General features: G+C 52.2%; 2 protein-coding genes and 1 long non-coding RNA gene across 8 annotated transcripts; all 3 read left to right on the forward strand.

Annotated features, from left to right (window-relative positions):
- The first annotated feature begins 35,397 nt into the window (after window positions 1–35,397).
- Window positions 35,398–216,486, forward strand: LOC130598519 (ankyrin repeat and fibronectin type-III domain-containing protein 1-like). 6 transcript variants are annotated; one of them, XM_057408026.1, is made up of 23 exons: window positions 35,398–35,464; window positions 55,614–55,807; window positions 58,021–58,238; window positions 143,312–143,352; window positions 176,385–176,513; window positions 200,666–200,867; window positions 201,183–201,390; window positions 201,697–201,891; window positions 202,144–202,257; window positions 202,990–203,087; window positions 204,447–204,537; window positions 206,447–206,554; window positions 206,769–206,868; window positions 207,417–207,549; window positions 208,717–208,836; window positions 209,307–209,522; window positions 209,845–210,011; window positions 210,730–210,880; window positions 211,073–211,241; window positions 211,511–211,677; window positions 212,190–212,400; window positions 212,667–213,334; window positions 215,295–216,486. In XM_057408026.1, exons 2-23 carry the CDS (start codon window positions 55,735–55,737, stop codon window positions 215,580–215,582), a joined length of 3,867 nt encoding a protein of 1,288 aa, XP_057264009.1. In that variant the 5' UTR covers window positions 35,398–35,464; window positions 55,614–55,734; the 3' UTR covers window positions 215,583–216,486. The 6 variants fall into 6 exon arrangements, with proteins under 6 accessions (XP_057264009.1, XP_057264006.1, XP_057264008.1 ...); XM_057408023.1 differs by lacking the exon at window positions 35,398–35,464 and adding an exon at window positions 37,031–37,273; XM_057408025.1 differs by lacking the exons at window positions 35,398–35,464; window positions 209,307–209,522 and adding an exon at window positions 37,031–37,273.
- A 43,031-nt stretch (window positions 216,487–259,517) lies between these two features.
- LOC130598533 (noggin-2-like) lies at window positions 259,518–260,985 on the forward strand. The gene has a single exon (XM_057408047.1). It carries the CDS (start codon window positions 259,836–259,838, stop codon window positions 260,472–260,474), a length of 639 nt encoding a protein of 212 aa, XP_057264030.1. The 5' UTR covers window positions 259,518–259,835; the 3' UTR covers window positions 260,475–260,985.
- A 10,755-nt stretch (window positions 260,986–271,740) lies between these two features.
- Window positions 271,741–273,530, forward strand: LOC130598534 (uncharacterized). Its single transcript, XR_008972028.1, has 2 exons — window positions 271,741–271,924; window positions 272,043–273,530. It is a non-coding gene; the product is annotated as an uncharacterized LOC130598534 (long non-coding RNA).
- The last annotated feature ends 8,440 nt before the right edge of the window (window positions 273,531–281,970 follow it).

The raw sequence follows: 281,970 nt of genomic DNA on the forward strand, positions 1-281,970 counted from the left end.
GGAGGGGTACTGGTCGCTTGCTGGTTTTACTTGTCCTGCAGCACACAGGCATCACTGTGGAGCAAGTATCAGTGGAGGAGAGGTTAAGGTTAAACCACAGTGGATGCAAAACAGAGGTCTGAGAGGAAGGAAGCGGGGGCTGTGCGGCTGTGCTGGGAGGATGCTGCACCCGCTGGAAGAAGTGGTGGGATCTCCTGAGGCAATTTAGGTGAAGGAAGCCATGGTGAAGTCACCAGTTTACTTGGCTTGGTGGTGGCAGGAGGTGGTGGTAGTGGCGCTCGCGGGGATGGGATGAGAAGCTCAGGTTAAGCACAGTAAGAATGCAAATGGGCACATCCGTTGTGTGTCCCTGGCTCTCAGCCCATGGATTGGTGGCTGGGCTGTCCCACACACAAGGCAGGCAGTGTTTAACATAGCCATCACCAGAGAGGGATCTTGGGGTCTCCAGGAACTGGTTCTTCCCCTCCACTGGTGTGAGCAGAACTCGGGCTGTGCCCCGTGAGCACGGCTGAGCTGTGAGTTGTGCATGATTTCACGCTGTTGTGGGTGCCTCGTGGCTCCTGAGAGCACTGGCTTTGCTGAACTGGGCTACTCCAGGGGTGGCATTGGTCCAGGATGATGGAAGTGCCTTCCTTCCCTTTGCAGAGAAGCCCTAAGCATGGGGACTGGGAGTCTTTAAACTGATTTAGGCAAATTTCAAGGGTTTTAGAGTGGATGTTTTGAACTGACTTTGAATTATGGTTTGCATCAATTTATGTTAATGGAGCTTGAAGCAACCCTGTAGCATGGGGGGTTTGCATAGGTTAAAGCAAAAGCCTGCATGAAAGTGCTTTGTGACCCAGGCCAGCCTGGGGCAGAAGCAGAGCTGGTCCATGGGGGAAGGCTTGGGCATGCCTGGAGGCAGAGCCGGTGGCACATGAAGGTGCTGGGAGCCTCCTCAGGCTCTGACTCGGGTCTTTGCCTCCTGGTGGAGCTGGTTTGCTGGGTGAGGACTCGCAGCAGAGCCCATGTACCTGGGTTTAACCTGGGACCAGGCAGCTGTGTGCTCTGGCAGCGCAGAGCTGCCAAAAAAGTGATGGGTCTGGAGGTCTGGGTGTGCCGACAGCACAGGAGCCGTGACTGGACTGGCACTCTTGGAACTCCGGCAGATGCAGGTTTGGCTCGGAGCCTCAACAGGTGGGAGGGAGGGATTGAGGAGGGCAGTGAGCTTTACCCTGCTCTGCAGGCTGCTTGGGAAGGACTGTCCCAAGGCTGGTCCTTTCCATGTTGCCTCCTCTATAGCTGTCACATTTTGCACATGGAGCGCAACTCCAGCAAGGTTCAGCACTGGTTTTCCTACATTACTTTGCAGGTAAACTGAGGCACAACACGTGTGGTTCAGCAGCTCTTTGTGACCCTTTCCTTGGTGGCTCTAGTGTCCGTGTGCCTCCCTGTTCCCCTGAGCAGGAATGCTGCAGAAGTGACTTTGTGCTCTTTCTGTTGCCAGTCACCTGTGAAATGCTTCTGCTCTTCCAGCTGAGGCTGCACAAGGAGCTGCAGAGGAATGATGTGTGTGTAAGGAAAGGGAAAGAGGCAGCATAAAGAGCTTCTGTTCCTTCCCTACGAGGGGTAATGTTGAGAGGGTTTCTCATAAAGTGTGCTTGCTCTATTCCTGCAAGACTAAAATGAGTTGTAGTTAAGTGGAGGTTAACTTCCCCTGTGCACACTGCCAAGGAATGGAATGAGGGATTGACTTATCCTGCAGCACTTTAGGTTCTTGAAAATGACTTGGGAGGAAGCATAGTGCTGTATGTGGTTTGAATGTTTAATTTATGTTAATAGCCCAAATTTGAATTAATTCATTTTGCATCATGGGCCTTTGATTTTTCCTTTTTTTAACGACCCCTTCTGCAGCTCAAATTTATCCTTCTAGCTCCTCTCCCTTTGTGGTGAAGTCGACAGAAGTCATATAGACACTAAAAGCCCCTGCTGGACGCACCCTGAGCACAGCTCTGGTACAGCTCTTCTCCACTACATGGTGTGGGTCTGTACTGTGCGGCTGTCTGCTGCTGCTGGGCCCCCTCCAAAGACATTATGTGTACTCTGCTCTGGTGAGACCCCACTTGGAGCACTGTGTGCAGTTGTGGTGTCCTCAACATAAGAAGGGCATGGAACTTATTATGGAGAATATGCTCAACGCACACCAGGCACTCTGCTAAAGGGGACTCTGCTATGGCAGCCCCTTGCAGCATCTTTTCCCCCTTCTGTAAGATTTTCCCTGCCACACACGCAGAAGCTGTGACTGCCCATCCAGAGACACCTTCTGACCACAAAAAGAGCGAGCAAGACCACTGCCAGGAACTGCTCCTCAAGTTTCTGCTTCATCCTTCAAACCTCACTCACTTGGTTTGAGGCAATAACAAGCTCACCCTTAATACCTGCTCTTCCCCCCAAAATAAACTCGTTCTTCCCAGACAGGAACCAGCCACCCTGGGCAACCCAACTGCCATGTACATGCAGAAACCAGGGGAAGCTACACAGCAGAAGATGGCTGTGCAGGAAAGATGAAGTTACGCTCGATACACGACTGCAAACCCAAATTACCACCTCCAAAAGCAAACAGCCATGTGACAGGTCTTACCCCCGAACTCACGCCAAGGTAATACAACATAGAATCATAGCTTGGAAGGGACCTTAAAGCTCACCCAGTCCCAACCCCCTGCCACGGGCAGGGACACCTTCCACTAGACCAGGTTGCTCCAAGCCCCATCCAACCCGGCCTTGAACACTGCCAGGGATGGGGCAGCCACAGCTTCTCTGGGCACCCTGTGCCAGCGCCTCAGCACCCTCACAGGGAAGAGCTTCTGCCTAAGAGCTCATCTCAGTCTCCCCTCTGGCAGGTTAAAGCCATTCCACCTTGTCCTGTCCCTACAGACCCTTGTCCAAAGCCCTTCTCCAGGTTTCCTGTAGCCCCTTTAGGCAATGGGAGCTGCTCTAAGGTCTCCCCTTAAGGAGCCTTCTCTTCTCCAGGCTGAACCAGCCCAGCTCTCTCAGCCTGGCTCCAGAGCAGAGCTGCTCCAGCCCTCGCAGCATCTCCATGGCCTCCTCTGGACTCACTCCAACAGCTCCATGTCCCTCTTGTGCTGTTGCCCCAGAGCCGGATCAGGACTTCAGGGGGGGGTCTTCCCAGAGCACAGCAGAGGAGGAGAATCCCTTCCCTAGGCTGGTGTTGGCAAGGTGACAGTGACCAGAGGGGCACAGGAACAGTGGCACTGGCAGTACTGTGGCACTGGCAGTCTGTCTCCCATGTGCCAGCTGATGCTTCAGTGTTGCAGTGTGGAGCACTGCCTCACTGGTGTTTCACATAAAGTCTTACAAAATCTTTATATCTTAAGTGTGCGTTACCCATTCATATATCTTTATGCACTAGGCAAATACGAAGGCATATTGGACAAAACACTACAAATATTTGTAATTCCCTGAGCAAAGAGCTCTCTGAAACTTGTGCTTTTGCATTACATGTGGTCTTTTATTGCACTGCTTTTCAGGTTGACATCTCCAAGCCCTTGGCAGCTCCTCTCCAGGTTTCTTGTAGCCCCTTTAGGCACTGGAAGCTGCTCTAAGGTCTCCCTGGAGCATTCTCTTTATCCAGGCTGAACAAACTCTGCTCTCTCAGCCTCTCTCCAGAGCAGAGCTGCTCCAGGCCTCTCTCCTCACCTTCACATACTTCCCCACATCTCCCTCCTCTTCACTGGAGTGTGCTGATCATTGTGCTGCAGTCAGTACAACTGCAGTTCTGCAGTTGTTCTCATTCAGGTTTAAAAGCCACACGTGCTTTTTGGGACCCTGTCAAACAGCCAGGTTTCTCTCTCAACAGTCATCTTTGAAAAATGTCAAGTCTTTTTTATTTTCCTTTTTTCTTTTTCCTCTGGATCTCTTCCAAGCTCAGGGCTTTGGGGCTTTGCAAATGCTGAAAGGCAAAGCCCTTGCTTACACTGGGATCAGGGAGTGTTTAAGCAAAGCCTTTGGTGAAGTCTCTGCTCAGAGATACTCCAGCATGATCTGTGGCAGAGCTGTGGATGTATTTGCTGCATGGATCTCATGCTGGGATGGGTAGCTCTTTATCTGAGTTGTGGCTGTGTTGTTCAGCTGCAGGAGCGTGAGCTGAGAGCTTTGCACTGAAGGACACTGTGCTCTCTGTACAGAAGGTTTGAGAACCTCTGAGCTGGATTCATCCACCAGCAGCACACAGGGAAGGTACACATGTGCCTTGCTTCCTCAAGCTCCAGCTGGCTCTCTTGTGGAGCCTGGTATGTGCCAACAGGTCCAGGCTGTGGTGAGATGCTTGGTGGTGGTGCAGTGCTCTTGGGACAGTAGCATCCTTGGTCCCATGTGTTTGGTGCCCCAGTGCGGTTTGGCTGTAGTGTTTCTTCCTGATGGTGCTCAGGCACTGGAAGAAAGGTCTCATAGGTACTGGGAAGGGGGTGTGTGATTACCTTTTGACTATTAAAGATGGAACAATCAGTGGTGGGGCCCCTGGTTTGGAGGCTCCATCAGCAGTCTGCAAAGAGGAATGAACAATAACCTGATCCAGGCTCCCAAAACCATGAAGGTGGTGAGCTGGATAAGGCTGCTGCTCACCTCACCTCTCAGTACCAGAACTAGGAGGTGGCAGTGAAACCACTGGGTTTGAAAGAAGATGAAGGCAGGCACCGCTTCACTGCACAGGTACCAAGTGTCTGGAGCTTGGTGCTGCAGTAGGTGGTGGAGGCAGATGACTCATTTGAAAGGCACTGGGATATACCCACTGACATTCATCATCCCATAGCTGTGGATACTGGGAATGTCTAAGGGAATGTACCATGGGATGCCCAGGCTCCTGTGGTATCCCTTAGCAGTCTCTTTGGAGAAGGCTGGGTCAGAACAGCAGGAAAGCCAGGTGTTTGTGGTCTGTGAGGGTGCTGAGGTCTGCTGGGGACCCCCAAAGTTGGGACACATGTATTCAGGGCAAGAACTTGCACAGTCTTCAGCTCTGCCCAACTGTAAGACATCTCTGGGCACTGCCAGGCTAAACTTTCTCTACCCGGTTTAGGTTTTGCCTCCTGTGAGGACTCTTGATTGTAGGCTGTAGGCTGGATGTCTGAGCTGCGTCAGGTTTCCCTCGAGGTGTGCAAGGGTGCTTTGGGAGCCCAAATCCTTCAGAATGTGCAATGTCTCTTCCCAAAGCTGTGGGGCTGCTGATGGTCGCCACCATGTAAATCTTTGACCTGTGCCAGGACCAGAGTTGGCAGAGCATTGAGTGCAGCAGCGGGAGGAGGTCAGAGGAACAGGAGATCTCCTGGTCTGGGAGGGAGGATGCTGTTTACACTGGTTCTGTTGCAAGCCCATGATTTGTTGCCAGCTTTAATGACAGAGCAAAACATATTTACTCAGCTTGTTTGGACGGATAACAACTGCTGGATAAGAAACTGTCAGATGGGAATCAATTAGAGGCTTCAGCTCTTGAGGGAAAGATCGTATTTGACATCTGATGCCCTGTGAAACTAAGGACAATGGTGCTATTTATACTGTTCTTTTCTGGTTCCTTCCCTTCTTCTCTGTCATCATCTTTGCTCTAATAGTAGAGCTCTGACCCTCTCTGTGTCTTGCTCCCAGAGCCAGCGCTGACACCAACCCTCTCACGTGTTTCTTGTGAAGAGACCTTTGTGTTTGTGAGGGAGTGGTGGGACAGTGCTGCTGGCTGAGCCTCACATCCCTCTTCCCTTCTCTCCCTGAGGATGAAACAGTGATGCAGAAGGCTTTCCGCTGGGAAAGCCCAGCACAGGAGCCAGCATGTGCCCTGCCAAGTGGTTGTAGATGGGGTCTGAGTGGCAGCTGGAGCCTTCTGGCTCTGGGTTCACTGCTTTGGGTGTCATCGTGGCCTCTTGCTCCTCTCCACTCCTTTCTTTGGTAAGTTAAATGGTTTTGTGGCTTCACCTGCTTCTGCTGGGAGCTCTCTTGTCACTGGAGCAGGTGAAGTCAGAGCAGATGAAGTTGACTTCCCATGTGAGGATGGCCCCTGCTTGAGTATGGGGGGCATGAGGAGGTGGGAGAGGATGCAGGGGAGTGGGGGAGGTGGTGGAGACACCAGCCCCTGCTGACCTGGTGTCCTGCTACTGCTGAACCCAGGACACCTGGAGATCCTGCAAGACTCCTGTGCTGGATGAGAGTCACTGTGAGTCCATGTCACCATGACATCTCCTTGCCTACAGCCCAGCCAACTCTGCTGGAGGTGCCAGTATGTGAGTCAGCAGCAGTGACTCAGTCAGGGCACCGGACCCTACTCACCTCCAGGCAGAGACATTCCTAGCTGCATTTATGAAACAACCTGCTTAAAAGCCTTTTCACTAAGTGGTGACGCGTGTTAGCGTCCATTCCTTGGAGCCTCTGGGCTTGGGCACTGGGTGCTGCTGGTCAGTGGGTCACAGAGACTGTAGCTCTTGAGATGAAAAGCACGTGTGAACCTGCTCTCTGCCCTGGAGGAGCACCCCATCATAAAGGACGAGCATCCATGCAGAAATGGGACCCCTTGGAGGAGAGGTCTGCAGTGGGCTTGCCTCTGCCCTGCCTTGTACCACACTAACTGCACATTACAGAACATTTCCCTTGGGCACACTCAGTCCTGAACATGAATGCTCTCGGCAACAGTAAAGGCAAAGCTAAAGCTTTTCAGTGAGGTAAAAATAATTAATTTGCTCTGCTTCCTCAGGACTTAATTTTGAGGCTGGGTTGAACAGAACACACACTTGATCTTATCTTGGCTTCTTGATCTCCTTTTCCTCCCTTTAATACTGATGCAAAAGAAGATTTTTCAGCTTCTTCTGACTGTTGGCTTTCTATTTGTGCTTCAGTTGAGGTGTGAACTCCAGCTGGATCTTCTCAGATATGTGGGTTGTTCTGTGACTTGTGGAGCTGTTGTCCCTTGGAAATAGCTTTTCCATGTGAAGGGTCTTTGGTGTGCAAACTGAAACTGACTCTCCTAGCAGGGGTGTGCTGTTGGGTTTGGCAGAACTGGGGGGGTCAGAGCCAGCCCTGCACTCCCCATGCCTGACTGTGGGCTCTTCCTCCATCCCCCTGAGCACCAGCGAGGTCCCTGCTCCCAGAGCTGCCTGTCCTGCTTCTGGAAAGTTGTCGAGCAGCGCATCCTCCCTGTGGAGCTGGGGATCAGCCTTAGGGCCAGGCACGAGCACTGTGCAGCACACTAACATGGACTAGAAAGAGGAGAGAAGCAGGTGAGTGCGCTTCAGAAGAGTTCCTGTGCTGGGAGACATGTGCTCTTGACGGCAGACAAAGAATAGCTGAAAGTTCTGCGGCTCAGAGCTGGCGAAGCTGTCTGGCTTTTCAGTGGTCCAGCCTCTCCGCAGCATGACTGGAGCTGCTGAGCCTTAAAGGGACAGGGCACCAGGGAAAGGCAGTGTCCCTCCTTGGCTGGGCACTTCAGTTACTCCCACTTCCCCCCCATGTCACCCTTGAGAGTCCTGCTTCCCCTGGGACAGGGTCCTGCCCTACCCTCAGGGTGTGCAGAGAGGAGCTGTCATAGAATCACGGAATAGTTTGGGTTGGAAGGGAATGTCAAAGCTCATCTAGTCCAAATCCCCCCTGCAATGAACATGAGCATCTTCAGTTAGATCCGATTGCTCCAGGGATGCTGCATCTACCACCTCTCTGGGCAACCTGTTGCTGCACAGAAATGTAGACAACTGGCCAGGTAACTTTTAACTGGGATAGTTGTCCTAGGAATTACCCCTCCTGGGTGCTGTTGCACTGCCTGCACACAGCTTAATGTGGAGGGCAGGAGGGTGAGGGCTGGGTTTTGCCCTCCTCTGTGTTTTCCAGGGAATGCTGAGCGTGTCCTGGCTTGTGAAGGGTGGGTGTGCACTGCCTCTGGGTATGTGGGTCGTGGGGCAGCTCCTCTGATCTCCTGTCTGGTCCATGACAGCAGGCAGTACTGCAGCTTTGGAGGCTGCTGGGTGGTGGGATGGGACCTGCCTTGGCAGCGCTGCCGGCACCCAGCCCTGTCCTAGGTGCTGCCCTGTGGGCCCACGGCTTCAGGCAGCGGCCGGGAGCCTTGGTGGTGGCAAGTTATTGCTTTGATTTGCCTCTAATGCCAATATAGGAAGCATACTGGAATATATTAAGATGACTGCCAATAGCTTTATATATTAATATACAATATATTAAGATGACTGCCAATAGCTTTATATATTAATATACAATATATTAAGATGACTGCCAATAGCTTTGGCAAGTTATTGCCTTGATTTGCCTCTAATGCCAATATAGGAAGCACACTGGAATATATTAAGATGACTGGAGGAAAGCCAAAGCCTTTCCATGGCTCCCACTGGATTCACTCCCACTGGAGTGCTGAGGGAGTGAAGTGTTCCTCTGTGCCTCGAGTCAGACAGCGATGGGTGTTGACAAGCATCTCCTGGGTTCCCAGGGGATGTGCCTTGAGTCAATCAATCCATGCACCTGTAAAATGGTAATTTCACAACTTAAGGAATTGCAGCTGATCCTGGTACCACTGCCTAATAAGGGTGTTGTAGAAGTTTAGAGCTGTAGTAAGTGGGTCCTCCTGTAAGGGCAGTGTTGTTTTTTCACACTACTGCTGATCAGTTTTTAACTGGGATGTTCAAAATCTTCAGGTTTCTTTAGCAAAGGTTACAGTTAGGTTAAAGCGCTGGTTAACAACATCTCTGCTCCTGCCAGCTCTTAGCCAGGCCCTAGCAGTGTCCTATCCAGGCTGCTAGTGCTCCAGCAGCATAGGCATGGACAGATCAGTCCCTGGGTTGATCCCCTCATGTCCCTGCTGCTGTTTGGTGTGGCCCCAGCTTTGTGCCCAGATTTGCTTCTCAGGTTCTGGGATTCCTGGGGCGAGTGCATGGGGCTGAGCAGGGGTGGAAGCTGTTGGCTGGGCACCTCTGGGCATGTGGGACTGGTGGCTTGCCTGGGCTTCAGCCTCTGCTCAGCCCAGGCTGGGTACTAGAACTCACCCTGCTGCAATAGAGGGTGCTGGGTCATGGAATCATGTAATGGTTTGGGCTGGAAAAGATTTTCAAGCTCATCCAGTCCCAACCCTCTGCCACGGTCAGGGACACCTTCCACTAGACCAGGTTGCTCCAAGCCCCATCCAACCTGCCCTTGAACACTGCCAGGGATGGGGCAGCTACAGCTTCTCTGGACAGCCTGTGCCAGTGCTCACTAGCCGGCCAGTTGCTGTCTGTTGCTCCCAAATTCTAGTGGTGTGACTTGTTTTTCTGGCACATAGGTGAACTAATGAGCAGCAAAGCTGTTTTCTCTCTTTTCTGGGTGTATGTTGAGTTGCATCATGGATTTGATTCTGGGTTTTATGTGGTGTGAGATGGTGTCAGGTCACCAGAGCTGATGTGCTGCTGCAAGAGGGAGTAGTTGGATAGCTGAGGAAATTGAACCATCCTCTGTTAGACCCGGCTGTTAGGGCAGGAAAATGATGGAGGAGGCCAGGGAGGTTGACCAGTGCTGAGTCCTCCCTCTGGGCTGGAGCATGTGGTCTGAAGCTGCAGCCTGGGCAGGGGGAGTGGAGGATGGAGCTCCCCTGGGCTGGTGGTGGCAAAGTCACCCCCTGCCCACATGCACAGGATGTGTTTAATGATGGTGCTTTCCATACTCCGGCACTCACATATACCTGAAGCTGTAGAGTTCTGCTGGGCTTTAGGGGGTTGAGTTGTTTTTGAAGAGGGGGATGATTTGACTGCACTCAGTCTCAGGTCACTGTCATTTCCCAGGGGTGGGTGGAAAAGCCCCAAGTGAACATGTTGGGCACAACTTGTTAGATGGGAAGTGTATGGGTTGGGAATTAATGGTGTGTTTATCAGCTTGTTGCCCAGGACTGTGTTGATTTACTTTACTGAGCCTTATTACTGTTGGGGTCATGGGGCCCTGGGGAGGATGTGTGCAATGATAAGCCCTTTCCGTTTGCTTTCTTTGACTCTTGGAGCTGCTGTAATGGAGCTAGGGCTCTGTCAAGTCTGTTATCACTAATGCACCTGTCCCCACGTGGGGTGGAGGGCAGCAGCGTATGGGTCTGTTGTCCTCCTGTCCCTCTGAGCTGCTTTTGGGATGGATAACCCTGGTCTCCAGGAGTCCAGTTCCTCCTGGCATGTGCTATTCACCAGGGGCCGGGGCTCCTTAGCAGTGTGGTGCATGTCCCATGGGGCTTTCCTTTCCTTGGGAAGTGGGTTGGAGCACTCAAATGAGGAAACCAAATGTCTTCTTATTTCTTTGATTTTTAATTTTATTTTTATTTTATTCTCCCACCAGTCTGTGATTTGAGCTGGCATGTTAAAGAAACGGTGTTAATAAGGATGTAGGGAGAAAAGCTCTTCTCTGGGTAGTGGGGCTGGTCCCTGCAGGGTTTTGCTTAGAAAAGCAACTTTATAAATCAGGGAGGATTCCTGAAGCTTTGGGCTGTTGAAGCTGGATTGACTCCTAGTGCAGGTCAAGAAAAAGAGAAGGTAATTGTGCATCTCCTTACCCTGCAGCTTTGTGCAGCAGCTCCGTGGTAGAGGAAGAACCTGAACAAACAACTGGCAAAGCAGTAAGATGCTCTGATGACAGCAGCTGCCTGGTGAGGAAGCTTGTGCTGGCTGTTCATCAGTGCTGTTGGCTGCATGGGGCCATTCGGGGCTTGAGCTTGGCCTCACTGGCAGCCCAAGGAGCAAGGGTTGGGAGCAAAACAAAGTGAGATACACACACATGCATGTCTCAGTCTTATTTTTTCTAATGTGCATTGAGCAGCTCTGTTCTGGAGCCAGACTGAGAGAGCTGGGCTGGTTCAGCCTGGAGAAGAGAAGGCTCCTTACGGGGAGACCTTAGAGCAGCTCCAGTGCCTAAAGGGGCTGCAAGAAACCTGGAGAGGGGCTTTGGATAAGGGCCTGTAGGGACAGGACAAGGGGGAATGGCTTTAACCTGACAGAGGGGAGCCTGAGATGAGCTCTTAGGCAGAAGCTCTCCCCTGTGAGGGTGCTGAGGCGCTGGCACAGGGTGCCCAGAGAAGCTGTGGCTGCCCCATCCCTGGCAGTGTTCAAGGTCAGGCTGGACGGGGCTTGGAGAAACCTGGTCTGGTGGAAGGTGTCCCTGCCCATGGCAGGGGGTTGGAACAGAATGAGCTTTAAGGTCCCTCCAACCCAAACCAGTCTGGGATTCTATGATTTTTATGTGTTAGAAAGCCTTGGCTTTCCTCATTCTTTGGTGATTCAAAAGGAGGTTCCTATCAGAGAAATGTCTCTGACACAGCAGAAATAAAACCAAAAGGCTCTTCTTCAGTGTTTACTTTTATTTTTAGAAGACAATTGGTGACTGGCTCAAGCTGCAGGTGGAAATGTTGTCTCTGAACTTCAGGCTCCCCCTCCACTCTCATCAGGAAGCTCCTGCTGCACATGCACCCTGCCGGGATGTTTGTAGAAAAGGAGTTTCTTGATGCCTTTTTTTAACTCCCCCATGCAGTTCCCTTGCCCATAGGCAAAGAGGATTTCTTTGCTGACATGCTGGAGTCTTGCAGGGAGCTGGGCTCTGAGTGCTGGGGGAGCGCAGCTCTGCCCGGCTGCTTCTGTTAGCATTGCCTTGGATCTGGGAACTAAATTGTTGCTGATGTGGTGCTGAGGTACTCATGGTGCCTCCATCGGGTTGTCCTTCCTCTGTGTGACTGACCTGGACAGCACTTGTGCTTCCCAGCTCTGCCCCAGCCTGGCTCGTTGACCACCAGGCTCCCCGGTGCAGGAGGAGTACGTAGCCCTGCTTCTTTTGCTCCTTTGTTGGGTGCTCCTTGAGGTGCTGGGGTGTCCCTGGTGAGCCACAGGGCTCTGCCACTGTGTGTTGTGGCGATGGGCTCAGTTGTTCTTTGCTCCGGCCAGAAATCACTGTCAACCACTGAGATGCCCCATTTTGCCTTCCACCTGTGAGAGACCAAACTGAAAAATCATGGTGTGCTCTGGTCATGCCAGCACATGGGGATTTGGTTGGCCCTGAGTTTGTGTTTGTTGAGCGCAGAGCCCCACCGGCTCTGTGGGACCATGTGCTCTGTTGGTGAGCTGTGCTCTGCTCTGGGACGTGTGGCTTCCTGGGTGCCTTGCCCAGGGATGTATGAGGTACGGTGCTTGCTTTCCTTGGAGTTGAAATTTGTCTGCGGTCTCTTCTGCTTCTGTGACAGAGGAACCTGATTTTAAGGAATCCCCAGGCTGTGGCAGCTCTGCAGTACCTGATGCTGTAATGACAGGCAGATGCCCCTGCAGGAGCCATGACCAGGCACAGAAGCCGTGTCCTGACACTGTGCTGGGGACAGGGCTGTTGGCAACACCAGGAATTGGAAGTGGACAGAGAATTCGTGTTTGTGCACAGAACAGCATGCAAAGGCTCTTTCATACCATCCATCACTGTTGTAGCGTGGCATGATCCTGGCTCCCTGGTGGGCTGGTCCCTCCAGCTGAGGTGTGCCTGGGGCACAGAGAAGGTGGCTGGGTGCCTGGGATGGCCCACTCCTTCCTGCCCTGCCTTCAGAGCCCCTTCAGCTTGCTCTTAATGAGTTTCCTCCCATGCTCTGGAGTTGGCAGGGAAGGGAGTAGCTTGTTCCTGAGTGCTTGCCAATCCTAATAGAGGGAGTCCTTTCCATGGGCTTTGTGGCAATCCCAGTTCCTGCTGGGCAGCAGCGTGGAGGGGAGATGGGGAAGAGCTGGACTGGAGCTTGCAGCAGCCTTTGTCTGCTGCAGACCTTGGCTGTCAGCTCCCACCCCTGAGCTCCTCCAAAAGTCTTTGAGGAATGTGCGGTTAATCCTTCCTGTTGGACTCCTCTGTGCTGGCACATCAGGTCCCGCCAGCCTGGTGCTATCTGTGCTGATCTTGGGGAGCATAAACCAGAGCAGACCAGCAGCTTTCTCACCCAGTGATCTTGCCGTGGGGAGCAAAGCTCAGCCTAAAAGGAAAAAGTTCCTCAAAGGGTGTATAGAATCATAGAATAGTTAGGGTTGGAAAGGACCTTAAGATCATCAAGTTCCAACCCCCCTGCCGTGGGCAGGGACACCTCACACTAAACCATATCACCCAAGGCTTCATCCAACCTGGTCTTGAACACTGCCAGGGATGGAGCATTCACAACCTCCCTGGGCAACCCATTCCAGTGCCTCAGCACCCTAACAGGAGTTTCCTCCTTATATCCAATCTGAACTTCCCCTGTTTAAGTCTTAACCCATTACCCCTTGTCCTGTCACTACAGTCCCTAATGAAGAGTCCCTCCTCAGCATCCCTATAGGCCCCCTTCAGATACTGGAAGGCTGCTATGAGGTCTCCACGCAGCCTTCTCTTCTCCGGGCTGAACAGCCCCAACTTTCTCAGCCTGTCTTCGTACGGGAGGAGCCTATCTTCATATGTGCATCCTCACCTGGTTGATGTCTTGCCTTTCTGCTGGAGGTATTAAGGGGGACATTGTGTTGTACAGTCCCATGAGCAGTGTGTCTGCATCCCGATGGACAAGTGCATCTCTGCTCCCTCCCTGAGTGGTGGGAGACTTTAACTCACATGCTGGGTCCCCACCTTGAGCTGGCCTGTGCCTGTGGTGTGCCTATGGTTTATGACACTGCTCTTAATCCACACAAGGTGTTCACCTAAAGTTTTCTCCTTAGTTTGCTTTCACCCTCATCTTTCCCAGCTGGCTGCTCCTGTGAAGGGTGAGGGGATTGGGAAGCTGGGCAGCCTCTTTAAGGGGGTGTACAGCACGTGGGACACCGGTGCTGTCCCCAGGCACATGGGGCTGCTCCTCTGGGTGTCTGTATGGGGGACAGGGTTTGCCCTCATGCCTGGTATGGCATGAAGGTTTCCCTTCTTACACAGCATCTGTGTACTTGCATCAGCAAAGGGATGGCTGGGGGGGGGGGGGGGCAGAGCCTGGCCAGGGTGCTGCTGGGGATGGCAGGTCCTGCCCCATGCCAGCTCCATGGGGCAGGCTGGCTGCAGGGCTTGGCATGGCTGCTGCTTCCTCCTCCTGCGTATGAATCCACGTGCAAATGCCTGAGCAGTGAGTGTGCAACTCTCATCTTCCTTCTCATTAAGGTGCAGATTTGGTGGCACGTGCAATAGTAAAGGGCACAAAACCCTTTCAGTGACTATGAGTTGAAAGTGGGAGCAGACCAACAAACCCAACCTAAGCTCCCAGGGATGCCTGAATGATCCGTGCTTGTTCTTGGCAAATGGGAGTTTTCTTTCCTTTCTTTGAAGGAGCCTCCTGAAGCTGTTTATTTCTGCACTCTACTTGGCTGTGACCATTTTATGCAAAGAAGTCAAACCATTAATGTAAAAATCCGTGGTTGCCAGGCCAACGATCCTCATTCTGCAAATCCTGCACGAGAGGTGCCTAAAAATGTAACGGCTTGAAACTGTCTGAGCTGAACTCTTTTGAGAGAAGACAAGGGGGACTGTTTCTATATGGGGTCCCGTGTGGGCTGGGGTCTGCATCTCTGGCCACCAGTGCTAATGTCCTGGTGTATGGACTAAATCCCCTTGTGGGAAACAGTAGCTGCAGGGCCATGGGACCAAACCTGCAACCAGCATCCTTAGAATCACAGGTTTGGGTTAGGAGGGACCTTCACAACTCATCTTGGCTGAGGAGTGGGAATTTATAAAATGAGGGAGGAAACAGTTTTGTAATTACATGTCCTGCATTCTGGATGTTACTGGTAGTGCAGCTGTGTTGTGATGGTGACTGAGGCGGGGCATGGGGGACAGCTTAAGGTAACTTAAAAAGCTGCTCTGCAGGCTTGACTTCCCAACTCCTGATTTGTCCAAGTGATTCTTAATGTTGGGTAATGAGCTGGAAGATTTATCCAGTGCTTAAGGCAAACCCCATTAGCTGTGTCATAGATAAAATCTCCCTGGCATCTTTCTCCATGTCAAACACAGCCTTCACTACTTGGCTGAAGTTGCAGCCTCCAATTTACAAGCAGAAAAGTATTTCTAGATCAAACTGGGCTTTCCAGGCTTCCACCTGACAACTGATCTGTTTATTCTGAGGGTAAATAATTTTTGGGCAGGTGCTTGCAGCTGCTTCAGCAGCCACAGCTGTAACAGGAGCCGGGGAAAGCGTTTCACTTGGTTGTGTGCATCAGTACAGATTGAGAAGTGCAGTCCTGGCATGGTGAGATCAGGCTTCTGATTAGCAGGTCTGACTGAGGACATGCTTCAGATATTTTGCATCAGTGTCCAACTCTAGTGAAGCAAAAATAATGATTTGAAAATAATGTTCTTTGTATGTTTTCCTCCCAACAAATTTGCCTCAAATATAAATGCTGGAGCAGCCTGCAATCTCACAGTGGAGACTGAATCCAGGCAGCTGTTTGTCTGGATTTCAGTGATGCTGAAGACTGGCAGCTGCATTTTTCTGTCTATCACAGAGTAAATCTGCAACAGGCAGCTTAGTGATATGCACATTAGGGCTTGGAGGATAAAAGCAGAGGTGCTGTGAGCTGAAACAGATGAAAATGGAGCAATGTTGTGACACGGGGAAAAAAGCACAGAGATGTCTCTTCAGTGGGGGTGTTTTTCTTCTATTAACCCTAATGGAGGAAGACTTTGTGGCAAAGCTTTCCTGATAGCTTTGTGCACTTCCCTGTCCTCCCTGAGCTTTTGCTGTCTGTACGGCTGCGGGCAGCAGTGAGCATCCTTCTAAGCCTGGTGGGTGCTGTGCTTGTAGCCTGTATCATGCCACAAGAGGGGTTGTGGGTCCCTCTGTGTTAGTGTTCCCCTTGGACAGCAAAGCTTCACCCAACAACAGTGTCTGCTGAGGGTTTTACCCCACTAATTCCTTTTCCTTTTCCTTCCGGGAGTTGGGGGAGGGAAAGAAGTGGGGGGAGGAGGGGGGGAGTGAGTGAGCGAGCGAGTTGCCTGACTGGGTTTAAACCATGACACCTTCCCATTTCCATGTTCTCTGCAGTGGCAGGCTAGCCCAGAGCATGGAGAGCCTGTGTGTGTGGTGGTGGGTTTCTTCCCACCATAGGGTGACTGATCCACACCAGTTTCCTGCTCCTCATGGGAGGTTCGTACTTCTGCCTTGGCTTCTGAACAGGGCATCTCACCTCTCTTACCATGCAGTTGGTTACAGGATAATGAGTAGACATCCGTGTGGAATGTCAGCATGGCAGCGAGTAAATGCAGCAGGCGCTCTTGCCAAGCCAGGCATGTTTACTGAGGTCAGGAGGAAGCACCATTATGTTTTGGCTGCTAGTGCCAAATAGAGGGGAGGAAGGATATATGGAAATAAAAGCCCTAGTTCTTCCTCATGCATCTGCTTTTTACTGTTGAGTAAGAAATTAATGTAGGGACTATGCTGGATCATGTGTCTCTTGGGTGGGAAGCACAACCGTGCTGGGCATGTGCTTGTCCTCAGGGCATTGCTCACCTCTGGTTTAGGTGCTGAGGTTGTGCTGCGCTCTGTCTGTCCCACTAATGGGCAGGGTCTCCATCTCTCCTCGTCCAGCAGCACAAGGTGGCTAGCAATGGTGGAGCACAGAGGGCTACATCGCACCATCTCTTGGCTGCCAGGAGCCCCGGAGGAGCTGCTGTGGACCCTGAGGTGAGGGGCAGGATGGACCTTCCCATAGGGTGAGTTGGGCTGGGCCTTGCTCCCTGTCTTTCACTAGTGGTTGGCAGAGGAGGAGGTGTACTGGTGTCTGGGCAAGCCAAGGCTGTGCAGGGCTCTCCAACGTGAGCGTTCAGTGTGCACAATGCCTTTGTTCCATTTTGATGCTGCAAAGCAGACCACTGCCCATGGGGAGAGGCTGTGCCTTGCCTTAGAGGGGTGAGTGGTCACAGCCATACATAAATACACGTATTTAATGTCAGTTCATTCTGTCAGCTTTCCAGAGTGAGAAAAAAAATCTGATTCCCTTTCTATCTGGTCTTATTTTTCCCATTAAGTTGCAGACAGGATTTGCCTTTTCAGAGAGGTTCCCCTGGGAAGCATCTGCTGGGGTGGGCTGTCCTGGCTGTGCAAAAGCCATCATGGCCACCGCTAAGTGCTTCCTACCTTTGGGATCTGTGCTGAGATCACTTGAGGGTGTTTGCCCAGGCATGGAGGTGAACACAGCGAACACAGTGCATGTGCTGTGCTGTGCTGTGCTGTGCTGTGCTGTGCTGTGCTGTGCTGTGGGGACAGACAGCTGCTGCCTTGCTGGAGGCAGCAGAGTGATTCTGGTCCTGGAGCTGGGGAAGAGAGGAAATGAGGGAAAACCTGCTGTCCTTGCGGCTTTGTTTTTCTGCATATGGAAATCATTGCTGGCATGGATGAGAAGTTCAAGCGTTGGGAAGGGACAGGATGGGCCGGATCTGAGGGCAGAAGTGCTGACCCTGCTTGTTTTACCTGGGGGAGGAACATTTTTGAGTCCCTAGCTCTCTGCTGGTCTGGAGGCAAGCCCCAGGTGATACATGGGTTTAAGCTGGGATGTGTCAAACCCTCTTATCTCACTCCTCCTGTCAATATGAGTGTGAGTTCGTGGGCCGAAGGTCCTTGCATGAGGGAGGAGTTGTGGTGGGAACCCCAGTTCATCTCATGAGTGGGGCAGGCACAAGAAAGGGAGCACTGGGGATTGCTGCTGTCATCTGCACGTGGGTTGGAACCCTCCAAGTGGAAAGCAGCCAAAGCCCAGGCTCTGGTTGCTGAGCTCTGGAACCTTCCCCAAAGCTAACTTTGCCTTAGCAGATACAAAGGGTGGGTTGTCTACCTCGCCTTGGCAGGGCTCCTCATCAGCTGTAGAGTCTTTGCCACAGATGGGATGGGGCGAGCAGAGCAGCTTCTCAATGCTGGGATTGTTTGTGCCCCCCTTGCCTGGAGGCACAGGCAGGGTGGGCAGGGTGTGATGCTTGCCATGGACCCCCACCTTGCTGCTGCAAGGATATTCACGCTTCAGCAAGGGTTTGGTGCTCTTGCCATAGGACAGAGGGATGCAGCTTTGGAGCTGTGTGTTGCCCCTCAAGTAGAGGAAGCAACCTCCTGCATGGCTTTTCCTTGCCCTTCTCTGGGGTCTGGTTGTCCATGTGTGTCTTAAAGTACCTGCAATGCTGCAGCTCTGGGGCAACAGCACAAGAGGGATGTGGAGCTGTTGGAGCGAGTCCAGAGGAGGCCATGGGGGTGCTGCGAGGGCTGGAACAGCTCTGCTCTGGAGCCAGGCTGAGAGAGCTGGGCTGGTTCAGCCTGGCTTGCAACTTTGGGAAGAGGGGAAAAAGCCTCTCTGCAGAAGGTGGCAGTTAAGGCGTCAAAGTCACTGAACAGGAAGGACATAACAAATATAATTGTAGTAAGGTGCTTTCATCTCTGCTGTGAGAAATGAGACTGAGATGGAGAGACGTGCTTTGCACAGGAATCTCCTTTGGTGTTGTCAGGATGACAGGGTGTGATCCTCATCCAAGCTCTTCTTTCAGAGGTGCTGGCCCTGGCTGGACAAGGCAGAGTAGGTGCTAATCCTTGGAAATGAGCTGGAGACAGAGCCCTAAGCCTTTTTCTTTTTTTTTTCACCCAGCCCTCCTCATAGTTCTGACCTGGAAATTCCTCACTGCATTTGCTGATCTGGCTTAGTTAAAGACTTAACTAATTTCTGGAGGATTAATTATTCATTGAGTATGAGGAGGGAGGGTGGTGTCTGCTCCCAGCTCTGCAGCAGCTCCTTCACACCTGGAGTGCTGGGCACAGGGATGGGTCCTGGATGCTCGCCCTGCATGAGGCACATCTGCTGTTTGGACACACATCTGGATTCATTTCTGTGATGCTCTGGTCCTTTGCTTGTCTTCATTCTGCTTAAACAGGAAACCAGATTCTGTACTTAAGGTCTTCAGTGACAAGTTTTCAGCTTATGCTCCTGTTGATGCTCCCTTGGATGACCCTGTGGCTGATGTTTCTGAGGTCTGTGTCAGCTGCCTGTTGATCATCTCCTTGTTCACAGAATCATGGAATGGTTTGGGTTGGAAAGAATCTTAAAGTTTACCCAGTTCCAAGCCCCTGCCCCAGACAGGGACACCTTCCACCAGACCAGGTTGCTCCAAGCCCCATCCAACCTGGCCTTGAACACTGCCAGGGATGGGGCAGCCACAGCTTCTCTGGGCACCCTGTGCCAGCTCCTCAGCACCCTCACAGGGAAGAGCTTCTGCCTAAGAGCTCATCTCAGTCTCCCCTCTGTCAGGTTAAAGCCATTCCCCCTCATCCTGTCCCTACAGGCCCTTGTCCAAAGCCCCTCTCCAGCTTTCTTGTAGCCCCTTTGGGCACTGGAGCTGCTCTAAGGTCTCCCCTTAAGGAAGGAGCCTTCTCTTCTCCAGACTGAACCAGCCCAGCTCTCTCAGCCTGGCTCCAGAGCAGAGCTGCTCCAGCCCTCGCAGCATCTCCATGGCCTCCTCTGGACTCCAACAGCTCCATGTTCCTCTTGTGCTGTTGCCCCAGAGCTGGATCAGGACTGCAGGGCGGGGGGGTCTCTCCATTGACACCTCCTGCCTGCAGGGTCTCGGGGTCCCCTGGAGAAGGTCTGTCAGCAGTGGATCTGCAGAGATCTGGGGCCTGGGGGATCCTGGTCTCTGTCCCGGTGGGTGGATGCTGCTGCCATATCTGCATCCCCCTTTCTTCCTGTCTGGGCACACTTTGGAGGGAGCATGAAAAAAACTGCAGTTTGGGTTGTGCTTGTTCCTTTAAAGCCAGACTGTTGAGCTCAGGATATTCCTCAGATGTGCAGTGACAGCAACTATATTTCAGGTTGCAAATAGGTCTGTGCCCTGGGGAGTGTATGAAGGAATAGATTTCCTTGATCTCCACAGGCTCTTAATGTGCTGGAGGAAGAGAATTCCGTGTTTAACAGCAGAGTTAGGGCAGGTTGACAGTTTTCCTTTGCTCTTCTGCTTTCCCTGGGTCTTCTGGGGGTAGACACTGTGATGAGGCTGGAGGGGGTGTGGGGTGTGTGTCAGTGGCTGGTTTTGGACCTAAGCTGCATCTCAGAGGGTTACTGGGATGCAGCAGTGGGAAGGGGGATATACTTACAGCCTTGGTTGCACCTCTGCCATGAAACTCCTGGAGTGAATGAATGTTCCTCTGTATGAGTGAGGCTGCACTTTGAATCTTGTGTTCAGTTCTGGGCCCCTCACTACAAGAGAGACATTGAGGTGCTGGAGTGGGTCCAGAGAAGGGCAATGGAGCTGGTGAAGGGTCTGGAGCACAGGTGTGATGAGGAACGGCTGAGGGACCTGGGGGGTTTAGTGTGGAGAAGAGAAGGCTCAGGGGGGACCTTATCGCTCTCTACACCTACCTGAAAGGAGGACGGAGCCAGGAGGTGGCTGGTCTCTGCTCCCAAGGAACAAATGATAGGACAAGAGGAGGTGGCCTCAGGCTGTGCCAGGGGAGGATGAGACTGGATATTAGGAACAATTTCTTCCCCAGAGGGTGGTCAGGCATTGGAACAGGCTGCCCAGGGCAGTGGTGGAGTCACCGTCCCTGAGGTGTTCACAAACCATGTAGACAAGGCCCTCTATGACATGGGTTAGTGGTGGCTTTGGCAGTGCTGAGGAATGGTGGGACTTGATGATCATAAAGGTCTTTTCCAACCTGTTTGATTCTATGATTCTGTGATTCTATGAGGGGTTTGTGCAGGAGACAGATTTTGCTGGGCCCCTTTATACCTGGGACAGGCATAGTTCTGACAGGAGGAGCCTGGGCTAGTCACTGGGGTCCTGTAAACCTACATTTATAGAAGGCAACACCAAAAACTTTTGCTTCCCTGACCTGTTGTGAACTGTCAGGTTTGCTGGTAGTGACCATGATGCTTTTTGCTTGTGTTTTGGCAGAATCATTGCAATAACCAATAAATGATTTCATTAATCACCTGCAAAGATCTGCTCATCATCTGAGCTGTGGGTTCTGGCTGTGTGCTCACGCCTAGGCTGAAGGGAGCTGCCAAAAAGCAGCAGTGTTCAAAGCTGACACATTCAACTAATCAATCCCATGGGAAGAGTGGAAGTGTGAAGCTGCTGGTGCTGGCTTGCAGAGTGCGGTGACCTGGGGGCTGAAGCTCACCCCCAAAATCATCCCTGTATATGCACAGGGTGCATGGGCAGCGTACTGCACAGTGGGTACCACGGCTTTGAGAAGGTGTTTCACTGCTGGTGGCCATTGCTCTGCCTGCTGCACCCCCTGGGACCCTTTAAGGAGCTGGCTGGGGAAGCCAAGGGATGTTGGAAAGTCACTCTGACTATGCCACGTCTGACTATGTCTCCTACACAGGTTGCAAGAGTTGGTGTTTCAAACCAAGTCATCTTCACAGGCATCTCTGCTGCCTGAGTTGTCCAACTTGTCACTGGACAAGTGGCCACCCTTGCTTTGACCATAGCAACTCTGAATGTAAGCTTTTATTTTCTTCTGTAAGTCTACCTCCAGTTTCTACAGAAGCTCCTGAGATGTGAGGGGCTTAAAGGGCATGAGGAAGGGTTGGGAGAGTATGTGACTGGCTCAGCTTTACCCTGTGATGGGAAGCTGGGAAGGTCTGGAGCTAGGAGGGGAATGGCTTTACCCTGCCAGAGGGGAGATTGAGATGAGCTCTTAGGCAGAAGCTCTTCCCTGTGAGGGTGCTGAGGCACTGGCACAGGTTGCCAAGAGAAGCTGTGGCTGCCCCATCCCTGGCAGTGTTCAAAGCCAGGTTGGATGGGGCTTGGAGCAACCTGGTCTAGTGGAAGGTGTCTCTGCCCATGGCAGGGGGTTGGGATTGGATGGGCTTTAAGGTTCCTTTCAACCCAAACCAGTCTGGGATTATTTGAGGTGCATGCAGCATGTGGGAAGCCAACCCCACTGTGAGGGTCACTGCAACAGGTGTTATCCCACATGTGCCACCCTTGCTGGGAGGGGAAGGGGAGCTCTGCTGTGCCTATTGCTTGCCCTGTGTGTTTGTGAAGGTGCCCTGATCTCTGTGGTGTGGAGCTTGGCACATCATCTGAACTGATTCTCTCCCTTGGGAAGGGGTGGGAACTGGTAGCTCTGAGTGTGGGGAGCAGCTCAGCAGTGCCAGGGATGTGGGTGGCTGCCCTTCACTGGCTCACACCAGGGTCTCATTCAGGACCTGGGAATGCTCCGTGCATCCATGGTCCTTGCTGAATGAGCTCAGGGGTCTTGGCACAGGTTCCCTGGAAATAAAATCTCCATGGGCTTCCTGCTGTGTGGAAGGCTTTGCTGCACCAAAGGGATCATGGATGTTGATGTCAGCTCTGCTGTCAGCTGTGTCCCTGTGCCTGTTCCCGTTGATTGTTTGATGGTTTTTACTGTAGGCTCCCTTGTGACGAAGCCACTGAACACTGAGGGGATGCTGGAGCTGAGTTTGGAGCCAGTACTCCTGTCTGCAGCACCGCACTGCTTCTCAGGAAGATGCGCTTGCTACACCCTGAGTAACACTGTGTTAAACTGTGTGGTTAACCCCCCCCAATAATAAGATGCTTTAACATGTCTGTTCCTGTTGCTGTGACAGCCTGTGCTCCTCCTGTCCCACTGGCCCTGGGTGAGGAACCTGGGGTTAATTCCTGCTTATGCATCAGGGAAGCATTAGCTAATACCCTGGATTCCCAAAGTGCTCCCAGTTCGGGGGTGGAGGCACTGGCATGTTCCTCACTCTTTCCTGGGAAGCAAGACCCCGGGAGATGCTGAAGGCCCCCTGCTGCTGCCAGCTCCAGCAGCCTCCTGAGGAATGCCAGTGGGAAACAGGGATTGTGGGATTGCTGCTGAGCCTTGTACTTCTTCCCTTGGAAGCAGGACCCATCTTGCTCTCCAGGCACAGCTGTGTCTGCACATTTGCTTTACGCTAATGGAGCTGCTGCTTCCCTCATTAGTTCCTCTGCTCAGAAAGGGCTCACAAGAGCAGAGCAGCTTTCCCTTCGCTCCACAGAGCCTGTTGTGTGCACGTATTGCTGCAGCCATCGCTGGGTTTCATCAGCTGAGAGGCACCTCTTTCCTAATAGCCTGGGTAATTTCTTCCAGAGGGACACATTGCATTAAATCTTTAATCCAGCAAGCTGCTAAGGGAGCACACTCAGACACTCTGCATTTGCTATTAATCTCTTACACAGCCCTAATGCTACCCCAGGACTTTACTCCTCGAAGTAGCTGCAGCTGAGACAGTCAGACCCATTGGAGGGGAGCAGGGGTGGCAAAGGGCTGCATTGCTTCTCTTTCTGTGCTTTGTTGTGATGCCACATCCATTGTGTGCTAAGGCAGGCAAGTTCCTCTGTACTGTGTGTGCCTTTGTCACCTCAGCTGGGGCTGTGCAGGGTGAATGAGCAGAAATTGAAACATGGTGAAGGATCACTACCAACAGCCATGTTCCAGCAGGTCTCTTCTGCCTTTCTTTTCTTCCCATCCTCAAAAATCCCTGACCGTCCCATTTCCTTAAGCATTTCAGGAGTGCTGACAGTTTTGGAGAGCTTAGTTTAGCCAACACTGTTTGACAATCAGCTGACACAATGCTGAGCTGTGGGGCAGGGAAGCAGAGGACTTTGCTCGTCCAGCTCCCACTGTCCCAGCCTGCTCCTGCTGACCTGCTTCCATGTTGCTTTCTGCTGCATGCCTTTGCTTGCTCTGACCTTTTATTTCTTCCTCTCTCCTGCTTTGTGTCTTCTCAGCCTTCTCTCCAAGGCAGGAGTAATTTGGGAGGAAAGCCTCTTTCATTTTTCATGCCCAACCACCAGCGCAGCTGATGACTGTGCTGGCAATTGTCTTTGATATACATTTACAGGGACAGCGACCTCTAAAAGAGTAAATCAAAGACTTGAAGCTACTGCCTGGAGCATACGTTAATAGGGAACAATCTCTCCTCCTGTTCCTCTGCAAATAGTATGTAGGTAACAGACAGATCTCCAAATCAGGCAGAGATAGCTGCGGGATGCTGCTCACCTGCAAAGATGGGGTTGAGGATGGCCTGGGAAATCTTCAGGCTTGGGAGGCTGGAAGAAGCTGTATTAAACCTGGACTTGCACAGCTTAGCTCATGTAGCTGTACTTCTGCACAATGCCTGGCTGTTGATGAAGGATGATGGTTTGAATCCTTGCTGTATTTATCTTAATGTTACTTACCTTTATGTGCCTTGTGAAGGTCTCAGCGTCTGTGTGTGCTTGTGTGGCTGGGCTCTTGGGATGCCAGGGCCTAGACCAGGGCCAGAAGAGCACTGGCCCTTATCCTGCTCCTGGGGTGAACTCTCTGCCCACTTCTGGAGGTGATTTGGAGAGGTTTGGGCCATGACCACATCTCCCAAGCAGTGGTACCTGATGCAGCAGGTCAGTCTCACACACATCACCACTCCAGTCCTCTGGGCTCATGAAGTGACTGTAATGTGAAAGCTGCTTAAACTGCCAGAGCTGCCCTATTACCAGGTAATCTTAGTCCTGAGTCCTATGGGGCTTCTCCTGTTGTTACAAGTGCATTCATCCATGTGGTTTTCACAGGTCTGGTTCTGGTCACAGCTCACATCTTCATGGTTCTTGGCCAGTGCTGGCCTGCCAGAGGATGTGTGTGGTAGAAGTGTAACCAGTTTGATGTCCCCTGATACTTCACTGCTTGTTTTAAATATTTCCTGCTCCTTGTACTAGATGCAGAGTGATCTTTGAAAATGTGTTTTTCTGGGTGCATGTGAAGGTGTGCTTTCTGTCTCCTATCGCATATGTGGAGGGCCTGCTCTGCATCCCCAGAGGTGGCAGGAGTGATGCCAAGCTGTTTGTAGGATGCTGGGGAGGACGTGGTGGTGCTAGTTTGGTGACTGTTCCTCCTGCATGGTGAGAGGATTCTTCCCTGGTGCAGAACATCTGCTGTAACCTGCTGGTGTGGGGACTAGGAGTGTGGCCTGGCTCAGCAGCATTCCTGTGCTCATCCCATGTGCAGCACTGCCCAAACCTGCCCAGCCAGGCAGAGATTGCAGAATCATCCAGACTGGTTTGGGTTGGAAGGGACCTTAAAGCTCCTCCAGACCCAACACCCCTGCCACAGGCAGGGACACCTTCCACTAGACCAGGTTGCTCCAAGCCCCATCCAACCTGGCCTTGAACACTGCCAGGGATGGGGCAGCCACAGCTTCTCTGGGCACCCTGTGCCAGTGCCTCAGCATCCTCACAGGGAAGAACTTTTAGAGCTCTCTCAGCAGCAGCTGGTGGGATGCTCTGGGCGCCAAGCAGACACCCAACCTTTGACCTGTTCAGCCCCATTCTGCTCTGCTTGTGGCCAGATCTCTTGCCAGCACAGATGCCCGCATGGATTGTTATGTACCGCTGCTGTGGCCCCTATAGCAAAGGGGAGCACATGGATGGAGGCAAAACCAAGTTTTGTTTGGAAAACAGAAGGATAGAAAGACACTGCTGAGTTGAGACATCACCCAGCTTAGCCAGAGCTAAAAATAAAACTACCAGACTGTGTTTTGCAGCTTGAATGGTGCACAGCAACAGGTGCTGGCCCATGGTCATTATGGGTGCTGGTTGCTGGGTGCTGTCCAGACTCCAGGTGCTTTAGAAAGACTCTGAAGAGAATGATGAGGGCTTCTGATTTTGGTGGGGTTGGGATTTGTTTGTCCAGAATTTCTCTTGGGGGTTTGGGGAGTGAGGGGTTTTACCTGTGTGCCCCAGGCACAAGCTGGCATTATCTGTGGGTAGCACATGAGGGCTCATAGAGGCATTTGCTGGAAGTGGAGGCTGAGGTGGGTTTATGGGTCTAGCATTGGAAGTGGCTGAAGTGCAGCGAGCTGGGGACCAAAGCAGAGACATTCAGCACAGTGACAGGCTGAGAGAGCTGGGCTTCTTCAGCCTTGAGAAGGGAAGGCTCCTTAAGGGGAGACCTCAGAGCAGCTCCCAGTGCCTAAAGGGGCTACAAGAAACCCGCAGAGGGGCTTTGGACAAGGGGGAATGGCTTTAACCTGACAGAGGGAAGATGAGATGAGCTCTTAGGCAGAAGCTCTTCCCTGTGAGGGTGCTGAGGCGCTGGCCCATCCCTGGCAGTGTTCAAGGCCAGGTTGGATGGGGCTTGGAGCAACCTGGTCTAGTGGAAGGTGTCCCTGCCCATGGCAGGGGGTTGGAACTGGATGAGCTTTAAGGTCCCTTCCAACCCAAACCAGTCTGGGATTCTATTACAGCATGGAGTGAGATGCAGTCTTCCTTTTTGCCACCTTTTTCTTGTTTTCTCTCCTTTCCCAATGAGGTATTGCAGCTGGGAAACCACTCCTATGCACAGCACAGTGGCAGCCTGTCACACAGCTGAGGATCTGCTGGGCTTGGAGCAACTGTGCAGCCCGAGAGATCTTGAGCCCATCCTGGAAGGGGAAGCAGCGCCTTCAGTTCTGCTTTCAGGCCTGTGGGAGAGGGTATACCCCAATGTTAATTCCCTGGGGACTGCATAATGCTGAGGTCTGCCCAGCGGTGATGACGTCCGGGGCAATTCCTCGGGGCCCATGTCCAGAGAGCTGGTCTCTGCCCTAGTTGGTTCATGTGCAGTTTTGCGCTGCCTGAGCTCTGGGGACTTGGAGCTGAGTAGGGAGCTGGGGGAGGGTTGTGCTGTCACGATGCTCCCGTTGACTCTCACCTATTGCTTTTATAAGCACCGGGCGGCGAGGGGTGCTGTGGGTCTGCCCAGGGTAAAGCAGACGCATCGGCTGGGGCTGGTCAGTGTTTGGGAGGCCGTGACACAGCTCACAGAGGTGCCTGCAGAGTTGTCCTGCCACTACCAGGTGCTGTATGTCACAGTGAAGCTGCTCAACCCTGCAGGTAACATGGTGCTGGGTTGTGCCTCTGCTTGGGCATAGGGACATGTTGTGCCTGAGAATAAGGTTCACAGAAGTCTGATGAACAAGCATCTCTGTGGCTATTTCAAGCGTTTGTGACCTCTGTGTTAGGGGTTGTGCTGCTTTGAGGACATGTATTATGTAGCCTGTTGTGTCAGACACCTATATGATGCTGGTGTTTAGGTCTTTTGAAGAACCATTGACCTCCATGCCTTGTGCTCCACCACCTCCTGTCTGGTGAATCAGTTTTGATTTCCAAATTACTTTATCTCTTAAGCGTGAGGTGCGTTTATCCCCTGTTTGCTTCCCAGCAGTGGCTGTGCAGGGCATGTGAGTTATTTTTCTTGGCACTCTGACATGTTTGGAGGTTTGGGGGCTTTGCTGCTGGGAAAAGTGTCTGGTGCTGGACCTCCTTCCCCCATGCTGCAGGCAATAGGCTCTGCTGGCTGCCTTCCCCCTGTGTCAAAACACAGCTTGACAGACCCCAGGGGGTTGTTCAGGAAGGTGCTGCCTTACAGTCTCTTTGGGAGAGGGTGTTGGACTGTGGTAGGAATCCAGTGGATCCTTGACCCTGGTTGGCAGAAACACCCTTGGTTAAACTGTATGGTCAATTAGTACTTAAATGTTTGGGGGTTTTAATATGCTTCATTATCTAGTTGTCCTGGACATGCAGTACTTCATGCTGCCTCCCCTTGCATGGTCCAGGCTTTGCAGGATCCTAGGATGCTTTGCAAGGGCTTGCATGATGTCTCCTCCAGGTTCTCAGGGCACATCTTCACAGTCTGGTGGGTGCTGAGGAACGGTCCAGACCCCTGAGACCATGGACTGAGCCACCTTGCTCATGACAGGGTCCAGTGGTTGGTCATGGGATGCATCCACTTGCTCTGTCACAGAGCACTGAGGGAGTCTGGGTGGACTGGGTTGGGTTTTGGTTTGTACCAGACCAGCTCAGCAGCTCATCCCAGGGCTGCATGGCACGTTTCTGCTGATGCTGTGTTGAGTTTTCTGTTCTCAAGATTATGATTTCTGTTCCCAGGTGAGGGACAGGACCAGCAACCTCCACAGTGTGCCACAGAGGTCTGTCCCTGAGCCCGCCCAGTCCCCATCACCCTGCCCGTGCGACTCTGCAGGATTTACTTTCCCTCTGCTGGTACCAAGGCAGTATCCCATGGGGGCAAAAGCAAGGTGAAGGTAGGATGGGAAGCACTGATGAGGGAAGGGGGTGTGTGATACCAGCAGGGTCTCCTTCCCTCTCTCCATTATTTTCTCCCAGCAGCAGAAACCTTGGTAACACCATACAAGGTTTCAGTGTCGGGCTTGGACCATGTGTTTGCAGCATGAGCCTAGTATGAGGTATGGAAGAGGTCTGGAATCAGGGAGGTTCCTCAGGGCTCCTGCGGACTGACTTGAGGTGCAGCAGCTTGAGCTGGAAGGTTGGGGACTTCCCTGGAGCACCACGAGGCCACAGCTGATCTTGCCAGCTTCAGGGCTTAAAGAGCTGGTGGCCGTCCCCTGAGCAGCTCTTTGAGAGGTCTTTCCCTCCTCACCTAATGGTGAGGATCTGAGCAGGACAAGTGGTGACTTGGAGCTGTGTGGCTGTGGACATCATCTCAGGTGAGGTGTCTCAATGTGTAGCTTCTCCTTTGGTGGCATTGGCCATCTGTGTCTTGGTGCTGCCCAGTGGGGGCTTTGCATATTTTTGCTTTTATTCTGAAGGACACAATGCTTCCTGGTTGGTCAATGTTTTTAGTTTGCTGAACTAAGTGGCAGTATTTGTTTCCCCTTGGGTGTGATTTGGGTTCTGTTTGGCAGTTCTAGAGGTTTTAATTTTACAACTAGCAGTTTTGGAAGTTTTAGAGGTTTGTTTTTACTTTGTTTTAATTAAGTTGATGTAACCTGGGGTGGGGGTGGGGGGGTGGGGGGAAATCTTTAATTAAGTGGAAAGTCTTATGCTGGATAAATCCAGCATCCCTGTCTATCTGATGGTTGTGCTCTTCAGAGTTTTGACATGAAAAGTTAAAATTTGACTTCAGGCTTGAAAGTTTGCAATCATTGACTGCAACAGGCACTGTGTTGTAAGAGGATTATGTTAATCTATTGTTTGGGAAAGAAGCTGAGATTTTAATAGATTCTTTGATGCAGAAATGGGATAATTACTGTGTGAGAGAAGGAAAAGGTTGGAAGGAGAACTGCACTTCCCTGGCACATGTGGGTGCCTTTTGTAGGATGCTGAGGATGCCTGTACCCCTCTGAGTTGTATCCCAGGTCCTGGGGAGCTCTGTGCTCCTGGAGGGATGTGGTGCTACTTTGGGAGAGAGGAGGATGCGGATCCCCTGTGCTCCTGGGTAGCACTGGTTTGGGCCTTGGCTCCGGAGCAGTTTGGGTCCTGAAGCCCTGAGAAGGGGAGCTGAGCTGTCTCTAGGATGAGTGGAAGGACTTCAGTCAGAGGGAAGCTTGAGGTCACGATGATCAATTTCCCAGTGGGGCTGTTGCATTTATCTATAATTCACTTCAAAGCAGAGAGTGAAGGGAGCAGGTTGGAGACTTCTCTTGCTCATGAGTGACCTCCCTGGCCTGGAAGTTAATGATATTCCTGTGTCTCCAGCCCATGGCTGCTACCTCACTGCCCCAGTGATGAGGTAGCAAAAGGAGAAACAAAGGCAGGATAGTTTGAGGGCATTGGAGCTGCATCTTACGGCAGAGGCATGGAGAGCCGTGGTGTATGTGTAGCACTGGGAGAAGTGGGGAGAGAGCACCATGAAGGGAGAACTGGGGTGTTTTTACAACACAGGTTGGCAGCTGAGCACAACCCCTCCATGCCTTCCCATCTCTTCTGGACTGTCCATTTCTCCACTGCAAGTCCTGGCACCTTTGGGGAAGGGGGAAGGAGCTGGGGTGCCACAGGGTTTCTGTGCTCGCTAAGGGAACCCTTGTGTCAGCATCCATAGGTCTGATGGTGGGGAGGGAGCTGCTCCTCAGAGATCCAGGTAGACACTGGAAGCTGCTGCTGGATGCTGGCAGCCATATCGATCGTAGTCCTGAGACAATCCAGCCCGGAGACGGCTCGCTACATATTGATTGTTATTAATACAGAGTGACGAAGTTTGCTGGGCTGTGATTGCAGGAATGATTCTCCTTCCTATTTTCTGAAACTCTTGATCACATTACTGCCTTTTCCAGTTCTTACTTTGGGTTTGGCCACAGCTGGTCTTTAGTGGACAAAAGACAAACTTGAACAGGGGAAGTTCAGGTTAGATAAAGGAAGAACTTTACTGTGAGGGTGGTGAGGCACTGGCACAGGTTGCCCGAAGAAGTGGTAAATGCTCTATCCCTGGTAGTGTTCAAGGCCAGGTTGCACAGGGCCTTGGGTGACATGGTTTAGTGTGAGGTGTCCCTGCCCATGGCAGGGGGGTTGGAACTTGATGATCTTAAGGTCCTTTCCAACCCAAACCATTCTATGATTCTAATTGGTGGGTGCTGAGCTGGGTCTGTCCCTGGCTGACTGAGGATGGGGGGATGGCATGTGCCCTGTTTGTTCCACTTGGGCAGAACTGGGGGGGTTTTGTGAAAGAATCAAGTGAACTTTGGGTGTATCCCATGGGTTAGGTGGCAGAGCCAAGGTGATGGACAGAGGCAGCACCCTCACGTGTAAGATGCAGCTCCAATGCCTTCAAACTATCTTGCCTTTGTTTTTCCTTTTGCTGTGTTTCATCCCATCACGTTACTGCTGATGTCTGATACTTTCTTCAATCCTTTTAATCTCAATAAATTACTTTTTAGGAGGGACTAAACAATTTATGTTCTCTTTATAGTAAGGCTATAGAGGCCCCTGTGACTCCTGCAGCTGGCTGTGCTGCTGTCTGCTTTTTCCTGCCCTTATCTTTCCCCTGCAAGCCTGAACCAGGTTTTTGTGCTGCCAACAAGGACCAGGCACCAGGGATGTCACAGCTTTGGGAGGTAATTGTCCTTGTATGGAGGGATTTAACTGCACAGTGTGGCATGTGGGTGGAACGTCTTTAAAGTAGGTAAAATAATTTGGCAGTTCCCATCCATCTGAGAGGGTCATAAAGGGAACTGGATTTCATGAGTGTGCACATCCCATGCTGCTCTGAAAAGGGACTGATGCTAATGAGCTGCAGACAAATTACTGCATCAGCACACGTGTCTCTGGTGGGGTCTGCAGCTACCTCCCTGCTGCCCAACAGTGTTTGGTGATGGATGCACCTCTGCTTTCTGGGTGCTTCTCTGAATCCTAGAATCCCAGACTGGTTTGAGTAGGAAGGGACCTTAAAGCTCATCCAGTTCCAACCCCCTGCCACGGGCAGGGACACCTTCCACCAGACCAGGTTGCTCCAAGCCCCGTCCAAGCTGGCCTTGAACACTACCAGGGATGGGGCAGCCACAGCTTCTCTGGGCACCCTGTGCCAGCTCCTCAGCACCCTCACAGGGAAGAGCTTCTGCCTAAGAGCTCATCTCAGTCTCCCCTCTGGCAGGTTAAAGCCATTCCCCCTCATCCTACAGGCCCTTGTCCAAAGCCCCTCTCCAGGTTTCTTGCAGCCCCTTTGGGCACTGGAGCTGCTCTAAGGTCTCCCCTTAAGGAGCCTTCTCTTCTCCAGGCTGAACCAGCCCAGCTCTCTCAGCCTGGCTCCAGAGCAGAGCTGCTCCAGCCCTCGCAGCATCTCCGTGGCCTCCTCTGGACTCACTCCATGTGCAGGACCTTGCACTTGGCCTTGTTGAACTCCAGGAGCTTTGCATGGTCCCACCTCTCCAGCCTATCCAGATGCTTCTGGATACCATCCCTTCCCACCAGGACAGTGGCCCAAATCACAGAAGAAATGTGGCTTTGAAGTCTTCCCCTATGTAATTCAATACTGTCCCTAAAACCAAGGTTATTTTAAGTGTATTTTGGGCAGCACATCTGGATTTGCTGCTGGAATTGGAGTAATTGTGCTAAAGGAGTTGCAGCAGCGACACGCCAGGCAAATTAGGGACTTGATGCAGTTGGGTTCTGCTTGGTATCAGCACTGAAATTCGTATGTAATGCAATATGACAATTAAGGCAAAGTGCCTAGTTAGAGGGGAATTATAGAGCCTTCTGTATACTCTGCTTTTTATTACAGCTGTATTAAATGTAGCACTTCCATAGGGCCCCACAGCGGAATGTCTGAGCTGGCACAAAATGGTGCTGTCAAATGCTGCCAGTGGCCAAGGAGGAACTGATGAACATGGGTGCATCTGGTGCTGCTGTGGGTGATTCCAGGAGCTGGAGTCAGGGAAACATCCTCCACTCATCCTGTACCCTGTGTGCTGCAGCTGCTGCTACAGCTGCTATACCTTGGGCTGGATGTGAGGTAGCAGTGGCCTGATCCCCCTGTTCCCACTGCACTTCTCTTAAGTGGAAGCTTCTGGATAGAGAGGGCCTCACACAATGGTGTGATGACAGTGTCCTGAAGGGGCTGGTGCAGTGCCTTTGTCCCTTGAAATAAGGGATCATAGAATCATGGAATGAGTTAGATTGGAAGGGACCTTAAAGATCATCCAGTTCCACCCCCCTGACATGAGCAGGGACACGTTCCACTAGACCAGGTCAAGTTAGTGCTCAAAACTTACCTTGCTCTCTAAAAAAAATGGCGATTATCAAAATTCTTCATTATTGGCTTCATTCATTCCTTCCCATAAGGCTTGGCAGGAAGGTGATGTCTGACATCAGGGGCCAGTTTTCAGGAGTTTGGAAAACTCCTGTCCAAACCCCCTTTGAGGTCACCATGGTGCTTCCAGCTGACTTCCAGGTAACTTGGATGAGCTGGTTCCTCCCCTGTTGGCATAAAAAGGCAGCTCAGGAGAAATCCTCTCCAACCAGCTGTCCCTGGCGGATAGGGAAGCTTCCCCTTGCTCAATTTTTGGGATCTCAGCAGATGTTTTTTCCTGCTGGGGGAGAGGGACTTGGACCACAATAGATAGGAACTGGGTTGCCAGGACCAACAGAGTCCTTCCCCCTGCTGAACTGGCTCTGGGAACAGCTGCCCTTGGCCACAGGACATTCAGGATGAGCAGGTAGACATGTCTCTTACTCCAGGCTCTGTCCCTGGTGTGCTGCTCAGGCTTTGGCTCCTCCTTTGGCGAGGCTCTCTGCTTTCCTAGAGTGTTCTGCTGTTGTCACCACTTTAATTTCAAAGCTGCTGTCTGGGACTCTGCTTATGCATCCTGATGGGCTCCATCTTCCCTATTGCTGGGGGACCTCAAAGAGGTGGCAGCTGCTTCTCTCTGAGTAGCAGCCAGGCTGGGAAAGGGCCACATGGAAAGGGAGCCTTAACACAGCCAAGGTTCTGCTTGTTAATGGGGTGTCTACTCCCAGTACAGCTTAACTCCATTTTACCTGCATACCCTGGACACCAGTGGTCAGGTACTTGTGAGCATCTCCTGGGCTCTTTGGGATGCAGCTCCCCAAATGAGCTAGGGTGGCAGAGTTTAAGTTATGTTGAGTGGCCTTGGTGTGGAGGAGTGACACTGAAGCCCTGGAGAAACGGGCTGGAGTCCTCTGGCAGTGCAGCAGAACATGGAGAAGCTGTCAGTTTTGAAGATCGCCCTTTTCCTCCTTCCCTGCTTATGCCTAGCCATGTTTGAGGAGTGTAATCAGAATAAAAGCTGCCTGGGGAAGCCACAAGGATGCAACAAGATACGGTTTCCTCAAAAGCACAGTGACCATGGGCTGTGAGGAGTCTTCCTGGGATGGAACAGGGGCCACCACCTTCCAGTGCAGCCCAGATTGTCCCACCACACTGGCTGGGCAGGGGATCTGGCAGAGATGCTTCCCAGTTCACTGCTCCTGGGGAGCCCTCTGGCCTGAAGAAGCTTCGTGGTGATTTTCAGGCTGGGACTGGTGCTGGTTCCCCTGACTGTGATGGCTTCACTGTGTGTGGAGGGTTTTGAAATGGGAAACGGTGGTCTCTGAACCAGCATATGTACAGGATTGTGTGAGATGGACCCAGACTGTGGCTGTGTTCATGACTTGGGGTTTTGTCCTCCAAAATGTCTGCAAGTGAGGGAACGAGATGCTTGTGCAAGTGTCTCAGTGATGGCTGTGTGCAGCAGTGCTCTGTGTTACCCAACACAGACAGTCCCAACACTGCGTATGTCTTGGTTTCTGCTTCAGCAGTCTCCTCCAGTGATCCTCTTAAAAATCAGTTTATGTATCCTGCAAATTGAACTACAGTTTCACTTATAGAGTGGTTCATTCTACTATGAAGTGGCAATGGGAAGCTGCTGTTTGCATCCCTGAGTGCGTGGCTGTGCACCTTAGCACAGCAGACTGGTAATGGGAAATTCGAGAGATTCCAGCAATCTATCTATCTCAGCACATTGCCTCTGCTGCTTCATAACAGGCATAGAGCTCCTCTGGGAGACCAGTTAGTGTGACAGCCCTACCCTGAAGGCCTGACCACATCATTCCTTCAGTAAGAAAAGGCCTGAGGCTGTTCCTCTGCCTTGGGGGAAAGGAGACAGCCCTTCTCTTGCCCCAGGTCACCTGAGGAAACCAGACATTAAGAGATGTGGGAGGTTGTGCTGTGTCTGCTTCTAGCCAGATGGGGGACTGGGATGCACTAGGGGGGTTGTGGGACAGCAGTCCCTTTGGGAGGATCACTTTTTGATGACAGATGAAGGTGTTTATAGACTTGCCTGAACTTTCAGGTGTTGGTACCTTGAAACCCACCACCCCCAGCTACGCAGGCACGCGTTTCATCAAGGCAGAGCCTCCTCCTGTTTGTCTGGCTCTCAGGAAGCTTCACAGCCTTGCAGAAGGCCTGACACTCTGCAAAGAGCTGTGGCTCCTGCTCACCTAGGAGGCGTGTTAGGAATCATCCCAAACCAGAGTGGTTTGGGTTGGAAGGGACCTTAAAGCTCATCCAGTTCCAGCCCCCTGACATGGGCAGGGACATCTTCCACTAGACCAGGTTGCTCCAAGCCCCATCCAACCTGGAATGTGGGTTATGCTGGGGAGGGCTGGTTTGCTGTGGAGTGTCTGTCAGTCTGGCTAATCCTCCAGTTGTCTGTCCTAGAGTCTTCCAAATTGCCCTTTTGTCCCTAAACAATTCTGCTTTGCAAACGCTAAAGGAGAATCCCCGGGGCAGCTCCCATTCCCTCCCATCAGGAGAAAATAAAGATTCAAACTAACCCTGCTCATTCTCTTCACGCCTGCTGCTGCCCGGTCCAGCCGCTCTCCTGTTGCCTTTGCATAGCTGAGGAGCCAGTAACATCATCTCTGCCAAATAAGTGCTGGTACTCTCCTCTGAAGGCATGTGTGTGCCTGAACCCCAGCTGCTCCCAAAGCCGAAGTTGTGCTTTCCGTCTCTAGCAGCGAAACAAGAGTTTTTCCTTTCCATCTCGCGCTTCTATGTTCCAAACCCCACTCCCCCCCCCTCGGCTGCTTTCCCAGCCCGCTCCGCTCCGGCTCCTCTGACCTCCTTTGACGTGTTGCATTTCACTGGTAACGGGGAGCCGATGGGAGATAAGAGGGTGACCGCCCCGACGTTGTGAGCGGCTCAGGCTGCGCCGGAGGAGCCTCACGCTGCGCTGTATCAGCCCGCTCTCAGCAAACGGACCGTTTCAGGAAGCGCCCTGGAGCCCTCCCCAGCAGCGGTGGAGCCCATCGGAGGGAAAAGGTGGGAGATGAAGGGGAGGTTGTCCTGAGCAGCGGGTAGACAGCTGATTGTCCCCGTCTGTGAGAGGGGATAGAGCCTGAGCTGTCTCCTCCCGGTGTGTGAATGGAATGGAGAAGGTGCTGGAGGTCCGTGAACCTATCTATGATGTCCCTGGGGACTCCTTGTGCACCATCAGTCCCCCGTTTCCTGTGCAGGTTTGCACCGGTTGGGTCTGTTTTGCTGGGAGCGGGATCAAAGGAATTACAACACCCCCCCAGGAACTGCAGCAGGGATGGTGACAGTGGCTCCGAGAGCCACCAGCCGCCCGCCCCAGTGACCGTGGGGCGAACCCGTCCGCTGTTGAATTCCGAGCTGGAAGCTGATCCGGAGCCTAGAGGAAAGGGAAGCAAATAAGGGAGGCGGGAAGCGGCGGGGGGGGGGGTGGGGTGTGGGGGGGTGTGGGGGTAGGGGGGGATGGAGAGGGGGCCGGACATGGCGCACAGCAGGGGTTCGGCGGCGGCCGCTGTCCCTCGGTGCTCGCAGGCTGGTTGCCGTGGATGGCTCTAAGCTGGGAAATAGCAATGAAAGGGGCTTGTGTGTGTTTTAACATGGCATCCACAACAGGGATGCAGAGGATGTAGGGGGAGCTCTGCCAGCTGGGTTAACGTAGGTTTTGTTTGCTGTGTCCGAGGGTCCCTGGCACGTGAGTCCCGTCACACACCCCTGCCCTGGATGTGCTTCACTGACTTGGTCTGGCTTTGCTCTGTGGGGCTGGGGTGTGTATTTGTGTGTGGATTTTCTGAAGCCCGTGTTTTTCCTCTGCCCAGCTGGCATCAGGCACTGAGGATGCAGAGCTGAGAGCTTCCGACCAGGGGAGGTTGGCTCTACGATTTCCTTTCGGGTTTGGAGCATCCTTTTCTCTGCTGGCTGCTGTAGAAAGGCGCTTTGCTGGAGCCTGGGGAGCAGATGATCTCCGACTACTGTTTGGTGGCAGGCTGGAAAATCGTGATGGGGAGATGCTGCTGGAGGCTGAGAGGTGCCTTTTGCCTTTGGAAACAGGGAGGGAGGGAAAAACTGAACTCTGAATAGCCACAAGAGAAGCGAGTGGGGTTCTTTCGCAAGAGGAGCGAGCTGAGATCCTCTCCGCCTATTGTGGTGTAAGAACAGACCTTTTGGAAAGCCATCTGAACAGCCGATTCCTTGGGGTTTCTCATCAACTTCTGATCCAGAGAGCATCCCCTTGCCCGGCCGAGGGCCACCACAGCCACCCTGGGCCACCTCTCCTGCCAAGTGGCCACTTGCCTTGGGGGCTCACAGACCTGTGCCATTACTACTGAGGGACCCTTTCCAGCAGGAGTGCTTATTAGTAGTTGTATTATTTCTTTCCTCCTCCTTAATTCAGCTCTGCAGCGTCGCAGTATCTAAGCGCGTGGATGCCAGCTGCTCTCGTGCAGTCCGGCGCCTGCAGTTGGCTCAGGGAGGCAGAGCTTCCCACCCTGCAAATGTGAGGGATCGCCGTGGAGCGCCCTGTGAATCTCCCAACAAGTCGCCCCTGGCTGTGCTCTTCCTGCCTTGCTCTTCCGTGCCTGGGTCATAGCGCTCTCCGACTGGTCCCGTGGGCTGCCAGAGCCCGCGGAGTAGCGAGCACAGCCGGGATGTAGCATGCGTGAGCGTGCGGCGGGAGCGGCGCCCAGGGACACAGGCGGGGGCCATGGCTTCCTTTGGGAAGCTGACGGAATACTTCAGCCTGAGGAAGTCGAGGACGGAGCTGCGCTCAGGGCGGCGCGGCCGGCGGAGCGGGAGCTGCTGCTGTAGTGGCCTGGAGTGCAGGTACAGGGTGGCCTGTGCTGCCTTCGTGTGTGCCCCAGGGGGCTGCGGGCTGGGAGATGCAGTCTGAGGGCTTTGCTTTCCCTTTATGGCACCTGGGACTGGGGAGGGGGCTGGGGGCACGGAAAGAGCTCAGGAAGCATCACCTTTGTCCTCAGGGGCTCCTGAGCAGCTCATTGCCGTGGGACATCTCCAGCAGGCTCCTGGCATCTGTGTCCCTGCCCAGGGCACATCCCGGGTATCGGTGTTGCACCTCAGATGTCTGCAAGTGTATCTGCCTGCCTCTGCCTTGGCTGGTGTGTAGTGCCACTGCACTGTCTCCTGGTTGGAGGAGGGGGTGGTTGTGCTGCCGTTGCCCTTTCTTACCTCTGCCCCTCACTCTGCTGTGGGCCAAGTCCTGGGCTGAAAAAGTGCAAGATGTGGCTTCACAGGTAGGGATTAACCTGGTGCTGATGGAGCCTCCTGGCATGCAGGGGATTGGTTTGGGGGGGTCTTGGTGGTGCTTGAGGACAGGCTGCAATGTAAAATGGGCTTCTCTGGGCAGCAGACAAGCTGCTCCTTGTCAGCTCGATTGGGGGGTGGATTGATGAGGGGAACATGCTGGGGTTCGGGATGGGTGGCACTGGGTGGACTGGAAGTCCCCTTGGAGCGTGCTGCTGTTGGAGTGACTGGGGTTGCGGTGGGAAGCAGCAGGGCCAGCCCCACACATCCTTGGTTTGCATGTCAACACAGTTATTGCAATGAAGCAAATTGCTGGGTGCCTGGGTAGCTTTACCTGTCCTGGGGAATGATGAGCAGTGTGTAGGGAATGGCAAGCATTGTACAGGACATAGCTAGCACTTGATGCTTTTCCCCTTCTCTGTGTGGGCTCATGGTGAGACAGAGGGTTAGAGCCTGAGCAGTGTGTGTGTCCCCAAACCCTCTGCTGACCTGCACATGGCAACTCCTTGCTGCTGGAAGCATGTGGGTCTTTGTGGGGACACATGAGGGAAACACGGCACCATGATAATTGCTTGCTTTCTTCCCTGGGTGTTGAGCCCTCTAAAGGTTATTGAAGTATCGGCAGATTAAAAAGAAGTTGGGGGTCTGTTGCCTGAGCCCCTCTTGTTGTTTCCAATGCTGCTGCTGAGATGTGATGTGCTGTTGTTGTCTCCCCTCCTCACTCGGTGGCTGAAGGATTCAGTTGCCTCTTCCCCACTCACTTGGAGCCTGGCGCGGTTTCTCTGGAAACACGAAACCATCCTTGGCTGAGCCAGGAGCTTTGTTCTGCTCTTCTTTGGTGTTGTGGACAGTAACCCTGGTTTCTGCTCTCTGTTTTTTGCTGTGCCAGTGTGATGGGCATGTTGAAGTTCTGCAGGCACTGCCCAGCACAGTGTGTCCATGGGGCTCGCTGGTGTGCACGCAAGTGCCACAAGGAGAGCAAGCATGTGGCTTGGGCATGAGGGGAGTAAGGAGATGCTCCTGGGGCTTGACACCTATCATCCCCCTTGCATAGCCTGCTGCTGTTCTGGACCTTGGGTTTTGGGGTGAATTGTGTGATTTCCCATCTAATAGGAGATGCTGTGGTGCCTTCCTAGCTCTGGGGGCATTAGTCACAGAAGTGTCATTTTTGGTGGGTAGCTAAGGTACCAAATCTGCTGGGGAGATGCTGAGTGAGGACGTGTTTAAGAGCAGGAGTGTGGTTTGTGCTGTGTCGTTGTGGCTGTTGTGTGGGGCTCTGTGTGAGGCTGCCTGACATGCCTCCCCCAAGCAGAAGCTTCTGCACATGCCCGGATGGTGCAGCATGGCCAAGCTGGAGATGAAGCAGCCGTGCTTCCCTGCCCCGGGGCCATGCAGCGGCTCTGAGTGTGCAGACAGTGCTCCTTGGTCCTGACACTCGCAGACCCAGGGCTCAAGTACACCTGCAGATCCTGAGCATGTTCCCTTGATTGCATATGGTTGATTATGGCGGTAAAAATGTGTTGATTGAAGCACAGGATGCTTTTGAAATCAGTGTCACTTTCCACCCAAGCTGCTTGAGTTTTTTACTGGTTTTGTTCTCCCCTCCAATGTCTGTACCTTGAGAAGCCCCACCTGAGCCCCCTGACCCAAGCTGCATTGGCTGCTACCAGCCAGGAAGCCAAACACTTCATGGCAGGGACCCAAAAGCAAACAAAAGGCATCTCCTGCCACATCTGACTCTGTCCTTACTCTAGATGAGGCTTTTTCTCACTTTGCTGAGCAACGTTCTGGTTTGATTTTATTTCTTCGTGCTAATAGGGGCAAATTAAACAAGGAAATAAGTGGCTCAGACCCCTTGTTTCCATGTGCACAGAAGTACTGGAAATCCTGGATGCAAGCTCAAGTGTGATGTCTGAGCCATGTCATGGCCCTGGCATGGTTCAGCCCAGTCGGGCTCCCACCACTCCTGCCAAAGGCCTGTGGTCCCCTGGGACTGCAGCAATCGAGCGTGGGCAGGTCCTCAGCAAGGAGGATGCACTAACTGGAGTTATTAAATTCTAAGTATAGTGGTTCCATGTGTTCCCGGGGGACCTCACAGACATTAGCCGGTGTGTAGTTATGCTCCTAAGTAATCTGCCTGGGTTTTCAAACTAAACCTCCAGATAGAGCAATGTGTGCAAGGTGGATTTGGGAATTGAGGGCTCAAACTTGTACATGGAAGAGCAGTAGCATGGCGTGTTTGTCTCACATTGTTGAATCAGTTGGACAGTCAGATCTCCAGGGGTTGAGAGGCTCCAGGTGCGACATGCTGGGGATCAGAGTGTCCCAGCATGCAGCTTGTAGGGTGTGGGGATGGAGTGTAAACACACCAGTCAGGGATTGGAACAGGCTGCCCAGAGAAGCTGTGGCTGCCCCATTCCTGGCAGTGTTCAAGGCCAAGTTGGACGGGGCTTGGAGCAACCTGGTCTAGGAACCTGGTGGTTGGAACTGTATGAGCTTTAAGGTTCCTCCAGCTCAAACCATTCTATGGTTTATCTGCAGTAACTTTTTCCAGTCTGATAGAAGCATTGAGGGATGAACCAGACGATTGGCTTGACTGGCTTTGGAGCCGCATGGCTTTGTACAGGATGATGGGGTTTTCTCTGCAGCACTGGATGAAGATGCCTGTGGGCAAAAGACAGGAGGGCCTGGATGTGCTTCTTGGGGTTTGTTCTTTGTGTTATGGTGTCAGCCTCAAGGTGCTTGTGCCGAGCTGTCTGTGTGTTGGTAAAGAGGATCTGCTTCTGGCATGAGGAGTAATGAGGGGAAAAGTCAGGTTCTACAAAACAGCTAATTAGTGAGTTATTTTAAAACTGGAAGGTCTGGGCAGCCAGTTCTGGGTTCCTGCAGCTTTTGAGAGTGGATCAGAACATCGGGGAAGGCTGTTGTCTTGTAACTGGGTTGGGAGACCAGCGGTGATCGGCTGGGAGTGGGCTGGGGGAGGTTGTTGGAAGTGTTCAGGAGTCCGCTGGCACCTCTCCCAGCTGCTGTCCTCAGCCAAGGCTGCTTAGCATCCAGCAAGCCTGGCAGATGCTGGCCGAGGGCCAGGGGCTTGCAGTGCTGCTGGAAGATCAGGATCCAGTGTCACTGACAGAGTTCATGGTTCTTGGAGAACTTCTTAAGGAGCGTCTTGCGGTTGGTCTCAGCCTGAATGCAGTGCTGGCAGCAGACCCCCCCTGAGAACACCAGCCCTTCCCTCAGGGAGCTGCGACCTGCAGCAGTGACAGCCTCCCCATGGCAGGGGGTTGGAATTAGCTGATCTTAAGATCCTTTCCAACCCAAACCATTTTATGGTTCTAAAGCAAATGACACATCATTAGAAATCCCAAATACTGTCCTGGGGTGGCTTTTGGGAAGTATCTTGTTCTCTAGGCAGGAGCTCAGAGCCTGTTTGATATACTGGCTTTCTCTCTTGGCCCAGTACTGTTTTAGGATAGATCTGCTCACTTGGCTTCAGGAGGTTGATGCACATTCCTTCTTTGATTCTTCCCTGTGAGGGTGCCGAGGTGCTGGCACAGGTTGCCCAGAGAAGCTGTGGCTGCCCCATCCCTGGCAGTGGTCAAGGCCAAGTTGGATGGGGCTTGGAGCAACCTGGTCTGGTGGAAGGTGTCCCTGCCCGTGGGAAAGGGTTGGAACTGGATGAGCTTTAAGGTTCATTTCAGCCCAAACCATTCCATTATAGGTCTGTGGTCCCCAGAGTCCCATGCGGTCCCCACAGAGGGGCTTTGATGTGCTCATCTGGAGATCACTTCCTAGTTATGGAAAACAAGATCTTCAGGGTGGGGGGAGAGGAAGGAGAGATTTGTGGCTGGTTTTGGATCTTGTGTCCTTCTCCTGGGGGAGACCTTCAGCGTTGGAAGCAGCAGAAATGAAGACCCTCAACAGTATGGGGGGTGAAGAGCATACAGAGTCAGGTTGCAGGAGGGCAGCTTTTCCCTGGCTTGGGTAGAGGCAGTAGAGCAACCTGCAGTGAATCCCAGGGAAGCTAAGCTTGAGAAATGGGGAGGAGAGATGCTTGGCTTGTGCTGAACCAGGGAGTGGGCAAGCAGTTAGCTGCAGGGTGTTAAATTATCTAAAAATTCCATAAAATTTCCAACTTGCCTGGCCTGTTCTGCCCATGCCATTAGATAATCTCCAGGTGATGCTCCTGATTTGCAGTCACAGAAGGAGCAGAGGTGGGTCCTGGTGTCCCTGCTGCTGTTGGAGCCCATACTGGGGCTTGCAGGAAGCTCTTTGCACTGGGGAGCTGTAACCTCCCCTCCTTTGTGGTATGTCCCACCCTGATTTCCTGATCCGTGTTCCTTGCTGTGAAAGTGGATGGGCTTCGAGGTGGGTGAGTGGGGAGGGGTGGTGGGCAGTGTTCTCCTGGCAGGGTTTGGCTTAGTTGTTTTTGGATGTTTAAATATCTCTCTTCAGCTCTGGCAGCACATCTGCGTTCCATCACATGGTTGTGATAGGGAAGAGAAAGAACTGGCAAGTTTTGGGGCTGGAAAAAGGCACTGAAGGAATAAATCCTGTGTGGGTTTTTCTGTGAGGCAGATGAAAACTAGCAGCGTGTCTTCCACTCCTGGCTTAGAGCATGGCCTTTCAACAGTCCCACTGTCAGAGCACGCCTGCCTTGTGCATCCTCCCACTGTGTCACAGCGGCACCAAGTTACCTGGTATCATGTTGGACATGGCACTGGAACTCAGCCCACCCCTTCCAAGTCCCAGTCTGGGGGGTTTTAACTGGTGCTGGCTGTTTTAAATGCTTGGAGGTGTTGAGAGGTGGTAGGATGGACCAAGAAGCCAGTTGGGGTGTGTAGAGCTAAGGGGACCCTTGCTGGGTGGCTGGGGGCATCTTGTGCACCCACCTACAGCAAATGTACATGGACCATTATCCCCAGGTACTGTATCCTGCTGCTTGAGCTGGGTGAGAGGCTTTTCACACAAGGTAAAACTTCCCCCACGCTGTGGGGCATCCCTGAGGGGCACTGAGGGTCTTGTGCATGGATGTTAGCTTGACTGACTTTACTCTTTGGTTTGGACAAGTTTTGAACAAAACCTTCCTGCTTCCAAATGACACACCAGTATGAGATGGTACCTGTGTATTTTAAAAGAGAAAACAAGGAAGGAACTTGGAAATGTTTTGGGTTGAGAAGTTTCCACCTGAGATTATTGAACAAGGTGTTGGTGGCACTTGTATTTCAAACTGCCCAGAACTGACACCTTCCTCCCTGCTGAGAGGCCAACAGAGAAGCATGTGGGTGGCTGGATCGGCAGCATTGCTGCCACAGATCATTGTAACCTATTTAAAAGGAATAAATGATGTCCATGGCTGCTTGGTGGATGTGCTCTGTGTTGTGCCCAGGCTGAGCTGGAGATAGAGTCCTAAATTCAGTATGAGTGACTCAGACCATGGCTTCGTTGCAGCAGCGCTGAGTGTCTGTTGTTCCTGTTACCTGTGACAGGACACTCAGCACCTGCACAACTTAGTGATTCCCTTTGCATGGCTGGGCAGGAATGTGAGAAGCAGCTTCAGGAGCTCTTGCATTTTGAGCTGCCTCTCTCACCCTCAGTGGTGGTCTGAGCCTTCCTCCCCTCTGCTCTGTGTCAGCTTTCCCCCGGGCTGTGAGCTGCATCCCTGGTGTGTCACCAAGATGACAAGCCATCAGACGTAAAGGGCTGTGTTTGTGAGCAGAGTGGCAGTGCCATGGGAGGAAATGACATTTAGCTTTTCTTGCTTGATTAAACTGCCTGGGCTTTGTACGTTTATACCTCAAGAGGCTTTTTGGCTTTGCTCTCCCCAGTTGTTTGCATCAGTGTGGCTGTGATCTATCAGAAAAGGGAGCGGCATGGAAAAGAAATCTCTCTCCCCATTAAGAGTGTCATTACAAGGGGCCTTTCCAGCAGATCTTGGTTCTCCATGGGGGTTCCTGTGCACTGGGGACACCTGGGTGTGTTCCCAGTTCCAGCACCCAATACCCTGTCCACAGCCTTGCTGTCAGTGGGGGCTGCTGCCTCCATCCTCCCTTGCATGGTCATGGTGCTGGGCACCAGCAGCTTTGCAGGGGAAGTGATGTGGATGGAGCCAGTGATGCCTTGCTTCTGGTAGTCTCTGCTGCTTGGTGCTCCTCAAAAACCTGCTCTTGTGGCTGTAGGTAGCATGAACAGCAGGTCAGGGGAGGATTCTACCCTCTATTGTGGTCTGGGGAGACTCCCCCTGCAGTCCTGATCCAGCTCTGGGGCAACAACACAAGAGGGACGTGGAGCTGTTGGAGCGAGTCCAGAGGAGGCCATGGAGATGCTGCGAGGGCTGGAGCAGCTCTGCTCTGGAGCCAGGCTGAGAGAGCTGGGCTGGTTCAGCCTGGAGAAGAGAAGGCTCCTTAGGGGAGACCTTAGAGCAGCTCCAGTGCCTAAAGGGGCTGCAAGAAACCTGGAGAGGGGCTTTGGACAAGGGCCTGTAGGGACAGGACAAGGGGGAATGGCTTTAACCTGACAGAGGGGAGACTGAGATGAGCTCTTAGGCAGAAGCTCTTCCCTGTGAGGGTGCTGAGGAGCTGGCACAGGGTGCCCAGAGAAGCTGTGGCTGCCCCATCCCTGGCAGTGTTCAAGGCCAGGTTGGATGGGGCTTGGAGCAACCTGGTCTGGTGGAAGGTGTCCCTGCCCGTGGCAGGGGTTGGGACTGGATGAGCTTTAAGGTCCCTTCCAACGCAAACCAGGCTGGAATTCTATCTTTCCCATGGAATTGTCTGCATGTGTTGGAGCTGGCTGGGAAAATCAAACTTCCTGGAACTGGCAGGCTAGAAAGGCACGTCTGTGCTCTTGTTGTTGTCTTTTTGGGTTTTGGGGCCATTTTTTATTGAAAGCCACAGGATGTGTCTGCCACCCCATGTTCTTCCTTCATGCTTCACTTCTGCCATCCTTTTAGAGCTAATCTTTGGAATGGGTGTTGAGGTTGGGAGCTATTTTCTGCACAAGCTGAAGTTAATCTTTGCCTGGATTAGGCAGAAAGTAATGGATTGTCATCCTTTATTTTGGAACAGTAGTTGGATGGGGTAGCAGGAGGAAGGGGAAGTTATACTGGTATTACGGAGAATTACATCTGTAGCATGACTTCAGCAAACATCTCCTTCAGCAGGAAGCCTTGGCCTGTGAATCACGGTTGCTCGAAAGACAGTTTGATTCCTCCTTCCCCCAGTGTTTTGGCACTGAGTCACTGCTGGGTGGGTGCACAGGTAGGAAACAGAAGCCCCAGCAATACACAGTGGGAATTGCGCATGAGGAGGGGGAAGGAAGTGAGTTCAGACAGCAGATGTGAATTTAACAGCTTCTACTAAATGTGGTGGCTGGCAGGGGGAAGGTTTCTGAGCAAAGATTGTCCCTGGTTGCCCTACTCAGCCTCAGGTGTGGGTCATCATGCAGCAAATGCTGCTCTCCAGCAGGGAGTGGGGTTGAAGGGACCCTGCCAGGCACAGGGGAGTGATGGGGTGGGGGGGTGTGTGGCTTCCTCCTGACAGCCATCAAAGTACCTACATCGGCATCACTTACCTGTGGAGGGGAAGGGAAGGGGCTTTGTGCCCTCGTGTGCCTCAGGGAGATGTTGAGCTGAATGGGACAGGTGGGGATTCCAGGAAGATGGTGGTGGTGGAGCATGGGAGTGCCATGGGGCAGTGGACAGAGCTCTGGGGAGCAAGGAAGTGATGCCATCATGATTTGGAGGGCTCTTAGCACACAGTATCATCCATCCATCTCCCTGGAGGACCCATCCTCTACCTGACCTTGGGTGCTGAAGGACCTTCTAAAAGTGACCAGCCCTGACCTGGCCACTATGTGAGAGTGGGAAATGGAAGACAGAGCAGCAGTGGCACCCTCCTGTGAGGACGTTTGGGTGGGTTATCTCCTCCAAAGCCCTTGCTGAGGAGTTGGCTGCTCCTGGGGGTGCATCTGGGTGATGCTCTCCTACCACAGGTGAGCTGAGATGGGTGCCCTGAAGAGTTGGAGAGCAAGGAGAGGTGGGGATGGCTTGACAGAGGAGGCTTTTTCTGGACCCAGGAGGAGAAATTTCAAAGAGGAAAGAAAAAAACAGGAGACTTCTGTTCAGAATAGTTCAAATGCAAAGATAAGAGTACTTTAATAATTATCTTTTTCCCCTCAAAAATCTGTTTTCTACAGTAGGAATAGTTGGCAATTATACAAATTTATGCAACATATTTTTAGTGTGCATTGATGGGAAGAATGCAGGTGGGAATAAGCGGCTCGTGGTGAGCCAGCTGTGGCAGCAGTCTCGGCCCTCGCTGCCCACCTGAGGCAGCCCCATGGGGGCTTTTGCTTGGAGCAACCTGGTCTAGTACACGGTGTCCCTGCCCAGGGCAGGGGGTTGGAACTGGGTGAGCTTTAAGGTCCCTTCCAACCTAAACCAGTCTGGGATTCTATAGGACGGACCCTCAGCCCACCCATTAACGCCCACCCTGGGAGGGCAGTAGCTCCTGAGGGAGGTCTTCACTCCCAGATCTATTCCTAGCTCTGCTTCCAGCTCCTTGCAGCATCCATTATCCCTTCACCAAAAGCCACTTCTTTTAGGGATGTTTCTGTGACACATTAGAATCATCACAGAATCATGGAGTGGTTCAGGTTAGAAGGGGCCTTAAAGCGCATCCAGTTCCAACCCTGTGCCATGGGCAGGGAAACCTTCCACCAGAGCAGGTTGCTCCAAGCCCCATCCAGCCTGGCCTTGAACACTGCAAGGGATGGGGCAGCCACAGCTTCTCTGGGCACCCTGTGCCAGCGCCTCAGCACCCTCACAGGGAAGAGCTTCTTCCTTACATACAGCCTAAATCTCCCCTGTTTAAGTTTGAACCCATTACTCCTTGTCCTGTCACCACAGTCCCTGATGAAGAGTCTCCAGCGTCCAAACTGGGAGCATAAATATCTGTCTTGTTGAACAGGCTTGCTGTCTGTTTGACCACAATGGCAACCTTCCTCTTGTGCTGCTGCTGCTTCAGAGGAAAATGAGAACCAGCCTAAGGCTCTGGATGCACAGGATGGTTTAAAACAGCACTGTGCTGGCCAAGCCTATGACTACAAATATGTTTTTTGACCAAAACATATGAAATAATGATTTTTGCCAGGGGTTAGTAGTCAGAGATAAGCCAGCTTTGCCATTGTCAGCCTCAAGGGCTGGAAAACCTGGTCATGCTGCAGAAATGATAGGATTTAAAACAAGCCAAGCAGCCTTAGCACTGGCTGGAGTGTCTTTGTGCTTCCTGTGCTGTAGAACTCATGCCTGAAGCCTCCGTCCTGTGTTTGTCAGGAGCAGCAGCGTCCTTTTGAAGATGATCTCAGCGGCAGTTTTTTGTCCAGTGCTCAGGTGATGGTCCCTGTTGGAGGGATGCCCTTCAAGCCAGAGAGGTGGCAGGAGAGGAAGCTTTTGCAACCCAGCTGGTGGAAATCATGGTATTTACCAGCTCTCAGCTGAGCCTGGAAAGGTATTTTTATAGCTTCGCATGCTTTGGGTTTATTTTTCTGCTTTGCTTTTCTGAACTTGCAAGCTGAATGCTGTTTTGAGTTTTGTTTTGCTTTGAAAGTGTTTCACAGTCAGATAAAAGACTGTTTTCAGCTATCATCCTCCACTCTTCAGCCCCTGTTACCTTTTAACAGCGAGAAGACAGTTTTGTGGAAGCTTGGCTTGAATTGGGAAGAGACAGATGTGACACAGCTGAACCCCTCCTGCTCAGGGGTACCACTGTGCCCTGTGCCACAGCAGGAGGGGATGCTCCTGCCTCCTCTCTGCTCCCGAATGATGAGTATGGGCTCAGCTGCTCATGTCTCCTGCTAGAAATGTGGCTCTGATAGATGGGGATGGTCCTGCTGCAAGGAGGTGGTGATTGTCACCCCTCAGTGCCTTTGTGATGAGAACTGGTGTGGCTCTGTGTTGGCTGCTGGGAGCTTAACTCTGATGCGGACACTGGGCAGCAAGAGCAGGTTTCCTCTTTGGGTGTTTTCTGAATGTGAAGAGAAGATTTCTGAGAGATTTCCTCGGACTTCTGCAATTCACAGGGTCCCTGGAAAAGTACCGGTGACTCAGGCATTTGCTGACAGTTGATGAGGCTTCCAGAGCAAATGATGGTGGTTTGAACACCCACTGGTGGCCTGTGAAGGCTCCACTCTTCCTAAATCCTTGGCCTTTGTTTTTTAAGGCCACTCTGTGTTTTACCTGGTTGTCTCGCTTCCTCTCAGGGCACTTCTCTAGGCTTTCCCACTGCAGAATGACCCCCACACACTTCACTCCCTGCCCTCTCTGGGGCCCTGCTGCTGCTTTGGGCTTTGGACCACACTGAACTGCATCTGGAGGCTGCTACTGTTGTTACCATGTGCTTCTGTACATTAACAGCTTCTAGGGCACTTGCAGCCTCCTCTGCTTCACCTCTCCTGCTGCTTCCTTTTCCTGCAAAACCCCTCTGCAGAAACCAGTTCTCTTGTCTCCTGCTGCTGTCTGGATGGGGATGAAGGAGAGCATTGTGCAAATCACTGCTCTTGAAATTATTCAGAGACAGATTTGGGTTGGAAGGGACCTGAAAACTCATCTAGTTCCAACCCCCTGCCATGGGCAGGGACACCTTCCACTAGACCAGGCTGCTCCAAGCCCCTGTGTCCAACCTGGCCTTGAACACTGCCAGGGATGGGGCAGCCACAGCTTCTCTGGGCACCCTGTGCCAGCTCCTCAGGCCCCTCACAGGGAAGAGCTTCTGCCTAAGAGCTCATCTCAGTCTCCCCTCTGTCAGGTTAAAGCCATTCCCCCTTGTCCTGTCCCTACAGGCCCTTGTCCAAAGCCCCTCTCCAGGTTTCTTGTAGCCCCTTTAGGCACTGGAGCTGCTCTAAGGTCTCCCCTTAAGGAGCCTTCTCTTCTCCAGGCTGAACCAGCCCAGCTCTCTCAGCCTGGCTCCAGAGCAGAGCTGCTCCAGCCCTCGCAGCATCTCCATGGCCTCCTCTGGACTCGCTCCAACAGCTCCACATCCCTCTTGTGTTGTTGCTTCCAGAGCTTCCCCATGGCACATGTCCTCCAGCAGCAGTACTCACAACCAGGGTGCTGAGGCACAGCCCTGCCTTGCTTCATGCCTGGACTTTGAGATGTCCATGATCCAGCTCTGCTTCCTGTAGGAGCAGGCTCTGCTTCTACCCAGGGCATGGATTCAAAGTGGGGCGAAGCTCTACGGGGATGGCAGTGACATGGTCACCCTGCCCTTGCTTCTCCACCTTTTCTGGAGGGCTTTGAGCTCTTTGGGATACATGTCGTCCTCCTGTGACAGTCACCTTGCCCCCAAATTGGTCTCTGCAGCTGTTTCAAGGGGTTGATATGGTGCCTTGTTTGTTGTTTTGCATTTTGCACCATCACTGGTGCTAAGAGGCCATGTGGAGGAGGAGGCACACAGCACCTTCAGCCTCCTCCCCAGCCAGAGGCATGTTTGCCCTCCCCCCAGCCCAGGAGCAGGTTGTGGTGGGGAATTGCTCCTCCTGGCTTGCAGCATCTCTCATTTTCCCGAATCCATCAGAAACCTTTGCGGAGTTTTTAAGGTCAGGTTGCTAAGTTACACCTCCTTGGAGGAGCTGGCTAAGCCACGTCTTAGAGGGAAGATCTGGGAGTGGTGTCCCTCTGCAATAACCTGGCTCTCCTGCCCCTATCCCTGCCATCCTCTGCCAGTCCTGGGCTAATCCCAGTACCTCATTTAGGTGTTCTTCCCCAAACCTTCAGCATTAAGATCTTCCTTTGCTTGGCTGATGTAGTGAATTAATTGACTGGGGTTATAGAGGAGCGCTGCAAAATTCCCTGTGAAATGTTCTGCAGGAGGAGCAGCCATTTGGCATCTCCATCTTTTTCTGAATCCTTGCTTTTCAGAGCTGTGAGTCCTTTGGGACACACATTGTTCCCCTCTGAGCTTGGAAATGGCCTCACACATCAGGGCATGTGGCTGGCACCGGTCCCCAGCTCTGGAGCAGCAGGCAGGGTCCCTGCTGCTCTGCCCCTCTCCCTCTTCCCCCTTGCTCCCTGCCTTAATGTCTTCTCCTTCCCGTTTTCCATGAGCAGCCTGGCTCTGGGAAAATGGGTGAGAGGGAAACTGGACTAGTGCAGGGTGCGTTTGGCTTTCTCTGAGAGCTGATTGAATGCTGTGACAGGGTGAGGGCTTTCCTTCTCCCAGGAACGGGACATTTCTGGGGAGTCACCATCCTCAGGCATTTCCAAGGCATGTGCAGAAGGTTTTCCTGCTCAGATCCTTGGTAAATTGTAGTGAGGTTTATTGGGGTCATTTTTGGATCATGTGAGTAGTGGGTTTAGGATTATTCTTCCCTTGCTGCTTGCTGTCTCTCGTGTTGCTGGGTTTCTGCTGTGGCTGGTGTAGTGACTCCTCTGTCCTTCCCTTGGGTAAGCTGCAGACTCTGTTCTCTCTAGACTGGCTTGGGAAGTGCCCTGGGGAGCAGCTTCTCCCACACTGAAATAAGGGGAAGCATAGGCTGAGGGGGTGTGTGCAGTTGCTTGAAGGAGGCATGCAGGATTTGGCTTTCCCTGGTTTAATCATAGAATCCCAAACTGGTTTGTGTTGGAAGGGACCTTAAAGCTCATCCAGTTCCAACCCCCTGCCACGGGCAGGGACACCTTCCACTAGACCAGGTTGCTCCAAGCCCCATCCAACCTGCCCTTGAACACTGCCAGGGATGGGGCAGCCACAGCTTCTCTGGGCACCCTGTGCCAGCGCCTCAGCACCCTCACAGGGAAGAGCTTCTGCCTAAGAGCTCATCTCAGTCTCCCCTCTGTCAGGTTAAAGCCATTCCCCCTTGTCCTGTCCCTACAGGTCCTTGTCCAAAGCCCCTCTCCATGTTTCTTGCAGCCCCTTCAGGCACTGGAGCTGCTCTAAGGTCTCCCCTTAAGGAAGGAGCCTTCTCTTCTCCAGGCTGAACCAGCCCAGCTCTCTCAGCCTGGCTCCAGATCAGAGCTGCTCCAGCCCTCGCAGCATCTCTGTGGCCTCCTCTGGACCCATTTCAACTTTCATTAACTTTTTTTCTAGCCCTCCCTTCCTTTTATCTCTGCTTAGCCCTTTCCCTCGCTTCCGCTGGGGTGGTGGAGAAGCTGGGTAAGGACATCACCATGGGGAAGGCTTTGGACACAGCACATCTTTTGTGATGTGTTCTGCCTCTCTTCTCATAGAATCATAGAATGGTTTGGATAGGAAGGGACCTTAAAGATCATCATTTTTACCTTTTTTTTTTGTCACAGTGGCTTTGTTAGTTACCCTGTTGACCTCACTGAAAGCTTAGGAAGCTGCACTGTGTGTCCAGCTCTGGTGGGGGATGCTGGAGCACTCAGCTGGGTTGGCTTATGCCTGGCGGTTGTCCCAGGGCTGCTGACAGGAGACCTGGCACTGGGGACTCATCTCACACTTCCCCATCCGGCTTCAGACTGGGGGTGATGGAGCTGTCACTGGGCTCCTGCCTGAGCTCTCACAGGCAGCCAGAAGGATTTTTTCCCCTGTGTCAAGACTTGATTATGTGCTCTCCTTTCTATCAAAATGCCAAGCAGCTACTGAATGTAGGCTGCAACAGCGTTATGGCTTTTCTAATTGAGCTTTACACTCCATCAGGGATCTTTAGTACTGATCAGACCTAGCTGTGGAGCCTGCTTGGGAAGCATATATGGGTGCAACGTGACTTCCTGGTGGTGTCAGGTTCCAGCAGCCAGTGAATGCTGAGGCCTCTGGAGTTGTGCTTGGCGTCCTGGTATCAGCTGGGATAGAGTTAGTTCTCTTCCTAGTAGCTGGTGCAGTGCTGTGTTTCTGCTTTAGTCTGAGAATGATACTGAGACCACACTGATGGTTTAAGTCGTTAAGCGTTGTTACCCTGATCAAGGACTTCTCATGCTCTGCCGATGAGGTGGTATGTGTGGGGGGTTGTGTACAAGAAGCTGGGATGAAGCAGAGGCAGGACATTTGACCCAAACTAGCTGAAGGGTATTCCATACCATAGAGCATGAGGATTGAGTTATAAACTGGAGGGAGCTGGCTGGAAGGGACTGTTTGCTTCTCAGGGATGAGCATTGGTCAGAGAGTGGTGAGCAGTTGTATTGTGCATCACTTGGGTTTTCCTGGATTTTATTTATCTCTTTTTGTTATCTCCCTTTTCATTTTTATTCTAATAATATTTCATTTCAGTTATGAGGGTGCTGAGGCGCTGGCACAGGCTGTCCAGAGAAGCTGTGGCTGCCCCATCCCTGGCAGTGCTCAAGGCCAGGTTGGATGGGGCTTGGAGCAACCTGGTCTAGTGGAAGGTGTCCCTGCCCGTGGCAGGGGGTTGGAACTGGATGCGCTTTAAGGTCCCTTCCAGCCTAAACCACTCTAGAAATTATTAATCTGCTCTTACCTCAACCCACGTGATTTACCTTTTTCTGATCCTCCTTCCCATCCCACCCAGGGAGGTGGTATATAGCTGCTGGCTGAGGACACACGAGGTGGTAGATCCACATAGATGGAGCGTGCTTGGGAATTCAAGTTCAGATTTCACATATAAACAGGTTTCTAGTTGCTTTCCTCTTTCATTAATAAATCATTGTCTGCAGCTTTGCAACATTAAAGTTGTTGCTCCTGAGAGGGTGAGAATTCTTCCCTCTTTTCCCCCATTAGATTTGTGTGAGTGGCACTGTAGGCACAAGGGGATGTTAGCACTTAAAATGCTAATGCTGTTCTGCAGGTGATGGTGCTGTACCCAGGTGCCTTTAAAAGAGCTGAGATTTGCATGCAAGAAAAAAGGAAGGTTTTGAATGCTGGCAGAGCCCAGGACTCATTTATGCAGCACAGTGATGTGTTGTTACAGCCTTGTTGTCTTGTGCCAGTGAAATATGTTACAATGGGAGGTACATAGGTTGTACTGAAATAGAAACAACTCCGGATGCTAATTCTGGCTTTGTATCTCCTGGCTTTTCATGTCAATGCAAGTGAGGCGTGGCGCCTGGAGTGGACAGGATTTTTTGTGCTTGGTGCAGCTGCAACAGTGCCTCTCCAGGGCTAGGGCAGAGCTGTCCCTGTCCCCACAGTGCTTAGTGACAGCTCTGTGGGGCAGAGCAGCATCATATCATCAACTGTCGAGAGAGCTGGGCTTGTTCAACCTGGAGAAGAGAAGGCTCCTTAAGGGGAGACCTTAGAGCAGCTCCCAGTGCCTAAAGGGGCTACAAGAAACCTGGAGAGGGGCTTTGGACAAGGGCCTGTAGGGACAGGCCAAGGGGGAATGGCTTTAACCTGACAGAGGGGAGACTGAGATGAGCTCTTAGGCAGAAGCTCTTCCCTGTGAGGGTGCTGAGGCGCTGGCACAGGGTGCCCAGAGAAGCTGTGGCTGCCCCATCCCTGGCAGTGTTCAAGGCCAGGTTGGATGGGGCTTGGAGCAACCTGGTCTAGTGGAAGGTGTCCCTGTGCATGGCAGGGGGTTGGAACTGGATGAGCTCTAAGGTCCCTTCCAACCTAAACCAGTCTGGGATTCTGTGATTCCATGATTGCCTGATAAACAAGGGTGAATGCAGTTAATGCATTTCTGAACCTACACATTGAATGTGTTCCCTATCCCTGCTCTGATGGATGTGTCTTTCACGGTCTGAGTGAAAGGGCTCCCAGGGTAGGCACAGGGTGTGCCTGGCTCCCAGTGCTGTGGCTTCTGCCTTCCACCCATGTGTAGCCAGCCCATCCCTTGCTATGTGCCTGCTGCACCAGCAGTGCCATCCTGCAGGAATAGCAGTGCAGTGAGTGCTGCTCCTTGCCTGGGAATTGCACCCAGTGCCAACAGCAGTTGGGAGCTGCTGTCACATTTGTAATGGGAGTGAGAAATGATCATCATAAAGGGAGCAGTGACAAGTGGCCACCGAGAGGCAGGAGCTTCTGCATGGTGTGCTCCCTGTGTGATCTCGAGGCCTGATGCAGTGGAAATGGAATGAACCCCAGTGCTGTAAGGTGCAGGGAGGCAGAGCGCCCTTTTCTTGCCAGGAGCTTGGCTCTGTGCGGTGCTCTGGGATGGGATGAGGATGCTGGTCCAAGCTGGAGGAAAGGCTGTGGAAACAACCCAAGGTCATCTTGTGTGAGGAGGCTGAAAGAACTTGCCTTAATCAGCCTAAAGAAACACAGGCTGGAAGGGGCTGTGACTGAAGTGTAATAGCAATTAATCATGAGAACAAATACCAGAGAGAGAGGATAATTATTTAAGGTAAAGGTTAAAATTGTCACAAGAACAACTGAGCATAAACCAGCTAAGGATTGAATTTTGGATGGGAATTTGAAGGATTTGCATCATTCAGTGTGAGATTTGGGAACAGCCTTGAGACTCTGCTGAGTTCCCCTCAGGGTGTGCTGGGAGCTGAGTCAGGCTCTGGTGTGGGCTCTGGGGAGCAGGGGACAGGGGATGGTTTTGGGGTGATCTCAGCATACAGCTCTTGGCACTGGATGATCCTTGTCTCTTGTCAGGAGGGATGCACTGGGAGGACTGTGGCAGCAGATCAAAGGGAGGTGATCCTCCCTTTCTACTTGACCCTGATGAGGCCACATCTGCGGTCCTCTGTCCAGTGCTGGGCTCCTCAATACAAGAAAGGCAAGGAGCTACTGGAGAGGGTCCAGCGGAGGCCACAAGGATGATCAGGGGTCTGGAGCATCTTATGAGGAGTGATTGCGGGAGCTGGACCTGGTTAGTCCAGAGGAGAGCAGACTGAGAGGGGATCTCATCGATGCAGATCAGTACCTCAAAGGCAGGTGCCAGGAGGATGGTGCCAACTCTTTTCAGTGGTGCCAAGAGACAGGATGAGGAGCAATGGCCATAAAGTAAAACATGAGTTTCGCCTCAACATGAGGAAGAACTTTCTGCTGCAGGTGGCAGAGCACTGGAACAGGCTGCCCAGGTGGGTTGTGAGTTCTCCGTCTCTGGAGACATTCAAACCCCACCACTATGAACTGCTTCTGGTGGCCCTGCTTTGGCAGGGGGTTGAACTGGATGATCTTCAGAGGTCCCTTCCATTCCTAATGGTTCTGTGCTTCGGTTTCTGTCTCCTCACACCATAGCAGTACTGGGCATCTGTTCCTTTTTATCACATTCCCATTTGTCACAGAATCTTCGCAGCATGGCCTGAGCCAGTCTTACCCCTGAGGATGGCACCTGAGGATCATCCCTTGAGAGAGGCTGTGGGGTGAAGCAGGAGAAAAGGGGACCTGCTGCCATGGCCCACTGCAAGGCTCTGGGGTTTTGGAAAACGTGGCAGCTCATGGTCATGCTACTCACACATTGTGTGTCTCGGTCACCTGTGCACCCCATCATCAAACTCGGTTGAGTTTTGACTCCACGGAGACTTTGTCCTTGTGTTTCTACATGTTTCATGACACCTTTGTGACCTCTGCAGTACCTGCTGCCTGATTCTGTCTTGCTATAGACCAGACCTTCCCATAGCACATGCCCCGGGCACTCCAGGGTGCCTGGTTTCCACCACAAAAAGCATTCTGGTGTCTCAAGATGATGCTCAGTGCCAAGTGGGGTTTTTATTCTCTTCAAGACAATTCATGTCACTTCAGTGTTAAACCCTCTGGTTGTTTTTTTTTGTCTAATCCTGATTCTCTGTTTTGAGCTGGCATGGCTGCTAGAATGCTTCACATGCTGATGGTGGCTTGCAGCTCGAGATGCAAATCCTAATTAAAATACACTGGTGAAAGAAAAAAGGCTTTCCTTTAGGACCAGCGTTCAGATGGCAGGTGCAGTTTAGTGTTGGGAAGCCCTATATGCTCTCAGCCCAGTGGCAGCACTGTGTGTTACAGAAGGCTCGTGGCCTGAAGAAGCCACCCCACTGACAGTGGTATCCTGTGTTTTCTCCCTCAAGGTCTCTTGACAGGAAGCTGCAGCGGCCGCTGCTGGGGAAGTCCCGGACACTGCCCAGCATCCCGCAGTCCCCGGTCCTGAACAGACTTCCCCTTCTCGACCCCACCGTGTACAGGGAGGAGATGCCAGAACAGAAGCCCTACAAGAAGCACTCAGCCCCTGACCCCCAGAAAGGCTGCACAGTCCCTTCTGCTGGTAAGTAGCTTCTGCTGAGCTTCCACCCTGCCTGCCAGATCCTGGCAAATCTTTCCTACTTCTCCAGGGGCACAAATTCCTGGGAGAAAAGTTGGTCTTGATGATCTTAAAGGTCTTTTCCAACCTAGTTCACTATGATTCTATGGTTCTATGAAACGATGAAATATATCCAGGTCCAGCCTGTGTGGGGTTTATCCTCCTCTAAAAGCAGCCCTTCCTGGTGAGGTTTGGGCTAATTTTTGCTCTTCTCTGAGGCTTTGGGCCCATTATTTCAACCTCCCCATCTTTATATAGTCTCCAGGCTGAGCAGCAGCCCCAGCTTTCTCAGTGTGTCCTGGTATGGGAGGTGCTCCAGCCCCTTGATCATCCTCATGTTCTACTACTTGTGTGCTGATCCTGATGAAATACTGATAGGGTTGGGATAGCAGCTCTGAGCAAGTTTATTAGCAAAAACCTGCTGATTGCTGAAGTGTTTCAGTGCTTTTGGTGCCAGCAGAATCACTCCAGGGCCATAAAAATGATGGGGAAAGAGATTATTAGCATGGAAACAGTGATAAGGGCTGCAATCCAGTGCTGATAGTCCAGTGCTAAATATACCCTTAAAACCCAGCTCCCTTCCAGCAGAATTCTTGTATATTTATTTTGATCTTTTAAATCTACTCTGCTCATGGTCAGGTCACTGTGAGCTGGATTGATGTAAATGCTTTAAAGCCTGTGTTTCAGTTCTGAATTCTCTGGCAAGTCCTGCCTGGAGAGGACCTTGGCATGGCCAGAGCTTGTCCTGCTGTGCTGGCCACAGAGGTGCTCCGGGTGTGCTGCAGGACCATGCTACTGCAGGACCCTGCTGTCCTTACAGCCCATTGTGAGAGGGGGTCTTTGATGGGAGGAAGACCTGTGGGACAGCTGGCATAGGTGGCTCCTTGAGATATGAGGGGGAACACTTCTGGGTAGGTAGGTAGGTGCAGGAGACTCTATTGTTTTTAGATCTTAGGCAGAAGTTCTTCCCTGTGAGGGCGCTGAGGCACTGGCACAAGGTGCCCAGAGAGGCTGTGGCTGCCCCATCCCTGGCAGTGTTCAAGGCCAGGTTGGATGGGGCTTGGAGCAACCTGGTCTAGTGGAAGGTGTCCTTATCTGTGGCATGGGGTTGGAACTGGGTGAGCTTTAAGGTCTCTTTGAACCCAAACTCTATGAGTCTATGATTATCATGAGGATGATAAGGGTGCTGGAGCACCTCCCATGTGAAGAGATGTGAGGCTGGGGACAGGGGATGATGGCTGAGCCATCACAGGTGAGCGCAGGGGCCCTAGGGCTGGTTCCTCCTTCCACGTGGGATGTTCCTGCTTGTTGGGGGGCTCTGCTCCAGGGCTCTGTGCCCGTGTCACGGCATTCCCAGCGTGGCCCCGGAACGCTGTGATCTGGTGCTGGCAGCCTGGGTCTGGGCTCCGATTGATGTGTTTGTGCATTGAATAATCACAGCTTTCAAACAGCAGTTCTTGTGTTGTATGAGTTGACATTTGGAGAGGAGCAGGAGCAGCTTATTAAACTGAAAGTAGGGGAGGAAAAAAGGATGAGACACAAGTGCTGTGCTCCAGGTCGCCTCTTTGTTCATGGTTTTCAGCTCTCTGCCCCTCTTTCAGCTTGTCCTCTTGGTTCTGATCATTCTGATTTGGTGCCTTCAGAGCCACTGGTAGGACTCTGCGCATAGTGATCTGTTTTTACACCCTAAAAAGCTCAGGAAGCTTGGAGAAGAGGTGTGTGTTGAGAAGCAGGAGACAGAGCAGTTGGTTGTGGTTGGGGCTTGGAGCAACCTGGTCTAGTGGAAGGTGTCCCTGCCTGTGGCAAGGGGTTGGAATTGGATGAGTTTTAAGGTCCCTTTCAACTCAAACCACTCCAGGTTTCTATGATAACTGCAGTAGTGCCTGGAGGCTTCATCTCTGGCCAAGTCTTCATTGTGCTCAACTGTATTTGACCAGTCCCAACCAGGAAGATACTAGGGACATGAGCCTGGACATGGTGGAGCATGGGATACATGAGGCTTGCAGCAGGGATGCGCCCTCAACCTCCTCCAAGTTCTGCATCACCCATCCCCATGGCATGCTGGTGGGATGGGGTGGGCAGGGTGGATCCAGGCTGCCCTCTGGGCATCCCCAGGTGGACTGAGGGATACGACATGGCCTGGGCTATGGCTCTGATGGGGTGGCATGTCCTTCTAGGGGAGGCCTGGCGGCTGGAGGATGACTGTACGGACCCCCGCCAGGATGCCCAGCTCGGCACAGCGGTGGAGGATGCCCCATTCAGCTACTTCCGCACCCGCTCCTTCTACATGAGAAAGAGTCTGTCGGTGGACAACCACCTTGGCTCCCTCAGCTATGCTCTCCACCCAGCTGAGACCAAGGCCGAGCGTGTCAAGACCAAGCTACGGCGGCAGTTTGTGAGTATTGGGGTGTCTGCCCCCTCTGCGTTCGTACATGTGCATCCTCCTGAAACCATCAACATGTCAGAGAGCTATTTTTATGCTCAGCATTTCCAAAGCAACACATAAAGAGGCTGCTCCAGCCTGGTGGAGCAGATGGTGGCAGCTCAAGGTTGCCCACCCTGTGGCAGAGCCCCTCTCCATACTATTGCTCATTGGGTGATGTGCAGGGCAAGTCTCTGGGTGTTGCTGCCCAAAGGATGGAGTGAGATTGGAAGTAGGCAGTGAGTTTTCCCATCCTTTGCCTCACATATGTGAGCAACTGGGTCTGTTCAGTGGTCTGTCCTGGGCCAGCCAGTGGGTGCAGTGAGGGGCTGGGTTGCTGAGATCAACCTTGGGCAGGTTCAGCCTTTGGGGGGGCATCCTGGTGGCAGGATGGCAGGGAACGTGGCAGGATGGCAGGGACATGGCAGGGCTACACTGCGGCTGCAGGTGCTCTGATCAATTTTTCATGGGCTTTGTCTTTTGTCTTCCCCGAGACACTAGAGATGGGGGTTTGAGTGTCCTTCCTCCTGCCTGTTACTGGCTGTGGGGTTGTAATGAGGGCTCGGGTGTCCTTGTGCTGAAAAGCACTTGGTGTTGATTGGCAATGGGTGGGAGCATCAATACAATGGGATCAGACATCCATGTAACCTCAAGTGCCGCTGAGAGCTGCCAGCTGAGACATTGGACCTCCAAAGTCATTCACCGTCCTCTAGCCCAGAGGAGAGGCTGATCCCTCACCGGGTTGCACAGGCTTGTGCTGCTTCTGGTGTCCCTGGGGCTGTGTCACTACTGCATACTGTGGTGTTTGGCTCTCTGTGCTGGGATGGGCTGATGAACATCCCCACTGCAGGAGAACAGACCTGACCTTGGCAGTCTGTTGATTCTTTTCCATGTGCGGCAGAAGTGGGTGTCCGTAGGGGTGAGTCTGGGGGAACTACCTGTGGTGCCTGTGAACTCCTTCTGTGGGAGCTGCTGTCTTCAGGCTCAGGATGTGGCTGGCAGCCTCAGGGATGGACATGAGCAGAAGCGGGATGGGGCGTCCGGTGAGTGGCTGAAGGATGTTGGAGGTGTTTAAGATGACATGGTCCTGCTGCAGGGTAAGGTACTGAGTCTGATTTATCTGTCTTTCAGCCTGGATCTGCAGCCCCAGGCTGCCCCCAGGACAGTGGGAGGGTGGGCAGGTCACTGAGATGTTGCGGTCTTTGCCTTTCAGTATCTCTGTGGGACCTGTCACCCACAGCCTCATTTCTGCAGTGGGGATGGGCACAAAAGGTGTGGAAGGACTTGGGTTCTCTGCACCATCCTGGTGCCTGCAGAGAGCTGGGCTCTGCCCTTCCCCATGGGGCACCCTCCTGGCTTCTCAGCACCATGTCAGCACTTGTCTGTGCTGTGTCTAATTTGCTTTGGCCTTTGGATTCATGGGGTTTTGGGGACTTCTAGCTTTCCTTGGTGAACCCATGGAGCTGGCTGTTCATCTAGAAATGGAGCAGGAATTTTTTAGGGTGTTTTTTTTTTTTCCCTCTTCTTGCTATGTCATTTTTGGTTTGCTTTAACAGCTATGAGATGTTGCTCTAGACTTGACCATGGGCTGGGACCTTGTGAGACCTACTGAGAAACACAGGTTCATCCTACCTGGAGAGGGCATCAGAAGGGCCCTTCAGTGGAGGTTTGGGGCTGCGAGCTGCAGCGTGCAGAGCCAGCAGCTCATCAGCTGGGGCTTGGGCTGGTGCTGGACCAGTATTTCCCACCCAGCTAGAGAGCCTAGGTTTGAAGTTCAGACTAAAAGTCCTGCTGACCTACGGAAGTTATTTCCAAGGACAGGTTGTCAGTACTGAGCTCCACGTCCTCCCAGGGTTTGGCAATTGTTTTCCATCCGTGTGCTGGAGGCATTGTACTTTCACAGAATCCAAGACTGGTTTGGAGTGGAAGGGACCTAAAAGCTCATCCAGTTCCAGCCCCCTGCCACAGGCAGGGACACCTTCCACTAGACCAGGTTGCTCCAAGCCCTGGCCAACCTGGCCTTGAACACTGCCAGGGATGGGGCAGCTGCAGCTTCTCTGGGCAACCTGTGCCAGTCCCTGGCTGGCACTGCAGGAGAGAACAGGATTTGCCTTTTCCGCAGCAGCTCATCTGGGACCTTTCAGGAAAGTCCATATTTAAAGCTTGATTCATTTTTTCAGGCTGTTGCACTTACCCAGCTTGTAACAGTTGATTTCTCGCTGTGCTGACAGTTTGAGCTGCTTTTGCCTTGTGATGCAGCTCCTTGGCTTTCTATTTTGGGAATTGCTGAGTGATGGGGGAAGATGCAGGGTTTTTAAGGGGGCATCCAGGACCCTAACCTGGCAGGGTGATGGACACAGGGCAGAGCTGCTGCCCACATGCCCCCTGTACTGTGCAGATGTCTTGCATCCACTTGATGAGCCTCTATGCCTTATAAGGCTTTATTTTGGTCCTGGGCATCTAAGCTTCTCTGAGGGAGAATTTCTTATAGCTCATGTGGAAACATTGGAAGCTGCCTCCCTGCATCCTGAGGATGGGGTGCTGGGGTGCTGAGGTAGCTCTTGGCTTCTCAGATGGTGCACCTGCAAGTCCTGCTTGGTCCTGTTCCCCAGGGGCAGCCCTTCCCATGGCTGCCATCCTCTGGGAGTGTGGTGGAGGGCGGATTCCCCCCAGCCATGGTGGGGTGGTGTATGCTTGCAGTCCCGCTGCTGGCATGTGATGGATCTGCGTGTTCAGATGACTTGAATTTGCATAATTCGAATTGTAAATGAATCCCAGTTTTTGTGATTGTCACAGTGAGTTTTCTTTCTAATAGGCCTTTCCTTTAACTCCTCTAAGGCTTGGAACATTGGTGACATCCTCTTCCATCTTTGAGGAAGAGGAGCATCTGATGGCTTTTGATATCTGCCTGTCACATGGCTCCCCTGCCTTACCCCTGTGGGTCCAGCACGTCTGTGCTGTGATGGAGGCAGTGGCCATGGCCAGGGCTGTGCTCTGGGACCTGCATGTGTGGTTTTGGGTCACTTGGTGATGGACAAGGGGCTCTGTTGGGTTTTTTGCCGTACTGGCTCTGGGCTGCCTCTGAGATGGCAGCGAGGAGCAGGGATGAGACCTTCTGCAGTGCACCTTGCCTGGGTAAGGAGAAGAGCATGATGGCTGTGTTACAGGCTGTGCTGAAACTCTTGAGCTTCACAGGAGCCCTGCTCAATAAAGGTGGAATTAACCCTATTGAACTCACCATTAGCCTTACGGAGCATTAAAGGAGGTCACCCAGGACTGAGTCATGGTCTGTGGTGACTGCTAGGATAGGCAGTGCGGATTACAGCACAGCTCTGGCTGAATTTATACTCTCTTTTTCCCCTTGGCCCTGTCCTCCTGGTCCTGCCCACTGATGTTGTGATGTTACAAGGAAACCTGTTAAGCTGCTAGTGCAGATCCTGTTCGTCCCCAAAAGAGGAAGCGCCAGCAGTGCCTGGGGTCCTGGGTGCTGGCCGATGGGCCATTAGCTTGATTTGCAGCAGGTCATGTGTGTTTCAACTCGGCGAGACTCAAGTTTGTGTTGCTTCCCTGTCTGTGTTCTCACGCAGTGATTACTTTTAATTTTTAATTATTATTTTGTATATGGTGTGTTTTTTCCAGGCAGTTATGCTGTTGGGAAATGTCTGTGCCCTCCAGGAAAGACCTAGAGCACTGCTTGTCTTGGGAACTCTGCAGATGAGTTGCACAGAGGTAATCCTTGCCTTGCAACTCCCGTAATGAAGAAGGAAAGGCTAACTGGAGCGGTAGAGCCTGGGAAAAGGAGGCATGGGAAGACAAACTGGCTTTGTGGCAGAAACCTGGTCAAATTTGGTGCTCACTGCAGTTACAAACAGTGCCTGGACTCCAGAAAGAGGCAGGTGCTGACTGACATGTACCCAATCCAGGTTTTCCTATTCCCATGGCTAATGATCAGTCCAGGGGCTCCTCCTCTTCCTGATGGACACTGCAGTGATGCTGAGGAGCTGCAGAAGCCATCTTGCCCCAGTAGCACTAGAGCATGGGATGTGACTATCCTGGACTGAGTGCTTGGTGCCAGGCAGAGCCTGGAGCAGAACGGTTTCTGCTTAGTGGGACCCATCCCTGTTTTACCGCAATGTGTGCAGGAACTTTCTGAGTCCATTGAGTGGAGCCCATTATCTCCTGTGTGCAGCAGTGCTGCTGGGGGCTCTGATGTGATGCTTTGGTGACAGCAAAGTCAGACTCAGCCCCGCTGTAATCCCACCAATGCCAGGGAAGTGACTGCAGTGCTAACACTCCTGCTGCCTTGTTTTATGTTGTTTTATGTGATACAGACTGTGCTCTCTCATCCCTGACTTGAGAAAATGTTAGCAACCACCCACTTGATACTTGTTTGTGCCCTGTAGTTGAGTGCAACAAATATTAAAAGTTCAGTCTGGAGCAGGCCAGCTGTGTTTCATAGAATCATGGAATGGGTTGGGCTGGAAGGATGTTAAAGCTCATCCAGTCCCAACCCCCTGACACGGGCAGGGACACCTTCCACCAGACCAGGTTGCTCCAAGCCCCATCCAACCTGGCCTTGAACACTGCCAGGGATGGGGCAGCCACAGCTTCTCTGGGCACCCTGTGCCAGCGCCTCAGCACCCTCACAGGGAAGAACTTCTGCCTAAGAGCTCATCTCAGTCTCCCCTCTGTCAGGTTAAAGCCATTCCCCCTTGTCCTGTCCCTACAGGCCTTTGTCCAAAGCCCCTCTCCAGGTTTCTTGTAGCCCCTTTAGGCACTGGAGCTGCTCTAAGTTCTCCCCTTAAGGAGCCTTCTCTTCTCCAGGCTGAACAAGCCCAGTTCTCTCAGCCTGGCTCCAGAGCAGAGCTGCTCCAGCCTTCGCAGCATCTCCATGACCTCCTCAGGACTCGCTCCAACAGCTCCATGTCCCTCTTGTGCTGTTGCCCCAGAGCTGGATCAGGACTGCAAGGGGGTTCTTCCCAGAGCACAGCAGAGGGGGAGAATCCCCTCCCTTAACCTGCTGCTCATGCTCTGGGGATGCAGCCCAGCACATGTGGAGGGTTCTGGGGTCACGCGCTCACTGAAGCTGGTTCATGGGGAGCTGCTCATTGACCAACACCCCCAAGTCCTTCTCCTCAGGGCTGCCCTGGATCGCGTCTTTGCCCATGAAGAGGTCAGTGGAGTGATGAAGGTGGTACTGCCCTCAGTGGCTGCCTAAAGAGGTAAATACAAAGGTGGATGGAAGATGCTCACAGTGTGTCCCATGCCTGTGCCTGCCCCCCACCTTGGCATAATGCTCACTTGGCAACTATTGCTCATTTATAAGTCTTAAAAAAACATATGACCCTGATAAATAACATGACACTTGAGCTGGGGATTCTGTGATTGGTTTTGATTTGAATGCTGCCATTTCACAGGCTGGATCTTAGTGCGAACTATATCTCATTTCCCAGCACCCTTACAAGAGAAGATGCAGGCTGGCTTTGGTCCTAACTCGGGCCTTTCCAATTAACTTATGCAAACTACTGAGAAATACCGTCTAGATTCGAAACACAATAACGGCAATTAAAGCCTGCTGCAATTTCCCTGCAAACCCAGCGTTTGCTCCCTCTGCCGGCTTTGCGTTGGGAAGGAGCAACCTGTGTCCAGCCTGCGTGGGTATGGGAATGGTGGTGGAGTGCAAGGCTGGCTTGGGAGGTGATGGAGAGAAAATCCGTTGAGCTGACAGGGTGAAAAGCAGAAACTTTCCAGTCTCCAATGAATTTGCATTTTGCTTCTGGGCAAGGAGCATCAAATGCACAGAGAGCCCCGGGGCTGAGGGGGAGGGAAGCAGAGTCCTAAGCCAAGATCCAATTTTATTCTGCTTCTCCCAGCTAGACTTGCTAAAAATGTGCACTGTGTTCTTTGGTATTGGCTTTGTGTGGAAGAAGAAAACAACCACAGTGAGTTATACCAAGTGAGACATTAGCTGTGCTCATCTTTGGGGCCACCAACACAAGAAGGATGTGGAGCTGCTGGAGCGAGTCCAGAGGAGGCCATGGTGATGCTGCGAGGGCTGGAGCAGCTCTGCTCTGGAGCCAGGCTGAGAGACCTGGGCTGGTTTAGCCTAGAGAAGAGAAGGCTCCTTAAGGGGAGACCTTAGAGCAGCTTCCAGTGCCTAAAGGGGCTACAAGAAACCTGGAGAGGGGCTTTGGACAAGGGCCTGTAGGGACAGGACAAGGGGGAATGGCTTTAACCCGACAGAGGGGGGATTGAGATGAGCTCTTAGGCAGAAGTTCTTCCCTGTGAGGGTGCTGAGGCGCTGGCACAGGGTGCCCAGAGAAGCTGTGGCTGCCCCATCCCTGGCAGTGTTCAAGGGCAGGTTGGATGGGGCTTGGAGCAACCTGGTCTAGTGGAAGGTGTCTCTGCCCATGTCAGGGAGTTGTAATTGGGTGAGCTTTAAGGTCCTTCCAACCCAAACCAGTCTGGGATTCCATGATCATTTCATGAGCTAGAGTATTCCTCCTCTGCTGCAGGACTAGTGCCTTGCAACATGAAACTGGGATGAGTTTTCAGCGTGGTGCTGCATCCTGTTTTGGGTCCCAGTGATCAGGGTGGGCTCGGGATGCCCTGGGCTGCAACCAGAGCTGGCCCAGTGCATGGAGAAGTAAACACTTTTGGATGGCTCAGTCTTGCTGAGGACATGAAGCCTTGTGCTGGCAGGACCCTGGCCATTTTCTGGTTGAGGTTATGTGGTGTCTCAGCCCAGCACGGCTTCTCTACCTGCCTTCTTTGGCTGGTTGTCCCCTCCCAGCCACTGGGTGTGATGGTGACAGTGGCCAGATATCTGCTGCTGAGGCCCATCCTGGCTTCTGCATTGAGCCAGAGAGGATCTGGCTCCTGGCTTTATTTCTGTTCATCCCAAAACGTACAGCCTGATAGGTTTTGTCTGCCTGATTTCTCGTTCTTCTCACTTCTGGGCTGTGGTGCCTTCTTTGCCACCAAGAGTGGCTTCATGATTGTGTGTCCCTGGATCCCAGCTTGGTTGCTGCTCAGACCAGGCCTACAGCCTCTGCTGACCGTAGGGCCTATTGGTCCACCTTCAGACTTTTTTGTGTTTCCTGTGGTAGATCTGCTCCTCCTTTTGAGCTTTCCCTGATATGAGGCAGCAAATCTGGTTGCTGTAGTCTGTCCCTATACAGCTCGGACCTCTCAGTCTTCAGGTCTTTTTCTGTTTTTGATCTGAGGAAGGCAAGTGCCCCAGGTTCATGAGTAATACAATCCCCAAAATACATACAGTTAGGTTTTGGAGAGTGCCAACAAAGAAGGTACTTTGAAAGCCTGAGGTTTAAATGCTTCAGAGCACTTCTCTGCAAGGAAATCCATGCAGTATTGTGCCTGAATAAGCCCTTTTGGACGTTGTTGTGGCTTTGTATAGGCTCTGGCAAGTGGATTCAGCTGCAGAACTAGGAGCAATTTAAAGTAGCGACTGTATGCAGGTGGCACTTGGTGTGTGCTGGATGCCATCAGTGGATGCTACAAGCCCTCAGGAGGTGCAGCTTGCTGGGGATGTGCAGGGTAAGTCACCAGAGTGCTGTGAAGTGCTTTCTGTTAGATCTGTGCAGCTCCAAGAGATGCTCGGTGGTGTCAGGGGTGCGTGCAGTAGCAGTTGTGTGCTGCAAGAGGTCTCTGCAGCACTGCGCTTCAGCATGCTGCTACCCACCGGAGAGCAGCAGCTCCTCGGGCTGCTCTAATTTTGTTTCCCCATCTCTGGAAGAAGGGCTTCGCTTCACCTATCTCTGCCCTCGCTGGAAAGTGTGGAGTTCCCTTCAGGCTCACAGTCTACACATTGCTCCTTGCACCTGGGAGCCTGGGGAAAGCTACCAGAGCTCCCCGAAGCGCTAGGGTCACTGTGTCCAAACACAGTGGTGACATCTGCGTGTTCATCCTGAAATGAGAGCTGCACAGCTCTGTGCTCTCCCTGCATCTGCATCTGGATCCTAGGCTTGGCTCTTCACTCCTGTCTGCTTTCCAGTGTGAGCTGTGATGGTGAGGACAGTGCTGGGACATGGCCCTGGTGCCACCCGCAGGCACTAAGTGCTGCAGGCACTAAGGTTCCCAGCACCTCTTAGAATCATAGAATCACAGACTGGTTTGGGTTGGAAAGGGCCTTAACACATTCAGGTCCAAACCCCTGCCATGGGCATAGACAATCCCATGTAGGTTTTGCTGCCTGCTTGGCTTTGCTGGACCTCAGCTAAGGAGCAAGTGACTTTGAGGGATGTTGTTGCAGACCAGAAACTATTTTCTGGCATAAAGACTCATTTACCTGCCCCTCCTGTGTCTGCAGCTTTCGTGGGAGCTTGGCAATGGCAGAGCTGATTATCAGTCCCACCTCTTCCCTGTATGAACAGCTTCAATGGCAGTGCATGTGGCAGGACAGTCTTCATGCTGCTTCACCAGACACTGGCACATATCTGGGGCTACCAACTGAAGAGGAACAGGAAGCTGTTAGAGTGAGTCCAGAGGAAGCCACAGAGATGCTGTGAAGGCTGGAGCAGCTCTGCTCTGGAGCCAGGCTGAGAGACCTGGGCTGGTTCAGTCTGGAGAAGAGAAGGCTCCTTAAGGGGAGACCTCAGAGCAGCTCCCAGTGCCTAAAGGGGCTGCAAGAAACCTGGAGAGGGGCTTTGGACAAGGGCCTGTAGGGACTAGCCAAGGGGAATGGCTTTATCCTGACAGAGGGGAGTTTGAGATGAGCTCTTAGGCAGAAGTTCTTCCCTGTGAGGGTGCTGAGGTGCTGGCACAGGGTGCCCAGAGAAGCTGTGGCTGCCCCATCCCTGGCAGTGTTCAAGGCCAGGTTGGACGGTGTTGACGCGGGAGTCACGGACAACGCAGAGACGACCAATGTGATCAAGCGATTGCCATTTATTACAAAGCCTTAACTCCTTATATACTGTTTCTTACATGCACTTACAGTGATTTGGCATATTATGATTGGATACATGTCTTGAAGACCCTTAGTGACTAACATATAAGTGGTTAAGCACAGGTGTGAGAACTTGACCTCGAAAGCTTGCCAACAGTCCACAGTTCTCATTAACTCAGTGAATTCCAGATTCTTCTTATCTTGCTTGCTTAAGCTTCCTCGGGCCTCTCATGGCCTTGCTGTATCTTTCAGGATTATTCAGTTTATGTACCAATTATCCATTCTCCTGTGAGAACACTGCCTCCACAGGACGGGGCTTGGAGCAACCTGGTCTAGTGGAAGGTGTCCCTGCCCGCGGCAGGGGGTTGGAACTAGATGAGCTTTAAGGTCCCTTGCAACCCAAACCAGTCTGGGATTCTATGATATGAGGAGAGGTGATGTGTCTAACTTCATGTTGCCACATGTCTTCTTTCCCCCTCTATGCACATGTACTGGTACCCCCTCTGGCATGTGGTTAACACGCTGGGCACCATGAGGTCTCTCTGGGCACAGATCGCAGCTGGTTCAGCTCCTTGGGCTGGAAGGAGCAGACAGTCTGGTGGGGATGTCCCCAGCCTTGTGCAGAGGGAGAGGGCATGGGGATAGCTCTTTGACATCTCCAGAGTCCATGTCCGGCTTTCCCACTCTCTCATGCTAGGTGATATGTGAGGAGCACAGTGAAGCAGAGGTTTGGAGAAGGAGCTGGCAGTGATCTCAAAGAGGATGTCAGAGGCTGAAGATTAAGTGGAGCATTTCCGGTGGGAACCAGACGGTGTCTGGGGTCGGGTGTCACCTCGCTGTGACGGCAACAACAGCCTTGCGGCTCTTGGGAAGGATGGAAAAAGAAAGGATCCTGAAACCTAAGAGCTGTTTTGCTATTTACTTTGGTTCTGTTTTTACTCCAAGAATAGAAACAAAGACGATGGATTTGCATCACCAGGAGCAACTTGAGGAGCGAGGAGGAAGCAGTGGGGCCTCATTAGGAGTAGGAATGTGCTGGCAAAGGGAGGGCCTGGTGACAGGGAGATGGTTTGACCTGGGGGGTCCTATTTGCATGTTGCTCATCTCTCATCTCTCTCCTTATGTTTTATGTTTTTGCTTAGTTTGTGAGCTTCAGAAAGACAAACCTTATCTCTGCAAGGGAGTACTTGCCGAGGCAGAAATAGCCCCGGATCAATGGAGAGGAAGGTGCCTTTGGAGGCTGCCCCGCTTGCATAGTGGTGCCTTGATCTCCTGGAAAGAAAAGGAGATTTATCTCTTTTGGTGCTGACTATTTAGAGGTCTCTGCCTGTCACATGCGAAGAGCTGTTTTTCTTCCCTCCTGCTGCTGCAGTCACATCTCCGGTCTGAGCCTGGTCACACCAGAGGACTAAGAATAGCTGCAGAGGGGTGGTGATGGGTGGCTGTGTGGCTGCAGCTGTGGGACCTTCAGCCTTGCTGACCCTTGCCCCGGAGGAGGAGGGATGGGGATAGGCTGGGCTGAAGGGAGCCGGGATGGATGCTTTGGTTGTGGAGTTCTCGACACCTTGTTCCATGGCAAGGGGTGCACTTGGTGCCAGTTGCTGAATCTCATCTTGCTGAAGCCTCCAAGAAGCCCAGGAGAAGGTGAATTGGGACCCAGGAATGACTGGCAGTGGAGAAAGGCAGAGCAATGCTTTTGTGGGGGTGAGAATTTCCCTCTGATTTCTTTGGCTGTTACAGAGGGGGATTTCCAAGGTAGAATAACTTTTCTGAGATGCCCACTTACCAGCGTGACAACATTCAGCTTCTAGATCTTCCCATTTCCTGCCAGCAGAAATGCCCTGTCTCCTAAAGAGGTTAAGCACCTCAGGATTCCTTGAGTAAAACAGTAGAAAAGCTGCTGTCCTGGAAAGCACACTATTTCCTTGGGGGGTGGTGGGGTCTTGACACTTCTGCTTCAGTCCTGAGCCCCTGTAATCTCCTGGGAAGAAGAGGGAGGAAACTGATTGCGGCAGGAGACCAGGTATGGAGTTTCACATAGGCAAGCTCCGTAGGAAGGAATATTGATAGGGGCATGCTGGGTCTGGGTCCTTGTTCAACTCCTACATTCAACTACAGCACTAACTGCATTGCATGGAGAGGAGGAGGCATACACGTAGTCTTTGGTATGCCATGGTGGAGGTGAGCATGTGCTGAGTCTGGCTTTGGTTCATGGTGCTTCCCCTCTGGTGGGGACCTTTCCCTTTCAGTAGTTGGCTTCTGTGTTTTTATGGGTTCCTCTTTCAGGCTTGAAAGACAATAGCAAATCCAGCTCATAGCTCAGCTGGTTCATCCAGACTTTTGTTCAAATGACCATTCACTGGTCCTTGTGACTGTTTAACATTCCTCTGGTGAGCATCTGTGGCTTTGGCTCTGGGACAATAGGTCTTGCTGCTTGGCTGGTAGGACAAGAGCACTGGCTGCCCCAAAAGTAGGGAAAGCACTGCACACTTTGCTTGCCATGAAAAGGCACCAACTCCTTGCCCTGGGCCTATGCCTCATGGTGCTCCACATGGCTTTCCTGGGAGACTTTCTGTTGCTGACCTCAGTTTCTCCTGTGGGCAGGATTCCAGGTGGGAAACAGGAGATGTGCTGGAGACCTACCTTCCAAGGTACTTACCTACCATCCTTCCGTCTTCTTCCTTGAGAGATGGCATTGCCACCACAGAGCTGTTTTCCATGATTATGCAGTGCCTGGAAAATCAGCAAGCTGGTTTGTCATCCGAGAAGCCCAAGTGGAGAAATTGCAGCTCTTCAGCTCAAGTATTGCTGCTGAGTGACTTAAATAACTAGAGCATCTTCACATGTTGCCTGCTTTGAGTCTACCTTGTGCCTGTTTGATAGGATGAGCTGAAGCTGATAGGAGCTTTTTTAGTTGGGCCTGTTTTCCTGGGCTTATACATCGATTTAACACCTGCAGGGTAAACTATCTTTAGTTCCTGATCAAAGTGCTTTTCTTTCCTTATACATGGCCATAGGCATCCATAGGTGATACAGCAGAGCTTAACAGCCAGTGGTGCCTCTGCAGAGACGTCTGTCCAGTTGCACATGTGTCCTGCTTTAGCGTACCCTATTCCTCCTTCTGTGTGGTGACTGGGAATGCTGAGCTTGAGCCATCTGTCTATTTGGGCTAGATTTTCATGGGAATCCTTTGAAACTGTGAAATGGTGAAATAGATCCACCCCAGCACATATGCCCGTGGGGTATTGACAGCCCCATTTGGTTTTGGTGCTTGCTTTCAGTTTCACAAGGGCGAGCCTGCTCTTTTCAGGCCAAATCACATGAGATGGTCATGGGCACTGCTTCAGCTGGAGCTGGTCTCTGTCCCATGGTCGGGGTGGCAGCATCTGGTGTGCACAGAGCCCCGCTGTAGCTTTTCTTTCCCAATTGCAGTTGGGTTTGCTCATGCTCCTTGTTTGCTGTGTGTGCACCATCCCGGAGGTTGTATGCCTAAGGAGGACTGAAGAGCAGCAGCCATCCTTGGGGGAACATTGGAAAGCTGCAAAAAAAAAAAAAATGGGAGCTCTGAGTGTGCTCTGATGGAATAATTCATGACCATGCTAGAAAAAGGCTGATTTTTCTTCAAGAAGGAAATAAATGAGTAAATTGCTGCCACAGAGCAGTGGGCTGACCATAGTAAAGGGGCCTGGGAGCTTCCTAGTGCAGAAGGAAGCTCAGGAGATGGTGGGATCCAGTTCTGCTCATCCTACAGGACACCCAGCCTGTGGAGCCATAAACTCTCTTCCATGAGAGGGTGCTGAGGCACTGGCACAGGTTGCCCAAGGAAGCTGTGGCTGCCCCATCCCTGGCAGTGTTCAAGATCAGGCTGGACTAGGCTTGGAGCAACCTGGTCTTGTGGAAGGTGTCCCTGCCTGTGGCAGGGGGTTGGAACTGGATGAGCTTTAAGGTCCTTTCAACAACAAACCATTCTGTGACTCTGATCCTTCCTCTGCAACTGGTGGAGGGATGAAGTAACTCTGTCCGCATCCCACTCTTGGCCATCCCCCCATAGCCTGACCTGGCAGCAGTGGGGGAGCCTGCCAGAGGTTGGGGGCTCTGGTTTAGGTTAAATCACAGGTGCTCAATGGCCTTGGCTGCTGGGAGCTGGTGTGGGGATGGTGCAGCTCAAAGCCTGCTCTGAATATTTTTTGTTATCCTGCATTTGGAGACCTTCTACAATGAAACCAGTGACAAGGCACCTCTTTTTCTGTTGCCAAGGCAGAAAATATTTAGATCTGCAGCAAAGGCAAATAATCTTGGTCTAGGAATGGCAAGGGTTTTATTTGGCAAGTTCTTTTTGCCTAGGCCAGATCTTTATTTCTCGTTGGTTTTGTTTAGCAGTTCCCATCATACATACACTGAGACCCTGTTAAGGCTTGGCCGTGTTTCCTTTCTCCAGGACCATCCAAAGCCCCCAGGAGTGTTGCTCCCCCTTCCTAAAAAGTCATTGTTCCTGGAAAGCAGAGCAGCGCCGCTGGAATGTTAATTGGGAGAAGTGAATAAGCAGCACTACCCTCGGCCTAACCTTCCCCAGCCCCCTCTGAACAAGCAAATTGAATTTGTTTAGGCATTGAAGGTCCTGTCTCTCTCTCCCTAAAGTGTCCATTGTGCAGCTCCGCATTGGGATTTGCTTCCATTTGTTCCTTTTTCTTAAAGAAAGGCAGTTTTTAAGGGGGGCTGAGGAGATGAGCTGGGATGGGGAGGGGAGTGAGTTTGTCACTGTGGCCATTCCCAGAGGGCCTTGTGCTCTCTGCATGGGAGATGATGTGTGTTTTCTCATCTCTCCCTCTTGAGCCCATGGAGGAGCAAGTGTAGGGTCTTACTTCTGCGGAGGAAGAGCCCCAGGTATCCGCAGGGGTTGGGATTGACCTACTAGAGAGTTCAGCTGAGAAGTATCTGGGAGTCTTGGTGGATGATAAGTTTACCATGAGCTGGCAGAGTGCCCTTGAACCAGGAGGAACAAGAATGTCCTGGGGTTCACTGGGAGGACTGTGGCAGCAGGTCAAGGGAGGTGATTCCTCCCCCTCTACTCAACCCTGATGAGGCCACATCTGCGGTCCCCTATCCAGTGCTGGGCTCCTCAGTACGAGAAAGGCAAGGAGCTACTGGAGAGGGTCCAGCGGAAGCTACAAGGATGACCAGGGGTCTCGAGAGGGGTCTCTCTTACAAGTAGAGACTGGGGGAGCTGGGCATGGTTAGACTAGAGAAGACTGAGAAGGGATCTCATCAATGCAGATCAGTATCCTAAAGGCAGGTGCCAGGAGGATGGTGCCAGACACTTTTCAGTGGTGCCCAGCGACAGGATGAGGTGCAATGGCCATAAATTAAAACACAAGTTTCACCTCAACATGAGGAAGAACTTTCCATTGAGGGTGGCAGAGCACTGGAACAGGCTGCCGAGGGGGTTCTGAGTTCTCTGGAGACATCCATACCTCTCTGGACATGTTCCTGTGTAACCTGCTCCTGGTTGGCCCACCTTGGATGATCTCCGTAGGTCCCTTCCAACCCTAATGATTCTGTGAGCTGGGGAACATGGAGTCCAGCCCATGTCTGTAGTGGGGATTAAACCTCTCAGCATGTCCTGGCGGGTGTTCAGGGTGCTGCTCCCTGCCCTGAGCTGCAGGTCCCCATCCCTGCTCGACTCAGCCCAGTGGCACTGTTGGAGGGCACGGCTGTGCTGGGGCTGTGTCCAAGCTGTGCTGGCAGGAAGATTCTGCTGGCAAGGGTGAGGCTACAAGGCCATCTGGGAAAAGCTGCTAAAGCTGCAGCAGTTGGCACAGGGGGATTGTGGTTTTGCATCTGTGTTTCCCAGTGGCAAGCACAGCATTGACTGCTGCTGCTGCTCTGACACCCTGTCCCAGCCCTAGGCTGTGGTTTTATGGCGAGATTATGGTTCCCACAGATGTGTGCAGCTGGCTGGGGAGCTGTATGCTGGGCTGGGAGCAGCACTGTTCCTTGGAGCTCAGCATTGATGGACATAACTTCGCTACAGGCTGGAAAGGGAGGTTTGGCCATGCGAGCATCAATATGTTTGTTTTCCTGGTCACTGGACTTTGGATTTACCAGTTGAGCCATCAGATGGGTTTTGCTGGTGGCTGTAGGGATGTGGGTGTCCCAGGATCTCCATCCTGTGCTGGCAATGCCATGACTGGGTAGGGTTAGGCTGGGTGGATGGGGCTTGGAGTAACCTGGTCTAGTGAAAGGTGTTCCTGCCTAAGGCAGGGGATTGGAAGTGAATGAGCTTTAATCATAAGAATCACAGACTGGTTTGGGTTGGAAGTATCCTGAAATACCAGTGGTCCTGGTGTTCCTGTAAGATGCTTCTGCCAAGAGGATCAGGAAAAGTGGACTTACAAATGGGCTTCTGAGGCCTCAGAGCTGGTGGAGGAGAGAGGTTGTGCCTGTTTGCTTCCTTGCAGAATTGGGAACTGGACTTTTTTCTTACATACACTGATTCTTACTGTCAGCACTCTGCATTTAGTGGTGTTTTCCCATCTAAGAATTGACCTCGTGTGTGGACGACCCTTGACTCTTGTGGTGTCGGGGCAGGCTGGACCCAGGCAGTGAGTGCTGGGGAGAGGGTAAACACCAGGTATCATCTTGTTCCTCTGATGAGTCTCAGTAATCTCAAAGCTCAGATATTTCTGAAGTCCCTTCTCCTCCTGGCATGTTTTATGAGGGAGCCTGCAGAAAGGAAGGAGGATGGTGCAGAAAGCTTGCAGGCTTTCTGCAGCATCTGAACCCCCCAAACCATGTCTGATCTTCCATGTACAAGCCTGTTTGGGGCTGTGGGGCTTGAAGAGCTGGCAGGGTCCTCTCACTACTGTGCCGGCTCCGTCTCTGCAAGGAGCTCTCACATCAGCTGTGCCTTGGTGCAGAGGTGGGAGCAAGATGTGTGCCTGACACTGCTCTGATGGTGCCACCAGTTACAGGGATCAGTGAGGTGGCTTCTGTCTTCCACCAAGGTCCCTGCACAAAAGGTGAGAAATCCTGTGCCAGGCTAAGGCACAGAGCTCTGGCCTGGTGAGTCCAGGGTTTTGCGCTCACCAGGTGCACTGGGAAACATGGACTGCTCTGCAGTGGGTAGGCAAATGGGATGCAATTCTCCCTCTGTAGGAGAACAGTTTTGGCTTTGAAGCTTGATGTGGTGCAGTGTCAACAAGGTGAAGGTGTTGCTACGGGTGACTCTGGGAGCTGGGGCTTGGGCAGAAATAGGTTTCCCAGGTTGCCGGGGTCTTATGGCCCACCAGTGGCCCTGCATGCAGCCTGGCACCCAGAGCACAGCCTGCCTCCACCCCAGGGAATCTCTGGGAAGCGCAAAAGCCACTTTTTCCCCATCTGGTTTGATTTGCCCCCCCCCCCCCCCCCCCCCCCCCCCCCCCCCCAAAGCTTGCACGTTAGAACACATCAGCTCCATCCCCCATCACTTCTAGGGAAACAGTAGTGTAGATCAATAAGTCTGCAGAGAGGCTGAAGAAGGTAATTCTGCAGAGATGGCATTGGGATGAACACTGAGGGCTTGGTCCTTGGCTATTGCAGGCTGGTCAGCTCTCTGCCTCAGTGCTGGATCTCAGGTCCTTGGAAAGCAAATTCCTTGGATGTTGGCTGCTGAGTTTAGTGTGAGGAGCATTGCAGGAGTTTCTGGCAGCAGGAGAGAGGTGGTTTGTGGGTGAGCTGCTCAGCCCTGTCTTGCACCTGGTCCTTGCCCTTTTCATATGAGAAATGAAAGAATCTGTCCTGCAGAGCACCCTCTGGCCAGCTCTGGGCAGCTCCTCTCCCAGCTCTCTTCCAATCAGCTCAGGTATCAATTTCTTCCTGCCGTGTGTTCAGTTGCACAGTACCTTCGTAGCATCATAATGTGTGGAAAACACATGCAAGGCAGCAGAAGACAGGTGTGGGAAGCCTCTTTGGCAGCAGCAGCCTCTGCAGGACCCGCCTTTAGTAGGTTTGGTGTTTGAGATAAAGTGTTATGGCATGAGTGCCCACGAGGGAGCTGGCACTGTGTCCCTGCTGAGATCCTCTGTTTGCTCCTGTGACACCCTGCTATGCCATGGCCAAGGCTCAGGCAGCAGTGAGCAACCTCCCAGTGCTTGGTGTATCCATTTTGCATAGACTAAATGCTGTGGTTTTCCTTCCTGGCTCCCTCTCCCTTTTCCTTTTCCTCTCCCTTTCCCTCTCCCTTTTTTCCTCTCCCTTTTTCCCTCTCCCTTTCCCTCTCCCCTCCTCTTTGCTGTCCTGCCTGCAGCTGCTTATTCCCACTTGGAGTTAGGGAGGCTTTGCCAAAGGAAGGAGAGGTGCAGGCTGGTGTTTCCATGTCTGGGAGCAGATGAGGCACCCCTGGGCTTCCTGGATGTGAGGTGGCAAGAGGAGGTGGCAAGTCCTGGCTTCACCCATCCCTTCCTTCCATTTGGTACAGAGGAGGGAGAGCAGCAGCCAAACCAGACTGAATTCTTCATCTCCACATCTTGTGTTTGGAGTCTTTGTTGTTCATGTGTTGCTGATTTTTATATTCATGATTAAACCTGCAGCTGTCCAGTGCCTGGAGGATTTGCAATGAATTAGAATGACAAGAGACGTGATCTTTACAAATAAAGTAATAATTTTTCCCTGCACTTTGCTTTTATTGTCTTTCAAAGGTTCTCTGTGTGACGCAGATTTGCTGTACTTTCATGCTGGGACTTGTGGGGAGATGTCTGGGTCCTGCAGTTCTCTGTTGCTGTGGGTGTGACGGTGTGGGAGGAAGGGGCAGCGTTCAGTGCTCTGATAGTTCTCAAGTGTCAAACTCTGTCATTTAAATTGGGACTTTTATGCTAGAGGGGACAATGGGCGTGAAAATCGATGCTGTGGGGTTCTGCTCCTGCACAGCATCCCTGTTGCTGTGCTTGTTGATCAACCCCCGCCTCCTGCTCCCGCTTCCCTCCCACTGGAGTTTAATCCTCTGCTGATGGCATCCCTGTGTTGCCATGGGAATCGCCATCCAGCCCTTTCCCTCTGCCTGGTGGAGAGCTGGAGACAGATCTGCTGGTGGTAGTGATCTGGCTGGGAGGTGGCGCTGTTCCTGCTGTGCCAGTGACCCACACCGTGGTGGCTGGAGGTCAGCATGTATCCCATGGCACAGGGCCTGGGACACATCAGCAGTCTCCATGTGCAGCATGTTGTGGTGGCTTTGAGTCTTTATTGCATGCACGAAGTTTATCAGTCATAGGCAGTGGTATCCTGTGCTGTGGTTGGAGTGTGGATGCTCAGTCACCTGGAGGTCTCTCTGTGGCTGCTGGGGCCTGGCTTCCATGACAAAATGGTCCCACCAATTGTGTTCTGGGAGTTGTAGCCTGCATCCATGGTACTGTTGCCTTAGCATGAGGTTCTTCTGGTAGATTATCCCACAACTCATTGTAAAGCTTTCTAAGTTACTACAACTTCTGCTTCTTGCCTTCCTGGAGTCTGAGAAACCAGTGTGGGATACTTGCCCATCAAACTCCCCAGAGGTGCCTGGGACCTCTCCCCTGGCTCCTGTACTGTCTCCTAGTCCCTTCCCGAGGATGTTGATGGGAATGGCTGCTCAGCTCTCCTGGCATGGCATGAAGGGCATTGGTGACATGGTGGTATAACATAGGATGGTTGTGTGGGAACCATATCCCCAAGGTTGTGGGACCTTATCTAGCTGAGGAAGTGGAGGAGCGGGTCAGGGCTCACACTTAACAGATGCAATGAGCAAAGCTGTAAGTAAGTGTTTAAACTAGGCATTGCCTTTGAGCTGAGGTTTAAGTGAGTGATGGCTGTAACCTGGTCCTGAATATAGGCATGTGGCTGAGGCTGTGATGAGGACTGTAATGAGCAGCAGCTGTGTGTCCTCAGGAAGGATGGAGGGGTGTCTCTGCAGAGAGGAGGAGGCGCTGTCTTTGCCAGCTGCAAACATTAATGTTCATGATGCAGTTGAGGGCAGGCAGGTTGCTATCGGATTCTCAGAAAGTTGGTTGGTTGGTTCGTTGGTTGCTTGCTTGCTTGCTTGCTTGCTTGCTTGCTTGCTGTGATTGTATTGGATGTTTTTTGTAAGCTTCGCTGAGGAGCTTTGAACCTTCATATAACTCTATTGTGAGAGGAAAACTTGATGGGTGGTGGTGGGATTTCTGTGGGTACTGCTTTTTAGGCATTGGGGAGCAGGACACTGCTGTTTAGTGTCCTGGGAGATGTTTGGGATGATATGTAGATGGATGGTGGTGGTAGGGAGCGCTTGGGCATGTCTTGCAGGAGGTTGGAGGTCAAGCCCAGAGCCTGGGTGTCTGGGCAGGGGCAGCTCTCCTGTAAATGATGACAAAAGGGCGATGTTATTGTCACTGGCATGTGACAGATGTGTGGTTCAGCTGTGTCCTTGGGCACCAGGTGGAAGGATGTTCAGTGAGTCTTGCTAGAGGAGGTGCTCAGTGACACCACAATCACTGCATATTTGAAGGAGATTGAGATGAGCTCTTAGGCAGAAGTTCTTCCCTGTGAGGGTGCTGAGGCACTGGCACAGGGTGCCCAGAGAAGCTGTGGCTGCTCCATCCCTGGCAGTGTTCAAGGCCAGGTTGGATGGGGCTTGGAGCAACCTGGTCTGGTGGAAGGTGTCCCTGCCCGTGGCAGGGGGTTGGAACTGGCTGAGCTTTAAGGTCCCTTCCAACCCAAACCTGTGATTCTATGAAGGTGGCTGCTCATCCAGCTCTGGGTAGAAGCTGAGGGTGCCCCACCACCAGACAGCTGTGCATCAGGCAGCATTTTCTATTAAATGCAGTATCTGGGTAGAGCGATTGAAGGCTTAAACCAGCACTGGTAAGTGTTAAATGTCTTCTGATATTTGGGATGTTTCAATAAAATGTTCCTGGCTCTAACCATGGCATCAGGCTGTTGGGTGGGATGTTCGTGATGCCATATTATGCCGCTGGGCTTGGCTTTTGCCTGTTGGCTTCCTGAGGCTGGCTCTGATCACCTGGGCCTGTGTGTGGCAGGATGGGCTGCTCCTGTGATTTGTTTCCTATAGGAAAACTGTTTCCATTTGCCTGAACTGATTATAAAGGAAAACTGGACTGGGCTGTACAGAAAAGCTGGAAGTCATGTAGCAGGTAGAACAACCCGGGAAGTGGATTTATTTCTGGGTCATGCAATTGAAAAGCCAAAAAAGAATCGTAAAAAGGCCATACAATATCAACATTTCCCAATAAAACACTGATGATAAAGTAGCTGCTGTGATTCCAGAAGAAAAATATTCTTTGAATTAAATGCAGGGCATGCATTTTGGCAAAAGCCAGCTGAATAAACATCTAAGATATATTCCCTCCCCCCCACCCCTCCCAGTAGTATATTTGAAAGGAAAGGAGAAAAAACCTTATTTGATAGTATGCCTGTTCTGGGTGGTTTGCTGTGCCTGGGGTGTTGTGTGTGTGTTGGGAAGAGGTGGTTGGAGGGACAATGTGTTGGTGTGGACTGGGCAGTGCTGAGGCTCTTCATGCCCCTTTTTTTTGAGGAGCACATGCCTTGTCATTAGAGGCCGGCTTGATTAGCTGTAACCAGAGCACAGTTTGCTTAATTGCAAACCCAGATGAGATAAAATAGTTTAATAAGAACTTTTGGGGATAACAAACTATTCAGGAAAATTTATGACATGTCTAACTGTGATCAGTGAACCTTTAAAGTTTTTTTGGGCAAACTCTATTGTCTGCCATGGACAAGTCCTGTATGGAGCTGGAATAGTTGGGCTCATTGTGCCGTTGGCTTAAAATATTTTGATTGAAGCCATTTATTTGCCAGCTGATGCCTCTTCCCAGAGGCTTTGCATAAATGAGTCTGGCAGCAAGTGCACCCTGTGTGCAGGGAGAGGGCTGGGGGCCAGTTGCCTCCTAATTGTCAGCTAAATAAGAAAGACAAGGAGCTGAGGGAGCTCAGCTGCAGGAACCCCTTGCAGAGCACCTTGTGCAGTACAAGGCTGGGGTGTCTTCTGGTGTTTCTGAGCTTAAAATTGTGATAAACTGAATCATGTGCCAGCAGCTGAAAAACAACATAAATGAAGTCCTGTCTGTCCTGGGGAAGAAAGGAAAGGGGTGGAAAATGTGGAGGTTGTTAGAGGGAATGTGAGCACCATTATGGGTAAGACCCTGAAGTGAGCATCTCCTTCTGTGTCCAGGGAACACAGGTAGAACAAATTAAGGTTGGATTCTCCATGTAGGGACCTGGACCTGTGCTGCGCATTTTGGAAGAGATCTGAGAGTGAAAGGTGGGAAACAGCTGACCTTAACAAAGGTGAGGTGGCTGATGTGTGTGTCTGTGGGAGAAATCACAAGTCCCCAGTTGGGACTTTAAATGTCACCTAGATAGTAAGACTATGTGTAGGCTTTGTCTACTAAACAGTCACAGAAATGTGGAGTTAAAGCAGGCTGCTCTGGGGGCTTAGGCAGCCTGAGGGTAGAAGAAGCTGCTTTACAGTTAACTTGACCACAGAAAATGCCAAACCCTCATGTTCATAAACAGCATCTCTGCTTTACTAACTCTAAACTCTTGCCTTCTTCATCTGTGTTTCCTATCCCAATGATCATTAAGCGTAATTAATTACATTGAATTTGCCCACAGCCAGAGGGTTTTATGGGGAGCTGTGTTCCTTCCCATCTCTTGCTGTCAGGCTGTGTGGAACAAGACAGAACTACAGAGGGGGAAGGCCAGCATGGGAGCTCTGCTGTTTGCCTTCTTGTTGAGCTCAGTTTTGGAGGAGCTGCCCAGATGCAGAGTGGGCGCATAAGTCTTGTGTGGACTCTTGCTGCTTCCACAGGGCACAGCTCACTGTCTGGCAGCAACAGCCTGTTTAATGCCAGCTTCCCACTGGCCCTCGCTTGGAGTTCTCTCCTCTCTTGACACTGTTCTGCTGTTTGCTTGAGGATGATCTGCAGCTCTGCAAAATTCATAGAATCCCAGACTGGTCTGGGTTGGAAGGGACCTTAAAGCTCATCCAGTCCCAGCCCTCTGCCATGGGCAGGGACACCTTCCACCAGACCAGGTTGCTCCAAGCCCCGTCCAGCCTGGCCTTGAACACTGCCAGGGATGGGGCAGCCACAGCTTCTCTGGGCACCCTGTGCCAGCTCCTCAGCACCCTCACAGGGAAGAGCTTCTGCCTAAGGTCTCATCTCGTTTTCCCCTCTGTCAGGTTAAAGCCATTCCCCCTTGTCCTGCCCCTGCAGGCCCTTGTCCAAAGCCCAACTCCAGCTTTCTTGTAGCCCTTTTAGGCACTGGGAGCTGCTCTGAGGTCTCCCCTTAAGAAGCCTTCTCTTCTCCAGGCTGAACAAACCCAGTTCTCTCAGCCTGGCTCCAGAGCAAGAGCTCTTTCCCAGTACCTGCTCTAGGAAGGGCAGGGGGTTTTGCTTTGCAAGGTAAGAGATCTTTAGTTGTTTTCTCTACCAAGCAAGCACAAAATCAATTTACATGGGAAGCCTTCTCTGTAGCTTTGTGAGCATGATCTCCATCAGTCTGAAAACTGTCTGGAGGTGGAAGCAGCACTTGTAGGGATGTGGTTTGGTGGTGCAGAGATGATGGAGTCATGTCCTCCTCAGCAGGCAGGGCTGGCTTGTGATGATCTGCTCCAGGGGATGGTCCAGCATCCAGCTTGGGCTCTGGCAACAGCCAAAGGAGAGTAGGAGCTGAAGGAGCAGGCTAGAAAAGCACTAGGGGCAGCAGCAGGCCTGATTCTGACTTCAACTGCTGCTTTGTTTTCTTTTTTTAATGAACTTGCCTTGTGTCAGAATTTTCTCTCTCTGCAACAGGCAAGGTGTGTATGAAATGCCTCGTATCTGGTGGTCTCTGCAGAGGGTTCAGCTTGTGCCTTGTAAGGAAACATGGTGGTAGTTTGCTTTTCTCATTTTGTCATGTCTTCTTTGAGTTATCTGATAAATATTAACACCACAGCCACCCACTAAACAGGCGCTGCCTGCCATGTCTTATCATCCTGTCCTTGGGCTGCTGGAACAACCTTACAACACCCTTAAGTTTAAAACAAACACATGCAAACCAGTCCCTCTGGATATATTAGAGCTGACCAGCAAATGTGCATTTCATTATCTAAACTGTGCTGGTAGACCCAGAAAATCAAGTGAGCCAAAGGGAAGTAGACCTGAAAAAGGCTTTGGTACTGGACAAAACAGGAAAGCTGTTAAAGCTGTTGTGGTTTTTTTTTTTTTTTTTTTTTTTTTTTATTTTGTTTTGTTTTGATTTTTTTGGGGGGTGGGGTGGTCCATCCCTCCCCTTTCTCTTCTTGATTTCTCCTGCTGTGAATTGCTGGTAAAAGACTTGCATTTCTGAGGGAAACCTGGATGCCAAGCTGGAAAATGCATTGCCCAGCCCAGGCACACAAATGCTAGTGTAGGAGCAAACTGACAGATGTTTGAAGAACATTGTGGGGTTTATTTTTATGTATTTTCTTTCTTAAAGGTGTTGATACTCGCCTCTGAGTGCCGGGGGTGGGTATCTACTGGATGTCATCCCCACTGCGGTCCAGAGGCCACATCAAGGTCCTGCGGTGGGAGTGAAGCTTCTGATGGACTGGAATCCTTGGGGAATGCTGGCACAGCCGTTGGGGTGGTTGGCACAGGAGGGCAGGGATCACGGGGCTGTGTGGACGCTGTGTGGCTGGGGACCACGGTGCTTGAAACTGTCTGGATCTGGCTTGTCCACCACTAGGCATCCATTGTTGGCACCTCCATGGCACCATCACACCTGTGATCGGCAGGTACATGGTTTCAAGGTCAGCCCCATTCATGAAGATGTATCTCAGATGAGGTCTGGTAACACCCAGCCCTCCATTTGTACTGCTTGGTAGAAATTACAGACGCCAGGGCTCCCCTTTCATCCCTTCTTGGTGGGCTTGGCAGGAAAAGTGCTCGCCTTTTCCAGTGGGATTTTGAAGGCAGCCGTTAGTTTGCAGTGTTGATGAGATTTTCTGGTGCTTGGAAGGATTTTGTCATCCGAGGCCAGGCTGTGCAGTATAAGGGTCTGATGTTGGCCCTGATGTGAAGGGGAGGCTGGGGCAGAGCTGATTTCCACAGGCTGCAAAGAGCCACACAGGAAAGTGTGTAAAGAGTTATCTTCTTTTTTGTGCTAAATGTTTTGCTGCTGGATGACTGGCTCGTTGTTCATATGGAGCAATGATTTTTATTCAGCAGCATCCACATACCCAGTGCTTACCCTCCAAGAATAACACAGCGAGCTGTCTCATCAGCTCCACCAGACTGGTCTCTGGGAGCAAAACCCAGCTGGTGGCTCCATGCAGGGAGTGTTGCTGCATGTAAGAACATGAGTCACCATTAGTTGCTTGGTCAACAGCAACTGTGTACATTTTTTCTTTTGGGGGGCAGTTTCTAAGAGGCATGCCAACTCTACTCCCTGTTTTAGATGGAAAAGAGGTGGGGAACCCGTACTTGATTAAATTAAAGAAAATTCCACCATTCCAGGTAGAATTAAAGAATGGTAGTGGCTGCTCTTGTAAGCCCTCGTGTTACTCAATGGTCCCACATTTCTCTGGGCTCTCTGTTGTTATCACTGCCGTGTCCACCCCAGATACTTCACATTTAAAGATCCCCTCTTACATTTTTATCATCCAGGCTCAAAAGCAGTAATATAACCTGGGGGTTATTCAGGAAGAAAAAGGGTTTTGGTCCATTAGCAGCTGCAACATACCCCATCTACTGCAGGCTGGGCAAGGGGCCACTTGCAGCAGCACTGGCAGCCTGAGGTGAGGCTGATGGTTGGTTTTTCGTCTTTTTCTCTTTTGCTGAAGGACAGACTCTCTGAAGGGGCACTGGCAAAGGGATTTGCTGAGCTGAGGAGCCAGGTCCTCCAGACAGGAATGTTCTCGGGTGGGTTTTGTTTGCCATTAAGGAAAACGCAAAGAGAGTGGGGATAGGGGAGAACCTTGTGACGGCTTCAGAAGCAAAACAAGGCCCCCACTATGGGTGTGCAAGCATGATGGTGGAGGGGTGCAAAGAAGGAAGTCAAGTGTCCCAGTCCTTTCCCATCCCTGTGTTGCAAAGTCTCCTGTTGCCAGTGTCCCCAGTGGCAATTACACTGCCCTGTGCTCTGCATCCTTCCACTTGCTGCCCCTGGGAATTTCTCAGTTGTTTAATCACCTAATGCAGGGGTGGAATGTGGGGTGAAGCCTGACCTGTATTGTTGTTCTGCAGGTTGTGCTTGGCATGCTGACCCACTCACCCTCCCTCGTTCCTTCCCTCTGCTACCTGCTGTGTGGTGCTGGCCGTGGAGAGGACCTCCTGTCCCCATGGCCAGGGTTTTCTGCATGTGTTGGGGCCTCTTATTTTAAGAGAAGGGCGTCTAGAGCTTTGTCCTCAGTGATTAATGCTCTTCATAGTGACTATCTAGATTACTTCGTGCATGGTTTTCTGGGAGCAGGGAGAGCAAGGGCTTGTCCCATACTCCCTCTGTGAGCTTGAAGGGCTCTTGCCTCCCTGCTGCTTTGCTGATCAAGGTGTTTCCTCTGTTGGGGCACGCTGTGAGCTCTGGGGGCTCACTCTTTACCCCAGCCCTGCACTGCAGTGAAGCCACGCTGCTGGACAGTTAATCTGATGTGGTTGGCAGACTTTACACGTCTATATTGTCATGTTCTGTAATAATGGAATGGTTTGTATCAGAAAGGACCTTAAAGCTCATCCAGTTCCAATCCTCTGCCCTGGGCAGGGACACCTTCCACTAGACCAGGTTGCTCCAAGCCCCATCCAACCTGGCCTTGAACACTGTAGGGCATGAGGCAACCATAGCTTCTCTGGGCAACCTGTGGCAGGGTGCCTGATCCGCTTGAAACCCCCCAACTCTGCCAGCCCCTGTCTGGGACACAGCTATGGGGGCCAGGGAGGGCGGCAGGGATGGATGTCATGGATTCCTGCTTCCCCTTTTTTGCTTAATTTCCCTGTGGTTTTCTTCTGCCGTACTGGGATGCTGCCAGGTTTGGCTGGGTGTGATGCTGGAGTGGGGTCAGGATTGGCTCAGTTTTTGAGTGCCCCCCAGTGAAACCCCATGGGTTTGGGGCTGCTGTTCTGTTCCCTTCTCAGGTGCTGGTGCCTGGTCCAAGAGGGGTTAGTGGTTATGTAGTCCTGGTTGGCAGGAGGTGGTGTGTCTTTGTCCAGGGTAGGACAGCAGTCAAGTCCCAGCTCAGGAGCTCTGGAAAGGCACCAAATGTTAGTCTCTCAAACGATAGTGGGACAGCCCAGCTTTCAGCCCTTTCTTGGTGTGGAGGGATGGAATCACAACATCCTCACGTGGCCTTTGCAGTCAGTGACAGATTAGTGATGCCAACTCAAAAGCTGGTGTTTTGCTTTCACCTCACCTTAAGGTGGGGATCCTGGTGCCTTTCTGCTGTTGGGATCTCCAAGAAATTTAGGGATGCAATTGAATTGTTGTCTGGAAATTGAGTAAGGTGAAAGGGGGAGCAGACAGCGGAAAGGTGAGCTGCAATAGCAAAGGTTTAAGGGAAAACAAAGTCTTTTAGGAGAGCTGCGTGGGAGAGCTGTGAATGTGAGCTGATGTTTAGGTGGAAGAGGTCAAGAAAAACTTTCCTCAGGGGCATATTGTCTTGTAAATGCTACCATCTGGCAGTCAGCAGGGGGAGAATTTGAACATGTCCCAGACTCACCATGTGCCTGGTGCCTCTGTTGCTGTTCTCTCAGACCTTGGCACTTTGGGTATGGCCAAGGCTCCTCCAGGTCATGGTGGTGGCAACTGGGAATTTTTTTGGCTTTCCCCTTTGCTTTGGGGGTGAAGGAGATGCTGAGCAGCACCGAGGCAGAATGGCCCATCCCTGTTGTGAGGGTAAGCCCAGGTCTCTGGCTTTCTCCACAGAAGATGAATCTTTGGAGAGAGGGACTGGCTAGTTGAAGCTATGAGCTTCTCCTGATGTGCAGTTGCACACAGCATGAGGAGGATGGTTCATGGTCTACTCCAGCATCTGCGTGATGCCGGGTGGTGTGGGCTTGGGGAAGAAGACCACTTGCTGAGCTGAAGACTTCCTGGATCTTATTTTGAGGTCCAGTATGGCCAACCTGAACACCAAAAGCCGTGCATAAAAAAAACAGTTGTGTGAGTGGGTTGGACTTAATTTGCTCTGTTTTCATTTGTAAGGATTCAGATGGACATGCTGCCACATGTATGTTGGGCTGCATCCCCTGAGCATGAGCAGCAGGTCGAGGGAGGGGATTCTCCTCCTCTGCTGTGCTCTAGGGAGACCCCCATGTACAGGCTGCCATCATGTCTCTAGTGCCACTTGTCATCATGTGTCTGGTGGGGGATGTTTGCAGCTCCAAACTGCCCCATCCTCTCCTGGGCAGGTTTGGTCCCTGCCCAGCAGAAGGAGCAGCCGCAGCAGACCAGCCCCTCTTCTGTCCCTAAGGACCTCTGACAATTGGAAGCTCCCCACAGAGCCACTTACCTGGCACTGGCAACTCGTGTGTCTGTCTGTACGCTGGGGAGCAGTCTTGCCTCTCCATGCACATCCCGAGGCAGATGCTGGCAGCATGTGCTGTGCAGCGCACTCCAAAGCAGGGGAGACCTTCCCTCAGTGGTGCAACTTTTCCTCCTGCCATTCACCCTCTCACTCAAAGAGATTTTGTGGACAAGCCACAATTGCAGTTTGTAACTGTGATTTATCAGCAGCTCTGCAGGCCAGAGTTGCTCCATCTAATGCTTTTCCCTGGCTGAGATTTTGCTTTGGGGTAGGGAGAAGAGCTGATGTGAAGGTAGGGCATGAGCTGTGAAGCCATATGCTTGTAGGGCACTTTGAAGTTATCTTACTCTGGGCAACCCTTTCATTTCAAGACTGCGGGCTCGATGTGAAGAAGTGAAGAGTGGCTTTGACTCCCCTGCTTTTGCTGGGTGAAGCTTTCAGCAACAGCAATGCCCCTTTTTCTTTCTCCTTTCTCAAGAGAGAGAGGAAGGAAGGAAGGTTGGGGTGACCACCGGTCCACTCAAGTGGATGTGGAGCAAGAGCAGTTCTCTGGAAGAGCCCACAGACTTGTTTTCTTCTCTGGGTGTGATTTACTACCTGAAAAAAATGATGCAGTGAAGGTAAAAATGCAAAGTTAAACCTATCCATGGTCTGTGGCAAATTCGTTTGACTTTGCTTAGGCTCAGCACCCCTTGAGCAGGGTTGGGGACAGTGAACATGGCATTTCCACCTCCACTGTGCCTGAGTGGGTGCATGACAGCAGCAGTGGCTGCTTACCCCAGCTCAACTGAAGGCATGAGATGAAAAGAGCTCTGACCTGCTGTTGTGAGCTGAGATGAAGGCAGCAATCTTGAGCCTGGTGTTCAGTACCTGCCACCTGAGGCTGTGGTTATCTACTGACCAAAAGAGCTTTCCTTGGAGCTCTGGGAGAGCCAGTGGGGAGGGTCAGCTTGTTCTTTCTAATGTCTCAAACCATGCAGAGGGGATGCAAACCCACATGCTCTTCAGACAGTGGGGAATGTTTTTACCTCTGCCAATGCCATTCCTGGCTGAAAGGACCGGCTTCTGAGCCTGTCTGCTAGGGCCAGCAATGTGGAGGAGCTAAGTGGCTTATGCTGTCCTGAGTCAAATGCAGGGGTCTGGGACCTGATGCTTCCTATTCCGGGAGCTTTCCAAATGCCATTCAGCTTTTGGTGGCTATTCTGGGTTCCTTTTGAAGAAGGTCAGTGAATAGAGTGTTCATCCCTGTTAAACTAATACTCAGCATGTGGATCTTGTGCAGCAGCAGTGCTCAGCTTATGTGTAGCAGAAAGTACAAAAGCAGTTTGGTTGTGCTCAAGGAGATGAGAAAGCTCCCTGGTATCAGCATGGTCTGCATGAGAGGTCTCTCTCTACGGGATTGGTCTTGGGGCCCCTGTGCTTCCTGAGATCTGGCAGCCCTTTCTCCTGCTGATAGCTCTGTTTGATACTCACTGTTACTCAATCCCCACGTTTTGGGGACCACATAATAACAGGTCCTTGGTGGGACTGGAGGCTGGGGGCAGAATACAGTCAATGGGTCTTGGTGGAGTGCTGGGTGTGGATGTATGGGGCACAAAGCATGCTGGAAGCCCTGGAGAGCTCTATCTGCAAAATTTGGAGCTGTCATAAACTGATCAAAACCAGATTATCTGCATTCACCAGATATCCTAAAGGGCCCTTATCACTTCTTAGGACATAATTACAAGGCTGTCTGGTACAGGAGGAGGAAGCCCTGAGCCATGAGGAGGCAGGGTGGGAATGAGCAGCCATGGGGAAAGTGCTGGTGGTCCCGCTCAGAGCAGCCGCTCAGTGTTCCCATGGCCCTGGGGAGCGCTGTGGTGTTAAGTGTCGATTTAATGTGGGCAGCATCCCCCGAAATGGAGCAGGACGCAACGTGAGATGAATCCAAACTCTGCTAATGATGGAAAATGTATGTGGCTTTTAAAAACTAGTGTTGCTGTGGGACTTGGTCTGCAGGTCACAGGAGACCTGGGAAGGTTGGCTCTTTACTCAGCTGAAGAATACAAGAGGAAAGCTCCTGGCTGCTGAAATGTCCCCTGTTAAACTTAAGGTGGTGGGGAGAAAGAGGAGCAGCTACATGGGGCAGAAGGAGATGTTTGCCCAAGGGATACTCAACCCATCCTACCCTCCCATCAGCTGTGATGGAGAAAAGGGGACAGGGAAGAGGGAAAGGCGACATCTTCTATCACTTCAATAGGTGTGTGGGTAAAGTGGAAGTCAGACTTCCTCCTCCCTTAAAGTACCCCCATCTCATGGAGTTAAAAGGAGAATAAAACATAATGAGGACATAGACAGATGGTTTCTTTTTATCTCTACAACTGAAGAGATAAATCTGACATTAATTATGTGACACAGCTTTGAAAATCATTATATATCTCTTTTTTTTTTTTTAAAGGGGGTTTCAAATTTCTGTCTGTGACTAATAAGGAAGGACAATTTAAGAAAAATTGTAGGGAGAGAGTTTGCTGTCTTAATTTTCTGTAGCTGAAGCTTGTTCAGTTCTCCTGTCTCCTGCATAGAAGGAGCGTGATTGTGTTTGAAGGAGATGCTGAGAGAGGGAAAACCAGGGAGGCTTGTGAAGTTTAACAGGGGAATTTGGGATGAGCAGCAGGTGAGCTGGGGCTGCGGGAGATTGAACTCTGCACCCCTCTGTCCTGCGGAAATTACAACAGTGAGCATCTTTGAGTAAGCAGTTTGTGTGTTCTTCTCGGGGTCTGCAGGCATTCGCCCCAAGTTGGGAGTGATAGAGCAGACAGAACATCAGCATGGGTGAGGTTATGATGGCATCTGAAGCGGTGGGTTCATTGCCATCCCCATCCTGGCCACAGGCTGTGTGGCTCCACCAACCCCACGTGGAGGAGTTGGAGGTTTAACTCTGTGTGGAGCCTTGGTGGGGCCGCTTTCTCCTCGAGGGCTTGGCTGGGTCTCAAAGTGGCTTTGCTGCTCAGCCTGTGCTGCTGGTGAGTTCACTGCTGGTGAGTCCCACAGGCAGGTGACCACCCAGGAGGGTGCTTCTCATGTACAGTGTGGTCCTGAAGCTGGTGCTGGGGGACAGGTCAAGGAGCATCTCAACAATAAGTGGTTATGCACCGGTTTCACAGGTGTTGTGAAGCCTTGATCCACAAAACCCCTGGCTTTAAGTATTTTGTAAAATGGGACTCCTTAAATGGGGGTTTCCTATGATTGCTTAGAGGATGCCATGGTGAGGTCTTTTGTGCCAGTGACTTCTGGTGTCAGGTAGAGGTGGAGTCCTACAAATGGGAGAGGAGCAACATCTGCATGTTTGCTCCTGCCTGCAAAATCCCGGCAGATAGATCTTCGGGATCTATCTCAGGCAGAGTGTGCACAGCAGGGTTTCCAGAGGAGTAATAAGGACTTTCTGTACAAAGGCATAGCTGGAAATCTGTGCAGAGGTGGCCAGTTGGAGGGGATTTTTGTTTGGAAAGGCAAAGCTTTCCAAAGTTTGATCTCTTGCTACTGCTGTGTGGTGAGGAACCAGCTGCCCTGTGGGGCTGTGGCTGTGGAGCACCACAGGTCCTGCTCTGCCTGTGGGGACTTGTGGGAGCACTTGACATCCTCCTGCCCAGGGACCCCCCAGGTGCCCATGGCTGTGCACCACAGCTCACATGTAGAGGGAGAGAGGCTTTCCATCTTGGTGTGAGCTCTGTGTGAACATGTCCTCCTGGCAGGAGGTTCCTCAGTTCTATCTCACCCTCTCTGTGTGATGGGCATTTCTCCTGGGCAAGTGGGTGCCTGGGGTAGGAGTGGAGAGGGCTCTCAGGTCACTGTTGCACATTAAAGACATAAGGGACATGGCAGTGATGACCACTGCATGGAAAGGGAGCAGGAAGACCTCCTGGTGAGAACAGGGAGAGGTTTCCACCAATGTCAGAGGTCTCCCCCTCCCTCCAGCACAGAATGAATGTTGGGAAGACATCCCAGGGAAATGTGCTGCTCAGTTTGGGTGGTTGGGTGGCTTCAGTACATGGCGGCTTTTTGACTTTTATAACATTCATCTGCACACTTGCTGATGAAAGGCTAATAACTCCCGTATGGGATCTCTTGAAGGGATTGCATCTTGCTACCAGAGATGGGCTGCAGGGAGAAGCCACGCAGCTCAGACCTCTTCTACAGAAAGGGGGGGTTTCTCCTGCCTTGTGTGAGCTGGCTGGGAGCCTGATGCAGCCCTTACCCATCAGGGCCTGTTACATCCTGGCATTTTCCTAGGGCAAGATGATCATAGAATGGTTTGGGTTGGAAGGGACCTTAAAGCTCATCCAGTCACAACCCCCTGCCACAGGCAGAGACACCTTTCACCAGCCAGGTTGCTCCAAGCCCCATCGAACCTGGCCTTGAACACTGCCAGGGATGGGGCAGCCGCAGCTTCTCTGGGCAACCTGTGCCAGAGCCTCAGCACCCTCACAGGGAAGAACTTCTGCCTAAGAGCTCATCTCAGTCTCCCCTCTGTCAGGTTAAAGCCATTCCCCCTTGTCCTGTCCCTACAGGTCCTTGTCCAAAGCCCCTCTCCATGTTTCTTGTTGGCCTCTTTCAGTCCTCCTCCTCCTCCATCCTGATGGATGGTGGCTGTTCAGCTGCAGGACCTGCCTGTGGCAGAGCAGCATTATGTCACCCTCCACAGTGGCTCCTGCTGTGGGGTGGCTGTGTTTGGCAGCGGTGGCCCTGTAGAACCTCCACTGCAAGTCATGCTAATATTTGCTTTATGACATATCTTTGATAATGTTCCGTGTGTGCCCAGCAAGGCTCCATAGCTCAGGAGTGCTGTTCCAGCTGGCATGACTTTAGACCAACAATAACAAAAATAAATCAGTCCACACTTTCCATCCAGTATATATTTAGACGTTACTGTACATGAGCCACCAAGAGAAAATGATGTGTTTATTGGGGCCAGCCTTGCACCTCCGAGCACATGCCCCTGCACCCCAATGTTCGGTCATGCTAGGATGCAGACCCCAGGGTTACCCCTCTGTGTGCCTGTCAGCATCTCTCTAAATTCTGGAGGTCTCTGTGCCCTTGCCCAGTGTGGGCTTGAACTTTGCCTTCAACTTTGCCTTTGCCTGATTCCAGCTGAGCCCACCCAGAAGGGTTTGGTGAGGAGAAGGGGGGAGGCACAGGGATGCCTTGCAACACCTTGGTCCCCTACCACCAGTGTGGCCCAACACAGGCTCTCCTTGATGGTGCCTGGTTTGCAGCATTGCAGGGCAGGTGATGTGTGAATGGACGTGAAAGAGCTCTTACACCCTCCTGAGCAGCACGAGTGCTCTTGGCCTGGCCAGTGGGGTGGTATTTAGAGGATCGGGTTCTAAATGTTTTCCTCCAATAGAGCTGGGCATGTGTGGGAGGTGATGGGGCCCCCTTGAAACATGGAAACTCACATACCCTAAATCTTGTGTTGTTCTGGGATATGTGGAGGGGAGAGTCTGGGAGAGGAGGTAAGATGTGGCTGTTCTTATGGGCAGCAAATCTATGAGAAAAGGCTCTCGGCTCTCCTAGGGGAGAGCTGTTATCTGTGGTAATGCTTGGGGCTGCAGGGATTGAATCTTTCCAAATGGTATCAGGACTTGTTATAAAGACTGAGTGTGGTGTTCATCTCTGTTAGGATACAGAGTTGTTCTTTAGTCTCTCCCCCATGCACAAGACTAGTCCCAGTGCTGATACCAACTACCCTCTCTCTTCTTGTCTGAAACCCTCCAGTACCAGTTCTTGCCCTGCCAAGCACTTCCAGCACCTGATCTTTGGATTCATGGTGCTTAATGAGTGTTGTGACAATCTCCAGGTGGTCACATCTCCTGACACGTATCTGTGCTCTCCGTAGTGCACTATCTCATACCTCATTCCTGTATGGTCAGGGGCTGAAGCATTAGTATGGGACTGAGTCCTGCTGCTCTAACCCTTTGAGCTGCTGTGAGCCTGGGAGGTTGAGGGGGGAAAGCCCCAACCCTGATAGTGCTCTCAATCCCCCCACTGTTGGTAGCTGTGCCTGTGCTCAGTGCTGTCTGAAGACAGGATGTGTCCCTCTGGTTTCCAGCTGAGTATGGGTTAACCCCTGTGTATCCAGAGGGAATTCCCACCAGCTCCCAGCCCAGCAGCTGCAGGATAGGCAAAGTAGAGCGAGGCCTTAGGCTCTGGTTCCTCTCTTGATGCTAATGGCTGTGCGTTCTCCTCCCTAGCACCTTTGCATATTGCTGGCACTTGCAGGGCAAACCAGGGTTTGGCTAGGGTCTGCTTCACCCCACTGTGGTCCTCCAAGGGTCTTGTAGCTGCCCACCTGAGCCTGGAGGAGCACAGAGGCCTGGTAACACCCTGTGAGGGAAGGGCAATGAGGTCTGGGGTGTGGCAGTCTCAGTTTGTGCCTGTGGAAGCAGCGCAGTCCTGGGGTTCATGTGTGCAGGGAGGAGGCAGCAGGCTGGTGCCCTGGAGGAGACATGGTCTCAGCCCGGCTTTGCTTGTGGCCCTGGGCAGCCACTTGGCCTCTGTGTGCTGGAGAGCCCTGTCTCCATGTGCAGATGCCAAGCCCATGTGAACTGCCCAGCTTCCCTCCTGTATGTGTCCAACCCTAGAGCTGTTCCATGCTTGGCTTGGGTGGAGCAATGCTGGCTCATGAGTAATAATCCAAACCAAACTAGGACTTGGCTGTCCTGCCAGCAGGGAACCATTGACCTGATCATGGTTTGCCTTGTGTGCAAAGTCTGTTTTCCACCAGGACATTCACCAGAAGAGAACATGGGAGCAGTTCTCACCATTTTAAGCCCAGTACAGCCTTAGGACCAGGCTTAGATATGGCAAAACTTTTGAGGATGCTTTTTGCTCCCGCAATGGTGATGGGAGATGCCAAAGTTGCAGATCTTGTGAATCAAAATCTTTGTCCTCCTGCATTGCTGCTTTGTGGTGGGGACTGTCGCCTCCTTTGTTGAAGTGAGGTCCCACTGGGGGTCAAAATATCTTGGGGTCTGTCACAACAGGGAGTGGGGATGAAGAGGGCATGGGGAGTGAGCTGGCTTGCCTTAAGGAGCCCCAGTGCTGCCCAGGCCTCCTGTCTGGCAGTATCCACATGGTGAGTGACAAGCACAAGGAGAGCTAATGCACTCCAAGGAGGATTTGCTTGTGGGAGCATCTTGCTCTGAGGTCAGGGTAGAGGTTGCTTCAGAGCCCAGTGGATGAGGAGGTGGTCGAGGCAGCCCAAGAGCCATGCATGGGGTTGCCTGTGAATGTGGCCAACCCTTTTTTCCTTTGGGGGCTGGATGACTAAGTAGATGATGGGTTTTTCCAGTATCTCCTTCTCCAGTGAGATAGTGTCTCCTCCTCCTCCTCTGCCAGGAGGCAGGCTGAGGGCTGGCCTTGCCTATTATAGGGATCATCCAGCTTTGTTTAGAGGCCCTGACAAAGGTAGGCAGAAGCTTTTTTACAGCAGCCTGTGGGAGCCAATATCAAGGTTACTTTTGGCATAAGTGAATTCCAGAAAAGAACCATGATTGCTGCTCAGCACTGTGAACTTAATCTCTTTGCTCCTGAGCATGAATTTGCCTGCCTTGGACTACAGATGATGTGCAGCAGTAAAACCCATGCACGTCCCATCTGCTGCAGGGCTCTTCCTGAGCACCAGCAACCAAATGTCATTAAATCAGCACAGTCCGTAGCCTGCCATCAGTGAAGCTCTTCTGTGCTCTAGGCTCTGTGCGACTGCTTATATTCAGTAAATGCTCTGCTGAGTGAGTCCTTTCACTTTGGCATCCCTAGATGGGAAGAACTAACGACTAGTGTCAGGAATCCGGGGTAATGTGGCTCTGCAGGAATGGCAGCCCCTGGCAGGAGACTTGTGGTCTGCATCAGATAGGAAGAGTAGCCCTGTTGTGGCACAGAGAGTTATTCCAATCTTCCCTTCCCTGGTGATGTTCAAGGCCTGAAGCAACCTGGTCTAGTGGAAGGTGTCCCTGCCCATGGCAGTGGGCTGGAACTGGATGGGCTTTAAGGTACCTTCCAACCCAATCAGTCTAGGACTCTATGTGCATTGGTCTCAGAGGCATGCATAGAACCAATCCACACTGCTGCCTTGTTGGCGTGGGGGGGATGAATGGTTCTGCATGGTCTACATGGATGGTGCTAAACGACTCTTCCTGACAGCACTGTGGAAGAGCTGGTCTTCTGCTTTGCTCTACTCTGGAGCCTCTGGCTCCATCCCCAGGTCGCAGGCTGATTGAAAGAGTGACCCTGTCCTTACGTCTGCAGACCTGCCCAGTGTAGACCATGTCTAATCCTGACCCTGACTGTGGGTGGACATCCCACTGTAACCTCAGACCTGCCTCATAACCACCAACTTGCTGGTGATCCACTCTTGCTTGAGCTTGGCCATGATGTCCAGGTCTGCCCTGTTCCTCACAGGGCAGAGATGGTCCTGTCCTGCCTTGCTGGCCGTGTGGTCCCTCTGGTTCCTGGCTCTTGTTGCACCTCAACAGTTCCCACTGAGGCTTGGGAGCAAGTTGGAAGGGCTGCTTGGGGCTGGCAGCATCCCCCAAGCATCTGCTACAGTGGGAAAGCTGTGAAACCACAGAGCTGTTCAGGGATCACCTTCAAAACAATTCCAGACGCCTCCGGTGTCATAGGAGGGGAGGTTCTCATGCTGGGTCGTGGTGAGGTTTTCCCATCTGGCAGATGATGGTGCAGGTTTGCTGCAGTGCTTCCCCCAGCTTGGAGCTATGCCAGAGCCCTCTGCAGTCACAGTTGACCGCAGATGGGCAGCTGGAGCAGGGTGCTCTCCATGCCAGCAGTGGTCCCACTTCCTTGAGGTGTGTGGGGGGGGTGCTAGGCCCCCCACAGAAACACATGAGCACCTGAAGCCTGTATGGAGCAGGATGGCCCCAGGATATCCACTGGATCCTGCTGTCCTCCTCAGAGAGGAGTTGCCTCTGGCCTCAGCTCTTGCTGAGCTCTTGCTTCTCCCCTTGGAGGGGATGCACATGCTGGAGCACGGTTGCTGCTGGAGAGGCGGGGCTGATGCTGCTGGATGCAGACCTTGATTTTTCTGGCTGCTCGAGGTGCTGCTGCTGCTGGTTCACCCCATCTGAGCACAGCCAAGCTATCAGCAGGAGCTGGGATAAGCTAAGCTCTTAAGGCTGCTCACCTTTGAGAGAGTGCTTGGGAGCAAGAAGGGATGAGCTGGGGGTCCAAAGGAAAGCACACACTGCTGGACAGACTGTGCTTGGTGGCATTATGGAAAGCAGAATGTCCTTGAGGTGACACAGGGCAGGCAGGGTGCCGTGCTGCTCCTTGGCCAGGGCTGTACAGTAGCTCTTGCAGGACAGACTTGCTCTTTGAGTGTCTGGGGTGTGTGGAGAAGAATTTGTTACCCAGTGTGATGAAGGACCATACAGTCCAGGTCCCTTCCCACCAGCCAAGCCCAGGTCAGAGGGAGCTGGTCCGTCCTCTGTGGACAGCACTCTTTGGAACACCGAATACTGAGTGTGCAAACACAGGGCAGCCTGGTATCTCACCTGGTTTAAAAATAACCATTCTTACAAGAGGAATTTATTACTGATGTGCCTGTAGAATTAGTTGAGTGCTGTTTTTTCCTCTCCATTGCTAAAATGAGCATGGCAGTGACAAGGAGGAGGATTTGTTCCCTTGGGAGGAGAGATCTCATGGGCATTCTCAGTGAGTCTTCCTGATGGCACCAGTGCTGATTAAGGAGCAGAGAAGAAATAAGTGTCTAATTCTGCCTCTGTAAGAGGAAATAAATTAATTTCTACCTCTGACATGGTGACATAAACCCCAGCCTTCCAGAGATGCCCTGTGCTGCCCTTCCACACAGTCTGTAGTGGGGGGCCTGTGTGTTAATGAAAATGTAGGTTACGAATCCGGGTGCGGAGGGTATAAGAGCATACGCATATGTGCACAGACTTGCTTTTTACCCTAGAAGCATGAATTCTTGTTTTTTTCCTTTTTTTTTTTTTTTTTGGCAGGCTTCTCCTCAGTAACTCAAGGAGAACCAGAGGATTCTTTTCTTTTTTCAATTCTATGTTTAAAGAATGTAAGATTTTAATTATTGAAATCCCCCTGCTTCCTAATATTAGGTTCTTTGGGTCTTTAAGCAAAATAAAACCAAAGGATCAGGCTTTCCCTCCTACTCTGTGGTTCATTCCTGTCAGGATGTTTTGTCTGTTGGTTCTTTGTGGTTTGTTAAACATAGGCAGTGTTTGAATTTCTGCTGTAGGAGGACAAGGAAGTGGAAGATGATGTGTTTAGAGATAAATCATGTGTGTCATGCCTTAAAATGTACTCTATGGCCTTAGACTAAGCCAAGAGATGAGGTGAAGGCTGTCAGAAGGAGCAGCTCATCTGTTGGAACTTCAGAAGATGAGTTGTCCTTAGCCAGGCACTGACTGTCACATTCATGTGCGTTTCCTGGTCTGGGATGTGGAGCTGTTGGAGCGAGTCCAGAGGAGGCCACGGAGATGCTGCAAGGGCTGGAGCAGCTCTGCTCTGGAGCCGGGCTGAGAGACCTGGGCTGGTTCAGCTTGGAGAAGAGAAGGATCCTTAAGGGGAGACCTTAGAGCAGCTCCCAGTGCCTAAAGGGGCTGCAAGAAACCTGGAGAGGGGCTTTGGACAAGGGCCTGTAGGGACAGGACAAGGGGGAATGGCTTTAACCTGCCAGAGGGGAGATTGAGATGAGCTCTTAGGCAGAAGCTCTTCCCTGTGAGGGTGCTGAGGCGCTGGCACAGGGTGCCCAGAGAAGCTGTGGCTGCCCCATCCCTGGCAGTGTTCAAGGGCAGGTTGGATGAGGCTTGGAGTAGCCTGGTCTGGTGGAAGGTGTCCCTGCCTGTGGCAGAGGGGTGGAACTGAATGAGCTTTAAGGTCCCTTCCAATCCAAACCAGTCTAGGATTGTATGTCCTCCCTTGGCCAGAGGAGGAGAGGTCTCTCTCACCTGGCTGCTGGACCAACTCCCAGGATCAGTCTAAAGATGGGCTTGTGTGTTTATCCTGGGGATGTGCAGTCCAGGCATCTTCTGGCGCTTGCCTTCTGTGGTCATGCCTGTGTTGTGCGGGGCACTGCAGCCCTTCTGCAGGGTGGCAGCTCTGAAGAAGCCTGTGCTCCTGTCTGCCTCTGCTGCCTGTTCTCTGCACAGTCCTGTCTGCAGGCGCCACATCTGTATTGATGGTTTTGGCAGCTGCTCAGCTGTGAAGTTACTCTGACATTTTCATGCTGGGATTTGTGGCCTTTAGCTGCTTTATTGGAGGAAGCTCCTATTATCTTTACTCAACCTCACACAAAGCATGCTGCCTCCTTCCTCCCAGCCAAGAGCCAGCTGGACATCACCAGGCATTTCCCAACAGAAGACACCTTCCTCTCTGCCCTGGTGGGTTTTCATAACCTTATTTCATTCTCGGTGCCTGTCTCTGCAAACAGGCTCTGCCTTGCACAGCCAGCTCATGTGTGACAGACATGGAGCAGTTGTGCTCTCCTGTCCCACATGTTTGTGGGACTGTGTTGCTGGAGTGGGCTGGGCAGCCCTGCCAGGGGGAAAACATGACATTTTCTTATGTAGTGCCTTTTGGGAGTGCATTTTGGGAACACAAGCATGCGCTGCAGGCTCTGTGCTTGAGACAGCTCTTTCCTGGTGGGCCACGAGGTCTGCTCTGCATGCATCTTCTCCACAGCACTCTTTCTGGATCCCTGGAGTTTGGTTTTGAAATTGTGAAGGTACTTGGGGCATACAGGCTGTTAACCAGCATTAAGTGCACTTGGGCAGGGGCAGCTTGTAGGAATGGGTGGGCAGCCTGAAGATGCCTTGAGAAAGGAAGCGTGATCCTAAAGCGAGATTAGGTGGAATTGACACCTCTGGATGTTTCTTTATCTTAGTGAGACCCTGATGTTAATTTTGAGCCCATTACCTGGACATTCTCATGGTGCTGAGCCCTGTGGAGGAGGACTCAGCTCACCTCCTCATCCTACTCAGTGTAATGACTCCTTGTGCCTGTGCCCTCATTGGTCGTGCAGAAGAGTTGTACTGCAGTTTATTTTGCTGCAGTAGCTCTTGTTCTTAATTACAGGAGAAACTTGGAATCAAAGCAAGTGTCTTAAGATTTATTGTTGCTGTTCTCATCTATGACATGCAACAATACCAGCGAGTCAGCTTCTGTTTCCACTTTCCTTTGCTGGTCAGTGAAAAGTGCAGGGAAATCACTTGTCCTCCAGGCTATCTTGGATCTGGGTCATCGGGACCAGTTGGAAGCTGGGCACAGACTTTTTCTGGGTTGCTCCCACATACTGCATTGGCAAGAGCCTACACATCATCCAGGTGAGAAGAAACTAGCATTTCCTTGTTAAAAGGAGCTGCAGGACATAGAGATGTCTGAGGGGAGATAATACACATCCTGCTGCTGGGTCTTGCAGCAATTGCAGATTTGGGGTTAGAGTGACTGATGAGTTTAATTCAGTCTGGTGTTCACATCCAGATCTCAGCTGCTGGATTGATCGATGCTAACCACAATGTGAGATGGTACCCAAAAAGTCTTGCTGTGAAGACAGAGAACCAAATTTATGCAGACAATCAAGGTCTCTCATGTGAAAGCAGTGTGTGCTTTGCTGTGCTCCTCTTGCTGCCTGTGGGTAAGCAACCTGCCTCTGCTCCATTTGATAATGCTTCTGATGTGAGGGTGAATGGGAATGAACATAATTGCTTGGTTGTTATTTTTGCACAAATGAAACTTGAGCACTGGGTAGTGCAAGATAATGAGCAGAATGTGGTGGTGTTATAATGTGTAAGCATCTTGCTCTCCTAGGTAATGATCTGAGAGCACCTCCTGCCTTAGGCACTGGTATCTATTCAGATCAGCTTACAAGGTACAAGGGTTATGTTAATTTTAAAACTGATAAAGATTAATGTTCCTGAAATCCTTCTGACTTCAAACACATTTGTAGTTTGCAGCCCTGTGGTGCGTTTTATCTTAGGAGCTCCAAGCAGTCAGCAAGGAGGCAGCTGCAGACCCTGCACTCCTCCTGAGAGGTGGCACCTCTGCAGCAGGGCTGGAGAGTAGGATGGGATCTAAAGGGGTTCAGCAAACAGAGGCAGGGCTGGGGATAGGAGCTCGCTCCTCTTTTCAAGTTTTTCAAGTATGTATGTCGCAAGTGTTCAGCAGTTTTAACAGGGGGAGTGGATTCCTCAAATAGAACAGATAAAATAATACCAGATTTTAGTAGAAATTATGAATGCTGTGTTCTGCATGTAGGCTTGTCCTCGCCACCCAGAGGTGAAGATCACAGATTCCCAGACTGGGATTTGATTGGAAGGGACCTTAAAGCTCAGCCAGTCCCAAACCCCTGCCAAGGGCAGGGACACCTTCCACTAGACCAGGTTGCTCCAAGCCCCATCCAACCTGACCTTGAACACTGCCAGGGATGGGGCAGCCACAGCTTCTCTGGGCACCCTGTGCCAGCGCCTCAGCACCCTCACAGGGAAGAGCTTCTGCCTAAGAGCGCATCTCAGTCTCCCCTCTGTCAGGTTAAAGCCATTCCCCCTTGTCCTGTCCCTACAGGCCCTTGTCCAAAGCCCCTCTCCAGGTTTCTTGTAGCCCCTTTAGGCACTGGAAGCTGCTCTAAGGTCTCCCATTAAGGAGCTTTCTCTTCTCCAAGCTGAACCAGCCCAGGTCTCTCAGCCTGGCACCAGAGCAGAGCTGCTCCAGCCCTCTCAGCATCTCTGTGATGATGATTACAGTCAGAAAAAGGCTCAGATAATCAGTAAAAGGCTCTTGTGGATGCTGTGCTTCCTCCCTGACTGCCCTGAGGCTTGGTGGCTGTCCCTGGCCATGGGAAGGTTTGAAGGCAGCAACTGCCTCCCTGCTGGGGATGCTGCATTTTGGGTAATTACATGGAGGTGGATCAGAGGAAGCCGTGTGTGGCCTCCCTGCTGTAGTCCAAGGGATATTCAGCTCAGAGCAGTTAATGGTGACTCCTGAGAGACACTCCTGTACTTTCACTGCTCTGGGGTTGGCAGCAGAGGCTTTCTCTGCATAACATCTTCCCATCAGAAAGGTGGGGTTTTGGAATGAGCTCATGCACTCGTCTGAAGTTGGGTTGGGTTTTGCATTTCTTTTTCATCTTCACTGAGAGTCTGCTCAGTTTCTTCTCTGGGGTTATCAGACAATAACAGCTATGATCTCCAGAACAGGTCACATCATGGTCTTGAAAGTCACAGAAAGTCTCATGGGTCCAGCCCGTTCCACCTCAGACAGCAGCTGCTGGGAGTCCCAGAACAAAGGAGGACAGGATAAAGGGTTATAGAGCCAGGGCTTTGCTGGAAATGATTCCTTCGAAACCTCTTCTGCGTGACCAGGAAATTGGCAATTCTCATTTGTTAGCGTTGGGTCGTTATGGAAGCAGGTAATGGTTTTGCTCATCGTGCATCAGCTGCTGCTCTCTCAGTGGCTGCTATGTCTCTGCAAGGGTGGGATGGAACAGTACTGCAGCATCCATGCAGGAGCCTGGGGAATTTCAGGCTAATTTGCATTTTCCAGATACTTTTCAGCTGCAGTTCTGCAGAACCTTTCAAATGATAGGCAATTTGTCCTTTTACTGCCCCATTCAGGCTTGCAGATTCTCTTTTCCTGTTCTCTGGAAGAGGTCTTGTGCACAGGGAAGCTGCTTGGCCTCTGGGGACACACACAGTTCAGAGGAGGCTGTGAGAGAGTTTGTTTCAGAGTGTCAGTCCTGAGTTCTCTTTTCTCTACTGTTTCTGCTGGATTTGGATCTCTAGTTCTCCATGAAAAATAGGGAACGTGAAATAACTGTGGCAATAGGTGCTACACAGAAGCATACTGGGTGATGAGTCCCAGCCAAGCTTCAGACCTGCTGCTGGAGTCTTGGTTTTAATTTGTGAGGTTGCTTTGTACACTCAGTAGGTGTGTGATTGATCGGGCTGCCCAGGAGATTGGCTGTTTGCATCAGGTCCCTGTGTGTTTATAGCCTAAAGGAGCTGGAGCTTTACTCCTGGAGGGAGCAGGGTCCCTGGTTTGTGATGGCTGATGGCAGAGATGGGTCCTGCTGGTTGCGAGCTGTAGTTCCTGCGAGCCATGGGGGCTCCAGCAGGGGGTCACTTGCTCTGTCATGAGGATGAAGCAGACAGAGGAGAGCCTGGTGCTGGAGGAGCTCTGCAGAAGGTCTCCAACTTGTCTTGCAAGGAGTGCTGAGTGAGAGGCTTGGGATGGAGCCTGCTGTCCCAAAGGGACTTCTCTCCTTCTCTTCCCAAGCCCCTACTCCACTCATCCATCACTTTAAAAATAGTTTTTGAGGGTCTTTTTAATCTGGAAATTAAATCTCAGGGATAGACTCAGACTTGCTGGGAGAGGGGAGGAACCATGTGCTGAGGGTTGATGCAATTCCAGTGGGTGTGAAACCTACCTGAACTCCCTCTCCCCCTCTCTCCCTCTCCCAGATCAACCAGCTACCTCTTTAATGATCCTGTGGCTTGGGCAGCTAATTCAAGAGCCCTTGCCAGTGAGCCCTGGCACCAGGTTGACGGTGGAGAGCTTTTCTGAGCAGGATGTTGAAGGGAAGAGGGATCATGCTGGCAGCAGCTGCTTGGCTGGGGCCCCTGTAAATTCAGTTCTCTCCCCCCCCCCCCCCCCCCAACCTCCAGAGCTACTGGAAATGGAATATCAGGTTTTAAAAGCTAGATATAAATACAAGTGAGGAGCTGATGCAACCCCGGGACGATGGCGAGGTGTTTAGGAAGAGGAGACTGCTGGTGGGGAGGCACCTCCCTCCACCGAGGCCATGCATAAGGGGCAGCTTTGGCTTCAATGGGTGAATTAGCCCGTGTAATGAGCAAGGTAAATTTGTCTTGATTTTCTCTCCCTCTAAGAAGCGTGGGACTTTCCCTTCTCAGCATATACATTTCTGTACACATACACAGACACTAATGTGTGGGAGCCGCTGGATGCCTGCTCCCTGTGGGTGATGAGTATTGATAGATTATGTTGGGATGCTGCTTGTTCAGTCTCAAATGTGATTGCTGGGATCAGCACTGCCCAGCTCACCTGCAGGGCCAGAGACCAGCTCTGGAAATGAAATACTCCACCCAGCAAGGTGCAATACATGCTCCTTTCTGTCCCCATGGTAAATATATGTCAATATTTCCCTTGCTGAAGAATATTTCTTGAGGTTTCCCCTTCTCAGAAGGGTGGAGTTTGAGGTTGTTACTGCTCTGCCCATGGGAAAGTGCTGTGGTCTTCATGTCTTAGGAAGAATCTGGGGGCATCCAAGTTGCTTTGTCCCATATGTTGGTCTTCTCTCCTCCTTTGTTGCTTACTTGCAGCAGCCAAGCCCTTTCCTCTCTCTTTGGACCTCTGGGAGAGCTCCAGCCCTGCTCAGTAGCCACTGGTGTTGTGCTTGGTGGGACCAGCCAGTGTGCACCTGCCTGTCAGACACCACCAGTACCTGAAATAACTGTTTACCTGTATGTGCTGTGGCAGCAGTTCCTGAGGCGCTTGGAGCATCTTCGTCCCCCCATCCAAGAGTGGATCTTCATGGATAAAGAGAAGGGAGACTGAGATGAGCTCTTAGGCAGAAGCCTAAGAGCCTCACACCTGTGAGGGTGCTGAGGCGCTGGCACAGGGTGCCCAGAGAAGCTGTGGCTGCCCCATCCCTTGCAGTGTTCAAGGCCAGGTTGGATGGGGCTTGGAGCAACCTGGTCTAGTGGAAGGTGTCCCTGCCTGTAGCGGGGGGTTGGGACTGGGTGAGCTTTTAAGGTCCCTTCCAATCCAAACCAGTCTGGACCTCGATGACTCTGTCTGTACCAAGGTGGACTGGAATGGGGTTGGATGGGGAGGAGAGGGAGGGAGTTTTGGGGCAGTGTGCTGCACCCTGGCAGCATCCATGGGTGCTTTGTGGCTGAGGTTTAGTGTAAAGTCCTGTCTGCAGTCAACTCACCACCTGCAGTGCTTCAGGGGTGGAAGTACCCAGAGCAGAGCAGCCCTTGCTCCTGGAACCAGTGCTGCCCCAGAAACCCTGTTACCTTCAATAGAAATAATATCCTGTGTGGCCATGGCAAATTGGCATCTTGGTGCATTTAAGTGAGGTGAGGCCCTGGCACTGTGACCGTTCTCAGCTGGCCCAGAGAAATCATTGTAATTTGCTAGAAATAGAGCTTTGTTTAGAGTTTAGTACAGAAAATTGTACCTGCCAAAGAGTGTTTCAGTCTGGTGTGGGAGAAACCCAGAAAAGTCTCTCAAGAATAATAAACTGTAGGTTTCAAAATAATTTGTGGAGAAGCTTAATGGTTTGATACCTGCAGGATCCTTGCAGGACCTGCCCAAGAGGCATTTAACTGTGGGCAGGGAAGCGCTGGGAAACAATGTGTTCAACAGGGGAGGAAGGAGAAGAAGGCTGCTGCTCCTAGCATGTGCCAGGACATGATGAGTACCACATTGATCCATCCCACCTATTTTTCTCCTCAGCATCGAGTTTTGTGTTTTGTTCAGGTACTCGGTACTCTCTGAAATGAGAGTGTCCCAAGGCTGTAGATGATAAAATGCAAACCCTGCTATGGCTCTTGCAGTCCAAGCCCTGCTCCTCGTGCCCGGCACATGTTCATCTTCCAAGGCATCCTCCAACTTGATCCCCAATGAAGCATCTGCTTTGGGATTCTCTGGCCAGGTTGTGTCTGCAAGAAACAGAGCTGCTGTTTCTGCAGCACAGGGAGGGCAAAGAACTGATGAGAGGTTGGTGTGATGAGCCCCAAACCCAGTTCCTTTCTGGGGACATCATAGCTGCTGTTGAGAGTGCTGGTGGCAGCATCCATGCACCCCCCATTCCTGTGCCCTATAGGGCACCTGTAGGTGCTGTCTGTTCCTGGCAGCACTGGGCTAAAAACCATGTGCTGGTATAGGTGAGGCACGTGCAGTCATATGGTCATTGGATCACTGACTGGTTTGGGTTGGAAGGGACCACAAAGCTTATCCAGTTCCAACCCCCTGCCATGGTCACTGTGGTATTTTAAGCCCAGCATCACCTAAATCTCCTCTGAGCCTGGCATAAGCTGCCTTGCATGTGTGCAGCACTGATGCCTCCAGCTGCAGGGATCCAGAGGGAGTTGGGATGCAGCAGCCAAGTCCTCCTCATGCATCCATGTGTTGAGTCCTTTAGGTGTTGCACTGGAGCGGCAAGTTCCCCTGCTAGCCCTTGGCCTCCTCCTCCTTGCCTCCTGTCTGGCTTTCTGTTGACTTTGGGAACTCTGTCCTGGTGTCTGGCTTGGGACGAATCATGAGGCGTCACTACTGCCATGAGGTGGCAACTGCCACCAGCATGTTAGGAAGGAGCTGGCACGGCTTTAGCCCATGGGTTGGGAACAGCTTTGGGGACCTGTTTTGCTCATGGGGTCTTGGGTGTGCTGCTTCCCCACCCTGTGGAGAGCTCACACTGATCCTGCTCTCCTGGGAAAGGTATAAATCACGTTGCCTTCACAAGCTGGCCAGGTGTTTGGTTACCCCAGCTCCAGAACCTGCTCCTGTAGCCTTGTGCTGTCTCCCATGCCCACAGTACTCAGGGCTCTTGGCTGGTGTCCTGGGTTCAGCAGTAGCAGTCATTTTTCTCCTTCTTGGTAGCTGGTGCAGTGCAGTGTTTTGGCTTTCAGCTCGGGAGCAGAGCTGATAACAAGGATGTTTTGGTTTGGCCAAGGACTTTGTGAGCCTCATGCTCTGCCAGGGAGGAGGGGAAGCCGGGAGGAAGCAGAGACAGGACACTTGACCCAAACTGACCAAAGAGGTATTCCATACCACAGCACGTCATGCCCAGGATGTAACTGGGAGTTAGCCGGAAGGGCTGGGAGACTGCGGGGTTGGAGGAGGTATCGGTCGGTGCTTGATCGGGCTGGGGGGGGGGGGCGGGCAAGTTATCGGTCGGCTGGTGGTGAGGTGTTGTATTATCTTCCCTTGTTATTTCCTTTATCATTATTATCACTGGTGGTAGCAGTAGTGATTTGTGTTATACCTTAGTTACTAAACTGTTCTTATCTCAACCCGTGGGAGTTGCATTCTTTTCGATTCTCCTCTCTGTCCCTCCAGGAGTAGGGGGAGGGAAAGAAGGGGGGGAGTGAGTGAACGAGTTACCTGGCTGGGTTTAAACCATGACAGCTGGCTTTGGGGCAAACCTGCCTTTGCTGGTGGTGACATGTTGTGGGGAACATTTTTGGAGCAGAGGGCTGGGAACTGCCTGGGCCGGGGAAAGCATCTCTTGTTGCCCGGTATCCCATGTGCTGGTGATCAAGCAGAATCCAGTGCTGGAGTGGGATGGAGGCTTGGAAGGGGTCAAAACCAGGAGCTACACCTAATCTACATCTGGTCCAAAGTGTCTGCATCTTCTCCTGGCTCTGCCTCACATTTGTTTTTTTGTTTTTTTTTTTGTTTGTTTTGTTCCACTGTTATGTTACTTCTCAGCTGTTTTCTTGAACTAATTCTTCATTTTCTTGATCCTTTCACAATTTAAGCCTGGTTCTTTCTGCTCCCACTGCAACCCCTGGGTCATGAGCCAGCTTCTGGGTCAGCTTGCCCTGGGCTGGGAGCTCTCCCATGCCACACGGTCTAGTGGAATGTATCCCTGCCGATGGCAGGGGATTTGGAACTGGAGAAGGTCCTTTCCAACCCAAACCATTCCATGATTTCCAACCCAAACCAGTCCATGATTCCATGTGTGGAGGGTGGGACATGGGAAAAATCTTCAGGAGATGCACAGCCCAATGTGGCACCACTTAGAGCAGGGATGCCCAGGTGTAAAGTGAGCTGTGTTTCTGCTGATGCATCCATTGTATCTCTAGTGCTCTTTCAGGGCCTGTCCAGCTGGAGTGGGACATATTCTGGACCAGCCTCACATGGCCAGTCTGCACCTCTGTCATGGCTCAACTACTCTGGGGCTGGCTCATCTTGTTCCTGCTCTGGCATTTCCAGGGTGAGTGACGTCAGAGTCTCCGGGGTGGAGCCGCTGGAGGGGAGGGATTCAGTTGTAGAGCACTTGTGGGAAGATTGGATCAGTGAGTTAAAAGGTCAAGATCCCTCTTGGCTAGAGGCAGTTCAGAAAGCCCAGAATTGCTTCCAAAACTCAGATTGTCTGACCTTGGGTGTAAAGGCTCTCCCTTCTGCAAGGCAGCCCCTACAAGGCTCTGTGTTTTGGGAGGGAGCTGGCTAAGCGTGAGGGGAGGCAGAAACTGCCTCACTCCTGGGGCAAGGACTTCAAGACATCTCTCTGAAGTCCCACCACAATCATGCCAGCAGGGTGTGTGATGGCTGGAGGAAGACACAACAGGTCTGACCACATCACCCCAAACCAAGTGCCTTGGGCATCACTGTTCCCCTTCTCTTTAGCAAACCAAATAGGTGTATCTGTTAGCCAGGCTGGATGGGGCTTGGAGCAACCTGGTCTAGTGGAAGGTGTCTCTGCCAGCCAGGCTGGATGGGGCTTGGAGCAACCTGGTCTAGTGGAAGGTGTCTCTGCCTGTGGTGGGGGGTTGGAACTGGATGAACTTTATGGTCTCTTCCAACCCAAACCAGTCTGGGATTCTATGATCTGTTGCTTGCAATCTTCCTGCCTTCTGCCATCTTCTGTCTTCCCGATGGACATGGGATTTGCTGACCCCTCTCAGCATGAGCATCCCTGTGTCCCCAAGATCTTCAGCTTGACTTCCACCCTTTCAGGTCTGAGCTTTCCCTCCAGTTGTGATGGCTTTGTTTCCCCTTGGTTCCCACCAGAAGATGGATGCAGGACAGCTGCTTGCTGAAGGAGGCACATCTAAGTGTGGAAGGGGCAGACAGGTCCATTTGAATTAACATTTGTAATCTTAGTTTGTCCCTAGAAGAGCCACCATCAGCAGGAGATGTTGGTGCTTGAGAAGTGACAAATGTGTCATCTGTGAGTCAAGCTGGCTTCGCAGACCACATCTGCCTTGTGGAGCATACTAATCCTTGTGGTTTTCAGCTTCTTTCCATGAGGCAGACTGTGGTGAAAGAAAAAAGCAGAGGGGAGAAGCCTCATGGATAGAGTGGTGCAACACCTGATGCTAAAGTGTTCCCAGGAGCATGGCTCTTCCTGGTCCTTCTGTGCACTGTGCTGGATGCATGAAGCACCACCAGCAGCTGGGACATGGGGAAAACAGAGAAGATATTCCTGTTGCCTTTCCCAGCTGGAGGAACAGGAAGAAGCAGGTTTGGCACTAGGGATGCAGCAGAGCAGATGCTTCTTCCCTCCTTTCCTTTTGGCCTGACTTTATAGTGTTTTATGGGGTCAAGCAGATTTCCCATCACCTTTCTGCAGCCCCACGAAGGGAAGCTGGGTTCCTGCTGGTTTCTGGGGCCCGTGGGAAATGTGGGATGGTGGTAGGAGGGGAAGGGGAAAGGAGCAGGAGGAGAAGGGTGTCCACCCCTGGCCCGCCAAGCATGCGGCGAATTCCTGCTGGCTGGGCTCATGTGAGAGCATTATCCCTGGGATGAGCTCATGAGCCAGGCACGCCAGTTATCCCTGCGATTCCGGGTGCTGGGGCACCAGTGATGGATTCCCTGGAGTTATGTGCAGTTGCCATTTCCATGCATTCCTGGGTTAGCAGCGATCAGGTTTCGCTGTTCACAACCCCACTGAGCTCAGGGCGATGTCTCCAGGGTGGAGTGAAACCCCTTGGCTGTCTGGCGTCTGCTTTCCCAAACCTTGCCTTCTCTCTCCCTTGATGTCCTCCAAACTTTCCGTTCTCTCACCAATGAAGCTGAACATGTTCCTCTTCCCTTTCCTCACTTCTAGCTGGACTTTAATTTGTGATGCCGGTAGAAGCTTGTTGAGGTCGTGGCTGTCTTGTGGTGCTTGCTTACATGAGATGTTGGTGCTTGAGAAGTGACAAATGTGTCATCTGTGAGTCAGGTTGGCTTCTCTATGCCCTTGCCAGCATGTGGACCAGACTGGGATGAGCCCTTGCACCTATCAGTGCCCTTGCTCTGCTCTGGTCTGCTCTGCTGTGGTGTCCTGCTCAACACAAGGTAGAAACGCAGAGACTGTAGCAGAGACTGCTGCCCCTTCGTCTCTCTTTTCTCCACTCAAGGGAGGACCTCAGGGAAGGTGGACAGCTGAGGAAGGAGATGTGGCTGTTTATAACTTAGTCTGGAAGAGGTCAGTGAGGGACCAGTCCTGTAAGAGTGTCCATGACTAGGTTGGAGGATCCGGTCAGCTCAACTGCTGTCCTCTCTCAGGCCATGAGAGGGCCTGCCAGGCTCTGGGGCATCTGCCCAGGGTTGCTGTGCCACCCATGGCAAAGAATGCTCTTCAGAGCTTGGCTTGCTCAGCTTTTAGCATTTTTCCTAGTGAGGAATGGGCAGGAGAACCAGGAGAGGACCATAATGTGCTGAAAATGAGCTTTTGTGGGACTGGTGGATGCCCATGTGCTGGAGAGGTTCTTGGCTGGCACCAGCCCACTGAGGGGAGCTTGGGTGCATCCCCAAGGGGTGAAGCCAACACACATAGATACATAGATCAGTGTGGTCTATTTAGCAGCACAGTGGCTAGAGTCTGTTCAATGGCTTTCCAAGGTCATCCCAGCTTTGAGAAGGGAGCATCTGCGTGGAAGCTCTCTGCTATGCTGGCATCTGTCCTGTAACTTCAGGAGGTGAATTTGCTGCCACCTCCTAGAGCAGGTGACCCTCCAGAGCAGCAGCTTGCTCTGCCAGCTTTGAGGTGACTTTCAAAGCCAGCGCTAAGCAGGGAGACCACAGAGATGATGGTGGGGAGATACCACTGCTCAGAATTCCCTGATTCCAAGTCAGGGAGTGAGGTGAGTGAGGAACAATCCTGATCAGCCAGAATGAGTTTCCATCCTGAATCCAAAGGTCTGAGACTTCAAGAGAGAATCAGCTCATCCCTTGGAGCCATGCAGGGGAGTGCTTGGAAAGAGTTGACTGTTAATGGAGTTGATGTGAGTTTTCTGCTCTCCAGAACACTGAAGGTGCTGGTGAGCCTCAGGAGGCAGGTACTTGGCAAGTGGAAGTGCTGGTGCTGGCTCTCACCTATCCAGCCCCTCCATCCCAGTACAACAGGGAAGAGTTGATGGTCTGGTACTGCTCTTGCCCTCAGAAGTAGACTTTTATGAGAATAATAATGCATGATTATCCTTTTTGGAGTGTTTCTGTGCTGCTGGTTTGTTGGGATGTGAACAGGAGATGTCTGTAACAGTGGCCTTGGAGAAACAGTGCTGAAACTGTGCATGTCAAATGGGGCAGAAGACTAAAGTCACAGAGAGATTTTGTTTTGTCATCTTCTGTACCTTGAAAAGCAAAAGATGGAGTGATGTGAGTAGATACAGTACGTGGTAACAGCATTTCAGAAAAACCTCGTGATGAAAACTGGAAGAACACACCTGGAAATGTGGCAAATGTGTGAGAGCTGCCTTCTGCCTGCAGCTAAACCCTTTCTGCTCAGACCCAGGCACTGTCCTGCAAGGGGCTCGTCTGGCACATTTTCATAGCTACTGTCTGTGCATTCCAGTTTTGTTAATGGTGTTACACAAACCTTTTTAATTTCCTGCTGTTCCTTTTTTCCCTGTGCAACCTTGGGATGCTGCAAGTGAAGTTCCCTTTGTGTGTGTTGGGGGTGTGTGTGGAAAAAGAAGAATGTGGCTGGGTGGAAAAGGAGATGTTGTTCCCTGGTTGGGTTGGGAAACTGGATGGATAAGCTGGGCTTTGACACCATCCAAAACAATAGTGAGGAGGAAGATGGAAAGAAAACACAGCCTGGGATCAAACACAGGCGTGTGCCTGGGCGGTGCTAGTTCAACACTTCTCCTTGTTCAGCAGGAGAGAGGTGAAGGGTGTTGACATGTTAAGTGGTTGCAATTAGGCTGGGGAGTTAACAGTTTTTTAAGCTGGACTGGGGCAGTTGGCACCTCCTGCCTGGGTGGCTGTGGGCTCAGAGCACAGGGAGGCTCATTCCCAGGCTCTGGGGCTGTGCTCTTCGTTTTCCACATCAATAAAACTCCTGGCTCTGGGCAAGGCAGCAAGCACTGCTGAGGGTGACACCTTGGGCAGTCAGAGGAGGCTTCAGTGGAGAACCCAGTGGCACTCCCCCGTACTTCATTCCCTGCATCTGGCCTTACCAGCGGTGGGCAATGCCTCGGCTCAGGTTTTCTGTCACAGTTGCCAGCGCAGTTCTCAGCTTCAGAAGGGCTTGATCCTGTGCCCACTGAAATCACAGAATCAGAGACTGGTTTGGGTTGGAAGAGACCTTGAAGTTCACCTCGTTCCACCCCCCTGCCATGGGCAGGGACACCTTCCACCAGACCAGGTTGCTCCAAGCCCTGTCCAACCTGGCCTTGAACACTGCCAGGGATGGGGCAGCCACAGCTTCTCTGGGCAACCTGTGCCAGAGCCTCAGCACCCTCACAGGGAGAGCTTCTTCCTTACATCTAACCTGAACTTCCCCTGTTTCAGTTAGAACCCATTACCCGTTGTCCTATCACTACAGTCCCTGATGAAGAGTCCTTCTCAAGCGTCCTTGTAGGCCCCCTTCAGATACTGGAAGGCTGCTATGAGGTCTCCACGCAGCCTTCTCTTCTCCAGGCTGAACAGCCCCACTGTTCTCAGCCTGTCTTCATATGGGAGGTGCTGCAGCACCTGATCATCCTCGTGGTCCTTCTCTGGACTTGCTCCAACAGCTCTGTGTCCTCCTCACATTGAGGACCCCAGAACTGCACACAGTGCTACAAGTGGAGACTCACAAGAGCAGAGTAGAGGGGCAGGATCACCTCCTTCGACCTGCTGGTCACGCTCCTTTTGATGCAGCCCAGGATACGGTCGGCTTTCTGGGCTGCAAGCGCACACTGAAGCCAGCCCATGTTCATTTTCTCAACCAGCACCCCCAAGTCCTTCTCCGCAGGGCTGCTCTGAATCTCTTCTCTGCCCAACCTGTAGCTGTGCCTGGGATTGCTCTGACCCAGGTGTAGGACCTTGCACTTGGCATTGTTGAACTTCATAAGGCTGGCATTGGCCCACTTCTCTAGCATGTCCAGGTCCTTCTGGATCCCATCCCTTCCCTCCAGCGTATCAACTGAACCACACAGCTTGGTGTTGCAGGAAAACTTGCTGAGGGTGCCCCACTGTCCATGTTATTGACAAAGATGTTGAATAGGATCGGTCCCAACACTGACCCCTGAGGGACACCACTCATTACCATTCTTAAGCTGGACATTGAGCTGTTGACTGTAACTCTTCGTGTGCTGCCATCCAGCCAATTCCTTATCCGTTGGGTGAACCATCCATCAAATTGATGTCTTTCCAGTTTAGACAGGGGTGTCGTGGGACAGTGTTGAACGCTTTGCACAAGTCCAGGCATGATGTCACAGCACTGCAAAATTAGAGGAGGATGATGAGGACGAGGACAAGTGTCCTGGCAGGCATGAACATGCAGGAGGGGCGGGCTGCAAGGGGGGAAAAAACGTTTAACTGAGTCAGAACGGAGCAGTGTCAAGACCTGAGCTGGCGTTAAAGATAAACTGCTGTAAATGTAATGGGTTTCAGTGTTTGCTTTTATGTGACAGCTGCTTTTCTGAGCTGGCAGCTCTCCAGGCGCTTGAGCTGTGGGTGAGCAGAGCGCTGGTCCTGGGCAGCGCAGCGTGCCCTTCACAAGGAGGCTCTGCGCTGTGGAGAAGAGGCATTTTTGTGGTTCTTGTGGTTCTTTGTGTGTTTTGGGAGAAGGGGAGAGGCGGCTGCAGCACAGATCTGTGGCTCGAGCATGCTCTGGGGGAGGCAACCGGAGTTTGGAGGGTTTGTGGTGCCTGTCCCACCACGGGTGCTGTTGCTGTGGTCCCTGGGGTGGTCAGACCCCTTCTCACCACACTGCTTGGCGGCAATGAAAGCCAAGCTGGTGACCCCTGAGCAATGGGAAGGAGCGATGGCCCCTTCCCCTACTTCCTGGGCCGAGGCGCAGAGCCCTAGGGGTTGGGGTAGCCCAGGACATGGGGGTTTTGCTGTAGCCTGAGGTTTCCATGTCTGCTGCTTTGGCATGGGGCTATGTGAAAGCATCTTTTACCCTGACAGCAAACCCATGATGACAGCTACCGCGAGGGGTAAGATTAAAACCAGATGCACCACTATTTCTCAAATACTAGCTGAGCCAGAAGCAGCCCTCTGGGGACAGATTGTCTGGGAAGGGCTTGGATGAGTTCCTTTGCCCATGCTCGTGCTCCGAGCTGGAAGGCCCAGTGCAGCCCTGGTGCCTGGCCGTGGAACAGGAGCGGGCAGCGCATGGGTCTTTGCCCCACCAGCAGCATTACCAGCCCCAACTAACTAGAAAAGACACCTCTAATTAAGAAAAAGGTAGTGCAGAGTATGTGTGGTGCCTGGTTTACGAGGGCTTTGCATGTTGTCTTCGTTCTGGGTGTGAGAATGCAGCTCACTCACTTTTTCTTTTAGAACAAATTGAGGACACATTTCATCAGGGGATGAAATAAAATACGAGCGAGGAGGGAGCATGCCCGGCGAGATCCGTCTCCCACTCCAGCCTCATCCTTTGTTTCTCCTCCACCCTGCCCATGGCGGAACCTGCAGTAGGCAGGTGCTGCCGTCCGCTGCCTGCCCTGCCTGCAGCCACAGAATCATAGAATCAAGCATGTTAGAAAAGACCTTCAAGATCACAAAGTCCAACAGTTCCCCCAGCACTGCCAAGGGCATCACTAAACCGTGTCACTGAGGGCCTCATCTACATGGTTTGTGAACACTTCAGGGACAGTGTCTCCACCGCTACCCTGGGCAGCCTGTTCCAATGCCTGACCACCCTCTGGGGAAGAAGTTGTTCCTAATATCCAGCCTAAACCTCCCCTGGTGCAGCTTGAGGCCATTTCCTCTTGTCCTATCACTTGTTCCTTGGGAGAAGAAACCAGTCATCTCCTGGCTCCATCCTCCTTTCAGGTAGCTGTAGAGAGCGATAAGGTCCCCCCTGAGCCTTCTCTTCTCCAGACTAAACCCCCCCAGTTCCCTCCGCTGTTCCTCATCACACTTGTGCTCCAGACCCTTCACCAGCTCCATTGCCCTTTCTCTCGACCCACTCCAGCACCTCGATGTCTCCTTTAGTGAGAAATCAGGAGAGAACTTCCCATCTCACCTGGGCTGCTCCTGCACTGGGGTTGCCTTGGATGGGCAGGGCACATGCTGCAATCTGGGGCTCCCATGGGTGGAGATGTCCATGCCTGGAGCAGCCAGTGGAGCCTGAAGCCCTTCATGGAGCTTTGATGGGAGGCAAAGTCTTTGTGGCAGACCAGGTTCTGTAGCATGGTATGATTCCCCCCCTGGCGCTGGCTGTAGGTATGAGACCCCTTTGTGGGCACCTGCTTTTCCACCTTTCCTTCTTTTTCTTTCCCTTTCTTTCTGAGATAGAACTCCCCAGAGAAGCAGCATCTTAGGGCCCTGAGTGGAGGGTGAGGTATGGGTTGGAGGAAGGGATAGGGAATAATTCTTTTCATGTGAGCAGTGTTGGTGCTCTGTAACGAATGGTTCCAACTACTGCAGAGAGCTGCCATCCCTGGCTCCCTGAGAGCCATGGCAGTTGGGGCTGGGAGAGCTGTATTGAGTGGCAGTGCTGTGCCAGCAGTGTTGGGGTTGGGTCTGTGGGTGCTGGGGGGTGTCCATGAGTATGGGGGGGGGGCACAAGTCTAGCAAAGCAGCTGTGGCGCTGCCGTGAAGGGGCTTCAGCCTCCGGCACCATTGTCCCTCTCCTCATTTGAGCCACAAGGCATCAGAACTGTTGAAGCCTGAGAAAAAACCTGCCAGTGCAGCCATCCCTCCCCAGTCAGTAATCCTTTCTGTGAGCTGGATTTAGGGATTCACTGTGGCATTAAATGCAAATAACAAACGAATTGGTTTTGCACCAACTGGGGGAGGAAAGTGAGTCTGGGAACAGAGTTTCTGTGCGGTAACGTAACTGTAGCTCAGAGGGGCCCACGTCTCCGCGGTGTGTGTCTCTCTCTGCGTGCCTCTATTTTACTCTTAATACTCGTGGACTGCTGGCTTGTAACGTGACGACTTTTCAACGTCAATAATGTATTGAATAACAGTGTAAGGCGCTGGGGGGAAGTGTTAACTCTTTCCCTAGTCTGCAGCTTGAGGCAGGGAGCCTTTGGGGAAGAGTGGAGGTCCCATGGCTAGGGTTGGGATGGTAAAACCCAGCCCTGGGGGGGGGGCCCTCAGCCTACGATTGCTCCCTGCACTCCAGCATCAGGGGTGGGAATGCCAGGGATATTGCCCCTCCTTGTCTGCTCTAGGGCTGGCTGGTGAGTGCAGGGTCGTGTGGGATTTTATCGCAAACCAGTTGAATTAGCTGGGAGCTTATCAGTGCTCTCACATTCAATGACAAGTCATTGCTTGCTGTTGAAGTTTCTCACCTCTGATTCTTCTTCTGTCTTGAGGAGCCGCTTTTAGCACTTTCAGAATGGCTGCTCCCCACCAGGGAAGTGCCTCTGCCTCTCCTCTGTACCTCCCCACTGGGACCACTTCTCACCTCAGGGTGATGCAGACTCTGTCCTTATCAACATCTCCTGCCCACCCGGGACAGCAGTTCCCTCTTTGCAGTTCCTTGGTGTTGAATGGAATTTTTTTCCCCATCATGGAGACTTCCCTGCTCTGGAGTCAGCTCTCAGGTTGATGGCAGCAAGCAGCAGTTATTTTGTGAATTAGGAAGAACTAACCTTGAGCGAAAAGCCATTCTAATCATTAAATCTATGATCCTCTATTTAAGGCAGAGAATTTCAGCTTTCAGGTATGCAGCAGATACCCAGGCTGGAGGGTGATTCTGCACTGAGTAGTGCCCAGCACCCAGCTCACTCTTACCTGAAGAGCGGCAGTGCCAGGGCTTCTCTGGGGTGATGAAGGTCCAGTTTCATAGTGCTGCCCATGGGCCTGGACCGACCAGAGACCTGCTGTTCTGGGATCACCATGCCAATGTCCCAAGCTTGCCTTCCTCCTCCTGCCATCCCCAGAGCCCCTCGTCACAATGCCCAACATGCCCATTGACATCATTGCTGAGTGCTTCGTCAGCATGGGAGAACTCAGCTCAACATCTTCCCCTTTGCCCTGCTCAAGCCAAAACAGTGGCTCGGGAAATAGGCTGATGGGTTTTGAGCTCTACTTCGGCAAACCTCATATCTTTCCAGGTCAGCTCTTGTTTGTTTGCGGTTCGTGAAGCGTGACCCCTGTGCTGGGGCTGCTGCTAAGGAGGGGGAGCAAGAGAGCAGCTGGGTGGTCATCAGGTCAAACTTGTCCATGGCTGGTGGCTGGGACTCCTCACTGCTACCTCCCCCTGCTTGGGGACATGGCTCAGCGCGTCCCCATGACACAGTGTTTTGGAGATTGAGCCTGATTTGACTTCCTCCTGACCAGTTGCATTTCAGTGTGCCTCATAAAACAGGAGGATGGCATGGGATGGTGGGTTCAGGTGTTTGGTGAGAGCAGAGAAGCTGTGCTCCCCATCCCATGGTTGCTCGTCTGCTGTAGGATGGTATTGATAGCAGGAGCCTAGGTACTGATGCTGGGGGGTGCTGGGGGGTGCTGGAAGGTGGTGTATGGGCAGCCTTGGGGCATGATTTCCTCCTCACTTCCTGGGCCCCATGTGTTCCTGAACACTGTGCTGGGGACACCTTCCAGTTCATTTTCCGTGTTCCTTGGAAAGCCCCACTGCTCTCAGTGTGTCTGCTGGGTAACACAAATACAACTGATGAAGTTGCTGGAGCACCATCATCTTTCCTCTTACTTGCTCGTCTCAGGGTGGTTTCTAAAGCTGTATAAAGACGGAGCCCCCTGCTCCCACTGGTGTAAATCAACAGCACTTCTCCAGGCACTGATCTCTGTGAGCCAGGAGCAGCTGTCCTGTTCCTACATGTTCCCTGTGTGGCCTGACCCCATGGCATCACCCCACGGGGTTGCCCCATACACCCTGGGTGCTGCTGTGGGGAGCAGGGTGCTGGGAATGGTGTTGGGAACCATCTGGGATGAGCTGGTTTCCAGCCAGCATGACTTTGGCTAAGAACTGTGGGGGACCCTCCTCCTGCTGTTTTGCCTCGAGGTGAGGGGGGAATGAAAAAAAGAAGGAAAATGTTGGGGTTGTTTTGGCTGGGGAGCTGGAGCTACACGGAATGTTGGGAAAACCACAGCTCGGGTTACCCTCTTCCAGCACATGGTGTGACGCTCTGGATGGGTGGCAGAAGGGGCTTCTCTCTTCTTGCCCCTCTGATACCAAGCACAAAGTAAAACCCAGCTTCCCCATTGAAGAGGAATTTGTGCCAAGAAGCGGAAGCCCACAGGCAGGAGGAAGCTCCAGATAGCAAACAGGGCTCTCTGGGAGCAGAAACCAGTACAGGTGGTACTGGGACACCAGTGCTCTCCCCGCTGTCTGCTGTGACCCACTCCCTAAAATGGTCAGGGCTTCATTTGATTCTTGGTTTTGACGGATTTGCTTGTAGGCAAAACCTCCCAAGGAAACAGGAGCTATGGGGGGAGTGCTCAGTCAGGAGGGAGATGTTCTCTGATGGATGCAAGTGGGATCCGAACCTCCTGAAGGAGGCAGTGGTTCCTGGATTGAGCTGATGGGTGGCTTTTGGGCAGCTGATACTAAATACCCAGGGCTTGTGTTAGTCTGGACACTTGGAGATATGTGTGCTGGTATTGCAAGGGATAGGAACTTCACCTTTGTATGTTATCCCCCCCTGATGGAGGGGACCTCGCCAGACCAAATCCTTGGAGACTAGATTCATGCAGGATCAATAGAAGCTCCTGTAGAGCCTCAGGTATCCCACTGCGTCTCTTCTGTTGAAGAATTGGACACAAGAAGAAACCTTTGTTCTAGAGTGTGTACTAAATGCAAAGACAATGGGGACCAGGGAAAGGGAGCAGCAATTTTCCTTGGTTGGGAGCCCTGTGTGGTCATGGTGTGGAGACTTCAGCTGAGGGGCCAGAATGACTCAGAGGGACAGGAGGGCTTTATAGGAAATGCAATAGACTTTTCTCATCGTGATAATCTTAATTCAGTACAGGTCATCTATGGCACGTCCCTGGGGTAGGTGAAGTTACAAGGCCACAGTTGCTGTGCCACCCAGTGCAGGAGAAGCACTAAATCCTTCTGATTTGCAGGCACAGCAAGTGTTCATCCAGGTAGGCTGCAGTGTGGAGAGGGATCTCGTGTTGCCAGTGCAGGCTGTCTCATACCCCTTCTTGGCCCTCTGTGGTGTGACATGTTGAGTGACACACTGTGGGGCAGCTCTTCCACTGTGCAACACATTGCTAGAGGGGAACAGGACCTTATCTGCTGCTGACCCATTGTAGGTTAGCAGGCAGAGGGGAGGCAGGAGCACAGGCAGGGTCCAAGTAAGGTCTTCTGGACTGTGGAATGTGGCATGCCACTTGGGAATACCCCCTCTGCCCCTTGGGTGCCTCTTAGAAAATGACAGCGGGGACCTAAAAGCCCCTTTTCAGCAGCAGTGAAGCAAATTCCATTATTCTTTGGTCTTCAGAACCCATCAGCTTCAGAGGGAGACCTCAAAAGACCTGAAACTGGATCAGGAAGTTCCTGAAACATGAGAGCAGCCTTCATCCCAATGTGCTGAGCCTCCCTCTGTCTCCTAATGCTTTTGGCAGAACGCTAAGTGGTGTTAAATCTTAACTGTGATCTCTTTTGAAGTTCAGATCCTCCTTCCTAGTAATAAATCCAACCATGGCAGTTCCTGAGGTCCTAACATAGAACTTCTTGCATTTGGTTTTGTTGGGTCTATTCTTGACTCTTCACCACAACAGGCACCCCACAGGTCTGCTGGTGATGGGCTCATGGTGCAGAGCAGGTTAAAAACACAGGATCTATGAGCTCCTGGAGGGAGAAGATGACACAGGTGTGGGTCCTCTAGTGTTCACAGGGTATGCAGGCTCTGTGGCTGAGCACATCCCCATGGTAGGACAGGGTATGCATCCTCCCGCAGCTCCAGACATGGGATAGCAGCTGGGGGTGGATGGGAGACAGGATGGAGGCACGGCTTAGTTCTGGAAGCTGGGGCTGCTGCTGAGTGCCAGGAGGGTTCACCATGCCTAGAATGTGCTTTAGGATCCTCCTTATGGAGCGGAGGGACAAAACCAGTCAGCACAACAGTTCTGGACATGGAGAGGGCAGTGATGAGGCTTGTGGTTGGAGGAAGGGGCTCTGTGGCCGTTGAGATGTGGTGTGGCAGAATGAGGCTGCAGGCATCTGCTCGGTTCCAGCACTGCTTTAACCCGGAGCTGCCTGGTGCCTTGCAGCGCTTCCTGCTGATTCAAGGGCAGGCAGGTGGGGTGACCTGGTGCGACCGGAAGTTCTGATAAAGATAGCCTGGTTTCCAACCCGGTGGATTAGACTGGAGCTGGACATGCTGTGTGTAAACGCTCCCAAGCAAGCACCTTTCCCACTATTTCCCTTGGCTGGAGCTACTGTTGAGTGACTGTGGAATTAAAGTATCATTTGCAGTTTTCTGCATTCCAGTGCGGTGTCGGGTTTTGGTGAGGGCAGACTCCGTGCATGCCTCTGTGCCTCACTTGGCCTGCAAGCCCCTGAGCATCTCTCAGGCCATGCACATCACTGTCATCCTTGCAAACTCCTGCTCTACTGTATGGATGGGAAAGCACAAGAGAGCCAAGATGAGGGCAGGAGGGAGCCAGTGGCAAGTTGGCTGGACAACCACTTGCCCCCAGTCTAACACTTATTTCCAAACCAAAAATTTCATCCCAGCAGTATACATTAATTTTCCCAGGGTTTTGAATGATTGGAAGGTTGGAATCCAAATAAACCCAACTGTGTGGTTTTAGACATCTTGTACTCCCCCAGCATCGGGGGGGATGGTTGTCTCCAGCAAGGCTGGCCACAGAACGTAACCGAAATCCCAGTCTAAACCCCAGTTAACTCCAGCAAAAAGAAAGAAGGAAGTTGTTGTTTCACAGCAGCCAATCCATCTGCTGCCCATGGTGGGGCCAGGCTGGCTCTGAGAAGCCAGCAGTGCTGTGGCTTTGGGTGCCTGCCTCTGTCTGCACCGCGAGGTTAAACAAATACCACCACTGGGTTCATACAGAAGTGGAGGATCTCAAAGTGGGTTGCAGGCTGTAATGAATTAAGCCTTACTCTGTTGCTGTGGTTGGGTTGGGAAGGCATTCGCAGCCTGTTTTCCCTTTGCAGTGGAGGAAACTGAGGCACGCAAACAGGAGGGGTGGGGTTTGTCTGTAAAAATAGAGACCTGGCGGTGCAGACCTACAGGTCTGGGCTGGGTATTTTGGTTCCTTTCATTAGATGATGGAGAGAAATGGGCATCACCAGAGCATCGTTCGCTCATGTGAATGGGTGTGTGAAACAGAGGAGAAAAATGGTGCTTTGGAGATAGCCCCACCTTGCACTGACTGGAGCAATGCCTCCATGGCAGACATGGAAGGGAAGATGTTAAACCTGTGCCTGATGGTACTTCCCAAGTAGCATAAGAAATGTCCAGCAGAAATGGAAGTGGGATTTGGCTCTGTTGTGAGCCCTGTTTTAGTTGTCTTCCTCCGCAGAGGGCTTGGCTCACCTCACCTCAGCTTTGGGCCAAGGAGTGTACTTACTGTTATGGAAGTAAACTTGCAGAGGGTTCTCTGTGAAGGTTGCTTCACCCATCTCCATTTCCTTATCCCACGTGTCCATGGTGCCCACCTGGGCCCCTTTCCATTTTCAGCTGTGCTGTGTTTTCCTGGCAACACTTGAACTCAACAGGACATATTCTGGAGCCCCAGCTGAAGATGTGCATGGGATCATATTGCTTTGGTAGAAAAGGTATTTGTAAGTAATTTTTCATGGGAACCATGGGGTTGTGAGGTTGCAGAGAAGAGATGTGAAACAGGCAAATCCTTGTGCTTGTGCTGGTGCAGCTCCTGAGGCCTCCCAAACCACATGGGAGTAATCTGTAGAAACTAAAATACAATGTTAGATTGTAGGGCTCTTGTACCCTTATGAAGAGTCAATCAAAAGTGAGATTAACTTGCTTTAAGATGAGCAAAGGTTTCTGTCTGAACAAGGGGAAAAAGGAAAGTCCAGCACTGTCCAGTAGAGATGAATGTGTAGGGAGCAGGTATCTCTCCTCCAGTGGACTAAGGAACCACTAGAGGCCTCCTCCCGATTCTTCCCATCCACTGACTTCTGAATGACATAGGACATGTCGGGTGTTGAGCAATTTCTGTGGCATTGTGGAGCAGTAGTCAATATTGCAGCAAGGTCTCCAAGGCTGATTTGGAGATCGAGACATCCTTCATCACCATATTCCTCAGACATACACCTCTGCTATTTACTTAATCAGCCTCATGGCTTTGAAGCAACTCAAATGGAATCTCATGTGGAGTGTTTACCATTGCGGTGTGGCTAGTTAATGGGAGGGATGTTGTGAAGAGTAAGTAGGTAGTTTGTTTATTTGGATAGATGCATATACATAAACATATACTGCTTGGAGAAGGAAATAAAAACCAACTGGACTTTAATCCCGGTGCTCAGGCTTGGGAGGTGGGAGAGGTTCTTTGGTGACGTCATTGTTCCACTTGTGTCCTCCCAAGAGGTTCTTCTCGTTTATGTCCTCTCCTTGGAGTATTTGTGGAGTCAGCCTCTAACTACAAGGCAGACAGGCAACCACCCCGGTCTTCTTTGAACCATTTCCCTGTGATTGAGGTGCTTGGACTCCAGAGGTCTCCTGTTTTCAGAAACACTGAGTAACATAGAGGCTTTCCTCCAAAGATGCCTGCTCAGGATAGATATTTAGAATCCCCCTGGTACACACAGCTCAGTGCCTTGTCAGATGCTGGGAATGTTTTCTTATCTCTTTGGTATGTCAGTCATGGCAGGATGATGATTCACTCTTAGGATATGACTTTGGGGAAGAGCTTTGGTTACCTCCAACCACATCCAGCTGCCCCACTGGGGTGAGCGGCTCCACTGTGATGCTTCCTCAGTGCATCTCACTAGAGTTCTACAAACCAAGCACTGACACCAGGGCTCCTCCATGTGAAGTGGGTGAGCTCATAACATGAGGTTGCCACTGGGTTTGCCTGGTGCTGAGGGCACCTTCCAGGCTCTTGACTCATTTCTCACCCCACTCACTAACCCTGATTTCTCCAGCGTGCCTGAGGTTAGGAGGGGAACAATAGAAGAGAAGGACCCTCTTGGATTACCTCTCTTGATATTTTTCTCTGCATTCGTATTCATTCTTGCTGTTTCTATTTTTAAGTTTTTTTTCTTGTGCAGTCTGTGTGGGGATGTGCTGTTATGTTTAATGCTTTGCTAGTATCAGATTTTGCTTTCAAGGGCTTTCAAAACAAAACCAATAAAATCAAGTCTTCTTGCTGGAGGTCACTGAGGTGGAATGAATTTTTCCCAAGTGCTGACATGCTTTGGACTTCTCCTTATTTCCTGTTCAAGCTTGCCAGGAGGCCTTTTTCCCCCATCAGCTGTCCCCGAGCCCAGTGATGAAGGTGATGGGTAGTGCATGGCTGTGGGTGTGCAGGGCTGGGTGACTGGGTGACTTCCATTGTGACTGTTGTGGAGGGCATGGAGCAGTACCAGAAGCATCTGTCCTTAGCCTGTGGCTGTTGCAGCAGAACTTGTGCTTGCAGGCTTCTTGATTTTGGGAGCTCTTTGGTCTCATAGCCTGAAAATGCCTCTTGTTTCTTAACATCAGGGGTTTGGACCATCAGGGTGTTCTGGGTTTGGCTGAGGTAGGATTAATTTTCTTCATAGTAGCTGATATGGGGTGATGGTTTCGATTTGTGCTGCTAACAGTGCTGATCACAAAGGGATGCTTTAGTTACTGCTGAGCAGCGCTTACACAGAGCCAAGGCTTGTTCTGCTCCTCACCCCACCAGAGAGGAGGCTGAGGATGCACAAGGAGTTGGGAGGGGGACACACCTAGGACAGCTGATCCCAACTGACCCAAGGGATATCCCATGCCATAGGACATCATGCTCAGCATATATCTGGGAAAGAAGGAGGAAGAGGGGACATTGGGAGTGATGGCATTTGTCTTTCCAAGTCACCGTTACACATGATGGAGCCCTGCACTCCTGGAGATGACTGATCAGCTGCCTGTGATGGAAAATGGTGAAGGAATTCCTTGTTTTGCTTTGCCCACGTGGCATTGTGTGTGGTTTTTGCTTTACCTGTTAAACTGCCTTTATCCACTCCATGAGTTTCTGATTCTCTCCCCATCCCACCTCAGGGAGTGAGCAGCTACGTGGGGCTGAGCTGCTGGCTGGGGTCAAACTACGGCACATGACAAATCCACCTTCAGCTTCTTCCAGACACCATTTTTTTCTGCTGGGGAAGCTGGTAGGTGTGATGACCCACTGAACCTCACTAGCTGGCCAGCCCAAGCAGACAGGTTACCATTCATAATCCCAACTGGAATTGTCCCATTAGGAGGCCCCCAGCCCACTGTGCCAGAGCTTCTACATTTAAGCTGGGATAGATCTGACAGGGAGAGGTCCTGCTGATGTCCTGGCATCCAGGAATGCACCCCTGGTTCCCAGATCCCTGGGTGCAGGAGGACACAGCCCTACAAATTGCCTGGCCCTGCCCGACTGGTGTCATGGAAGCGGCTGTGTTCTAGTCTGAATTTTCCAAAGCCAGGCTTTGTAGGAACTGGAGCTCCCACTGCTCAGTTTTATTTTTATTAGCCAAATGAATTAACCAGCAGAATTGTTTGCAGAAGCAAAGCACTTTGCTCCCCGAATGGTTGAGCATCCACTTTCCCTTCACTCTCAGTAGGACAGCGATCATGTGCTAAAACCCAATTAATCATTAAGAAGATATTTGAGGTTTAGCAGCTGTGTTATAAGATACAGTTTTTACTGGTTTCGGCATCAGTTAAATATGTTTTTAATCATGGATGGTATTTAATTAAACATAAAATAACAGAGGCTTATTAAATCTAGTGAGACCTTTCTTAGTGATGGATATTGAATGTTAAGCAAATACCAGTTGGTCATTAGAAGCGTATTCAGTGTGGTTTTACAGCTATGTAATGGGCAGGTATCTTATTACTCAACGACCCAGTTTCAATGAATACACTCTTAATAATCAATTGTCATTCATTTACTGTATAATAATAACTGTCCTATTAGAGCTGAATTAGATCCTTGTAGGAGAGGACAGTGTAACTGTGTGCTCTGTGCTTTTTGAGTGCTTTTTGTTTTGTTTTGAGTTGATGGTTGATTGAGATAAGCTTTTCAAGGGTCGCTGAGGATTGGATGACACTGGGTTGGAAGATGGACAAGTAGGCATCACATCATGTTCATGTTGGGACCTGCCCAGAGCTACCACCACCACCATGGTCAGTGGGGCATGGGTCGATGGAGGGGGGCTGCTGGCAGCTCCTGGGGCTTTGGAAGGACTTGAGATGCTCCATTCCCACCTTACAAAGGAAGCTGTTGCAGCAATTTGAGTGCAGGAGTCTTTAGCTTTATTTTGAGGTAAAGTATGATCTATTTTGCAAGGCCCAGCCTGTAGCTGCTGTTCACACTGGGGAGGCAGCACTGCATGGCTGGAACTGCTTTGGGATGGGAAATAGGGGCTGTCATACTTGGGAAGAGGAGGTAGGGATTTCTGCTTACCAGGGAGAGATGGAGCAAGCTTGGCAGCTGGAGGGGATCTGGAGGGGTTTGGCCCTTGAGAAGGGGTATGTTCCCCTGCCCTGAGACAGAACTTGCTCTGGGAGTTACTGTTTTCCTCCTCCTCAGCCTTCAAAATCCCATTCTGTCCTTCTGGAGGAAGCAACAGACCAGGCCTGTGAATTAGGGGGCAACAGGAAGTCATGGGCTTGTGTGTGTGCCAGCTGCACAGGGCGGGAAGAACAACCAGACCACATCATCCAGTGAAGGTTGTAAATTTAAACTGATAAATACAAAGGTGGCATTTCTGGAACAGAAAGAAAACTGGTGCTGAGAAGCGCATTGCTGCAGGCAGTGAGCCTGCCTGTGACAGAGGTTTGATTTATGGTGAGGGCCACATCTGCGGAGGGGGAAGATGGAGCACAGAGCATCTCTTTTCTGGGCCTCTGCGTAGTCCTATTAGCTTGCTTACTGAAGCACTTCTTTGCTCATTTCTCAGTGCTGCTATGTTTCATAGGCCATAACTTTTAATTTCTCCCCTTGTTAGCCTGCACAGCATTACTGACTCAGTGCTGGAACAATACAGGAGACACTCAGCGCTGCAGTGATTCATGCTGCTGGTGCATGGGATGAGCCTGGCTTCTCTGATCACTTATTAATTCCTTGTAGTGTGTGAGTCAGTCTGTCCTCGCCCCCGGGTGGGATGAGCTTTACACAGGAGCAGGGATGAGGACCACGGGAAGCTGACAGGGAAGGACTTCTGTTGGTGGCCACCCTGTTCCCAGGTGCTGCCAGCTCCGAGTCACCCATGGCCAATCCAGCAGCTATTGCATCTCCTGCCTGGCACTGTCCTTGCTCAGGAGTCTTGCTTCCTTCTCAAGGATTCCCCTAGGCACGGGGATAAAGTTTGGAAGCAGGACTCGTGGCCAAGTCAGCTGCATGCAGCTACTGCTCTCCTGTGTCCCGGCAGGATGCAGGCTGGATTGCTGAGGATACCTGAACCCCAGGATCAACCCAGCACAGGGACAGCCCTAATTACAGCTTTGCCAGTTTAACAGCAGTGATGGTCCTGTGACCATCCTGGGTTCCATCTTTGCAGTAGGGGAAGCTGTGAGAGCAAAGATGGGGAGCACTCAGGCTGCTACCTTTGGCTTGGCTTTGGCCAAGTAGGTAAGGAAAGGAGCTGCAGAGCTGCCTGCAGCCTATGACAGGTTGCCCACAGAGTTGCTAGAAACACCTCTGGGGTTGGGGAGACATGAAAAGTCAAAGCTTCCCCAAAGTTGCAGGCATAAGAGAAGTAAGAGAGCTTGTGGGACAGCAGTTTGTGAAGCCCTGCTTAGCTCTGATCTTGGAGGATGCATGTTGAAAGTATTCCCTTGGCACCTGCATTGTGCCAGGAGCATCCTGGGCATCCTGGCTGCCTTCAGGGCTAGCAGAAGGATGGAGACATTGTGGGTGCTGTGGTGATGGCTGTGGCATTGAGATGGACCAGCTCCTAGTCTTGGCTGGACCATGATCATGAGAGAGGGAACCTTGACACACGTGCCTGGGCCAGCCTTACTAGAGGGGTCCTGGGGAGCACTGAGGATGCCAGTACTGCCTGGGGGTTTGGCATCTTCCTGAGCTTGGACATCATTCCAAAGAGTGATGCCAGTGAAGGCATCAAGATGGGTTTCTCTTGTCTGGCTGACATCCTTCTGGCAGAGAAATCTCTTCCAGAAGGACTTCACAGAAGTTGTGCTATTTGTCCTTGATGTTGGGGTCCTGTACAGACTCTGAGTCTGTGCTGGACTCTCCCAGCCTGAAATGAGGGTGAATTGATTCCCTCCCATGGGTGAGAAGCTGCTTGGTCACCAGGTTATCCATGCAGACAAGAAATGTCCTTTTTCAGAGTCTTTGTGACTGTTGAGTCATGCAGTCCCTCATGCAGTGGGTTGCCCAGCCCAGCTGGGCCTGCCATTGCCCTGCCAGGATCTGGCCACTGAGATGGGCTGGAAGCACTTGCTGGGCAGCTTCCATCACAAGCAAGGGGGATCACAGCCTGACCAAGTGGGGCTTCGCTTTCTACTCCTCTCGTTTTGTCCTCTACCCTCCGCAAACAGCTCTGAGCCTGCTCAATACCTTGGCAGGTCTCCCCACATGTCCTCCACCCTGGCCAGCACAGCCATCAATCCCCCTAATCCGAACAGGCTGGGGCAGAGCCACGCCGCTGCCACCGGGACAACTCTGTGTATGGTTTCATTTACTGCAGCTTTATTTCCTCTGGGTCATCGCCTCTGTTGTTGCTCACTCCTTGGCTCTGTTTCTTGGGAGCACCCACCATTTACCTTGCAGAAAGGGGCTTTGGGGAACTGTAACTTCATTGTCCATGTCAATTAGGAAAACTCCCTCAGGTATTTCCTTACTGATGCTGCCTGGCTCTACAATAACCCCTGTCTCCGTGTCTGCCAGCTCCCCAGAGCCCAGCCCGCCAATGCAAATCAAAAGGGAGCCGGGAGCAGGCTCAGCTCCACAGACTCCTTCGAGCTTCTGTTCCAGCTCCCTCCGAGAGCAGAGCCCCACTGCTCCTGTACTTCCCACTCCCTTTCTGGGCGCTGGAGTTTGGAGTTGTTTTGGAAACCACTGCAGCTCCGGCATGACGTCAGGGCGATCCTGTAGTATCTCTGTCTCCATCCTAGTTAGGCGCTTCCTGCTCTCTGGCTCTCACTCTGGCTTGCCTGGCATGTCTGCTGTCTTTCTTCTCTTCCACAATTCCCCAGGGATTTCTTTTCAACTTTCTTCTTCCTTTTTGTTTTTTTTTTCTTTTTTCCTTCCTACATCTCTTACACAGCAACTTTTTCTTCCCTGTTTCTTTTTTCTTGAACTTCCTCTTCTCCCCTCCTCTCTTAAAAGGGCCTTTTTGCCCCCATATTGCCTTTCCCAATCCATTTCTATAGCAGGCAGCCATACCCACTCTGCTGCTGCCAGGAATCCCAAGGTGCTGGAATGCTCCCAGAGGGCAAGGGACAGGCAGGGGCTCAGGTCACCCCACAGTCTCAGAGTGCCGCCATGAAAGCCATATGCAAGGCTTAATCATGACTCTAGCGAGAGTTTACTGAGCGTGGACAAAATATGATTTATTTCTTCCCTTGCAACCGCTTCACCACTGCCAGCCTGCAGGCAGACCTGGCTTGCCTTCCTCCTGCTGCCTGCATATCCAGACCCCTGGCCAGGGCAGCGAGACGTGGGCTTCCCGTGGGAGCAGTCCTAGAACCTGTGCTTTTAGAGAAAACATAAAAATATATAGAATCCCAGACTGGTTCGGGTTGGAAAGGACCTTAAAGCTCATCCAGTCCCAACCCCCTGCCACGGGCAGGGACACCTTCCACTAGAGCAGATTGCTCCAAGCCCTGTCCAAGCTGGCCTTGAACACTGCCAGGGATGTGCCTCTTTGGGATATTCTGTACCCTGAGCTCTGGCGTATGAAGCTTCTCCTGCAGCCCAGCACCCGGAACTTACTGCAGCCAGACAGCACGAGTGTGCCTGCCAAATATTGTCCTGCGGGTTAGAAAAACCCACCAGTAACTATTTCAGTGCACCATTAAAGGATCACTTTATGCAAATGCAGCTTGCATAAACCCTGGACTGTTTCCAGCCGTCACCCTGGTTTTGGGGTGGCTGCCCTGGCTCCACAGACCTGCCCTTGTTGGAGACCAGGGCTGCTTGGTGTGATGCAGGGTCCCAGGGCAATACCCATACCCTTGTTTTCTAGCAGGTTGAGGGCATTTTGCTGCTCTCCGCCCACTTGTTTTGGATCACCATGCTGCCGGTGCATGTGGGTTGCTCTTCTCCAGGCAGGAGAAAGCAGGGACAGATAAACCTGCCTCTGAACACAGACATTTCCATGGAAGCTGCCTCGAGGTTTGTCACTGCCATTTACCCTGGGACAGCCGCAGAGGCCTGTAATTGCTGGGAGAGGCTGCGGGTGGCTGGATAGGAATCTCGGGACAGGGTGCTGCCCTCCCACCAGGGAGAGCCCAGCCACCCAGGGAGGCAGGGGAGGAGGATGACAAGGAGAGGAGAAGGGACAGGAGGATAAGGAAGAAGCAGGGGCCCCTGTGCTGCTCTGAGCTTTATAGAGATGGTGAGTGATTTAATACCAGAATTAAGGGGGTACCAAAGAGATTTGCTGACAGTGAATTCAAGGCAGCTGTTTATTTCACTTGGTTCATGAAGATGTTGTAGATCAGGCTGCGATGAAGGCCAGAAAGGTAGATGGGCTCAGTGGACAGCCTGTAAGGAAGCAACTAATGCCCAGACCCCTGCGAGCAGGAGGACGTGCTGAAGGAGGAACACGGTGGAGGAGGGATCACTCCAATGGGCATTGCAGCAGCTGGCCCCAAGCCCTTGTGCCCCCCCGCTTCAACCAGGGCTATTCAGTGGGCCATTGGTTTGGATCAATGGTATGCTCATCTTAAGGCTTCCCAAGCCCACTGAGCCAGTGGGACAGGGTGAAGGTGAGGACTCAGGCAGGAGTTGCAGGGTGGGGACCAGGGAGCAGGTGCCACAAGGAAGGGCTGTGGGTCGTGGGAGGAGGAGCAGCTGTGCCCTGCCCAGCCCCAGCAGCTTGGGGAGGTGAGCACTGTGCACGCAGCATGTGATATGTCACCTGCCGCTGCAGCAGCTGCTACGTTTCGGCTCAGTCCTTCCAATATGCATCGCCTGCTGCAGAGGGATGCCCTGCATGAACGTAGTTGCTTTCTCATGTGCTTGTCATCCTGTGCATGGGTGCCCAGCTTGGTTGAAGTTGGTGAGAGCTTTACTAGAGACTGGTGGAGTCAGCACATCACCTTTCTTCCTGTTCTTCATTGCCTAGGGGGGTGTGAGGACCATTGTCCCTCAAGTGACAGCATGCAGCCACAAAGGTCCTTACTGGGGCTGGGGGCCTCTCTGGGCACTTCCATCACCCTCCCACCTCCAAGAGATATCTTAAACTTGTTTGCTTATGAATTAAAACTGATCCACAGATCCTGAGGGATGGAGGAAAGGGGTATGGGTGTGCTTTATAAGGGGCCAGGCTACAGCAAGGTGTGCAGGGTCTTGTGATTTGTGGCAGAGGGGAGTTTGATTCCTAGCTCTGCAGCATGGCATCTTGGCAGAGCTTAGTTTGATGGTTTGCAGAGAGGGATGCTGGAACTGAGAGGCTTTGCAGAGCCCTGGGCTGACCTACTGCCAGAAGGCTTTATAAACCAAGTTATGTGCATTACTTTGTGTTCTTCACAAGGATGTACCGAGGCTATGTCATATCACAGACATGTTCTGCTCATAGTTCCCTGAAGTGGGTGTTTCAGATGAAGCTGGATGCGGTCTCTGCAGCAATACGTTTGTTTAGGTTTCTGCTGTGCAGCATTTTTCCATTTTGATGGGATGAAATACCTCTGTATTTTTGCCCTCAGGAGGGCAGCAGTGCTGTGGGGCATTCAGGGGACCTCAGCCTGGGGCTGGAGATGCTCCCTCTGCATCCACTGTGCCACCCTCTTGGCATTTCATGGCACCTTACGAGGTTTTCTGCATGAGCCCTGCCTGGCTCTGGGTCTGGCCCGTGAAAACATCATTTTCTAGAGGTCCAGTAGGAGAAAATAAATAAAAAGGCTGTTGCTGTGATAGTGAAAGCTTCTGGTGATATCCCCCACCTGCCCTGCAGCAAGGCACCGGGCACTGCCCCATTGCCTGGGTGTGCTGGTCCTTGCACCCCAGCATGGAGGTGCTGCCCCATCCCTGCTGTGTGTGTGTATGTCCAAAGCAGGCAGTGCAGGACTCATTTGGAACAGCTTCCAAGGACTGAAGGGTTTGTCCAATTGTGTTTCTCAGCCTCACATCCCTCAGTGAAGCTCATGCGTGCCCTTATGTTGAATCCAGAAAGAGGTCGAAGGTGGATGGTCCCTCGTTCACCCTCTTTTCTTCTCTGTGCTGACAGCAGTAATGCCAATAAAACAAATCTTTGTTTCTGTGCTCATTTGATCTGCTGCAGTAACAGCATGTGGAGCTAGTACAAGCCTCCACCCACCAGGAGGGCTGCGTAAACGTGACGTGTGTCTTCCTGCGACCAGTAAATAGCATTTGGGGAGTGAAAAGAAAACCAGAAAGGTTAGTTTGTTAATCTTTGTGATATATGAAAGAGCTGTCAGCTCCATCCTGAAATCGTGAATCCCTGGGTATTCCTGGGACAGGGCAAAGGAATGCATACTGCAATATTTTTTTCACTTGGAACAACCATTTGGCTCTTCTGGGTCTGAAAAGTTTAACTTCAGCTGAGTAAGAAATTAATGCCGTGTCTTAGTCACTGTCTGGCTTGGATGGAAACACTTAGCTGACCTGGTTTGTCTGTGGAGCCATCCTGAAGGCTTGGACAGGTCTCTTTGCTGGCTGCCAGCTGCCTTCCAGGGCGTTTGCTTGTGCTGCTGCTTGCCTGCTGCAGCACTGGAGCCAGCGTGGTGCTGGACGTGGTGCTGCCGGTGCTCCTCATGGTCTGTGTGGAGGAAGTTTCTGGAAGGTTATTATTTCTAATGATTTTTGTAGGACTGGTAGAGCTGGAGAAAACAAAAGCCATTTCTTCAGACTGGTGGCAAGGGGGCTCTGTGCCCCAGTACTCAGCTGGTTTCAAAACTGCTTGTCAATCTGATAGAAGATGAGCTCTGACCCTCATTCCCATCTCCTTGCCTTGTGCCGTTGGCATGGGGTCCCACAGGGCTGGTGGGAGGCACGTGGGGTGCTCCCTGGATCCTGGTGTGCCTGTTATTTCTGCACTGGAATGCGGACTTTGCTGAACTTTGAATGTCATTTAGTTTAGGTGAGGAACCAGCTCTTCTTGTGGTTTCAAATGTGACAGCACGTTGACCAGGCATCCTGTGGGATCAGATTCTCCTTCCCTGTGAGGGTGCTGAGGCTCTGGCACAGGGTGCCCAGAAAAGCTGTGGCTGCCCCATCCCTGGCAGTGTTCAAGGCCAGGTTGGACGGGGCTTGAAGCAACCTGGTCTAAGTGGAAGGTGTCCCTGCCTGTGCCAGGAGGTTGGAACTGGATGAGCTTTAAGGTCCTTTGCAACCCAAACCAGTCTGGGATTGAAAATGAGTGAAAAGGGAGGATTTTACCCACCTCGGATATAACGCAGGGAAAGGGGGAGCTTGGGACCTCCTGTGCAGGGGATGCTGCACCTAGCACCCACATCCCCTGGTTGGGGCTGGGGCATCTCTGTGTGCTGCAGGTGGAGGAGACCCTGCGTGGCTCCAGCCTTACACCCATGCAGAGCTGACCCTGCACCCTCTCTGTTCCCTTGCTGCTCAGGAGGTCCTGAGCAAGAAGGGCTGGAAAGCTGCTCAGAAGCAACCTTCATTTAACAATCCCTGTCGGAGAGCTGCTTCCCTGATCCTGGCCAAGAAACATGACTGAACAAATAGGAGAAAATGAAACAAGATAAGAAAATTCACATTGCATCTAGAAAGGGCTTTTTAATTTGAAAAATCTATGGTGTCTGCTTGCAGAAATCTTAATTTCAGATCTAGTCTTTGGATGCAAATGTCGCTTTAAATAGATACTCCTGTGAGCGCGTTCTGGTGCCTTTTGCCATGTTGTTAATGCATTGCTCTCTCTGTGAGTACATTCTTGTCTCGTTTTGTATCCCCATGCATTAAATTGATAGTTTGGGGGATTACTGCTTGCTCCAAGATTACATGGGTGGAGTCCCCTTTATATGGCCATGCTGGTATGTCGTGAATTCGAAGTGGTGCAACAGAAAACTTGAAAATTTGGAACAGATAACTGTCTCCTATCTTTATATGGGAACATCAGAGTTTCTAGCTTTATTCTGGGGTTCTTGCCATTCCAAATATAATTTATTCTTTTACATAACTGTTTTCATATGATACACTCTGAAGAGCAGATAATGGTTTTGGGAGGAATAAAATCATTATTTTTCCCCCCTCCAAGGCTGTCTTCCCAATTAATCAGATTGAGAACACGTTCCAAAAATTCTGTTCTTTCCCCTCCAGGCTTTTTCTAATGTACTCAACTTATTCTGTAGTGCGTCTTGTGCTTCCTTTATGGAGTTTGCCTAAATATTTAGTGGTGGTTGACTGGCTGGAGCCCCTGTAAATACTTCTCATGCTGCTGCAGCCTCTTGCATGCCCGGGAGGCGAGCACAGGCCTGGCCATCCCCATCCTCTTCTCATCCCCCTTCTTTCTCCTGGCCTGCCTGGATGAGAAACAGGTGGTCTGGAGTGAACGGGTTCCTCTTTCCTACAGCATTGGGGTGGCGAGGAGATGCTGAGGCGCTGGCACAGGGTGCCCAGAGAGGCTGTGGCTGCCCCGTCCCTGGCAGTGTTCAAGGCCAGGTTGGATGGGGCTTGGAGCAACCTGGTCTAGTGGAAGGTGTCCCTGCCCATGGCAGGGGTTGAAACTGGATGAGCTTTAAATTCCGTTTCAACCCAAATCAGTCTGGGATTCTATGATCTTAACTGGGCAATGATGGGAAAAGTGTGCTTAGCACAGCCCTGAAGTGTTACCCTGGATGCTGAAGTCATATCTGTGCCCTTTATGCAGCAGTTTGAATTTGTAAAGTGTCTGTATAAATACAACCTCCTCACTCAGGGGCTCTCTCTGCTCTCCTTCATGACCAAACCACGCTTCCCTCTAGTTGGCACAGGACAAAGCCAAGGCAGCACCCGAGGAGTGTGTTGTAGCCTCCTGTGACCCACAGGTTGCTTAGATCCATCACCTCCCTGGGGATGAGCAGATTTAACATCTCGGTGTGTTGGGCTGACTGCTGGCCACCAACGAGGATGATGAAGAGGTCAGCTGTGAGGAGCACAATTATTTTGTGGTGGACATGTTCTGCAAGCACCTCTGCTGTTCCTCCAGGGTTAAGAGCAGTTCAAAGCATATCATAGTCATGTTTGCAACATGCCTTTGCTGGCAGGTACGAAGCCAGCAGCTGGGATCCCAGGAATGAGGATTTGTATCTACATAGTTTGACTCAGACATTCTATAACCTTAGGGAACCACTTTCTGGGCCAGAAGACTGAGAGAACTGCTCTCTCATGGTGTTTTGAGCTCTGGTTGGATGATGGCCAGTGCAGCGGCTGGGTTTTACTTGGTCCCCTGTGGACAGCCTTGTTCATATTCCTGCAGGTCCTGCGTTTGGGGTGGTTGTTAATAGCTCATTGATGGGTGGGTGACTGGCCCAGTTGGCCAGATCTTGCTCCTGCTCTGGACACCTTCCACTAGACCAGGTTGCTCCAAGCCCCATCCAACCTGGCCTTGAACACTGCCAGGGATGGGGCAGTCACAGCTCCTCTGGGCACCCTGTGCCAGCACCTCAGCACCCTCACAGGGAAGAGCTTCTGCCTAAGAGCTCATCTCAATCTCCCCTCTGTCAGGTTAAAGCCATTCCCCCTTGTCCTGTCCCTACAGGCCCTTGTCCAAAGCCCTTTTCCAGCTTTCTTGTTAGCCCCTTTACATGTTGGAAGACTGTTAGAAGATCTCCCCAGAGCTTTCTCTTTTCCAGGGTTTGGAAGGGACCAGCCATGCTGAGCCCATTCTTGTAGCGCAGGGTGAAGGGTGCAGAGGTGAGATGGTGGGTCTGCTCCCTGCCAAGGTGCTCCTGGGGGATCAGGTTCCTGGGACACCACCTGAAGTACCTTCCTGGAGACTCTCATGCTTGTGCTGCCATCCCCCTGCATGCCTCAGGGGCATGGTGGTCCCCAGCCTGAGGTGGCAGAGCTGCAGTTGGGGTGCTGACACACTCCATGCTGGAGGACAGTGTCATTCACTGCAGGCCCTCGGGGTGAGAGCTGACTGCTCAGGCACCAGTCTTTTCCCTTGCCTTTCCTTTTTCTTTTCCATGACAAAACGCAGAACTTCACCTATAAACCAGTGTATACATGTATAAGCTGGTATGCCTGAGGATTAAAACAAAATAAGTCATATTTCAGGGTATCCGTCAGTGCATGAATGCCATGTGGAGATCAGGCAACTGGCACCTTCCCAAAATGAGTCAAAAAGTTAAAAAACCAGGCTCTAGGAGCAACCCGGCCATGCTGCACCCCCTGCACATGCTGAGCTCAGGGCTCCACGCTATAAACAGCAGCATGTTCAGCTCCACATCATGGCCCTGATTCTGCAAACAGTTAAGCCCAGCTCCTTCAAGTCTCAGTGATAGTTTTCAGGCTGTAATCAAGAAAGAGAAGAGAACATAAGGTGGAAACTGGGGTGTGCAGCACGCTGTTGATCCCAGGCTGTGGGTGAACATAGAGCCTGGGGGTCTGCTGCTCCTCCCTGCACCTTTACCTGCCTAATTCAGGATCTGATGAATGGAAACATGGAGAGGTGCCCACGCCTGTGCGTGCCTGTCGCCCTGGATGATGTTGTTGAGCTGAGAGAGTTTACAAGCTTCAGTGGTTTTGCCAGTGCTTTGACAGGATCTTTCATTCAAGAGGAGCTCTGATGAGCAGCAAGTGCACGTCTTGGGGAGATCCTTCCACAAGGAGAAGCTCTGCAGTAAATTGTCTGTACGTGCGTGCGTCTGAATATATGCATGACTTAATTTTTACAGGCATGTAGCAGTACAAGGGGAGTCAAGAAAACAAAGTTTCCTGGATGAGCTCTCGGTAAAGAAATGCTTTGAAGTGTGGGTCTGCCACAGCGTGGTGTGAACTGCAAGGTATTTGAGGGTGAGCAGCTTGGCTGGAGGGAGCAGGGTAGGAAGAGGCCGGGGAGATGCTGGGAGGTGGGAAGTCAAGGGAAGGGGTCGTGGCAGGGGAAGGAAAGTTTGAGTGCAAATGGACTTGTGTATTTGGGGGTGTTGGTGTGTGCTCATTAGCAGAGTTGCTTTTTCTCCTGGTAGGAAGGCAAGCTTGGGGATGGAGCCGCTCCTCATTACCTTGACTGATGAGGAACCCAAAGATGGACCTTGGAGCAGCTTCCAGTTCCTAAATGGGCGTACAAGAAACCTGGAGAGGAGTTTTGGACAGGGGCCTGTGGGGACAGGACAAGGGGGAATGGCTTTAACCTGACAGAGGGGAGATTGAGATGAGCTCTTAGGCAGAAGCTCTTCCCTGTGAGGGTGCTGAGGCGCTGGCACAGGGTGCCCAGAGAAGCTGTGGCTGCCCCATCCCTGGCAGTGTTCAAGGCCAGGTTGGATGGGGCTTGGAGCAACCTGGTCTGGTGGAAGGTGTCCCTGCCTGTGGCAGGGGGTTGGGACTGGATGAGCTTTAGGGTTTCTTCCAACCCAAACCAGTCTCAGATTCTATGATTTATGTGCCAAATGGAAGGATACCGAGGGAGGAGGGGGATCGCTGGGTGCTGTGGGACTGGTGGGTGCCAGGGCTGTGCCAGTGTAACTTGTGGCACTGGGGTTTGGCTCTGTTGTTCCTCCTTGGTCCAATGCACACGTGTGGCAGATCTCTGCTCCTCTGCAAAGGATGTGCTCTGAGGAAGAGGAAGCAAAATTTAATGATGCTCTGTCTTGGCCTGGCCCACATGAGTACAGCCTGTCAACAGGGCCAGGGCAAGCTGCTGAGATGTGCTCTGGAGTGAAGCTGGTAATGGGGTTTGCTTGTCTAGGAGAATCCATCCCATCGCTTTCTTGGGGTCAGATACAGGTTGGGTTAAGATGAAGCCCAATTATTCAAAGAACCAGGTTTACATTTTCATTTCAGCCCCTAGGAGAACACCAAGATCTCCCCTCTTGGGTCCAAGATGTGAGGGTTGATGAGCAACCAGAAGAGAGCATTCAGCTTCTGGTGAGATGAGCTGGTGGAGGGTGGTGCCCACCTGCTCGCAGGATGATGTCCTGGCATGGTGAGGTGGTGGGTTCAGGCTGGAGTCTGAGCAAGGCTGTGGGAGGCAGTGAAACATGGGGCCTCTTCCTGTTTGGGTCTGTGGTGTCTCCAGTGGGAATTGCTACTGGGGGGACACAATGAGCTCCTACAGCTCTCAAGTGTGGGTTGAGCTGCTCTGCAGGGGGGATGGCTGCAGGGGTTCATTTCTGTTCCCTGGATTACCTCAATTTACTTCTCATGTTGAGCCATGTTCTCCTTCTCCTTCCCTGCTGAATGGTCCAATAGCATGTCGCTATAGTTCTTAGCATGTTTTTCACCTTCCACTGAACTCAAACCCAACCTCGATGAGCGTCAATGCCCCTGTGCCTGCACAGGGTTGGTGCTGTTCATAGGCAAGTGTGATAGCAGGTTCAGGCTCCAGGGCTGGTGGGATGAGCTAGCTGCTGAAGAATGAATGTGTTGGATCCATTGGCATCCTCCCCTGGCTGGGTCAGGTCTGCAGGGACTCACTTTCCTTCCTTGGAGCCTTTGGAGTTAAGGCAAGAGGAGGCAGGATCACCACAACGAGGGGCTGGGGCTGGCAATGCAGAAATGCTGGTGGCTTAACACATCTCCCCATGGTCTGCCACGGTGTTCAGCTTTGCCAAATGCCATCCTCCAACAGACCAAGGCCCTTTTCTTATTCCCAGTGGCACACATCCTTCCTCCTGCCCTTGAACCAGCCCTTTCCTTCTCACCATCAGGGCAAGCAGTGCTGCATCCACAGCCTGGTTGTTCCCCTGCCACCCAATTTTGTTCTGGTGTGACCTACCCTTTCTTAATCACCCCTCTTCTCTGTTCCTTAATCCCCCCCATCCTTTGGCAAGCAGGCAGGAGGGACCTGCTTTTCAGCAAGGGCGGCCTTCCGAGGTGCCCAGAGCTCCCTCCCAGGTGGGAGCTGCTTTGCAGCGCGGCCACATAGAAGGTAGGAGTTACCACCATGATTTTCAGCTGAGCAATCTTGTTTATCCAGCTGGAAATTCAGGTTTTGGGATTTGAGGGTTCATCCTGCCTCCAGTTCATGTTTCAGGGTCACTTGGGGCTGTACTAGCCTGGAGCCTGGGCAGGGCTGTTTTGGGGGTTTAGTGCTGGGCACAGGTTGTGGTGGTGGCTGGACTGGTGCAAGGGAGGAGGCAGCACCCCACAGCCCTTTGGTCTCTTGGCCAAACCCGTGCCAGAGGCAGGGAGCTGGAAGGGTACATGGTGCACCGAGACCTGGGGTGCTCTGGGTGGGTTGGCCCTTGTGCAGAGGGATGCTACTAGCTGGGTCAGGGGAATGGCATCTCCTTCCTCCTCCTTCCAAACAACCTTCTCACATCTCAGGCTCTGAATTTCATTCCCCTTCCAACAATCAGGCATCAAGTCCCGATTACTCATAACTGCAGCATGTTGCAGAGACATGGAGCTTGACAAACAGCTGTGCCTGAAAGCACCAACCGGCAGGATCCAGCGGTGAGGAGGTAGGATGGGTGGGATGGGCTCTGCAGCCTTGGTCCCCCCACCATGTCCCACCCTGGGGCCCAAGCGCTTGCTGCCCATGCCCAAATCCCCCTGGAATCCCCCTGGCTTGGCTTGGGAACTCAGCTCAGGGATGCTGGGGTGGGTGCTGAGGTCCTAGACAGTGACCATGCATGGATGGGAAGTTAGCAGCACAGGCCACTGTCGGCAGTGGCCCATTAGTTTGTTTTGCAGGATCCTGTTCTAGCATGGAAAATAGCTCATCCTCAGTTCTTATGTCTTGTGTTTGTGTGGGCATTGATTACTCTGGGAGTTACAGAGCCAGATTTTATTGGAATGACTTAAAAAGCTGCCACCTGCAAGCGGCTGCTTGTCCTTGGGGATTATTTTGGTGTAGTTCTAAATAATTGCATGAGGATCCTTCAGCCTTACTAATAACTTCGCTCTCCCAGGGACCCTGCCCAGAAAAGGATAAACTGAGATTATGCTTGGCAACATTTAGGAGAGGAAAAAGTACAACAGGATTGATGTCTGCTGGTGGGAATAAATAAATCATCAATACCTCTGCCTTAGCCCCTCCGTGAGCATCCGTGTTTCCAACCCCATGTCTGTTATCAACCTAGCTTGGCTGAAGTATGGAATTCAGAGCAGTCCTTTCCATCAGCTTCATCTTTTCTGTCTGCAGCATGTTGTGGTAATTCTTATCACGGACCAGCAAGTCCAGCTGTGGAGATGAGATGTCCTAGAGAAGCCTGCCTGTGGCTTATATACATTGTATAACTTGGGCTTGTTAAATAGATGAATTTAACAACTTACAAAATAGCTGACATAGTGCCTGAAATGTGAAATTAACAGAATAACTTCAGGCACTCATGTTGGCCCAGCCTCTCACAGGTTTGTGAAGGCCAAAAATGTCTTTGACATTCAGTACAACACGTAGTGTGTTAACAAAGGTGCTTTGCAGGGCCAAAGGGAGCCGGGGCTGCATGTGTGTTCCTGTGGTTACCATGGCCTGGCGAGGAGGGTTGGGAAGGGCAGCACTGGAAATGCCACTGAGAAAATGAGAAGTCTTCCTGCTGCTCCCTCCACTGGTTTTGATGCACTGGACAAGCCTTAGCCCAGATGCAGCTGGGTGTTGCTCTACTAGTTTTGGAGGCTGCATTTTTACACCTCCTGGAAAGGTGCTTTTTGAGAACTGGGACATGGGTGCCTCTGGCTAATAAAGCCTCTCAGTCCATCTTGCACCAGATAAAAGTACTGGGGAAGCTGGTGTCCTGTTGCCTTCCCTTTCCTCCAGAGCGTTTCTGAGGCGTTCCTGGGATGCTGCTCTTCTCTGCAAGCTCCACGGGCTCTGAGCATGTCAGGGAGAGGAGAGCATTTTCCACCACAGCAAGGGCAGCGCAAGCCTGGCTCAGGAAGAAATGTTTTACAAGGAGGGTGGTAAGGCACTGGCACAGGTTGCCCAGAGAGGTGGTGAATGCACCATCCCTGGAGATGTTCAAGGCCAGGCTGGAAGTGGTTCTGAGCAACCTGATCTAGATGAAGATGTCTCTGCTCACTGCAGGGGGGGGGTTGGACTAGATAAAGCTTTTAAGGTTCCTTCCAACCCAAACCAGTCTGTGATTCTATGATTCTTGTGTGGGGAGGGGCAGAGGGTAGCTGTGGAATGACCTTGAGACAACACTTAACCATACTGGCAGGTAATCCTGCTTCTTGGCAGGCTGCACGGAGGAGCTGTGGGATTGGCACCCACGTTTCCTTCTGCCACTGCCTCTGCCTGGGAGGAAAGAGATTAAAGATGGTGCCTGGCTGAATCTGAAAGAGATGGCACTTGGAAGGCACACACTAGGGGTGAGCAAGGTGCTTGGGAACGCCGCCAGGTTCTGAGGACATCATCTTGGACAGTGTCCTGGTGTCCCACCTCCCTCTCCTTGCCCCTGAATGCCAGAGGAATAGCGGTTGTTGCCTGGCAGGGTTTCAGTTGCTGCCATGCCCAGTTCCATGTGCAGGGTAGTGAGGATGCTCCTGCCCTTCCAAATGTCTCTGAGGTGCCCAGTCCCTACCGACACTTGCCTCTGTGTCTGGGCAGGAAAGAGTGGAGATGGGCGCAACCCTCGCTTGAAGTGTTTGTTTTAAAAAGAAAGACACGTGGATCAAAATTACTCTCTCCATTATTTCATTAAGGGATTTAAAATGTGCTTCCTAAATCCTGAGTCATCAATGAAATGAGCAAGTGAGGAGCAGCGCAGTAGGTCCCGCCGGAGCGTGACTCACACTGCACTGGGGCTTGGGGCTTGCGGGGGACTCATGAACCAGAGGATACTCTCTCCCATCCTCCCTCCTTCCCTCTCAGCAATGCCAAGAGTCTCCCTAGCATCCAGAGCAGCAGCAGGAGCTCTCTGGGAGCCCAGATCTATTCTGGGAGCTGAACACACACTCAGCCGTGCCTCTCTGGAGTCCCCTCCCATGCCCTGATACACAGGAGCCACCAGCAGACAATGCTCCTGTAGAAGCCTGTGGATCAGCCAACAGTGCAGGCATCTGTTTTATCATATACTTGTGTAGATTAAAGCCTCCAGATCCCATATCAGTTCTGGAGGAACTGGTCTTTCCTCCCAGAAATCAGAGGAAAATGCCAGGTTACCTTTTGCTCATTCTGGGAAGCTTTCTGCCTCTTTTAGTCCTCAGGCACAGGCAGAAAAAGGAAAACCAGGCCCAGCTCCCTGAAAGCCAGTGACTGTCCCCTCTGTGCTGGTTTATCTAGCTGGCTTTGTGCAGGCCCTTTGAAGCCCTGCTCTATCTCTCCTGCTGGAGTTGGTTCCAACTCAGTTTAAGTTCAGTGCCAAGACATTTTCCCTATGATCCAGGCTGTATGTTCCCTTTACCCGGCTCCTTTATGTCCTGTCCTTCCCTTGACTTCTCCATAATCCTGCTCTCCTGAGGATGCTACCTGATTCTGTGATACCCAGTGTGGTGAGACAGGGGTGGTGGCTGGTGGCACTGTCACAGCCCATGCTGCTGCCCCTGGGGAGATGCTTCAGCTGCTGCCCCTTTGTGCAGGCAGCTCCTGCCCAGAGCTACCCATCACCCTGGGTGCTTTCAGGTGAATACCCTCAACACATCAGTGGAGACCAGCTCCCCTGCTTGGGAGGATCTTTCCAGGTGCTGCTCTGAGCTCTTGCAGTGCTCCTGGACAGTCATAGAATATAGAATCATAGAATAGTTATGGCTGTTGTGATGTTCCTGCCCTGGGCAAAATGCCTTGGGCATGTTTTTACTACAACTATATCCTGTAGTGAACTGCTGCACGGTCAGGCCAGCCCAAGGTGTCCCAAGGTCTCCCCCTTCTCACCTTCTTCCTCCTGCCAATGGCTCTGCACTGCTTTACTTGCATTTATCAAAGTATTTGGTTTATCCTCTACTTGGTCTGTTAAGCTCGGTGGAAGGTCCCTGTCTGTGGCTGCTGTTGTGACACCACGTATGCTCACTTCTTCTTCATGAGGATCTCATTTAGAGGCATTCAAAAACGTGTTCTTGCCTTGGTCTTCCTGCTTGCCCTGACCACCTTCTCCTGCCCAGGTATCACCGCTAACAGCTTCCAGAAAGCTCTGCTCCATTTGTTGGTGATTCTTGTGGCCAAGTGCTTTCCTGCCACTCTCCTGGAGCTCTCTGGATCCACAGCCAACTTGGTTTTCATAGAATCCCAGAGCAGTTTGCGTGGGAAGGGACCTTAAAGCTCATCCAGTCCCAACCCCCTGCCATGGGCAGGGACACCTTCCACTAGACCAGCTTGGTGCAAGAAATGCAACATGGTAGGATGGACCTGTGTAACTTCATCTGACTGCTGGGCATAGTACCTTTCTCTTCTGGGAAGAGTAAGGAGGCAAAGGGCTGTGCAGGGGCAATATGGGGAAACTGAGGCATGAAGAGGGAAGAAATGGCTGAAGACCAGACCTTGGGGTGGTGGTAAAGCCAGGAGCTGATCCACAGCTCCTGGCCTTGCTGCAGGCCCAATTCCTTGGACACGTTGCTGTGTCACACATCTGCTTTTCCTCCTCATGTGCTATTTTCTCAGAAAGCTTTAGTCAGCTATTTTGGCTATTCATTGCTGCATTGAGTCCCTGTTTCACTGGGGTGTTTTCCCCTCTCCACAAAATTAATGCCTCTCTCTTATTCCAGATATATAAAACCTTCTCAGTTTTCTTTGACTGTTGAAAAATAATTGCTTGATAAACTTGAGACAGCCCCTTCTCTCAGCATACTTGTGCAGCTCATCCTACTCATGGCTCATAGCCACGGTGCTTCCTGCAGGACCTTCTTTTTCCTGCAGGACTTTCTTTTTCTCCCAAGTTTCCAGGTGGTTTCCCATCATTATGGTTTGGCTTCAAATACCTGCACCTTCAGGAGGTTAACACTTGTGGCACCCATCACTGCTGCAGATTCTTTTGTCTCCTGGGCTGGGAATGCTGGTGATAGTGATAGTTACCCCAGTGCTTTAGAAAGGTAGAAGAGTCTCAATGTTGTTTTCTGCTGTTACTAGTTACCAGAAAGGTCAGGTGCTGTCTGGACCTTGCTATGGGGTTGATGGGACCACGGGCCTCAGCTGCGGGTGGAGGGTCTGACTTGGGGCATGCTGGTTTCCCACTTGTTGTTTCAATAGCACTGAGGAAGCTGTTTGCAAGTGGTTTCTCCTCAAGTATCATCAGTTCTCTGTGATCCCTGCTAACAGAGATAGCAGAAGGAACTGGATTTGTCATGGCTTGTGAACCTTGTTGCAGCTTATCCATAGTTTGGGAACCAGCATCTTTGTTTTTAGGTGTCAGGTTTAAATAAGTAAGGAAATATCTCATGGGAATGCTGTGTCTGAGGAAGTGGAGGTGTTCTGCACGTGCTGTGGGCTTGGAGGACAGGTGCTATTGCTCAAGGCATGTGCAGTTACTGCTGTGCTTGTTTCTCTGTTGCTTCAGGAATGCATGGAGTGGTTGAGGAGATCTGGGATTTCCTGGAGATCGCCCAGTCCAACCTCCTGCTCAAGGCAGCATCACTGCACTGGGTTCTCCTTGATGCCCATGACCATGTGGACATGACCATGCCCAGCTGGGTTTTGAATGTTTCCAGCACCTCTCTGGACAGCCTGTGCTAGTGTTGGGCCACCCCATACCAGTGTTTGGCCACTGATCCCATAGGGCTTTGTGGTGGCTTCTTGCTGCTGTCATGTCAGAGGCCGGGAAGCAGTGGGGAGAGCCAAAGGGTGCTTGTGTAGCGCATCCTGCTAGTGGTGGGGATTGCGCAGAGATTTTGCGCACTCACATGGCAATTGGCAAGTGGGCAGATGAGATCTGCCCACCCCAAGGACTGCTCCTTGTGCGCTCCCAGCTCTATCCCAGGATGGAGCTCTGGTGTGTGCCCATGAGATGTGTAAGAGGACAGTACATACCCAGACGAAGATACCCTGCACTGCGGGTTTGGCTGCAGCTTCCCCATGCTGGTGTCAACAAACACCTCCATGCTGTGGGAAGGGTCAGCCACCACCAAACCACGGTCCCATCTCACTGGCTTGGCCAGAGACGAGGGGATGTTGTGGCGACTGTGGATCACCACCAGCTTAAAAGCCGGGGCCCTCCTCTCCCTCCTCGCTTTTCAGTGCCAGGGTGGGAGCGCTGGGCTGCTTTGGAGAGCGCCGGGAGAATTCCGCCCCCCTCATTAGCATTCGGCCCCGCTGCTTTGGCGTTCAGGCTCGCCATTGCCTGGCAACCACGGAGCAAAACTACAACAGCAGCCCCAGAGTCCCATCGTGCTTCCCGCGAGCGTGCACTCACACCGGCACCCGCCTGGTGCCCGTGCAGGGACCGGGAGCAGAACCTTGACAAGTGCTGGGGCCAGCCCGTGATGCTGCCCATGGTCCCCCAGCACAGCACAGCACAGCACGAGGGTAAGGACCATCCCCAAGAGGAGGAGGAAGAGAGGGCTCTGACGGTGCAGTGGCTTTGCTGACACTCAGATCTGTGGTGTCGGTCGGTCTATCTCAGAGCTGCCTGTGCAAGCACAGCCTGTGCCTCTATCTTCCTTGGTAGCGGGGGCCCGTCTCTGCTTGGCAAGCAGAACTGAGGTCTCAGGGCAGCCTCAGCCATGGGTGCCTCTGGGACACGGCATGTTGGGGTACAGACTTGGGTGCATGTGGGTGCCTGTAGCCCTGTCAGGCAGTAGGACAAGGCACAGCGATGGGTCCGTGCTCTCTGTGCGTGGCATTCACATACCCTCGTGTGCATCCAAAGAAGGGTCTGTGGCATACACATACCTGGGTATGTGCCCAAAGCAGGCCTGTCACCCCTGGGTTCCCCAGGGGAGTCCCCTCCTAACATAAGGGGCCGTACTTCTGCAAGCGATGGGAGATGCAGACATGATGCATGCATTGGGTTCAGACCTAATGCATCTCTACACCTCTGCTTTGACTCTTCATTTTTACATTCTTGGCTGCCTGGCCTCTGCCCACAGCATGTTCACTGGCTGGGGTCCTAACTGCCTGTCCAGCCAGCCCACACCACTGGGCAACCAAAAGCACATGCCTTCTCCTGTTCACCACATCTTCATCAATGATACTTGCTTGGCAAGAGTTAAAACAATACATCTGTCTTTTGTGTCTTGCAGAGCCTGGGGTCAGCAGACAAGAAAGACTTTTACCAGCCAAAGTAAGTGCCAGTAGCTGTGGTGAGTAATTGCATTGAAATTCCCGGTTGGTCTATATTCCCGAGCAGTTCTGTGGCTTGCTAAGATTAGACATTTCAATGTACAAGAACAGCTGCTGCAATTACACAAGTGAGGATAACAGTGGAAAGGCTGTCAATCATTTTGGGTTTCGGGCACATGCAAGTCATTTGGTCAGGTCAGAAGGAATCACGACAACTTGACTGAGTCTGAGGGACAGAGCTGGTGGCTGAGAGCAGGGGAAATGGAGGGGTAACCTTTCCCACCTCTGGCTCCCTCTGCTTCAGGTTTGCACAGCTGAGCTGCTTTGGAGAACTGAAGGGTTTCATTCTCTGTCACAATGGGCTGATCTTGAAGCATGTGTCCTGCAGCCCATACTTTGGCATTGATGCCTGCCGTCTTCCATCTGTTGTGTTTTGTAAAGCACAGTGAGCAGCAGGGGTGAGAGGACAGGAAGTGGTTTTCTGGAGCCACCATATTCATGAACATGAACAAAGGACCTGCAAATCACCCCACTAACATAAGCAGTTGGTTACTTAGTGCGTCCCTTGTCCATGGCTCTGAGCTGCAACAGTCCATAAGCGAGAGCATGAGTATGGGGCACTTACAGCTGTCAACCTCTGGGACCTGTATTAAGATGCAAGCAGAGCATTGCAGTAGCAGGCCAGTTGTGTTGTTCCACCCAGTGTGGAACAACCAGTGTGTCTCTTTGCCGGAAGTATATGTCCCATGCCGCTGTTATTTAAATAGTGGCAAACTATGAAAAGCCATGCTGAGGTTTGGCTCTGGTGGCTGTGTGTGTGTGAGTTGCATGTGAGACTTTGTGTCGATCCTGCTCTGTTACGGAAGTGAACATCTTCATGTTATCACTTTTTTCTTTTGAAAAAAAAACATCATAGATTGTTTTGAATTTGCAGACAGTGCTTTGATGTGCACCCTTGTCAAAGGAGTGTGTTTCTGGAAGATTCAGAAGGAATTGGGCTGAGGAGATATCTCCTCCAGAACTCACTGTCCTTCTGCACTTGGTCTTCCTTTGCTTCTCTCCCAAACACTCCTGCAGAGCTGCTGCCCAGTGGTGCCTGAGCACACAGCGAATCACTGTAGTTCGAGTCACTCTTCATGTCTCTGATACATTTGAAGTCATGTCAAAGGCTGGAAATGTCATGAAATGTTATGGAGCCGCCTGCTCGCTGTCTTGGTGTGCAAGTGCTTGGTGCATTCAGGTTCTTCAGTTACCTGCTGGTTCCTTTTGCTTTATTCCACCAGAAGTTTCCTAGGTGTGTACTAAAAAGTCTGACTTTGGGGAGCTCCTCTGTGGCTCCTCCGAAGGCTGTGCTGATCGCTGGCTTCCCAAAGCTGTTGGCAGCTAAAGACTACTGGAAGAACAGCCAGAGCCATTTCCCACCTGTTTAATCTCACCTGGCTTTCTGGGAGATCAGAGGCATATTCCAGGAGGCTATGAAGTAATCGTGGATGCAACAACAAAATGAACAAACATTTGTTAAAGGACTTATAACCATGTTTTTGTGACCTTTGACAATAGTCTTCCAAGATCTTGGTGCTTCTTGCTGTGATGCTAGAGTGTGTGTTCTGACAAGGAGGCTCAAGGGATCAAAGCATCTCTCGTGTCCCTATTCCAGATGAAGCTTTTTGAGGCTTTAAGTAAGAGCTTTGAAGGAAATATGTAAGTAGCTCCTACTCTTTTGTTTTTCTGGGGTGGTTTTGGTGCTCGTAGCATCAATTATAGTGCTACTTCTATAGCTCGTCTTACCAGAGAAATGAAGGGTGTTTCTCTACCTTCAGTGGGAGAATATGGGCTTCCATTGTGGAGCTGTTGAGGGTAGAAGGTCTTGTAGATACAGGTTGCCTTATTAGTGTTGACCTGTTTGTCTGTGCCATGACACTACAGGACCCCTATGATTTGTCCAAGCAGTTTGTGATACCAGCTGTGACTTGACTAATCATATATTACAGTGTTCCTCAGTGGCTCTTTTGGGGTTGTGACTGGCAGGGTTTGTGGCTGTGATGCTGCCTGGTACCACTACCCTATCCAGCCCAGCTTTCCGATCCACCAGCGGAGGCTGGCACCATTGCTGCTGCAGGCACACCTGCTTCCACTGCTGCAGCCCCTCTTCACGGCTGGGCCAAGCACCTTAGGGAGTCCCTCAGCCTCTGTCAGGACTGGAGCTTGGTCTTCCTCAGCAGAGAAAGATCCCTGGCAGCTGCCAGAGGCCTGGTGGACTTCAGAGAGCTTGGGACAAGTCTAGTAGTGAATGGCTGGTCCTGTAGACCCTGTGTGCCAGACCACATTGGCTGTACCTCTGCTTTTCCTCTTCTGTGCTTCAGAGGCAGGAGTTCGCCCTACCCATCAAACCCCTGCACTGCAGGAGTGGGGTTGGAACATCCCTGCTCTCAGGCTGGTGTGTTTGGGCTCTCACAGCAAACCCAGTTTGTAGAAGAAGAAAAAGGAAATACACACATGCCAGAAATCTGCGCTGTGGGGTTTATCATCACTTAACCTAGGAATGAATCTTGCTCTGTTCTTGCCATGTTCAGAAGCTTTCCTCCTCGTGTTTCCTAAGTGCCTGGAAAAGTCTAGCACTCATCAAGGATATGGAGAAGTGTCTACTGTCATGCACCAGCCTTTCATGGCCTTTACCGAGGCTCTTCCCTTCTGCCCAAAACATCCAAGAGGTTTTAAGGTACAGATGCACATTACATCACTGGAGAACTGAATGGACTAGAGATCGTCTTGGAAAGAGCAGGCCCCCAAATAGCTCCTGTAGCTGAAACACCTGAGAGAGGAGCCTGAGAATGGCCATGAGTCCATCAGCAAGCCAACACCTGCACAGGCTTTCCCACCTGCATTAGCTCCTTCAGCTGTCTCATGTGGACAAGTACAGATGCCTTTCTGTGTTTCCAAAGCAGGTTGTTCAGATGTCAGAATAGAACAACAGGCCCACTGCGTCTGGGATCTGGCCCATGTTTATAGGGACCAGGGAAGAAACACCTCTTGGGCTGAGATCAGCCCTGAGCTGCTTACTCCTTTGTCACGCCAAGTTTGGAATGCAGCTGTAATGTTAGAATATCCAGGCTTGTAGAGGTCCTTCCCTGTTTCTCACGGAGGTCCTTGAGTGCTTTGTCAAGACAGTCTCCTGAGCAAGGACCTGCTGGCTGGAGACCCAGGGACTCCAGGCTCAGAGACAAGAATAGGCCCTCCTGGGGCAGATGCTTTTGCTTAATAACTCTCCTGCCATGGCTGGTTGGAAGACTTCAGGAGCTGAAGTCTGGTGTGTTTGCTGATTTCCCCTGGCATATATTTGCTCTTTAGTGTCAGACACTAACTGGGACTCAGTTTCTAAAAAACCCAGAAAGAAATGTTGGTGATAATACCAACCATCAAACCCTTAGCAAATGTAGACTGGAATATCTGGGTTTAATTAAAGTGTCACTGATTTGCTGCAGACGCTGCTGGTGCTCCCTCCTCATGCTGTCTCCTCTGCTGAGAGCAGTGCTCATCAGTCAAGAGAGTTGTCACTGAGGAGCAGTTAATATTTGCTAGGCACTAGAGGTGTCAAGAGAGACACTTCTGTAGTGACACAAAATGCTCTCCACTGATCTGCTTCTTCAGTCCCTTGGGATATGTGGCTATACTGAAGAGACCTGATGTCTCCAAGCCCATTCCTGCTCCAGCAGATTCCTACAGCCCTTCCATACAGGCACCTCTCTGGCTTTGTCTCCATTCCAGATTAAAGACTGCTGCTCACCTTCTGTTCTTAAGCCTCAGATGTATAAACACACAAGGAGCCTTTGAAACCACCTTACACAAAGCAGCAGCTCGTGTTTGTTTTGCCTTGTAGTCTTTGTTACGTCAAGATGTCTCTGCAGTTAATTCATTGTCAACCTGCTTTTAAAGCAGAACATTTCATCTCTCAGACTAAAACCTTTCCATGTCAGCATTTAGATGAAAGTGAGCGTTTTGCTGCTGGATCATTATCTTGTAAAACCACAGTGTTTTAAAGGATCTAGAAATCGGTATTTACGTCTTGGAAGTATTAAAGGCCATCATAATAAGCTAGATGTGTTCCTAAGCTGGGTGTTCATTTCATTGCCTCCTTAACTCAGACTTAATTGTTATAGTAATGATGATAATAACACATTTATGCTACATGATATGACTCCTTTGGTAATGGCTGAGAGTCATTCAGCTGGGGTGTTCTTCACGTAGCTCAGGTTCCCTTGCAAAGTGCCAAGCAGTGGGAGGAGGACACACAGAGAAAGCAGGGAGTAAGAGATGGTGCAGATAAGACAAGGGGAACGGTGGCAAAGGAGGAGCAATGCCGAGGCTGCCCTTCTGTAGTGAAGCCATGGGGTACTCAACACTGAAAGAAACTGCCCCAAAAATGCCTTCGCAGGGTTGGATGATTTTTCTCCCAGCTTCAGTTGTAGGAGAGGATGAAGCGCTATCCCCAGCATCTTTGGTGGCAGTGGGAGGGCAGAGCAGTGGGGTGGAAGAGGTGTTCGGCTCTGTGGGGTAGGTGCCCCTCAGAAAGGTGCAGGTTGGCAACTGAAGGGGAGTGGAACCCTCTAGAAGGGACCATGAGCATAGGCTCCAAGCTTCCAACCCCAAACCCTGGCTGAGGAAGTTTTCTGGGGAGTCGGGGTGTTAACTCAACATGCGATGGAGCTAAGTAAAGAAGATTATGATGCTGGCTGGGGCTAGCAGCTGGGACTGGGCCACTGAAACTTTACTGCAAGCTTAGAACATATTTCCTCTGGGGGAAATGGATTCAGAGCCTGAGGTCCAGGCAGGTGGAGGGGCTTTAAGCCTGTCCGAGTGCTGGCAAAGGAAGGGAATCCTGGAAAGGTACTTTGGTGAAATGTCCTGGTTCATCAAATGCCAGTCCACAGGTGGAGAGCAGAGCTGGTTCTAGCAGAAACGGGTCATGCTGTGGCAGGGAGTTGTATTAGACATTTGCAGTGGGTGCAAGAGACTGGCTGGTGATCCAGCCTCTGAACAGTTGTGCAGCTTTTCTTCTGGCCTTTAGGAGGTGTCCCCTGCTCTGTGGTGTGCTAATCTTTTAAGCTAGAGGTGGTCCAGTCTCTCCCAGTAATGCCTTCTGGAGACCTGGCTGATCTGGGCACGGGTCCTGCTGAAGACCACTGGGTTTTGTGGAGTATGGATGAATCCAAATCTTACTTGTTTCCTTTTTTACTGCTGGTTGTGTCAGAGTGCTCACCCTGGATCCCTACATGTCCTGGGGCTGGTGGTGCTCCACACCCAGATTTATGGGGATGGAGATGGCACCAGGACCCTCTATAAGACAAGTTAAATATCTTGGCCTGAGGGAGGTCATAAGGAACCACTTGGTTTCAGCAGTCCCTTGAGCCCAGGGGACAGGAGAAGGAGTTGCTGGTGCTGGTGGAACCCATGCTGCCCTGCTCTGGGTGCCCACTCTTGCTCTCCAGCTGGGAACAGCCCTCCCAGACCTGGAGGTAAAACAAAGTTTTAGTTTTCATTGTTTCTGTGCAGCTTTTAATGTGTTAAGTGAGGTTGCATGTAGGCTCTCACTTTGCAGGTTGTCATAGAAACTTGAAGGGCTTTTTTCTCCTATCCCCCCCAGCCCTTTTCTTACAACCAAAGCAGAGTTGGGTTCCCCCCCATCCCCTGTAATTTCAGTTCCAGTACAATTGAAAACCTGCCTGGCCCTGATTCCCTGTCCCTGGCACTGCCACATAAGGACTTGGTGTCTTTATGTCATTCTTCCTTCTGTCCCAACTGAAGGGTGCATGGTCCTGCAAACCAGGCAGGTTTTCAGTTGGGTGTGCTTCTGTTCCCATGGAGAACATCCCACTGAGATTGGGGCTGATCCTCAGCCCATCTCCTATGGTGCCTCATGGTAGGAGAAGATCTCCTCGCTCACCCTGAGGTTCCTCTCCTAGCTGCTTCTTCTGAACCAATGGAACTGAGTGTGCATGGCCACTTGGTGACAGTTGCTGGTCCTTTGGTGAAGACACTGAAATGGGATCTGCCTGCTCCAGTGGCCTGAGCCCAGGGCTACCTTCCCTTCTTGTAGGATGGGAGAACAACACTGCCAGCTCAGACCTGAGCCCGGCACAGAAGCCTATGCACCAGCTGCAGCCCTTTCACATTCACTCTGCTCCTCATTAATAATGAAAAGGGAATCGAGCGTGGGAAGATGGGCATTTTTTAACACAATAACCAAGGCTGCATTCTCCCTTGAGCGAGAGAGTAATGTGTTTGCTGCAGTGAGTCAACACGGAGATGCTTTTAACATGGGAGGTAATGCTTCCACCCACAGCAGCCATTGGTTCCACAGCTGGGTGCCAAGAGGGAGAAGTGAGTTGAGGTGTTCCCCAAGGTGCCCAGGCAGCACTTTTTTTCTGGTTTTTCTCCAAGAGCTGTGAGAGATCCTTTCCCACACACTTTGTTCCTGGCATGAGGCTTGACAGGGACTCCTCACAGGTGGTTGAACTTCTAGCTGTGTTCAGTTCTGGGCCCCTCACTACAAGAGAGGCATTTTGGTGCTGGAGTGGGTCCAGAAAAAGGCAATGGAGCTGGTGAAGGGTCTGGAGCACAAGCGTGATGAGGAACGGCTGAGGGACCTGGGGGGTTTAGTCTGGAGTAGAGAAGGCTCGGGGGGACCTTATTGCTCTTTGCAACTACCTGAAAGGACGATGGGGCCAGGAGGTGGCGATCGGTCTCTTCTCCCAAAGAAGAAATGATAGGACAAGAGGAAATGGTCTCAAGTTGTGCCAGGGGAGGTTTAGACTGAATATTAGGAACAATTCCTTCCCCGAAGGGTGCTCAGGCATTGGAACAGGCTGCCCAGGGCAGTGGTGGAGCCACCGTCCCTGGAAGTGTTCACAAACCGTGTAGATGAGGCCCTTAGTGACATGGTTTAGTGGTGGGGAACGGTTGGGCTTGATGACCTTAAAGGTCTTTTCCAACCTCACTGATTCTATGATTCTGTGATTCTATGATTCTAGCTCTGAACCTCGCCTTCGTGAGCCGGCACCTGTCTTTGCTGCTCGGTGCCTCCCTGCTCCTCAGCGCTCCAAAGCCAGTGCTATCCTGTGAGTCACCCCTCTTCATCATAATGCATGCCAGGGGTTATCCTCAGAGCTCCAGTTATCCGCTGGGATTCATTTGTATGGGATTTAGGTGTGAAAGGGTCTGGGATCACGCCTCTTGGCTTCCTGTGTGCTGTAGAGATGTAAATGCTGCTCACATGCTTCTCAGCAAGCTGAAGAGTTTGTGATTGAACTCTGAGAGGGACCTAATCCTTTGAGCATCTCTGAGAGGTACCTAATCCTGACCCGAAACTTGTTTGAGCTTGTTGGGCTTCAGCTCCCAGGCCCTGGCTCCCTGTGTGTCTCACTGGATAAAAGAAGTTGGTTCTGCTCTGGTTTGTGGAGGGGTGGCAGAGTTTTTGACAATAAACTCAATATAGCTCAAATCTTTTGCAGCAGGATAATTTCTTCAGCCCATGGGTCAATTTTGTGACTCATCCCTTCAGCCTGCTTTTTCCATGTCCCCTTCTAAATGTGGGGACCCGTATCACTGGAGCACTTCTGCGTCTGTCTGAACAGTGCAATATGTGTAACTCTCCTCTCCCCCAAGAACTGCATCAGCATTTTTCATCACAGGATCACATTAGAGCCTTGTGTTGGGTTGGTCACCCATGATGACCTCAAGCCTTTCTGGAGGCTCTTTCTTGTCTGGGATACAGTCCATGTTCATAAATACGGTCTGAAATCCTTCTCCATAGGTGTGTCATTCTGCATTAACATATACAGTGTTTGAATGGGCTCAGCATTACCAAGCAACCCACATTTCACTCTCTCCACATCAATATTTACTGTTACATCAATCTTCCTGTCAGCTGCTGATTTTTTGGGGGTGAGTATTTTGTATTTTCTCCTTGCTCATCGATGAAGGTGTTGACTAGCATGCTCCCTGTGAAGCTCCATTGACAGTTTCTGATTGAGACTTGTCAGCCATCTCTTCATAATTTAACTTGCTTTATTGGTACTGTATAGTCCTGTCTTCCAAAATCAGGATGTCAAGAAGCACTTAGTGCACTCTGCCTGCACAGCACTAACGTATGTGGTGCCTTTTCAGCTCAGCCTATGTTTGTTAAAGAGTGACATCAGGCTCATTTGATGAGATCTCTGTTCAACAAAGACCCATTGAGTGACTTTAATTATAACTTACAGCCTTTAATTATTTCTTAATTTAATTCCAGGTGAGCCCTGCCTTCTGGGTCTTATATCAGGCTGACCATTTAGTAAATAACTAGGTCATCTTCACTGCTGGCTGGGAATATTGCTGTGAAGGATTCATTTGCCATCTGAACGTGGCAGCTCCAGGTTTGCTCAAAACAAGCAGCAAGGCCCAGAAATCCCTCCCCAGCTTTGCAGGGACATTATCTGTGCTGGCTGCTTAGTGTATTTGGTTTAGTGTATTTGGGTGCAGGTGAGTATACTAATGGTTTCGGAAAGCTTCATCTCTGCTAGAAAGTACTTCACTACCCTTTTTCCCCAAACACAGAATAAATATCTACTGAGTGTTTGCTTTTCCTGCATCATTATGAGCAGTCCTACAGTCTCTGCTTAAAAATGGTCCCATTGCTCTCTGGAAAGGGACCTATGGCTAGAGTGTGTGTCTCTCAGTAGCATATTGGGCATCTCCAGCCATGCATTTTCCCCTCCTTTAGTTTCCCTTATCAGTTACCTACACATTGTATTTTTAAATTTGTATTGGCCACTCTTTATTGTACATTCCAGTTCCACTTTTTAGCCTTCATTTAGCAAAGAGGATTTCTAAGTGAGTTTTCCTAACTATGAAATTAGGATTTTACAGACATTCAGTGCATTAACTTCTGTCTTGAAAAGTTATCAACTGCAGTCTTTAGAAATGCATGTGGTATTTTACTGCTGGCTCCATGAGTCTCCTGGTGTGTGTGACTCACAAACCCAAGTCCTTTGTAACACATTATTTCTTTCAGTCCATTAAGAACATATATTTAAGGCTGAGCTCCTGTGCTGGCTCAGGTATGGTGTACTGTGCCTCTTCCCAGTCCTTGGTGAGAAGGTAAATGTGTATTTCTTCAAGAACTGACTGCTAAAAGGTCTGTAGTTCTAAAGAAAAGAATATAATGGCATGTACTGTAAACACTGAGTGCCCTCCTCTTTCTTCCCTGCCATCCCTCCTACGCAGACTTCTGATCATATAAATAGTCATAGCAGGTTTCAGTGATGTCAAGTGTGTTGAATTTCTGCCTGTGAGTGAAATTTTCCCATTCCTCATGCTCCTTTCTCAACCTCACTGCCTCACATCATCTCAAGAGCTTGCTGCTTTGCCTATCAGCACAGCAGGAGTAAGGGCTCTGATACTCTGTCCTGGAACAACCACAGATTAGGGATCTTTTTACTCAAATGCTCAGTTCTGGTGTTTTCTTTCCATGCTTTCATCTGTGGTGCTAGTCACACAGCTGGGCCACAGAACCATCAGCAGCAACAGCAGCCTGCTCTATCTTCAGCAGCTTGTCCTCACCTAAGACCAGCCTCACCAGGGCCAACCTGAGAGTATCTGAGCACTTTGCAGTGTGGCAGCACCGGAGGTTGCCCTATGCTCACCTGCCAGTGGTGCTGTTCTGTAGAAGAGCATCCTGAGCCCACCGTCAGGCATCATCAGTTGGGAAAGACTATTTGCAGTGTACTTCCAAAGTGATCCACTCTCTTTAGTGACAGGCCAAGGGGGAATGGCTTTCACCTGACAGAGGGGAGACTGAGATGAGCTCTTAGGCAGAAGCTCTTCCCTGTGAGGGTGCTGAGGCATTGGCACAGGGTGCCCAGAGAAGCTGTGGCTGCCCCATCCCTGGCAGTGTTCAAGGCCAGGTTGGATGGGGCTTGGAGCAACCTGGTCTAGTGGAAGGTGTCCCTGCCCATGGCAGGCGATTGTGACTGGATGAGCTTTAAGGTCCCTTCCAACCCAAACAGTTCTGTGATTGTCTCCAGCATGGTTGTTTGCTGCTTTGCACTGGTATGCACCACAAGCAGAGCAGGATATATGCTGTGGGTGGAGACCCTGCGCTCTGAGCCACCTGAGTTCCCGAGAAGCACAGATTGCTGGTGGTGGTGGAAATAACAGCATTAACCTTGAGGGCAATTGGCTGGGTCCCCAGGCTCTGGAGTTGGTGTTTATCCTATGGCTCTTTGCTCTGGAGGGATAATCAGGCTGAATACACTGATTTACTTGGTCTGTACTGAGAAGACTGTGAGGAGACATGTAGATAACACCAGTTTTCTCAGGGAACAGGGTGTTTGGGGACATTAAAGGAGGAAAATGCTATTGTCTTTACTGCATCCTGACAACTCGGTGTGTGCAGATATCTCAGGCTTTGAGCTTTTCTGCAGGTTTCTGGCATTATCAAAGACAGGATTCAGAATAGCACAGTGACCCCCAGAAGACGTGCAGTGGGAAGGGACAAGGGTGCAGGTGCTTGGTTGTGTCTTCAGGCTTGGGACATCATGTAAAAGGGCATCACCTCCAGCATCACCATGTAATTTATGGGGAAATTAATTCTTCCTCCAGAAGTGCCTCATCTCTCCATGACAGCTAGCTCAGATCTGTGCCATCAGTCTTGCCATTTATGGCTGTCAACACATCCAGAAGGTATGACTGAAGGTAGGCTGAGCCTATAATAATTACTGAAGAAACACTGGAGAATGGTATTTCTACCTAATTAAAGACTTGACTGAATCAGGCTATGGAAAGTACAGGGAGATAGACCTTGGCAAGACTTTGGCACATTCTAATGAGAGGTTGTGGGAGGCTGCTAACCCTCAGCCACAAGAAAACACCTTCTTGCTGCACGGTAAATGGAATTGTGTGCACTGCTTTCAGGAAACAGGCTGGAGAAGGAGGCAAAAGGAACCCCAGGGCCTGCAAAATCCCATTTCCATATTTAAAAATAGAAAAGCCAAACCTTCCAAAAGGCTTGAATGCCTAAAGGAAACTTCTGGAGCTGACAGCTCTCAAACAGGAGCTGTTACAGGTTTTTCTTTGTGGTATGATGTAAGAAGGAAAAAGCACCCAAGCAGGAAAGGCTCAGCTGCATTCATTCTGCCCCTCAGATGTCAGAGATGCTTATTACTGATACAGCTATCTCATTAGAAAGCTGAAATACAGCTTCAGCTTGGGGCTCCTCATGACCTAGGCCCTACCATGGAGCTGTGCAGCATTGCAATTTTCCATTGCATGGGAAGTCTTGCCAGAGTCAGCAAGGTAGTTCTGTGTGCCCTCTTCAAGCACCAGTTTGGTCATCTGTTTCCCATTGTGTTCCTCTTCTGTCCTTCTTTTAATCAAAGCTTTTGTCCTGGATCCTAAGCCACCGTTTGGCAGATCACAGAACCACAGACTGATTTGGGTGGGAAAGGATCTTAAAGCTCATTCAGTCCCAAACCCCGTGCCATGGACAGGGACACCTTCCACTAGACCAGGTTGCTCCAAGCCCCTGTGTCCAACCTAGCCTTGAACACTGCCAGGGATGGGGCAGCCACAGCTTCTCTGGGAACCCTGTGCCAGCGCCTCAGCACCCTCACAGGAAGAGCTTCTGCCTAAGAGCTCACCTCAATCTCCCCTCTGTCAGGTTAAAGCCATTCCCCCTTGTCCTGTCCCTACAGGCCCTTGTCCAAAGCCCCTCTCCAGGTTTCTTGCAGCCCCTTTAGGCACTGGAGCTTCTCTAAGGTCTCCCCTTAAGGAGCCTTCTCTTCTCCAGGCTGAACCAGCCCAGCTCTCTCAGCCTGGCTCCAGAGCAGAGTTGCTCCAGTCCTTGCAGCACCTCTGTGGCCTCCTCTGGACTCACTCTAAAAGCTCCATGTTCTTATGTTTCGGGCCCCAGGTGCGGGCTCAGCGTTCCAGGCAGGATCCAAATGTGTGGCCTTAGCATTGCTTGTCTTGCGGGTCTTTCAGCTCTTGGCAACAATCTTCCTAAAGAAGGTACAGCACAAGAGCTACTATCTCCATATGTTTCCCTTGCTCCCAGATGTTTCCAGTAAGCTTTGGATGCACAGCATTTTGACCACCTGTGTGAGGGCCAGGTTGCCAAACCTGGTTGTGTTGGATACCAAATCTGCCATGCGGCTGCTTGGTTTTGCCATTTCCAGACCAACTGGATGGCTCTGAGGATGAGGAGGAATCTGCTTCTTGGCTTTTATGAAGCTTCTGTGTCCCTGGGCTCCTCACAGCTGGTTAGTGTTGCTGAGAGTCCTGGTTTCAACCAGAAACTAGTCTCAGACTTCTAACCAGTTTCTAACCATCTCAGACTGATTTCTAGCTGCCCTAGTGTCGCTGTTGCAAATCACTGGCTTCACAAGTGATGAAGCCGATCTCTGAAGGTGGGGAGGAGGCAGCATGGCTGCTGCTGAAGACATCAGTCCTGCTTTATTGAGAGCATCCTGTGGAGGTCCCACCTTTAGCATTTTGTTGGCTGGCTAGAGCCACCAGTGCTGTCACTAGGAGGCACCACGTCCATCACAGTCAGCAGTGGGTCCGCTATGTGGATCAGCATCAGCATCATGGACCTGATGGATGATGATTGATCATCCATCAGCGTCAGGCTGGACCACATGATGGATCGCACCAGTGCAGAGCATGGTCCTAGGGGATCTCCTTGCCACAAGACCTTGCTCTCCTGAGCAGTCAGGACACTGGGGAGGGGGTGTCAGCCATAGTGAATGTGAAACCCTGAATATTTGTACACAAAGGCCATGCTGAAATCTCCATCCTAGGCCAGACATCAGAGGTGTCAGTTTTGATTTCCCAAACACAGAGAGAGCCCTTTCAGCCCTGGCATGCTCAAACACTGCAGCTTTAATGTCCAAGCACCCAGCGTGTTTCCACTCCCCTGAAATGCATCAATCAGGTCTCGGTGAGGCTCTGAAAGAGCCAGTTTGTTAAACAAACACACTTAGTGTAAAAAGTTTATTCCAGTTAATTAGGACTTCATTGCAATGGAAACAAATTACCCAGCTGTCATCTGCCAAGGCAAACAGCAACAGGGGAGAGGGGATCCTGGCCAGGCGGGAGACAAACAGCCATCTCAGGCAACCTTATTTATGGCCTTTTTATATATTTCTGTATTTATTTGGACATTCCTGAGCTGGAGAGCTGGGTTATTGGTGAGCCGCATGCTCCAGCACTTGCATGGCACAGGCCATCACCAGTGGCAGGTTATCTGCCTGTGGGGCTTCTGGACCAAGAGCCAGTGCTGCCTGTGGGACCTTGTGTCTGTGTCCCCGGGGACATCCTTTGGGCTTGTCCAGGGCTCTTGCTTCAGAGATGGAGGTGAGGTGCTTGGTGTGCAAGTGACAGGCAGGTCAGGGTGAGTCCTGGTCCTGCTTGCTGATGGTGGTGGGGGGCACAGGGGTCCCCAAATGGAGCAGTGGGGTGGGGAGGCACTGGGGAGGGCTGGGAGTTACTGGGAACTTTGCCCCATCTAGGAATTTCTACACTTTTGTGGTTCCCTGCCCTTGCAGCGGGGTGCCCTGTGTCTGCATTGACCCCAGGTATGAGTTTCCATCCATGCTGTAGCCTTGTTTCCCTCTTTGAGCCCAGGCAATGAACTTTCAGGCTCCCACTCATTTCCAGCTCATTTTATTTAAGCAAACACTCCATTGACATGCTTTGTTCCTCCAAGAGCTTTTATTGAAGAAGAGAAAAAGGAGGAGCTGGGACAGTGGATAGGGAAGCCGGGAGGCACACAGGGAGCTGGAGGTCGTGCAATTCCCATGGGAGTGCTCCAGGAGCTGGACAGGATGGTGCTGGCTCCTGCAGCTGGCACGGAAGTGACAGATAAACCTGCAGGATTAACAGCGTGTATTGTGTCAGGAGAGCAGCATCCCCTTCCTGCAGCATTAGTCACCCGAGCCTGCCACCGGGCTGGGGGAGGCAAGTGCAAGTCATCAGATTACCCTGCTCCCGCTTGGCCTGTCATTGCCTCGTGTCCCTCCAGTGCTGCCCTTCATCACCAGGAGGCCTGTGCCGAGGCTGCCTTGGGGACAGGCGGAAGATGTTGGCTTTAAGGATGGATGGGTGTAAGCAGTACATGTCCTCTTGGCCATGGAGGTGTTGTTGGCAGCGTGATGGCTTGGGGTGGCACAAACATGGGGGCTTTCCCGATCAACCTTGGGGATGTATTTCCCACTCCAGGCCTTGGGGACACGGAGAACAAAAGCCGTTGCACTGGGACCTTCCAATGGGCTTGAATTTCTCTTAGAGCCTGGTGGATAAACCCAGGGCTCTTCCACCCTCCTCGTCTACCACAGTTGCATCCAGGGCAGATTTTTCTGGTCCTGTGGTATCTTGAAATTCACATTTGAATTTCTCATTGCAAGCGAGTTGCCATCCTTAGCCTCTGACACACTCTCCAAGAATGGTTCTGTTGCCTTATAGCTGTGGGATCACTGTGCCCGTGTGCTGAGGTTTCTGCCTATGATGACACATGTTCATGGGGGTGTAAAGCCTGGGTCAGGGCACACATCCTTGGAGGGGAGAGAATAGCAGAGCTAAGCTATGGAGTTGAGCCCTGAGACTGGACTGCTGTCACCTGAGGAATGTGGGAAAAATGGTGACCAGCACTGGAAAGGACACTGGATTTGGCTTGATTTCTGGAGCTTAGAAGGGAGAGAAGGAGGGATTGAGGAGTTTGGCTCAAGCACCATGGTTCTTCACAGTTGCTGGCCCATCTTGAGAGGTGATGTGAAAACACAAGGCTAAAAGGCATCAAGGAACCTCAGTGCCACATTGTCCTGCCCGAGAGTTGGGCTCTGTTGGAGATTACCCACCATTGCTTGAGAAGCAGCAATGCCCCTTTGGTCTCCGTGCTCCTGCTCTCCCCAGGAGCCTTGGTGGGCAGAGCCAGAGTGTGAGGTGCTAGGCGTCTCCCTCCTCCGGCTGGCAACCCTCTATTATTAGGGATTTTAGCTTTCTGGTTCTACACTGACTTGTTGGCAGTGCTTATTTTTAGCTCCTTCAGTACCTTCCAGATCCCTTTAGGGATTCTTTCTTTCTCTCTCTCTCCCTTCTACAGGTTTGTTTGTAATGCAGCTGTGTTGATTTGAGCCATGAGCAGGAGCTTTCAATGCCAGGGGGTGAGGAAGGGAGGCTGCACTGTGGTGCTTGTGCAGCGAGATAAATCTTTGGGGGTTTATCTAAGGTTGATGGGCCTGTGGGGTCCAGGCACCGTGAGGCAAAGACTGGGGTGGCGGGAGGGCGCATCGCTCCCACCTCCAGCCGGGTGCCTTTGTGGTCATCACTCAAGATCAGCATATGCTGGGTGGCTGTCATCTCCGTGGCTCTTTTCCACACTGAAATTTCTCTTCACTACCCAGGGTGCGTGGGGTGGGTGGAAATTCAGATCAGAATCACCGTACTGGTGGAAACGCAACCCAGGGTCCTCCTGCTGCTCCGCAGCCAGGTTGGGTGGAAAGTTTTAAGTGATTTTTTTAAAGCCCTGCGTAAGGTAACTCAAAACAAGTTGCCGAGTATATTTTGGACTCCGGTGGAGCTGTCGTCGTCGCCTCACTTCGCCCACTGGCTGTCCCAGACAAGGGCTCACTTTGAGCCTACGCTTCTGCTGGGGGGGGGGGGGGGATGTTTTCATTCCCAATTTAGAGCATCTGTCCCGCCAGGGCCCAGCTCCCGTCTCTGCTGAGCCCGGCACGGTGCTGGGAGTCCAGTGGCTCCCTGCAGCCAGTTTACCTGTCACCCCCAGCTCCAGGGCTGTGCTAACATGCTCCCTAGAAAATGTGACTGTCTTTGGACTCAAGGCTTCCTGTGCTTGCCCTGGGCTGGCGCTCAGTGGGGGATGTGTGAAGGTACAGTTTGTGCTCTGTTTTTTCTAGGATTTCTCTTATTTTGCAGGGGAAGGGAGGTTTGCTTATTTTGAAAGACCTAAAATATAGGTTGATATTCAGTATAGCTCTGCTGTTTTTCCTAGGGAGAGACAGCACCGGGAGGTCCTGTTCAGGTATGGCTTTGGTGGTGGTAGCTCCATCACTGTGGCCCTGATCCAGGAAAGTGTGTTTTTTGAAGCATTGATCTCTACAGGCTGCTCTTACCAGGTAGATGAGCACATGCTTAAGCATTTGATTGGACTTAGTCCTGTAAAAGCAGAGTCCTTGCAGCAGCTGAGGAAACCAAAGCCAACCATTCAAGCAAACCTAAGTGCCACTCACAAGGCCATAAGAATTCGATCCCCTTGTAGCATCAAGGCCTGAGCATCATGGTGTGGCAGCTCCTCTTCTCCATGGATTAACCAGCTGCAAGGAGGAGTAGGGAGAGCAGGCACAGCAGCTGCATGTCCCCAGGAAGTGGGTGGTAGGACATGCTGAAAGAGAAGACAACAACCAGTGCCTGCAGTGGTGCTCTTAGTGAATTGTGTTTTGCAAAGCCATTGATCAGCCATCGCCTAACAGCCCTTTCATAGAATCCCAGACTGGTTTGGGCTGGAAGGGACCCTAAAGCTCATCCAGTCCCAACCCCCTGCCACAGGCAGGGACACCTTCCACTAGACCAGGTTGCTCCAAGCCCCGTCCAGTCTGGCCTTGAACACTGCCAGGGATGGGGCAGCCACAGCTTCTCTGGGCAACCTGTGCCAGTGCCTCAGCACCCTCACAGGGAAGAACTTCTGCCTAAAATCTCATCTCAGTCTACCCTCTGTCAGGTTAAAGCCATTCCCCCTTGTCCTGTCCCTACAGGCCCTTGTCCAAAGCCCCTCTCCAGGTTTCTTGTAGCCCCTTTAGGCACTGGGAGCTGCTCTAAGGTCTCCCCTTAAGGAGCCTTCTCTTCTCCCGGCTGAACAAGCCCAGCTCTCTCAGCATGCTATCGTGATCATACTGTAATGATCTTTCTATATCATGACTAGGTTATGGCTGGCTTAAAACATGCCCAGGACTAGCAGAGGGGCTTGGGTGACCTCCACTTTAATCAAGCGACCTGATGCTAGAGATGAGAGGCACTGAACATGGCCCTAGGTGTTGGGACCACACTGGACTTTCCCCTGCCTTTCTGCTGTTTTGCTTTGGGGCTTGACTGGAGCTTTTCTAGGGTTGAAGTCATTAAGTCTTTTCTGCTCTTTAGTTTTATAATGCTCATTAGCGCAGTCCCTATCAAAGAACAGCACATTCCCTCCCTGTCCTCATTTTATCCCTAGTTAGTAACCCTTTGCTGCTTTGGCTTATTTGGAAAAAGTAGTTTTGGGAAGGACATCAGCACTTTCAGTCTGATTTGAAAAGTGGCATTAATTCAAAGAGAGGGCTCGGTGAAGTGACTGCATGAGGCCTAAGTTATGTTTCTGGTCAGAAGTGAGCCATCTCGTATCAAAACGTGCCAGCATGTGTGTGTTCCTCCAAGATGCTCTGAACCCAGATGGTTGCTTTTCCTTTCAGAAATGGGCTGAACAGCAGCATCCTGCTCCTCCCCCCCCCCCCCCCCCCCCCCCCCGAGGTTCTGCTTCAGAGATACCCATTGCTGAGGCTCAGGGTGCAATGAAAACCATTCTAACAGGGTTGAGGGTGTAGGGGAAGACTGAAGGTGCCTGAGAATATGCAGCAAAGGCTGAGCTGCTGCATGTGCTGCAGGTGGGGAGCCATGTTTTGGCTGGAGTTGGATGGGAGGCTGAGCATCTGTTCTGCTCCTGAAGCCCCACCATCTTCCTCAGTAGGGTTTTATCAGTACTGTGGAACAGACTGAGGACACCAGACTGAGGTTTGAAGCAAGCCAGGGCAACCATTTCAAGACCATGCTCTGCCTTGGGGGGTTGGAGCACGCCATGTGCTGAACCCATGTGCTGCGTTAGTGACAGCCCCATGCCGAGGACTCATGGGGATTGACTGGAGGTAGGGAGCCTGGTCTAGGGAGGTTCAGGAGGCCACCTGCCTGGTGGGACCCTTTCCTGTGGAGGAGGGGTTTGTACCAAGCAGGGCTGAGACACCTCAGAGCAGGGAAAAGGCTGTGTCCATGATATGGTTTCAGTAAACCTGGGATTTAGTTCCAGGGAGGATCAGGATCTCTGTATGAGTTTGACAATCAAGGAAAAGGAAGCAGGAGACACCATGATGCCCTAAATCTTGGAGACAAGGTCTCTCATCTTACCTGTTATGGCAGTGACTGTCTCAGGGTCCCTTTTGTACTGTTCTTGAAAACAGACATCTTTCTTTGGAGCTTCCAGAGACTCAGCTCTTGGCTGCAGTGCCCTGTGGATCTGCCAGCTGGTTGCATTAAAAGGCAGGTTTTGCTCTGAAAAGCTGGAAGGCTATAGCCTAGGTGGAGTTGCAGCAAGGTGTGAAGGGTGCTGTGTTCAGTGGAACCTGCCTGCTGTGGTGTCCTCAAGCTGCAGGCATCATTCACTGTGCACTGAGATATGTTCACAGCAACAACCTGCAATGTTTTCTGTGCTCAAGGATGGAGGGGAAGATGAGACATGCAAAACACCCATGCTATTGACAGCGTGAATAATCCACCTCTTCTTGATTCTTCAGGGCTACAGGTTTTCTCCAAGGACAAGCCATCCCATGGTTTATCTTTCATTGCTGTCAAGCTAGGGTTTTAGGTCAGCCAGTGCCAAGCCTCACATCACGGGTTTGTCATTGTGTGTCTCCACTGTGCTTGTGTTGGTGGGCAGATGTTGTCCAAAGGCAGAGAGGGCCTTGCACAACCATGGAGCAGTGCTGTGGTCTGATGTGTGAAGCCCAAGCCCACAATGAAAGGCAGATAGTGAGAAGGTCACCCACCATGGCTCATGTCCCTGCTGCTGCCTTTGCCCTATGGCTGTGGTTTTTGCTGCAGGATTCCTTGGTTGGGAACAAAAGTGTCTCATCTGCATCACTTGAGGCTCAGTGTAGGATGAGATGCAACCCTCTCACATCCTTGTCCCTGCACTGCTGCCCTCTGTGTGGTCATGAATGAAGGACATTTTAGGTGCCAGAGCTCTGCTGACGGGCAATGTCTCATCTGGAGGATGTTAAGTGCCACTAGTTTTCCTGCTGGGAGGTGACTCTTTTACATTAAAAGGCTCCTGTGTCAGAATAAACCACCTTTTGCTGGCCTGGTGGGGTCTGAGGAAATGCACCTGATGGTGACTGAATGATGCTGGGCATGGTGCAGCGTAGACAGCTGGCTTCTGAGGAGCTCATCTCCCTGTGGGTGTTCAAACAGCAAAGGGCAGTCCCTATACGCTTGGGGACAGGTGGATAGTAAGAGTTAATGTGGAAACCGAGGCACAGAGATTGAGGCTTACTAGCTGAGTCCCTGCAGCCCAGACTGGTGTCCCATCGTTTTCACAGTACCAGGTGAAAATGGCTGTGCTGGGTCCTCTTGCAGCCTGGAGGAGGACCCCATCCCCATGAGCAGTCCCTCGCTGAGGTCACCTCATCCAGCCAGTCCTTGGCTGGATACTAGCTGGAGACATGCCCCACACAGGGACCACATCTCTGATGGATCACAGCGAGGTTCCTGGCCCTGGAAATGGCTTTGGCCTGTCCTGCTTGGCTCCCACTGCAGCACATCCCTCCTCCTAATCATGGATGTTTGGCTTTTGGGTCGTTCTAATTGGAGCTGAGGCCATTTGTTCTTCCCTGAGGGCAGCAAGAACCTCTTGCTCTCCCTCGCCTTGTTGCTGGAGTCTCTCATGCCCCAGACACCAAGGAGCAATCCTTTCACTTGGCTGCAGAAACGGGCTCAGCATCCCAGAAATTCAGGCTTTCATGTGGGAGCCAATAGTCACACAACCTCCATCCAGAAACCATCATTATCGATCGCTTGCTTGGTTTCTTTGAACTACAGCTCCCAGGATGCCTGAAGATATGCAGACATCCCGAAGACAGTGGTTTCCCATAAACTTTTGGGGTTTCATGCTTCGCAGGCAGGAATGTTTTTATTGCATTGCAAATCTCTTCAAGTCCCTCGCAGCCTGGCATCGTGTCCCCGCCGTGGGGGGAGGCACGCCAAGGGCTTTTCTCTCCTGCATTTTCCCCCTTCTTGCAAGAGGGACCTTTGTAAATCCCTGTCATGCCTTTTCAAGGGGACTTTTGGTCTGGGAGGAAGTTTGGATGAGCTACGGTTTGCCTGTAGGGATGTGTTTTCCATTCTCCTTGTCCCTGTTATTTCAAGGGCTGTTAAGCAGCGTGCTGCCTCCCCGTGCACATTGCTATGCAAAGCTGATGGGTGAGTGCCTTGGGTAGGGTGGTGAGAGGTTCTCACTGAACTGGGAAGCACTGAAGATTCTGGGAACAGAAAAAGATGCAGATTCATGCACTATTGCAAGAGAGCCCAGCAGGCTGGGTTGTAAATCCTGACATGCTCCCAAAACCTGAGGGAAATCGTTCTTTAATATGGAACGATGTTTTTGCAACACTGACCTGGTGGGTCCCCATCTCCTAGTCCCTAGGACAGATCCATCCCTGTGGCAGCTGAACCGTCAGGGGGCACTGCATACTGTGCACAAGTCCCATGGGTGCCTCCACAGCTACACATCTTCCTGCTGTCCATTCTGGGACCCATTCCAGGACCATTGCTGCTGCTCATCACCTGGAGGGTCCTGAGAGCAGAGCGGGGTCCATAGACTGACCCAGCTGTCCCTTGTAACTACTCACTTTCTGTAGGAGAGGCAGCACAGAGGGCAGAAGAGAGCTGTGTGTAACTTGGTGGCGTTTTATGGCATTGTTCTTCTGACTGAAAATACTTTGATGAGTTTTTCCCACTTGGTGCTGATGTACATCAGTGTTATATCTTAGGGTCAGTCTTGTGGAATTCTGCATTCCTCCTTTTTCCCTTTAGTTAGTTCACAAAAAAAAAAAAAAAAAAGGCCAGGATCCTCCATGGATTGGGTTTTAGTATGTAGTTCTTCTATAGGTGCTACTTCACCAGTTTGAGGAGCTTTGTGAATGAAACACAGAGGTACTGCGTGGCCCTTTGGGGGCCACCAGGACCACCAAGCTCCCAGCTCTAGCTGGAGGCAACACATGCATGGGTCAGGCTCTGTGTGTCCCCATGGGACACGTCCCTTAGGCCAGTGGGATGCTGCTGGGGGTGTGTTTCTGGGCAGACATCCTGGTGCCGCCAGGGTCTGGGCTCATTCTCTGCCGCCCCCAGTGCAAGCATGCAGGCACTCACAAGCACTCCATGTGCACAGGCAACTCCCACATGCACGCACAGCTCCTGGCACCCGCGTTCCCATCTCGGTGTGGTCCGCAGAAGGAGGTTGGGGCCAGCCCAGAAAGAAAAACCATTGTGGGTCTGCGGCAGGCTCGCGTTAACCACATCACTGCTCTCCTGCACTTGGAAAAGCTGGGCTGCCTGGCAGCCCAGAATAACATAACAAGCTTTTCCATTTCTGCAGCAGCATGGGATGCGGGGCCATGGCAAACAAGAGCCGGCTCCAGCACGAGTGCCAGGCTCAGACTAAACAACGGCTCAGCCCCAGAGCAGCCTGTGCCCCGCAAAGGGGGAGCAGGCTGAAGTCACAGCTGCCAGGGCAGATGGGGATGGCAGGACAGGGATGCCGGGGCATGGCAGGGATGTTGGGACATGGCAGGGATGCTGGGTCATGGAGGGATGCTGGGGCATGGTGGGGGTGCCAGGACATGAAGGGGGTACTGGGGTGTGGGGGGGATGCAGGGCCATGTAGGGATATTGGGACATGGCAGCGATGCTGGGGCATGGAGGGATGCTGGGGCATGGTGGGGGTGCCAGGACATGAAGGGGGTACTGGGGTGTGGGGGGGATGCAGGGCCATGTAGGGATGCTGAGACATGGCAGGGATGCTGAAACATGGTGGGGATACTGGGACATGGCAGGGATGCTGAGACTTGGCACGGATGCTGGGGCATAGCAGGATGCTGGGATGACACCCTGGTGTCTTGCCAGGCATGGGCTCAGCCTAAGCTGCTGCCAGAGTGGGCGGAGAAAGATGAAGGTCCTTCCAGGGTGCTTCTCACCTGTCCACACTGATTGCACACATAGAAAAGGATTTGTTGGGTTCTGTCATTTTGTCTTTTTTATTATTATTTTCTATCATCTTTTTAATTAGGATAAAAGTTTTATTTGCTGGGGGGATATTCTGAAAACTGCCAGGGCTGGATACAGAGCACTCCTGTCCCCTGGCAAGACGGGACCAAGTCTGTTCCTCTGCCTCGGCAGGCATACAGTGAAGCATGCTCAGGCAGCCCAATTGGAAGAGGCCAAGGTCTGTCCTGCTGCTCAGGAAGGAGCCATGTCTTCATTACAAATAATAGTAAAGGGAAAGTATGGACTTGTTAAAAAGAAGCAAAGTGATGGAGATTTTTCCTAGGGAAAAGAATACTTGTCTATTTATTTCGTAGATTTTATTTAACTGTTGCCTGTAGATGGCTGGATTTCTGTTTTGAAAGTAGATTAAGCTGACTTTGAGGGTGAAGCATACTGGTATGTGCCATTCATGAAACAGTGCTTATCAATGATATGGTTTGTGGCAGGGAGTCAGGAAAAGATCTTTGCTTACACAGAATCACAGAAAGGTTTGGATTAGAAGAGACCTTAAAGCTCATCCAGTTCCAACCCCCTGCCACAGGCAGGACACCTTCCACTGGACCAGGTTGCTCCAAGCCCTGTCCTGTGGAGGCAGAATTGGAGAATTTCCTGTGCCAGCGCCTCAGCACCCTCACAGGGAAGAACTGCTGCCTAAGAGCTCATCTCAGTCTCCCCTCTGTCAGGTTAAAGCCATTCCCCCTTGTCCTGTCCCTACAGGCCCATGCCCAAAGCCCCTCTCCAGGTTTCCTGTAGCCCCTTTAGGCACTGGAGCTGCTCTAAGGCCTCCCCTTAAGGAGCCTTCTCTTCTCCAGGCTGAACCAGCCCAGCTCTCTCAGCCTGGCTCCAGAGCAGAGCTGCTCCAGCCCTTGCAGCATCTCCGTGGCCTCCTCTGGATTCGCTCCAACAGCTCCACGTCCCTCTTGTGTTGTTGCCCCAGAGCTGGATCAGGACTGCAAGGGCGATCTTCCCGGAGCACAGCAGCGGGGGACACTCTCCTCCCTCAACCTGCTGCTCACGCTCTGGGGATGCAGCCCAGCACATAGGGGGTTCTGGACTGCAAGTGCACGCTGTGGGTTATGTCCAGCTTTTCATCCACCAGTGCCCACAAATCTTTCTCTTCTTCTAAGCTGTTTTACTGCTCACTGGATATAATAGTGTCTTAACTTGACATGATGATGTGCAAGGAGATCTCAGTCTAAATATCCCTTAGAGTTCGGAGCAAGAGGAAACTTCTGTATCATTTTATATCATTTTCAGGATCCCACCTCTTCCCAAGTCCCACAGCCCCATTCATGGGCTACATTCATATCGGTAGGGGCAGGGTCTCTTGGCAGCATGTCCCACTGCATCCTTACTGTGTTTGCCCATGAGATGCTTCCAGTTGTACCCCCATAGGGATGAGTTCCCAACAGAACTGTGCATGCCCGTGGGTGATGATGATGCCCAGGGAGGAAGATGATGCTTTTGCAGGTCATGTCCCCATCAATGGTACGAGCATGATGGGGGCTAAGGGTGCAGTGTGACGCACCAGGCTGTGGACACACGTGCCCAGCATCTCTGTTCCTGCGTGGCAGCTGTTGGCCAGAGCGGGGACAGTTATTGTCAAAATGCAAATGAACAAAAACATTGTTTTGATAAAGAATTTTTAGGGGGAGGACATGCAAATTTACCTTCCATTCAGAGCGTACATGGGTATTAAAATAGTATGTTTGAAAGCCAAAGCAAAGGAACATTTTAATTTGGGACTCATCAGATGGTTCCTTCTGCTTGGATTAGCATCAGATTCTGTGCAGCAAATACTCTGAGTTTGACAAAACTCTGGTTTTTGAAGAAAACAAGAAAAAAGTTCTAAAAATGCTATCCATTTTGAGGGTTTGCTGCTGCGTTCATTTGCTTCTGCTCTCGTGAAGCATCCTCCCTGGTGCTGAATACTGGACAGGCCAACAGGAGCAGGCTTTAGGAAGTGCAAGTAGGATGTTTGATTTGGTTTCTTCCTGAATGCTGCTTTAATTTGGCTCTAAATTGCTCTGAAAAGTCAGCCCAGGCTGCTGCTTGGAGGGGTGGGACCTCAGAGCACACCTGAAGGGTGCTGAAGGGATTGGAGCAAGCACGATCATGAGGAACTCTGCTTGCTGCCAGGGGCTGCTCTGAAGGGATGGGTGGTGTTTCTTTCCTTGGTTTTCTTTGTAAGTACCCTCCAAATAAAGCCTCCTATTCCACCGAGCTTGGAAACAGCTGTACTGCTTTTTTAAATACACCCGTGAGGTATCTCTGTCCTTCTCCCCCTGCTTCCCTTCTCCTTTCATCCTTGGGTGTACCTACCCGCCTTGTGTGGCAGGTCAGAAATAGAGACCAGCCACCAATTTGCTAACCGTAATGAAGCCTGATAATGCCAACTATAATTAGCTGTACATATCGAAGCATTTTTGCTGGTGGAAGTTTTTTGTGACCCTCTTCTCTTACTTTAAATAGAGGATCCTGTCTGCTCATCCTGGCTCCTTGCTCCAGAGCTTGCAGGCTCCAGCTTGGTCCTTCCCAGAGAAGACAGCCCAGCATCAGCGTCGCTGCCTGCATCCACCAGGCCTGCCAAAGCAGCGCTCACTGTCAAGCTTTAAGTGCTGCTTATGCCCCCCCAGTTCATGGCAAATGTTGGTGACTACCAAGAAATTTGCTGCCACAAAGCCCCTTCCCTAAGTCCCTGTCACTGTAGGGCTGCCCTGGGTTCTGCTTATTGGGGTTTTGCAGCTCTGATCTATCTTCTTTATAGCTTTAGGGTACTCATCAACCAAGAGGCAGCTTACACTGACATGTAAGTGTTTTCAGAACCATTCAGGGGCTCAGGTCAACTTGTCTCGAGTTGCAGCAATGTCCCCCAGGGCTGTCAGACATTTTGCCTTGTGTCTTGTCGAGACCTCCATCTGCTTTCATTACCATCTCCTGCAACTCCTGCCACTCTTTCCCCACTGGCAGCATCCCCACTGTGCCAAGCCTCAGCATGGTGGTGAACTCTCCTCCCCTTGCAGAAAACTCTCACTGGGCACCACCCCCAACCCCCCCCACCCCCCCCTCCCCCCCCCAGCTCTGGGGCAACAATGCAAGAGGGACATGGAGCTGCCACTCCTCCTTACCTTGGCTGATGAGGAACTCAAAGATGGATCTTAGAGCAACTTCCAGTCACTAAATGGACCTACAAGAAACCTGGAGAGGGGCTTTGGACAAGGTCCTGTAGGGACAGGACAAGGGGGAATGGCTTTAACCTGACAGAGGGGAGACTGAGATGAGCTCTTAGGCAGAAGCTCTTCCCTGTGAGGGTGCTGAGGCACTGGCACAGGGTGCCCAGAGAAGCTGTGGCTGCCCCATTCCTGGCAGTGCTCAAGGCCAGGTTGGACGGGGCTTGGAGGAAGCTGGTCTGGTGGAAGGCGTCCCTGCCCATGGCAGGGGTTGGAACTTGTTGGGCTTTAAGGTCCTTTCCGATACAAACCAGTCTGAGATCCTCTGAAACTGCTGTTAGGTGATGGGTGATCTGTTCTGAAGCAAACTGGAGCCTGTTCCACTGATGCGATGTTCAACACCATGGTGCTCAGCGGGGGAGAGATTCCTTGATGTGATAGCCTGTGGGCAGACCTTGGGCTGTAATGGCATCAGATCTCGGAGACTAATCACTCTTTGAGTCAGCCTGAGACATGGGACAATGAATCCCTGAAGGAAACATGGGAATTGGAGAATTTCCTGACGAGTTCCTCTCCCTGTGTGGATCCAATGCCCCACTCTTTGGGTCAAGAACTGATCCCCCTGAGATGCTCTCTTGCAGCCCTGCTCAGGGAGTATGAGCTCAACTGAGCTCCTGTGCTGCTGTTGGGGAAGGCACTGCACTGCTCCTAGGGTTGAACTGTTGTGTCCTAGCAGGAGCTCACCCAAGCTTCCCATTTCCAGCCCTGGGAGGTGGAGGTGAGCCCCAGATCTCCAGTGTCCTGTACAGATGTGGGGTTCATCAGCAGAAGCCTGGGTGGGCAGCATTGGCAGGCAGCAATAGCCATGTGCAGTCAGTGTCCATCTGTGAGCTAAGGGAACACATCCAGGGCTTGGAAAGTCACTGTGGGCAGAGTCCTGTGCCTTTTGCTCACTCTAACAGTGGTGGAACAGCTCAACTCATGGACAGTGCTCATGGATTTAGGAAATTGTGGAGGATGAATGTGGGGAGTGTGAAATATGTGGCTGGCTGCAGCTCACCATATTCCCTGCATGGTCACCCATGACCCCATGGATAGCCAAACCCACTTTCCTGAGTGGTGAGGGCTGGGGCAGGAGAGCCTGGCAGTGTGGGGGTTTCTTGGGCCTCACTCTTCCCGACCTTGCCTGGGCACCCCAAAAGTTTTAGTGGGACTCAGGGAGTTTTCAGCACTCTCTGCTTTCTCCCCCTCTCAATATCAACAGGTAGCCAAACAGGGTGTGAGGGGCTTACATCTTCTGAGGATGCTAGTGGGGTTTGGTGGCACATTGTTGCATCAGGACTGCCACAGAAAGCTCAAAGCCAGGGGAGGTAACCCCAAAGCATTGCTGCGTCCTGCCTGGTGGTTGGTCCCTCTACAGCAAAGTCTGGTTCCCCTCATCCAAGTTCAGTCTCTCCATCCAAGCCTGGTCCCTCCATCCAAGCGGAGTCCCCCCATCCAAGCCTAGTCTCCCCATCCAAGCCTGGTCCCTCCACGCAGGCTCAGTCCCCCCATCCAAGCCTGGTTTCCCCATCCAAGCCTGGTCCCCCATCTGAGCTCATTCCCTCCATCCAAGCCTGGTCCCCCATCTGAGCTCAGTCCCCCCATCCAAACCTGGTCCCTCCATCCCAGCCTGGTCCCCTCAGCTGAGCCCATGCAGACTCGTGGTTACGTAAAGCTCCGGCAAGCGTGACCAGGAGATTCTTCAGTGTCGGAATCTGAGTCACATGGGGCTGGTTTATTTCCCCCTCTGCTAATCTCGTTTCTATAGAAACAAGATTGAGAGAAAAAAAAAAAAGGAAAAAAGAAAAGGGAAAAAAAAAGAGCCAAGCCCAGAGGAAGTGAGAAACCTGAGGTGATGGGTGAGAGATGCTGAGGTGGCAGATGAGGAGTGAAGCAGGGGATGCTGGCCAGGATGGGAGCGTGCCTGTGGTTGTGTGCGTCAAGGGGACAGGGATTCTCTCAAAGAGCCACTCTTGGATGAGCTGCTCTTCCAGCAGCAGGCGATTAGCAGAGCCAGGAGGAAAGGAAGCAGCGGCTGTGCAGGTGAGTGAGCATCTCTCGCGTGGCGCCGCGCATCCTTCCGGGCACGGCATGGCACTGTGCTGCGCCCAGCTCACCCAGGCTCCTGTCCTGGCTCCTGCTTTGGGGGCACAGTCATGGCTGGAGCCATGGTTAGTGGGTGCTGTGCTCAGGTGAGCAGGGCCAAATCTGGCCCGGAGCTGGCTGAATGCACGTCCGCTTCCTAACGCCTCCCTCTCCCAACAGTCTGCCTGCTCTGGAGGCACCTTTCCAGCATCCATTGTTATCCCTCTACTTTATTCTAACTGCACCTGTGCAAATGAAAGACTCACAGGAGCTGAGCCCTACTGCTGCAGGGAGTGCACTGAGCTGCACTCACCCGGAGACAGTGTCCAGTTCTCCAAGGCCAGGCTGCAGCTGGGATGCCCGTGGTGGGGATAAGTCCATCTCCAAAGCTGGTTTTACACTGATTGTTCCCAAAGGGGGGACCAGCTGAAAATGCTGCTTGTGTCCCTGATGCCAGGTGCCAGGGCTTCCCATAGCCTCTGCACAGCATGTCATGGGACTTGTGCTTGCCTGTGCTGATCCAAGAGGCTGGAAGCTGCCTGCCAGGAGCTGGGTTAGTTCAGAACAACATTCAAGCACGTGCTGGCTCCCGATTCTCTAGATAGGGAATGCAACAAGTGGGAGTTATTCCTGCCCAGGCTAGGAGATGTCCATCGCTGTGGGATGGAATGGCTCGTGCCTGTGTGGTGGTGAGGGTTTTGGCTGGGCATATTTGGTAGAGCAGGAGCATCGCTGGAGCTGCAAGACCCATGCCAGTGCCTGCACCAGCACTGCCTCATGACCATGGTCATCCCACACTCATGGCGTGGTGCACTGTACCAGCACAGACCATGGTGTGTGTGTCCTGCAGCTCTGGACACTGCACGGCCAGCTCTTGCAGTCCAGCGGCAGCAGGCTGCTGATTAGTGCTGCTCCTTGCAGAGGCAGCACCGTGTCCCTCCATGGGCCACTGTGGGGGAGAGGCAGGGATGCAGAGCCCAGGGGACAGGGATTGTGCTTGTCATCGCTTTCCAGTGATGGCGTGGTGTGGGGGATGTGGTGGTGAGGCACTGCAGACCCTGACCAAATCCATGCCTGTGCACAGCAGGTGAAGCCAGAGGGATCAATTGAGTCCCTATGTATTTCTGTACTAGTGATAGTGCTCACCCACTGCCTGGCCAGCGAGGGGGTGGAGGGAGGCGCTTCAGACCCTTGTCCTCATCTGGAAAGGCAGCTGAGTGGATTTTTGTGCTGGATGCTGTGTGCTGTGGTGGCTCAGGGAGCTGGCAGAGCCAGAGGCTGTCAGCACACTGTGTCTGTGCCTGCCTCCGAATGCCTCCAAGACCCAGGCATCATTCAGGTTGGGGCCACGCCCCCCCCCAAACTGTGCCTGCTGACAGGATGACCGTCAGGCTGGTATTACATGGCATGTTCTGGTGCTGAGCTGGAGTCTTCCTCCTTGGCCAGGCTGTGTTGTGGTGGCATCGAGGGTCCAAGTGCTGCTCTGGGCACCCTCTGCTCACCCTGTTTGAACACCCTGCGGTACATCAGCACAAATGAGGCTGGTGACACCACTGTCCCCGTCTCCCATCAGCAGCAGTATCTGCCTCTGGCTGCCCCTGCCTGTGGCCAGGGTTGGGTGCTGTGGTTGGTGCCAGGGGTTCCTGACACTCCATGTGTGCCTGAAGAGGTAGTTGTATGGGGGAGATGTCACATGTGGGATCCTTAGCACTGCCAGCTCTGCTCTGCCGGGAGCTTTGGAGGGAAGGGCTGAGCATGGATATTGCTGCAGGAGTCTCCAGGGCCGGTAATTCTTTCTGCAGGAAAGATGCTGCGTTCTGACTTCAGCACTGACATGGGACTCTGAACATGTGTAATCTGGCTGACAGATGGCAAGTCATAGAGGTGTGATTTATGATACAGCACGGTAGCTAACAACCTTCTCTGGTTGTCAGGAGACAATTCTTCCCAGTGCTGCGGTTGATGTTTCAATTGAGGGTTTTTCCTGCGTGTCCCCTTGGCTCCAGGGAGCACCGGTGGCCTTGGCAGGCTCTGGTGCAGCTGGTGCCGGGGTCCTTCTAGCCACAGCAGCACTGATGTGAGCTGCTGCAGGGATTCTGCTTCTTATGGTGGGATGGGCAGGTCACCCCAAATCCTGCTCAGGCTGGGCCATGAGCACTCCCATGGGGAACTGGGGAGCTATGCTGTCCTTGTCCCCATCCTGTGGCTGGGATGAAGCTGGGTCAAGGTGGCAGTGGCTCTCTAGGGGTGCCTGCTCCCCAGATTGTCACTTGTGGTGCTGAGTGTGCTCATACTGATGGGCAAAGGCATGAAAATTTTGCCCACCAGTGAAGTGCACAAGAGGATGGATGCCGACAGCCATAGGGAACCTGCCTCAATCACACAGGCACTCTGTGCCTTAGTTTCCCTGTCTCTACCTTAAGACCCCTAATGTTGATCTTTCTGAAGGGACAGGGACATCTACATGCATTTGGAAAGCTCTTGGGCAGTGAAAGTATGGTCCCAACAGCATCTCTCTCCCCATGTTAGTGTCTAACCACTGCTGCCACCCACTGAGTACAGACCCTGGGCTCAGTGCTCAGCTGTGAGAGCATCCTGGCCCGGGGAGCATCCCGATCCTGTGGGGTGGAGTCGCCCCGGCAAGAGGAGCTGGGGGAAGCTGACCCACAAGCAGGGTCTCAGTGGGGCAAGGGGAGGGGGGCAGAGCAGGCTGCTGGCGCCAGGCTGTGTTTGCCTCTGTGCAGCCACGGCACAGCAGGTATGATTCATTACTTCTTCTGCAGTACAGTTTATGTAAAGCTGCACTGTATAAATAGCCAGATGACACATGAACTTCCTCCTAGCTCTCTAATTAGTGATTCTTCTATTGGAGCTTTTGGGTCCAGCGGAGGTGAGAGGAGGCTGGTTCACTGCTGAGCACTGGATGTGTGGCTGACAGCTCTCAAGGGGAGGTAGTGGCCTGTCAGAGCCGTCTCCATTAATCTGGCTGTGAGCAGTGGGAGGGGGTGGGTGACAGGTAGGCCGAAGGGTTGATCTGGGGGTGAAAGCAGCATTGGTCAACTTCTGTCTCACTTGCCCACCCTGGGTTAGGCAGGTCTGCACAGCACCTGCCCTGAGCTGGGGAGCATCCCCTAGAGTATCCCTTTCCTCCCTGCATCTTCCCCTGCAATGCCGGCAGCATGTCCCCGAGCACTCAGGTGGCTTCTCCAGCCCTGTCAGTGCACCCTGTCCCCAGAGACTAATGCTCCTTCATTCCAAGCAATGTTGTACATCACCCTGTTTTCCACCTGCCAGCTCTTCTCAGTGGATTCTGTTGGCTCTATGAGGGGCATGTGGATGCATTGAGTAAACCTCCTGGTTGTGTAATTCATAGAATCATGGAATCTCAGACTGGTTTGGGTTGGAAAGGACCTTAAAGCTCATCCGGTTCCAGCCCTCTGCCAGGGGCAGGGACACCTTCCACTAGAGCAGGTTGCTCCAAGCCTCATCCAGCCTGATCTTGAACACTGCCAGGGATGGGGCAGCCACAGCTTCTCTGGGTAACCTGTGGCAGTGCCTCAGCACGCTTACATGGAAGAGCTTCTTCTTAATTGTTCTGGTTCTGTTGGTCCCAAGAGGCACGTAACCAGCATGACAGAGGCACTTGTTTCTCACGGGGGGTGTCTGCCTTCTTGCATCCATGCAGATTGTTTGGGCTGGGGACCACTTTGGGAGGGGTGGCTATAATGGTGCAGGGAATATGGAGGGGATGTGACTAGCATACCAAACAGGACAGCATTCTCATGCAGTCCCTGCATCTCCGGAGATCAACATCACCAGTGTGCTAGCAGCTGGGGATGGAGCCCTCACCCCAGGAGCCTCTATCGCAGTGGGAACACTAAAATGCCACTAAGGAGGTGCTATAAGAAGCCAACAGCATCCGTCCCCTGGGGTAGTAGCTGGACTTTATGATCTTCTAGGTCTTTTCAAACCTAGTTGATTCTATGAGAGGTGTGGTGGTGGGGATGTGTTGGTGCTGTGCTCTGCTCGATGGGCTCTCCCAAGGTGCCTGGATTGCTCCTCTTCAAACACCTCTTCCTCCAGCTGTGAGCAGGGGAAAGCTGTGCTTTGGGTTTTCTGTTGGGTTTCTTTTAATGCAGACCTCATCCTTTCCACTGAAGTAGTTTTTCTTCTCAAGGATGTAAAGAGTGACCCTGGAAGGTCTGAGTGGCTCTTTATCGCTAGTGATTGGAGAGACAAGAGCCTTCTCCAGAAAGCTGTCTCCACCCCGTCCCCAGCAACAGCAATTCATAAGCTGAAAAATAAATCAGTAACCAGAGTTAATGAATTGAAGATGTCTGCCTTTGAAATGTATCAGGAAAAAATACTATTAGCTGGTCGTGGTTGGCTTAATTATTGCGAGGAAAAGAAAGGACCTCTTGTTTCTGAGAAAACCCTTCTTTTCTTCCTTCTGTTTTGGGTAGTGTTTTGTTTGGTTGAGACTGGTCAGGACTTGAGAGGAAGAGTGCGTTGTGTGTAGGTTCAAAGGCTCCCCCCAGATCTGTTCCTCATCCCATGGAACCTTTGTCAGATCTCTCCTGCCGCATTGCACGCCCTGCCCAGCTGAGGTGTGGGAGCAGGTTGTGCTGGCACAGGACTGAAGGAGGGGAGGCAGTGCCCGTGCTGGCAGGACTGGAAATGGCACCAGTGCCACCAGCCTGGTCGTGTGCCCAAGTCAGGGTGTCCCAGCTCCAGCTCCCCAAGCTGCTTCTGCCTTGCTCCCGCCTCTGCTCCCAGTGAATGGGCAGCAGGGATGGGCTGTGGCACCCAGGTCTCTGCTGGGTTCCAAAGCAAATCTCAGTACCAGCTTTCTACATCTGGGTGGCTTGGAGACTGTGCTTGTGCCTTGGGACAGTGGTTCTCTTCTTGTTGGAGCCCCAGTGTTGCAGCGTGGCCCTGGAGCCAGGGGTTGATTTTCTCCCGGTCCCAGGGACTGGGAGCGATGCTGGAGTATCCGCCTGGGAGGAAGGGGCTTTGTCCTCAGCACAGATGGGTTTTGCAGCTAAATTCATTTGCTCACATGCATTTCTGTTTCCTCCCCCAAGCCATTTCTGATGTGGGCTCATTTCCCTGTCAGCCCTCATCAGGGAGGCTGTCCCAGTGTTTGAAACCCCTGGCTGGGAGCTCCAGGGGCTTTGGGACTTCCCCAAAGGAGTGTGGGTGTGCAGAGATCTGCTTTGATTCTCTCCACAGATACTTCCCTTGCTGCACAGCCTCTCTCAGGCTGGTAGTGAAAAAAGCTGAAACAGCTGGTGTGTCTCCAGCTTTGGCCATCACTGGCTGGTGTTGGGCAGGAGGTGATGGTGCTGCAGTGGGTTAGGGATCCAGTGCTCTCAGCCTGCCATCTCACAGCTTCAGCTTTGCTAGCAGCACACCATGGACCCATGCTGGCCCTGGCCTGCTGAAGTGATGCTAACGCTGCTGCTGCTCCCATTTCTTTCCCCCCTTTCCCTCCCCACCTGGTGCCTCACTGTCCTGGTGCTGCTGACCCTCTTTTCAGCTCTGAGCATTACTTGGCTTTGTACCATGGACCTGCCACAGGGAGCTGCAGTGACATTAATGCTTTTCCTTTCCCCTTCCCCAGGTCGGAAAGCAGCCTCTCTAGATTTGCCCACCGCTTGTCGGTGAAGCAGAAGCAGGAGAAGAGAAGGAAAGCTGAGTATGCCTCGGCTGAGCTGTCTGCCTTCCGCCCCAGGTCTCTGAGCATTGAATGGTAAGAGCTGCAGAACAGGGCTGGGGGAAGGGAGCTCCTGCCTCTTCATCCCCACCTCTGTCCCCACTGCTGCCAGTCTCTGTCCCTGTCCAAGCAATGTGCTGTGAGCCAACCCCTCTTCAAACCCCTCTGCCTGCTGCAGAAGCTCCCCCAGGGTATCAAACTAAAACATGCCCCCTCATTCCAGTGCAGGGAGCAGCAGGGAGACCCAGGCAGCTGCTTCCTCGGAGGCCTGAAGGACACCCCATGAACTAAGCCATGGGGATCTTTTGGGGCTCATGTGGAATGTGAAAAGCATGTCTGCTGGACTGGGGCACATGAGCGCACAACTCATGGGTGCTCCTCTCCCCTCCATGGCTGCTTCTCTCCCATTCCCTTCCCAGCTGGTGCTCCAGAGGATGCATTCCACAGCCCCTCGCTGCCTGACACATATCTGTTGGATAAACGAGATCCAAGAGCCACACTGGGATGGCCACAGCCAGTGTGGGGGGCACCAGAAGCCATGGCAGGGAACACGCTGGGGTGGGTGTTGTAAAGGTCAGAGGTGCCCCAGCGCAGGCCACCCCCCATTCACCCATCCCTTTGCTCCTTTCTGCCCCAGTGCTGCTGCTGCAGTTGCCCTCAAGGCCCCTTGTGCTGAGCATAGGTCTGAAATTGCAGCCCCTGCTTATGCAGGGAGCAATTCATCCTGGGTTGCAGGCTCTAATGCAACAGCCTTTGGAAGCAGATCATAGTCAACCCTCCCAGCATTAGAGGTGACCTACTAAGGATATTTAAAAGAACTGGAAATTTCATTGCTTTCTGCTTCCTTAGATGGCTAGAGGAGGGTAAAAAGAAGAAAAGAAATGCTTAGAAATGGCAAGAATGTCGAGCTTGGTTTTGTTTTTCCCTGCTTGTTTTGGCGATCTTTCTGGCATTTATTGTATGTTCTAACTCTTCAGTGTGAGGTTGTGGAGTCCTCCTCAAAGGCTTCCTCTATCTGTGAGGTTAGTTAAGCATCAAAGCTGACTAGGTATTAATGAAGGCAGACAAAGAAAGAATTTAAGCTATTTGATGACAGATTGCTTTCTTCCCCTATTGCACAATTTTCTTTCCTTTGCTGAAATGATGTCATCAGGAAAGCTGCTCTGCAGTTACCATTCATCTTCCAAATAGACAAATATGTGAATTTGTAATATACCAGATAGAAAAACAAGCAAGGAACTCATTAAAACCCACCAGAGTTTCTCTTTATTTGCAATAAAAAAGCAAGAGAAGTCAGTAAATCTCATTTCTCCCTTTAAATGTCTCCCTGAAGCCCCAGATCCCATTTTAACCCTGTGGTGTCAGGTTGTTTGTGGTACCTTTTCATTAACACTGTAGCATTTTCTTGGGGGAAACTGTCTTATAGTATTTTGCAAAGCACCTTGTAGAGCAGTGACTGCAGTGGAAGGTGATGCTGGTTTATGGGTTTTTCGTAAGCCAGCTTGGGAATGAGCTCTTGGTGAGGAGGAATTGCCTTTGTCTGCAGTTTGCCCCATGCCATTGCATTGGAGATAGAGACTGGGAAGTGTGATTCCTGAAAGACAGTCATTTGGGTTGGAAAAGACCTTTAAACTCATCGAGTCCAACCATAAACCTAGCACTACCCCAAGTCCACCACTAAACCATGTCCCGAAATGCAGCGTCTACACACTTGTGCTATCTCACTTTTTTATAGTCGGATAGACAAATTGAGTGGATGGAAAAGCTTAGTGTCATTTTAATTTACCTCACACCGCACAGACCACCCCAGTGTTCAAACTGGTAACACTACAGTAATTGGTAAAGGGCCTACATGTTTAATTACGACCTGATGTCACGGCTCCTGCAGGGAGCTGCTCTGGCCAGAGGGCAATAGCTGGTCATGGGGTTTATCCTTGGCTGGAGGCATCTCAAGCTGGATCAGATGTCCAACTTGGCAGCCAGGCACGGGTGGGCTGGAGTGCCTGCACTTGTGTGCTGGGGCCCTCTGACACTCAACAGTTAAGCTGATAACCCAGGAGCTGTGCTGGCTGTGCTGTTGCAGTGCAGGGATTTAATTGTCATTTACGTGCACACAGCACAGGTTCCAGAGAACAGCTGGGGGTACCTGTGCATGAAACGCTGCAGGCAGGTTTCCACACAGCTCTGGGGAGGCACTCAGAGTCTTTTCCTATGCAGGCCTCCTACACAGCCTCATCCTCCCAAGGGGGAACGCGGGCTTTTCCCTCATGTGAAACAGCATTTCTCTGCATTCCTTGTACATCTCCAGGAATCCATGATCAATGCAGTGGGATCAACATCTTTGGTTAGTTGCTCTAAACAGTTCTGCTGCACACAGGGAGCACTGCCAGGCAGGGGAGGTCCTGGGCTCTGTGGCTGATTGAAAACATGGCTCATGCCCTCGCAAACTACAGATGCCTTATTTGGCTTCCTGAGCAAATACCTACATGCATCAAATCTGTATTATTTATATGTAATCTGTATTTATAAGCTTAGCTCAAGGGCACCATGGCATCGTTTTACCTGCCTCTGTGCAGTGGGTGAACATCCACATGGTATATGAGAGGGGTTCAGCTCATCCCATGGGGGTAGGAGGGGGATGGAAATGATGGACCATATTTTCCTAAATCAGTGGCTTCTGAGAATCCTGCCCATCTTAATTCCAAGGCTTGAAGGCAAGGAAGGGCTCCTGGACCTGCATTACCTGTTGCCAGGGAGCAAGTAGAGATTATGAGCTGCATGGATGTTCACCCTCTGCACAGAGGCAGGTAAAACGATGCCATGGTGCCCTTGGGCTAAGTTTATAAATACATACTACATATAAATAATACAGATTTGATGCAAATACAGCATTCACAGTTGTTCAGGTGCCCAGGTAGGGGTGTATGGAGCTGAGGTAGAAGAGGAGCTTACAGCATCACAGTGTCTGTCTGACACTGTGTCTCCTGAGCTGGGCGCTGCCAGGTAGTGAGACAAGGGGGGCTCACAGGGCCCTCACAGGGAAGAGCTTCTGCCTAAGAGCTCATCTCAATCTCTCCTCTGTCAGGTTAAAGCCATTCCCCCTTGTCCTGTCCCTACAGGCGCTTGTCAAAACAAGGTGCTGAATGTCTCCTGGGAGGCAGGGACGCTCCCATCACAGGTCTCACATTGGTGTGTCTGCTGGTGCACATCTTCCCCACTGGCTGTTGGAACGTGCCAGTTGGTCCCATTTCTCCCCGGCACAAGGCACGCTTTATTCACACAGCACGAGTCTGTGCAGAGTGCACTGCTGCTGTTCCCAGCCCGGCCGTGAGCAGAGCCTCGTTAGTTTCACTTAGTGAAAAAAACTTGCTGGGGGGACGGGAGTGAAGGCAGGGAAAAAATGAAGTATTGGGAAAACACTTCTTTCATTCACATGTTGTTTACTGAAATAAATACTTCATTATTAGGCTTTTTTTAGGCTACTTTTTTTTTAAAGCCAGTGCCACAAAGTGCCCACTGTTAGGCCCCATGAATGTGCCAGATCACCTCAGCCCAGGGCTCCCCCCAGCCGGTGTATTGCTGCTGGAAGGTGCCTGGAGAGAGGCACTGGGGGAGCAGGGTAGAGCCAGGCTTTCCCAAGCTTCGGGAGAAAGTGAGTGCTGCTGGTGTCCAATTCTGTTCCCCTTTTCTGATTTCCTCTCTTCCTCTTTGTTGTTTGGTGCCTGCTCTGGCACTGCAGCAGCCTAAGCTCCAAGTGAGGCAAACCTGGTAATGGAGGCAAGGATGGATTTGGGGTCTGATTTATTAAAACTCTGCTTTCTGCTAGTCTGTGATACTAATCTAGCTCCAAAGCATAAACAGCATGAAGGCCTGCAAGATAAAAGCCCTCTTCGTTTGAAGCTCTCCACCTTCTGCCTTTAGAGACATCCCACTGTCCCCCCAGCAACCCCGAAATCAGCCATCCCTTTTCACCCCCCTTAGGGTGAATCGAGGCAAAGAGCCTCCTTGCCTCTTGTGCATGTCACCTGAGAAATGAGGCACATTTATCTTTCCTCTTAAGAGAGCCTTATCCAATAAAATGACTATGATCCACTGGTTTACTCTTGTGCGTGCAGAGCCTGGGAGCCTCTGTCCCCCTCTTGCATCCTTCCAGCTCTGGTGCTCATCGAGAGTTCCAGCCCCAGTAGGTTTGTTCTCCTGGCATCCATTTACCTCTTCTTTTTCCTTTCCTAGCTCTCTGTCTGTTTTCACTTCTTCCATTTGTTCCTCTGCTTGCCATTCCCCCATGCTCCTTTTCCCATGCTCACCTCTCGTTCACCCTATTTTCTTCTTGCTTTTTTACTTCTGCTTGCTGCCTGTTCTCTTTGGGCTCCTCGAGTGTCTCATGCCGGACAGCCTCCCTGTGATCCATGGTTAAAATTGCCTATTCCCATGGTGGCTCAGGAAAAATGCAGTACATTTCTCACTTCCACCATCCTGTTATCTCGTTTTGCTCCTTGGCTGCCAATCACGAGCTGTTGAAGCAGCGCTGGCAGGAGCATGTGTTCTGATGGTTAGAGGCAGGCAGCCGGCTCGGGCTCAGCCCTGCTTGCAGCCTGTTTTGCTGCCTGACTCTTACGGCTCCTCGCTGAGAGCGATGCGCTGGGACCAGCAGCTCTGCATGCAGCCCGTGCCTGCCTGGTGGGAAGGTGAGGAGGGGTTTTCCCATGATCCAGCAGCACTGGGGCTGGGTTTCCAGGCTGGTGGATGTCCGTGTGCTATGGGACCGTGGTGCCATGAGGGCAGAAGCTGCAGCCACCAGGCACAGGAGCCACACTGACGCCATCGGGCTGGCAGAGACGGCACACGTGGCTCCACTGCCACGCTCTGCCTCATGCTTTGGGTTTGGTTATAAAGCAAAAGCGTTTAATGGCAGTATTTTCATGGAAGTTATTTAAAATTTTATATTGCAATATTTCCCCTTTAGTTTTAAGTGGTCTCATGTGGTGTGGAAATTCTCCCTAAGCTGCTGTGCTGCGGTGTGAAATCTGTGCCAAGGAGGTGCCTGGTGCTGCTGGGCTCCTTCCATAGCTGCCCTCAGCTGCCCTCAGCAGGCAGCGCTGCGACCTGTCCCCATCGGCAGGCTCTTCACCTCCTGGCACCTCAGTGCCAAAGTCCTGGGGGGCTGCAGAGCCTGGGGGAGGTGCTGAGCTGCCAGCTGATTCGTCTGACTGTTCCCAAGCCAGCATACTGCAGGGCTGCTACTGCAAAGCTCAACAAAAGCCTTGTGCTGTTTCCATCACAGTGGTCTACAGGACTTGTCCCAGGACTCTTTGCTTGACGGTCAATGGTTTGCCAGGGGCAACCAGCACAAAGTGAATTGTCAGCAACTTTTTGGGAGGTGGGGAGAAGCAGCACGCTAAAGACAGAGCACCCAGAGCTCCTTTGGATTTCACAGCCCTACTCGAGCTGTCTTTCCCCTAACTTAATCCAACACAGAAGAGGAGATGTGGAGCCCCCCACTGAGGAAGCTCTTAGCCTGAGTGAGGGAAAATAAGAGGGAAAACCAAGGCCCTGAGCCTTTCTGTGGAAGGGGAGGATTGCCAGAGCCTGGGAGGTATGTGGGCATCTGGGAGCAGAGATGCTCAGGGCAGGCTGAGATGTGGGCTCCACATTTGCTCCGGTGTGGGGCATCCAGCATTGCTCAGAGCGTCACCTTCCTCATCCCACGGATCCTGGCCATTACTCGGGTGCAGCGCAGCCACCCCAGCTCAGCCGTGCCAAGGACAGGTCCCGGACAAGCCAGCGCAGTGTTGAAATGGAACGTGAGGCGCTTTGTCTCGACTGGGAGGGCTTTAAGCCCTCGCTCGGGAACAATGGCCAAGCTATGGGGTCATTTGTTCTGGTATTTCAGCAGCTCCTCATGATTTATGGGATGTTTTGTTCTGCTGCTTGTCTTAGCTTCCCCCTCTCCACCCTCCCTGTCTCCACCCCTTCTCCATTTCAGCTCCTCTTCCCCCCGCGCACAGTTCCCCTAATAGCTGTGGAGCCTCTCTGCCTTACGAACTCATGGTATCTGTGACTTATTGAATTAGCCGTATGGGAGCTGGACTTCCACACCATTCTGTGGTCTGCCAGCATATCCTGGTTGCCCTGGGAGCCAGCCTGCATCAGGGCCCCTTGCCCAAGGACAGCCTGAGCTTTTCCCCAGCACAGCAGATGGACGTTGCATCAGCAGGCCTCTGGAAAGTCAGTTTATGGGCAATAAATGTGATCAAGAGGAGCTGCAGCCCCACCAAGGAGGGCTCTGTTTGTGGAGACCCCCTTGTACCAAGGCAGGATGGGGGCTTGGCTGCCTGGTCCTGGTGCTACCCCCCTCCACCCTCCCACGACACCTCTCCATGTGTGAACTGGATGCCAGTTAGGGAGTCCCAGAGCTTTTGGCATTGAAAAGTGGATGGGGCAGTGTGGTTCAAGAGCTTGGCTTTATCGCCACCACCCTGGGGATGGCCATGGTTGATGCCTCTGAATGTATGGGGGGAGAAGCAGTTGGTGGGACAGTGATTCACCAGTGACTGTGAGGAACTCGCTGATGGGAATGGGGAGAAGCAAGCCCTCAAAATATGTCCCTGAAAGTTGGGTTTGCCCTTAGGAAAGCATTTAAAACACATTGTTTGCAGAATATCATCTTGTATCCTCATTGCCTGAATCATCTGCAAACAGAGAGAGGTTCAAGGGCAACTGCTGTGCACAATGACAGCGATGTGTCTCCTGCAGGGGCTTTGCAACAGCAGAGGGGTCATGGTCCATGCAGCTCTACTTCTGCCATCCTGTGCTGCTGGCAGGGAGGTAGGATCACCTGATCCCATGGACACTGGTGGGAAAGGAGAGCAGCATAGGACGAGTTTGGGACCATCCATATCTGTAAGGTCTGTGCAAAGCCTCCCCTCCTGGTGCAACAACCTCCATCAGCCCAGGCTTCCTCCTCACCTGGGGAGAGGCAGCTCAGCTTGAGATTCCAGTGACGATGGAGAGGTTGGGAGCAGACCAAGGGCTGGATCCCCTCTGTGTGCAGCATTGTGACTGGCCACCACAGGCGCTGGCTCCAGCAGGTCCAGTGGTTCCATCTGCATTTTTTTCTTCTGTCACTTGAGCCCTCTAGGAAAGTGACAGAAGTGAAATGCTCAGAGAAGACTGATTTCCAGGTTCTCCCTGTCTGGGACTGGAACCCTCATCCAGATCCCTTCCTCACTGAGAGCACATGAAGCAAACACCATTTATTTCAAAGACAAGCTTCAGGTATTGTGCTGATGTGTTGTTCTGGCCTCTTCCCTCTGCTGGTAGCTGATAGCTCTGAGCCCCAGTAAGATTATTTCTCAGTGCAGCATATCCATTATCTTCAGTGCACATCGATGGCTCTCAGATAGCCTATTTGCTTGATTTGTTTTGGTTTATTCTCATCATCTCTCTGCCATTTCCCATGGCCTGAATCTGCAAAGCAGGATGGATGCTGCTGAGGAGTGTGGATGATGCTTTTTATTCTGTGGGATCCCCACCGGTTCTTCTCCATGGATGTGTCCATGCCTAGAAGGTTGTACAGCAGGCAGCCCTAGCCCCATGGTTATGCTGCAGAAAAACTGCAGGGATGCCCCAATCCTTGGCATGCAAGGGAAACTTCATGAATGTCTGCATCTTCGCATGAGTCAAGCCCTTCCTGATGGGCCCATGGATCCTCCACACCAGCTAGTATTCCCATAGTGCACTGAATTTGGAGGGTCTTAGCTCTTCTAGTCCTCTTAGCCAGCACACAAAGTATCTCAGTATTTGTCTTTTGGTGGGAATATTGATAGTAGACTTGGTTTCCTACTAGTGGTCAGGTTTTAGACCAGTGGCTTTGAACCTAGCTTCTCCTTGAGCTGATTCTCAGCTGGGGAAGGATGGTGTGGATGAGCTGTGTGCATGGAGAGCCCCAGCAAGGCAGGCACTCTGCCCTGGGCCACTGCAGCCCTGGGACAGCTTTGCCCTTGGAGCAGAAAAGATTTCTGGTCTTGGTCTTGCTGCTGGGGCCACTGGGGTCAGGAAGCCCAGAAGTATCAACATTTCCAGTTTGTTCTGACAGCCAGCACTTTCAAGGTATTGGAGTACTTTTAATCCTTCCTTGTTGCTTAAATGGTGGCAGTCCCTGTTGTGCTGGTTTTCTCTGCTCTTCAGTAGTTTCCTCCTGGCTGAGACACTTCTGCCTGCCAGAACTTCAGGAACCTCTTGTTTATCTTCCTGGAGAGCATCTCTCGGTGCCAGGTAAATATTGGACCTACTGGCTTGGATGCTGACAGGATGGGCAGCACTCAGTGGGGAGGCCAAACTGGATGTAGGAGCCAGCCCAGGACACTTGGGACACTGAGGACCATGTCCTTGGGTGTGTTGAGATTTCTCTCCACCTCTGCTTGAGTCTTTCTTGCTACCTGCACACTCACTCTTCCCCATCGCTTTGCTTCACACCCATCTCTCTTACCTGGTCTTCTGCTGGCTTGCTTGCTTGCTTTTAAGAGAAGGTTTGTGAGTCCAAGTGAAGTCCACATCTTCTGAGCCTCATGCCTAGTGGAGGTCAGGGAGAAGCAGTTATGTTCCACTCTGCTCCTTACTTCCAGATTTCTTCCCATTCTCCTCAATATTGAAATGCTCATCCGTCTACCTTCATGCACCCTGCAATAGCTCACTCCCCAGGGACATTCCTCTCCCCATCCCACTATGCCTTTGTTGCCTTTATTGGCATTATTATCAGGGAGGGCTGAAGAGAGATGAAGGTCTTCTGTGAAGAGCTGTTGGGCAATGTGGAGGAAGTTTCTCCATGTCAGCAGTTCAAAATAGTGCAGATCTGATAAAAGTTCCAGTTTCAGGGCCAGGAAAAAGCAAGGTTCATGCTTGGCTTTGTCCAAAGTGGAATTGGACAGTTGGCAGCAGCTGCCAGTGTTATCATGAGCATAGTGACAAGGTCACAATGGTGACAAGAATGACACGAGGTCTTCACTTTGCCCATGGTTTGGAGGTTCACCCGAGCCGTCACCAGATCTGTTCAGACAGAGTTTGGCTTCCATCCACATGTGCCAACAGGCCCTGTAAGAGCTGACCAGTTAGTAGCTGGGCGGTAAATATCTCCTGCCTTAAGAAAGGGCAGGCTCCTTCGTGATGGTCCACTGTGAAAGCTGTTGTTTCTGAGCTTTGAAAAATGAACATATGACAATATGTGTCAGCATTTGTTAGGCATGGCCACCAGAGCAGCTGCTGAGCTGAGCAGAGCTCCAAGAAACATGTCTTCTTGGTGTTATCAGGATTGACTCTGTCCCACTGCCCCAAGGGGAGCCATCATCACCTTCAGCAGGATGCTGTGACTTGCTGAGTTGATGTTCTCCATACAAACCCTATGGGTTTGCAAGCACATGGTTGTTGAATCCCCTGAGATGGAGGAAGATCTGGCAGTGTGGTGACTCAGCTCTTCCTGCAGCATTGTTTCTCCTCTCCACCCCCAGGCTCACCCAAACTGACTCATCAATGCTTCTGAGCTTCACCCCTATCAGAGAAATGTGGCCTGGGCTGGGGGCAGGGGACAAAGGTCCCCTGGGACACAGGGGACCTGGCTTCTCCTGGCCGACTGAGCAACTGAGGGTGAGATCTGCCCCTCTTTGTGCCTTGGTTTCTCACCCTTTAAAAGGAGCACAGCACACTGACCTCTTTTCTCAGGCACTTCGAGATCTACTGATGAAGGAGCTGACTGTTGCATCAGGACAATTGGTAAATGGGGGTCATCTGCTGGCAAACCTGTTCCCCCAGCCCCAGGGACAAGATGTTGGCTGGCTCCAAGCTCAGAGCTGGCAGGTGAAGCTTTACTCTTAGGCTTTGTAACTTTAGAATCACAATCTGAAGCTGTTAGCTTATGTTACCACTTCAGCAGGGCGCACAAAGGTCAAAGTTTCTGTGATGCATGAGGTGTCCTGTGTGGTGGAACCTCCTCTGTCCAGGGAGCAGATGTTAAAAAAGTGAATCTATCCGCCTCCAAATGGTGTTCTCATTCATCAGGATCTTTGCTGGGGAAGAGGAACCAGTTCTGTTCAGAAGCAGTGAAAGGAACAGAGATGGGCAGGTGGGATGTGGGGATCCAGGCAGGTATAATCCTAAATTCTTTTGGGTTTAAATGTCAGGGTGCACTGGGCTCTGGAGTCAGAGGGTGCTTGCTCCTGCTGTGTGATGTAGCCTTCAGCTTTTCTGCAAGCCTGGCCTTCATCAGAAGACATAATCCTTGAAGGAGAGACCTTGTGCTGGAGAACAGCTTTGAGGGGAGAGACAGCCCAGTGAGCCTTAGTGGGGTTCCTGGTGCTGGCAGGGACTGCTCTGCCCCTGCACCTTGTCAGAAAAGGGACTTGGGTGAAGCCATGTATGTGCTGGTGTGCAAGCAGCTCGACTAAGGTCTAACACATGCCAAGGGTGCCTTGTCCCTGCCCTGTGTCCTCGTGGGACTCCAGACCAGCTCTACTTCATTCTTCCTGCTGTCGCACATCAGGAGCAGCTTGGAGCTATGTCCTTCCCTGTGCCAGTCGGCTGCTGGTGTTTATTAGACCTGTGTCAGGTTTCCCTGTGTGCTGAAATCCCACAGAAAGCAGGCCAAATCCTGGGAAGTAAGTAGGCTGCTTCTGGACACAGATAAGCCTGTGTGACCTTTAGCTAATGCTCCTTCTTCCCCGATCTGTGCCCAGTGTCTGCTGGCTGTCCAAGGGGGTGTCTGAGGAAACCTTGACTCTTGAGTGTGGGCCTGGAGCAACTTGAGCAAGGAGTGGATAATACAATGGAGTGCTGGCCTGCTTTCTGTGCAAGTGGAAGGCTGATGCTGGCAAGAAGTCCTATCCCAGTGTCTGTCCTCCCCCCCCATCCTCCCTGGCTCAGCTCTGCCCTGTTCACGAGCTTTGTAAGGCTCGTGGCAAGCAGCAAAGCAGTTTTGCTTATGGAGCAGAGCTCTCCTGAGGTGAACTTCACTTGAACTCGTGAAGTTTCTTTGGCCCTTTTCTTTCCTGATGATGCAGGTGGGTCAGGAGCAGGATGCTGCTTTGCACAGGGACCCAAATCTGCCTTCCTTGTGTACCATCATCCTCCTCCTGTTCCACGGAGGAGGTATCTGCTGCCTCAGCAGCTTCTCATCACTCCAGGTAGAAGTGCCAGCAGACTGATAGCGCTGTCCTTGGGCTACACTGGGACCATGTTGCCATAACTGCTGCTCTCCCTGATCCTAAGAGGGATGGTAGGCACCCCACTGCAGCACCTTGACTGCAGCCTGAGCAGCCCCCACATGTCAACAGGGGGGACAAGGTGGTGCATCCCAGGCTAGCATGTGCCAGGAGCAGTGGGCACCTAGAGAGGCTTTCCAGTTCTGTGGGCATCGTGGTCCTGAGGAAGCTGCCTTGCAGCACACAGCCAGGAGAAACAGGGTGAGGAGCATGGTGGCATGACTGGGTGTCTCCACCCTGCCTTTGCTGTTCAGGGGAGTTAAGGACACAGCAGTACCCAGCATGTGTTGGGGCCACCAGCTCTGTGACATGCTTCCCAGCCCCTTGGTGATGGAGGAACCCAAACTACTTATGTCTGGCTCAAAGCTCCTGCTCAGTGTAAGCATGTGAACAGGTATCTCCCAACTGCTTTGAGAGATCTCTGAGGTGCTGGGGTCAGAGTTGTTGTCTCTTCTTGCCCTGTGCTGTCACCTCCCATCATCAGGGCCACCTACAGGCACTGGTCCCTGCCACCCTTGCAATGAAGTTATCCTCGTGTGCTCCTGTGGAGGTGCAAGGGGCAAGATGGGCACCTCTGGCCCAACATACTAATTGTAGACGGAGACAGCAGATGCCTGTTGTTCAGGCTGTAGAACACTTTCCAGTGGGAGTTTGTTTGCTTATACCTTTGCCAGACTTTAACTGTTTGGGCTGAACTTTTCCATGCTTGCTCTACATTAGGCTGAACTTTTTCTCTCCTTCCCCACCTCTCCCTGCCTCAGGTTTCAGCAGGATTTTTTCTCCTCCTGTCTCTTTGAGGATTCCTGGTGCCTCCATGCTTTGGAAGAGACTTGAAATTTGGCAGGGTTGGTGCACTCCTGGTGGAAATCAGCACAATTTGGTCAAGTTGTTAGCCTCTGGAAAGCATGGTTGTACACACTTGAAGAGCCCTTCAGCGGCTGGCTGCTGAGGTCCCCATCTGCAGAGGCTCTGGCCACTGCACCCTCTGCTCTCCAGCAGCACCCAGCACCTCCTGCTCCATCTCTAGAGGCACCCCCTTGCCCATGCAAGTCCAGGTCAGGAGTAGTGACTGCAGGGAGAGCAAGGGTTGGTTGGTGCTACTCATTAGCAAGTCTCAAAGCACTTTACAAAAGACAGCATCATCTTTATCTTAATTTCCCACTGGCTGTTGGCATCACCTGCCTTTCACTCCCAGTGGTAGAGCAAGGAACAGAGCTCAGGTCAACTTGGGTAGTGTCTCTAGATGAGCAGCTGAGAATACTTGGTAAGAAGAGAGAGCATTTCCCAGAGCTCCCATATTGAGAGAGACCTCAGGAAAGGGCATATGCATGCCTGCCTCTCCCATGGGTGTGCTTGGCAGTACTGGTCGCATCGATGCATAGATAGATGAGCATGTCCTGGTGGTCAGAGGTTTGACCTGGTGATTGCCATGGTTTTTAATGTTGCTCTTTTATAGTAGTGTGGGAATCTTTTCTACTTACTGTGGGGGCTGTAACAATTCTTCCGTAGATCTGTTATCCTCAGCTTGAGTTTCTCTACCTGATGGCATCTCAAAGCTTTATGGAGCTAGAGGGAGAAGCTAGAGGGAGAATAAAGTGAGACAGGGGGTGGGAAAGCTCCAGTCAGATGGAAGCAGCAGACAAACCTTGGCTGGAAGGAGGCCTGGCCGGGGGTGAGGTCTTCCCAGCTGGTGCCACTGCAAGAGCACTTGAGTACTTGTGGGGTGTTTCCTAGCAAAATTGCAAAAAAACAGTTGGCTCCTCCTCTTGGGATGCAGCCTTTAGACCCTGACTTTCCTAGAGATGCATGGAGGGAAGGTTGGCTCTGGCTACATTAGTGCTTTTGTAGCTGAGGGGCAGTGATCCAGCTCCTCTGGCATTGCACTAGGTGGTGCTAGCATGAGACTGGCACCAGGGCTATATGGTGGGGCTGGTCAGAGAAGACCCCAGCGGGTGCTGGTTGTGGAGCAAGCCAGCAGCAAACCTTGTCATGAAGCTGTGCGGAAAGGAAGCCAGCCTAGGACATGCCAGTCCAAGGAGACCCCTGAGGGGGGGTGGCAGCTCTTGGTAGAGGTGCCAGGAACACCGCGTGGGTAGCAACCAATGTGCCCATCGCTGCTGGCTGGCTCCCGCTGATTGCGTTCCCGCAGGAAAGGGGTTTTCTGACTCCAGTAACATTTACCAGCTGGGCAGCAGCTCTGGAGCCGGGTGTGTGTGTTTGTCTGTTCTTCCATTGTGTCTTGGCTGTTGTCTCCTCCTCCCTGCTGAGATCAATGTCTGTGGCCTGCCTTTTATAACCCCTTTGGGTTCAGCACTGGAAGTCTTCAGCCAGCGGTGCTGGTTTCCATCGTGCAGCCTCAGCGTGCTTGGGCAGCTTGGTCCCTGTCTATCTGGGTGGCTTGGGTAGGAGGATGGACTGGAGGTGGGTTTCCACCAGAAAGGACATCCCAGTGATGGGCTGGGGAAATCCTCTGGAGGGCTGTGAAGCACAGGTTGGACGCAGTTGGCTGAGAATGGAGACCAGGCACAGGTGTGAGAATTCCTTCTTGGGCCAATTTTGTCCAGTTTCATGGTTTTGGAGAAGAGGTGGTTTCCCATGGAAGCCGGATCCCACCAGCGTATTCTTCCTGGTGGCACCAGGTGGCGCAGGAGGTTAAAGGATTTGCTGCTCATCCTCGCAGGTATGGGTTCCTATCGCCTCTCACTGTTGTCATGAGTCTGTAGGTCTTAGCCACCGTGGCATGTAGCTGTGCCCCCATGATACGGCTGCAGCCCCAGGGCCAGGCAACAGCCATGCAGCTCCCAGGAGCCCCATTTCCAGCAGAGCAAGGAGCTGAACCAACATTTGAACCCAAGTGAGGGGCCTGGTATGCAGGTGCTGCGGAGCCTCAACATCCTCTGTCTCAGTGTCAGGGGGAACAGCCCCAGTGGGTCACAGGGGGGATGAGGAGGAGGCAACGTGGGATGTTACCCTGGTGTGAGGCTATGCTGAAGTGCAGAACATCCCTCCTGCACACACCTGAGCCATCAGAGAGGAAGATAAGTTAGTGCTTCTTCCTGGCTCCAGGGCATTTTGCTTGGGTGCAGGTACATGGTGGCAACCCTCAGAGGAGCTAGTACAATGCCATCCCAGCCCCCATTGCCTCTTCTCCCATCTGAAGATGCTGATGCAGCCTGCTGATGAAGCCGCCGTTTGGCCACCCTAGCCTGCACGCATTCACCCATCACCCTGGGGAGGCCACAGCAGCTTCCCCAGGAGCCTGCCCTGCTCTCTACCAGGAAGCGAGTGTCAGGGCCAGAGCAAGGGACAGAACCAAGCTTGGATGAGCATGTCCTTACATCCCTTCTCGCTCCTCCAGGCTATGGCTGCATCGGTGAGCATCCCCACACTGAGAGTTCTGCTCCAGCTGGGTCTGAGCTGGGGCCCTGCAACCACACAGAGATTTTTTTTTCTCCTTCCTTTTGCCTCCAGTGATCTTTGAGAGCAGGCGTCGTATGACTCAGCTTCTGCATTTGATACCCCCGAGAAAAGTTTGCACACATGCGTCTGTGGCACAGAGCAGTGCTCGTTGCTGGCAGGCCAAACTGGGATAGGATTTCTTTCTGAAAGAGGGACCGTGAGTCCTCACTGCTCATCTGCTTTTAATATGCGGAAGTCTGATTTAGCCAGGATGGAGCAGCAGGTTGGAGGTGACTTCCAGAGCACTGTTGACCTGCTCCAGCATCTGGAGCTTGTGGCATCCTGGAAGGAAAGGAGGAAGTGCCATCACAATGCAGAGCAGGTGGTGCTCAGCCGGTCCCTCTGTGCACTGGAAATCTGTCTGCCCTCCTGTCCCTACCTGCAAAGGTCCAGCTGGTTGCCAGTGCCAGAAGCATCAGGCACATTTTGGGTGCCGGGGCTAAACTGCTAGTTCTGGCGGCACGGTCAGCAGAAGTTGACACCAACCCTCTGAAGGGTAGTTTATACACTGACCTTTAGGTCCTATCTTTCTGCTGCCTGGTCCCTGCGAGCAGCTCTTGGTCTGGACACAGCTCCTGAGTGGAACAGGGAGCACCAGCCAGCCCCAGCACCAAGGCAGAATTCTGAGCTCCCTCTCTGGGTTGCTGGGCAAGCCCAAGGTTACAGACCCTGCAGTGCAGAGGCTTGCAGGGTGCTGGGATTGCAGGACATGGGTTTGCAGGGTGCAGGGGTTGCAGGGGTTGCAGGATGGTTGTAAGCCCAAACCAAACCAGTCCCCAAGGCTATGTGCTGGGCGCTTGTCATGGCAGGAGCAGCACCTGCTGCCTCCTGTCCTTCAGCAGAAGGAGTTTTGGATGGTCAGAGGGTGCACCATGGGTACATGCCACCATGGTGGCTGCACAGGGCTTCCCCATGGGCTTTAGTCACAGGTTGGGGCAGCTCATCCTGCTCAGTTCCATCTCCATCAGGTTCCAGTTAAGACCAAATGCGCTCTCCAGCTTAAGCTGCCATTTCAGCCCTTCCAAAAATGAAACAAATACCCACGGACTGCAATTCGAATTGCAGCTCAATTAGGACTTGTTCCCAACGCAATCATAAAACCTCCAGTACGAAAACAAACAACCCAACCAAACCACATCCAAGCCTGACAGCATCCTCTGGAATGCCTTTAAAATAACAAGAGGGGCAGAGGAAGATAAAAGCAGTGTGGCTGGTGGGAAGAGGGCTCTTGGGCCCTGAGGGGCAGCCAGAGGTGGGCTGAGCAGGTGTGGAGTGTGGACAGGGACTGCTGCAGAAGTGATGGGTGTGATGGAGATGGGGTGGGATGGGGATTAGTGTGGAAGCAAAGGGTATGATGGAGATAGGGCAGCCTGGGGCCCATAGAGTGAAGGACTGGGCAGTGTTCCCAGCAGGGTTTAGTGGCATGAGGAAGAGGAGGCTGTGCGGATGTTCTAGAGGGTAGCAGCTGTGCTGCGGCCACGGTGGTAACAGTGTTGGAGCAGGATGGGGTGCAGGGCTGGCGCGGGGCAGCTGGAATGCGTGTCCCGCATAACCCTGGCGTGTCCCGGGTCCAGCCAGTCTGGTGCCGCGGTTCGGATTTCACGGCGGGCTTTAAACCCGGCCATATTTAGTGTGCACTTCACCGGGCTGTCAGGGAGGGGAAGCCGCAGCACAACTAATAAAACAAGCCAAACAAAAACAATGTAATTAAAGAGACTCAGCACTGTGTGTTCCCATGGCAAGAACATTTGCCCAAGACTTCCTTGCTCAGATACTTAATGTCAAGCAGCAATTACAGGCTGGCATTGTGGGGCGCGCAGGGAGGAGGGTTTACCCTGACTGGGAGTGGGGAGCCCCAGGTTGAGCAGAGCTCCCGACAACACGTCTGCAGTACCAAGGGACTCTGCTGCTGGGCAAGGACCAGGGCTTCCCAGGGACAACGGGTCTTGTGACAGAGGGATGCTGCACCCTACCTGGGCCCCTCCAGGCAGGGACACCCTCAGTCAGCTCAGTCCCACAGGAATTTGGTAGTGCAGAAGCAGAAGAGCAGATTTTCTAGGGGTGAGCATCCAGCCAGGGTGGATCAGGAGCTCTGCTGGGGTTTACCATGTGTCTGAGGGGAGAACTTTGTAACAGTGTTCCAGCGCCTGAAAGAGCCAACAACAGATTTGGAGAAGGAATTTTTACATGGACATTTAGGGACAGGACAAGGAGTAATGGGTTTAAACCAAAATAGGGGAAGTTCTCTACTGTGAGGGTGCTGAGGCTCTGGCAGAGGTTGCCCAGAGAAGCTGTGGCTGCCCCATCCCTGGCAGTGTTCAAGGCCAGGTTGGACAGGGCTTGGAGCAACCTGGTCTAGTGGAAGGTGTCCCTGCCTGTGGCAGGGGTTTGGGACTGGGTGAGCTTTAAGGTCCCTTCCAGCCCAAACCATTCAATGAAAACAGTGAAGCCAGCAGAGCTGGCCTGGATGCACAGCTGAGGGCCTGAACGAACGTTCTTCTCCCCTCCAGCATCTCCTTCCTGATCCCTGTCTATGTGAGCCTCTGAGGTTTTGTTTCCCTTCCCTCAAGGGATGGATATGTCAGGGTGCCCAGAGCTGGTCTCCACTTAAGAACAACTCAATGCTGGGCTGATGGTACTGTCAGAATCATCTGCCTTGCCTGGAGAGCCAGCCGTTGTGCATTGTCCCTTAGAAGTGCCCCAGTGTCCTGGCAGTGCTGGCTGAGGTCTACATGCAGGCAGGGCAGCAGCTGCCCAGGAGGGACCTGCACATGTGGGCAGCCAGGATGATGCCACACTGTGACTGCAGCATGAGCGCAACTGCAGTCCCCACAGTGATGGTCACAGGGGCCAGAGAGCTGACAGTCTGATTTTGATTGTATTTTAATGGCAGTTGAGCCACTGGGCTTCTGGACTCACTTAAAGACAATGACTGGGATGCTTAATTAAAAAAAAAAAAAAAAAAAGAACAGAAAGAAGCATCAGCATTATCATGTTGCCGCAGAATTTGCACATGTCTCTGCTCCCTTCCTCCCCTAGAGGTACTGCTGGGCCTGCAGAAACGGAGTGTTTTATGGGAGCCCTCCGCAGGCTGTCAGCAAATGATCTACTTGGTTGTCTTCCAGCCTCTCTTGGAGTCCTGAAGTCTCTGTCCCAAATTCAGAGCCTCTGATTTAGGAGTTAGGTGCAGTGGGGCAGGCTCTTCCCTGCTGTACTGCATTGGGGGATGTGGCCATGCCTCTGGAGGACAGTGCTGACTTGCCAACTGGGCCCAGGATGTGGGACATCGTGTGTCCAGCCCGTGTGCTTCCTGTGTGCTTCCCATGTGCTTCCCTGCTGCCACAGCTCCTCCAGGAGCTGAGTGAGGGCTCGTCTCAGGAGCAGGCGCACCCTCAGCATGTGTTCCTGAGGGATGCAAAAGAACATCCCTTTCTGGGATGCCCAGGCACTGAAGCATGATGCTGACCCCCTCTTGCCCCTGCAGAGGAATCCTTCACTTCTTCCCCTGCAGAGGTGCAGGGCATTGAACGCTGGTGGGATGTTGCAGGTCTCACCCGGGGTGTGCTCTTCTCCTCCAGGTACCGGGCTGCTGGGTGTCCACTGCAGGAGGTTGTGTGTCCGTGAGATCCATTCTCTCCTGCCTTGGGCCATGAGCTCCTCAAGAAGCACCTACATGCACCATGGCATGTCTGGTATGGAGGTGGCAGAGGCAACATGCAGCCATACCAGTGTTGGCAAATGGGTCCCTGATGCTCGGGAGACACTGCAGTGCACTGGGTGCTGTGCAGCTCCTGGCCCTGCATCATCCTGAGGTCCTCTGAGCATTGGGCTGATGGCATTGGGCTTCTGGAGCTCAAAGAAAAATGTTCTGGCAGGGGCTGTGTAAGTTAGTTGTTATTGCTAAACAAAAGAGGCATGTTCGCTTCAGCTCCATTCAAAACAAAACCCAGCGGGTTTGCCAAGTGGGGAAAAAAGAGAAAATCTGTAGGAAACTAACAAAGCCCTGGCTCTGGTTTGGTGCCTTTCCTGGACCCAGGTTTCAATAAGCAAGTGCATTTTCCAGGCACGCAGATGTTTCCACAGAGCAGGAGTGTTTTGTTCCATCTTTGCACAGGCAGGTCATCACACAACATGACTTTTGAGGTCCTCACACCTCCAGCTGGGCAGCTGGTGTACAGGCTGCTCCCGTGAGCCCTGCTGCCTTGCAGGGATGCTAGGCACAGGGTTTTGTCCTAGTTTTGAGTGTGCGTTTTGTTGGGTTGTGAAATCCCACTCTTAGAAGTGCTCCCATACTTGTTACCCATTTTGGATCCAGTCTCTATTTTGCCAGTCATGAAAAATTGCTTATACTTGGGCAAAAAGAATGGGCAACATGAGTGCATCAGCAGCTCTTCTTCAAGCTGGACAGTGTGCTTCTGGTTCATGTCCCCATGAGCTGAGAAGAGCTCCACTGTATATGAGGAGCTCAACTGGTCTCTGCTGTGGAGTATTTAGTGTCAGTGTTTGTGGCCATGACAAGTGTTTTGCTGCATGCACCAAGGGTGAGCATGGTCCTGGTGGTGGGGTTAGGCTGAGTGTGCTCAGACTGAACAGACTCCTTGTGCTCAGATTCCTTTGGAAGCAGCCTGTATGTTGATCTTACCAGCTGAACTCTTGATGGAAGCTCCCAGTTTGGGGTGAGGTTGGCTGGGTTGGGTTGGCTCTACCTGATAACTGGTTTTTAGGCTTCTCCTGTCCTTTGCCTGTTCCTTCATTGGATAACCCTATGCACTGAATTGGTCTGTGGTTCAGTAAAGCATCCCTGGCAACTTGTGCTAATGCACCACTGACATCCACGGTGCCATGAGGCTACAACAAGCTCTGCAAGGACCCTTCTCCTCCTCCTCACCAGAAGCATTGTCCTTTCAAAGCATTTCATCACTTTTCATCCTCCATCCTTTTTCTCATGCCCAGAGCCCTGTGGCTTCTCTCTTGGCCACATTAGGCTGCAGGCAGCAGGAAGCAGCTTCCCAAAGTGACAGACACCCACGCCCACCCCAAGGACAGGAGCATGGTGCTGAGTTCATGTTAGCCCTGGGGGCTCAAGCTGCCCTCTCACAGCCAGCATGGGCAGACTCCCATGAACTGATCCTTTCCACAGCCAACATGTGGAACAGGAGGGACCGGACAGCCCTGGGGAATAGCTAGAAGACCATTGCTACCAGCAGCAGCATTGCTTGCACACAAGCCTCTTCACCATGCAGGCTCCCACTGGTGGGAGGTGATGTGGAATGGCCACTCTGGTCCCCACCACCCATGTCATAGGATTGTAGAGTCATAGAATAGTTTGGGTTGGAATGGACCTTCAAACGTCATCTAGTTCAACCACTCTGCAGTGATCAGGGACATCTTTGACTAGTCCAGGTGGCTTAGAGCTCCATCCAACTTGGCCTTGAATGTTTCCAGGGATGGGGCATGTACCACCTCTCTGGGCAACCTCTCTGTGCCAGTGACTCACTGCCCTCAGCATAAAATATTTCTTCCTTATGTTTAGTCTGGTGAGTTTGGGCCAGGACAATCATTGCCTGCCTGCCTGGGTACCTCCAGCCCCTGCCCCTGGGATGGGAGCACATGGTGGCAGGGAGGACAAAGTCCCTGCGTGTGGGGTTCACACAGTGGGTGGCTTCCTTCCCTGGTGCATGAATCCTCATAGGGTGCTCAGAGAAGGACACACAGGTTCTGCTGGGCTTGGGGCGAGCAAGGCTTCTTCCAGCCAGCCGAGGGTCTGAGCTCTGCCAGTGGGATAGAGCAGCCCTGGCTGACATGGACTGGTTCTTTGCTGAGACTCAGAAAGACAACACCCTTAAACAAAATGCACTTAAAATCATATAATTACAAGAATTATTAACACTGTTTACTGAACCAAGCTCTGCAGACTGGAAACATTAAAACCCAGAATATGCAGGAACCACAATGTTATAAAGTACCCAGTGGATTTGCTTGTGTTAGCTGCAGAAGGAGGAGTAAAATGAAGTTGTCTTTTTCACATCCATCCTCATGTGCTTTAAAAGAAAATAATCCTCATTACATTGGTTTCATGACATGAGTCTGGCCAGCCCTAGCACATCCTTGTGTCAGAACCTCAGCCTTTTCCATGGAGGGGGTGATGGAGTTTGCTGGTATGTGGCTTTATGGCATTGCAGACCTGATGTCCACACTGCCTTCTCAATGGTCACAAACACATCCCATGGCCGGAAGACTGAGCTGCTGGGGCAAGCAAAGCACCTGTCCAGTGCCATGGTGTTTGTAGGAGGTTGGCAAATACTTAGCAACAAGAACTGATTGTGGCTGAGATAAATTTAGTCTGGCTGCACTGAGGCAACAAAGGCAGAGGAGGTTGGGACCTCCTCCCACCACATCCCTGCAGGATGGGGCTTTGCCTTGGGGCAAGCTGGTGTTGGCTGGTCGTACCTCAAGGGCACAGCATCTCTGAGTATTGTTATCAGCTATCAGTTGTGCCAGGGCAAAGTTTAGCTCTGGATAAATCAAGACCATTTCACTGAGTCCGGATCTCTTTTATCTTTGGGACAGCCAGTGTAATACAGATGAATGTTCACTCCTGAGCTCTGAATAATTTCTGTCTCTACTTCTCGTTAAAAGCAAATCAGATGAGGGAAAACAGTGAGAAATTTCTCTCTGTTGCCCCTGTTGTTACGATCTCTGAGAAAACCTCTTCCAAATTGTGCACTCTGCCTCTACTGCGTCATTTGCCGTACATTTTAATTGACAGAAAAAAGTGCTTTTGTTCCAAAGCACCTCTCCTTTTTTAATCTTGATTCTGCAGGCATGAAGGGAGCAGGGATCTGTTACAACAGGGTCTACTCCAGCTTTCAGGGATGTACTTTTGGGGTCTTTCTCCCTTTACTGATGTGGGAGAGCATTGTTGCCCACTTGGATGAAGGCAAAATGCAACAGAATTAGGTAACTTGTTGACAAGCATGTTGAAAAGCTGTGTTCCACCAGCAGCTGGAGGTGGAGAGAGGAGGTTTTGGGCAGCAGGGAGCTATTAAACACAAGTGAAAGGACAAGGTTTTGCTGGAGGGTATCAACTCGATCGATTTCTCATTCCTAAGTATGTCAGATAGCACTTTGCTTCTTGGTCTTGGCCTGTGGGTCAGGACCTGCCTTCCTAATTGCCTCTTCCTGCCAAAATGCCCTGCCTGCACAGGCACGGGTGGCTTTTCTCTCTTAGTTTATGTGCACCAGTGACAGCAGAACTGTGTGATGCTTTTCCACTCCTTTTATACCTGGGGTTTTGTACTAGCAGTCTATAGAGGCTTGCATATGCCATGTGCGGAGCCTTTGGCATAAGGAGCCCTCCACTGTGGCCGTGCCAGGAGCTGCTCCATGTCCATGATGAAGCACGATGTGCTCAGGCTGTAAGCTGACGACTGGGAGCTGTGCAGGTCCCAGTGAGCCCAGGGCTGGTCCTTCAGCCCTCCCCTGCATTTTGCACATCTCTCCTGCCATGGTGATGCTCTTCTGGTGGGGAGCTGTTCCTCTTCCTTCCCATCAGAACTGGCAAGAATCTGCTGCACAGAGTGCATGGTTGCTTAGGGGGCCTGAAGCTCACAGGGTTGGTGGTCACCATTGGCCTGGTCTGTAAAGCCCTATGTTCAGATAACACCCGTTCCTGGAGGAATCCAGGCAGCAACTTCACACCAAGGCTTGGGTCATGCTCAAGACCTCTAAATCCATAGGCTGAAGCCAGTGAGATGAGTGATTGGCAGAAGCCAACCTCCCTATCGTTTTCCTCTTAAAAATATCACAGTAATAAAAGGTAAAATCATTAAAGGCCTCCTGCAGCCCACTGTGCCTAATCTGAAATCAGGGCAATGAAGAGCACGTAGCGAGGTTGTTATTAATATCCTGCCTCCTGATGATGGCTTTATAAACACCATAACCACAGGCACAGCCTTGTGGCAGCATTTTGGCATGACCTTCAAGACAACTTTCATGCTGCTTTTTATCACGCTTACCCCTTGCTTGATATTTAACCAATAAAGTGATACGGGGAAGACCTTGCTCCTAAATATCTGACCTTATGCACAGGGGTATGAGGTCAAAACTGGGAGAAACTGTGCTGAGTGTAGTTGTGCTGAATGCTCTTTAGACCTGGTGCTCCTCGTCTGGGAACTGTGCCATGGGCTGCAGCAAGAAGGGGATCAGATGTTTGACGCCAGTGGAAACCCTCTGAGCTGTCAGGGATGACTCATGGGCAAAATCCCCTCACAGCAGCGGGGCCATGCTGCACTGTGGGAAGAGGTTTTGGTGGGGACACAGGAGTCACAGCTGCAGGGGGAGGGTCAGCTTCCCCTCTGGGAAGCCAAGAAAAGATTATAGAATCACAGAATGGTTTGGGCTGGAAGAGACCCTAAAGCTCACCCAGTTCCAACCGCCTGCCACAGGCAGGGACACCTTCCACTAGACCAGGTTGCTCCAAGCCCCATCCAACCTGGCCTTGAACACTGCCAGGGATGGGGCAGCCACAGCTTCTCTGGGCACCCTCTGCCAGCGCCTCAGCACCCTCACAGGGAAGAGCTTCTGCCTAAGAGCTCATCTCAGTCTCCCCTCTGTCAGGTTAAAGCCATTCCCCCTTGTCCTGTCCCTACAGGCTCATGTCAAAAGCCCCTCTCCAGGGTTCATGTAGGTCCCAGCTTTCCTAGTAACTACATATTTATCACTGCTATTTAAAATAGAAACCAAACTTAGAGTGGAGAAAAGTTTTTGTAGCTTAATAATTAATGTGGATGGAGAAGGTGAGAGAGGAGCAGCTGTGAAGCCTGGGTCACTTTCAGAGGGTGCCCTTTTCTGGAATAAATGGATCCTGAGGACAGTCACATAGCAAAGAGGGCTGAGGGGCAGCAATGAGTGCAGGAGACAGGTTCCTGCTGGAAGGATGGATGTGGAGAGGGTGTGTGAGGCCATCCCAAGCCAGCTGCGTGGTGGGCAGCACTCATCCAGCATGGGGCTGGGGGCTGTTGACCCAGAATAGGACAGCACATCTCTGTTGGAGCTGGATGGTGGAGTATGGGAGTGAGGAGAGATTTCTCTGGTGTGATGGATGGGGATCAGATGCAGAACACAGCAGCCTGAGGTTGCTTGGGGCATCCCAACTTAAGAGGAGAGGGGCCAGACTGGCCCTTGGGTCTGGATGAAGATATCTCACCCACAGGGTTCATATGAACCCCTCAGGACCTCCGCAGGGCCAGTAGCAGTGATGGGAAGGGGGAACGGACCAGCCTCGGGTGAGAACAGATAGATAGATGAAGGCATCACTGGCACTGGCACCTGCATTGCAGCCACTCACCTCGGTCCTGCCCCATCTCTGCTCTGGCTTTCCTGGGTTGTGCCTCAGTCCCGATTCTGCACATGTGCCTCTGCCTCTCTGTCCGCCCTCCATAACTTGTTTCCCCACACACCCTTGCCCTTCCCCAGGTCATCCTCCCCTAAAATGACGCAGCAGATGAGGGACCTGCAGCTGGCTCAGGCCAGGAAGCCTCCGGGCCCTTCCTCACCCAACGCAGCCAAGAGGCTCTACCGAAACCTGTCAGGGAAATTCCGTGTCAACTACACGTCCTTTGACGAGGGCAGCCTGGCGGGACGGGGTGAGAAGGAGAAGCTCCGCAAGTCCTATCTGGTCAGTGCCCACTGGCTCCATCTAGCACTGCTGTGGCTGGGAAGATGGGAATGGAGGGTCTGTGTGTGGGCAGTGCTGTCACCTGGGTGGAAGACCAAGGGTGTGTTAAGAAAAGCCACCCTGGAACAAGTTCAGCTGGAGGTGGTCTGGGTTTTTGCTCAGATTCACCCAGCTGTGTCTGCAAAGTGCAAATGCTCCCAAGCCCCTGGGCCAGGGCTTACCCTCCCTGTTTGGGTTTGTGGGGTGAGGGGCTGTGGTGTTTGGTGGGGTGAAGGAGGGTGCCCTATGCTGACCTGCATTTCTCCTTCCACCCAGTTCCAGAGCAATGCTGCCCTTTTCGAAGCTGTGGAGCTGCAGGACCGAGACAGGGTCCAGGAGCTGCTGAAGCAGTACAGCCCCGAAGAGCTGGACCTAAACACCCCCAACAGTGAGGGGTTATTGCCCCTGGACATCGCCATCATGACCAACAATGTTCCCATTGCCAGGGCCCTGCTGCAGGCGGGAGCAAAGGAGAGCCCCCACTGTGAGTTGGCATGGGGAAGCCATGCTGTGCTTGTTACTGTGGTCACCAATCTGGTGGAGTGGGGCAGCTCAAACAGTGGGGTCCACGTGGGGAGGTGGTCACTGGGCTGTGGGAAACTGGTGCAGGCTGCACCAGGGGCTCGAGTGCAGCCATGCGCTGGAGCGGAGCCCAGTAGCAGGGCATGGAGCACCGAATGGGGTCTCAGGGAGGCGACTTGCTGCCAGCAGAGCCTGGGCTTGCCCTAACCTTCTCTTCCCTGTTGCTGGCTCCCCTCTGGGACCCACGGCCATCCCGCCCACCCCACAGTTGTGAGCCTGGAGAGCCGCTCACTGCACCTCTCCACCCTGGTGCGGGAAGCAGAGCAGCGCGTCAACGACCTGACAGCACAGGTGGTGAATGAGGCGCCCAACGCCGACTGCTCCAACAAAGAGAAGCAGCTCAAGGCCTGGGAGTGGCGATACCGGCTTTACAAGCGCATGAAGGCAGGGTTTGAACATGCCCGTGAGTGTCCACAGGAAGCTTGGGGGCCCTGGGGGCCAGCTGCAGCACTGGGGGAAGGAGCAAGGTGCTGCGTGGTGCAGTCGTGGGGCTGAACCACCACCCATTAGAGCATCCCCACACTCCGTAGCCAGGACTCACCATATGGATGCTCTGGGAGCATGCTGGTGGGACTGGGGGGAGGCCCAGGAGGGACACTGTGGGATTCAGAGTAATTGTCCTCAGTGTAGTGGTCCCTGCACTCTCTGTTCCCAGGAGTGCCAGATGCCCCCACCAATGTCCACCTCTCCGTGGCCAGCAGCTCCTCAGTGCAGGTGACCTTTGGGGAGCCCCTGAGCTTCAACTCAGCTGTTGTCACCAAGTACAAAGGTAAGGAATGGGGTCCCCACAGCAGTGCAGAGGGCACACAGACATGGGCAAGTACTTTGAGTGTGCCAGTGGGGCGTACTGGGTTGCTCACCCCCTGCACACCATGCCAGCATGCTGAGGAGTGAGCAGTGTTGCCAAGCTCCTATTGTAGAATCACAGAATCACAGACTGGATTGGATTGGAATCCAATTTAAACTTTAAAATCCTTCAAACTCATCCAGTTCCAACCCCCTGTCATGGGCAGGGACACCTTCCACCAGACCAGGTTTCTCCAAGCTTCATCCAGCCTGGCCTTGCACACTGAATACACCTTTGTGCCTGAGCACAGGAGGAGCCAGGGCTGCTGGACAGTCTGAGCTAGACTGCTCCACCATCCTACACCAAGGCAAAACTCAGGGTGCCACTGGTTTGCTGCCCCCTCATCATGCACACTGGGGTGCTTTGTTTCCGTGCTGTTCCTGCACCCCTCACCTGCTTAAACCAGCTGGTTTTGGGCTTCTGGGAGAATTTCCTCCATTCCCAATTCCTGACCCATAGTTTGAGAGTGCTAACCCTGTTGACATGGTTTGGTGAAGAGGATCACAGCTCTCTGTGCCGTGCCCCCTGCCGTGGCTCCTCCTCTTCCCTGTCTCCAGCTCCCATGCTGCCGTGGTACTGACATGCTGCAGCCAGCCCTGGCAGCCTGTGTCTGCTCTGGAACCACACAGCACCTTGGGATCTCTCTCCTTTCAGTGGAGTGGAGCTGCTTCCCCACCTTCTCACCACTGATGGGGGAGGCTGTGATCGACAAGCTGAAGAACCTGCACTTCACCATACAGGGGCTGGTGTCGGTGAGCTCACGGGGGTCTAGGCTGCGGGGGAAGAGCCCACAGCCACAGTGCAGCCTGTTGGGTCTTTCCCCGCAGTCAGTGTGGGGAGGGAATGGAGCATCATCTTGACTGGGAGGAATGGGATTGTGCAGTGGTATGTTCTGTGTTCAGTACAGCCTGTGGGCAGAGCCAAGAGTGTGGGGCTGGAAGAGGCATCTATGTGTCTCTTCACAGCCATCCTGGCAATGGGGAAAGCCAGTGAAGGGGTGCCTGTGGCTCTGGGGTAAAAGGCAGAATTGGTCCATTCACACAGCACCTGACTTGTTGTCTGTTCCCACCCTGCTCCTGTCTCCAGATATCCCCTTCCTGGGCAATAAATCAGTGGCTTGTTCTTTGGCCACCTGCACACATCGACCCCTCACACAGTCCCCCATTGGAGAGGGGGAACCAGCCCTGTCCCCATCTCCAGGAGCTTGTCACTGTCACGGGCTGGTTTATCTCACTGGGAAGAGCAGGGACTATGCTGCCTGTCAGTTGTCCCCTCTCCAGGGGCTGCTGTCTGGTCCAGGCACGTACTGGACCAGTGCAGGGAAGATGGGGCGGGATGGGGACTGCAGCGGAATGGAGCTTGGAATGGGAATACTGGGATGCTGGGTTGAATTGGGTTGCCCTTACCAGGGAGTTGCAGGATCAAAGCTCTGGGCAGGCAGGGGCCACCTGCTCGAGGAGCAGGGAAAACGTCAATGTGGTTAGAGGGGCTTGGCCAGAGCAGCAGTGCTGAAACCCAGGAGCCACTGTGGGGCAGAAGCTGCCCTTGTGTGTGGTGGCATGGGGCTTGAGTCTTCATTTGCTGAATGGGCATGGCTCAAGCACATCCATCAGGCTTTCAGAGCTGCTTTGCAGGCTCCTGTGTGCCTTCACAAGTGCCTGGAGGCCTTGCAACATCTGGCAGCTTGACTGGGCTTTAATCAGAGGCCTTTAATCCCTGTCACTGTGCTACAAGCCCTCAACAGCGCTGGGCCAGCTCCCTGTCTCCAGGATCCTTGCACATCCCAGCAGGAAGGCAGCACCCTGACCCTCCAAACTGTGGAAGTCCTGTGTCTTTGGGGCTAGAGCATCTCCTGGCAAGGAGCATTTGCAATGTCCCATCCTTCTCCTGCCTCTCCCACAAAAGCCACCCACCCATGCTGTGGAGATTCTCTAGTGTCTGATATCAAGCTTTGTACAGTGGGGGGAGGTCAGAGCTGATGACCTGGGCTGCAGGCTCCCAGTTTAGTACTGCCCATGGTGTCCTGGTGTACTGGGCTGGGGGAATCCTTTCTCTTGCACACTGAGCCAGGATCAGTGCCAGAATGCTGAGTGTGGTTTCCCTTTTCGCAGGGCACAGCTTACTACGTCCAGGTGTCTGCCTACAACATGAAGGGCTGGGGTCCCCCACAAGCCTCCGTGCCCCCTTTCGCCATCCCTTCTAGTAAGTACCCCTGGGAACACCAGCAGGAGCTGGACCCAGCTGCAGGGTCGATGCTGGGAAGTGGCAGCTCTCTGTGCCATCCAAGGTCCCTCTCCCTGCTGGTATAGGGTCTGGTGGACCCGACAACGGAGTCAGCACTTGGGATCTCAGACCAGGCAGGCAGGTGCTGCCTCCAGGCAATAGGAGCTTTGCCAAATAGCAATTTTTCAACCTGAAGTTCTGCTAGCTGAGCCATTTTAGGCCACCTGTGTCAGCTCATCCTAAGAAAGAAGCTGGGAAAAGGGTGCTTTGTTTTCCCAGGTAAAAGGGAAGCAGAGCAGCCATCTTCTCTGTAGGAAGGAAAAACAGCCCTGTGGTTTTCAGCAGAGGTTTGTCATTTGATGCTGGGCAGCTCCTCACCATCTCAATGACATCTGCCCCAAAGCAGGCAAACTTGCGCAAAACCACCACTGGCACATGCTGAGGGAAGACACAGTGGGATGCCCCAGCTGGAGGTGTCCTCGAGGCCTCAGAGCTGTCCTGGTCCTGGTTGGCAGTGGGTGTGAGGCCCTCCCTGTGCCACTGCATGATGGGCGAGAGGCCCATCCAGCCAATCCCCAGGGACCTGCGTTTCCCAGCACTGAAGTGGCATGGGGGTCACGAGCCTTACCCACAAGCTCCAGACTGTCAGCACTCACCTCCCAACACTGGCAATGGGGCAAGCAGTGGGGAAAAGTCACCCAGTGTCACACATGCACCCCAGGGTGCTGCAGGAGCCAGGCTAGAAGGACTGAACTGGAAGAAGCAGACCCAAATGTTGAAGTTCAGGGCTGAGTGGTCTCTCAGGTGGCCTCTGCCCCTCAGCACCCACCCCAAAATGTGTTTCTGCTGCATAGTGGTCCTGCAGGATGTGTATGGAGTGTCACCATGAGCATCTGGGGAGCAGGCAGCGAGGGACCAGGCACGTTGCTGCCTGGGAGCATCAGAGGTGTAAGTCTGACCCCAGTGAGTAGCGATGGGGCTGGAGCCATGCAGGCTCCATGTGTAGCTTAGATGCAGCTACACAAGAGACAAAGCACCAGGGTGCAATATGCAAAACCACATTTACACGTATATAAATGGATGCATGTAGAAAGTCTGTGCCTGCGCTGTGTGGTCATGGCTTCACCCTGCCCTGGCAGGGTGTCAGTTGTGTCTGACACACTATAAGTCCTTTTGCACACTTTAAAGCCCCTTTGCCATCCCACATGGGTCACATTCCCACATGGCACTGACGCAGAAGTGAATCAGACATGGGTGGGTTTTATTTATTTTTATCTCCATTAATATTTCTCCCTTCAGTAAAGATCCCTCCCCGGCCCAGCAGAGTATAGTCAGGCACCTCCCTGGGTGTTTTTAAAGCTACTAAAAGTAGTGGTAAGCCATAGTCACTGTTAACAGAGCTGAACTACCCATGGAAAACAGCAGCAGGCAGGACACAGGGGTGTTTGATGCAATTAATGTAAAGCTAATGAAGAGCTGGTGGGTACCCAACCCTGTTCTGAGTCCTGCTGCTGGCAGGATCTTATTAATGTGTTTGCTGAGGTGAGCCCAGCTCCTGGCACTTGCCCAGGAAAGCTGCAGCTCCAGGGAAGACCTGGAGGAAGACACTGGAAAGAATTTGATTTTTTAAGGCCAGCAAAGAACAGCAGCAACAGATGGGACTTTGTTCTTCCCCTGTGCTGTGTCCCTGCTGCACTGCAGGGTGCCATGGGGTGCTGTGCAGAGGCAGGGTGCTCCTGGGGATCTCCCAAAGCCTGCCCTGAGATGCCCAGCACCCACATCTGGTGCCATGCCATGCCATGCTGGGAGGTGATGTACCATGGGGAGGAGGGCATGGGACCCCCTTTTGCCCCCAGACCAAGGGGTGATGCTAGTATGTTCCCCACAGACTGGCGGGAGTACGATGGCCGGGCCCCACGGCGAAGGGGACAAGCTGAAGCTCTGGACCATCTGCTGGGGCAGGTGAAGACTGTCCACCAGCACTGCATTTGCCATGGTGAGTGCATGGGGAGTCTGGCGAAAAGGGGGGAGGGCGTCCAGAGTTGTGGTTTGGTCCAGGGAGCTGAGGTGGTACCAAGAGTTTGTCTCTCCCATGGATGAGCACAGCAGGGAGACAGCTTGGGCATGGAGACCTTGGCAGAGACTTGGCATGCCATGCTGGTTCAGCTCTTCATCTTGTGCTGCAGCATCCTCTGCTCTCTGCTCCCCAGAGCCCTGCAAGAGCCAGCCCCAGAGCAGGAAACACTCGGTCTCCAAGAGCCTCAAGCACCTCTTCCATCCTGGCAGCAAGTTCCTCAAGACGCTGAAGCGGTGAGAGGCTGGTGTGGTGGAGAGCCCCTCTCCCAGTGGGCACGTGGGGCTGTGTGCGCCTGCAGAGTCTGGGGGTGTGCAGAAGTGGGTTCTTGCCTTGAGCTAGCTGGTGGTGTTAGCAGAGTGGATTCCCATTGCCAAGAAATCAAATGTTTCTTCTTGGTGTCTCCACTTGGACTGGCCAAACCCTGTACCTGATCTCTTGAGTATCACCCAACACTCCATCCTCCTCTAGACCCCACCAGCTTCTCACTGCCCACCTTCACCCTTGGCGTTCAAACACCACAGTGTGTCTCCTGCACAGGCCCGGCCCCATCCCCCTCCGTTGTGCTGGGGCATCAGCTGTGGTGTCAGCCAAGCTTGTGTCACTGGCAGCGTTGTGTTCCTGTTCCTGCTACTGTACTAGCTTTGTGCCTCTTCTGACACAGGCTTCTGGGGAGAAGGTGGACCTGGGGCAGGGCATCTCCTCTGCCCTTGGGAGAGAGACCCTTAGGAGATGAAGTTGGCAGCCGGGGGTGACCCTGAAGTCTGTCTTTCCTCCCATGCAGGGGCCTCTACCTGACAGCCATCTTCTACAAGGACGACAACATCCTGGTGACCCATGAAGACCAGATCCCTGTGGTGGAGATTGATGACACATACTCCTGCCTGCTCATGCAGGATTTTCTCTGGTTCACCAAGGTGGGTTGGCTAGGGACCCTGTGCTGTGTGCTGGAACATGGCAGCAGTGTGTCTCCTGACACACAGAATCATAGAATGCCAGACTGGTTTGGGTTGTAAGGCACCTTAAAGCTCATCCAGTCCCAACCTCCTGCCACGGGCAGGGACACCTTCCACTAGAGCAGGTTGCCCAAGGCCCATCCAACCTGGCCTTGAACACTGCCACCCCAGATGCTGCTGAGATGATGGCCACCACCCTGGACAATGTGTCCTTAAAGAGTCTCACGATCTGTAGAGCACCTTCATTGCAGCACCTTCCCCAGTGCTGCATGTGCAGGCAGCAGTGCCCATCATGCTTGAGCATTCTCACTGGGGCTGGTTGGGTCTGATTCAGGTCTGGGAGAAGTGTCAGGGGACACCTCATGTGCACAAAGTGAGCATCAGACAACACAACATCTGGTGGTTCCTGAGCTTCCCGGTGCTGCCTCCAGGACCTTCGCTGTGCCACTGCAGGGCTGAGCAATGCCAAGAGCCAGTAGCAGCCCCGGGTGAGCCAAGTGGCCATCATGGACCACTGCTGCCTTCAGATGGCAGCAGATTCCCTCCACCCCGGGTTGCTGCGGCAGCACAGGCTTGGACCAAGAAGCCACTAGGGAATGGCACTTTCAGCCCAGCCCTTGGAAGTCCAAAGGTGGGACAATGCACCAATGCCACCACAGTGGATGCTTGCTGCCTCTTTGCAGGGATGCCAGCAGCTTCTTGGCTGTTTAACTGATCCTGCCACCGCAGCTCTGCCTCTGCTGTACAAAGCAGGATGTGCAGGGCGCTGCTGGTCTTTGCTGTCGTTAGGCTTAGTGAAAGGGCAGGTGGGCAGCTCAGGGACAAAATCTTTTGCTCCTAGTGAAGGAGAAGGCTACCTTCTCCTTCCTTCCCTTGGCTATCTTCTACTCAAACTTAAGGTCTTAGTCCTAGATGAAGGCAGATGTCTGGGTGGACACATGTGGTACTTGCCTCAGGTACAGGCTCTTAGGGTGCCTGTGGCATTGGAAATCTCACCCCTGCTCAAAGGCAATATGTGTTCAAGCACATCCTTAACCCAGGTCAAACAGAAAGGCAAATGGATTTCCCCAAGACACCTGCGTGTGAAGCAGCGGCAGCCAGTGGTGACAGTCCTTTGGTGTGCTGCAGGTGTCATGTATGTGGGATGAGATCCTGTGGCTGCGGCAGTGTGTCACCGTCTCCCAGTCGTCCTGCTCCTGCATCCTACAGACACGCTTCAAGATGCTGCTTGCCATCTCTCAAATGCAGGTGAGGGTGGTCTGGATGGGGAGCAAGTGCTTCTTGTGGGGCACTTGGGAGCAGCACGTGGACGTGCTGCAGCCAGGAAAGTTGCAGGCTCTGCTGGTCGTGCCCAGGGCTTGGTCAGCAGCAGCTTGGGATTCCCCTGCCTTGTCCTCTCTAGTAGATGAGATGTCCGTCTTCATGGCAATCTCATGCAGAAAGACTGGGAGCTGTCAGTGGGTGTTTTGTCTGGCAGGTTGTTTTCCAGCAGGCAGCTGCCAGTCATAGAATCATGGAATGGTTTGGGTTGGAAGTGACCTTAAAGCTCATCCAGTTCCAACCCCCTGACACGGGCAGGGACACCTTTCACTAGACCAGGCTGCTCCAAGCCCCATACAACCTGGCCAGTCATGTCCCCGGTGCCCTGTCCCACAGAGCATTGTGCCTTGATGTCACCTGACACTGTCTTTCTCCTGCCCTCCCATCCCTTTGTGCAGGGGCTGCTGGGTATCCAGGACCTGGGGCAGGTCTTCTTTGAGCCTGTCAAAGACAAACAGGGCAATATCCTCATCGTCACTCTGAAGGAGGTGAAGACCAACCAGACCTTTGAGAGTGTCCGCTGGGTTCCCATCTGCAAGCTGCAGAGTAGTCGCAAGTCCGTGTCCTCCCCGGAGGAGCCCACTGCTCTGGACATGCTGCTGATCTCCATCCAGGTGCTGCCCAGTGCTGTTGCTGCAGGGAATTGCCTTTGGCTCAATTGCGGGACCACCAGCACTCCTGCTCCTTCTTGGGCCACCAAGGGTTCAGTGCTGGCTGCAGGCAGAGAGGGAGGAGAGTACAGCCAGCCTGCAGAAACCCTGTGTAGCTTCAAGGGGAGGCATCAAGCTGATGCCAGGCTCGTCAGGCAGCAACGGATTGTACTTTGCTGCTTCCCTTCTGCTGACTGGGCTGGCTGTGCCATGGCAGCCGGCACCAGGGCAGGGGAGACCCCCCCCCACTAGAGCTTGCTCCATTCAGTGGTGCCTTTCTCCTCAGGACAAGCTGGCTTACCACCAGCGGAGCAGCCATGCTCTCTCCCGGGGCCTCTACTTGGGCTACTTGAAGCTCTGCAGTGCCGTGGATCAGATCCGAGTGCTGGTGCCAGAGCAACTCCCCAACATCCTGTGCCACGTCAAGATTCGTTCTAATCCCAACATCTCCAGGTGAGGCTTGCAGAGCAGCCAGGCTCCTCTGTTCCATTAGGCATAAGAGCCCACATCGCCTCCTGCTTATGCTCCATCTCCTGACAGCAGGATCTAATTCAGAGAGCCATAGAATCATAGAATCCCAGACAGGTTTGGGTTGCAAAGGACCTTAAAGCTCACCCAGTTCCAACCCCCTGCCATGGGCAGGGACACCTTCCACTAGACCAGGTTGCTCCAAGCCCCGTCCACCCTGGCCTTGAGCACTGCCAGGGATGGGGCAGCCACAGCTTCTCTGGGCACCCTGTGCCAGTGCCTCAGCACCCTCACAGGGAAGAGCTTCTGCTTAAGAGCTCACCCCAATCTCCCCTCTGTCAGGTTAAAGCCATTCCCCCTTGTCCTGTCCCTACAGGCCCTTGTCCAAAGCCTCTCTCCAGGTTTCTTGTAGCCCCTTTAGGCACTGGAGCTGCTCTAAGGTCTCCCCTTAAGGAGGCTTCTTTCTCCAGGCTGAACAAGCCCAGCTCTCTCAGCCTGTCAGACCCGCTGCCTGCCATGCAGGACAGCTTGAATCTGCAGCAAACCAAGGTCCCCCTCTACCACTGTAGCTCCTTCATCCCTGGGGATGCTGCACTGTCTGAGGGAGGAATGGCTGACCAAATGTAGTTCCTGTAGTTATTACATGTTCATGTCCATCCTAAGCTGCTCCCTCCTTCATGTGTCTTTCTCTGCCCTTCTCCAGGGAGGAGTGGGAATGGCTGCAAAAGATGATCAGCGTGGAGGAGCCTATTCCTGCAGAACCAGAGGCTGAGGCCTCCCAGAACCGCTTGTTTCAGGAGCTCCAAGTGGCCGTCAAGGAGCTGATGACCCTGGTGAACATCCCATTGCAAGAGGTAGAGAGACTTTTAGAAGAAGAGAGATAGGGAAGTGTACATTTTATGCCAGAAGCCAGGAGTGCTGGCTGTGTGCTGAAACAGCAATGTCCTCTGGCTTCAGGCAGTCCCTGAGGACTCCACTGTGGATGAGCACTTGCTGGAGGGCCCACCAGCTGATGTTTGCAGCCTTACTGCAGTGTCTTCTTGCAGGCCAAAGATTTCCGTCTGTACAGCCAAGAAGTGCTGGACTTTGGGGGTCAGGTCTCCTTTCTGCTGCTGCTGCCTCCATCAGATGACGTCTGCACCGCCCCAGGCCAGAACAACCCCTACACCCCTCGCTCTGGCTTCCTCACGCTGCCGCTGCAGATCTTCGAGCTAGGTAAGGAGAGGGAATACCAAAAACCAACCTTGCTGGTCCCCTTGTCCTCTGAGACCTCGTGAGAGCTGGAATGGGCAGTGGGGTGTGCTGGAGCTCCCTCACCTTCTCCAGGAGAGGAGGGATGGAAGGGGATGCTGAGGGCTCTCCAGGTAGACTAGAGGACAGCAGTCCCTCCTCCCTGTGTTCAGTGAGCTGGGGGGAGCCTGTAGGGCATCCACAGCCAATACCTGATGCTTTTCAATCCCCCCTTCTTTTTTTCCATTCCTCAGTCCACTTCTTCACATACGATCGGGAGTTCATCACCCAGTACTGTCAGGTATCTGCGCTCCTGGAGCTGGAGTCGCTCCTCTCTCAGCAGAGCCTCAGAGAAGCTTTCTCCGATGCTGAGCTCTCCACTGCAAAGCAGAGGCACCAGCAGGTTCACGACTATATCCAGGTGCGCACAGTGGGAGTGTGGTGGGAAGGAGCTGAACTTAACTGTGCCTGCGGGATGTAGCCAGGACAGTGATGTCCTGGATGAGCTGCAGAGGCATCTGCACTGGGGCTGTTCACTGGTCCTTTGGCTGGGACCCTGTGGGGTTTCTCTGCGGGGCAGCAGCAGGCAGGGCTTTGTGTAGCAATAGTCACATTAAAAATCCTGACGGGAGAGCCAAAGGCTCCTGCTCTGCGGCACCCCACCTTGCTAGAAAAGGGCCTGGAAGTGCATTTTGGGATGGCTGTTTGAAAGAGCACCTGACATTACCCCTTTCTCAGCACCCCTGCTTGAACCAACAGTGGTAGAAGCAGCATCTTCCCACCTGAGAGCACTTCTTTGGGATTTCCTGGCTCAGGGATTCCCCCTTTTGCCCCTTTGGAAAGGTGTGTGGGAGAGCCCATGTGTTACTGTGGGACCTTTTTGTTGCTGCTGTTTGCTTTTTGGAAGGGATCCATCCTGTCCTATTTTGGCAGCAAATGGAGGAGATCTGGCGTGAGATGCGCTGGATAATGGATGCCCTGCAACATGCCCGGTACAAGCAGCCCTCCTGTGGGGTGTCTCTCAGTGGCTTCCTCAGTGAGGCTGGAGGAGCAATGAAGGAGAAAACCCGGTCCACCTCATCCCACCTCGAGTACCTTACCTCCCCGGCGCCCTCACCAGAGACCAGCTGTAAGCTCAACTCTGGTAAGGACCTGGCTTTGCAAAGCTCCTGCCTGGTGGGCTCCAGGGCTGCCCCTGCACCGTGGGGGTGCAGGCAGGGCAGTTGGTCTCATTTGGGGTAGGACCTGCTCTTCCTGTGTCTTAGCAAGCGCAGGACGGGTGTACAGCAAGGGACTGAACGCTCTGGGGCTTCCCTGGACTCCCATCTGGTGCAAATGAGTTCAGCCCCTCAGCTGGGGTTGTCAACACCAAGGCTGAACTTCTCTTTGCTTCTCTTGCACCCCTTGCAGACTCACATGGGCTGTCGGATGAGGAGGGCTCCTCAGAGGTGTTCTTGGCCACTGACAGTGACTACGACTCCAGCAGGGCACAGAGCCCGAAGGAGCTCGACCTGGTGTACTCCTCCTTGGGGCCCGACTGCTGTGGTAGGAGGGCTGCCCGCACCCTGCAGGACAGCGCCCCAGATGTCCTGCAGAACCACGAGCTCAAGACCCCCCTACCACTGCCGCCACCACCGGCGGAGCCCCAACCACACCCTGAGCAATATGACAGCGACTTCGTGCTGCCCAGCCGACAGATCGAGCTGCTGCGCATCACAGAGAAGCGGCAGGCATACTGTGTCCGAACCAGCAGCCTGGACTTCCCTAAACCGCTCTGCCAGGCAGCCAGGAAGTCCTGCCCTGGCTCTGTCGACAGCTCCCCAACAGAGAGCAGGACCACGGGCCACTGCAGCCAGCGCAGGCTGGGTGCTGCAGTGACACCCAGGCCTGAGTGCAGCCGCAGCACACAGGGCTCCCAGCCCATTTTCCGGACGCGCTCAGCCGAGTGGACTCAGAACTTCCAGGAGCAGTCGGAGCAGCCTGGGTGCTTGGGTGATCAAGGGAAGAAGCTGGGCTCTGTCACCTTGCGGGTCTGCCCTCAGTACGAGACTGGACTCTCCAAAGAGACTAGTGTCAAGGTACTGGAGCCTGCAAAGGGCAGCGCCACAGCTCTGCTGGGCACAAATGGAAAGGGCTGGCAGGATGGAGAGGTGGGCAGCAGGGGCTCGTGTGCCCCTCACCTGACACTTCCCTCTCCATCCTCCACCATCCCAGGGGTGAGGTCCCCTGGATACTCACAGCCCTCCTGCCCTGAGTCCCTATGTCCCTGCCTAGGGGTAGGGTGTGTGGTTCTTCAGGAGTGATAGCTGTAGCTGCAGAGGGGATGAGCCAGGGCCACAGGATCAGGAATTTTTGGGGGCACAAAGCATCAGAGCTGTGGTTCAGCTCTCAGCCCATGGTTCAGTAGGTTAGTGCCATCCAGAGTGGGCAGGCAGTGAGCAAAGGTCGCATAGATGAGTTTCCTTCACCACTTCCTTGTGTTCAACCACATCAGCCCCACAGATGAAATCCAGCCATGTCCCCTTTGGCCCAGCCCTGCCCCTCCCACAGCCTCCCCTCACCCCAGGGTCTGTGTTCCCACCATCCAGCCATGTGTGCCTTTGAGGAAAGGAGAGCGGGAGCCACTAATCTCCAGCTCATGAAAGGGAGCAGGCAAAGCTGCTTCCTCACTCAGGCATTAGGGTCTGCCGGAGCTGCTGTGTGACCTGGTTCCTCTCCATGAGGGCTTTGCTTCTGAGACCTGACCCAGCATCTCCAGTCACCCTCATCTGCTCTGAGTGGGATGCCTCATGGGTCTTCCAGGACACACATCTTGGGCAGGTCCCCCTCTGTCTCTGCCACCTCCTTTCCTCCCACCGTGAAGTTTCTTCCCCTGTTGAAATATCCCTGCTAACATTGCCAGTGCCCAGAGCCAAGGCTGATGGAGCAGCCTGAGTGCACATTGTGCCCATAAAATGGCAGAGGAAGGGCAGAGCCAAGGACAGATGGATTTTTTTGCTGGGCAGCTCTGATAGTTGGTGTCTCCACACTCAGCAGGGTGTTAGGAGCAGAGGGGAATCTGCCTCACGGTATTTATTTTCCACTGGAGAAATTTCCATAGATTTCTATGCCACTGAAGTGCAGCCCTCAGGTTCCTGGCAGGCTGCCCATGTGGCTTTTGAAGTCGCAAAGCTCTGGACATGCCTGTTTGGAAGCATTTTATGATGTTCTTCTCTAAGAAAAGCAAGTTAAAAGGAAAGACTCCTGAGCTAGTGTAAATCAGCTGAGCCCTGCAGTGGTTGTTGGGAGCTGGCAGGTCTCACGTGGGCTGAGGGCTTGGACCACCCTGCCGATTCACTGCCACAAGCCTTACCAATGTGCCAAAGGAAACCATCGCCTTGCTTGGGTGAGGATGGATGTCCTGAAGCAGGACCTTTTAAGTCAAGTAGTGGACTCCCAATGGTCATTAGCAGCCAGAATCCCAGATGAGCTCATTTTCTTGGCTGTATTTGGGATTCATGGGCAGTTCCCAAGGAAACAGAGGAACAGCTGGTGGTGGGAGAACCTCGAGCTTGTGAATGGGATGAAATCTAGCGCCACTTCCCAAAGAGGCTTCAGCTCAGCACCACTAGTTTGGCAGAGCCATTGTGGCTCAGCTGATCTGATGGTCTGGATCCTGCTCATGAGAGGGACTTTATACAGATTCCAGGCGCAGGGCTGGGACTGTCCCTCTCCAGGGCAGATAATGGAGTGGCGGGCAGCCTGAGCTGAGCAGGTGAGTGTAGGTACTACATGCAAGAGTTGAGCTGTAAGGACTCAGTGTAGTGGAGGCAAGGAAGCAGTACGGGATTTCTGGTATCCTGGAGCACAACTTGCCCACAGGTCCATGCCGGACTGCTGGCATTTGCTCACTGGGCACCACGGGGTGGCAGTTCTTCACCCTCCTAATCACCACTGTAGGACACGCTGTGTGCTGGCTCCGGCCCCCAGTTCCTCCTCGTTCCTCCCCCTTGCATCCATTTCTCCCTTTTTCATCCCATCTCTCTTCTCTTTCCACAGCTGCACATCACCAGCCAGACATCTGCTGGGGAGGTGGTGAAGCTGGTGGTGCTCGAGATGAATGAGATGTCCCGCAGTGTTCTGGGTGGCTCGGCTGCCTTCTGCTATGGCGAGGAGCAGCTGGAGCACTTTGGACTGGTGTTTGCTTTCAGTGACAGTGAGCGGTGGCTTCCTGATGACTTCTTGCCTCTGTCCCTCCAAACGACCCGGCCTGAGGGGCAGTTCTATGTCCGGATCAAGGAGACATCCCCTCTGGTGCTCCAGTATGGGCCAGCAACCACTGTATGAGAGCAGGAAAGCCGGCCAGGCAGTGTGGGGACCTCAGCTTCCAGAGAGCAGACAGCTTGTCTCTGATTTTTCCTTCTTCCACAGACACCCTCTCATCAGGCGTCGTGGGGCGGATGGGATCATACTGGGCTGTGTGTTGTTTGTGTTATTTTATTATTTTATTTTTTTTTTACCAAAGAGACATCAAGACTCAGTTTTTCTGACTGCAGAAGAGGAGGGTGGAGCTCGGAGACCTCAGAGCCCGGGAGGAATCTCTGCAGGAATGGAATTTCTGAAAGTAAACATTTTTAAGGGGAAAGGAGAGGGAATGAGAGAGAAAAAAAGTATGACAAGAAGAAGCAGCAATACCTTTTTTTTTCTTTATTCTTTTTCTGAAAAGGCTTGTTGGGGATTCACTGAAGCAAAGCCACAGAGGGTTGCTGGGGAGGGTTGTGGTGTCAGTGAGGAGTGGGCAGGAGTCCCAAGGACAGCACTGCGAAGGGTGTTTTCCCATCTGCCCTCCTTTCACTGTACCTGGAGAAACAATCCTTGCACATAGTTCTTGGGACAATTTTTTTTTTTTTTTCTGTGAAGATAGGTTTATAATCATTGTGCTGGAGATACTGGAGTTGTGTAGGAGGTGAAGACCCTTTGACTTGTTCTAAGGCAGCTGGCCCCATGCACACACAGGGTGCACACAGCCGTGTTGATACCACGTTTGCTATAGGGCCTCACCTCCTGCAGCACCCTGCACACCACCCTGGGGTTTCCTTACCTCCTCGGTTGCTATTTTGTTTGGTAATTGTGCTTGGCCTCTCTTGTATGTCCTATAGCATGATGTTTTGTTAGCTACTAGGTCTCTTGTTAACAAGGTTATTTTTCTGATCTCATGTGGTCCATAGTAAAGAAAGATGACTGCTGCTGACTGCGTAGCACTGTTCCTTCTTGTGGCTTGATGGGCAGCTTTCCTTCATCCCCCAAACTGGTCCTGTCAAGGGCTGGGCTTACCTTTCCCAGGAGCATTTTGTGGATGCTCTCAGTGGAGGCTTACATTAAGACCCAAATCCCATGTGTGAGAGCAAAGTGCAAGTTAAAAATTTTTTTTTCTGGGCTGTGTTGCTCTGTAAGGCAGTAAAATAAGTTTGGTATGCAAAGGCAGCCCCCTCCATGTGGTGTTGGACACCTGATGGTCGAAGGCCCTGAGCATCTGTAGTGAAGTGCATGAAGGCCCGAAGGGAAGAGCACTAATAGAGAGTGGAAGGCAGCGAGAGCTCACAACTCTATTGCCGCTGGCACGAACACTTCCAAGCAAGGTGCAGGGCTTGTGGCCCTTGGTGAGGTGAGACCCATGTTGTTGATGCCCCTTTAGTGGCCACCTCCCTCCCCTTCTCTTTATGTGGAGGGGTTTGGGGTGGGCAGCAGACCCCGTCGCAGAGTGCCAGGATGAAGGTCCATCGTTCCTCGCCTTGCTGCAGTGCAGGCAGGAATATATCCCAGCACAAGCCCTTCTCCATCCAATGTCAGAGGCACTCAGCTGGTGCAAGTCAGCTGCACTGCATCGACCTCAGTCATTAGTGACACCACCATGGGATGCAGAGGTGAGAGGCAAAGGAACATTTAAAAAGGCACTTCTCCCATCTCTTTTGCCCTTCACTTGTCTCCTGCCTCAAATTCAAACCAATCCCACTTTTCCAGGTCAAGGAAGAAGTAAGTTATGAGCGCACAGGTTACCCTTGTTCGGCATCGATGGGCATCGACATTCTGAAGAGGCAGGAGCCCTTCCCTATCAAAAGCCTGTTCACATGCATCACCTACTGATGATCAGAGCCTGGGGCAGAGGAGAGGGAAGGCACAACCGGTGGAAAACTATTATGTGGTTTTCTGGAAGTCACAGAGCGAATTCAGTATTAGAGCAGGGTTATGAACTGAAAACTACATCTGTGTTCCTGATGCTCTGGAGCATGGATCCATGCAGCTCTTGCTGCCCTTTTATTTTACCTCAGAAGGGAGAAAGGCCTCCTCTTAAGCAGTTGTTCTCCTAGAAGCCATCAAGACAGATGAAGCTGTGACCCAAAGCTGGGTGCTGACTCTTTGGCTGGGCAAGCCATGGGCAAGCTTTGCAGCTAGACCTGGTTCCCCGCATTTCTCTATGCAGAGCCCTCGACCAGGGAGGATCTTGCTGGCTGGGCAGTGCTTTTCTGCATGAATTTCTCTGGCTGCATAGTAGGATGTATCACTCGGCTGCTGGGAACAAAAGCAGTACATGGTTCCATGGGACCTCCTCCCCTCTCCTGGAAGAGGAAGCGGGAAAGAGCAGAGGTCTGGGTAGAAGCAGAGTTGGAGACAGTCAGAGTGGGAAGGGTAGAAGTTGCATAGCAGTTGTGTAGGAAACCCCTCTACGAGCAGCACTGGGACATGCAATATCCTGATGGAAGCCTCACCCCTTTGCCAAGCACATCTTCAGCCTTGTGAGATGGACTTTATGGACATATCTGTCCTACGCTGGTAAATGGTGCATGATGAGGTGGCACTACCGTGAAGAGCAGAGCAAAGAGGGCCTTGGGAAGAAGAGGGATTTCTGGGGCAGTCTCTGCTGCACAATGTTTCTTGAAGAATGGCACTTGCAAGGTGGTTTCATCTTTTCAGGGTATCATAGAATCATGGAATGGTTTGAGTTGGAAGGGACCCTAAAGCAGCTTTCTTGTAGCCCCCCTGAGGTATTGGAAGATTGCTTTCACATTCTCTTTCTCTCCTTGGATGCCTTTATGCGCACATCCTACTATTTTCTTTCTAACAGGTCTTGAAGTCTTCACTCTCCTGCCCTTCCCCATAGCCAAGGAGCAAGATCAGAAACTATGTAGGCTCTGCATGTGGCAATCTCTAAGGCTATAACTTCAGTGCTAAGGGCTGTGGAGAGCCTATGTGGCTCTTTGAACCAGCCTGGAGTCATAAGCTGTTTACATGAAGGTTGGTTTTTAATATTTGAAGGCTATGTCATGCATGCTCTGGTGTTACAGTTGACTGGGGCTTAGTGGCCCAAGGTCCTAAGGGGCACTGAGGCTCTGAGTTAGGTGGATCAAGCTTTGCTCTGTCACTTCTTCACCACCCTGTACCTCAGCCATGCTCTGTTCCCTTCTTTCTCCCACCCAAAGCCATGCATCTGACAGCAAGTGGCCCAAGCAAGGCTGGCACAAGGCTGACAACCTCCCACCAGCTTCATGATGGCTCTCTGGGCAATGGCACAGCATGACAAGGTGTGTTGTCAGGTGAGGAGGAGCCAGGGCTGATCTCAGTAGCATTTGCCCTGGTCTCCTCACTGACAGCATTTGTCCTGGTCTCCTCACACTGGTGGCAGAGGTTTGATGAAGGGGCTTTCTCAGTGAGGACCTAGCCTGGGTCTCACTGGCATGTGCGCCATGGCACGGGTGATGGAGGAAGATCCCCAGAGCACTTGGCCTCAGCCCTGCTCCCTCCTGGCATGGTAAAGCAATGGAGCTGGAGCTGAAAGAGGCATCATTTTGCTTGGAGCACTCCCTTCTCTCCAGTACACCCAGGGCCAGGTGAGCATCTCCAGCATGCAACCATCCCCTCCAAATGGCCCCAGACACGCTGCACAGCAGCCGTACCATATACCCACCTAACCCAAACAACCCTGCATCCTGGTGGATGGGGCATCCTTGAAAACCTCATCTGGCTATCAACTTGTCCAGTCTAGCAACCAGATCTCCTCCCTCCACTTGGAGGTAGACCCAGGTCCAGAGGTTCAGCAGGAGAAAACTGCCACACTTCCATGAAGGTGAATGGATGCATTAATATACACCATCAGAAGAGACATGCCTGCATGGCATTTTGCTCACATTGTATGGTTTCATCATAAACCTGAACTGGGACACTGAATTTCCTCCTCAAAATCATGAGCTTGTTGGCATCAGTTCTAAAGCATCTGCAGTTCTTTCCTCGCATCCAAAGGGAGTTGCTCAGTTTATCAGACACAAATCCAGCTTTGTATTGCCCAAGGTTTGTCTCTCTGCATCTGAAACATGGAAGGGGTTTGATGTTGTTTTCTTTTTTTGCCTTTTTCTCCCACCTTTTTTTAACCTGGACTTCTACTTCTGTCCTTAGTTCTGGTTATGGGGAAAAGCTGAAGAACTACCCTTTCTATAAAGCAGCTGCACTGTCCACAGAGGAGAGATGCTCTGAGTGTGATCTGTTAAGTCAGTGGAAGCCTTTCTTCCCTCAAACAGGAGGTGACAAAGCAAGCAAGTATCCAAAACACATTGTAGAAGTTCCAGGGCTATTCTGGCACATGCAATTACTAAGTTAATTATTGCTCTATCATCTGTAAGAACTCTCTACAATTACTGTGCAGTTACATGGACTGTTTACCCACATAACTTATAAATAGAGTTGCCATGTTGCAATGTGGTGTGATCAGATTTATGCTGGGTGACTCAAGGAGTCGCAGGGTGCCCACACTTTCCATCCCCAGCACAGATGCCCACTGAGGATGCAGCTTCGCCGAGCAGCCACTGAGCAAAAACACTGTTGGCCTGAGGCTTGCTGTCAAGTGGCCTTCAGTCAGACAGCCCAGGTCTCTTTGAGAAACCACACACTGGCCTACTCTGTACGCTGTGGGCAAAGCCACTTCCCATGTGGAATCAGGCTGGACAATGCAGATTTTAGAGCAAGATTGCAATTTCCCAACCACAAAGACACTTGGATTGGAGGAGATGAGAGTCCTGGTAACATCAGCACCATTGGAAAGCTCCAGCTGACTTTGGTGTGTCTAGGATTTTTTGGCTTCAGGTTCTTCAAACCCACCTATAGACTAGGCAGGAAACAGCTCTTTCCACTCCATGAAAATTCCTAGGACACAAGAAAGTCTGTTCCCAAAGAGACGTGCAAAATAAAACATAGTGAAAACAGGAACTGAAAATACAAAGATAAAAGTTCATGAGGGAGCAATAGTGGCTTTATTTTATTTTCCACTTTAAAAAAAAAAAAAAAAAAAAAAAGGTGTTGTGCTTCTTTTTTTAACCAAACTTATTTTCACTTGAAAAGCCACAACAGAGAAACAGTTCAGTGCCTATCTACAAGTTTGTCCTAACTCAAAACTTTTGAAGGATACCATGTGTTGAAGCCAGCAGTCCTTTGTGACAGTTATATTATGACTAAACTGCCTTTTTGGTGGGAAGGAAAAAGAATAACCCAACAGATGATGTGTTAAACCAACACTTTTTGTATAGTTACTCTCAAGCTCCAGCTTAATCCAATAGATTTTAGATCACGTGCTCAAAGCTTTAAGTTCTTAAAGCTGAAGCATGCACTGTGCTGACTGAGGCTTCAAAGAACCTTTGGAAGTGCAAACGTGTCTGTCCTGAAGTAGTTTAATTTGATCTTAAGATAGCAACAAAAGTATGATTTTTCTCTTTGACTGTTTTTGAGCTGCTGGACCACATTCCTAGACCTGTAATGCCACTGCCAGGATGGTATCAGTTGACCTGATTCCTAGTGTTTTCCCTTAAGACAGCTAGTTTCCAACAGCAATACCTCAAATTAAATGCACTAGGTGCTTCCACTGAGGTCCTGGGAATCCACACCACCAAGCTCCTGGCCATGCTGCTTGGAGAAAGAGGTGGAAAAGGGTGAAGTGTCCCAGAAAGGATTAGCAGTGTGTGCTGTGGTTCATGGGTGTGTGTCATGGTGGAGAAGTGTACTGGGAGACGTTGTGTCCACAAGTGTTGTGCTATTCCCACACCCAGGGATGCTGCTCCTGCTCCTTCATGAGCAACACACTCAGCTAATTGATCTACATTAAGAACAAACCCTGCCCAGTCCTCTCACCAGTGCTGTCCATCAGTGCAAAGCTGGGCAGGTCATGGGGTGGAGGCTTTTATACAACAGTATGGCTTAGATTAGGGCACCCCTTCTGTGCATGCTGGAGTTTTGCTCTGCCCACAGTTTATCCTGTAATGACACCAGCAAGCTGAAACCAGGTGCGAAAGTCTACTAAATTTATTTTAAAGCATTCGTGAAATGACCAACTAATTACAGATCCACATAGGTTTAAAGAAAACATCCCTTGGGTGGGCTTGGGAGGACAGGCACAAATGCCATGTGTGCTTGGGCACAGAAGCAAAGGAAGGAGAATGTGCCAGGGTCCCAGTGTTGCATCCTGCAGTCAGTGTGAGTAAAGCATGAGCATGGATCACACCACCAGGCTGGTGGGCAAGCCCTTGCTGTGCCCAGCTGCATCCTCTCTCTGTGGCTGCCTGTTCCTGCTGTGTCCATCGCAAGCACGAAGTGAGAACCACAGTGAGGTGGTGGTACCCAGGAAGGAGGGTGGGAAGAGAGAGCTGGACAGCCTGTCTGCATGGTGGGACCCAGGGCTGCCAGGTCTCACCGAGGGGTTGGGCTTTCTTGCTAAGGGCTGCAAGGGGAAAACCCTGTCTGCAATCTCTTCTCTCTAGGCTGAGCACTGAGCGTGGATTAACAGTGCACCCAAGCTGCCACAGGGATTGAAATCCCATGTTTTGGTGTTTTGACTGTAAGTGGAAACATACCTTTTTGTACCAGGCTGAAGCACAGATATTTGTACAAAGTCCAGGGTGTGGTATTGACCAGCTCAGGGTTCACTGCCATGGCAAGCTGAGATGAAGCCGTGCTAGCAGAAAGCTGTGGCCCTGTGCTGGCCAGGCCTGATCACACAGGGATGTGTGAGGTGGTACAGACAAGCAGCTTGTACTCTACCAGGAGCTGGGATTCCTGAATGCCCACAGGCTCAGTGTAAAAGAGCTAGAAGACACACTGGGGAGACTCTAGGAAAAAACCATCTGCACAATTTTACAGTGGTGGCTCCTTCCAGATGACTTTCCCAGCCCTTCTGCTTTGCTGGGTTAACTTGAGGTCAAGTCTCAATGAAGTCAACTGGAGAGATGCCCTTGGCACCAGTGGGACCAGTGATTTGACAAGGGGTGGTGATCTGCTGCTGCAGACAGTGCCTCTCCCAGCAAGCACACATGCAGCAGGTCCTTCATCCCTCACCATGGCTTGTCTCTTGTTTTCTGGTCCAGGTAGTGATGAGGAGCTGTGGGAGGACACTCACTCCCTCCATGGGCAGTTAGCTCCCATTTCTATGTGTGGCTGGTACAGGACAAACCAAGACCTTTTTGATTTGTCACCAATTGTGGGTGACTTCATGAAGCCTAGCTCTGTTGTGCTGTCATGCTGGAAGGGGCTTTGATCTGGGTGTTTAATGAAGATGTTAATTGATAGCACGTGGGGAGGAATTTGAGCTGCTCTGAGCTGTCTCCATGTCCCTCAGGTCCCAGAGCCATCATCAAAACAGAACAGAATAAGAGTTATTACAAAACAAATCATGTTTGTATAGCACTTAAAAATAAAAAAAGTTCTCTCCAGCTCTGTTAAGCTCGTATTACTGGCAGGGCTGAGCTAGAAAGACCATGTGCACCATCGAGCGCCTTCAGCAAATTAAACCAGAGTCAATGAGAGGAGAAACAAGGCACTGCAGTCCAGATCCTTTCCAGACAGAAGCAAGACACTATGCGGGGCGCCAGTGGGTCCCGCTCTGCTTGGGGAGGAGGCGACACCACAGCTCCACTCCTGGAAACACCCATCCCCAGCGGAAGGGAGACTGCCCTCCAGGATCACACACCTTCCAGTCAAGCATCCCTCAGCCCCGGCGATTTGGGGAGCTGGAGGCTTTTCAGTGCTCAGCTCCACACGTTCTGGCAGCCATGGCTTGATGCAGACTGTCCTCCTCTGCCCAGACATGTGCTAACTGCAGGAAGCGCTAGGCTATTCGTAGCTGGAGCTTGTGTCCTTCCGGACATGCATGCTTCTCCTAGCTGATGATGCTCATTCAGCTCTGGCTACTGCTGGTGAGGTCCCTTTCCCCACAGGGCTGTGGGTTACCTGCTGGCAACCAACCATGACCTCACTGCTTTCCTCATGATGTTGTGTAGAAGATGCTTCCATTCCTTGCGTTGTCCAAGTTACCTACACCTCAGTGTACTGCTGAGACACTTGGGAGAATGCAGTATTTTGAGACCTCTCCCTCTCCGTCAGATCAGATTGGAATTGGCTGGTGGACTGAGAAGTTATTAGGAACAGACACCCCCAGACAATGTGATTGCACAAGCTTCATTTCCTTAGAAAACCAGGCCAACAGAGCAGGAGTCTGTCAGTAAACATGTTGATTCCAGGGTCTTTTCTGTGCTGCTCGCAGGAAGGAGCACACAGCGCTGGCACCCAGCCCACACCACCGAACGCTGCCTTGTGCTCAGGGACGTCTGAACGCTGCTCGTCTGTTGTAGCATTGGCAGCGTTTGAGCTGAAGGTTGCCTTGCCCGTGGCTCTTGGTGATTGCCAACAGCCCAAAGTCCTCCCAGTGCAGGAGAGTGGACAATGTGGGGTGAGTGGCTGATGGCTCCCATGGTGCACAGTGTGGACTTGAGCTCAGTCCTGCCTGGCAGACGTGTTGGACTCCATGGGTGCCCAGAGGTTGGCTGAGATCAGAGATCATGGTGCTCATAATCCAGAGCCATCCATCCTCCACATTCAGAAAGGTTCAGGAGAGTGAGATCTCCCCATGAATATGGTCCCTGCAGCTCAGCCTTTCTGGTTTCCCGCTTACTTTCAAACTGGGACCTAGCGTGAGGAATCTTGGGGCATTTTCTTCCTTTCCTTCACCCAGACACTTATCCCTGCACTTCCCAGCCCCTGGAGTTAGAGCCTCCCTGTAGCCAGGCTGGAGGAAGATCTCTTGCAACACTGGAATGCTCTGCAGTCATTACCTCCCTCCCTAGAAATTTTTGGGGTCAAAGGACATAAGTCTCAGTAACCGTCCAACAATGTCAATGAAGCTCTGTTGATTTACACCAGCTGAGGATCAACCCCCTCCCTTTCCTCTCCCATGTTTAAGATATTTTCCAGACTTCAGACGTATACAGAGTTGATGGCTCCTGGATTGTTGAGGAGGTTCCAGCTTTATTCCAGGTCCTGGCCTGGAGTAAATGAATATGGTGGCTACCCTGTCTCTTTCTCTGCATGGAAAAGCTTCACTCCCGCATTTTACTGGTGTTGAGCTGGCAGACTGACTAGGACAGGCATTAGTGAGCCCACACACATGCCGAAGGTCTCTCCAGTCTGAGATGTGGCTCTGTCACCATTTCTCTTGCAGGCAGCACAAGCACGCTCCTGCGTATGCTGTCACTGCTCCATCGCGTCCTATGGATGCCACTACCCTCTTCAGTACTCCAGCCACAACAAAATCTAGCTCACTGCAACCCTTCACGGTCCATCTCAGGGCTCACCACATCCCTCCTCAAGCCTTTTCGAAGCAGGACATCACTTCCACAGGGCCACTGGAGTAGGAGCAGCACTGCTGAGCTCAGGAGGCACCCATCATGGACCAGAAAACCCAGCCACTAGACTGTGGACCTTTCTATCTGCTAGGAAAAAGACACAAGCCTCAAGGCAACATCATTTTCCATGTGTAACAGTGAAAGTTTATTCTGAGCCCAGTGTTTTGGTCTGGGCAGCTGGACCAGTCTTTATGGGAAACACAGTTAATATTGCTGATAGCTGGATCCAATTTATAAGGCTCTCAGCAGAGACAATCATCAGGGAAGGAGACAAATAATCTTCAGGCAATTAAATTTAATTGTTCCATCTGAAGATTATTTATCTCCTTGCCTGATGAATGTCTCCTAGAAGCGCCTAATAAATTGGATCCAGCTATCACTGATAGTGGCTGCTTTCCCCTGGCAGCAGGGAAGGGTGTGGAGAGCAGAGCAGCACTCAGCTCTGTGTGTTGCTTAAGATCTGTCACCTCAAAACATCTTTTTAGCAGACTTGAAAGCGTCCAAAGGCTCTATCAATACACTGCTCTTATAAAGAGAGCATAGCACTCATGGGCTGGTTCATGTGAAAGCTTCCAGACCAAGGTGCTGGGTGGAATGAGATCCTACATGTATATTATAATGTCAGGCACCAGTGAAGATTTGGAGATCTGTCTGTCTGCCTGTGTCCATTAGCTTTCTGTCTGTCAGTTAAAAGGGCTGAGGATGAGGAAGTCCTACAAGCTGGAGTTGTTTGAGAATTGGTCTGCCACAGCACAGGAGTTTGGAGAAGGGTTTTCTGTGGCACTGTGGAGCACAGCACTGCTCCTGGGAACTCCCTTGGGGCTCTCCATGCCTGCAGCCAACATCCAGGGGTCGAGCAGGTCAGTTTAGAGCTGGGGCAGGACCTGTCTTTCTTAGCACACGTCTCCCATGGCAAATACTGGAGTTCTCTTTGTAGTTTGCCCTTTTTATCTGTTTGCTTGTTTGTAGCCTGTAAGAGTCTGCCTGGGTTGGAGGGCCCAAAACACACATTCAAAAGGCAAAGTAAGGCTGGACTGGGTGAATTAAAGTGAAGAAAGCCTTGGAAAGCAACACAGAAAATCATCCTGAGAAGGAGCAAGAGGCATCAATGAGGAGTGTGTGGAGCTCTTCTCCCAAGAGAAAACAAATGACTGGAGCAAGAGATCATGGAATCCCAGACTGGTTTGGGTTGAAGAGACCTTAAAGTTCCAACCCCAGTTGCAACCCCAGCCACAGGCATGGATATCTCAGCCTAGACCATGTCACCCAAGGCTCTGTCCAACCTGGCTTTGAACACTGCCAGGGATGGGGCATTTACCACTTCCTGATTTCCAGGAGACAGGATGCGTAATCTTTGATATCATTAAACCACCTGGACAGTGGATTGCAGCTGTGCCAATAATCCCAGAGGTCTTGACAGACAGGTGACTTGACTCAGTTAATACTGCTGGTAGCTGGATCCAGTTTATAGGGGAATAGCCTGTTCTGCCTGTCCACAGCCTCTTATCAGAGTTGGTTGCAGGCTGAGGACAGCAGTAAAAGTCCTGGGAGTCTGTGGGTGTTCTGAGGGACTGTGTGGCTTTCTAAAATTGTGTCTTTATTCACCATCCAACCGTTGAATACTTCAGTAGTATTTAATTAGCATACAATAACTGTCCCGTTGAATTTGATGGAATACATCATTTTGGAATGCTATTTACAGTGCTAGTTTTCTTACAGAAATCCATGTGTCAGAGCTTTATCCATTATAGTCTTCAAAATAGGCAGATGCGCCTTTCATGGCCAACTGCGTGTTTTATTAATGGGATAGAAATATCAGATGTATTGTAAATCATGGGATGTAGCCACCAGTCTGCTGCTCCTCTCTTCCAAAGCCCCAAGGCAAGTGAGTGCAATTGACAGAAGGGCTTGTAAAGAACCATGGGGCACATGCTCACTTCCCTGCTGTCATAACAGGTTCTCCCAGTCACTGGTAGTCCTCTCTACTCTGCCATCTCTACCCGTCTCCTCCTGACCACATTTGCTCCCATTTGCCTGCTCTGGACAACATGCAAACCTCCAGTTGGCACACGAAAACCTCCACATTTATCTATAGATAATAAAATTCACGTGGGATGTTCTGCTCACTCAACTCCCTCTTCTTCCTATGGTTCATCTTTCATCTGCCCCTCTCCTCTCCACCTTCTACCGTCCAGATTCAAGGGCAGGAGTAAGGGACCTAGGACCTCTCCAGCAGAGCTGCATTCTCCAGGTCACTTCTTTATTCAAGACCTCACACTTTGAGCACATTGCACACAACTGGGTCCTGTCCTGCTTGAGCCAACAAGAGCAGCATCTTGCTTCATTTGAATATTTGCTAACAACTTGAATGAGCTCTTTTGGTGGGATTGAAAATGCTGCATGGGTGATCACACCATTGGAAATAACCAGGCAAGGCAGAGGAGGGACATGCCAAAAGCAAAAGTCAACGTCAGGATGAAGGTTTTGTTGAAAAGCATTTGGCAAAGAGGCACTGCCACAGCCAGAGCCCACCCCGCTCTGAGCACATGGCAGGGCCAGCAAGCACCCACCCAGGACCTCTGGCCTCCATGCCAGTGCCAGGGCTGTGACTAAGGGCATCCCAGCTGAGGCTCACCTCAGTATTGCTATCTTCCGTGTGGGATCAAGTTTTAGCAGGAGCAGCCTCCTCCCTTTCTGCACACTCTTCCTGTGCAGGAGCTCCCTTGGGATGCTCCTAGCAGCCATTCCCCAGCAAATGGCTCTGCCGCTCTGCGCCAGTCGACATGATCCGTGTGGAAGCACCAGCAGAGCACCCAGACAAGCCTGGCAGGTTTTATACTTGGCTGGTGACATGCTAACAAGGAGCATAGCCAGTCACCAGAGTCCCTAAACGGGAATTAGAGCATTTTGGGGGGTCATCTGTAGCCAGCACATCACCTGCAGCACTACATGACTAGCACTTGGGATGGTGCTGTCTGCAGTGACATCTTATCTGGAGGAGAATGAGTTTGCAGTCTCTTGAGGGCTCCTCCTGAAAGAACTTGGAGACCTGCAATCTGCAAAGGAAGCTGTTCTCTGTGGTTGGCCTTGCAGAGGTGCAAAGGATCACGTTGTGGCCCAGGCAGAGGCATGCTCCCCACTGCTGCTCAGGTGCAGCAGTGGCAGATCGCAGACAAAGAAGACAGGAAGGAGGAGGGAGTGCAGGACTGTGCATGACCATCTCCATTCTGTGCATCTGTAATGATAGCACCGGATGTGAGCGCAATACTAAAATCCTAGATCTGTGCGTAATACTCCACTGGGGACAGATGTCCTCTCTTGTTTTGTAGACTGTAAGTGCAGTATCGGTCCCAAACCCAAATGATTCCCCCCATCCAGCACCATCCCCCCTCCCATCAGCTGCAAATGGCACAGATGGCTGGAAAAAAAAGAATAGCTATTTTTAAAAAAAAGAAAACCCCCCCAAAAAATTAAAAAAACACTCAACCCTGTTATTTCTGCATTTTTTCTGTGTGAGGACACTTCCTTCCTTCCAGGAGAAATCAATCCAGTACCAAAGTGTTAACCGCTTCCCAGCCATCTCCTCCATACAAGGTGAAGTTGTGCTAAACCCTGTCAAACACTTCACACCACTGTGCCCCCAGGATGCCCCTCCAAGCCCCTTAGATGTGAATCACCCTTTTTTCCTGGGGAGAGGGATGGAGGCAGCTGGGGGCACAGGCAAACTCATGGCAAGGCTTCAGGAGCACCGTGTGGTTGCTGGAGATGCTGGATGGAGAAGATTCCAGTGGTGCAGCAGAGCAGGAGAGGGTGAAGGAGCTCAGCTCGGCTTCCTGTGCAGTTGGCTTCCTGGTGGATCAGGAGCAGGATGAGTCCTTGGCAGGGACAGCCCGCCAGCAGCTCGGAGGGACTGGTCAGGCTTGCCAGCAGACTGCATCCTCATGGGAATGCAGTGCGCTGGCAGGACATAGCTCCAAGCAGGGCCAGCAACAGGCTGAGCATTACCTGCTCCTGAACAGGGGCTCCTCATGTGTACTCCTCTCCCAGCTCAGCAGACACTGGTAGGGACTTTGGGGTCTCCTGTCTGAGGTGTTTGAGAGCTTCAGAAGGGGAGTGTGTGCAGAGCTGGTCTGGATGCTTTGAAGAGCCTCTCAGTGCTTGCTGGTGCAAGCGTTGTGTTTCTTGCCATGAGCAAGCTCCTGGTGGGCTGAGTCCTTCTGGCCATGCCCCAGGCAATTTCAACCCTCTGCTACAGGCTGAATCCACTCTGAAGAAGAGCCACCACCAAGGAGCTGCCTTCCCCTTGCCTCAGAGAACAGTGTTTCCATGCAGGCAGGATGGAGGAAGCCCAATAGTCCAGACCCACACTGACTTTTCTGCAGGACCCAGCCCTGGGCAGGGAAAGGAGCTGGCCTCACCCAGACACTGTGCAGGAGGTAGGACCAGATTCAATGCCATGAGTAAGCAAGGCCAAGAGGAAGCTGGGGGAACTTGGCCATTCCAGCAATCAGGGGAAGAAGGATGCAGAGGCATAAAGGTGTGTTAGAACACAAATCATGTTCAAACTCTTCCATTTAAAGAGCAGCCCTGAAAACGAAGTGTTCCCCAGGCTTTGAGACCCATCTCGTGGTTTAGGGGAGGAAACAGGAATCCCCTTGTGATCTTAGAGCTGTGGGAAAGTGGAGAGAGGCGCTTGCCCCTTGGTTCCCCTTGGACTGCCTATGGTGGGATGGGGTCCCTCAGCACCTGAATGAAAAGCAGTCTGCCTATAGAGTTCCTTGGGCCCCTGCCCTGAATCCATGATGGCACAGACCTGGGTGAGATGAACCCCACTGAGGAGGGTCCACTAATGCCCAGAGGGAGCCAAGGGATGCTGCACAGCACAGGGAGGAACAGGGCAGAGGTGCTGGGAGTGGGGAGTGTTGCAGGACCCTCCAGCATGGCCATTCTGTCTGGCCATGTGCAGCTCCCTTGGGCGAGATCCCCTTGCAAGAAGAGCTACCTTACTGTGATCCGCCAAGCGAGGAGAGACCCCTCAGCAGGACTTTGTCCTGTCGCCCCTCAGGGTTCACCTGTCCTTGGGATACTGCCTTGGTTGAAGGGATGGAAACTCTGCCTGGATGCCCATCTCAGAAGGGTGCAGGAGATGGGATAGGATGAGGAGTTCAGGAGGAGCATGCTGCAGCATGGGGCAGATGGTGATCAGGAAGGATCAAGCTGGGCTGAGGGGATCAGGAGGGCTGGGAGGAGCAGAGGCAGGGAGGCTGTGTGATGTGAGCTGAGCTGGGGCTCCAGACCACGGGGCAGAGATGAAGGGGTCAGGAGCTGGACCTACCAAAGGGCTGCATGGGGCTGGGGAGGACAGACCAAAGTGCAGGCGGGGGCTGTGTGTGCACAGCCTGCACAACAGCTGCCGGCAGTATGGTTGGCTCCAGAGCTGGTGATGACAGTCCTTCACTTTTATGGGAACTAAATTTACCCAGACACACGCAAAATCAAAAAAAAAAAAAAAAAAAAAAAAAAAAGGGAGGGGTGGGGGAAAGAAAAAGACAGAGGTTGGAATTAAAATAAATTGCAGCAGTGCCAGCATCTGCTCCTTTGTGGTGCAGTCTGGGTTACGGAGCAGGGAGGAGAAGTCCCCAAGAGGGAGTAGCACTGGTGTTTACTGTAGCCCGAAACATGCCCCACTTGTGAGCTGCATTTTCACCACATTGCCTCAGGAATGCTTGACATCCAAGGTGCCAGAGAAATGGACCCGCTTGGTGAAAACATTTCCATCAGTTGATCATGTTTGATAGTTTATAGGGGCAATAATGCACTGCGGTGTTAAAAGAAAGGAGATCTGATGGGAGCAAAGAGGATCCAACAGGAGAATGACATGTTGCACATAGCTGTTACCTCCTTCCTTTAAAGATGCTATAGAACTTCTGCTTAAAAGCTTGGTTCATTTTTTATTTCTTTTATCTCCCCTCTCGTCCCTGTGAGCCAGAGGCATACTCTGTGCTGATGGTGTTCTTTGCTTGGTTTCTTGGATTCGGATGCCTCTTCTTCTCCAAGTGCAAGGCAGCAGACACAAGGCACAAGGCAAGACTGTCTATTCAGCTGGCTGTGAAGACTTCCAAGCTTATAAGGTAGTTCCTTTAAAGGTGGAGGTACTCCAGAAGATGCTCTACCATTTAAAAAGATGCTGTGCCTGATGCCACATCTGCCAGGGCTGTGGGTTCAAAGAGGAAGAGCAGCACACCATGGGCACTGAATACTTGCACCTCAATCAGCACATCACTGCACAGGCATGCACTGCCCACTGTTGTCACCTCTATGCCCAAGGCGTGCACAGCCCCACCACCTGGTACCGAGGGGTGTCTCTTTCATAGAACCATAGAATCAGCCTTGGTTGGAACAGGTTGGAAAAGACCTTTAAGATCATCAAGTCCAACTGTTCCCCAGTCTCTGTCCAGAGTAGTTTGGAAGAACAACAATGCTGGCAGGACCTGGCACAAGTATCCATCCTCCTTGCTTGCAGCACCACATGGCTCCTGAGGGGCTTTAAGTATCTCTCTGTAACAATCCAGGCACAGGCCATCTTCCATTCAGGAGATGAAAAAAACATGCTTATTTTAAAACACAGCCACCACTTTCATGAGCATTTAACACTGAAAACAAACTGCAGCCACGGCTTGCAGAGCCTGCTCATCAGTAGGGCCTGTCTGTGGCTGCCCTGGCACACATGTGATGTTTGATTAAACTGTTGCCCAAACAGAGGAGCAGAGGAAAAGGTTTTGATGGTTTTGTGTGCGGCTGGAGTGGAGGAAAACCGTCACAAGTGAACACAGTATTCTGAGGTTCAGATCTCTATTTTTAGCTGCCTGCCACCTGATTTTCCCAGATGACAAGTGCACCGATCCTTCTCAAAACTGAATTATTGTCGGGTGCTTTTGGTTTGATCCCTAACTTTTTAATTAAAAGGGAGATGCTGAAATCAATTAGTCACTTCAAACAAACTGTGACCAATGGTTTCTATTGCTCTGCTCAGCTGTGATGTGACCAGGGCCAGAAGCTGTGCTCTGGGTGGAATTGAGTTCCCAGTGTGGCTGGCACCAATTCAGCATTTAGAGAGTGTGTAAAATGAGAATTATACTAATCTGGGAGTTATTCTCCAAGAAGTAAGTGCAGCCTCTGAGGTGAACTCTGAAGTCCATAGGAATCATGCCCCAACCCACCAGGGCCAGACTGGGCTGGGGATACGGCTTGTGATGCTGCAGCCTGTGCCAAAGTATGCACACATTTGAAGTGTGAGGATGGGAGGTCTTCCAGTCCAGTGGCTGCTGTTCCTTCTCCATGCACTCATCTTGCATGCACCACGGCTGCTCGCTGCTCTTCTGCCCAGCTTTCCCAGCAGCACAGATTCTTTTGCTTGTTTGTAGCACTGGAAGGTTTGTCCTGGGCTGTCCCATGAGCGACCAGTGCAATAACATTGGCTGAAACGAGACCAAGAGGTACAGTGATGGATGCTTCATGCTCTTGTGGATGGGAACCACTACTCTGCATAACAAAGGAGAAAATCTGATGGCAAATCCAGCTGCTGATACATATAGCACATAGAAATTAAATAAGCCCCTACCTTTTCTGCTTTACAAGTTGCTGAAGGCTGGTCACACACTGGACTCTCTTATGGCAGTGGTGGTGTGAGCACATGTGGTATTTGTGCTGCTGCTTTCCCATCAAACTCCCAGATCCTGAAGTTATGAGATCCAGCAAGGCTTTCCTTTTTCCCTAGATTTTCATTTTTCCCCTGCAGCAAGTCTTTCTTTTTTCTTCCAGGACTCCTGCATGTGGAGAAAATTGGTCCATCAGGAGAGAAATGTGAAGAACCCAAATGTGTTTCATTACTGCTTGCAATCAGAGCTCTGGCTCTGGGTGGCCAAGTGAATCATAGAATCACAGAATGGTTTGGGTTGGAAAGTACCTTAAAGCTCATCCAGTTCCAACCCCCTCCCACAGGCAGGGACACCTTCCACTAGACCAGGTTGCTCCAAGCCCCGTCCACCCTGGCCTTGAACACTGCCAGGGATGGGGCAGCCACAGCTTCTCTGGGCACCCTGTGCCAGCGCCTCAGCACCCTCACAGGGAAGAGCTTCTGCCTAAGAGCTCATCTCAGTCTCCCCTCTGTCACCTTGAAGCCGTTACCAATCCCTGTCACTGATACCACCACTGGCTGTAAACCAAGGGCAACTCTTCGAAACCCAGTATAGTCAGTGTGGTTAACATGAGAGTGCCAGGAGGATGGTGCCAGACTCTTCTCAGTGGTGCCCAGAGACAGGACAAGGAGCAATGGCCATAAACTAAACTACAACAAATTTCCTCCACTGGAACAGGCTGACCGGGGGGTTGTGGCATGTCCCTCTCCAGAGACATTCCATACCCACCTGGACATGTTTCTGTGACCTTTTCCTGGTGGCCCTGCCTTGGAAGGGGTTGGCTGGGTCATCTCCAGAGGTCCCTTCCAATCTGATTCTGGGACTCTGGAATTCTATCAGTGAACATCTCTGCAGCTACTGAAAGGCCAGTTTGCATTGCCCAAGCTAAGGAAGGGCTCATGTGCAAACCAGACTGCGGCAGGTATAGGAAACCAAAGCCTCCATCCCCTCTGCAACCTGGGAGCACCGTGGATACCTGTGGGCTCCAGCCTCCCCTGAGGCCACTGCATGCACCCTCCTGGCGCTCTGTGCGGTTCACACAGAGCAGTGGCCCGGAGGCAGCAGGCACGCTCCTCTGCAGGACTTCAAAGAGGCCTCCTTTGTGTGCTGCATGTTTGTTCCCCTCCCCTCAGTGTGAATGCTCTGATCGATGTGACATCACCTAGAGACAACATGGGGGAACCAGATCCTGCCATTGTCCCCGGGCTGGGAGGCGATGTCCGTCTCCTAGGAGGTGTGAGCCTGGGCTCGAAGGCATGCTTTCATCTCCCTGACCTGCCCTGCTGGAGACAGGGCTGGGGAGAGCATCCCCAATGCTGCACAGCAGAAGGGACACGAGTGAGAGACAGACACACTCACAATGTTTAAAGACATCATTAAAGGCCCCCACCATGGAAGCTTGCACTTGCCAGCTATACCCATCTGTTGCTTTTCATTAAGGACAGCCTGATCCTTTCAGAGGTGTTTGTGTGTGTGTGTGCTTGGCCCCTCCTTGGCACCCTCCATCGTTGCACCCAAGGAGGAAGAGGGTGGGCAGCAGCCTCCTGCTTACTGGGAGCTGCTGGGCTGGGACTGGGAGCCAACCCAGGCACATGGGGTGGAGCCTTGGACTTGGGAGCCTTTGAGTTACCTGAGGGTGGCAGGGAGGAGGTGGCTGTCCTGCTTGGATCCTGCAGAAAGCAGAATGGCATCATCCCAGACTGGGAGCTAGAAGGCACCCCAAGGCTGGATAGCAGAAGTGGAAGACTGCTGGGCAGGGGATGGAGGAACCAGTTTCTTTCTGCATTTGCCAAAAATCTGTAGCTTCTTTTAGCTTTATGGGGGCAGGAGACCTGTGGCCCACCTTAGGCAGCGGTCAGGGACCCCAGGACTTTCTTGTGCTGTAGGGGGAATGGAGGGGACATTGAAGGTCAGTTCCCCACACAGCATGGCCCTTTTCCTGCTTGCCGTGGAGGAAATCCCTGAAATCAGCTGATGGAGGAGGTTCCCCTCTCCTTCCACGTTTAGAAAGGCAGGTGGAGGGGTGGGACTGGGGAGAGAAGAGGACTCCCTCTTTTAGAGTCTGGCTGGAAGGGAGGAGCAAGCAGCTGTTTGCTCCATGGTCAGGAGGAGAGGATATAGACATGGTGCATCCAGCTTGCCCACAGCCAAGAGTGAGCTGCAAGCCACTGTGACAGAGGCCAAGTGGCATTTCAGGGCCTGGTCCTTGCCTTGGCTTCCCACCACATGTGCTGGGAGGAGCTTTCTCCAGCAAGCTGTCTAGGACAGCCTGTGCCCAGCCTTGTCCAAAATGAAGGTGTCTCTGGGAGGACATTTGTCACCTAGGCTGGACTCATTGCCTCCAGGCAGTACTGGGTGGTGAAGCGTCCCTATGACAGGGCAGAGCTGAATGCCCCTTCCTTCCACCCACCAAGGCCCTGTTAACTTTACAACTGAGCGTCAGAGGGGAAAGTGCATCCCTTGAAAGCTGACATCCACATATGGTGGGGTCAGAAGGCTTGGTTAGTGTCAGCAGTGTCAGCAGGACAATGTCCCCATCCACCCAGAGCAAGGAACAGGATGAGTGGGTTGGGGACAGGTCTGGGGGAAGTGCCCAGTATATTGTCAATTAGATGGGTGCATGTGATGGAAAGGTGGAGAGGAAAGGACCGTGGTTTGAAACTCAAGTGCAAAGGGATTCCTGTTCTGGCCATGGCTATCTGCAACCATCCTTAAAGGCTTGCTGCCACTGCTGGTACCCTTCCCCATTTCCCTACCAAGAGCACCACTGACTTGCCACGGCATCTTAACTGCAGGCAGGCAGATGGGGTCAGTTTTGACAGTCTTGAAGTCAAAGGTCCTTTTGATACTTGCCATAAACACAATGGTGGGTTTAATCATAATGAGTGAGGCTGTCCCTGAGCTGAGGAGACCACTTCACTCTCCCACCCCACGGTCTCTCTCAGAAACTCATGCCAAGGACTGGCAGCTGCAAGGCATAGCAGGACAGTTCAGACTCACACCAGAAGTAGGAAGCTCTTCACTGTCAGCCAGAAATCTTTCAACGTGATCCCACAGAAGCTCCAGCAAGCCTTACCATGTGGGCAGCCTCTTCAGGAGGGTTTCATTCCCTGTGCTCCCTGAGTCATGCAGCCCTATAGCCAGAGCATCTCAGCGCGATGCTTGGCCTGACGTATGATGGTGGAATCAGTGGTAAGATGCCCATGCTAAGCAGGTGCAGGACTCTTCCAGGCTGAGGCTGGGCATCTGCATCTGGCACAGTGCTGGGCAATGCCTCGGAGTCTGGCATTCACCACCTCTTGGAGGCACCGGGCATCCCTGCCTGGGAGGAGGAAGAGCACTAGGAAGACAAATTGCTCAGGAGCTAGACTTGCACTGCTCTCCAGGTCTGGAGATGATACCCAGAACTGGTGTCACTGAGAGGTTCTAGGAGGAAGATGTCTTCCATGATCCAAGGAAGGTCTGGAGAGCTGAAGGAAGGCCTATAGCCATGACAGCATGTAGAGCTCAGCTCTGGGACAGGCCCAGCAGGGAATGTTTTTCTCTAGATCCGTACTTGTCAACCCAACACTAGCATGTCACACTGCCTGGGACATACCTGCCTGGCAGATCACAGTATCACAGTATCACAGTATGCCAGAGATTGGAAGGGACCTCGAAAGATCATCTAGTCCAATCCCCCTGCCGGAGCAGGAACACCTAGATAATGTTACACAGGAACGTGTCCAGGTGGGTTTTGAATGTCTCCAGGGAAGGAGACTCCACAACCTCCCTGGGCAGCCTGTTCCAGTGTTCCGTCACCCTCACTGAGAAGAAGTTTCTTCTCAAGTTTAAGTGGAACCTCTTGTGTTCCAGTTTGTACCCATTACCCCTTGTCCTATCATTGTTTGCCACTGAGTAGAGCCTGGCTCCATCCTCGTGACACTCCCCCTTTATATATTTACAGACACTTATAAGGTCACCCCTCAGTCTCCTCTTCTCCAAACTATAGAGACCCAGCTCCCTCAGTCTTTCCTCATAAGGGAGATGCTCCACTCCCTTAATCATCTTTGCTGCCCTTCGCTGGACTCTCTCCAGCAGCTCCCTGTCCTTCTTGAACTGAGAGGCCCAGAACTGGACACAATATTCCAAATGCGGTCTCACCAGGGCAGAGTAGAGGGGAAGGAGGACCTCTCTCGACCTACAAACCACCGCCCTTCTAATACACCCCAGGTTGCCATTGGCCTTCTTAGCCACAAGGGCACATTGTTGGCTCATGGTCATCCTGTCGTCCACTAGGACCCCCAGGTCCCTCTCCCCTACACTGCTCCCTAACAGGTCGTTCCCCAACCTATACTGGAACCTGGGGTTGTTCCTGCCCAGATGCAGGACTCTACACTTTCCCTTGTTATATTTCATCAAGTTATTCCCTGCCCAACTCTCCAGCCTGTCCAGGTCTCGCTGGATGGCAGCACAGCCTTCTGGCGTGTCAGCCACTCCTCCCAGCTTAGTGTCATCAGCAAACTTGCTGATAGTACACTCAATTCCCTCATCTAAATCGTTGATGAATATATTAAATAATACTGGTCCCAGTACTGACCCTTGAGGCACTCCACTAGTTACAGGCCTCCAACTAGACTCCGCCCCATAGACTACAACTATCTGTCTTCTCTCCTTCAGCCAGTTCACAGTCCACCTCACTACCTGATCATCCAGTCCACACTTCCTCAATTTAGCTGTGAGGATGCTGTGGGAGACTGTGTCAAATGCTTTGCTGAAGTCAAGGTAGACTACATCCACCGCTCTGCCATCATCCATCCACCATGGCAGTGCGTTTACAGACCAAGACACAGTCAATCTACATTATTTGCTGTCAGGATTAACTGGTAGGGGAAGATCTTCTTGGAAAGGATTGGACTTAATTATCAGCATATTGTTAGCTAGCAAGCTATCTCCTAAGCCGGGAAGCTCTGAGCTGATGCCAGCAGTCACTTCTAACGAGGTGAGCTGTAGTTTACCTGGAAGATTCACAGTTTCTGATGGGCAGAGCAATTCTCCATGGTGTGAAGGAATTGAGCAATTGTTGCTATGTAATGTCACCTGCATCTGGCAAGAAAAAGAGGGCTAGTCCTTGAACGTGGTGCTGGAGAGGCTGCTGCGTATGCAGAGTGGAGAATCATCATAGAATCCCAGATCGGTTTGGGTTGGAGGGACCTTAAAGCTCATCCAGTTCCAACCCCATGACACAGGCAGGGACACCTTCCACTAGGGCAGGATGCTCCAAGCCCCGTCCAACCTGGCCTTGAACACTGCCAGGGATGGTGCAGCCACAGCTTCTCTGGGCAACCTTTATCTTTAAGAATTTGTTCAGAACCATCAGTGCTTCTGACACAGCTACTGTGACAAAATTACAGTGAACAGCTACTTTGGGGATTAATCTTTTCTGTTTCTTTTCAAGCCAAAAGAACCTAAGAGAGACTCAGGCTCCGGGAAGCACCTTAGCACCCCAAGACCCTGACACACAGCCCCCAGGCCACCAGGCTTTACAGCATTCACTGCCACTGGGACAAGAGCTGGGATCTCTCATTCACCTCTTTCTGTACAGTCGGAGGATGTTAGTGGGGCAGGGTTTAGGAAAGGTCCTGTGTTTTCTTGGCTTGAAGGAGGAACCCTCATATTGAGGGAAACAGGACAGTAAAACTGACTGCTTGGGTAGCAAGGGAAGCACACGGGCCGAGGAGCTGATGTCAAGGCACTGGGGGCCGTGGGAGTGCTCCCCTGGCTTGGCTGGGCTTTGCTCGAGGAGGATAGGGGCGGCCCGTTGCACTGGCAGAGCCCAAGAGACCGCGCTGGCAGCGCCAGAGCCTCTGCCCTTGAAGGTGATGATGTCTCTTGGGTTGTGATTCCCAGCAGGATCTGAAGCCCTAGCCCTGCCGGCAGCAGTATGCTCCTCCCGTCCCCTGCTCTGCTCTCCTCTCCATCTGGTCTCTCCTGAGCTTCTGTTTTGGACCTCTGCGTTTCCAGCCCCCGTGTCCCCGTGTCCCCGTCCCCACCCCGCACCATCCCCTGCCCTGCCGGGGCTGCAGCAGCGGGGGCAGGTGGCAGCGCAGGGCGGGTTAACTGCGGCTCAGCCCTAATGCAATCCAGCACCTCTATCTAGGGCTGTGCTCTCACTGGCTGCCCTCAGCAGACTAAACTGTATCTGCGCTTCAGGAAAAAAAAAAAAAAAGTAAAATATCCCATGCTGTCTCTAGGTCAGGCTCTAAAAAGGATTACACATCAATACCCAGCCACCCGGCTTCCCCCACCCTCCGCCACCATTGTTCTCTCCGCGGCGCTCCTCTCACTTTGATGCTGATCTCACTGGCAGCGTTTCAAAACGATGTATTATAAAATCTTCAGGAAAAAAAAAAAAAAAGAAAAAGAAATCCAGCTGCCATAACGTAATGCAGATTTTTGTCACTGCTCCATGGCTTCTGCTTTCAATTTCCAGTGAGGGGGAGAGACTTGGTCGCAGTCAGATGGAGACCAGCTCGCATCCCCACTCTGTGGGCCCCCAGGCAAAATCCCTGGAATTTGTTCCTTACTGTTTGAAGGCAAAGCCGAAGGAGAAGAGTGCAGAGGGGAGAAATGGGAAGAGAAAAGGAGGTGCCAGTCCCTGGGCATATGGGCACAGACCCAAACTGTGCCAGGTAGTGGCCATGCATCTCCAGAGCTTCCCCCAGCTCATCACACCCAAGCAGGGTGGGGAATCTTATGGAGGAGCAGTTTCTTATGCAGGGGTTGGGGTTATCATCCTGAGAGGCTTTGAGCAGGGATGCTGGGCCTCAGCCTGGCTTTAGGATTACTTCACCTGTCTGTCTGTCTGCCCTGCTTCACACCACGGGACTGCACTTTGTTCCCACTGAGCACCTGCTGCTGGGAGCAGCCAAGCATCAGCTGCAGCCCTCCACTCTGGGGACTGGGACATCTCCAGCCTCGGAAGAACACAGGCAGGACATGCTGAGGAGACCCAGTGGGACTGGGAGAAGTGACACTTCCGTGCAGACACTCTTGTCCTGTGCTGGGTGCCAGGGCTCTGCCTGCCTGTGAGAGCCCCATCCTGACCCATCACTGCTGTGTCTGCTTGTGCAACTGCGCATGGCCTCCCACAGGCAGGTGGTAAATGCCACAGCAACCCCTGACAGGTAATGACAGCCCCTGACAGCCCTGACAGCAGAATTGAACTGTTTGAACCCTACCCAGAGCTGCTGGCACAAACCAAGCAGTCTGCTGCTGGGATCAATGCAAGGAGTGATCCAGGTACTGCAGTGCATGGCACCATGGCATTAAGTGCTCACTTTGTTCTCTATCTACTGCCTCAGAAGGTTTTACTGCTGCAGACGTTTGGAGGTAGTATTCCTGAGCAGAAAAAGACCTTCTGAAAGAGGGGAACTTCTAAAAGAGCAGTGACATTGGGTCTATAACCCACCTGCTGCAGTATCCCTCTCAGAGCCTGAAAATCAGGAAGGCTTTCCCCAGGCTTGCAGCCCAAGCATGAGGTTGCCACAGACTGTCAGTACATGGTGGGAGGGACTGTCTGCAGCTCTCCAAGAGAGGCTGCCTTACATTTTTTGAGAAAAGGAGCTGTTTCTGAATATTTGAGAAGTTTCCAGGATTCCTATCACAGGACTACGAGAGCATGGCTTGCTCTGAACCAGGCAGCCAGCATGAGCATTTGTCATAGAGCAAAGGGACCTTGTGGTGTCCATGGCTTGGGTATACCCTCTGCCATAGCCATGGTGGCTTTGGTCCATCAGAAGCTTCTTGGCCTACAAAGGTTTCCTGGGCATGTAACAGTTCTGCCACTTTTTTGTCCCTGGTGGCACCATATACCTGAATGGACTCCGACTGGTGAACAGGAACCCTCTGAAGTTTAAGGGTGTCCTGAGGGACCCTCACTCCTCCTGCCTCCAGAACAGACCTCACTGGACCTGCAGCTTCCCAAGTGGAAACTGGATCCAGTAACTGGACAGCTCAAGCAGACTGGGGAGAATGGGGGAATGTTTTTGCTTCACTCTTGGAGAACAGCAATGAGTTTTGCAGAGGCTTTTGTTTTGGAAGGGTTAATCTTCCATTGAGAAAGAGTGACCCAACCTGTAATGTGCAAACACAACTACAAGTCACCTCCAAGCCAAACATCTTCATATGTGGAAGCCTTCCACAGATTTTACTGGGGACAATGGCAGGGCTGAGCCTTGTGCTCACTGAAGCTCTTCAGCTTCAGTGTATGAGTACTTGGTCATAGAATGATAGAATCCCAGACTGGTTTGGATTGGGAGCAACGTTAAAGCTCACCCAGTCCCAACCCCCTGCCACAGACAGGGACACCTTCCACTAGACCAGGTTGCTCCAAGCCCTGTCCAACCTGGACTTGAACACTGCCAGGGATGGGGCAGCCACAGCTTCTCTGGGCACCCTGTGCCAGAGCCTCAGCACCCTCACAGGGAAGAGCTTCTGCCTAAGAACTCATCTCAATCTCCCCTCCGTCATCCTATGACTAACTGAGCTACGGAGAGATGATAGGCAGCTGAACCTATACAAAAACATAAGATGACCCCACCATCCACTGCGGGTGTCAAGCAAGTCCTGAATGCCCATGTCACTGCTCTTCACAGTCCAGGAGTGCCCCTAACTGTTCCTCTATGGCTGCCACTTTTGGTTGGTGGCTGAAGGCTCCAAACGGTGGTTATCTGGAAGGTGGAGCTGTGCTCTTGTACCCTGTGTCTCTATGAAGGACCACAGAAAAAATGTCCAGCCTGGCCATAGCTGCTCTTCTGCCTCTGGTGCTCCTCCATCCTCTGTGTCTTCCAGCTTGCCCAGTCCTGCAGTGCTGATCTTGTGTGGGAGCAGAGTACTGCTGGGAGGTGACTTGGTGGAAAGCAAGTCCCTGTCCTCGCTGTCTAATCCTAAAAGGGAGCATTTTTCGGAGACTTATGAGCCTGTGCAAACAGGGCTTTATAAAACAGCATCATTAATATGAAGCATCACCTTCCTCCCCACAAACATCGTGATACCCTTTCTGGTGTGAGTTTGGCTTTGTAAGCCAAGCCAATCTGGTCAGGAAAATCCTGGGGAGAAAGCAAACAAGTAGCCCTGGGAGGAGGCTGAAAGTAGCTTTCCAGAGTCAGAGAAGATGTTGTTCAGTAGACAATGATGCCACAGATGTGCCTTGGCTGACTGGTCCTTGTAGACACAACAGCCTGGCCACGGGGCACAGGAGGCTTTGTCCCCACACTCCCGGCTGCCCTGGCCCCACTTCAGCCCCTCTTCCCGCAGCAGCTGCTGGGACAGGAGCATTAAGGAGATGGGAGAGCCCTCTGTGTCACCCTCCTTCCCCTTCCCCAGGCCATAAGATGGCATTTCAGGGTCAGCTCCTTTTGTATGGGTGCTGGTGCTAAAGGTTTTGGAGACCCTTTTTCCCACTAGAAATTGCTGTACTCATCCCAGCCATGACGTCTGAAGCTCCACGCGGGGGGCAGAGACTGAAGCCCCAGGGAAAACTCTCCTTTTCTCAAAATTTTATTTCCTTTCCACTCTCAGCACTGCCTCAGTCGCGTCCGTTCTCCCCTGTGTTGCCCCCCCACGCCCCCACCCCCCGATAATGAGCTGTTGTCTTCTGCAGCATTGAGAGCTAAGTAAGCATGAAAAATTGGAACAATAAAGAAGTAGTTCTGGGACAGCAAAGCCCCTTGTTTGACAAGGCTAATTCCACACCCCCCAGCCCCATTTTCTTTCAGCCACCTTCCCCCTCCTCGCTCCTCCTTTATTAAATGAACTGGCTTTTATTGGGGTGGAAGCTGGGTTTCCTTTTCCCTTCTCGCCTCCCTCTCTGTTCACTTGTAATTTGGAGAGTTAATCTCCTCAGGCAGGAAATGTTGTTTCTTTCACTCTTTCTCTCCAAGCCCTTTCCATTTGGCTCTTTTAATTGGGGCCCAGACCAAGGAAATGGCCACACCACAGACCCCAAGCAGGAAGAGGGCTGTTTCTGTTGAGGGGCCCTGAGCACCCCTCCCTACTGCCCCAGCTCATGTGCTCCCCTTCAGGAGATGCACCCTTGGGCCAAGGGTGGGGGTACCCAGCTCTCTTGGCTGGCTGAACACCCCGGCTGGCCTGGAGGTGTTGGCTGGCATTTTTGCTTCTTTCTTGAACTCCTCTTCCTGCTTAGGTGAAGTCACCCAAAGGTTTCAAGGCATAACATCACCCAGGGCCATCTCCCGCAGCTTTCCAGCAGTATGAAGGCACTTGGCTGCTAATATTTTCTGTGGAATCTCTTTGAAAGACACGACATCACAAAACCTCATGGAAATTCTCCAGATTTTTCTTGATGCTTTTCACCCAATTTCTTTCAAAGAAAGTACTTCCATTTTAATGGAAAATAGACAGCTGGGTGTCTTACCCCAACTCTGTCTGTCTTGTCTCCTCAGGCTGAAGCAGATTTACAGCAGGCCTTGCTGCTGGCTGTGAGCATGTGGGACACATGGGCATTGCCTTGGGCGGTGCCAGTGGATAGAACTCACAGTACAAGGAACCAAGATTGATAGTAGTATGAGACCTGATTGCTCAACAGTCGCTAGATGAGGGCTTCCTTCAGAAAAGACAAGTAGAATTGCAACACATGCCTCTCAAAGGCAGAGCAAGACCCTGTTGAGCTTTTTTTTTAATATAGTATCCCAGGAAGTTTAGTATCCTAGGAAGCTGCTCCCACTCAGCCGCTGACAGGCTAGGAAGCTCTGGAGACTCCACTCTCCTGCTAACCACAGTTTGGCCTGAATGTTCCCAGCTCTCTGGCAGACAAAAGCTTTTGGATTGTTTTTTGGCACCGTTCATCACTCCCAACAGGGCAGTGATTCATGCCGGGAGGCTAATTATCACTGAATTCGTCATCCCTCTCTAGACAACCTCTGGAGGAGAGGATGGGCTGGGGCTGCACGTTCATCACCTGCCATCACTCCAGGGCATTCAATGCCAGTGCAGATGACATCAGTGTCCTGCACCACTGGTGCCTGCTGCAGGACAGGCATCACCACACACCACAACTGATGGCCATGGGGTGCCCTGCTGAGGAAACAGGGTGCTGAATGTGCCATGCGTGGCAGAAGAGGCTGGGCTCTGAGAACAGCAGCTGGAGTAGGTAACCAAATTCCTGTCATGAAATGATGCTGTCCTGCGGAGAGCAATGCTTTGCTGGTCCATACTGTGTGAGTGTCCAGCCTCTGGAGCTGGAGGTTGGGTGGCTCAGGACAGGAGTTAAACGGAGTTATCTTCGCTCATATGTAAACTTAGACGTGTCTGGCAGGAGCTGGAAGGAGGGAAGAGAGATGTCACTGGATGCAGATGTAGCTGTGACCCACAGGCTGTCATCTCCTCTCTCACCTATCTGGGGACACCCTTAGTCCAGTGAGGTCCTCAGCCTCCAGGAAGCTCAGCTCGCACAGAGCATGCAAACCAAGGGGACAGACTTTTCTGGAAGACTTTTAAGGCTCTTCCCTGTGCCCTGTGCCTTTGCATGGGAACACGGGAGCAGTCCCTGGGCTTCTCCTGGTGCTGGCTGTGGAGCAAGCATGGGCGGTGTGTGGGTCACATCTCAATGACCAGCCTCAGGGCTGCAGGGGTACCTGTCTTTGCACATATATGTTGATCTGGGCATGTAGGAAATGGCCGCATCCTGCCTGCAGTGGCACTCATGTAATTCCCTGCACAGGTGTTGAGGAACCTCTTGCACATGCACCCAGATGAGGTGCATAAAGAGCATTTTATTATGCACCTCATCTGGGTGCATGTGGTTCCTTTATTTAAAGCAAAGAAAATTAAATCCCAGCAGCATCCCCTTGGGTTCCTCTTCCAGTGCAGCCTCAGCTCTTCACCTCCATTTACCCAAAGCATGACCACTTAGAGCCAGGTAAGTGACTGTGCTAGGCTCTGGTCATGCTATGGAAAGCCAGAAAAAGAGCAGGAACCTTCCAGGGCAGGGACAGGGCTGGACTGGATGCAGCCATGCTCCCTCGATGGTATTGCAGCATCACATGAGGCTGGTCCCTGGATTGTAGGATACAGGCGCAAGAGGGAAGCTGAGCTGTTTGGGCTCATCCCCAGCTGCCTTGGGATGTTCATGGCTCAGGACTCAGATCAGGAACAGGCAGCAGTGGGCTCCTGGCAGTAGGACAGGGGGTGACCAGGGGCTCACAGCAATGACATGGTGCTGCTGGGTACAAGTGAGGCCAGTTGATGTTACCCATGGGTGGCAGGTGATGGAAACGTGTCAGAAGCTTCTCTTTGCAGAGCCTGGACAAGATAGAGCCAGCCCTGGGCCAGGACAGTGGGGCTGAGAGGGATCTGCAGCATGTGTGGCTGAGCATCACTGCTGCAGGGGAACCCCACAGTCTTGCCCTGGTGTGTGAGGGACATGAGATGGTGTGTCTCGCCCAGACGGCAGGGAGGAGAGAGTTAACTGTCTCCCCCAGGTCCCTGGCTTTTGCAGAAGTCGATACCACAATCTCCAGCTCACCCCTGCCTCCTTCCCCCTCCCTCCCCACTGCCCGTCAGAGCTCTGAATAGGGAATTAGTTTTGCTTGCGTTTAGACCTCTTAATTAGCTATTCTTTTTGCTGGGCTGGGGAAGAGGAGGGGCTAGAGGAGACCCTCAGCACCCCCAGCTGATCCCTGGCCCTGCTCCTGGAGCAGCACAAAGGAGCCCAGCGGGAAGAGCCATCGGAGGGCGCTGGGGACGCCAGGACTTGTCAAAGCTTGTTTCCCACCTTCCAGAGCCAAACCTTTTCTGTCCCAGCCAGGAGACAGCCTGCCTTAATTGGGCTGAAAATCTAATCATTTGTACCTCCGGGCCTGGGAAGGGGGCAGGGAAGGCTGTGCAGGGCTGGGAAGCTGGGAGAGGGCTGGAAGGATGCAGACGGTGGGAGGAGGGATGGGAATGATGGCGAGGGGGAAGAGTGCAATGAGGAAAGGCAGGATGGAGATGAGGCAGAAGTGCTGGAAAGCAAGCACTTCTGGAGAAGCTGAGAGGACAGGGAAATCATTCTTTTAAGAAGTAAAATAAAAATAATTCCTTTTAAAATAGAAACCAGAACAAAAGGAACTGAAGGGTGGAAGGTTTTGAGCACAACAAAACACCCATTAGCCACTTTTCCTGACCTCCATCTCCACTGATAACCCAGCCAAGGCCATCCTTGTGGTTCTCACCTGTCCCATCAACAGCCAGAATCTGAGACGCTCCTGTACCACAGCTATAGTCTGTGCATGGCCCCACTCCCATCTCAGCATCTGCTTTGTTATTATGGCTTTGGCACTGTTCATCTGTCCCTTGCGTGCCCAAAACTTATCTCTTCCACCTCAAAATCACATGGCAACCTTGCCCAAAAGAGAACAGGACAACTATTCCTGGGAGCGGCCATCACTGATGCTCATGGGACAATGACTGCTCCAGCAGTGGTGCTCCTGATTTATGTCAGTGAAAGGGTTTCCAAAGCTCCAGCTGCCGTGCTGCCTGTGACACTGGAGTAGGGTGGGAGGTGACAGACACCGTGCCGAGGGAGCAGTGAGGGTCATGCAGGCTATCCAATTGCTCATGCTAGCACAGTTTCCTCAGCACTGGATGTTTTCACCAGTACTCTCAAGCCACACTTCTCTGCCCTGTTTAATGTGAGAATGAGTTGTGTCTCCAAAATGGCGTGCACAACTCGCAGTTCTGCAGATGCATGGTCCCTTTCCTGGGGTTTATATAAAGAAACCATATTCTCCCTCCATCAGCTCCTCCAAGCTTTGGGCCTTATTCCTCCAGCATCTTATCCATTTCTCCTCTTTTTTTTCCCCCTCAATTATCTATCAAAAACCAAAACCAAAACCTAAAGTCAAAGTTTTTACCAAAATTTTACTCCTTCTTCCATAGGGGATCCAGGGCTTCATGCTCATGAGAGGGAGAGTGAAGGAAACACTCCACTGGGGAGGCTGCACCGTGGCTCTGCCCTGCACCGTGGCTCTGCCCTGCCCCATGCCTGTCTGCCCATGTGCAAGGCACCGTGGCCAACCAGCAGCAGGACAGCAGCTGGGCAAACTGGTGTGAACCACCAGTGCCAGTCCCCTGTAAACACAATCAGCAAAGTCCAGTGCTCATAGCACATGCTCACATGCTCTCTGCATCCTAATCCAGAGGCACAATAGCAAGTGCCAGACTAGAGGTTGCAGAGATTTTATTGCTGGGAGTCAGGAAGTGCAGATACTTGGCAGTACCACTCCTGGCTGGGCAGGTAGGTAGTGCAAGCCAAGGGTTTGTCTTGGTGCTCATCCATCCCAGGAGGCCCTCAGTGTGCAAGGAAAGGACAAGCCCAAAGGGTTCATGGGCTTGTGAATGGATCTTGGCATAAACGGCCAGGAACTGCTAACCTTGCAGCAGCAGTAGCACCTCTGGGTGGTCCTGTGCAATGAGAAAGGTTTTGAGCCCTGGTTTCAGAGGGTTGGTCTGGGAGAGGTTGCCTGGGGGTGAGGTGATGCGGGAGAGCACACAGCTAGGACAAGGCAGGATCCCCACCACTCTGCAGGGTGCCATTCTCTGCACAAGGCATCTGTGGGTGCAGCTGCAGAAAGCAGCAGAGCGGGATGCAGTGTGTCTGGGTCAGCTGAGGAAACATTTCCCCAGCCTTTGATGATGACAAAGGGCAGACAGATAGAGGAGGCCACTGCCCTTGTGATACCCTTCCATTTCTAGCAATTGATGCCTTAGCATCAGCGACTTCCTGAGCCAGAAGCAGTCTGCGTGCCATCACCCGTCACAGCCACCACGCAGTGAATGAATGCTCAAGTGAATTTGTCTAATCTCATTTCAAAGCCGTGTGTACTTTTGGCCTGCATGGCATCCTGTGGCAATAAGGTCCACAATTTAATTACACATCACATAGGATAGTAATGCCTTTGGTCTGCATGGACCCCAGGGCTGGCTCTTTTCATTCATAACTTCTGCCTGTAGCCTCAGCTTCCTGATTCCAGTGGAAATTAGTCAGCAGAACTCTGGGACTCCTGTGACTGGTGTCTTTTTAGCTAGAGGAGTCTTTGGAGACACATGGCCAGGGCTAACTTTGGCGGAGAGCAAGGGGAGTCTCAGGCAAGCAGGATGCCCTGGCAAGTGAGGTGGAGGGGCTGGGCTGGATGGTGCTCCTCACAGTGGGGAGAGGATCAGAGAGACCTGTACTGGACCAAGGAGAGCAGCCTCCAGGGGCAGCTCTGGTTGGAGGTATGAAGCTTGGGACAAGGAGTCAGTGGTGTGTGACATCAGGGCAAGGTCATGAAGCAAAGCAGAGGCACAAGAAAAGAAGCAGAAGGGCTGGAACCTGCACCTGAACTGAGCAGAGATGCAGTGGGGGAAACCTGGAGCATAGAATCCCAGACTGGTTTAGGTTGGAAAGGACCTTAAGATCATCCAGTTCCAATCCCCTGCCACAGGCAGGGACACCTTCCACTAGACCAGGTTGCTCCAAGCCCCATCCAACCTGGCCTTGGACACTGCCAGGGATGGAGCAGCCACAGCTTCTCTGGGCAATCTTTGCCAGTGCCTCAGCACCCTCACAGGGAAGAACTTCCCAGTATCTCATCTAAATCTACTTTCTTTCAGCTTAAATCCATTTCCCCTTGAATTATCCCATTCAGCTTGTCTGCAAATCCTGGGTCCAGCACAGCCAGCCTCCAGCAAGGTCCCAGTCAGTGCTCCATACCTCCTGGCACAGCTGTGAGAGTAAACTTTATGTTGTCTCTTACTTGTGTTGCTATTGTTTCTGGTTTTGTGCAGGAGTCAAGAGTGCAAGAGCACAGCAGGAGCCCCTGTGGTGTCCAGTAGGTGATGGGACAAGGCCTGTGGATGTCTGAAGGCACTGAGAAGCACGACTGTCTTGGATAATTCAAGTTGACTTGAATAATGAGGAACGTCCTTTGACGCAGAAGGTCAATAAATCACTCACTCCTTGGACAAACCCTGCCAACCCCCTGCTGTAACCTGGAGCAGCTTCAGGCCTGGGCTTCACACCAGTGTGGAGGGAAGGGCAGTTTGCTCTCATATCCTCGCTCTTCTCCAGCAAGGAGCTCACATTCTCTTTGCCCACAGCACCCTGCCTACAGACAGCCCCAGATGCAGTGTGCTGTAAGAGGTCCTCCTACCCCTTCTTCACCTTTGCTCTCCAAGTTGCAGCCAGGGGCTGGAGCACCCCTGGGTCTGGAAGATGCTGAATGAGATTTTTCAGATTAATATTTTATTGCTTTTTTTGCTAAATGCAGATTCGGAGCAGTCAAGGCTTGTCCTGAATTTTGATCAAATTAAGCACAGTTTCCTCTGGAAAAAAGGAAAAGTCTGGAAAGATTTCATTTAGACATCAAAAAATTAAATAATTGCTATGGACATTGACAGGCTGAGAGAGCTGGGCTTGCTCAGCCTGGAGAAGAGAAGGCTCCTTAAGGGGAGACCTTAGAGCAGCTTCCAGTGCCTAAAGGGGCTGCAAGAAACCTGGAGAGGGCTTTGGAACAGTGCCTGTAGGGACAGGACAAGGGGGAATGGCTTTAACCTGACAGAGGAGAGATTGAGATGAGCTCTTAGGCAGAAGCTCTTCCCTGTGAGGGTGCTGAGGCACTGGCACAGGGTGCCCAGAGAAGCTGTGGCTGCCCCATCCCTGGCAGTGTTCAAGGCCAGGTTGGATGGGGCTTGGAGCAACCTGGTCTTGTGGAAGGTGCCCCTGGCCGCGGCAGGGGGTTGTGACTGGATGAGCTTTAAGGTTCCTTCCAACCCAAACCTGTCTGGGATTCTATGATACTATGATTTCCACCCAGGTGGTGAAGCAGAGCTGGTTGCAGATGCCAAGTTCCAAGGGTGAAAGTGCAGTTGTCCTTCCCCAGTGCCTCCCAGACTCCTGGAACTGGTGCTTGTGTCCCTTCTCCTGTGGCATGTATCCTGCTTCCCATGCCAGACTGATGGGCAAGGGCTGCACAGGAGTCTCCTTGGAGTCAGGAAGCCCTGACTGCTGAGGAACACTAGCAGGGTTCTGGGCCTTCCTCCTCTCCTCTGCCACCTCTGCTTGCTGGTGCCTGTGCCCAAAGGCAGTGAAGAGCCCATCCTCACACTGGAGCAGATATCCCACAGCTCTCCTGAGCTTGATGTTATTCCTTCCTTCTTCTGCTGCCCTCTGAATCGTCCATCAGGACAAAGGCCACATCAAAGCATCAACTATACCATGAGCATTTCTCTCTCACCCTTTGTGGTCCCCTCCAGGGCTGACAAAAGACCCAGAAGTTCCTGGATGCAAATTCCAGTTGCACAGCAAAACGCCCCAGGTTGGAGCAGCAGCTCCTTGCACCCAGCAAGAGCTGCACAGGATGGGAGGGGAGCAGGAGCCAGGCTCAGCTCCACCGCTCCTGCATTTGAACTCCTTTGCTGCTAACTTTCCAGCTGGAGGGAATGACTGACAGAGACTGATGCTGTCTCTGCCTGTGTGTAATCTTAGAGCCAGCTGGATTTGGGAAATCTCTTTCTTTGCTTTAAAAAAATAAGCAAGTGACTAGACTGAAGGGTCCCGATTAACCAGGAAAATGCGGGCAAAATGCAAGTGCCTTCTCAGGTTCTCACTCCCACGGGAGCCCGAGCCCCAGGGAGGCACCAATCCTGACCACCCCACAGCCCCCCAGCAGCTCCTCACTGCTCAGCCAGAGCTCTCCTCTGAGAGAGCTCTGGAGAGGCCTCCGGGTGAGGAGCACTTCGTAGGGATGTGCTGCTGGTCCTGGAAGCCCTTCCCTGCCTGCTCCTGCCTGCCTTTCTCTGGGATGCTCTTGCCCTCCACTTTGCAACAGCTGCTTCCCTCCCGGACTTCCCACTCTTCAGGGGCTGAAGTGAGAGTTACAACCAGTCCGAGATGACATTATTACACTGAGTTATTCTCCACAGACAGGCTTTTTCAAACAGGAATTTAAGGAGGATTTGGCACCCTTTGCCTGCTCCCTTCTCACGTGGTCCCTGAGTCACCCAGCCCCGTGCTTATTTCCTGACATCCCCACAGCATCTTAGGGACAAGCAAAGCTGGAACTGAATAGAGAGAAAACCAGTTCACTGGCAGAACACAGCTGAGAGAAGGCTGCATGGGTACAACATAAACTCCCCCAGGGGGTTGACCAAAGCCTACAGAAAGCTGGAAAGCTGTAGTTCCCACAGGTTTTGAACCAGGTAGCAGAGTTTCCAACCTGAACTCAAGAGAGGTAGGATGCTGCTGTGTGTCTTTGTTAGAATCTTTGTCAAACATTATAACCTTGTCTCCTATAGTTGAAATAAATAGAATTTGCAGCCTGGAGTGAGAAATGCTGGGGGGGAGGGGGCATCTGCAGCAGTGGGTGTCCTGCCTCCGTGGTGATAAGGCTGTGGGAGAAAACAGGGTTGAGAAGATGGAGATTGCACCATCTCTGAGCTGCAGAGGATGCCCTGAGCATCCCCTGTTAGGCCGTGCATGAAGAGTTCCAGGGTGAAAAGAAATCCCTTCTACAGGGAGAACCACCCAGACATCAGCACCCTCCTCTGCCCCTCCTGGTTTTGGGACAGTGCTAATCACTCTCAAGGGCTAAGCTCAGCCCAGCATTGGGTTCCCTGGGATTTAAAGACAAAAGGAACTTGTCCCTCCTGCAGTCAGTGTGGAGCAGACTCTGATCATGCTGTGGGGCAAGAGCTAGGGAAAACAGGGAGAAGTGGATGGGATAGCTCCACACAAGTGTCCTCCTAAGAGCAAGCATGAGTCCACTTGCTGACATAGGATCCCATTTTCCATCCTGTGTCAGCCCATGCCTCCTGCTGCCTTCCTTTAGCTTCTTCTGGGAAGGGAACCATGTCTGTGCAGTGAGAAATGTCCCTCCTGGAGCTACATGAAACAGGAGGAAGCAAACCCATGGAGCTTCTCTCTGACTGACCCTTGCCCCTTGTTGTCCAGGAGAGGCACCAGAAGTACCAGTTTAATTTACCAGAATTAAACCTTGCACGCGTGCTGCAAGGATTGCTCTGGCCTCCACAGACCTTGGCTTAGGGAGCAATGGGCCCAGCTCCTCACAGACACTGAGGTGATTTAAGCTGACTCCCCTAACCCTGCACTCCGCTGATGTACATGCCCTCCTAGGGCAGTGCCAGCAGGAAGAGGGGGGGACGCTCTGGGATAATCAGGTCAGGGGACGCTCTGGGATAATCAGGTCAAAGTAGCTCTCTAAGAAAGACCCAGAAGTTCTGTGCAGGGATGTGATCTTGGAGGAGGGTTCTCCAAGACCCTGCAGTGTGCTGGGAAGAGGGTTGCAGGTGCAGTATGGCAGGTCACCCAGGTCCCTTGGAACCTCAGCGAGGAGTCCGGGCGCAGCAGCAGTTCAGCCTCTGTGGAGCTCAATGTGGGTGACTGAACCACTCCACAGGGGGTTGGCAGCCAGTGCTGAGCCCTGTCCTGGTTGTGAGCTGGACTTCCCATTGCTTTCTCTATCACACACCAGTTAGTTACAGCCACAACTTGATGCCCCTGGGACTATCACCACTATGGTGCTCCCACGGACCTCAAGCTCACCATGGTGTCCCATGGCCTGGCACCTGGGTCTGGGGCACATTGACTTAGGGAAGGAGGCTTGAAGGCAGGCTGGGACCACTGAGATCCATCTTGCCAGGGGTCTATGGGAAGGAGAGCTTGAGTCAGTGCTTGGGACAGGCTACAGGAGGCAGCAAAAGGACAGTGCTGCATCCTCCAGCAGTGTTTGCTGGGGGATGGACTTTTGCTCAGAGACATGCGTGGGGAGTGGTCTGGGAATAGGCTGTAGCTGGATCACTAGTCTGGCTGCAGATGGAGGGGACTCCTTGTAGCTGTGCTGGGCAATGGCTGGGTACATTGTGCAGGGCTGCAGCTTTTCCTGTGTGTCTGCATGGCCAGAGCTCTCATCACCAGCTACGAGGTCTTCCCGCATTCCAGGGTGGCACAGGGCAGAAGGAAGGGCTTACCAGAGTGGAAAGGAAGGGAAAGGGTGGCAAATGTTGCAAAGCCTTGTGTCACCTGAGACTGGTCATTTGGCTTTGGTTTACACTCGCAGCAATGTGCTCTCCCCAGAGAGTGGCTCTGGAGTCCCTGATCCAAGCTGCTTCCCAGCGTGTCCATGGACCCAACGCGTGTCCCAAAGGCAGGATCCAGTCCTTTTATTTGGGACATCTTCAAAAAACAGCTGCCCTGAGCATTTCCCTCTGCCTTGGACTAGTGCTGACAGTGACTGCCACATACCACGTGATGTGGCAGCATTGCTCCGTGTCAACACATGTGACAGATGTATGCCAAGCGGGTAGAGATTTTGGAGCTCCATGTTGTTTTTTTACCACTGGCAGCTGTCCAGGGATAATTCCTGGTCTCTGCACTGAGGTGCGTTCCTCTAGGTCCCCTAGGAGAAGGGAGCTCACACTGTTGAGGACCCTGTCCCAGCATCCTGGATTCTGCCAAGACCTTGGGCTCTGTGGTGAAGGTTTTGCGCTGGAGGGGCATCAGAAAGATCAAACAGCTTCACTGGGGACTTTCCTTCCACAAATTCCCTCGCTTAAGGGTGAGGTCTCCTGCCCTGGGCCACTGTTCTTGTTCTAGAGACAGGAGGTACTGTCTGGTACCAAGTGTGTCTCAACTTTGAACAGAAATTCTGACACAAAGGAAAAACATGACTGCTACTGCTGAACCCAGGACAGCCACAATGACTGATGCATGCAATGCAAAGTGCTGATGTGCGCAGTGAGACAGCCCTCCTTCTGCCTTCCTGCAATGCCAGCACCTGCCCAGAGGACACCAGCCCAGGCAGTATGATCCATTCAGTGGCAAGTGTTATGGTCACTGTCCATGGATTGAGACCAACAAACCCTTTTGCTCAGGGCAGCCTTATCAATCAGCCCAGGCATCACCTGGTTGTGTAGGCCACAGCAAATGGGATGTAATTGACCCCAGGCTGTAAGGGAAGAGGAAGAAACCCCCCACTTAAACTTCTTCACATGTAATGGCAATAGAATACGTTTTTCTGAAGCATTTAGGACATCTGGCACTACTGGAAATGTTCCAGAATTTGGGCAAGACTGTTAACTGGAACCAGTAGGGCAATTGTTGGGCTGTTAGGACAGCAGGGAAATGGGGGGCTGAAGGGAGTGAAATTGAGTGTGGAATACCAAGGTGCTACATCCAGCGTGCAGCCACAGTGCAGGCAATGAAGGATGAAATCCAGGCAGCTGATGGGCAACTGGAAGGTGCAGCTACACAGAAAACATGCAGATATGGGGCCAGGCCTATGTCAGGAAATCAGATGGGATCATAAATGAGTGAGGCAGTGACGGATGGGCCACAACACCATGATACCAAGAGAAAGAAAGTGATAAGAAGCTTGAAAAACAGATAAATACTTCATGATAAGAACAAAAACATGATGCTGTGAAGCTCAGAATAGTTAAACCATCCTACTTGGTATAGCAAAAATCTATTTCTGAGGCACAAGTAATACCTTCCCTGGAGTTTCAGGTCTGTTTTTTTTTTCCCATCAGCTCTTTGGCACACCTGAACTTGGTGCAGTTGAGTGCTGAGGCGGTGCTGAGCTCCCAGGAGCATGAGGAGGTTCTATCAGATCAGGTGCTCAGAGGAGACCTTTGCAGATGCACTTCCCACTGGGGCAGCACTGGGCAGCTGAGGGGGTTTGGTTGGGGCTGATGGCCTGTGGTGGTAGAGGAGGGAGCTGGGAGCAGAGGTTAAGTCCCTAAAGCAGAAGGTGGCTAGGGCCACCTTTCCTACCACCCCTTTTTCTCTTCCCATCCCATTCCTGAGCCTGTCCTGTTGGGATGGGAATTGGAACCTGTGAGCTGGTGATTAACTGCATTAACACTGGGACTACTGAACTACTTACAGAAATTAAGTAGGTCTGATGAAAACAAGGAACACTGTGTGATTGTGTGTCCCGTATGAGGTCAAATCTCCTCGCTTCACAAGGCTTTGGGGCCATCCAGCCACCCACAGGCTCAGAACTTTCTGCACCCAGCAGACCGCAAGGAAGCAGCAAGCCCTGAGCTGCTGCAGGAGTGTGAGGCTGCTCTGTGGAGCCCTGCCAACCACTTGCCATGGCATACTTTGGGAACCATTCCTTTAGACATACTGACGAGAGCAGGGTAATGTATTTTTACTGGAAAATAAACATATCTCTAATGAAAACCTGGTGCGCCACCATTTAGTCTTTTTTCCCTTTTTCTTTTTTTTTTTTTAAGTGAAAATTAGGGATTCTGTCTTGTCAGACCTAAGCACCCAAGCTGTTCCTCATACTTGCCATGCCAACCCATCAGCATTATTTCTCAAGCATAAAGAGAGCCTGGAAAACTTAACCAAAGAGAAAGCAAGAGAAAAACTCAGACAAAAAATGTTTGGCTGGAAACTCCTTTTCCTCTTTTCTCTTCTCTTCTCTTCTCTTCTCTTCTCTTCTCCTTTCTTCTCTTCCTCTTCCTCTTCCCTTCCCATCTCTCCTCTCCTCTCCTCTCCTCTCCTCTCCTCTCCTCTCCTCTCCTCTCCTCTCCTCTCCTCTCCTCTCCTCTCCTCTCCTCTCCTCTCTTCTCTCTTTTCTTCCCTTCTCCTCTCTCATTTTTAGGTTTACAATCATGGGCTTCCTGCTCTCTATATTTTTCCATGGTCAAAGATGAAGGTGTAGATTTGAAGCTTTTGTGCCTACAGCTGATGGAATAAGAATGACTTTGTAACAAAGATCATTTTGTTCTGCATCTTCACCCCAGCTTTGACTTGAATTAGTGCTGCCCAAAGCAAGCTAAAAGATAAAAAATCCTGACAGTTGAATAACTGTGTTGCTAGGACAGTACCACTGATGTTTTGCTGCTACAAATTTCGTTGCTTGTGGAGCCTCCCATTGAAAACAGAGTAGGCACTGCCCAAGCTTCAAATGTAAAGCAGAAATGCCCTTTTTCTTTTGTCACAACACTTTTTGGGTCTTCTTTAGATGGCAAAAGGATGCCAGATGAGGGAAAGGAGCAAAACTAAGCAGTTTGCAGCCATTTTAGCCTTTAGTGCTAAAATGCCTTTAGCATCACATCTTTCTTCTTACATGGAATCATTTTGATAAGGTTTTTCTGTATGTGATATGTAAACTTTCCAACTTTAAATCCTCTAATGAAGGGCTAGATTGTGATATGGGCCCACAGAGGGGGAAGGTAGTTGAACGCACCACTCAGCTTCTCAGTCCATGCTTACAGCCATAAGTAGGATTTTTCCCCAGTGCTTCTGGTTCTGAGGAGAACAGGAAGGGGCTGCCATGGTGGATCCCACGGGCACAATTAAGCCTTATAATACCTTCCTGGGGCTTGTCTGTATTCCCCACCCACCCTGAGAAGTTGAGACCACCACCAAAAGAAGTGCTTCACACTGGCCAGCACAAGAGCATGGAGTTAGCCCACTGCGGGCTGCCTGATAGGGAGTCGTGGAGTCTTCCAAGCCTGCTGCAGACCTGGTGCCTCCCCCTTCTGCTCTGAGGACGCCACAAGCACTATTTTCGTTGCCTTCGAAAGGGGAAACCTCCTCCTCGAGAGCTTCTGCTCTATCATGGAGACCTGTTGAAGTGAGGTGCCTGGAGCAAAGGCATTTTTACTGGCATGGGATGATTCCAAAGCATGTTTAGAAAGTCCAAGAGACAGCTGAATGAGTTGAGTTACTCCAGGGCTTTGGGATCCTCCAGGATGAAAAATGCTGTATATATGCTGGATTTCATTATTCATAGAATCATAGGATGGTTTGGATTGGAAACGACCTTAAGATTATCCAGTTCCAATCCCCGTGCCATGGACAGGGACACCTTCCACTACACCAGGTTGCTCCAAACCCGCCCAAACTGGCCAGGGATGGGGCAGCCACAGCTTCTCTGGGCAACCTGTGCCAACATCTCAACACCCTCACAGGGAAGAACTTCCTCCTATCTAACCTGAACTTCCTCTATTTCGGTTTAAACCCTTTACCCCTTGTCCTATCACTACAGGTCCTGATGAAGAGTTCCTCTCCAACATCCTTGTAGGCCCCCTTCAGATACTGGAAGGCTGCTACGAGGTCTCCATGCAGCTTCTCCAGGCTCAACAGCCCCAACTTTCTCAGCCTGTCTTCATTCGGGATATGCTCCAATCCCCTGATCATCCTCATGGCCTCCTCTGGACTTGCTCCAACAGTTCCCTGTTCTTCTTACATTGAGGACATCAGAACTGCACACAGCACAAGTGGGGTCTCACGAGAGCAGAGGGGGAGAATACCCTTCCTCAACCTGTTGCTCATGCTCTGGGGTTGCAGCCCAACACACAGGGGTGTTCTGAGCTGTGAGCGCACACTAAAGCCGGCTCGTGTTCATTTTCTCATTGACCAATGCCCCCAAGTCCTTCTCCGCAGGGCTGCTCTGAATCTCTTCTCTGCCCAACCTGTAGCTGTGCCTGGCATTGCCCCGACTCCGGTGTAGGATCTTGCATTTTGCATTGTTGAACTTCAGGAGGTTATTCCAATTACAGTGAGATGTTAATTGCCAGGGTTTAGGAAGGCAGCAGTGCCAGCAGCAGCACACCTCTCCGTGTGACTGCCCACTACTGACTCCCATGTGTATCTGCCCCGTGAGCTGCTTGTTTGAATTTCAATGCTCTCAAGACACCGGTGTCTCCCACCCCAGTGCAGGACTGCCCGGCTTTGCTTCAAGCATCACACTGGGGTCAGGAAGTTGGTGATGAATGTGTTTTCCTGATAATACTCAGTATCAAGGAATAACAATACCCATTTTCTTTGCAAATTGCTTTGAGAGCTAATGTTAACAGGGCTGGGGAACAGTGTCGTTTCATGGCTCTGTTGCAGAGTATGATCCAAATGATTGAAGAAGTTCAGCAGAAATCCCAAGCTGGGATCATGTCAGGAATACACAGCAAAGGAAGAAAGGCTGGATACATTTAAACCACGTGCTTTAATACCATAACTGGAATGCAGGGTGGCTGGCTCTGAGCAGCAGTTTTGTCTCCCTAAAGTCCAGGGAATGCTCTGGCTTTATGCGGACACAGGACTGGATCATTAGCCTCGCCATTTTGGGAGGGGTTTGTTTTCTTTCCTAACATTTGGAATTTCTGGGATGATGAAGAGGCCGAAGGCTGGGGGACATGCTCTGTTTGTTAGTTTGCTGGATGAAAGCTGGCTCTGCAAGTGCGTGGCACACTTCAGTGGGGTGCTCTTGGCTGGTCTGACATTGCAGCCCATTGCTTTGCCTGGTGGTTAACCAGCGCATTGTGGTGAGAAGTTGATCATGGTCTGTGTTGCTCCCTCCCCACACCCTGCCTCAGCCTCAGTGGGTAGCTGGTTATCTCATGCCCCTGGGAGGGAGTGACTGGCATGGGCAGGAATGTTCTTACACACCGTCAGCCTGGAGGAGCCAGCAGTGTGTCCAATTCCTGGACATGGTTCAAGTGTGAGCTCAGTGTCAAGCAATGTGGAGGTAAAGGACGTGAGAAGGGTTGTAGTTTGTGCCATGTGGACACACACCAGTCTCCCACCCCCTATGCCTCAAAGGTGGAGGGTCCAGCTCTCCACCAAGAGCTTTAGCCCCACACCACGGAGAAGGGATCCAGCGATGTCACACCACGTGCACCGTGGGATGCAGGAACACTCCTTCGAGTGAAAGGGGTGCTGCTGGAAGGCTGCAGCCTCCCACGCTGAGCATGCCGCGATGCTGGAATACACTCGGCAGTGACATCTGGATGTGCTGGTGCGCGGTGCCATGCTCTCCTTCTAGCTCTGCGTGGAGCTGGAAGAGGGCTTTGGAGGTGGCTTCTGTGGAACAGCAGCAGTGGTGGACACCAGAGGTAGAGAGAGGGACGAGCTGCCGGTCAGGTCCGTGCCGGTGCCCAGAGCCCTCCTGGCCGATGCAGACAGAGGATGCCGAGGGCAGGCAAGAGGAGGGGGCACCTCCCGCGTCGGGGGCCACCGCCACCAGCGCAGCGCCTGCCCACCGCTGGTGCCGGCCCCGGGGGGAGAGGGGAGGGCGGCTGGACCCTGCGGGCGCGGCTGTCACTCTGCGCGCGGCGAAAGTGACAGCGGGGGCGGGGCGGGCGCGCGCTGGGCGCGTATTTAACTTGGGCAGCGGGCGGCGCGCGGCAGAGCGCGGCGGGCGGGCGGAGGGCGCGGGAGAGCCGAGCCGAGCAGTGCCGTGCCGTGCCGTGCCGTGCCGTGCCGTGCCCAACCCAACCGAGCGGAGCGGAGCGGAGCGGCTTTGAGCCCAGCCGAGCAGAGCGGCGTGGAGCCGCGGCTGGATCCGTTGAGCTCAGCGTAGCCGGCCGGGACCCCGAAGCAGCGGCAGCACCGGCAGCGGCAGCAGCATGGGTCGCCAGGGCTGCTGAGCGGCCGAGCCCGCCCCTGCCCGCCCTCGCCGAGGAGCCGCTCGGAGCGACGGGCGCCGCCAAGGACCGCACCGGGAGCCGGTGCCTGGGACATCTCCTGCATACACACACTCCGTCGCGCCGAGGATGCTCCGGGGGCCAGCTGGCCGCCCCCGCCGCTCGCCATGAGGAGAAGCCCGGCCGGGCCTCGGGCGCTGCCGCCGCTGCCAGCCGCCGCCTGAGCCCCGCGCCCTGACGGTGCCCGCGCAGGGGCAGCCCGAGCGGTCCGCCGTGACCCTTCCCCCCGCCCTTCGCCCTGCCCGCCCGGCTATAAAGGAGGGTTTTATTCTCGGGCTCCGGTCTCACGCCAAACCCTGTCACACCGTCTAGACAAGCTGTCGTGGGGCTCGGCCCAGCTGTCACCATGGCGATGGAGACGAGTCCGCTGTGAAGTTTGGGGGGGGGGGGGGAGCGAGGGATAGCGGCGGCGGCGACGGAGGAAGGCTCGGCCGCCGCCGTGCCCTGCCCTGCCCCGCGAGGGAGGCACGGACCCCCCGGCGCTCTCGGCCGCGGCTGGAGCCGGCCCGGCGGGGAGCCCCGGGGAGCCAGCGGCCGCGGAGCGAGCCTCAGATGTGTCTGTCACACAACCCCGGCAGAGCTATTTAAAGTAACGGGCCTCGCCGGACTTTTGTCTCTGCCTATTTATGAGTCCCCCAGAGCTGGCAGGCACCGCCGGGCAGCGCTAGGAGCCGAGCCCGTGGGGACGCCAGCGGGGGCCCGCCCGGAGCATGACGGCGATCCGGGCGCTGCTGCTCTGCTCCTGCCTGGGGCTGCTGCGCCCCGTGGGCGGGCAGCCCTTCCTGCGACTGCGACCCTCGCCCAGCGACAACCTGCCCGTCAAAGACATCGTGGAGCACCCGGATCCCGAGTACGACCCCAAGGAGCATGACTTGGACGAGAGGACTCTGCGGAAGAAGCTGGGCAGCCATTTCGACCCCGGCTTCATGGCCGTGGCCGTGCCGGGACCGGCCAACGCGTCGGGCGCCGAGGCGGCGGCGGGGCGGGCGCGGGCGGCGCTGCCGGCGGAGCTGCGGCGGCTGGAGCTGGGCCCGCCCCAGGGACCGCGGCTCAGGGTGGGCAAGAAGGCGCGGCGGAAGGTGCTGCAGTGGCTCTGGGCGTACACCTACTGCCCCGTCCTCTACACATGGAAGGACCTGGGCGTCCGGTTCTGGCCTCGCTACATCAAGGAGGGCAACTGCTTCGCCGAGAAGTCCTGCTCGCTGCCAGAGGGCATGTTTTGCAAGCCCGTCAAGTCGGTCACCAAGACCTTCCTGCGCTGGCATTGCCAGGGCTGGTCCAGTCAGAAGTACTGCACTTGGATCCCGGTGCAGTACCCGCTCATCTCCGAGTGCAAGTGCTCCTGCTAACCCCCCCCGGCCTCGCCCCACCGCCCGGCATCGCCCGCATGATTTGGGGAAAGAGGCTGTGAGTGTTTTCACACTGCCCAGCGCTGGGTGTTGGGGCGAGGAACTGGGTCGTTTGGTTTTCTTTGTTTTTCTGGACTTATTTTAATGTTATTTTATTTGAAAGGGGAAAAGCGAACCCAGGAACTGCAGGGCAGGCCAAAGGCACAGTAAAGCACTACAAGCAGATGTCTATTTTTATACGTATATAGCCTTCTAACAAAAGGAAAATAAAAAAAAAAAAAAATTACCAGCCGTGTAAATAGAGAGATTTTAAAGGAAAGGCAGGAAATCGCAGTTGTTGGGTTTTTTTTAATTATTATTATAATTATTGTTATTATTATTATTTTAAAGACATAGGACCACATTTTAAACCCATCCCCACAGAACCTGAGCACTTCTGTGCTGAAGGGAAGGGCAAAGATTTCCCATAAAGATGATTTTATCAAAAGGAGAAAGGGGGGGAAGGGGGGGGGGTAAAGAAAGCAAAGCAGGAACAGCAGCAGCCCCCAAGATGGTTGTTTCTCTGTGCTGTATTTTGTCTTCTTCAGACCTTGTCCCTGATGTTTGAACTAATTTGCCACGCTCCCTAGGGTTGTTTTTTAAAGTGTATAACAATTAATTCAGGAAATTTTAAATTACAAATCTATGAAAGAGTGGAATCATTTTGTTGTGTGGGAATACATATAGTCATGTAGAGACGCTAAAGGAAATTTTCTGTGTACAGTTTATTTATTTTTAACGTTTGTGTATAGGAAAAAAAAAACAAACAAGCTAGAGATTATGCCAGAAACTATTGGAAATGTTTACTTGAATATTCCTTTAAAAACATATCAATGTAAATATGAGCTATCACTGAGCAGAGAAAAAAAAAAAAAAGCATTTTAGCAATAAACTCTATCTTTGAAGGAACCCTCTCCCCCATGGTGCACCCCACTTCCCCACAGGAACTGCCGAGACCCCAGGTCTTGCTCAGAGCAGGTGATGAGTAAAGGGCTTTGGCCGTGTGAATCGTGACACGCTCCTGAGTCTGGTGGAGCTCCACTGGCTTCTGTGCCTGGGATCATGCTGTGGGCTCTGTGTGTTTAACCTGATGGGGAGAGAGAAACAAAAAAATGGGGAGAAGAATGGCTCATAACATGCAAAAAGAGTGCAATGTCCCAGCCAGAAGGTGTCATCTGAAGTCCTTGGGAGATTCCATGCTCTGTAGCTCTTGGATTCAGCTCTTCTCCCACTGGCAGAGGAAGCAATCGAGGTTACTACCCCAGCCATCAAAGTGCCTGACACAGCTAGGCAGCCCCATGTGTGTCAGAACAAATGTTTTTTCCTTGGCTGCCACTGCTAGCACGGGAGGGGAGGATATTGACAAGCCCCGTGGCCAGCCCTACTGCTGCCACGGAGCCCAGGGCCTGTCGTAAGCTAGGGTGAGGAGGAACTGCAGATCCCACAACGGCTCTGCATGCCCTCAGCTTCCCACCCTGGTATGCCAGGGCCACCGGGACCCTCACTACTCTTCCGCTGGAGCTCATGGAGCCAGGGACAGGGACAGACATCCTGGCAGGCTGTGGGCAACGGAGCCACTGGGGAAGAGCCCAGCACTGGTGAGCAGGGACCTTGGCAGTGCAAGACCATTCCCGATGGACATCTGTCTGTCTGTCTGTCATAGAGCTTGGAGTGGGGCCCTGACATGCTGCTAGGCCGTCCCCCTGCATGCTTCATGTGGGCTGCTGGTGGTGGAGGGGAAGGTCTGGCCATTCCCTAGAGTGTCTAAAACATGCCCAGCATCCCTGAGGAACAAACTGCTGCTGAAGGCCCTTGCCAGCAAGAAGCCACGCTCCGCCAAGCTGTCTGCAGAGCAGCAGGGAGACCCTGTCCCCCTCTGGCCTGGCACACAGCAGAGGAGAGCAGTGTGACACCAAGTCCATATCCCATGGGAAGGCACCAGTACACTCTGAGGGGTCTGGCTCGCATCTCTCCATCATCCTCTGAGGGGATCGTGGTCCAGTGAAACCCCCTGGAGCAGGCCTGCAGGTTACGCACAGATTGAGGCCTGGAGGTTATGCACAGATTGAGGCCGAAACTGGGAAAGAGCTTTTTTAGTGGGCACGGTGGAGACAAGGCCAGAGGGACAGTGATATTCTTCAGCCCATGTCCCTGCAGAGCCCTGAGGACATCCGCTCAGCTCTGTGTGAGGAGCAGGTTGGCCTTTCCATGCGTTTGTCAGCAAGGGACTGGGGAAGGGGGAGACATGGAGGGCAGGGTGAAAAGGAGAGCTCGGTGAAGGCAATGTGCAAAACATCAGGGGCATTTGGGAGAGGAAGGGGAAAGCTCATTTTGCAAGAGGAACAACATCTGTGGTGTGGGGGCTGAACATCTGTAGGAGGGAGCATGGGGGGAGGGCATTCTGGGAAAATATTTCTGACATAATCCCAACAGTATCTGGTGTGTTGGGATTTGGTTACAAATGGCTCTCTAACGTCTGTGCGTTTTGTTCTGCTGGTTCCAGGGGCACACAGAGACCCCTGCTTTGTGCTAACCTGGGAAATAAACCATTCGCTGGGCTCAATGGCTGAGTTCAGTTGCATGGGGAAGGGGGGGTGGGAATGGGGAAGGCGAGAATTGTGTGAACTCCAGCAAAAAAACAGCCTAAAAGCCTCTGTGCCATGTGCTGGAGGGAGGAGGGGGGCTGCCTCTGTCTCTGGGGAGGACTCAGTGGTCCCACTTGAGAGGGCAGCTTGTTTGGAGAGGAAAGCATGAGTCTCGGGAGCGGAAGTACTTGGTGTGGGCAGGGGCCGGGGAGCTGAGGGTAGCCCCACGGGGTGTGTGCAGCTCCCCAGGCTCTGGTGTGTGGTCACTTTGTGCTGAGGAACCTCCTGCTCAGCTGCCCCAGGAGGGGATGAGTCGGCCGTGTGACAGCCAGGCCACGGGCATGATGGCTGGCCTTGGCTGCTGAGCCTCAAAGGAGAGAAAGACAAAGGAGAACCAGCCTGGTTCTTTGGTGCGGTTATTTCATTGTCTCCCCAAGCTGCTTATGATTAAGGGACAAGCTGGGGGAGAGAAAGGGGGCAGAACCGGCAGAACCCCGAGATGTGGTGGGTGCTGACTTATGAAGATAGGGGTTCTTCCCTTGTTCTGGCCTGGGAGATGGGCCCAGAGCACCAAAAGGCAGGTGTTGTCCCCTAGGTTGGGTCCCGCTTGTCATCACATTGGCAAGAGACAGGCTGTGGCCACACACTGACAGGAGTGTGCACACCTGCTTCTGGACACCCAGCCATTCCTCTATTAACCCAGGATTTGCAGGGGGAGTGTGGCCTCCCCAGTTAGCCAGGTGCTTTGCGGTCTCACTTCTCTGTGCTGAGTTTCAGGGCTTAAGCAGAAGGTGGTTAGCGGGAGGACCAGCAGTTTGACACCTTCTTCCTTCAAGCAGGGCAGAACACATATGGTGGAGGTGGCTCCATGGGACCTACCTCATGGCTGCCCCATGTTCTGAGGTCACATGTCAACTGGCAAAGCTTTCCTCTCCACAGAGCTGGCCTGCTCTGACACCACGCGCTGTGCTTGGGCAGCTCCCTTGGCTGGATCATGTCTGATCTCTTCCTTGTAGTCCCTACAAAGCATGGCTCAGAGCAGAGAGCTCCTCTCTTGGGTCCACAGAGGTCTTCATCTCTTTTGCATGTCAAAGCCCTTCGTTCACCTCATGAATTGCTTTCCCGTGCACAGACCCTAGATTTAGACGATCTTGTCTTGGGAGGGAATGCAAGCACAGAATGGCTTCTGACATTTGACTCACTGGTATGGAGCACTTTCCCATTCGTCTTTCATGTCCCACTTTGGCTTTGACACCAGCAGTGGGTTAACTTTTTGTCTCTGCTGGCAGAGAATATTTCATCCTGTTTCCCATGCCACTTTGCCCAGTTTAGCTCAGGTCCCCTTAGTTAAGGCCAGTCTCCAGGAATGAGGTTTCTGTTGGCGTGCCGGCTCTGCCAGGGTGAGCCAGGATTCACAGGTCCAGAGCTTGCAGGTGTCTAATGCCAGCTCTTGAGATATCTGACTCAGGACCACATGATGATCTAAGCCCATCACTCATCATTCCTAGAAAGGCAGATGAACGGTCTGGACTCAGTAATTGCCTCCTCAAACTTTCAAGCCCAGGCTAAGCTGAGATTTCTCTCAACGTGCAAAATTGTTCTCAACTCCTCCTTTAGTGTGAGTGTTGGCTGTCACTCACCTTTGCAGCCCAGCATGGCCACCAGGAGCCCTCAGGGAAAGCCAGACTCCCTGCATCTTGCTTGGTTCACCAGCAGGTCCCTGGCGAGCCCAACCTGTCGACTGCTGCTGGCCAAGATCTCCAACCAAGCTGGACCTGCTTCCTCCAGGCACTCCCAGATCCCCATTCAAAACCATAATGAAAAACATGCAGTGGTGTTTAGGTGACCAGCACCAGTGCCAGCCAGTGCTGACCATGCTGAGCACAGATGTGCCTCATGGCATGGGCAGAGGTGGACTCTTGTCTTGCCATCTCTTCACGGCTGCTGGGTGCAAGGGCAGGGGCTCTGCTTCCTTCCTTCTCTTCCTTTCTAAGACCCACCTTAGGCTGCCTTTCTCCCCACTCCTTTGCAGTTCTCCTTAGCTGCCTGTGTCTCCATGCACAGCAAAGCCAACCACATGCCCAGTTGCTGCTTGGCAGAGCTAGGCCCTGATCCCTCGCCAGCATGTGCATGAGGGGTTGCAGGGGTACCTTGGGCTCTACTCACTGTCACTCCCTTCCCCCTCGGGAATGAAACCCTAACATTAACAGCAGCACCATCCAGGAGACACGGCTGCTCTTCAGTGTTAGCTGCCTGGTATTCTGCTTAAAAATGTCAGACACCCCGTCAAGGAGAAGGGACCACATCATGTGGCTCCCAGGAGCCCAATCAGAGAGGCAGACGCATGAAGAGTGAATCCCGGCGAGCTGGGAGGCAGCGCTCGCAGGACAACCATTGGCTATAGTGGCCCTTTCAGGGGCTGGTGAATGAATCCATTCACAAAAACACAGGGCTAGTTTGCAAACAGCAAAACAGTCTGGAGGAGTCTGCTAGGGAGACACCCAAGCCCTGCAGCAGATGTGTGGGATGTGGCTAGTGCAGCTGTGTCCAAGCCCAAGCAAAGGTGCAGTGAATCTGGGAGGACCAATTCCACCTCTTCCAGTTTTCAGGCCCCGCTGCTCCTCTCGAGGAGGTTCATTGCCCTGCCCCAAGAATCTCATCCTCCTGCCAGGCTCCCAGGCATGGGGCACAGACCACCAAAGGCACACGGACCACCACTGGGGCATATTAGGAGAGAAGCCCTCAGAGAAGCCCATGGTCCCAGAGATACAATGGAGTGTACAATGGGAAAAGCTGCTTCTTGGATCTGGAAACTAGGAGTGAAGGGTGTTACACTGGGTAATGCCAGACGTGAGGCATGGTTGCTCTCAGAGGGCATGACTAGGTCAGCCACGTCAGCCACCCTTTCAGTGGAAGGGTGGGCAGGCATTGGAACAGGCCGCCCAGGTGAAGTCACTGTCCCTGGAAGTAACAAGTCGTGTAGATGAGGCCCTTAGTGACATGGTTTAGTGGTGGTCTTGGCAGTGCTGTGGGAACAGTTGGACTTAATGGTCTTAAAGGTCTTTTCCAACCTGGCTGATTCCATGATTCTGATTCTATGAGCCTTATTACCATGTGGTCTAAGGATCACAAACAGGGTGCTTTGAAACAAGTTACCTCCCCATGCTGGAGAGCAGAGAACAAGGTGACCAGCCAAGCTCACTGGCCACCCCCCTTAGTTAAGATCTGAACCTTTTCCCCCAGAGAAGTCTTTAAAGCCACTACAGAAAGCCAGGGCTTTGGAGCCAGTGCTGCCAGAGCTGTGGGAGGTCCACAGTGAGGACCCTGGAGCTCCCAGAATGGTGATCCCACCCACTGAGCAGCAGCATATCCAGTGCATGCTGCGTTGCAACTCCTCTGTTCCAGCTTTGGCTGCTTTGGGAAGGTAGAAGGGGCCAAAGCTGAGCAGCAGCAATGCTGCAGAGGGAAGTAAAAGCTGCACCTCTGGGTATCAGGGCAGGACAGTCTTTGGAAACCAGGCTCTGAGTCTGGAGTGGGAAAAGAGAACAACGATGCTGGAGAAAGAGCTCCTTGTCACAGATGGTAATTCACTCTGAGGGATCACGTACAGGTGTTGAAGTCCATAGGCTTCTTGGAAGGTTGTGCAAGAGCCATCAGATCTCCTCTGAGGCTGGCTGTGTCCTCAGGCATTGTCTGGTCTGCTTCCATCCCATTTACTGCCAAAAGGCACTCCAGGAGATGGTACTAACAAAGGACTGGGCCTCCAGCCTTGGCTCAGTTTATCTACTTTATTGGGAAAGGGACCATATTTCATCCTGGAGCTGAGATTAAGCACTGAACTGGACTTGGTGTTCCACTCTATTTTAGGAAAGAGCCTACTTTTGCCTCCTCCTTTCTCACCAGGACTGCAGCCAGCAATCCTCTCGGCCACCTCTTTGAGGCAGAGAAAGCGGCATGCAGGTCAACGCATAGCAGTGAAGCTGGACTTTGCCACTAATAACGAAGGATGTCGGAGATGATGTGTGTAGTGCGGTGGTACCCAACGGAGCCCTCGGCTGAAGGAGGTGCCTTCAGCCCGGGCAGCGCTGCTGTGCTGCTCTGTGGAACCAGACACACGGCGCTCTGCCCCCTCCTGCCAGACGTTGCCCTGGAGGTGCTCCCAGCAGGGCACCGGTCACCCCACAGCGAGCAGAGGCCCGGGGTAGTGCTGAGGGGCTGCTGGGCTGCTCTGCAGCACTGGAGGACGCTGACACTCGTCTCTCAGGGCTCCAGAGAGGCTGGGACTCGCGGGGAGGGGTGTTGGGTGCGGGCAGTGGGGCCGGGTAGCCTTCCCCCGCCCCTGGGGCGCTCCGGGGACAGGCACTGGGAAGAAGGCGGCCCCTGCCCGGGGGTTGCTGTCCGCGGCCTGCTCCAGCTCCAGGGCATACCCGGACCCCGCGGCCTCCCGTCTCCTGGGCGCCGGTGCCGGCCGGGCCGCGCAGGGCCCATCTGGGGCCGCCTCCGCCGCGGGCGCCGTTCAGCCGGGAAAAGGGCGCCACCTGGCGGCCCGCGGGACCCGCCGGGGTCCGCCGGGGTCCGCCGCACGTTGCTTGCCGCGGGGTGTCACCTCGCCGGGCCCTCGCAGCGCCTCTGCCCCTCTCCGCCCGCCTCACCGGGCCCTCAGACACCCCACCGGGGCCCCCGCCCTGCCGCTCCCCTCTGCCCGCCCCATAGGGACTGTGGCAGTGCCCGGCCTCTGCCGTGTCACCGTGGACAGGGACCAGTGTGGAACCCGCGGAGGAGGGTCCTGGCAGAGCCCCAGCAGCCTTCGCTGGGCTCAGGGCCCCGGGGAGCAGCGGCCTGGGCCCCGATGTGCCGAACGGAGTGGAGCCTTTGCCCACGTCGGGCTGAGGCACAGTGTGGTGATGTAGGGGCTCCCTCAGCCTGTGATGGGTGACACTTGTTGGACAAGCAGCTCTGTCACAAACACACAGTTTGTGGACACTTCTGGTGTGCCCAACACAAGAGGGACGTGGAGCTGTTAGAGGGAGTCCAGAGGAGGCCATGGAGATGCTGTGAGGGCTGGAGCAGCTCTGCTCTGGAGCCAGGCTGAGAGAGCTGGGCTGGTTCAGCCTGGAGAAGAGAAGGCTCCTTAAGGGGAGACCTTAGAGCAGCTCCCAGTGCCTAAAGGGGCTGCAAGGATGCTGGAGAGGGATACTTCATCAGGGAGTGTAGGGACAGGACAAGGGATAATGGGTTCAGAAATAAACAGGGCAGATTTAGGTTGGATATTAGGCAGACATTCTTCTCTGTGAGGGTGCTGAGGTGCTGGCACAGGGTGCCCAGAGAAGCTGCGGCTGCGCCATCCCTGGCCAGATTGGACAGCTTGAAGCAACCTGGTCTAGTGGAAGGTGTCCCTGCCCATGGCAGGAGTGTTTGGTCTGGACGAGTTTTAAGGTTCTTTGCAACCCAAACCATTCTACGATACTATGATTCTAATTCCAGCTTCCTACCAGCCACCATCGACCTCCCATGGGATGTCCCATGAAGCCACCCCAGAGCTGCATGAGCCTCCTTTCCCTCTGCAGCAGCAGTAGCAGCCACTGGCCAGCAAACAGACCCCAGAAGTCCAAAACCCTCTACAGCTTTCATCTGAGCTGACGTAAATATGTTCTACATGAGGAACTTCAGCATGCCTTGCATATAAATGCTTCCCATAGTGGTGGACAAAGCAGCCCTCCATCCTTCCAAAGGGAGTGGTGGAAGAGGAACCATCAAAGATACCCTTGCATAGAAGAAAAAAGGTATCCTCCGTGAATGCTCTGAGTGAAGTGGGATTCATCTAACCCCTCCATCTCTGTTGCCTACGCGCCGTCTGCACATAGTTGTTGTCTTGGTCCAGGTCCAGCCCTGTTGTCCAGCTCAGTTACTTCAATAAGCCTTCAAATTGCTTAACAAATACCACACAAATGTTTAAACCCTGAGAATTTGTACTCTGGGCTCAAAATGTGATTTATCTTCATCTATGCCTGCAAGATTTATCAGCCCCAATTAAGGGAATGGCTGCACTCTTTAAAGTGTGGTTCTAGTCAGAAAAACCAACTGGAGTCTTGTCTCACTGAGCAGGACACATGGCCAAACCAGAAGGGAAAAACTGAGAAACATTTTTCTAAAACAATCCTTGTGTTTTTTGGTCAAAATTTTTGAAGTGTGGCTGAATTTAGAAACATCTGATCAGCTCAGTAGTGAGCCAGGAGCCAGGAAAGAAATGGTGAAAATTCAGTCATGTTTTTTCCTCTGTTCTTCACCAGAATTTAATATTTTTATGCCATTTTTCATCCAAAAGTGCTGGCAAGCGCTGCATGGCACATCTGTCTGCTAAAGGCCATCTGCAAACCTCCACCCCTTTGTAACACAGGTGAGAGATGTCTCTGTTGGTGCATACACACAAGAGAATAAAAGCATGTGTTGGTGCACTCTGGGCAAGCCTGCTAAAGCCTGGGACATGAGGCTTTAATCCTGGCCACGGAGGAGTGCACTGATAATATATGGCAGTAATTCCTACTAACAAACCCTGCAGACTTGTGTTTCTGCTCATTGCTAGCAGACTTCTTCCTTTCTTCTTGCTTCCTTTTTCCTCAAAGGAACATGGAGCTGTTGGAGCAAGTCCAGAGGAGGCCATGAGGATGATCAGGGGCTGGAGCATCTCCTGTATGAAGACAGGCTGAGAAAATGTGGGCTGTTTAGGCTGGAGAAGAGAAGCTGCATGGAGACCTCATAGCAGCCTTCCAGTATCTGAAGGGGGCCTGTAAGGATGTCGGAGAGGGATGCTTCATCAGGAACTCTAGCAACAGGACAAGAGGTAATGGATTTAAACTGAAACAGGGGAAATTCAGAAGGAAGTTCTTTACTGTGAGGGTGCTGAGGCACTGGCACAGGTTGCCCAGAGAAGCTGTGGCTGCCTAATCCCTGGTAGTGTTCAAGGCCATGTTGGTAGGGGCTTGGAGCAACCTGGTCTAGTGGAAGGCAGGGGGTTGGAACTGGATGAACTTTAAGGTCCCTTCCAACCCAAACCATTCTATGATTCTAAGATTCTTGCTGTGACACTGAGCTCCCAAGGTGGGAGGCTGGCTCTGCTGTGCCCTGAGAACCATTGGAGCAAGGCTGGGAAATCCCAATGCCATGGGCAGCTTCAGAGAATATGGAGTTCTTTCTCCTTTCACAAGCTTTTCAAGTGGATCTCCGAGGTGCAGGCTGTACTGGCAATGACAGGTCCAGAAAAAAAACACCCAACCTCTAACAGGGTGAAACCTCAAACCAGGCAGAGCAGATCAAGAAATACAAGAAGATGGGGGATGGGTCATTGAAGAACTGTCACTAGAATCCAGAGAGACCAGCTTTGCAGCCAGATGACGTTAAGCCATACTGTTAAACGCACCTCGTCTGGAGGTGGGGAGGCACGGCAAATGCACGTGAAACCCACACCAGAAAGAAACAGCCCTGGAAACTGGGTTTGCTAATTGGCAGGATTTTTTTTCAGATAAGACTTACCTTGAAACTATATTTTTTGTCTACCTGTGCAATTACCCATCAAATCAAGTTGTAGGGGAAAAAAAAAATGCATTCTAGAGGTTTCCTTTGGACAGCATGAAACCTTTTGATCCAGCTTGAGCCTTCAGACTCCATACATTCAGACTGCAGTGCTGGTGTGGTTGCAGTGACACAAGGCAAAAAGAAAATGAAAGGTCCTTTCAGGATAGTAGGTGTGATCCTTTCCCAGTAAGTGCAAGGAGAATATTTTATTCCTCATCAACTTGCCTGGATCAGGATGTCCTTCTTGCCCTAAGAAAATCCTTTGTAATTAAACCTTTTTTCTGCAATATGTCAGGGCACATAACAAGGATTTTCCTGCCTGGAAGTAGTGTGATCTTAGATATTTCTAGATACAGCTCAGGCTGGAGGTATGAACAGAAATATGATCATTTATGCCCACCATCTTTGAAGCTGGGAGGGTCCTGATTTCAATCTCAGCAACAAAGGGCATGTGTAAGTAATGCTTGGTTTAAAAGGTCTGAAATGACTCTCATCATATCCTCTGGCTGCCTGTCTCATCCAGCCAGTCTCACCTCATCCCATAGGAACAGGCAGCTGGATCCCATCCGTGCTGCCATCCCAGCCATCCTGTAGCTGAGATCACTGGGGCCAGATATCGTGAGGTGGGGGCTTGAGGGGCACTGTCCCCTGTTAATACCCCTGTCACATAGCACAGCTATGCAGCATCATAGGCTCTCTCAGCCAAGAAGGCAAGAAGGCACACAGGGGTGGGAAGAAGCCCCAGGACTGACTCTTTTCTGAGGCTGAACCAGACCCTAGATGAGAGAGGAACCCCAGGAGATGGCCTTGTTTCCCCTACCAGCAATGTGTTCTGCAGTCAAAGACTGAAAGCAACCCCATCCCGCTCTGTGGTCCCCATGTGTCACCACTGACGCCTGCCACTAGCTCTGCTGCACTCATCTCCTTGGCTGCATCATGGAGGATGCTCAGCCGCTGCCATCCTGCTGTCACTGTCTCTCACACAGTTTGGCACACAAACAGCCAAAGGCTGAGGAGATGTGCAATGAGTAGTCAACCTTGCCATTGCCTTTCTCAATACTTTGAGATGATAAGCCACCAGCTGGCAGGTGGCTGCCAGTGTGTGGAGCCTTACACAGTTCTTCTGGCAGTTGAAGCACAGAAGGCAATATGCTCTCCACCAGAGAACATCAGCTGGTGATGTGTGATGCTTTTTCTCAGATAGGGGATGGATGTGAGATGCTCCTGATGCTGCCAGCACTTCTGAGACAGCAGGTGAAATAAAAAAGGTCCTGCTACCTGTTATCTCGGGATCTGTCCTCTGCAGGTGGGCATGTCTAGGGAGATGTGATTGATTTAAGTCACACTAACAAATGTGGTTTTGTCCTTACAGGATGTATCAGCTTGGCTACTGCTTGACTTGCTCTGGGAATCACACTTCAGCATCATAGCCCTGTACCTTCAGTCAGCAACCCAAGAACTGCAGTGAAGGCTGAGTAGGCACCTCCCCAGGACTCCCTGGGCTTCTCCTAGGGCTGTCCCTAGAGTGGCTCTTTACCCTTGGCTTTGTTTGGCATCCCCAGCCCTTTCCTGTAACAGCAGCTGCTGGAAGTGTGAATTTCCAGGCCTGAGGACTGCTCACTGGAGCATGTGCAGTCCAAGAACCAGTGGAGAAAAGCACCAGGTCCCATCCCTTGCTGTAGATGCAAAACCTGCCTCATTCTCATTGCAGAAGAGTCTCACTGTGGGAATCTGCAGCTCTCCCATGCCTCCTGGTTAGTAGAGCTGTGGGGCTGTGAGGATCCCTTGGCTTTCACCTGCATGCACATGGGCAGGTTTTGTTCCTAGCTGTGCTAGTTCTGCTTTTGGACAGGCCAAGGGCTGTCTGATGAGCTGTTCGGGTGTTTGAGTCCAGAGCCTTGTCCAGGGCTACAACTGTCCCAGATCTGAGCTGCTTTGGAGACATCTGCCCTCCAGGGATGAGAAGAGGTTCCCAGGCCTGCTGAGAAGAAAACCATCGCTGCCTGCTTGGCACCGGAGCTTGGATGGGAATTCTGTTTTTCATGAGCAGGCTGAGCGGTCAGCACATACCATGAGCAACAGTCAGAGGAGCAATAAATAGCCTACCCAGACCAGAAGGAGACAACCTGTTCAGACTGGACCACTCATCCCCTGTGCTGGACAGAATAACTATTGCTCTGTGTCAAGGTCTCATGTGCTGAGGAGAGAAAGCCTCTGGCCAGGCCCAGCCTGCACCTAGTGGGTTCTCCAAGAGCAGCCATGGTTACTGCTTCAACCGGCACGTCCCAAGGATGTGGTAGGCAGCCATCAGGATTGTCTTTGTTCCAGTGAGATGTTTCACTCCTGCTCCCGAAGACGTGCCAAGAGGCAGATGCCATTGCTGCAGGCTGGCTGTGGACTTCTCCTCCAGGGCTGGTTCCCATTTGGGATTGAACCCAACCGTACTTCTCCATTCCAGTGAAAGACCCAGCTTTGCTCATTCTCCAGAAAAAGGAGCACTTTGAAAATGTTAAGGTTCCATAACTCATACCAGGAAAACCTTGTGTTCCCCAATGAGGTTTCTTTGTGGTCTTATACCACCCGTAAGACTGTGGGGAAGAGGAGAGGTCCCAAATAGCCAGTGCAAGCCCATCACTTAGCATTTCCCCTTCTCCCTTTTAAAGTCTACAACGGGAGCAGGCATGAAAGGCATTCCTGCAGCTACAGGCCAGTGTTTCTTCCCAGTCACCTCCTGCTGAGCAACAAATCTGGGATAGCCAGGGGTTGTAAAGTCCTCTGAACCTGAAAAGTGCTAACCAAGAGAATAAAGCACAACAAGAGTGTTATTAATAAATGCCAGCTGCTGTTATATAACTCCTAATCATGAGCTGCGTCTTTCGGCCCCCATTGTTCCATTGTCAGGCCCCATTATCTGGGACCCATGGACCACAAGAAATAGGCTGGGCTCTGCGGGTTTGCAAACTTTCTTGTTGGAAAGCTTTTCATGCAATTGTTTTTGCTTTGTGCTGTTGCCTTCCTTATTGTACAGATGTGGGTGTGTATCGCAGCCCACACCCTCTGACTTTTGCCTCAGGATAACTTTGAAAATGAGCTGATCCATCTCAGTGAGTGTTTTCCCTCAGAATTTGCTTTAAAAACAGCAACATTCAAACAAAAAAAAAACCCACCTCATTTTCCTGAAGTGAAGCTCGTGCTGGGGAAAGATGCTGGCCTGGAATCCAAGCAGAATAAAGACTGCACTTTATCCTCAGAAGAGACTCCCCGCAGGACTGTCAGTGCCTTAGCCCAGGCCTGAAGGAAGAATGGAGTGTGGGGTAATCAGGTCTCTGGGACTCATTTGGAGCAGGGCATCTCTGTGGTTGCAGGGCTGGGCTATCAGTCCTCCCCTGCCAGCTTACAAGCTTTCAGCAGTCCCGCTTCAAATGCACCTTCATAGAATCCCAGACTGGTTAAAGCTCACCCAGTTCCAACCCCCTGCCACGGGCAGGGACACCTTCCACTAGACCAGGTTGCTCCAAGCCCCATCCAACCTGGCCTTGAACACTGCAAGGGATGGGGCAGCCACAGCTTCTCTGGGCACCCTGTGCCAGCGCCTCAGCACCCTCACAGGGAAGAACTGCCTAAGAGCGCATCTCAATCTCCTCTCTGTCAGGTTAAAGCCATTCCCCTGTGTCCTCATGGACACATCAAGGAAGGCTTCTTCATGGCATTTCTCCCTGGAAATCAACATGAAGCTTATCTGGCACCAGTGCAAGCTTGTGAGTCTCATCTGTACTTACAGGCTAATCATAGAATCAAAGAATCACAGAACAGTTTGGGTTGGAAGCTTTGGACCTTAAAGCTCAACCAGTTCCAACCCCCTGCTGCGGGCAAGGACTTTCACTAGACCAGGTTGCTGTGCAAAAAGAGGAGAGTGTAGTTCTTCGTGGCACCTTCATGCTGGCCAGTATAAGATACACCAGCATGGGAAGCTCTGCGTGCTGGGTTATGGCTGTTAGGTTGGTTGGGTCATGGCTGTTCAGGTTAGAGGTGCAGTCATTTCCCAGGGCTTAGAACTGACCACACCAAAAAAAAATGGGTTTCTGGTCAAAATTAAAAATTTGATTGAACTTTGCCTAGGTTTGGAAGAGAAATTATAAATCAAAACTGAGAAATGCCAGGCTGTTGTGTTCATTTCCTAAGGCCTGTATTTTCTCTAAGAACAATATGCTTTAAACATCATTGTGTTTTTTCTTCCTTTCACTGGAAAACCTGAAATGACACAAGAAGCTAAAAATAGTAACAGTACCCAACCAAGTCATCGGTGCTTTTCAGTCAGCTTCAATGCAAACTTCAGTGTTGGTTGGGCAGGATTTGTTATTTTTCTGACCAGGCCCTATATTAGATTCCTGAATATATCTGACCAAAATGGTCTAGGAAAGCCACCAACCCATTCCTGAATGGTTTTCCCTGGAGTTCACCCAGTGCTTCACATCTTCAGGCAGCAACAACCAGTAAGCACAGTGATGCTCTTGGGATAGGGATGGAGATGAGTGCTGCAGTGTGACCACAGTGTGGTCCCCAAGCCTGGGGCTGCAGCCCTGTGGTCACCCTCCTTCATGCTCAGGAGAGATGGGCTCTGAGACACTGTTCCCCCAGAACCATCCTTGGTGGCTGCATCTCCTCCCCAGATGAGTCCAAGCTGTCCGCAGTGGCCATCCTCTGGCCCATCCTGTTTTGCACTGAAAAGCAGGTGCAGAACATGCATGGCTATCACCAGGCATCTTCTCACCTCCTTCTGCCCTGCCAGTACCTTTAATACAGAACAAGACGCAAGGCACAGAGGTTGTGTGTGTGTGCTGTGCAGGGAGCTGGAGCAGCCCTGGAGACTACTCTCCTGGGACCTCTGCATGGCACAGAGACATCTACCTAACAATTGAGGGAATATTTTCCACCCAAAGAATCCATCTCATGGTCCCCTCTTCATTTGTGACACAAGGGAAAATGTGAACCAGCCAAGACGCGTGAATCACTGTCCCAAACAACATATAATGAACTCATAAAATCAAAGGCAGGGTTTGTTTCAACCCGTGCTGCCAGGGCTCCTTGGACATTGTCTGGAATGAATTTAAGTTGTTACAAAACTCCCTGTGTCTCTGTGTCTCTTTCCCCCATCCCATCTTTCTTCTCTTCCCACCTTATGCTTTGCTTTCTTATTAAATCCTTCCCCCTCCTTTCCCTCCCACCTTTCCTCTCCATCTCCTGCCTTCATTCTCTCCCTTCTTGCCCTGGTCCCTCCTTCCCAACCCTTTGCCCCAGCTCTTCCCCTCGCATCCCTGCTCCCCCAGCCATCCCTGTGGCTGCTGGCCAGGTACCCCCACCATTTCCAAACAGGCTCATTTCCAGGACAACTTCAAAGATGCAGCCATGCCAATGGACCCCCTGTGCTCTGCTCTGGTGGGATCTCAGCCCCAGGGCCATCAGCAGAGGCTGGGTGGAAAGGTGACCTTCCCCAGTAGTACCTGGGGCTGGAGTAGTGCAGCCACAGAAGACCAGAGTGAACCCCACCTCCAGCCACATGTAGCCCCAGCAAGTGCCGTGCTGTGGCTGAGGGCAGGGACATGCTGGCCTAGGCCAGGGGCCACAGTGAGAGGCTTTGGCAGCTATGCTTGGGAAATGTCTGCACACCTCATTTGCCCACTCTGTGCTCTACTTCACCACCGCTGGGAGCAGGGGCGTGCTCCATGGTTTCCGCTGGGTTTGATGGTGTTGTCAGCAGCACAGACGTGATGGCACATTGATTTCAACAGGTGGTCCTGCTCCTTCTGCTGCCTCCTAGAAATTGCCTCCATCCCTACAGGTCTGCCCATGTTCTGGCACTCCCAAAGAGGACAAGGAAGCAGGCACTTAAATCCCACCATTTCAAATAGCCAGATTTAATTACATCACAAAAGGTGCTAGTGCGGGCAACTGAGCGGGCTCTGGAGCCGCAGGCTGCTTGCAGAGACAGTGGGACACTGCCTAAGGCAAGCTTGGGCAACAGCAGGTCCTGCTGCTTTGGGGACTTGGGCTGGCATCGCCGTGTTGCAACTCATGGTTCCAGCAGCACGCTTGGAGCAAACCAAGGACCCCCTGTGCCATGTCCAATTGAGTGGTAGCAGCATGGCTCACGCTGCTGAGGCTTTCTGGACTCCCAGCCCAGATCTACCCAAACACTAAAGGCTGTATTGGTTTGGAGCAAGCAAGACACAGGCCAAACCTCAAACCAGCCATGCCAGAGCCAGCCTAGTGAGCTGCTCCTGGCTCACACAGGGCAGCCTTCATCTGCCAGGCAGGTCTGTGGGCCTTTCCCTTGGTGTCCAGCTGGGAGCACCCCTGCTGTACCCAGAACTGTGCTCCTGTTGCAGCATCAGCAGCCACTTTCTGTGGGGAACAACAGCTCCTTTAATGCTGTGGATGAGGTGCTGCCCACCAGCCAGTGCAGCTCAGATTCCTCCAGTGCACCAAGACGTTGCCCAGCTCCTTCACATACCTACAGCAAGCACAGGGGTGGTGGGCACCTGACTGGAGCTGGTGAGGAGTAAGGTCCTCTGCAGATGCTGAGATACCTCATGAGGTTTAGTATAAGAGCTGCTTGTGCTAAGGCCAAGTTTTGCTGCTGACTTCAGACCTGTGGACAGCGTTTGCAAAGCAGCTCCCAAAGGTCATATGGGATGTTTTCCTGGAAAAACTGTTGCTCTGCATCCACATAACCCAGCTCCAGCAGAGCTGCTGCTGGGCAGCCGTTGTTCCAGGGAGATCCGCCACACAGGGAGCGTGCTGGAGACCCCACGATCACAAGCGAGGACACCACACAACATCCTCCCACTGCTGACAACATAAACGTATGTGCAAGCGCCTCAGCGGACTGGCTTTTCCCGGGCCCACCCGCTCCCAAGCTGCCGGAGAGCCGGGGCTGGGACAGCAGCGGCGGAGGAACGGCACCACCTCGCGGCTGTTCTGCCGGAGATGTGCGCCCATCGCGGCCGCATCGGGCCTCTCACCCTGCCACCGGTCGCCTAGGGAGCAGGGGATTCCTGGCGCGGAGAAGAGCAGAATGACGTGCCTGCGGAGCTGCAACTGGCTGCGGGCATAGAGGGTGGCGTTTGGGAAGTGGTGCACATCTTTGACTGTCCATTGCACCCTCTTCCCACAGCATCCTGCCGGTCCAAGATTGGGGAGGGAATCACACCAACCCCTTAGCATCCCTCCAGCTTCCCTCTGGTGAGCTGAAGCTTCTGTTCAGTGCCGGACCTGTGCAATGTTCACATACAGCATCCTCCGAGTGGAGTGAGCAGGGTCAGAGTGGGAAAAAAACATGTAACATCCGTTTGTGGTGGTGTTAAGTGCTGGATGTTGCACTTTGTTTTCCCAAGGCATGTTCATTCACACCTTTCACGCAGTAATCCCTATCCCCACTGGGGTCTGCCTCTCCTGTCTGCTTCTGCTTGGAAATGGCTATTTATGTCGGTGAGGAAACAGATCATGTATAAATGATTCCTGAGCCCCAGCTGCTCAGCTTTCCCCTGGGAGCTGAGGGCAATAGCATGTGTTCTGTCTGTGTCTCTGTCCGTGGCAACCTCGTGCTGATTTTACACAGGCTCATAGGGGCACCCAGACCTGAGAACCTCACCATGAGCTGCTCCAATGGCCCTCCTGGGTGGCAGAGAAGTGAGGTCAAAGCACAGTGCAGCACTGCTGCTCCCCAGGAAAGGCCCACTGGGGCTGCCTGCATACCACCATGGTGCTCAAACCGTGGGTGCTGCCTGTGCCTAGACACCAGGCTCTCTGGCCATGTAGAGCAAGAGAAAGGAATCCTGCCAACTATACCAATTTGTCATTAAACGAGTGGTTTAGGGTCACTCCAAGCATGACCATCAAAGCAAGAGGGATTTTATTATGATTTTTAAAGGTACAACCTAACAGAATTTGACAGCAAGGTTCAGTCTATTACTTATTACATGGACCCGAATGTGCTATGGGGTTGGGTTGGCTAGTGATGACCAGGAGGCTGGAGAGGACAAGACCCCCAAAGACTGGTGAGTCACAGGTGAGTCCTAAGCCTCTGGTGTGATGCAGCAGTGGCAGGTTGCCTTCAGCAAAGCACACCCCATGGCATGAGATGTTTGTACTTCTCTGCATGCCCTGAAGTCCATGTTTCAGTTCCTGGGGACCTGCACTCCAGAAAACACCAGGTGTGAGGACAGGCTCTGAACACAGGGTGGAAAGGGAGATGTGTCTGCCTGGAGACTGCCAGCCCAGCACAGGTGGAGGTGGAGGTGAAGTGCCTTTGGAGAATAAATGGCACAGAAAGAAGAGAAACATGGGAATTACGGAATCAGTCTGAATATGACCCAGTGGCGAAAATTGGCTCCTCTTCTTCCCCTGCAGTGGGGCAGGGGCCTGTGAGACCAGCCAAAGAAAAGAGTCTTCCCTTGTCATAGAATCAGACTGGTTTGGGTTGGAAGGGACCTTAAAGCTCATCCAGTTCCAACCCCCTGCCATGCACAGGGACACCTTCCACTAGACCAGGTTGCTCCAAGCCCCATCCAACCTGACCTTGAACACTGCCAGGGATGGGGCAGCCACAGCTGCTCTGGGCACCCTGTGCCAGCACCTCAGCACCCTCACAGGGAAGAACTTCTGCCTAAGAGCTCACCTCAGTCTCCCCTCTGTCAGGTTAAAGCCATTCCCCCTTGTCCTGTCCCTACAGGCCCTCGTCCAAAGCCCCTCTCCAGGTTTCTTGCAGCCCCTTTAGGCACTGGAAGCTGCTCTAAGGCCTCCCCTTAAAGAGCCTTCTCTTCTCCAGGCTGAACCAGCCCAGCTCTCTCAACCTGGCTCCAGAGCAGAGCTGCTCCAGCCTCCTTCTCCACTGAAGGATTAAAGAAGGACTCGAGGAAGGTAGCACATGGGGTCTCTTCCCTGCCTGCCAGACCAGGAGGAAGGAGCATGGGAACACGAACTTCTGCCTCTTGGAGCCTTTCGTACCGGAACACGGAGGATGCGAGGGGCTGGTGCTGTCTGTACGGGACCTTCTCCTCCCTCCGACGGGGCCGGGAAGCCCGGCAGGGGGAGAGCGAGGGCCGCGAACAGCGCAGCGGCGGCACCGGGACCAGCACCGGCACCGGAACTGGTTGTGAGAGGCCGGCCGTGCGGTGGCGGGCAAGCGCGAGAGGCACGGACCGAGGGAAAGAGGGAGGGAGGGAGAGCTGTGGCGGTGCGGCCCGAAGGAGAGGGAGTGTGGGGAGACCTGCCACGACATTTCGGTATGGAAAGAGGACTTACAAGAAGGATGGAGAGGGGCTTTTGACAAAGGCCTGTAGGGACAGGACAAGGGGGAATGGCTTTAACCTGACAGAGGGGAGACTGAGATGAGCTCTTAGGCAGAAGCTCTTCCCTGTGAGGGTGCTGAGGCACTGGCACAGGGTGCCCAGAGAAGCTGTGGCTGCCCCATCCCTGGCAGTGTTCAAGGGCAGGTTGGATGGGGCTTGGAGCAACCTGGTCTAGCAGAAGGTGTCCCTGCCCATGGCAGGGGGTTGGAACTGGATGAGCTTTAAGGTCCCTTTCAACCCAAATCAGTCTGTGTCTCTGTATCTGCCACTGCTGACTCAGTGCCAGAGACACAGCTTTTGCTCTGACAGCTTGTGCATCTCTTGTGTCCTTCCAGCAATCCCCCATTAAATGAGCATCCTGGCTGGCACCAGATGTTGGGCCTTCATGTGGCATGAGAAGCAGGAACAGATGCACATGTAGAGGGAGCTTGCAGAGCTGCCTGCAGACACGGGGATGACAGAAACCACACAATGCATTTGCCCTCTCCTCCTCGCAGTCCTAACAATTCAGTCCAGGAATGCAGTGAGCATTGGGAACATGGTTCCTGGTAATGTTGGCAAACCAAGAGACACCCAGCAGAGTCTCAGCAGTCTGATTCCTACCATAGTGAGTGTTCCATCCCTGCTGATGTCCTCAGCAGCCCCCTATTTGCCAAACCCAGATTCACATTTTTCTCTTGGGCTCTCCACCCTACAAAGGGGATATGCAGCAAACAGTGGAAATGAGGAATCAGGAAACAGCTTCTGCCCTTCTCAGGTGGGGTTTAACTGATGTGAGGCCTGTAGACATCAGTTCCAGGACTTCCCTGTATGGTAGCCAGCATATGTTTGGGACTCAGGATGTAGGTAGATGAGTGTGAAAAGAGCAGCTATGGGGCTGTGGTGACACAGCACCACTGTGGAGCAGCCAGGCCAGGCCAGCTCAGCATCACAGCTCATATTTATGGTGGTCCTTGTGCTTTCTGGTGAGGAAAACACCTTCAGGACCATCCGTGGGACAATTCCTTCTTTGTGCCACCTCAGGATCTTGGAGCTGAGTACAATGGGGCTTTTGCCCCATTGCCTTGGTCATCCCAGCTGTTCCCAGCCCCATGCACAAAGTCTTACACTTTCCTGGTAATCACTGCCCTCACAAACACACACTGGCCCTGCACTGGCTTTTCCACTGGTATCTGCATCTGGGCTGCTGGGGCTTTGCAGCTTATGCCTTTTCCTTCTGACTCTCCAAATGCACAAGAACGTTTGTGGCATCAGACTTACAGACCCCTACAGTTCCCCTGCCCACAGTTCGGGTCTCCTCTGCCCTGTCACCTGGTGGCTTTGCGCTTGTTTATCCATACTGCTGCTGCTAGAGTAGTGGGAAAATGTGTTTTGTGCAACACGGCTGACAGCAGCAAACAGCATTTTCCCTGGGACTCGAGGCCAGCTGGGGTCTCATCCTTCAGCAAGCATCTGCCAGACGGATGGAGAGAGGCTTCTTCTGCAACCTGCTGCGCTGGAGCAACAGGATGTGGGGACCAGGGGTCTCCTCCATAACTAGGGGTCCTCAGGTTTGGGGTGATGCTGGTGATGCCTTGAACATAATGGGTGAGCACCGTATGGGCACCTTGCTCTTCTCACCACCTCTGGTACCCTCCTCTGTCCTCACAAGGGCATCCACATGAAGGATGTTCTCCAGGCCAAGCTAGAAGATGTGGGGGGTGCAGTGCTGTGAACACGAACCTAGTGAACGAGGGGATCCAGGTCCAGGTTTTCTGCTCTCCTCTGCCGCCTCACACAAACGCTGATTAGATTAGTTTCACCTTTTTCTTCCCCCACTCACAGGTGGCCTGGGATGAATAGGGTAGTCAGACTTTTTCCCTGGGGAAGCCCGGAGGCAGTAGGGATGAGTAGTCTCTCGCAGTGGGTTCCCTATTTCTCTTCCTTACGAGCGAAAATCAGAGGTTGAGA

The sequence above is a fragment of the Pezoporus wallicus genome, unplaced genomic scaffold, assembly GCF_028554395.1.
Source record: "Pezoporus wallicus isolate ANWC-B61680 ecotype Strahan unplaced genomic scaffold, APGP_CSIRO_Pwel_v1 contig_4012, whole genome shotgun sequence".
Lineage (NCBI taxonomy): Eukaryota > Metazoa > Chordata > Aves > Psittaciformes > Psittacidae > Pezoporus > Pezoporus wallicus.

Coding starts and splice junctions, on each gene's coding strand:
- LOC130598519 (XM_057408023.1), top strand. CDS start 37,155: ATGGCTTCCTTTGGGAAGCTGACGGAATACTTCAGCCTGAGGAAGTCG. Junction 208,837..209,306: donor TTGCCATCTCTCAAATGCAG/GTGAGGGTGGTC, acceptor CCCTTTGTGCAG/GGGCTGCTGGGTATCCAGGA. Junction 211,242..211,510: donor GCTGCAGATCTTCGAGCTAG/GTAAGGAGAGGG, acceptor TCCATTCCTCAG/TCCACTTCTTCACATACGAT.
- LOC130598533 (XM_057408047.1), top strand. CDS start 259,836: ATGACGGCGATCCGGGCGCTGCTGCTCTGCTCCTGCCTGGGGCTGCTG.